The sequence below is a fragment of the Ciconia boyciana genome, chromosome 14 (assembly GCF_034638445.1).
Source record: "Ciconia boyciana chromosome 14, ASM3463844v1, whole genome shotgun sequence".
NCBI classification, from domain to species: Eukaryota; Metazoa; Chordata; class Aves; order Ciconiiformes; family Ciconiidae; genus Ciconia; species Ciconia boyciana.
Window position 1 is genome coordinate 15,747,932 of NC_132947.1, and position 287,076 is coordinate 16,035,007.

The 287,076-nt window shown below is 47.3% G+C and overlaps 2 protein-coding genes and 1 long non-coding RNA gene across 8 annotated transcripts; 1 reads left to right on the forward strand and 2 right to left on the reverse strand.

Moving 5' to 3' along the window:
- Nucleotides 1-44,984: 44,984 nt before the first annotated feature.
- RALY (RALY heterogeneous nuclear ribonucleoprotein) lies at nt 44,985-185,323 on the forward strand. 6 transcript variants are annotated; one of them, XM_072879162.1, is made up of 11 exons: nt 44,985-45,255; nt 94,845-94,935; nt 107,534-107,608; nt 163,967-164,231; nt 169,334-169,406; nt 177,385-177,432; nt 177,693-177,853; nt 178,527-178,640; nt 179,172-179,317; nt 184,642-184,690; nt 184,929-185,323. In XM_072879162.1, the coding sequence occupies exons 4-10, from the start codon at nt 163,976-163,978 to the stop codon at nt 184,684-184,686; spliced, it is 843 nt and encodes a 280-aa protein (XP_072735263.1). In that variant the 5' UTR covers nt 44,985-45,255; nt 94,845-94,935; nt 107,534-107,608; nt 163,967-163,975; the 3' UTR covers nt 184,687-184,690; nt 184,929-185,323. The 6 variants fall into 6 exon arrangements, with proteins under 6 accessions (XP_072735263.1, XP_072735262.1, XP_072735264.1 ...); XM_072879161.1 differs by lacking the exon at nt 107,534-107,608 and adding an exon at nt 48,849-48,981 and having other exon boundaries at nt 44,985-45,136; XM_072879163.1 differs by having other exon boundaries at nt 44,985-45,136.
- A 730-nt stretch (nt 185,324-186,053) lies between these two features.
- Nucleotides 186,054-190,836, reverse strand: LOC140659470 (uncharacterized). Its single transcript, XR_012045142.1, has 5 exons — nt 190,717-190,836; nt 189,006-189,146; nt 188,722-188,872; nt 187,231-187,537; nt 186,054-186,745 (listed from the first exon to the last, which is right to left on the reverse strand). It is a non-coding gene; the product is annotated as an uncharacterized lncRNA (long non-coding RNA).
- Nucleotides 190,837-199,347: 8,511 nt separating this feature from the next.
- On the reverse strand, nt 199,348-212,139 carry EIF2S2 (eukaryotic translation initiation factor 2 subunit beta). The gene is made up of 9 exons (XM_072879238.1): nt 211,980-212,139; nt 207,030-207,210; nt 206,004-206,107; nt 204,833-204,968; nt 204,392-204,492; nt 203,806-203,954; nt 202,827-202,883; nt 201,707-201,792; nt 199,348-200,965 (listed from the first exon to the last, which is right to left on the reverse strand). The coding sequence occupies exons 1-9, from the start codon at nt 211,992-211,994 to the stop codon at nt 200,790-200,792; spliced, it is 1,005 nt and encodes a 334-aa protein (XP_072735339.1). The 5' UTR covers nt 211,995-212,139; the 3' UTR covers nt 199,348-200,789.
- Between the last annotated feature and the right edge of the window lie 74,937 nt (nt 212,140-287,076).

Here is a 287,076-nt window from a genome sequence, read left to right on the forward strand (position 1 = left end):
TGGAGCCTACAGAGTAAAGAAATGGGTAGCTTTCTCACTTAATAAAATATTACTGTCATTACCAAGCCTGAAAATGGTTATTAAAAACCTTAGGCACCCGCTAGTTATCTGCAGCCTGTTATCTGCAACCTAGTTATCTGCTGCTCACAGCACCTCCACATCCAGGGAGAGCCCGTAACCCAGCCCACCCTGGTAACTTGCAGTGCATTCTTCAGTGAAGGATTAACCCCAACACAAATCAGTGTGCACTGCTGCACAGGTGCTTTGTGGGGACATCAGCCATTTCCTGAGTAAGGTACTGCCTCCAATCCTACAAGATCCAGTAATGAGGGATTAGAGATCCCTACAGATATTTGCGTGCCAACCTCCCATCCCAAAGTCTGGGAAGTGACATTAGAGTGTCTCTAGATGGCATCTCTTATCCCTCCAAGAAACTTACTTCTGAAAGAAAGTGAGATTTCTGGTTTTGTCCCATGTCCTTTCAATTCTGCGAACAGCTGCACTGAAAAAAAAATTTCCTACGACCTGTCTATATAGTGTCTGCCTTCTCCTATGTGTTACACTGCATAAAATTTTCATTAGAAGCATTTAAACACATAGTGGCAGGAAGTAAAACTGCACACGAATGAGATACACTGTTCCCTTTATCTCTGTCTCTGTCCCTGAATGGTGCATGGAGGAAGAAGCAGCGTTTCAAGTTTAACTGTGTATTACCACTGACTCTTAGTGCGACTGATAAACCAGCTCAATCCACATCCTCGCTCTAGAGTGCCAGGAGACAAGCAACACTTAGACACAAGTCATTTTTCCATGTCAAGCAATTTTCTACAACCTGCTCAGCTGCTACATGTCTTTGATTTAAGCCACTGCTCCTCCTCAAAGAAGCATCAGAGCATCCTTTCTGAAGGCCATGGGATGCTGTAAGCAGTTTCATGTTGCATTCATCATAGATACAAACATGACAAACAATGGTATGAAAACTGTTACTGAAAACAACAGGCAAATAAAGAACTGACAGAAGGAAGGACTGCACAAAGGAGGAAGAAAGAAAAGCAGCTACATAGGATAACACTCTTGTCAAGCAGGTTACATCCAGGTAATCCCTTTTCACTGCTATTTAGCTATTGAAAAGACTCTTCTCTCCAAGTCAGTGTTGGCAACAGTTCTCCCTAATTTTGTACCAAAAGGTGGCAGCACTTTAACCACCTTTAATTTGATTGTCCCTGTTCCTGCTTCTATTTCCCAAGGCACTGTAGAGAAAAGGACCTGTGAACCACAGCTTTCAGAGTCAAGCAAATATTTCCAAATGTTCCCATGAAGTCACACTCCATTAAATTAACTTTTGCCCTTTCAATAGGTTGGTTGAGGTTTTTTTATTATTATTTTGAGAAGCACTTTACAAGCAACTTTATTCAACCAGACATTACATCACATCTACAGACGGCAAATTTGGAGCCTGTAGGTTCACAGAATACAAGAAAGGTGGACCATTCAATAAAGAAGCAGAAACAGTAATGTGGATAAGCTATTAGCACTCTTTCAAAATGAAATGAAATGAAACTGTTTCAAACACTTTGGCATTCAATATGAAAAAGAGGGCAAGGGCAAGCATTGTTCAAAAAAAAAAACCCAAACCAAAAAAAAACCTTAGGAAACTATTTTGAAAAATGCACTCCAATAGGAAGGTGCATCAATCCAAAACTAGGGAGCAGCCCAAGCTGGTTAAGCAGAAATCTCACTAAAAATTAATCTCTAATTCAGATTTAGGTAGAAGCTCAGGAGCAACCATGTGCAATACTGAAACTTAGGGTAAAAGGATTAACGTTAGCACACAGACTAATAGTACATGCACTAACAGCACCTCAGCATCAGGATGATCACCCCACTGACTATGTGGGAGATGGAGGATGGGATGAAACAGAAATCATAACCTCTTGGCATCAGACCATCTGAGATACGTATTCATGCAAAACAAGAAAACAATCCTGAATTCTAAAAAGTTGATTTTTATACTTATATTTATCTCTCTCTCCATTCCGAGAGTCATTGCTTTGCCCTATTTGTTGTTGGTTCATTTTCTACTTGAAAGCAGGAGAAGAAGCAGTCCCAGGCCCAGGTATAAAATTCTGCACAGTTGTTCGGTCACAGGATTAGCTCATAAATTCAGCTCCGTTTTGTTCACAAAGTGAGTTCACAAGTTGTGCGTGAAGAGTTTAAGGTGAAAACCTGACCTTCACCCTGCCTACCCTAACAGCCTAGTAAAATATATGTATATTTATTTCTGAACTAAATGTTGTAGGCAAAAGAGATCTCAGGCAAGGATTTCCCCAGAGTTCACTGAGTTTGAATATTAGCTACTTATTGCCTGTAGGGCTTGATCAATCACCTGATGCTACATTTGCACCCACATTTGTTACTAGAGATGTTGCAAAACTGCAAAACCTACCAAGATCACATGATGGGCACCCGAGTGCTTCTCATAGAGATTTTGCACATACAGTTGCACGTAATTTCTTGTAATTCTCATTAATATTCATATGCTCCTTTTCTCACAGAAGTTTTCATAAACAGTATCTACTTCTGTGAATGCTGATGAGGAATGGACAGAAAGGATCAGAAATAACTTGCTAGAAAATTTGTTATTTTGATTGGAATGAGCGTTCACACACATCTCTTTGCTTTCTTCATTCAGGCATACACTTGCAGAAGTCATCCTTTTTATTATTAATTCGTTTTAGTTTCCGCTATTTACAGAAACTACCTTTTTGCCTAGCAGTACAAGAAGCAAGTCAACATGACACCATTAGGAATAATTACATCTCAGTTTTGCACAGAAATAACTTATTACCCTGGCAGCTGAAGCAAAATATGTCAGTCACAGATAGTTTTACTTCCAAGACACTGCAACTTCCCTCATCAAAGTCTAACAGGCAGGATCTGATTGCTGCTTGCAACCTATGACTGGCAAGGGATTCATGTTAGCACTTTAGTAGCAACCGATGATACACTGCAAAGTATCTTACCCTATTCTACATCCCTCTGAGAGCATCACCCAGCCACTTCGAAGCAAGTCACTCCTCTCAAGTTGCTAACACACCATCAAAGGCTTCTGAGAGATCACTCAGGAATAAAAGATCCTGTGCAGCAAGATCATTATGTTGCAAGAAATTGGAAGGAAGAAATTAGAGGCTGATTAAGAAAGGTCATCAGCACTTCTGGGCAGGGACCTAACGTGTGCTAGGCAGGCTTACGTTATGTGTGCTGTTGTGACAGATGCCTTTCAATCACCTCTTGAATACCTATAATTTATATCAACTATTTTACTCACCCTGGAGAATGTTAAGTTACTTACAACCTCTGGGGCTCCAATTCTGACCTATCTTGGGACATGATCCCAAACACATCAGCGCATGCTAAAATAGTTGCCTGTCGAGGAAAGGTAATCTTGAATCACAGCTAATCAGCCATGTAACCTCCTGTTGCCCAGCCACAAAGAAAATAGATGATAACCAAACACCTGCAGAGGCTATGCTGCCAGGAGCACAAGGAGGCAGCAAAAGCCGGTGCAGGTCACCTCTTGCCTGCACATGAATGGTTCATTAAAATGAATTGCATCATGCATAATCAGAGAGGCAAATTTAGGATGTATAGACCGTGCCTAACTTTTGAGATCTTGACTTTGTCAACTTACTAATGCCCTCAGCTCATGGATTCTTAAAAAAATTAAAAGCTGAGAAGCAAAAATATCCTACAGTCCAGCAGTACTGATTTCTCACACATTGAATCAGCAGGATTTGGATGTTCAGATCCACAGCAAGTCCTTCAGTTAACCTATAATGAGGAGCAGTAGAAAGCTGTTAAAGCTCTCATGGACCTCCAGTACAGAGGGGTGGAGATGGTGACTGTCAGTTGTTTAAGAGACAGCAGCTATAAATGCCTGATTAACGGCTCCAGCTCCACGTGTATCAGATACTTCTTGCCATCCCCAGCCTCTCCCTAAAGTCCTCTTCAGCTCCTGCCCATCTCCTCCTCTGTCACCCTCAGCAGCTCCTCCCAAACCACCTCCGATACCTGCTATTTCACCCATAGCTCTTCCCTATTCTCCCTTTTTCTCTATTCTTCCTCAATAATCAAACCCCAAGAGGCTGATTTTTTGGCAGGTTCCTCCACTATCTGGAACAAAAGGTGTTTCCAGCCACCCAGAAGCTCTAAGTCTAAAATGGCTCTTCTAAATACACATTTAATCTATTCCTTGTGCTTTGTATAATGCAAATATAGACCCTTTTGAGAACGTATCAGTTCTCATGCACCTGTCACATTTAAGTTGCTTTATCCACATGCTAAGCACAAGCTTCCACTCAGTTCACACTGTATTTTAATGCTATATTTGGACATTTCCCAGTCTGCACATTCCCCTCCTGTACCACCCCAGGAGTCTTGTACCAGCTTCCACTAGGCCTTTGATGGAGAGCAGCCAGACTGCTCATTAGCCCGTTATGAAGCTGCTCATCAGTCCCACTCCCAAGCTCCCCATTACTTCGGTGGTATAGCCGCAGTAATTGGGCTGCATATTTTTCAGGCCCGGATCAGCATTGCTTCCGCCAAACGCTAACGGCTCATCCTGTGGCGTATCCCACCACGTCTCCTCCATGCCAATGCAGTTGCGGTTTTGTCACCGCTTTGGGGTTCGTCCTGTTTATTTGTCAGGCAAATGGAAGAGTCTTAACAAAGCGCTTGCTGACCTTTGTTCTTGGCACTGCTTCTTGCCTTGCCTGCGCTGGAAGAGGGTGAGAACAGGGATAACATGTCCGGCTCTAGAAACAACGCCCAGTAGCTGCTTAAGGTCTAGACAACTAAGTTAGAGGAATAAAAGCAAGATTCAAACCTGGACAGCAAATATTTAAAAGCTTCGAGCACCTGTTATAAAAACAGCTTCATGTTAATGGGGATGGCACGGGGTGGGGGGGAATCCCGCCATTTTAAAGAAGCAGCTGCTGCTCCTCTCCACTTGCATTTCTTAACAGCTCTGAGGCAGCGCTGGGAAGCCAGGCTCTTGCTGCTGGTCCGCCCGAGCTCAGCACACACCGAGGAAAAGCCCTGCCCTGCTCTGCCCTGCCTTACCTTACCCTGCCTTACCTTACCCTGCCTTACCTTACCCTGCCCTCTCCCACCGCGGCTGCGGGCCAGAGCTGACGCAGCAGGGCCCAGACTCGCATGGCCGCCGCCTCCTCCCCGGAGCCCTGCTGCCAGAGGGTTTTGTCAGCACCAGAGCCACATTTCATTCAAAAGCAGCTGGGATCCATGAAGCAGGCAAGACTCGGCAGGAGATGGAAAGGCAATAAAGGATCTGTAAATAAATCCGGTCCTGCAGGGTGGCGGCAGCCGGGTCTCTGCCAGGCCGCTCCTCCGTCCTCGCCCGCTGGGGCTCTGGGCTGCAGCAGCTCCGCGGGTTCTCCCTCACAGCCCTGCGGGCCCGCCCTGCCTCCCGGGGCTCTCCCGCTCTGCAGGGCCCCTGTCACCGCAGCGGGCTGAGGAGGGCAGCGGCGGGCACGGCCGGACGCGGGTGAGGCTCGTCGGTGAGCCGGGACAGCCGAGGACAGGCGCGAGTCCGCCCGCGGGGGGACAGCGGGGACCGGGATACGGCAGGCACCCCCAGCCCGGGCCTGCTGCTGGGGCCGGAGCCGACATGGAGGCCTGGAGGGAGCCCCGGGGCGGCTGCCCAGGGCCGCAGGGGCTGCGGGTGCACTCAGGGTTCACGCTGCTGCGTACGGCACAGCACGGTGCCCACGCTGTCTGCCACCATCCTCTGGCAGGTAAACTTTCCAAAGGGGACTGGGCAGTAACAAGGTGCTGTTCATGGTGTTTCTGGCCCAGTGAGTGGGGTCCCTCGGTGGGGTCCCTGTGTCTCCACTATGTTAAGCTGTACTGAATACCTTCGGGGAGGTCAGGGCGAATAGACAGCAAGCTTAGTGCCACCTGCGCTGGCCCACACCCTGGGGAGCACAATGTGGGGCAGGGAAAATAATCTCTCCTAAAACCAGTAAAATCAGAGTTATCAACCCTCGCCTCCAGTCCATTTTGTGCTTACGCTGAGAGCCCACTGTGCTCTGCAAAACCTATCTGGTCACTTTTACTGTTTGCAGACTGTCCATCAACAAGAAGATGGAAACAACTTGCTCCCGGCTAGTTTGATAAGAAAAACTATGGCTTGCAATGAGATCCAGCACTGTGAGCCTGCTACCACAGGGATGCAGTCAGACTCTGAGTACTCAGGATGGTTTTGCTTTGGCCAACCTTTGTTGCAAACAAAAAACCCATCTTCCACAAATGATTGGAAAGTAAGTGGAAAAGCTCTGAAGCGCAGCTCTAGGAATATGCAGAGTTGGTTCAAAAGAATATTCATGAGTACTTTATTTTCTTTATACCTCAGATATCCAGCTCTAAAACGTACAAGTGAAATTCAGCGAAGTATCTTTCTATGTGGTGAGAAGAAGCAGCAAATGCTTTTGTACTCCATGAGCTCAGGTGCACTGGAGGGTCACAAATTCTGAACCACCGAAAATTAAATTCTAAAACCCATCAAGCTAAAATAAAATTCCTTGCAGGGGTGCTGGAGAGCTTGTTACAAGCAAAGATCAGAGCAGTGGAATTTGCCATTTCCCCTACAACTGCACTAACAATAGGTCAGAAAAGGAGGAAATAACTTCCAGCTCCTATTCCCTATTTTCGTTTGCCACTCTGAACACCCTCTGGGCTTTCAGCCTTGGACTCAGCTTGTGAGCTGCTCAGGGCTGCTTGGGCTTGTCAGCTGCACCAGCAAGTGCCCAGGCAGAGAGCTCAAACCTGCCTTCAGAGGAGACTCCCCACAGTATCCAAGAGCGTGGTGAGAAAGAGGACAAAGCAGCCACGGAGTGGGATGGAGCTGTACCTGTCATGGGCCCAGGAAGCAGGCTGGAAATATTAAAGTTCTTGGGTCTAATCCCCACTGACCAAGTCATACTTCTTTATTTACTAAGAAATATGCTGATTGCAGTAAAGTTTCTCAAAATATGGAGAGAAACTGGGCTTGCTGAGCTGGGACTCTGCTGAAGGCAGGTATGTAAGAACACAACAAATGTATCAGAGATACTTTCCATACGTATTTGATCAAAAAACCCCTGTGCCTCTCAGACCATTCTTTACTGCCATGCAAGCAACGTTGGTGTATGGAGGGCTCAGAGGGTAGGACACCAGGATAAGAAGATGCGTATGGAACGAAACTGTGCCAAGGAAGCAGCACTGCCAGAGCTGGTACAATGCAAAGTCCACCCCAGATCTGAAAGGACTTGGTAGATCGAATGTCGTTCTGTACCTTCACAACAGTATTGATTCAGGCCACATCAACAGAGCAGGCATTTTCACGCTGCATCTAATCTAACAAGCCCCTATGGGCTGCGGCCTGTTCTGGGTAGCTTCACATGGGTGTTGGAAGCCCACCATTTGTTGCTTGCTTTGTTTTCCTTGGTACAGTGCTGGACCAGTCCTGGGCTCTGTGAGTGCATATCTGTTCTGGGAAAAGAGACATTCCCTGCTCTGGGCTGCCTGCTTCCCAGCGTACCTCATGTGCCACACCAGCACATCTAAGCACAAAAAGCACGCTCCTCTGCAAGTCTCCCTAAGCCCATGAAAACCTCTTCACCACTCTTGCCCCATATGTGCCATAAGGGGCCTAACAGAGATAAGGGTAGTACACCGCAGACTGAGGTTCACCCTCCAGGAGATTGTTTTGTACCAAGAAGCCTCACATAGATTAAAGATATAATGATGGAGCAGAGTCAAACTTTACAGCTCACCTTCAGAGGGGCGTGTGTGCAGATGGAAAGAAGTGACAAATTTCTGCAGAACACATTCCTCTGGCAGACTGCTCTTAAAAAATGGAGGCAACTCAAAGCAGGTGAAAGGAGATGAATTGACGGTCAAAGTCCAGAACAGACTGTCAAAGGAGCTTGATAAATATAACCCATCATAGCATCAGGGGCATAGGAATGAAGGATGTAAAAGCATGTTGTCTAAGACTCAGCCATCTTGAATGCAGCCAGAGCACTTGATGCAACTCCTGCACTCTGTTTCCACCTGCTGTTTCCCAGTTTGTCCAGTGGAGGAAGCAAAGCAGCTTTTTCATCAGATACTTGCTTATCCTCATAAGACCCTTTTCAAGCATCCTTTGCTTTCCTGCTCTAAGGAGCAAGAGGGGCAAATTTTTTTTGCTCTCTGTGTTTCTGTTCTCCCACCAATGGGCTCACTGGGAAAGGTACCCTGTGCCCAAAATGGTCCTCAGTAATTGCCCAGCCTCTCTCTGGGTAAATATTGTCATTAATCTCAGCTGACCATAATAATTAACAATGTCCTATATGGGAATGCTCTCCAGCTGTCACCTCTACGTAATCTGAGAAGGTCCCAGAAGAAGAGGGTCTGTGTGTATCTGCAAGGGACAGATGATAAAACTGTTTGTTCCTAGTCCCTGGGCAAAGACGTCCTGCCAAAGCCACGTGGGAAGGGAAAGGTTGGTTGATTGTATTGCCCTTGCTACCAGCACCTGAAGTGGAGATTGCTCATTCTCTGATATAATGTTGGCTTGGAGATGGTGCTGAGAACAAGAGGGCAGGTGAAGAAGATGAAGAGCCATCAGGATGGCTGGGAGATGCTTGAGGCGGGAGGGTTCCTGCCCTGTAGCAGGGAACAACTCATAGCCCAGAAGCAGAGGTGACAGACAGAGAAAGACCCACAAGGAACTTGTTTCAATCTAGAAAGTCAGGTCTAATCTGAAAGGAAGATTTGTTTTTCAGATGGCAGTTAATCTTGCTAGTCTTGTTCTAGTTTATTATTTTTGTGTTCTAATAAAATGCAGTCTCAGCTGTTAGGAGCCTTCAGTATTTTTTGCTACATTCATTTAAAAAAACTGAGCAGGAACACAAATGTTCCAGCCCAGGGCTCTGGGACTGCTGCTGCCTGCTGTATCGAGTGCCCACATTCAGCCTGGTACTTAGTAACTAGCAGTGGATGTGGGGTCGGAGTCATGCTAGTGATTAATTTATCCCAGTACTCCAACCTGCGATTGCTTTATGTTAGCACGTTCTGTGCAAACTTTAAGTTATATGTGTTCAGGCAGTTTTCTTCTGAGGAAAGACTGCAGCATCTAGCATGTCTAAATGTACTCCTTAGTAAGGAAAAAGGTGACTCTTTGTCCCAGGGTTGCATTAACTGTAGTACTCCTAACTATATTGTCCCTGGATCTTACAGGCTTATCTGGTCAATGCACCTCCTGCACATGAGATCTTGGTTTTGCAGAAAAAGGTATTAGCACTTCAGCGTGAGGTGCTCTTTCTGTCTTTAGCACTGATGTAACACTCCTGCTCAGTGTGAGGACCAGCAGAGTTCTTTGCCCTGGGGACAAAGAAAGCTTCCTTCCCCCAGATGCGGGCACGAGGGCCACCTTTGTGAGGCATGAGCAGCAGGCACCTAGCCAAAATGGCCCAAAGGAGCCCTGGCAAGGGCTCATGCTCGACGCTGCAGAGGAAGGCAAAAAAACCCCCAGGGACACTTGCCAGTCCACCCTGGGGGGAAAAAAGCCTTCCTCCTCCCAGCTTCAGGGCATGAGAGGCCATCTTCGTTGTGCGTGAGCAGTATGCAGTAACCTAGCCAAAATGGACCAGAGGAGCCCTGGCCTGACAAGTGGTCATGCTCAATGCTACAGACGAAGGCAAAAAACCCCTGTGGACCAGTGCCAATCTGCCCCAGGGGAAAATTCCTTCCTGACCGCAGAGCTGGCGATCGGCTGTTCCCTGAGCATGTGAGCAAGATCAGCCTCCTCGTCCCACAGGCTGGTCACGCCTCCCAGAAGATGCCCAAGCCCTATTCTCCCTCAACCTGGAGCCATCTCAGGGGCTTCCAAGAGTGACAAAATGCGCCCGGCCTGATCAACTTTGGGGGCAAGAATCCTTCCCATGCCTGGCAGGACACCAGTGGGTGCTCCAAAGCACTGGGACCCCTTGCATCATCTGTGCATCCCATTTCTTACTGTTGCTGACCCTGGCTCCCCGGGGGATGAGGACAGCGAGCTCTGCAGTGCTCCTCAAGAAGGCACTGCTTTGTCTTGCCACTGCTATCCAGCTGAAAAGGCCTGATAGCCTCGGGCACCTCCAGGGTTTGGTGGTTCTTCTCATCTCCTGAGGAGCTGGCATCTGTTCCCGAAAGGCTGAGGCAGGATTTCAGTCCATCAGATGAGCTTTAAACATGGCCCCGCCAGGAGCTGGCATTGCAGCAGGGAACCTGCAGCAGCCTCGTCCAGCCTCCAGTCTTCCTCCCTCAGCCCCCTACAAGTAATTCCACCGGCTCCTCAAGGGCTTCCTCTTGGATGTCTTCGGGCTGCCCCCAGGCCAGCTCTGTCCCGACGGTGAAGCCGGGCAGGCTGGCAGCGGGACATGAGAGGATGCCCCCTTTATCCTGCCCTGGGCCATTGTGACTGCTGCGTTGCCGGGTGGTGGCACAGTGACACGGGGTGATGGGTCCCCTGCAGCCCCGCCCGCTGCCCCTCTGCCCAGCATCCTTTGGAGGAAGGCCTTTGGGGTGCTGGCCCTGTGCCCAGGGGGCTGTCCCTGCCCTCAGTGGCCATGCTCTGGGCACAGCTGCTGGATGTCCCTGACGCGTCCTCTGCCACTTGGCTGCCAAGGACAAACCTAGTGCTGTTACTCTTCTCTCAGGCCGTGGCAGAAACCAACCCTGCAGCCCAGAGATAACCCAGTAGCTGTCCCCTGTCTACACCAGAGCTAACATCCATGAGGCCACGCAGCGAGGAGGACCAGGGACGTGATCTGGCTGGACACAAACCCTTTTCTGGGGGCGCAAGGGGGGTGATTTCAGCAGCCCCAGCCTAGAGGAAAGCCAAGGTGTAACCAGAGCCATAGGCTGGGATGGGCGGTGTCAATAGGCCACGATGGAAATAACACAGGCTTTGAAAAACAGGTGAGCAGGGTTACAGGGGTGTGGTGGACAGGTTGGTCATTTTTAGACCTCGAACATTTGGATCCATGCCCAAAGCACAGCGAGGCAAACGACAACTCTTCCAAACTGTAAAAACAGCCATTGCTGCGATCACCATCACATCCCCTCTTCCCACTGAAACCAAGCTGCCATGTTTATACAGGATACAAAGCACACTTCAGCCATGGGTAAAACTTTCCGAGCTCATTTGTGACTTTAACCTTTCTGAGAGTTATTTGCCTACCTCAATTTGTGGTAAGATGTTCAGATCTTATCTGAAACCCTGGCAAATCTCTTTTTCCTTTAGGATTTAGTATTTTGAGTACTGAAAGAGTAAGGAAGGTACTATTATTGTCATTTTGTACATTGGTGCCAGAGTTGGTATGTACATTCAGACTAAGGGCATTTATACCATATACATTCATTTGGTTATGGTGATGCCAGAGGTGAAAGAAAGCATTTTGGTTCCCTCTGCATGAACTTTGCAGAGATGTAGAGAGCATGCATGATTTCCTTACCATTCCTTATCAACACACCAAGGGACATTTGCTACTACACTGTTTATGGTGAGGTCATCTTCTTGGAAAGAAGTCCTGAGTTGTTTTGTGTTCTTTGCCGTATTTTTCCTCACACTTCAAGAGCTCTTTTCCTTCTTTGGCCTTCATCTGCTGTTCAAAATGCTACCAGGAGGTTGCTGGCCACACCCTGCATACACATTTGTCGCCGAACAGATTCCCTTGTTCATGTCTACGCTCCTGTAGACAGGACCTCTGGGTGCTCCTACAGAAATGAGCGCCTTAATGAACAAAGCGAAACATCCCTTTTGGCCTGGAGCTTGACGATGCCACATGCATGCGCAGCATAACATAATCTCCTACAGCTCCAATTACATTTTCAGACCTCTCTGTACGGACCTGCTGCAGATTGGGTATCTCAAGTCTGCTCTGTGGATTGGGCAGGTGAACTTGCTCAAAAACATTGATTTCATTGGAGATCAATATGCTGAAAATGGAACTATCAGTTTCTGCAAAGTGTGACATACAGTGGCATTTAAGGCAGAGCTAAGTAGAATTGCTTCTATTGCATTGCGCAGAATACTAACAGGAATTGATTTCACCCTGTGAAGGCCTGTGTTTGTTTATTCAATGGCTGAGGGTTTTTTTGGTGGTTGTTCCTGATTTTGAATGCTTTGCCTAATCCCATGTTTGAAGCAGATGAGAGAGAAGATCAGGGACCCTGTGTAAAATCAAGCAAAGATTGCACGGGTAAGGAGGATTCAGCTCCAGAGACAGCGTTAGAAGCTGTCTACATTTTTTCTCTCCCTCTGCCAGCTCAATGCTCTCTCTGAAGTGAGAGCCGCTCCAGTCAGATGTACAAAGCAGGAGGACAGCCTTGTTTTATGAATGCGTCACAGAACAACATACTGGAAGAATACATGCTCTAGAATAGCTGCTCATAAAGCCACCTACCCGGCCCTGCACGTCTGGGGGACTCTGCTGGTCTCTCAAGACTCCCTGTGAGAGGTGGCACTTTCATCCTCACCTCTCAGAGAATTTTCCTTCCAGGATGCTGCAGGCAGGGTCTGACAAGAAAAGCCCATACAAAACCTGTCTGAGATAGATCCTTTGACTACGAATCAAGGAAGAGGATAAATGGCTGCAAATGAGGGATGCTACCATCTTAATAATGCAAACCACATGCTCAGAAAATGAGCAAACCATTAGCAGTGACTGGGCTCAGAGAACTAGGCCTGAGACAGGAACTTACCATCTTTCCCACCTCTGCTCGTATCCCAGCCTGGGTCAGCAAGGGTTTGAGCCTGCAGAGCAACTCCTGAGCATCGCTCAGGGCCCGCAGGTCGTACTGAAGAATATTGCAGGATGCATCTGTCTGAGTTAAGACCCTAAAAAGCTAATCCAATGCCCAGTGGGATTGGTGGAAAAGCTCCCAGTGACTCTCCAGAGTGTTTGCTGACCGCAGGCCCAGGTCGTTTGCTGGCTGCTCAGCAGCCATGCACTGAAGTCACCAGCGTATAGTGGTGCTCTCGGTTTTCCCTACATTACAAATAAGCTATCATGATCTGCCTGACATCCCTGAAGTCCAGGCTAAGAATTAATTGAGCCCAAGATGCCAGACTCCCATTTTGTTGAGGAGATGGTGCATTTAGGTAACAGCTCGGGCACACAGAGGCAGTCAGAGGGGAAGCTCATACGGCGGCCGCTGCTGTTATCCTGTTAACCAAAAAGCGTAACTCCAGCCTCATAGGCAGGGGAAGAAGATCACTGTGTCTTGAGATATATTTTCTCTCTCATCTAATGATGATTTGCTCATCCTTTTCTTTCGTTCAGAGAATATTCATTAACTAGGGAACAGAAGCAGGTGGCAGCACTCTAGTTTGACACATGCTGCAATCCAGAGGGGACTCATTTCTTTGCTCAGTAAGGTTTGTCTTTCCCACATCATATCTGTTACGCTGCGTCCCTTTGTCCTCTAATGCTGTGGGGGCTCTTGGGCCCATCACTAACGAGGTTCAACAGAGAGCTAAGAGTAGGTTTAGTCACAGCTTTGTCTCATCAATCTGGGGAGTGCTCAGATCTCACATTAGGTGGATGTCCTTATCTGTGATTATGCAGACATCTTTCTCCTGTATTTGGAGACTAGAGGAAAACATGGCTCATTTTCTGCATCCCCTGAGGCTGGAGTCTCACTCCATTCACACTCACAAAAGCCTAGAGTCACTCCATTAGTTAGGGTAATTCCAGCCTGCCCAAAATCAGAGGGGAGCCAGGCACCAAGTGGGCTGGGAGCGAAACTCTGCTGTCAACAGTTGGAAAGAAAGAAAATAATCCACTCCATTGATTACATCCCTGACACTATGCAAGGCAATATTTTGCAATAATCTTGCTCAGAGTGTTTTCCACAGATAGTTGCTCTGGTGCGAGCTGCTGTGCCAATTCAGCTGCTGTCAAGTATTTCCACAGCTCGACTCTGCAAAAGAAGAGAGACATTAGTGTCAGTGTTGAAAAATTCATACTTAGATTCACTGCTTTAGCCGGCCAGGGATTTTAAGTCCAGAACAGACCATTATTATTATCTAGCCTGATCTTCCCAATAACCCAGGCAAGCAAAGTTCACACCAGGATTTCTACATCAAAGCCAGCGACTGGCAGCAGAACTGGGTGTTCGAAAAGGACACTGGACCTCAGTTCAAAAGACTCCATATCCAGCTCTCAGTAACCTGCCTCAGTGATTTAAGTACTGCCACTGCCCAAACGTGAACTTTCTTTCTATTTGAATACATCTAGCTTCTACCTACAGCCAAATTCCTGTTATTTATGGATTTTACAGGGTAACTGCTATTAAGTTACATCATTTCCTGCAATAACAAATGAAACTACTGTTTTAGCAGTTATGGATCATACCTGCTTGTCGAAAAAGGAAATTAGAAGGCATTTTACTTGACAAAAGATGAGTTAGTTAGAGATTGCAGGTCACCCGTACCAAGCGCAAGGACATTGATACTTAAAGCAGTAGAAAGTGTAGGAACAGTGCTTTTGTGGTGGTTGTGAAGATCATGATTGATACAGGTGTAATCCAATGAAGGGAAAATGATTGATATGTTTATTATTTTAAGTTCAGTTTCAACCATTTTGACTCAGCCTTAAATGCATTAGGCTTTATTTCCACTTTAGGGAGACACTGCTCAGCTAATTGCATTTGGAGGCTGTAGGCTCTGACTGTGAATTTAGAGACAGTCCAGCTCCAAGAAGTATGGAGCACTTCCCAATAAGAAATTAGTCAGGCTCTACAGCATCATGGTCTGTTTCTGTAATGAATAATGTTCAGGAACATGCAGCAGCAGTTTCCTTCTAAATGGGATATTGTTTCAAGAAAAAATTGAAATAGAAAAATGAAATCTCTTTTTCTACATTTATAAGGCTTTTTATCCAAACAGTCTGCCATAATCACTATCAAATGTTTTGCCAGACTAAATCTGATTTTTCACAGCAGAAAAAAAAAAAAAGGCTTGGGTTGGGGGGAAAAAAAAAAATCACCTATCAAGGGTTAAATACCCTTTTACTGTCTCACTCTTGCACTCTCTGGGCCACTAATCAACACAGAGTTACCAGCTGACCTTCCCAGATTTTTAAGACAGTCCTTTAGGAATTCATGATTAATGCATAACCTTCTTCATGAAGCAGTTCCTGCTGCAACACCAACATACTCACAAAGGTTAGTCAACTAATGAGACTTCATCACAAAACCTGTGAGTGAAAGGGAGGAGGGAGATGATTTATTTAAGCAGGTAAATGGCTGCAAACAAAAGAAGGCATCTTCAGCAATTCCTTAATTTATTTACTTCTTAAGAAAAAATGTTCAGTCTCCTTTAAGAATGACATATCTATGACAGGGTTTCTTTTTAAATGCTATTTTGTTTAATAAATCATGTAAATTCCAGCATGTAAACTAGAGCATTACAGACAGGCTTGTAAATAATTAACTGCTCGTTTGCATGAAGGGGGAGAAAATACCCAATTCAGCAAATCAGGCAGGAAGCTGATTGTTTACCCTCATGAGGAATAAAAGGTTGGCTCCTAAAATTCTTGTAGGTTTGCTGGTGTGAGGAGAGAGGTGGGTTTTTTTTGCTCGGGATATTGGTTTGAGGTGGGGAATCTAGTGTGTTTTGGGCTGGCTAGTAAGTACCCCTCTAGGCTTAAGCTTTGCAGTGGGGTGATAAGAAAGCTTTTCCTGCACTTAAGGTTTTTTGTTGGTTTTGGGTTTTTTTCTGGCACCCTTGAACTCAACTTTCTGCTTTGGGAGCGATGGGGTAGGAGGCATGAGCAGCAAGGTGATGCTTCTGGTATTGGAATCTAGTGGTAGTAAGAACAAAACTGAATGTAGGTAGGAAGTATTAACAAATATGTGAACCCACACAGTCATCCCAAAACCGGAGAACTGAATGTGTCTTTTTGTGGCATCCTTTAGTGTGGCTTTAATAGAGTAAAGGCAATAGTTACAATTCTCACAATGATGGTGCCTTCAGCAATGAAAACATTCAGGACTTCAGAGAAATGTGTAAGAAAAGCTCCTCAACGTATTTGTCAATATCTCAGAAAGCACTCTGACCTTTATTAGGCTTGAATTTCAGGGATGATGGGTTTTGGTGTTGCTGGGTGAAGTGCTAAGTCAGTTAATACTAAAGTTAAAGATACTAAAGTTTTCTGTGATGCTTGATCTTGTTCTCTCCCCCTTGAAGCTTCTAGACTTTGAACCTGTTATAACAGTAGCCTCTTATTTGGACAATAAAAACAACTGAATAGGGAGTTACACAGATTGGAGGAGAAAAATCTGCTTTGCCTTTGCAGGGCTTTCTGCATAAATGCCTCTAGACACATTAAAGTGAAATATGTCAGTCAAAGGTGCTACCTTTGCAGTTAAATTGCTGTGATGTGACCTATTTGTCAGAATCACAAGGTGCTACCTAGCCACTTACTGTAATAGCTCAGTGAAAATAATAAAATTATCAAGAAGCAAAACACATTAGAAAGAAAAACTTGCTGTTGCCTAAAAGAGTCCTTGGCTGCCCCAGCACTTACTGACCAAACACGGTTACTGCCTCTTAGGCAGCAGTTGATGGCTCTGTAATGCGTGTGCATATTATTTGCACTGATTGGAAACTGGATGTGGGAATGAATCGTAGTGTCATGCCAGGCTGCCTGTAAAATGGGTTGTTCTTAGGGAAAACAGCATCTGCAATGTATCTTTGGTGTAACAGAGTTGTATCTCTCAGCATGACAAAGCTTTGCATTTCTGCAGTGCCGAGTAACTAAGGATTTAAAGACAGTATCTAAGCATTGATTAGTCTGTGGCTAATTATGGAACAGTCTGGTAGGTCAGTGTTACTAGCTGCTGCCTTTGGAGGACAGAAATAGGCTAGTGAGGTGATCTGGGGACAGAGCAAATATCTGGCAGGGCTGTGATAAGAGCTTACCCCTGCTGATACATGGTACATAATCTGTCCTCGCTTTGCACACCTCTAGCTGGAGGGCTGCACCACATGGAAGTGCTTCTCAGCCTCTGAGGTGCCGGTAACGTGTCCCTTTAGATAGGCAAGGTGTCACAGCAAAGGAGAGCAACATCAGGGTCCCTGAGCTGCCGTGGGGGGCAAATCAAGATGGGGAGATGTGATTTGTGCAGAGTCCGTGTCTCCTTAGCCCCAGTCTAATGCATTCACAGCATCCTCTGCACAGGTGTCCTGGTGAAGTCCTGTTCTTTGGGAGCTTTGACGTGCTGAAGCCTGGTATTCTGGTTACGTAAACACCTGTATCTGCTCCTCTATAGCATTTTGTGCAGCGTTGTGCTTTCTCTATTCCCTCCTTCCACCTGCTCTTCCAAGGGGACCATAGTCCTGCTAGTGAGATCAGTCTGTTGCTATGGAAATCTTTGTCACAAATGAAGACTTCACAGCAAGGCGGTGGTATTAAAACCAGACATTTACATATGCCTCTGGCTCCGGGGGGATTTGGGTCTCGTCAGCGAGTGCGGTGAAAGATGCAGCTGCTTTCCTGTTCCACCCCAGGTGGTGCTGGCCAAGGAGAGACAGGGTGGTGGAGGGACCCTGTAGAGGCAGCCAGGGAAACTCCCCAGCTGTGCCCCAGCTGTGCTGCGCGCCTTTTGCATCGGTCTGCTGGAATGTGGGTCAGCAACCAGTCGTACAGCATTACTGCCTCCTCCTTAAAACACACTTGAGCTTTTCCTCTGAAGTGCTGTGCTGCAGACCAGCAACGTCAGCAGCCAGCAGAGTGAAGTTGGGGAAAAGTATTGGAAATGGATATGTAAGGAGGGCAGTTGTTGAACCCAGATGTGCTGCAGGGGCATGCAGCCTCCTGCACGTCAGTGTGGGGGATTAAAACTCCCCCCTGGGAAGGGGGTTAGGGGTAACAGGAGGAATCCAAATATACGATCTTCATGCTACTTCCCCCTAAGCGTTGCTAAGTTTAGCTGTATTGCTTCCAAGAAGAACTGCTCATCTAAATCCCTGGGCCTGGTTTTGAAAATTTCAGCACGTCCCCTGTACTGCAAAATCAAAGCTTCTTCCCTGCTGAATACACCTTTGATCAGAACTGTGAGAAATATTTGCAACCATGTGAAACTTGAATGATTTGGGGTTTCATTACACACTTGAAACTCAGACCATTTTCATCAAAGGCATTGCTAAAGTTCACCAACCCTCTAACAGAACCTTTGATGGTTTATGGCTTGCGTTTTGTGTGAAACTCGCAGGTTTGCTAGACTTTTTTTAAGTGAAACTAGCTGAAAGTGGCTTTGACTGCATTTTCAGAACTTCGAGCCATAGAAAAAACAGCCAGCCAAATGTTGTTGTGTTTACAGCTGCTGCATGCTGTAATCTTGCCATAAAGGGTAATTCTGCTGGAAACCAGTATTCAGGGTTTGTGGTTGTACCTGGGTGAGAAGATGGCAGAGAATACTGGTATGGCTGTCTTCTGCTCTTGTCCCCTCCGGCTTGGAGGTCCCATGGCAGCAGCAGGGCTTGGCGTTTCCAGGTGCCAAGAGGTTTGGCATTTCTCAGTGCTGACAAGTGCCTTACCCTACATCAGCCTGGGAGGCTGCGCCTAACCTTCCATCAGAGCAATTGTGAGGTCTCAGTTTCTGGGAACATGGGATTCCCTCGAGTCCAGCCTGACCTTGTCCTGGCTCTCAGGCCCCAGCAGAGTCTTTATCATCTGGTTTAGTCCCCCAAAACATCACCCACTCCGTACTGCCTTTCCTCATTACCAATTTTTGGGCCTCCTCTCCCAGTCTGCTATAGCCACCCTCCCATGGCCTGTGAGCTGTGACCTGTTGCTGCTTGTACAGCACTACGCTCCTGCTCTGGCGATGAGGTTCCTTCCCAGATTGGCAGCCAGGGCTGTTCTTGACCCTGCTCATCCCAGAAACAGTCCGGTCCAGGCAGAGTGGGTTTTCCCTGTTCCTCTTTATCACTGGAGGGGAAGGGGGATCTCTCACTGAACGCAGAATGCTCCAGCTACAGCATTGTCCTGGTCAGCTGCTTAAACTCTGCTCTCCTGCCACCTTTGCTAACTAGCAGTGAGAAGCATGAGGGAAAAGCAGTACCTTATAATAAAGGGCCGGAGTAGATGGGTGAATGTTAAATTTCCCATTTGCACAGGCATTCACTGTGTGTGTACTGTATTTGCAAGTGTGTGTTCTCTTCTGGAAGTCACTGAAATGTTCAGAGAAGTGTTTCCTACGTGGCACCATTTGCAAAACCTCCAGAAGTCAGAGCAGCCAGAGCCTCTGCTACGTGTTTCCATTCCACCTTTTTAATTTGTGCATCTGACTTCCCTTTGGAAGAGCTGGAGCTTGGTTTTGGTTAACCCTTGGTCCAAAGGCACAAACCTGAGGAAACTGAGATGTCATTCTTCTCTTCTGGGTTGGAAGAGAGCTGGAAGAGTTACATTTACATTACATAAGTCTACCTGAGAAGCCTTTGCATGTTCGGATGCAAACTTTTGATTCAACTGAAATATAAGCCTTGGAAAATCATGTATGTAACTGCAGTACAGCAAATGCTGGTACCTTGCTGCCTGGGGCAAGTGCTGCTGGGAGTGCCCCAAGGGATGCCAGAAATGTCCAGCACATCGTACTTTCTGTAATATGTAACTTCTATGCCTTGAAACTTGACCCTTGTCAATATTTCCTTATCTTCCACAAGCAAAGTACCAGTACTTTGTTTTAATTAGGGGTGTGCTTAGCTTGAATCAAAGCATCATGCTTTGAAATGCAGCATTTGGTTTCAAATGTGAACTAAAACGGTACGTCTCTGGTACCGATAGTGCTGTGAGGACACTGCTTCTTTCTCTACCTTTTTGTCCAGTTGTTTGACCACCCCATCCCACATGAGGCAGTTGCTTCTTGTCTCAATGAAAGCTGCAGTGCATTATCGCACAGTTCAGAGCACTCATCTGTGTGAAGAGCAGAGCTGTAAATAAAGCCCTAGGGAAGCATGGCAACAGACTGGGCCATGAAACAGAGGGTGCTCTGGCTTTGATGGGCTCCCCACGATGCCTTTCTCCTATGGAGAAAAGGCAGCTGTGGCAGGGACACCGTGCAGAGCACCTCTGACGCGCAGCAGGCTACCTCCGAGAGGTTACACCAGGGAGCTATTGCGTTTCAGGGCGAGCTGAAAAACTTGCCCCTGCTCGTGGTGCTGGTATCCCCCACCGTGCTCAGGACCTGTCGCTAAGCCCTTCTTCCTTAGATGTGTCTGAGTGCAGCGAAGCAGGCGCCCAGATTGCCCAGGGCTACGGGCAATGCCTCTAATGAGGGCATCGGGGACATGACCGCCCTGTTGCTGATGTTAACGTACAAAGCAGACAGGAGCAAACCTGATTTGCATCAGCTGAAGTGACACGAAGAGCGAAGTGAAGTCACGTGTCCTCATTAGGAAGCTCAACAGATAGGGGTGAAAGTCATAAGGGACAGTAAACTCTGCAGGGCTTGTTTGGTTAACATGGTTACAGCCCGCCTCTCCATCCTCTTTGTGCATGTCCTTCTCTCCCACTACAAGAATGCTTTCCTGCTTTATACTTTTTCCCTGTTTAATACATCAGAAGGAAAGCTACACGGATTTACTACATCTAATCCTCTTAGACTCACTCCTCTCAGCACTGTACTTGTGCTGTGAGTGACCACTGCTTTGCATAATAGCCAAACATAACAAATAAATAACAAGTGAGTGGCAAGAGATAGGCTAGGTCTTACACCAGAGCAAATTCAAGGCTGAATTTGTTGAGTCTGCATTGGAGCAGGCAGTCAGGAAATATCATTTGTATCTTTGTCCACCCAGGGCATCGCATGCCTGGTGGATCCTGAGCTCTCTCTGCCTCCCCAGAAGTCAGAGGAGGCAGATGGTGCTTGTGGAAGCCAATGCTATGCAATGTGGACACGGCCAAAAACTTTTTGTCTGGCATCCTAATGAGATAAAAACTGGGGAAAAAAATGTTTTTAAATGACTCTTTAGCTGCATCTGAATAAAATCCCCATTGCTCACTTCCAGTTAACGTTTGAGGACTCTAAGGTGAGGTTTTCAGATGCTGGCTGTCCCCAGCAGGTCTGCAAAGTTGCACATAGCCAAAGCTAGGAAACTCTGGAGGCGCAGCCCCTTGGGAGGGTGCTCATTTGGGTGCGCAAAGCCCCAGGTGTGTTGAAGTCTTTGCATGTGATGCTTGTTGAGCGTGGGCTTTGGGAGGTGCAGCCTTTGCAGCTGAGGGCTGTCTGCATGGGTGCACTCCTGGCCATTACAGCCATGCTTTTCTGCCTTGGGAGATGTCCCTTCAAGAACGAGGATTTGTAGCAGGTGTCTGCGCACACACACAAACAGTGCACAAATATTATTGTGGGAGTGCATTTTTTATGTGTGGAAGTAGGAGTCAGACCAGGATAAATTGTTCTGCAAATCTAAGAGCACAGGGAAATGCAGGCAGCAAATGTCAAAGTAGAATGAGGGTCAGTTATTGTTAGTCAAGCTGATCTGAAGTCGTGAGATGAAAAGGGACAGCTTCTGTGCACCTCCAGGATGCTCTGCAGGCACTGGGAAGTGTGAGGAAGGGCATCTTGTCAGGGCAAGCTAGCGATGTGAGGGCATTATGGGCTTCTTAACCTGGCAGGAAACACTAGGAAAAAGGCACAGGACATGGTCTAGCAGCCCAAATTAAGAGTTCAGTATGGATTCTGGGTTTTTAGAATACACAGAAGCCCTTGCTGTCACCTAGTTACTGTGGACATTAGCTGAGCTGATGAGATCAAAGCCAGCAAGGGACCGGCTGCCTGAACGGCATTCCTGCTAGATCGCTACCTAAAGATGTGATTTGGCCAAGCAAGGGCTGAGCAAGTAAGAAAGGAGAATGCAGCTGAGGAGCTGTAGAGGAAGAGAGAAGGTCAGGTGTGCGGAAGGGAACTGGTGGTACCAGTGATGATCCTAAGACAGCTGGGGTGCCATGAAGGGTGCTAAGGCTGATTGGAATCAGGATCTGAAAATTGGGGCTAGGAGAGAATTTGTGAGGAAAGTTAATAACCTAGGAAGTGCTAACTAACATTTGCTGTCAAGGCTGTGTCCCAGAATAACAATGGATGTCTATGTCAACAGCAGCAAAAGGCAATGAAAGGACGTTGCACAATATTGCATGCGTGCAGGCTGGAAAATGGAAGAGGGCAGTGAAGCATCTTTTATCCGCTGCTCAGACAGTGCCGTGTAATCCCGTATGTGACAGTTCAGGGTGAGGCCACTCCGACTGAAGCATATAGCTTATAGCTACGCCAGGTTTTGTGTGGGTGTGCACACATAACGTGCGTCCAGATTAGCCGCGATGCGTGTGTGTGGTTGCTAACTAGTGTGTGCAAACCATATGGCATGTGAGAGCAAGTCAGCACAGGCATTGCCAAGAGGACAGTCAAAGAAAGCCATCCTCCCCTCCCACTGTGAAGAATTTGTGCCCTACCTTATGCCAGAGGAAAGAAATTCAGAAGGAGCTACGAGAAAAGCAGCCGGTCCATTGGGAGATGAATGCCTGTCAGACTTGGAGATTAAATGGAAGCACAGCAAATTGGGATTGTTCCTGCCAAAACCAACTTTGATTACTTTATAATTCAACATGTGTTACCAGCTCCTATTATTAGAAAGCCAAACTTCCTCCACTGTGGGAAGAGGCTGAGATGGAGCTTTCTAGCCTTCTGTAAGTTAATTACAGTACACATGTTAAAAGCAGCATCTGTCTTAGTCAATCTAGTTGATTATTGCAGCACTTTATTTTTAGTTATCATCAAGGTGAAGGATGACACTAATATAAGTGGAGAGCTTCCTGCAGATCTTGCTCAACTATGTATTCTCCAAAACCAGTTATGCCAGATCTGGTGGGACCTTTTGTCCTGGAGCTGGGCCAGGTGGACCCTTGATGGACTTGTAGGAAAAGACTCTTTGTAACGTGCTTTGACTACAGAGTTACAACAAAGATACTGAGACCTAGCTATTAAAATCAGCCGTGAAAACACTAGGGTTGTTAGATCTTTGTGGTACTCCAGTGGCCAAAATTTTTGATGCTCCACTTCTATTCTGAGCTCCCTCTGATGCAAATGTTTCTGGCCTCATGACTGAATGCTTTGATTTATCACGTAATAGCACCCTGTTCTTTCCCTGATGTCTAATTCTGCTGCCTAGTGTTATTTCAACTTCTGGACAAGATCTACAATGTGTGAGTGTCAGGGTGTCTCTGACAAAGCCAACAAAAGCATGCCAGATGAGTTTTCTTTGCAAATGTGGGAAGCTTCTCCTGAACAACTGAGAGGTCTTGAGATCTGGCCTTGGCTAAAAGTTCAAAGTATGGCAACAACTCCTCCCTCCTGCTTTAGGGCCAGTGGGCTGGTATGGTGCTGGTGTCACGCAGGAGGTATGGAGTTAGCATTCCTGGTATGTTTGAGTGCTCTTGGCTGCCACAATGCTGACGGGGCTGGGAGGCTGGCACCGACACCATTCCTCGTGAGGTGCAGGCCTGGGGAAACCTTGCTTTGCTTTCTATTTACAGCACAAATGAAAAGAATCTGTCTCCTTCCCAAACAAAAATGAACAGGTAAACAAGAAATGAAAAATCTTGAGCAGAAAAAGCCCTTCCCTTCAGGTTTTAAAGCAGCCGCCAGGCAGACCAGCGGCACCCAGAAATCCCAGTTAATGAGCAGCTTGGAGAAGCAGCAGTCTGATGGCAGTGACTGCCTCCAGGAATGTTCCTCGTGGACCTGATTTGGGATCTTATGGTCAGGAGACCTAGTTAGGTGGTGATGGAGAATGGAAAGAGCATTAACAGATCCTCATCAAAGCTAAGGCAGTAATACTCCATGGACCTGTGTTTATTCTCATAAGAACACTTCTTAGAGGTCTTGGCTTTCTGAGCTTGTATTTATGAGAGCCTAACCGCTAGCAACTTATCTTCTGTGTGCAGTTTCAGCAGAGGTATTGCAGGTGACAGCTGTGGTTTCCGTGTGACAGACGTGTACGCAGACACCTTGTGCAGCAGATCTGGTATCTGTTTACCAGATCAAAAGGAAATCTAAATGGGCTGACTAGCTCTGTGTCCTGTAGCAGCATGGTAGGCTGATGCTGTCTGATAAGAGATCAAAATTCCCCGGGTTTTGTGCAAGGACCATTTCCAGTGTGGGTTTGCCATTCTTATGATTCCTGTCTTCTGCTTTACTGCTTATCTTTCCAGAACTGACAGAACAAAATGTAGCCAGACAAACGATGCCTGACTCTCTACTGTAAAGTTGGATTTTAAATGTACAACAAGGATCACCAGAGGGTGGCCATCAGAAGGAAACCCCCACCATCACCACTTCTCCAGATCAGGAGAACACAGGCCTGGGCACAACCACCAAGTGCCTCTTGCTTCTCCAGGCCCCCATGCAGGGACTGAAGCCAAAGCAGTGTCATGCTCCATGGTTATGGTATTGCTGGGATGCACTGACTCTCTGTTCACCTCCTTCCAGCTGTGAGCCCAATATGGACTTACAGTTCACGTGTGATGGGGCATGCAGTTTGGTTACAGTAAGAAGTGACATACCTGATGGTACCATAACTGAACATAGTCTCCCGGTCACTCTGCAGAGATGAGAGGTGTGAACATACAGGTCAGGTATTAAGAGAAGCTCTTTGGGTATTTCTGACTCAGCTGGAGCAGCGGCTCTTGAAATCCTCTGAGGAGTCAAACGCTCTGAAATACTTTGAGGAGCAATCATGAAATACTTTGAGGAGCCACCAGCTGGCTTTCCAGACAAAACGCAGACAAATTAGGCTGGTTGGGAGGGGAACTAATGTCCCTTGGGACACCAGCAACATGAGATACAGTAGCCTTGTCCCCTTTAGTCCTTCTATTTAAAGTGGGCCTGGGCCCCACGCACAGGGTGTCTCCAGGATCAGTACCACAGGAACAGCTGGAGCAAAGCAATCTTCATGAGCAGTGGAGCCGTTGTGTCCAACTCCCACTGACTACTGAGGGAATGTGTTTATTGCAAAACAATTAATGGTTGTGTGATTAGAGAGAACTATTACTCAGTGGAAGATAGCTTCGAAAGGTCACAGTTGCTGTGTGTTTACTCCCAGGAGGTCTGTGAAGCCACGCTGGTATGAGGGATGGAGAACATCATGTCCTTGCTCACTGGGGGGAACGGCTCCCACAGCCTGCGCGAGGCTCATCTTGCTGCGTCTCCTCATCCAGCTCTGCGTATCCCTTCAGCCTCGCGCTGGGGTGACTTGAGCACGAGGTGGAACTCTGTTCTTTCCATGGCTCAGCTGTTCTGCGGTGAGCGGCCATGGTGGCTAGGGCTCCTGTTGGTGCTGTAGCCGCGCAGCATGCCAACCATCCGGGGCAGCCAGGCACGCAGCTGCTGCTAGCGTTGTGTGCGTGCACCCGCGCACAGCGGGGTTATTAGACTTGACTTTACTGTTCCTGTAAGCCAGGAGGAGTGACTGACATGGTGAAAATGCCTCTGTTCAGCGTGAGTCTTTGTAGTGCTGCAGCCCAGGGATAAAGTGTTCAAACGCACACCCTGAGGGAGCCTTGTCCCATCTGACATGAGCTGGAGTCCTTTGCAGAGATTCCTCACCTGTGACGGGATGCCTGCCCTCCTCCTCCACTCCCCACCTCAGTGAAGCGGTGCCAGGTGAAAGCAGATGAAAGATTGCTTCTCATTTGGTAACAAATAACTTCCAAGCCCATCCAAGAGACTTTCAACTTAACTGCTCTCTTTGCTCCTTTCATGTCTTCTCTTTGGCCAGCACGCTAATGCAAGCTCCAAATAAGCATCTATACTTATAAGACATGAACAAATAGGGAAAGGATAATAATATCCAAAGGTTTTACAGGAGAGGTTAAAAAGGGAGCCAGACTACAGAGACTGCTGAATAGTGGTTTGCTTGACTGATGTTACAAATGCAAAAGACACAAATCCTTGGAAAATGCCTCTGAGCAGTGATTGCTTTCTCAGAAAGCCTTGCAATTAGGCATGAAAGGAGTCCTTCCAAGCTTCTAAGATGCATTAAAGATGTTATTATGAAATAATTAAGCTACATGGAATAACTTGAGATCCACTCTGTCCCCTACCTCCCCATCTGTTGAGGTCTTTATGTAGAGGCAATGTAACAGGCCTTAGCAGCCCTCAGACCATTTGGATGGTCCTGGCTCCCTGGTGCCCTGTACCCAGTGTCTGCAGTGCACACTGCCCTGCCTAAACTGGACAGGAAAGGTGAAACGAGCTTTGTGTGTTAATAGCACCATCCTAAGGTACAGGCCTGCGCAGCCAGAGCCCTGATAGCACTGACTCCTGGCCTGTCTATGCATCAGGATGCATCAGAGCTGCTTTCCCCCGCACAAGTTAGTCACACCGCACACACCGCGTAGGGAGCACCCAAGTATGCATGGTGGCCAGCACCCCTGTGCTTCTCCAGGGGTCTTTTGTGTAGACTGAGCATTGCATTGCTGAACACAGAAATGACAAGACTGGATTAATTCATTCTTAAATCCATTCAATAGCTGATTGGTATCTTCTCCTATTCATCTTTTCCATATTTACTCTGCTGCTGAGAACTAGAAGCTAGTGCTTTTTCAAGCAAACGTTATATGCGATTGTGTGTTTCTGGGAAGCTAAAAAAGAAACATTCGGTAGCTTGAAAACCGACAATGGTGTCAGTGCTGAATTTGAGGTATTTATTAGAGTAAGTCTTTTCTTTTTCTACCCCCTTACTGCACACTCTCTGGAGACCCACTGTCCGTGCCTGCCCAGAGAGGCACAGGCTGGTCCCGAGCAGCTCCATGGGTGCTGCAAGCCTGTGAGGTGCGAGTGGCTGCAGGCAGCGATGCAGGAGCTGCATCCCCATAGGAAGGCTGCCCTGAGAGCTGGGACTTGTAAGCGTGGACACAGCTGCATGCGCAGCGATAGATGGGATTTTTTCACTCCCACTGGCCGTCTGATGTGTTCCCTGCAATGAAACCCTGGCTCACATGGAGGAGGATGTGGCAGGGTCAGACTTATGCCCCTGAGCCAGCCCGTGCTCCCAGCCGGCGCTGGTGTGTGTGGCACAGGGGTGGCCTCCGGCCCTGGGACAGCGGGTGCCCTTTCACAGGCTGCCTGATGGCCAGGCACTCTGGATCCCATCAGGACTGAGCCTGGGGCTGTGTTCTCCGTGGCTTGGATGTGAGTGCTAGGAGGTGAAACTGTGCCAGGGAACTCATTTACTGATGGTGGAGAAGGAAGCACACTGTCACTGGTGTAGGGGGTCTGTGTAATCCTTCCCACTGTCCTCATATTCAGCTTTTGAACCCCACACAGTCAAGCCAGAACTCTGTAAGTGGCCTCATTTGTTGACAAAAGGAATGAGCAATACAATTGCACTACGCAGCTATAAACTGAATTGCTGAACCTACACAAGCCCCATAAAACCAGTGAACTAGAAATTAATATCATTTGACTCCCAATTCCACTCCAGAGAAGGATTAGGCAGGGCACAATCCTGCTTGGTACAGAAAGGAAGGGACAGCGCTGCTCATCCCAGAGTCCAAGCTCCTGGATTACACCTGAGACTGCTGCCATTTCTTAAATCTCCAACCTGTTACAACCTCTCTTTCTTCTTTCTCCTCCAAGCCGAGTGTCAATATGCTCCTGGCATGTTGTTATCCTTAGCTTAGTCTGTCTCACATCACGAGAGCTCACACCTTTCCACCTATTGCTAGAGATGCCTGTACAGTGGAAGGCTTTACTGAACGTAGAGATCATCAGTATTTACAGTGCGCCTTGGCTGAACTGGCACAGCTCTCGTGGTCATGCTGTTAGAGATGTCTCATGCTGTTAGAGATGCCTCATGTCGTAGCATCTGCTGTAACAAGCAGAGGCCCTTAGTTTCATTTCACACTGTAGCTTCCAACCCTCTCCCTTTCCTTTGCTGTGGGTCTGCTTTTTTGTGGAGACTGGGATAGTTACAGAGCCACTTCCATAAGACCTATCTTCTCTTTAGAAAGCCATCATCTCCAGTGACTAGAGGGTTTCTCCAACCTATCCGTTCCTCCAGGAGTTCCTCCCAAGGATACGGGACTCAGCCCTGCACAGAATCTTGTGCTACTGCCACAAAAGCCATGAGATGCTGGTGTGAGCACCCAAGCCAAGAGCTGGACCTCAGCGAACCAGCCATCAGTGCTCATCTCTACTGTTCACCCGCTGGATCCTCCTTATGCTGGTGTCAGCCAGGTACCCAAGCACATCTGCTGTGTGTTTGAGGAAGAAGTTCTGCATTGCTTCCTCTGCACTCAAATATTCTGCATCTCCACCAAGAACTGTACTGGGGTGATGGTCTTTCCCAAGTGCATTCGTATTAAAGTCAGTGGTGTAGAACCTGGAGTCCTTACACAGGGTTTTCACACTCACAATTTCAGTGGCCTGAGTAAAAAAAAAACAGGGTTTGACACAGAGGATTTTACTTGGGGCAGGGGGAAATGAAGTTTCTTTCTAGGATTTGCTGCTAAGGAGATATGTTATGGACCAAAGGAGATGTGTAGGTTTCCTGTTCTGATATTTTCTTTCATATCTTGAACTCAGTTGAACTATGAGTATTGTCAAGCATTTCTTTTGTAAATGCATGGATTAATTATCTGCAGGACTTAATACATGTCCTGAGAAAAACTCTTTCTGCTTTCTGATGCTGCCTTTAATGTAAAGTCTATTTGACAGGAGGTTTTCAGGAGCATTTGCCTGATGACTCATCTAAAGCACACGGAGGGGGGGGAGCCTGCATCCCCATTTACCTTGATGGGAAAATGATACCCTCTTGTTAGTGTGTGAGCAGTGTTCGATCAGTTGCTTTGAAAGGAAATGTCATCATTCTAGAAGATCTTAGTTCTTTAGGGCAGGACTTAGTAATCTAAACTAGGTCCAGCCTTCTTTAAGTCAGTGGCAATGCTCTCAAGCCCTGCTGATGGGAGCTGGGCGCGGCACCTCATGCATTTGTAAAGTGCTGGTCCCTGCAGCCTTGTGCTTGGCAGACTGCACCCTCCGCTGAGCTCTCAGTGCTGCTGGACCACTGGCAGGACTCCTCGGGCGTGGGTGAGGCAGCTGCCTGGTGTAAACCATCCTCTGGGACAGTTCTGCACAGTCTCAGGGGCCTCTTTCTGCATCCTCTAGGAGCAAAAGTCTGTCTGAGGAGGAGAGAAACCAGGCCCTGGAGGAGCCCTGTGGGAGAAGAGACAGTTTATCTTATCTTTAACCCTGCAGAGGTCCAAGAAGAAGGCAGCACTGATGCAGAGAAACAGATCCATGTCCTTCCCACACTGGAATGTGATGGAGGTGAGGACCAGGCACTCCTCGGCAGAACCTGCTGAGGGCCTGGGGTGCAATTGGGCCACTTGGGACAGAGACAGTGATGGAGGGGCTCTTCATCCCCATCTTGTTCACTCCAGATCATAAAGAGCTGAAAAACAATAGCACAGAGCTCCTTGGTTATTCTGCTTTGTGCTGGGAAATGTCACGAGGCACCTGAGGCAGGCTGTCTCTGGTGGGATCAGCAGCGAGGACTGATGTCCAGTCTTGGCAACTTGTTATTCCAAGGTCCTGCAGTCACCAAGGAGAGAAAGCCCATTTCAGCACAAGTAGCTCAGGGAGGTTTGGTATTAGTTTAGATGAAGAAAATTAGTTTCGCCATCAGAAGGGGAAGAAACCTTTTTCTTTTTTTTTTCTTTTTTTTTTTTAAATGAAAGCCACAAGTCTGAAGCAAAGTATAAAATCCATGGGGATGCTCTAAACCCTCAGAATTTGTGGATTTTTTCCATGCTTGAACATTTCGTGTGCCTCTGCCTGTGCAAAAGGAATTGAAGATTTCAATCCAGCTCCTGGTGGAAGAAGTGCTCACATCACAACTGGCACTAATTGGCTCCCTTGTTAGCAGCCTCAGAGAGCAGGCACGGAGCAGGCTGCCACGTAGCCTGGATCTCCCGCAAGCACCAGCAAGACCCGTGCTCCCGCCCCAGCAGCTCATGTGATGGGCTGGAAAGCAGGGGAAGCAGGTCCTGACGTTGTGCCTCTTCCGAGGAACGTAACATCAGACTCTGCTTTCTAGGCCTGCCAACTTAGCATTAAATTCTCTTAAATTTTGTTTGTGATGGAAGTGTCACCCTGACAGATTAATTGAGCTATAACATATGCAAAGTAATGTGAAAAAAGAATGCCGTTGCATTACCCGGTGTTAATACCGCAAATAGGCACCCCTGCCTGCAGTGATGACTGTCTTGAATGCTAAAGGATCGCAATCCTGGGTGCACCAAATGAGCCATTTTAATGGGGAAAAACATCATTTTAGGCTCACCTACAGCTGAAGGAAGGGGAAACACATCTGGGAAGTGGTTCTGTGGTGAGTACAGTGGTTCATCTATCAATATTAATAATAACCCATAAAACTGTGGCTTGCATATTATCTCCCAATGAACAGAAGACAGAGACTGAGTTCCATGTAATTTAATTTCAATTAGTGCATTGGAGCTTTTTAAAGAATGGACTATATATTCTTCTACAGTTACTTGCAGACTATTAAACACAATGCAGAAAAATTATTATGTAAATGAGAATTATCTTATTGGCTTTAGTATCTTTCTCCTTCTTCCTTCCCTAGGTAATTGGGTAGGTAGGTGCTGGGAAAAAACAGATGATGGGAAATGTGAATAATGAAATCTCTGCAGCACTCTCTCCCCTTGGATGCAGAAGCCCAAAATATATGTGTGTGTCAGTTTAATTTAATTTGCTGTTAATTAGCTTAAATAGTAGTCTTACCTTCCTTTGCTTTCACTGCATTTCTGCCCAGGCTCTCATTAGGCAGCGTGATAAAGCATGTGCTTGTTAAAAATACCGTAAGTGCCTATTTACATTACAAAGCTATTCCTAGCACTTGTGGTAAAGGAAACTGAAGTCTTGTCCCTGGATACAGCTGGTGGGAGAGGGGAAGCAGCTCCCTGTTTCCATGTGTTTCAACCTCAGAACCCTAATTCCCAATACTAATAAGATCAGAATTTAAAATACAAGGTGCAGAAGCATCCAATGAGTAAGTAGGTGTGTAGCTTTCTCCAAAGCAAGGTGGACAGTAGACCTTCCGAGATCTGCCTGGAGGATTTAGGTGTTCAGTTCCCACCAATTTCTAATGCGCATAAAGGACTATACCTATAGAGGGATATGAAGTTCTCCTTTGAATGACTACCATTCAGAAAGGAAGTTCCCAGTTATTTAATTCAGCCCAACAAAGGAAATGTAAAATCGAGGGTTGATTTTTATCAGCACAGACAAACCTGGGAGAGTGCAAACTGTGAACAGACAGGGAATAGAAAGAAGAGGTGGGAAAGAGGCAGCAGGGATGGAAAAGGGCACGGAGAAAGAATTCAGCGAGGCAGCAGGGATGGAAAAGGGCATGGAGAAAGAATTCAGGATAGGGTGGTGTGCTTTCAAATATTGATATGGAAAAGGTATAAATAGAAAAAAACACATGCTTGTGGAGCTAATAAAGGTCTTGTTTACAAGTGAGCAGAGTGACTAATTAAGAATGGGAACAAGCACCTGCTCTGAAAATAAGGAAAATACTTAATGAAAGCACTGAGAGACTAGAGACAGTGATTTGAGAACAAGTGTGCTCGAGAAAGAGAGAAGTTCAGCACCTCTCATCGTTCACCTTCAGCGTTTGCCTGCAGTGTACCCACTCCGTGGGCAGAGGCTCATAGGAAAGCAGGCTCCGGTGCGGATCAGTGAGGATGGCTGAAGTAGCTCAGGAAGAGGGTATCTGGTTCCCAGTACTTTTATTCCAAGCACTGTTAAATCCAAGCAAAAAATAATATCCCTCAGCTCCTTTCTCATTTTCAATTCAGTAGCTTCTCCGGTTCCTTTTCATTTTACTTATCTCCAACTAGACAAAAAATACAGGCAGGGAGCAAAGTCTAAACTCCCTGGCAAATATCCTGGTTCTACTTGTGGAGTAGATGTCTCCAGACACACTTCAGCTCTGCAGGTGTAGGGGATTAGGATGTGGTGCTGTCAGATTAAATCCTTCCTTGTCTTCATCTTCAGGAGGACCCAGCTCTTTGGCCGTGCTCATGACCCCTCTTTAAGGAGGCAGATACATTTGATAAGGCTGTGAGTCCTCGATGCTGGCTAAGAAGGAGGGAAGATGGTCAAATAACCTTGAAAATAACTGTGGAGGGTAGTAAGAAAGAATGGCTGTCCGTCTCCCCGACCTCCCTCCAGAAGAGATCTCTGGAGCCTGCCCGCCGCCCCGTCGTGGTGGGTTCCCCTCTGAGGCTGTGATGGACCCCAGCTCGCTTGGCCTGGACCCTGCTGAGCAGCACCGCGGTGCACCTGGCTGCACAAATGCAAAGAGGGGTTTCCCTGGCCCAGGTCTGTCTTACAAGAGCGAGGAGGAATTGCAAGGGGTGTTATTCAGTGTGGGAGAGCTGTTTTAGTCTCCTCCAAGGTGTGCTTTGTCAGAGCTAATGCCAGTCATCTATCTGTCTCCTTCCCAGACAGATCCGCTATTCGTTTTTTTCCTCTTTTGCTTAGTAGGTGTTGGAAAAAAACCATGCAGAAATCGTCCTGGTAGCACCACGCCGTCCTTGCTGTAGAAGCCAGCGTGCCGTCTGCCCATGTGCTTTCTGCCACTTGCTGCCGGGGGTGTGGCAGCTCTGCAGCCCTGCGCCTAGCACCCCTGTACCTGTCACCTGGAAAAGACCGACTTCTCTTGAGTTTGGTACCAATGAAAGACAAGAATGTTTCCCTCTTACATTGGGAAATCTCCTTTTTCCTCCCTGCCAGCGAGCTCTGCCTGGTACAGACTAGGAAAATAATTCAGCTGTGACTCTGGGGAGAGCTGTGTCTGCTCCTGGGAAGGGGTTTGAAACTGTCACTTGTCAAACTGGGCTCTTCACCAACTCACCTGTAGCCCAACATTTGGGCTGAGGATAATCAGGCGCCATACCTGGATAGGAGCCTCAAAGAAAGCATTTGCTTTCCATGGGGAATAATTCAGTCATCATCGGTGGCAGGCCTTGCCCCGGGAGGCAATGTCTGAGTGAGAAGGCTGTCGTCTGGTCCCTCATTTCTTCGTGCACTGGGGGACAAGGAAGTCCCCTGCCCTTAGTTGGCCTCTGCCTGCTTTCTGGCCGGGTTCAGCTGTACCAGCCCATGCTGTTTCCAAAAAGCCTTGAAGATGGTGGCAGCAGATGTATCTATATAGTCAGTTTAGCACAGGTTTGATCCTGCTCCTGGGACCACAACATCAAGCCCTGAAGCTCATGCTAAACTCCTGCCTCAGCTGGAGCTCTGCAGGGGGAGAGAAGCCCAAGCTTTGATCGTGGGAGCTGCACTGACAAGCTGTTGGCAGGGCTTAAAGCACTCCAGACCCATCTCTCCTGGGCTTGTGCTTCCCCTCCTAGTGCAAATGCCCCCAGCCAGGCAAGCACACAGCAGTGGTGGGACTGTCTGGTTCCCCGCTCGTCTTCTCCCAGGTTTGCTGGGACCATCGCAGGGGCAACTGCCTGTCTTCAGAGGGAGGAACAGCCCTTCCCTGCCCAGCACTTGGTGCTGGGTATTTACACTCAGGGTGGAGAGGGTCTCTTGCAATAGCTGTGTCCGACATTTAGCACAAAGCGGTCCTGATGTCCGTGACAGGCAACCGCCCTGTGTCTGCTCAGCAAAGGGATCATGTCACAAGCCATTAGGAGGTGAAGATGGGCTTGGCCTTCCTATACGCTACCATCAGGAATGGGTTTGTAGAGCAGATGGAGAGCAAGCTGCCCTGGTCTCCCCTAACAGCCCAGTTGTGAGGATAAGGCGTAAAGAGTCCATTTGTTCCGTCTGCCAGTATGATCTGATTTCATACTCTGTGTTTAGCAGAGAAGCTCTTTCCCCTTGAGCAGTGTTATGCACTTTGCAGTTACTTCTTTAAAACGACTTAGTTATACATTTGCTACATGTTATTTTGAATTCTCTTAAAGATCAAGGACGCTACAAAGCCAGCAAGATAAAATTAGCATCTGAGCTGTAGCCTTTGCTTGGTATAAGAAATGCAGATCAGCTTCACTTGCAGCGAATGCTGGAAGGTGAATTTCATCTATGTCTTCCTTTCAGCAGACCTAGTTCTGCCATCCTTGTTTGTTTTGAGTGCCACCACAGCCCGTAAGCTGTCCCGGTACTTTCTGTAAGGCTGCTTCCAGAAAAAAGTATCAGACAACAGCACGGGTGTTGAATCGGACCTCAAACTGGTAAGAAATCCGTTTGTTCAAAATCAGATTTTATCTACTCACAATGTGATCGCTGGGTGTTTCAGCAGGGAGTCAAGGGGGAACAGTCAGGCTGGTTTATGTTTGTGCACAGCTCTCGGAAAACCAGCGCTATGTACAGCACCAAGCCCGGGGTTTTGAAAGGCTGTTAGAGGTGAGAGCGTTCGTGGAGAAGAGCCACTGAAATGACAAAGATCGGAGAAGTGCCGTGAGGTGAGGGCTGTAACAGCCCATCGGTTTGGGTTGTGTCAAGGCTCACGAGGCATCTGGTTGCGGCGGGTAAGTGCTCTCGGAGGGAGAAAGCGGCAGGTGTTGAAGGCCACTTCAGCGCAGCAGAGGTAAGCCGAACGATTGCTGGAGGGAACAAGATGTGTTTTAAAAGTGAGATTAGCTACCAGGAGGGGTGGCCAAAATGGTGGCCTGAAGACCTTCTCTCGATACCTTCTCCTCAAGGCAAATTTCTTAGCCAGGTGCTTTTCAGGGAGGTAAGTTTAACCTATACAAATTCTCAATATGGCAACATATGAGCAAAATCCCATGTCATGCACCAGACATCAAATGTGATAATCTATGGTGTCTTCTACTTTCAAAATGTCCGAGCCTCTGGCTTTAGTAAGTCAGGTCACGCTGTGAGGGCAGGTTCTCCACCGAGTCGAGGACAGGGACAACCCAAAGGCTCCTGTTCGCTTCTCCCACCGGGACACTGCTCACACTTGGTACGCAGCTCCCACTGCATCACCAGCACACGCTCGGGCACGTACTCAAGTCCAACCTTGCTTCACGCCACATGGCTGCAAACTAGTGCTGGACAAACTTAGGAGGGAAGGCCAGGTCTGTGTCCCCCAGTCCAGCACTGCTCCAGCACAAACCGACCTCTTCCTTGCATTCAGGTGCACGGCTGGAGCAGACTGGGGCAAAAATGCTGGGCAGAAATTCAAAGTTTAGATCTTTTTCCTTTGGCCACCATTCGAGCCTTCACCCAATCTATCCTCCTATGGATTTGCTGGTGACGTACCCCGTTATCTGTTTGAAAACAGGCCTAAAATTGACAGCCTTCACAGCATTGGCCCCATTAGGACTCACAGCTTAAGCATTATCTTCTCATCCTGGACCAGGAGGTGACTGGAGGTGCACCTACGCGATGGAGACCTGAGCTGAACCCTTCAGGCTCCGCAGCCTTCCTGTCCGACAGCTCAGGAGTTAGAGCCTTGACCCCAGAAGCAAAGGCTGTGTTTGAATCTGGTACATCCTAATCTTTTATTCATGGTGGGTCATCCATGGTGACAAAGAGTCAAAGGAGGAGGAGAAGGAAAGATTAGAAGAACAGCAGCAGAGCTGCCTGGAGGTGCAGATGGGATCTCAGAAGGGACAGTCAGGATTAAGAGACCCATTTTCAAAACTGGCAAATGACTGTAGATGCTTTATGTTTACAGATTCTGCATCCAGAAGCTAAGGAGCCCCATATTTCCAGTGAATTATTTCCCACTGAAATAAGGGATGCATTTTCTGTCTTTTTAATTGCAGATGTTTCAAAACAGTTCTAAGCTTTTCCACAGTATTTGAGACGATTTCCTGAGTAAGATCTCAGCTGGGTTGTCACTGAGCATAAACGGGTGTCAGTCCCTTGATCTTCATTGATTTATATCCATTTATGCCAATGCAGGATTATTCTTTCAAGAAGGTGGCTATGAGTACCGAAGCTTTAAAGCCTAAGTTGTTTTAAGTTGTTTTAATTGGACTCATAGGTAAAGTGTTTCATGTTTCCAAAGTGAATACTCAGTAGGATGAATTCAAAAGACACTTTCACGGTTACTGATACACACTTTAAAGTAGGTGTTTCTGGGAATACTGCTGTCATTTATGCTACTGTATTTACAGCAAGCCAGCAAGAAGCAATACAAATGCAGTCCATCTGGAACCACTGGCACTAGCATCCGTTCAATAATAGCAACCAGCCAGATCTGGGTACTTAAATAAGATAATGTAATAGGCAGCCGCTTTGTTTGTTAATGAAGGAAATGTTGTGCATTGAACTAAAGATAGATACCTGCCACAAACGTCCTCATCCAGACTTCAGAATTTGTGTCTTTGTATCCAGATTTTTTTGTTTATCCCATTAGAGAAATAAGACTGCCAGAGAATTTTAGTTCTGGAGCCAACTTCTGCAAAATCTGAAGGAGGTGGGAAGTTGGATTCAGGCTGATGTCTGTCTGCTTTGCTGAATACACCAGAACACTGTGCCCTCATTCAGAAATCCCCAGACTATAGCTCAGAGAAGACGCTCTGCTTGTGAAACAGTCCTGCATCGCCTCTGGTTACAGGATGTTAAAACATTAAAATGAGGGCCCAGAGGAGCAGAGCAAGATGCTGCTCATGGCCCAGCACAGGCTGGTCACCACTGCTGTATTTATAGAAGAGAGAACAGGATAAGCTGTCATAGCAGGAGGTCACCGTCCCAGCGTGGAGGGGACTGGGGGAACTGATGGACCACTGATATTTTAAGGATTTCTGTTGGTACAGTCAAGTCTTTTTTTCCTAGGGAAAAGGATAAAGTCCTTAAGGACCACGGATGACTGGGATTCCCAATAAGCAGTAGTAGTACCCAGCAAGTTTTCTGCCTTACTGTTTTATGCTGAGGTTAATATTCCCAAATAAAAGATAACCAAGGGAGGGGCAGGTCACATCACCTTCCATTGTGCAGGACTTTCCTTTGTGAAATGCATAGAAAATTTAGGAGCCTACAGTTTTCACAAGTAGTTTACTTGCTTGCCTTGTCTTTCTCCCTTAAAATCTGTTGGATTAACAAAAACCAGTTTACTCCTTTTGTTTATTCTTAGTAGTCTGGTTCCATCAAAAGCCATTCAGTGTTGCGCTAAGCATCGAAATGCACATGAAGTAGACAGGCCCTGACCCCAGAAGATCAGCAAATACAGGAGATTGAGAAAAAACCCTACTGAGGTAGCAGAAGGGAACAGGGAAACGGCAATGATTAAAAAGAAAGACCATGAAGAGAGGGACTGTATTTAATCTCTCTAGCATCTGTCTAAAACACCCCTGAAATGGTTTGCTTGGTCCCCAAGTCACTCTCATTTGAGGCTTCACACTTGTCTTTCCACTGTTATTTTACATTTCATTATCTCAGTGTTTTCAGATGAAAATAGTCCTACTCCAACAAATTACTGGAAGTGTAGTTTTTCCACTGTTGCAAACAGATTGTTTCCCTGCTCTTCCTCAGCATTCAGCACACCGCGGCAGCAATATGCCTTTTATTAGGTGGACCAGGAGTGCTCTGCATCCTCCGTTTGGTTTTCTCCTCAGATGCTGGGATTGATGTGATGGCAATTTCTGTGAGTTCTGTTACCTGTCCTAACACAAAATGCATACACGTGTGGGGTACACCCACACACTGCTTTTCACTGCCTGCTTCCAAGCTGCTGTGGAAGCTGTAGGGAAAAGATTAATGTTATTTGCCAGTTAGGTCTACTAATTACAGGACGTGTTTTTTGGAGGAAAAAAAAAATTGTTTTCACTTGCAGTCTTTCCAATCTGTTTTGAATTAGGAGACACTCAGGATTTGAAAGTGTTTTCTCATTAGAACAAATGTCACAGATTTAAAAACCTCTTCATTTAAATTCCTCCTAATGTTCCCTGGCTTGAACAAGTGAGCTCTTAATGTCCATTTTAATTAAAGCATTTCGATGGGATTTCGGCTGGGCACCTAATGACAGCAGGTCTCTGAGAAGTGGACATGGTCCAACTGAGAAGGGGAACTCCAGGGTGGGAACTTCAGCAGAAGCTGTCCTTTTTTGGCTTTTTAGGGAAAAGTGCTAATGGAAACACAAATTAAGATCTGTCTAGAAAAATGATCCCATGCTTACAGCGGGCAGAAATACTGCATGGTTTGGGAGATGCTGGCTGGGGGTGCTGGGTTTTGCAAAGGGGTTGATCTACATTCCCTTGAGCCACTATGAATTTTTCTCTTTTTGCTGCTGTACTGGATTGTAAGTCCTCAGCAGGGGCTCTGGCAGCTAAGCAGGATTGCTGGCCGCAGGCTCTAGCACCCCGTCTCTGCTGACAGACTCCTCTTCTCCCCCATCCACTGCCTCCCAAATTTCTCACTTCTCTTCAGGTAAAAGTTTGGTCCTTCCCCCATCTCCCCAGCCAGCTCCTGAGATGCTGGATCCATTCGCCAGTGCACACCCACAGGAACCGCAAGTGAGAAGGACCTTGTTAGCTTTCTCGGGAAAGAAATCCTTTGAGATGCTGGGCGATTTGGATGAGGGCTGCTGGGCAGGCGTCTGGCAGTTCCAGGAGGGCAGAACATAAAGTGCTGGAAAATAAAGCATCGTCGAAGCACATTCACATTCCTTTCCTAGAGCATGGAAATGGCAGAAGGAAGCACGCTGACGGGGAATGGGGTTATCCAGCCCCTCGATGCTCTTTTCCAGCTACTGCCTGGACAGCACCAGTGCCCCCACTTCTCCCTTCTCCGCAGGAGCAGCCCGGGGCACCGTGGAGGGAAGGAGCTGGTCCCTGCCTCTGCCTCACCGTGTGGCTGCTGTCCCAGGGGCATCCAAGGGCAGGAGAAGGACCTGAAGGCCAAGAGCCGGCAGGCGGTGAGAGCAGCATGGGGCCAGGGTTTCTCCGTAGTCAGCGTACATGTTGGAAGAGAAACAAACTGTAGGGTCAGATCTCACTGGTGGAAATCAGACAGCTCTGGTAAAGTCAGAAACCTCGCCTGGGTTCACACCAGTAGTACCTGGCTCACTCTCTCCCTCGAGTGAGACAGTTAATCTGGAGACAGTTCATAACGAAAGACTATTAAGATAAGATTTAGTCATTATTGTTCTCATGCTTCCACCATTTGTCAGGCGGTTGAGCCAAAGAGAGGAAATGTGGATCTGGGAAATGCTGTTGATACCCATACGGTAGCGGATTTATTGGTGCTTGTGCCCAGGCACCATCCAAGGGAGGGGGAGTGCTACCTGGGCAGGTGTTGGCCATGTCGCCAGCATTTCTGCTCCCTTCCCTCAGGACAATCATTTAAAGCAGTCACCTTCACTTGGTAGCTCATGAACAGTATCGCTACTGGAGCTGGGCAGCGTTTCTGGGCCAAAAAGCACCTTGACAGACAATGTGTTGCTTTCAGGAAGAAAATGTTGTCAGCTTGATTGTTTAACCTCCAAAATTCAGGCAGAGGTTTGTTTTGAATGATCCTTGGAAGTAATATTCTTTATTTGCTTCCCCATCCCCATCATGTTAATTGTTTTTCTTTCTTTTTAGAGAGAATCCTGTTTGTGCTCTCTCACATTCACAGCTTTTGAGCTGCTGTGTATCCTGGGTGAGGTGGAGTGAGTGCTTAAAAGCCTATCTTTGATTTCCTCACTTTGGCAGCAGTAAGAAAACATATGAAAATAAGCACAGGTTTTGTTTTCAGACCATATTCAGCTGCATGTAGTATGCAGTTCCTGGAAGAAAAGGCACTTGGATATAAACGGTATATACACAGGAACAAAACAATAATGCCGATATGAATTTCCCATTGCACAGGTGCTCCTGCACTCATGGCAGCAGCCGTGTGAAGGGGACCGACGGGAAGCGTGCAGCCCTTCCCCAGACAACACTTGTACGGATACAGCACGGCCACGTTAGAGGCATCTGCTTTTTCAGATTGTGTTCACTCAGTTTTTCTCTTTTAACATGAAGTCAGATGAGCCCCGGCGGCTCTCCCCCTCCAACATCCTTTTAGTGCTTTTAGACTGACTTTGAGATGGGGCAGAACAAGAAATCTGGCAGAGGTAAGTTCCAAGGTCAGCGCTGCTCACCCATCTCTGTCATCGCACTGAGCTCATAAATTGGTGTTAACACCTCCTGAAAAAGGCCACAAATATAAAAAGAGAACCTTGCTCATACTTGGAAGCATACCCATTACTGGGGCAGCCACTGCGGAGCGTGAGTCCAGCAGGACTGCAAGCCCAGGCAACGTCCAAAGCCCATTCAGCGCTGCTCAGTCGGGCTGTGGTCCCCAGCCCCTGGCAGCATCCTGCCCATCGGCCAGAGCAAGCAGGACAGAGCTGCCTTTTTAGGCAACTTATTTTCTTTAAACATCATAGAGCACCTATATATTTTTTCTTCCTCTACTGTTAGAAATCCACTTTTGCAGAATGATCTTCTTTTTTTGCTTGTTCTTTAAATAGCTGCTTATAACAGGGCCTCGTGGTATGGAAAGCACCAATAACTTAGCAGCCTTTGAGATGCACCCCCCGCCCCCTCCACTAACAATTCTCTTTAGTGGGATTCATAAAATCTATTATTGTTGCTGCAGATTGGCCACAGTGTGACTTTGGAGAAAATTCTTTCTGTGTTGACACTGTTGCTTCATTGTTATTCTTTCTGTACCAGTGGAACAAAATGAAAAATTCATTAAAAACAGAGCAAAAAGGGAAAGAAAGAAAACCACTGGCATTTCTATATCTCCCAGCACAAAAAGCAAATGTAGAAGATTGAAATCAGGGCGATGGGGAGAGAGGGGTGAGAGGGTTAAATGTCTGAAGGGTTCATAGCCACACACGCAGTGTCCTGGACAGACATGCCGATAAAAAGGACCTGTCACCTCCTTTACAGGGTACCGCTGTCAAATTTGGAGTCAGAGAAGGGTCTCACAGGAGGACTTGCTTTCTTCAGGACATTTCAGCAGGCAGCGACCCCTCGGAGGAGCTCCAGGAGCCGCGCCATGGCCCCAGGGAGGTCCCCAAGCAGCGTGCTCTGCTTTCGGCCCCTCTCTCCGAGCCTGGCAGGTCCCCCATCCTTTCCAGCCGGGCTGGCGCCCGCAGTCCCCACATGGCCCCAAGTTCCCAAGGACATCACTTCTAGTCTGGCCTGCCCCATTTTTCCAAGGAGGGTGGCAGGGGCAGGAGTTGGCAGGAGAGGACAGGCTGAGGAGGCGTGGGAAACCGAGGCACAAACCGGCTCTGCTGGCAGTGAGCCCCCAGGATCAGCTGCCCCACCGGACAGACGCTGCTCGTGGGCTCCCAGCACCTCCTCTTCTGGCCATGGGGGGCTCTGAAGGCAGCTGTGCACAGCCCCATGCTGACTTCTTTGAGGGCCTGGCTGCATTTCACAGTCTCCACTCTCAAGGACACCTTTTAAGAACCAGAGGGACAGATCCTATCGCAAGGCACAGCCAGAGGAGCTGTGCCATGCCCTGGAGCCCTTCCGCACCAGTGGGACCACAGCAAGATTGCTCTGTCTTAGTCCTTCAGCCTTAGGACCAGCACATGACTTCTGTTCGGGGCAGACAGACCAACGGACTCAGAATCGCAGATCCTCAGCTCTGCATTCAGAGTTCCCCCATCCACCCTTTCCTGGGATGAGGTGGACAAGGAGCATTGTCCTAGTGACAGAGGTGGCCAAGCAGCATTGTCTGTGGTTCCTTACACGGGATCCCACACCACCCCATTTACTTTGGGGCTGGCAAACATTTTAGCATGGTCTCCCACAGCATCCTGGCATCCATGTCAGGACTTCACAGTCCAGATGGGTGGCTTTGTAAAGCAGTGAAAGACTGGCTGGACAGCTGGCCCCCAAGGAGGTTAGGGGTTGGTCATGCTCTACCTGGAGGCCAGGTACAAGGGGCAGTACCTCCCCTTACAAAGGGCAAGACCCCTCAGCGGTCTTTCCCGGGACCTGTGATAATAAGCCCTAGCAATGACCTGAGCAGGGGACACAATGCACCCTCAAGTTTGCAGATGACACCAAACACGCAGTCAATATGCCTGGGGGCAGGGCTGCCACTGAGCAAGGGCTGCAAGGGCTGGTGGAACAGGCCAGCAGGGATCTTATGGAATCCAGCGAGGACACATGCAAAGCCCTGAAGGCAGGGTGGACTGTCCCCTCGCCCCGTACAGGCTGGGGACTGACTGGCTGGAGAGCAGCTCTGGTGCAAAGGCCCGGGGGTGCCACCGGGCAGCAAGTGAACCGTGAGGAGCAGTGCACCCTGGCAGCAAGGACAGTGACAGCGGACCAGGCTGTATGGTCAGCGGATGGAGGGCGATGCCTGCTCCCTCTCCTTGGCACGTGCCAACCACATCTGGAACAGCACATGCAGTTGGGCCACCCCTGGGAACAAGAAACATGGTGCTAAGCTGGAGTAAGCCCAGCAGACTCCCAGGAGGTTGGATGAGACCTCCAGGGCCCCTTCCAGCCTCAGCTCTCCTGGGATTTTGTGGCTCCTCAATCCTCTTCCCAAACCTGCTGCAGGTTTGCTCTGTAGCCGCAGCTTTTTATTCTCATGACAGGTCTCAGTCTCCGTGATTACAACTACGTTACTTTTCCATCCCATGAAGGGATGGAAAAACCAATCATCTAAATCTTTTTAAAAAATAAAAATGACAAAACAAAACATTTCCCAGGATCTCTGCTCAGAATGTCACAGGGGAAGAATAATTCTTTTTGTGATCAAGAGACTTAACTTGAAAAGCATCCAAACTGCAGCTCTCCGTGGGGCACCTTTCTGCAGGGTTATTAATAAGAAATAATTGTTTTAAGTGCAGAAAAGTATGTGTACTTTCTATTCCCTTGCAAAACCCCTGCATCATTTGTCCTTAATGAATAATGAAAAATGCTTTTGTATTGCTTCCCACCCATAGACTTTAAAGTGATTGTTAAGCAATAATAAATAGGACTTTAAAGAAAATCAGGTTTTGATGAAAACTTAATTCTGGGCTAATATGAGAAGCACCTGCTTTTGCAGAAGTTCACAGATGTTACTGGGGCTTTTGTGCGTGGAGAATTTTGGTCAAAAAGCTGAATGCCCCAACGCTGGAAAAATACTGCTAAATTCTTCTGAAATGCTACTGCATAGCTCCATAGAAATGATCCCTTGGTGCCCCTCGATCCTCCTTCTGGAAGGGAACCAGGAGGCTACCTAGCCCAGGATACGCACCTTGCTACTCGGAAGGCAGGACTGCTGTCATCCACTGTCTCCCCCCACCCCGCGGGGGGGATTTATCACGGGAAGCGAAACCCAAGGAGGAGATTGTTTTCTGACGAGAGAGGGAGGGAGCACGATGTCCCATGACAGACTGGGGTATTTGGATTTCGGGGGAAAAGCCCATGTATTAAACTGGGAAGCTGATGAGGTTCTGCCTTTGAGGTTCTGCCTTCTGATGAGGTTCTGTCTTTGGGAAACCCAGTCTGCAGGTGAAAACCAAAGCTTGGAAGAGATATGTAAGTTGCCCAAGAAAAATTAAGCTGAAGAATAGTTAATTCTTCACGTTTGGGTTGGTAGGTACCCAGAGATCTTGCCTCCAGCCCACAGTCAGTCAGGTCTTGATGTTGGCAAGAGAGTTCACCTTACTAAGGGGTCTCCTACAGAACAACCCAACCTTCAGAGGTATCTTCTGAGCCCCTCAGCACTCCCACCAGCCTCCGCAGGAGCACTTAAACGCCGCCATAGTTATGTTGGGATCAATGGAGAATACTTCAGGGGGGATTTCTCTCTGCCTTGGTTGCCAGTGAATCATCTGTGCTACGGCGCTGTCCCAGAGACGTTTGAACAGGAACGTCCCAGAAACGTTTGAAGCGTTGCAGCGAGCACGGCTGTGACGGGCCGCTCCCGCAGGTGGGCTCTTGCTCTTCAGGAACACGCTGCAGAGAGCTGTGCGTTAAATTATTGCGGTAAATGTCCCAGTGACCCGAACGTGCTTCCCCCCAGCTGGGGCCGCACCGTGCCCGAGCCTGCGGAACCTCTACGCACATCGCCAACCGATGCCGCGTTCCGCGCTGCCTGCGTCATCTCTCACACATCTCTGCGCGTCTCTGTCCCTCTGCTGCCAGGGCTTTTAGCGTGGACTTCCCACACCTTTAGTGAGTGATGAGATGCTGGACATCGGTTTTGGTAAGAAAACATCCGATTCCTAAGAGAATTGGGTTTTTTCCTCGTGAGCGTGAGGAGCAACCAAACACAGAGTGGAGGAGCCAAGCTGGCAATCGGTCTGTTACGGCACACGGCTGAGGAAGAGCGGCAGAGCTGGACTTCCAGCTCCGGACCCGGGAGCGGCTCCCGGCGTGCAGCCCCCCGGGCCGGATTCCCCCGTCCGGGCCCGCGCTCCCCGGGGCTCTGCCGCCCGGCGCGGGCAGACGAGCGCGGTCTGCGGGTACGAACTTCGGCTGCGGCGCAGGTGAAGCCGGTCCGCACAACGAGCGAGCGGCGCTCGGGGAACCCAGCGGGGGCTGCAGCTCCGGGAGGCGGCGGGGTCGAGCGGCGGGGCCGGCCCCTGCCGCCCCCCGCCGCCCCCGGCCCCGCAGCCCGGCGCACCCCCGCGCTCCCGCCCGGCCGGCCCCGCCCGCCCCGCGCTGGACTCTTCCACCGCGCCGGCCGCAGAGCGGGAGGGGAGCCGGCGGGGTGCGGGAAGGGGCGCTCCCCTGGGCCGAGGCCCGGCGGCGCGGCACAGCCCGGCCCCGCAGGGCAGCTCCGCTCGGGCGGCTCCGCGGCGGCGCCGGGGACGGGCAGCGGGCCGCCGGCGTGGGCGCTCCCCCCCCCACTCCCCGCCCCGTGTCGCGTCCCCCCCCCCCGGCGCGGCGCCGTGGTACGGTCGGCGGGAAGGAGCCGGGGCGGCGGGGCGGCGCGCGGCACTGTGCCGGCGGCTCCGCGGGCGAGGCGGGCAGGGCCGGGCCGGGCCGGGCTGGGCGCTGCTCCGCGCCTCGTCCCTCTCCGTCCTCGGCCTCGTCGCCGTCCTCCGGCGCCTTCCTGCTCGGTGAGTGCTCCTGCCCTTTCCTTCGTGGCTGCTCCCGCCGGTCGGCTCCGCGGGGCTGCCCTTTGCGAGGCGGAGCGTGCTTTCCTGGGGCTCCGCTAGCAGCGGGTGTCTGGCTGCAAGTGAGTTATTGTCTTTTTACTGATTTTTTTTTTTTCCCTTCAGCCTGCCCCTTTGCCCGCTGTTCGCTGCCTTGCTTGGGGTTTGTTTCCCCTCTCGTAATGGGAAGGGGGAAGGCAGCGCGGAGATGCGGCACCGGCGGGACGGGAAACTTTCGCGTTTAAAAGCGGGTGCGGGGTGAAATCCCGTCCCCGCTGCTGCCGTGGGGCCGGGGTTTGACTCCCGGGCTGACCCCGCTCCGCCGCGGGGCTGCGGCAGCCGGTCCCGGCCGGGCCGCCCGGTGCTCGGGACACTTGTAACGCTGGTCCGGGGCGGGGGCTGGCGCGGAGGGGCGTCCGCAAAGCCACCGGAGCGGTGGCGGGTTACGTTGCGTCTCCCGTAAAGCAGCAGCCCTCGGCTCCTCGGGAGAGGGTCCCCTCGGGCGGGCTGGAAGCTTCTTGAGGGGCTCCGCGCCGCCGGCACCGGCTGACGAGCCCGGCCGGTCCCGCCCCGGCTGGAGCCGCAGCCGGCAGCGCGGATTGTGCCCCGGTAGCCCAGGGGCTTCGGCACACGCTCCTCAGCGTGTCGGTGTTGAGCCCCGCGGTCGCTTAAAAGGCGATTTTCTAGCATTTGGGAATGTTATCTGTCGCGAATATGTTAGGGTTGGTGATTTCTCGAAGCGTTTGAGGTGATGCTTGAAACTCCGGCTGGTACGCCAGGCTGCTCTCAGCACGGCTTCGGCTAGCCGGGTGGCAACCAGTAAGTTTCGGCTGTGGCTTTGTGTTTACAAGGGTGGTCCTGCGGCTGATTTCGTTTATGATGAGAGAGCCCGGAAAGCTGGGGTGTGAACTGCCTGTACGGAGAACAGTGTGGATGTGCACCTCTGTTTTCCTGACTGTGCTTCGAGTGTCATTCTCCAGTTTGTTTGCTGGCGTGGGGAGGACCTGGGCTGGGGCAAAGCCAGGGAACCAGCCTGCGCTGGGCTGCAGGCTCCCGGGGCTTTCCCGCGTTCCGGCAGCCGCTGTGTTTTCTGGTAGCTCTTCTGCTCAGGCTTTAGTGGAGACTGAAGTCGATAGCATCACGGTTGACTTTTGCTGACTTTCGAGGCCAGAAAAAAAAGACCCTCTTACTTCATATTAAGGACGTCATTGCTGTCTTTCCCCTGCAAATGAATACCGTAAGGTAATCGATAGCCGGTGCCAGGGTTTGCCGGGGTGGGCAGTGCCTGTCTGCCGCTGCCGGTGGCTTCTCCGGAGCTGGCAGCAGCAGCGCAAGCATTGGGACTGGTGCTTGCTGTGGACCTCGGCGTCCAGGCCGAGCCTGTTTTCCTTGGCTTTGGGCAGTGCCGGCTGCCATCGCAGAGGAGCAGTCGTGGGGTGGAAGGTGTAGGCTGTGTTGCAGGAGCTCTGGATTGTCTCTGCTGTAAAGAGGAAGCCGGATCTCTTCTACAGGTGCTTCCACTCTTGCTTTCCCTTTCTCAGTTGAGAAAGGCGGAGGCGGTACTTCCACTTGTATTTTGTCCTGTCCTTTAGTCTGCGGTTTGTTCTGATTTGGGCTCTTTGCATTATTTTCTCCTCAGGTAAAGATAGGGACGGAGTTTGTTTTCTAAGCAACGCCAGCAGCAGAGCTCCTGGATGAGGAGCCTGAGCTGACTGGGTGTAAAGGGAAGGACTGCCTTTTTCTGATCCTCACCGGTGACCAGGGAGATAAGGAGCCTGTGTCATCAGCACAACCTCAGGGTAAACCACGGCGACGTGGCTCTGTAGCATCCTTTATGGGCTGCCTACTCGCAGTGACAACTTGTCACAAGGTTTATTGCTCACATTCCTGGAAGTCTTTTTATGGCTCTTGTTTTTGGTGAGCGGCGTTCGGCTTGGCTGCGTGTGATACCTTTCTTCATGAGGTGCATATGTTAAGATAGATGCTCATTTAGTTCACCGTGCTGTGCCTGTGAAGGATTGCCTGTATTTTACTTCTGTCAAGCTAACGTTGTAGATGGATTTCAGGGGAATGGCAAAGCAGAAGAAGGTGGGTCTCCTAAGAACCACTTTCTTTAAAAAAGGCAGATAATAGGCAGTGAATTTTGGAAGGATGTTTTATTTAAGGATTGTAAAGAGAAGATTAAAGCTCTTGACAGAGAACAATTTATGTGGAATAAGTGATGGGACTTGATCATTCAGAAAAATAAGACACGAACATGTTCCCAGCACCAAGAGAGCTTTCAGCTCTCCTTGTCCCAAATTATTCAATAAAAGCAACAGAACTTCTTTGATTTGAGTTCTTTATTGATGGCTGCATAAGGAGTTTTCAGATCTAGAAGTAAACTTGCATCTACTCAAAGAAAATGGCCTACGCATATAAAAATCTTTGATACGCTAAAGGTACTGCAGAGTTATCCAGTATGTTATTTATAGGTATTAGAGGTAGCTGTGTCTGTCTTGAAGAGAACCGCAGCTTTTCTTTCCTTGCCCCCTCCCACTAAGTTACCGTCTTGCCTGGCACAGGGCTGTGTCCCTGCGTTGGAAGAAGCACAAAGGCATTGCTTGCAGAATCACTGAAACGAAGAGGGTTTGTGGAGGGGAGAAGAAACAAGGAAGCAAATTGTGGGCCCAAGTTTTGATTCCAAAACAAGTTGCTCATTCTTTTCACAGCTTGAGGTTTGTGATGGAAAGGTTGAAAATGCCCAGCAAGAAAAAACATGCTAGAAAAAAAATCTGAAATAAGCTAAACAGAGTGAAATTCAGAATAAACTGTCATCAGAGAGTGTTTATAAACCTTCTGGAGAAAAGGGAGGGAGAAACCATTCGGATCTATAACAAGTTCTTTTTTATAACTGTAGAGCTTTAATTATATCGTTTAAAAAAAAAAAATCCTAATTGTGTGCTTTTTATACCTGTGTTGGTAGTTGAGGCTAAATCTGCAGAATTCATGCTGATCCGGGTAATCTGAATCAAGCTGAATAGCAAAGAGGCTCTTAGGAGAATCTGAAACCCAGGAGGCATTTTTCAGACCTGAGTTATGTCACTTTTTTTAGAGGTGCCTCAGGCAATTGCATTTTAAGAAGACAAAGCTTTTGTTTTCAAGCTGGCCTAGAAAAATGCCAAGGATGAATCCAAAGTAAAGGCTTTCAGAAGTTGTCATTTGTGATTAAGTTGATCTTGCTGTTGTGCACAAGAATTCTGCTGCCTTCCTCGCTGTGGTGTGAACTGTGTCTATTTTTATTTTTGCCACCGGTCCTAGTGTGCCTGTTTGATTCGAGTGAGTAATATTACATGGTGGTTCTCACCTGAAAGTGTGTATTTAATTAGAAGGTCAGGTGTCTGCTAGCTCCATCTCTGATAGAAAATTAGTTGTATGTGCTTTGCAAAAGGCAGAACTGAGGTGACACCAGGGCAGAGATTGATTTGGCACCGGTGTTTTGCAGAATTAACATCTGCTTGTAAGTGTCTAGTTTTGCATTTAAGGTGCTGGAACTATCGAAGCCAAGGCTTGTAATAATGAGCAAAGACTTTTCTTTTGCATGTCTTAGGAAATCCTCAGCTTGTGTGGAGACAAGAAGGGTGCATGCAAATAGTGAATCTAAAGCTTTTCTTGCGGCTTCTTGTGTTTCTTGCAGCTTAAAACAATCAGAAATAGTATCCTGTTGTTGCCAGGCTGTGGGCAAACAAGAGGAGCTACTTCTGTGGAGCCTGAGACGGGGGACAGCGTGCAGGATATAACAGATGATGCTGAAGCATGGATGTGGAAAGGTATATCGCCTGCAATCTATAGTTTTGTAAGCTCCCAGTGAGGTCCTTCTTGTTTAAGAAAGGTGAAATACTGGGAGTATTGTAACGACTTCCTTTTCTTAAATAAAATAGGAACAGGTTTCGTCTTAAAATCTGACCGTCTTAAAGCAGCATTGGCCTTATAAACAGCATCTGAGGCTGTATGGCCCGGGCGGGAGGTATCCCCGGAGTTAACCTCACCTCCAGAGACAACTGCTTTCTGTAGCTGTGCCTGCCTTTGTTCTGGATATCCAGGGAAAGGCTATAAGGGTGGCATGAGTCATCTTTTTGGCTCTTGTATAACACTGTTTAACACAAACAATCCTGTTTGTTCTGCTTACTGGGGTCTCTTGTATCTTCCAACATGAAGAGAGCCGGGAGTGGATGTGCCCTCTCCAGGGGGGACCTGATGAGCTGCTGCGGCTGTTCCGGGGGCGGGTGGATCCTGCATCTGTCACTCTGGCACCTAATAATATTTTTTTTAAAAGTAAGCCTCGAGAATATCTTGAAACTAAATACTGACATAGAGCAAGATGCGCCAGGGAGAAGCTCCTGAAGCAAGACTTGGCCTTGCCTCTGTGGGGAAGGTCGTCGTCCCCCCCCCCCCCATTGATTTCAGGGCTTCTGAGCTTTTGCTTCTACCCTGACGCTGGAGCTGAGCGGCAGAATGCCGCACGTGGTTTCAGTAGCATTTCTGCACCTGCAGCAGGGTGTTTCCTTTACTGAACATTCATTTGTAGACTTTGCCAGTGATGTTGCACAACTGTCCTTTTTTTTTGTTCCAAAAAGTCTGGTTTTAAAATAGAAAACATAATGCCAAGGGGTGTTTTTCTAAGAAAACAAGAATGAGGTAAATAGCATGGGCACCTCTGGGCTATGTCCGTGTGAATTCGGTGATTCCCAGGTGAAGTCTGCAGCATCTTCTGATGTGGTGTGTGGTGGTACTGAACAATAGGCGCTGAAAAGTGGCGTAGCTTTATCTGATGCTTTTGCAAGCAGCTTATATTTCAACAAATACAGCCACAGTGGGAATGAATGGGAACTCATCTTCTGGTTGCTACTACAAGCAGAATAAGAATGGACAGGCTAAATGTGTGAGCAAGAGCAGTAGCTGAGGCAGCGCAGCTCCCTCTCCTGCTCTGTCGGGATTAAGTGGCTCCTGCTGCGTCCTGCCTGCCTTGGACGGAGAACGTCCTTCCACGCGGGGCGTCTGCCTGCCAGCGAGGGTACCGAGACATGGGAATAAGGGTGACGGTTTCTGCCAGAGAAGATACTGTGGAAGCGATGGCGATGGACACTTGTTCTGGAAGCTGGGAATAGATCAACACTCTTACTCATTTTAATGTATGAATTCCTGAGTTCAGGACTAGGCTGGCAAAGGACACAAGGTGGATGGAGGAGGTGGTTGCAGATGTTCCCCACCTGGGCTCTTGATGCCTTTATTAGTCTAAATCTCCTGCTTTCCTTCTGCCTTTAGCAAAATTTTTTTGGAAACTGGTCTTGGGAGCATTTGTGAGAAAAACGCTTCCTTTAGAAGGACATGAGGAGCGCTACTTCTGTCAGCTCCCCTGCACAGGGAGAAAATACCTCTGCTTGGAGGTGGGAGGTCTGTTTGAACTGAACTTGTGGATGAAGCCCACTGCAGCTGCTTCTGTGGGTATCCTCTGACAGCCCACTGGCGGGCGGTGCGGTCCACGTTGCCTTTCACCTGGCCTTCACTCCCTCTTCTCAGCTGCATCCTAGACTTGCCAGGACTTCAGGGTGACTCTCCTGATCCGAGATATGACCCCTATATAGAAGATTGCAGGTGGTTGGTGCTCCAACATAACTGTTTTTTTCTAGGTAGATTTGAGAAACTCTGTGACTGCTCTGGGCCATAACATTGCAGAGCTGGTGGTTCTGCGTGGCCTGACTGAGCGTGTCGCTGCTGGAAGGGCAGCGTTGTGGTGGTTTGGTGGTTCAACAGCTCCTGGTTTCTGTCCCTGTCTGCCTGTAAAACAGGTATTTGCTTGTGACTGTTGGTTCTGCAGCAACGTGCAGTGCTTGCAGCTCTTACCAACCGAAAGCCCTGCAGGGCATCTTTCGGGAGTTGGTAAGAGCTATAAGCACTGCAGAAACCCTCTTGAGCCCCTCTAGTAACTTAGGCTTCATGTTTAAATTTTTTTTAGCTCTCGCTCCAGAACTTAGTCTTGTGTGCAACTCTTATTCATGCTCATGCATTTCACCAGGCCAGTAAAACTTTGCCATGCAGGCATACTGCTGACATCTGTGCTGGGTTTGAGAGGTCGCACGCGCTCTCCCCCAGCCTGGTACCGGAGCCCAGGCACAGAGCTCCCCACGTTGCTGCGGGCGGTGCGTCTCTGCAGACACAGACGTGGGTTGCTGTAGGTCATGTCACAAGGATGGGGACCTAGACCATGGAACTGGCTGTGTTTGTAAAACTACTGGAAAATCCTTGGTACAGCTAAGCACATGCAGCCAGTGCCCTTTCCTTACCTCCAGTAGCATCTCGGCACTCATGCGGCACGCGTGATGAAGAGAAACATCCCATGGTAGCTTCCACTGGAAGGAGGCCCTGTGACGCTAATGCTGTTGAACAGCTTCACCAGCTCATGGGGAATGGCTGCTGCCACTGATACACATCAAAGGTGGGCTTTCTATTTTTTCCTCTTAATTAGGAGTGGAGTGCTTTCCTGCAGATGGGCTCCCCAGCCATTAGACTGTGGTATAAACAGCATTTTCAGGGAGGGCACGTTAATAAGCCAGAGTTTGCTAATACCTCCTGTGAGCAGAACCACACCTCGTGGTAGGAGAGAGGCAGGAAGGGCTTAGATGATTTTAATTAAAGTTGTTGTGACGAAGAAATTAAATTTGGTCTCTTGCCCCCCTCGTAGTACGAGGGGAGAGAGCTCAGCCTCTCTGAACTGAGCTATTAGCTGCCTTCTGTTTGCCTAGGAAAAAAAAGCAATTTCTTTGTCAGCCTTTGCCCTGGCTCCTGGGTACTGATTGCTTGTTTATTTTCAGCAGCTCCCCAAATCGCTTTGAAGATGGACTTAAACATTGATAATCTCTTACAGTCCTTCATCTTTCATTCTGCTAGCAGACATTACAAAAGGTATCTTAAGTTACCTCTTTTCCCCAAATGAACAGGCTGTGTACATGGTCCAGGAGAATAAAGCTCTTTCAGCCAAAGTATAAATCTACCCACGTCTCTGCTCCCATGCTTTGCTCCCGCTTCTCCTGGATTCACTTTCCAGCCCAGTCTGGAAAGCAGCAGGGGTTCCGGGAAAGAAAGAAGTCCAAGTGCTACTTAATTTCAAGGCAAAAGCTACCAGTGTTCCGTTTGAGCAGGATCCTGTTTCGAAGCGGCTTGCTCTCCCCCTGTTGCAACAGCGGGCTCTTTCCCTTGCGTGCTGCTCGCTGAGGAGGGACGGCAGGGCTCTGCTGGGTGATGCTGTGCGGCCGGAGGGATGCGGCGGTGAAACGATGCCTGGCACTGGTAGCTGCTGGCAGGGTAGTTTGGAGAAGAAACTTTGGTTCCCTTCCTTCCTTTCCTGTTTGAGCACTGAGACCTGGCAGGGCTGGGAAAAAATACCCTGCAACAGCAGAGCGTTTATTCTGTGTAAACCAGGCAGGAGACAGTGGAGGTGGCTAATTCAGTGCAGCAAAGCCCCGAAGCTGCAGTTGAACAGGAAGCGAGATTTATTAAATCATTACATAGCGTGCTTCTGATGGTTACTTTATGCGGATACTTTTTTTGTTAGCGCTTAAATGGCTCGTACCAGCCTCTTTCCTGAGTTAACCTGCAAGGGAGCACATTACTGGCGTGTTACGTAGATGCACGATCACCCCTGTTCCTGCAGCGTGTTCCAGAATGCCGGGGAGAGGAGCTGCTGGAGGGCGCAGGGTGCGGAGGCGGCTGCCCAGCGGCAGGGTGCTGAGCAGATGGGTGGTGCGGTGGGGGAAGAGGCCGTGTGTGTGCTTGTGACACAGGCTGTCCTCTGCATTCATTGCTTTTATTATCATTTCCTTCTGCAGTTCAATTTGCAGATGCCGTATCATCATCCAGTTTTGTGTGCTTCTATGCCTGTTCAAATACTGATTTGCAAGAAGAGGAAAAACGCAGTGCTTGTGACCTCAGAATGAAGAGATTTCAGCCATATATGTAGCATAAACATCTCTATTTTAGTTGTGAGGTATTGGTGCATGGGATTCTGGCTCAGCAAGTCACAGGCTTTCACCCATTACGTCAGGCGAGTGATTGATAGCTTGCCCCAAGTCTTCACAGCCGGGTTGCCAATGTATGGGGGGTAAATATTGTACGTTTACACAAAGCCTTTTCTCTAGAAGTCCCAAAAACGGGGATGAACTCCATGCTTCAGCAGGCCACTGGGGCTGAAAAGTTGGCACATCTTGGGGCAAAACGCAGTTGGACAAAGCAGCCCAGCAATAGCTTATAAATATAGGCACTTTTAAATTTCTTTCCTTGGTTGTGACAGAAGCATTACCGCAACCTGCAGCGATGAGAGTGATGTGAGTGAGAACGCTTTGTGCAACGATGGAAAACAGCCATTAGATCCCCTGAGTTAGTCTTTGAGAGAAGAAAACGCTTTGGGAAGTTCGTGCCCTCTGCCTGTGCTGGACTGTTGTCCTGTCTGTAAGAAACAGGCTGGTCCTGATGAGGTGCTTGTGCCTGATTGCAGTGGGCGAGGACTTCTGCTTCTAGTGGCTGGCTTTTAAAATGCCAGCTAAGAGCAGGCAGTACGTTTGGATTTTTTTTTTTCTTACCCTGAAGTTTGCCATCTTTTTATTTTGCCTCCAGAGCCTCACAGTCATGAGCAATGAGAGTCTCTAGCAAGTAGACTAAAGACTAGCTGGTAATAGATGCACACTGATTAATTTGCTTATTTGTGTTTGTTCCTTGAGTTTTGTTTCTATTTGAGGTTTTCCAGTAAGAATAAAGAAGAGCAGGAAGCAATTGATAAGGCTTCCCACTCTCTAGACTCACCACTGTTTGTTGGTTTTAAACAAATATGAAAAAAATTGGAGGACTTGCTAGCCAGTCTTTGACATCTTTCCACGCAGTAAGATAGTATCTGAAGCTCTCTGCATGTAGCTAGAGAGAAGTAGCTGTGGCTCTGGAGTTTATGCTCTAAATATATAAAAGGTAGGAGGGCATGTGACTTGGCCTGGCCTTGGGTGGTAGCAGAGCTGGGAATAAGGCCAGGTCTCCTTGCTCCCAGTTTGCGCTCTTGGCTGTTCATTACACTGCTCTGTTGTGCCTCCTCCCTCAAAACCTGCCTGCAAAAATCTGACTTGCAGCCGAAGTAGTCGACAGTGTCTTGTGTGCCTGAGCCCAGCCTTCCGAGCCCGCTGCCTCTCCCTGCGATTCCCATTCCTAGGGGCTTTACCCTGTCGCAGCTGATTCTCTCAGAGAGGACTGGACTCTGGGAAATGCATGGCATGTGATATTTAGCTCGGTGCTGGAGCATAGCAGCCATTTTTGCAAGGCTTAGTGTTGGCTTGCCAGGAGGTAACCCTCTGCTGGGCACCTTCCTTGCTAGGAACATGGTGGGTCTGGCTGGAGTGCCTTAATTTTGCTTCATATTGCTGCATCCACTTATTTTCCTACTTTTTTGTCTCAAGATTAAACTCTGGGATTCTCTTGTGACAACAGACACCTAATGCACTTGGGCTTTTGATAGGCCATCTGGATGCTGCAGAAGCGTGCAGCTTATTAAAATGAAGGTGGTTTGCACTAGTGCTGGAGTGACGCGGTTCTCGCCTGATTCAGGAGATGCAGTGCTCTGTTCCTGCACTTGTGCCGTTAACCATCGTGCAGAGCTGCGAGGGTCCCTGTGGGACAGATGTCGATCCTTCAGACTCCTGCCCAAAGTTACTGGTGCTTTCAGTCTTGGTAACAAAAGCTGTGTCTTAAACAATCTTGAAAATGATCTGTTGAAAAGCATCTTTAGAAAAAAAGATGGATGTGGTGATACTGAGTTCCAGTCTGGAGCCTGGTGCAGCACTCCTGTGTACAGCTGGCTTTTGTTCCTGCACGTTTCCAGGAAAAGCAGGTGGTGTTTAATTTTTTTGCATTAAAAAAAAGTAATCTATGGAGTGCTATGTGAGGCTACTCACATCTGTGCACTCTATGTAGGTCAGATGTGCATTCACTTCTTCATGAAGACTAAACTTGACAACATTTCCTTTCTGCAACCAGGGAGGGAGAATCACAAAATTCACATGCCAACTCCATAGGGAATGCCCTTAAGGGAAGACCCCAAAGGGGACACACATGCAGGTGAAGTATGTTAGATTTACCATGTGCTTCAGGTTTGTGACAATGAGCTTTATTGATGAAAGATTTATCTAAGCTGTGTATCCAGGAGTGTCATATCAGATTAGCTTTACAGTTCAAAATACTAAATGCTTCTGTGCCATGCTTCCAGCAGATGCCTCTTGCTTTGCTCTGAATAAAAGGCCTGCTTCCTAATCTCTGAAGCCGGTGTTTCTACTGCTGTATTTCTTAAAATGCAAATCGTTCTCCCTCTCCTTCCTTCCCTGCAGCCAATCCTGTTCTGATATTTCTTGACCTGTTCTCACTCAGGCTGTGGTGGAGGATAAAATGAGTTGAAAACAGACAACCTGTCTTGCCCAGAAGCATGTTAGGAACCTGATCTAACACACTTGAAAATGGTTGAGAGTCTCCCTTTGCTTTGATGGACATGGCCTCGGATCCAGATACATTTGGTCTTGTGGAAGATGCTCTCCTAGGGTAAAATTAGTGGGGATCAAAGATACGGTTCCTACTAATCTCCCCCCTTGAGCATCGTCCTCTGATCTCCTTAGTTCGACTCAGTCCATGGAGTAGGTGACCTAAACCAGTCCAGCTGGTTTCTACATGTTGGGGAGTTTCTTTGCCTTCAGTCCTGAAGGTATGTGATCATGTAAGAACATTCCTTCTCACAGAAGGAAGCTCTTAGCTTTGCGGAGGAAAAACTTGAAAATGTGACTCCATGGGACACTAAACATCGATTAAAAACAGACAAATAGAGGATGTAGGGTTTATTTTAAAGCTGAAGAGGGAACTGGCTCTGCTACCCCAATTATTTTTCCTCAGCTAAGATGACCTTGGAAGTGACCACGATTGAAATGGTGGCAGAGGAGGATCAGAGTAGATGAAAATTAATATGTGAATGTCCTGATGCAATCCAATGCAGTGTGGAAGATATTTCTGGTATTAAAGTTGATCTGCCTGTTCTACAGGACTATCAAGAAACATTTGAAGTGAAAGAAGGGCTGCACCTGTCACCACCTCCTTCAGCAAATGACTAGCATCTGCAAGCAAAGGAACATCATCTACAGCTCTTCCTTCAGCAAATGAATGATGGCCTAAAGGCACTACCAGCTTCCTAAGAGACTCGAAACTGGACATGAAGTTCTGTACTCTGAAGCAGCTGAATGAGTAGCCAGCACTTCAGGACCTCTCAGCAATGAGCAGATCCTAGTGACTTGAACGGTAAATTGTAGTTGGTGGTCAACCTGAAGCGGACTTGACTGTGACTGACCTCTGGATTTAGGAGCATGGGTCTTGGAAACTGGGTGGGGGTTGTAAGATGCCTCCAGTGTGGGGATGTGGACTGTGGGCTTCATGGAGTTGCTCCAAGTTGCTTGGAAAAGAGGAGTGCTGGAGCACTTGAAGGGAAATCGGAGTAAAACTTCTGTCTGTCCTATTCTGCAAGAACTCTAGTTGGAATCCTCATTCTCAGTGTGAACTATGTGAAGTGAGAGTGTGAGGACATCTTGGGACAGATCTCTCTGCTGGAGAGACCACCCTGCTAATTGCTGTTTTGCTGTGCTCAGCAGAAGTCAAAGGATGAGATGTTTCCTATGGCTGCTGTTTCCCTTATTCCTAAATAAGATGACCGGTGCATTGTTAGGGAAGCTCCTGAGTGCAACTCAAGTCCCTGCTGACCAACTGAAACGAAGAGGAAACTAAAGAAATCCCTATTGTCACAACATATATATATTATTTTTTTTTTTACCTTCGAAAGGAAAATGTGCTGCTGAGTCAGGAGACCCACTGGGAAATTGGTTCAGCTTGTTTTGGGCAGAAGGTGAGCTCAGATGCAGTGGCGACAGTGGCGGTTTAAAATAAAGGCAGAGATCAGAGCGGTGTACAAATCTGCTGTGCTGTTGTCTCTGGTTTATGTATGAGCACAGAAATGGAGTCCCCAGAGCTGTCGGGTGTCTCTCAGCTATTCTGGTTATGAAGCAAACAGAGAAGCTGAAGTGTTTTGCAGTTTTCTCCTGACTTAATTTTAAAACCAGGGTGTGAACTCCTTATTTTCAGAGAATAAAAAAGGGAGGGAGGAAGAATGCTGTTCCCTGTCCTGCATTTACATAAGAAGTGAAATTACTTGTTTTGACCAAAACAGTCATCTTGAACATTTTCATGGCAATAAGTCCTCTTGAGAAAGGTTTGGATGAAGTTTGTGCTTCAAGGGGAGTGAGCCTGGCTGAGCCTTCCAGCAGCTTGACAAAGCCTTTATTACTTTCATGTAAATTCAGAGTTAGATGGGAGAAGATGGGTTAAGGCTGAGTTCAGGCGTTGCTAATAGCCTCCAAGTTTGGAGGAGAAAAGGATTTTGGTAGGCTTGTGCATTCATTAGGACCTCTAGCCATGGATTGAGTGACCATTGCTTTGCCTGGTTTGTGAAGAATTGACTCGCTTTTCAAACGTTGGGGTTGGTTTTCTCCTAGCAAAGACCTTTGGCTTGAAAGTCTCAGTTGCCAAATGTACTAAAGCTCAGGTGCTGGAAAACGCAGCCTTTGGTGTACAGACACTTTCAAGACATCTGTCCCTTACTGTGGCCGTGGCTGCCTCTTTGGCACTGCTCTGGATCCGGACGAGCGAGTGAAGCCCGGCTCCGTGTGCTACCAGTCCGGTGGTGGTGGTGCACACAGGCTGTGGTTGCCACTGGGGTGGTGGGCACCATCTTGCTCGAAGGAACCCAGTGACCAGAGAGCCTCTCCCAGCCCAGAGACCGGGCACGGCTGGTCAAGGCAGCCAGCCCTGTGGCTCTGTTGGAAAGCAGTGTTTGTGTGACACTTGGAGGCAGGTAGCCTTGCATCAAGCGTACTCCTAATTACTGGATGGGTTGGCCTCCAGGACCAAGCTGCTTCTCAGGCAGCCCATGTGTTCTCTCACTCCTTATAACTAGAAGGAGATCAGTCCTGTACTTGAGCTGTTGGAATGATTTCCCTGACAGCCAAATATGACATCTCGAGTAGAGCAACAAGGCCATAGAGGTCCTAGGACTGTCAAAAGTCTACTAAACTCTGCCCTGTATCCCGCCAGCCATGCTGTATGCCTCCAGCCCTGCTCTACGAGAGGAATGTATTAACCTTCTGCAGTTATTTTCTGTCTGGCTGCTCCTTGTCCAAAGCAGCCAAGGCAGTGCAAGGCTGTGTAGGAATTGGGGTGAAACAGCCCCTGCCCTTGAGGCTGCCTTTGGGACTGGGCTCTACACCCTGCCTAGCTATAGAGCCTTTGCATACGTAGCCTCTCCGTTGGAGCTGAATGCATCCCTGTTGCTGATTCAGGAGCAAACAGTCATGGTCCGAGTTCAGGAGGCACTTTGTGGTCCAGCTCTTCATTGAGGTTGTCCCCATTAGCTTGTGGTATTAAAAGAAAGTAAAAGTTCAGATGCGGTGCTGGGCTGGGAGTCCTGTCTGCCAGCGCTGTCCTCCTGCCAGCCCTTCTGCTGATACGCCAACGTGCGACCAAGGGTATGCTTTGATTTGCCTCCGTGCACACGCGTATTATTTTGATCTTAAATCATACGGGAATGCCACAAGAGCTGGGAATCCTGTGTCCCCTGCTTGCTCCAGTTTATTAAAATAACACATTCATCAACAATAACTCTTCAAAGCAGTGTGCTCCAGAAGCTGCAGTGCTGTATCATGTATAAAACATGACCCTGTGAAAACCAGCCTGTTCCTCCGTGGGCAGCTTGTAGTTCTGGCCATCCTTGAAATAACGTTCAAAGCAAGGCATCTCCTGTTTGCTTAGCAGAGCCTGAGACTCCTTTAGATAAGAAAATGACACTGGATGTTGTCGATGAGCTCTTATTTGTCCTTTGGAACAGGAATTATTTCCTTACAGATAGCAGCAGTGCCTCCTGTGCTGTGGGATTTAGCTGCAGATTAGCATGAGTTACTTGGCTTAAAGGAAGAAAAAAATATACGCCAGACCAAGCAATTTGACAAAACTTTGTTTTTATCTGTATTGCAGTGACAGTAAGGAGCTCCCCCAGCCTAGACTGAAACTTTCAAGTGCTGGTGATTGTCTGTCTGTCTGTATGTCACCCGGTGCTCCTTGGAAAAGGACTGAGGAGGTGGGAGAAGTAACTTTTTATGCCTTGTAAAGAGGGAGAAGTGCAATGGTTTCATGACAACTGAATGACGTAAACTGGGGAGGGCTCAGAAGTTGTGTGTGAAACTTTGGTAGGAGCCCTGCACATCTGTACTGTCCCACCACAATTGCTCATTGCCCTTGGGTGGAATTTCATGTATTTCAAGGTAATAATCTGGCACAACCAGCTAAAAAGTTGAATCGAAAAACATTCTTCCTACTTGTGGTATTCCCTGAGTAAAATATCTTTCATTAACCTTTTGTTCTCCGCAGACACATCTCACATTTTTGATGTTTTTGCTACCCTTTTCTGTTCCAAGATAAACTCTCCCCAAATAACAAGTGGTCTCATGATTTCAAATTCTGTTTTGTTTTTTGTGTTGCGCTTTTCTTTCCCTTCTGCCTTTTGCTGCCTGAACTTCTCCAGGGATCTTTTTTAAAGATTTATTCTGCAAGATTTATTCTTGCAGCCATTTTAGCAAGATGGCTAGCAGCGGACTTGGGAAAAAAAAAAAAAAAAATCCTTGGAATTTCACATCGCTTGACCTCAGGAGCTCTAAGTGTCAAAAACGCAATAATAAACACTGCCACATCTCAGAAGGTGGTGGGAGCTGGTGACCCTGTACTTTGTGTTGGAGAGACTTGTACTGCAATTCCAGGTTCCTGCTGCAGAGGTGCCTGCTGGTCTCTTTAAAATGCCGTGCTGCACCTTTGCATATGATCAAGGCAAGGGGGTTTAGGTTTATTTTGGGGGGGAAAAAAGTAGCATTCTGTTTTAGGCCTAAAAGCCAATGAAATCCTTGAGGTTCCTTATGGCTCCTCTGTTCCGAGTGCGTTTTAACTTCTGTATACTTGTCTGCTGTTACACCAGCTGTAAAGCAGGTAACAGCAATGATCTTGGAAAGGCAGCACGGGAAAATGATTATGGTAGACATTAAAAAGTTTCATAACCATAGTTTGGGGAGCTTTGCTGGGGTGTCAGAGGAGGATGCATCTTCAGCCTTGCTCTCTGTAGGACCAGCATGTGTCTGTGCTTCGGTATGAAGTGTCTTTTCACACTTTATGGGCACTCCTTGTATCCCTGCTTCCCGTTCAGTTTGGCTACATGCTGTCCGTGAGGGAATTAACAACTTAGGCTGGTGCTCTGATACGTTGTGCAGACTGAGTTGGAGTCTAATGGCCGAATTTCCCGGCTGAGCTGGCGAGCGAGCCCCTCTGGGGTTGGAGGTGCAAGGTGGCTGTTACCACTCCAGTGTCGTGTTCCGATCCGTGGTGATGCTGGTGTGTGTATAATAAATGACTTCAAGAGAGTGACTAAAATGTTGTAGGCCTGATGTCAAGCTTTTTCCACTGTCTTTGCATGGAGCTTCACGTGGCAGTGCGGGAGCAGCATACGTGAAAATGAGCGTAGCTTGGCATTAGAAGCAGTTGTCGTGTCAGGATGATGTTTGAACAGAAGTTGCACGGAGCAGGGTGGATAGCTGGAGAAGGTGCTGGCTTTGATCCAGCCCCAGCCACCACTCGCTGTGCCCTCTTTGGTAGCACAGTTCACCTTGTTCCCGGAAAGGCAGATGGGATGGCAAACAGCAGAGGTGACTCTGATGGTTTCATGGGTGTGACAATGTCCCCTTTCAGAAAACGTGTCAGTGAACACCGCCTGATGTTCATCTTGGTCCGCACCTTAGCTGAAGGAGTTGGGTGACTCTGAGGGCTTTTTGTACAGCTGTGTCTCTTTGGATGTAGTGGTACCTGGACTGTCCTCCTGACCCACACCGTCGATCTGCAGGACTGGGATCCTGTCTGATGGGCGCTAGCACGAAAATGGCAGAGGAAGGTACTATTTGTTGAAGATGTCTGGAGTTGTTGCCTTTATCTCTCTGACAGTCCAATTTGTCTTCAAAACTTGCCAAATTCTTGATCTTCATGGTGGCAGTCTCTTCTGCTCTGGAAGAGAGGTCTCCAGGCCAAATTTGTTATTTGTGTCTCACGTGCCGGAGTAGCTAGCTGGCTGGGCAAGCCCTGTTAGTATTCCGGGGGAATCCTAGCTGTCTCCGTCACTTGCTGCCCGCATTGTGGGCAGGCTGTGATAATCTGCACTGCTATTTCGTTTGCCCGAGGTATGTGTTAGATGTTGGACAGACTGGGGGGCCCAGTGCTCATCCCCAAAGGGCAGTGAGCTCCTGCTGCAGGCAGGGTGTCCAGGCAAGCCACAGTGCAGCTGGTACCAGGCTACCTGTAGAGGCCACGTCGACATGGGAGCCAGGTACGTTATACATAAAGAGGTGTTTCCTTTTATCGAGAAGATTTTATTCGCTATGTAGGTTTTTCATGCCAAAACACTTTTACAGCTGATAAACCAAACTTAGCTCGCTGATATTCTGGTATGAATTGGGAGTAATCCTGATTTAGCTAGAGCTGGTTTGATAGACAATAATGTGATAGAAGAATGCAGCTCTGTGATAAATAGGGCCTTAGTGGGGCAAGAAGAGCAGCAGCCAGTAGACCTGGACCACACTGCTCAAAAGAAACCTTCTGACCTCATGAGGTAGCCTTAATACTTTATTCTTGCAAAAAATCAGGCATCTCCTATTCCTTCTGGACTCTGGTCCAGAGGTTTCCCTGCTCTTTGTTGTACACAAGTTAGACCTTGTATTTCAGGGGCTGGGATAGCTACAAGCTTCTGGGGTGATCCGTGTGCCCCAAGTTTGTGGGGAAATCAGCTTTGTCGCCTCACTGAATTGTGAGAGGCTGATCCCAGCTCAGTAATAGCGTAAGCGAGCTCAAAGAGGTGATCCGCCAAGGAGGACATCCAAGCCCTGAAGGCAGGGCTGAAGGGAGGTTCTTCCACAGGATTCACGCAGCACAGCCCCAGCAGGATTTGCATGCACGTGCTGTTGCAAGAGCTTTGTTTGTTGCTATAATGCTGCTTGGTCCGCACTCAGCTGGACTCGTGCTGCCTGATGTTGTACCAGCAAAGGCAATGGCACTTCCCAAGCCTTTGCTTCACAGTGTTACTTAATTCGTTGTTTTGAATGCACTGGAAGTGTGTGAGTGTCTCTGATGCAAAGCTATTGAAGCCTTTGGAAACTCTCTCACTAGTTTACTAGTTCTTGGATGTGATTCTAGCTGTATATGGAAAATTTGAGGGTAGTCTGCCAAGCCGGTGCAGACTGGCCCGGAGTCCACACGCAGGTGTTCTCTGTTCCCTCTCGTAAGCCTCTTCCCCCAGCATCCGTGAAAAAGGCAGGACGAACCAAACCGATGAGGTTTGAAATGTGCTGTGTTCTCCAGGTGCTTCCTCGTCCCTTTGGCATCTTGGATGTTTTCCATAGTGGAGAGGGTCTACCCTTAGCGCCAGCAGCTTGCTGATGAGCAGAATCTCTGGAATGTGAAATTCAAGAATTAAATCCATCCACACTCGCTGAAGCTCCTGCTGTTCATCCAGGCCAGCTCTGGTCACAGCTGCATCGCTTCTGCTCTTCTTAATGTGTAATGCTGAAAATCCTGAGCTATTTTTGCAACCATGGTTGGTCAAGGAAGAATACTTGATTATTTTTTTAATATACTATTCACCTGCATCTTTAGGGAGGAGAGGGGTTAGTGAAGCTCCATTTCCCTGGGTGTCTTTGTGTTGTGGTTGATAATTATTTTTCAAACTGCCTGTGATGTTGTGAGTTTGGGTTGTTGTAGAGTTTTTTGCAGTTGTCAAAATGTCAATTCTAATGAAAGTCTCCACAGACATGGTGTACCTAAGTGATTTAAGCCTTTAGGCTAAGCAGGCTGCTGATAGCATTTTCAGATGAGTCAGAAAGGTTTGTGTGTGTCTTTTTTTAATATATCTTTGTTTGGTTGGAATATCTTCATCAAAATTGGTTGTTGAACGGGGGTTGTTTTTGCCTTTTTAAAGGCTAAGCTGCTGCCTGTCAACTCGCCACAGAGCTGTTTGGAATTCAGCATCTTACACGGCAGTCACATAGGGGAAAAAGGAAGTGCCTGTGTAATAACAATAATTGAAAATTAATAGTAGATTAAATTAATACATAATTAGAAAACACTAATGCTCTCTGCGAACAAAGGCTGATTCCTATAGGAGCCTTATGAATTGAAGAGGAAAAGTATATGACGCTTTCCCTGGGCCCTGTCTGTTCCAGCCTGCAGATCATTAAAGCAATTATAATTTCACAGAGGTTTGATCCAGAATTGATTTCTTTGTGATAATTCAATTTAGAGGCTTGCTTCCTCCAGGGTAGAAAATGACAGAAGATGAAGTGTATAAATCCTTAGCACTGTCCGCAGGCACGCCTGAAGACTGGCGCCTAGCCAGTGGGGGTTCGCTCCGAAGAATGGTCTTCCTTTGACCGTGTGGTTGGAGTGTTGGACCTCTCGGTGCTTAATTAGGAAATGATCAATATCAGCTTTGTGCCAGGCTGTGTTGTAATAGGGGCTGGGTGGGAGGTGTATCTGGGATGTATACTGGCTTTGGGTCCCTTCATCCTTGCTAGGGAGTGTATCAGGAAAATCTTTGTCCGTCTGTTCCACAGCCCGTGGTGAAAGCTTAGAAGATAATTCATGAGGGTGTTCTACCATGTGAGCCAAACTTGGTGTTTCCCAGCCTGCCAGCTGCTTTGGGTTCATCCCGATGAGCAAAAGCCAATGTAACCTTGTCTATAGCTGGTAGAAGCAGGACAGTTGGCCCCGATGACACAGGGTTAGCTTTATCCATGTGCGAGGTGGATCTTCAGCTCCTCCAGAACGAGGACCACTGATTCAGCCTGGCTCCCCCTTGCTCATCAAGGGGTTTCTTCGCTGGGTCTGGCGGGAGTTGCCTTCTGCTGGCCACCTTCAGTCTGTGGCCGGGGTGGGACAGGCATGCTGTGCTGCCCTTCCCTGGAGCAGGGAGTCGGGGTGGCTCCGCTGCCCGCCCTGCGTCCTCGCTGGAGGCTGAGTGGCCAAAGCCATTTCAGTTGGGCTTAGAGGGCTCTGCAGAGCTGGTCTGGTCTGCAGACTGGTCTGCAGAGCTGGTCTCCTGCTTCCACGTGCCTCCTTACAAGACTGCCAAGGCGGAGGTGCCTGGTATTTTGAGGGACGGAAGGAGGGAGTCCTGTCCGTCACCAGGTCTGCTCCAGGCCTGGCAGATTGTCCTGGGCAGTTCAATGCCAGAGGAGATGTGGACGATGGAACAAGAGAAGCCATGCAGGGAATTAAATGTCACGCGTTACACAGGCTGTGCTGGAGTGCCACTTCCACGTGTGCGTGCACTGATGGCTGTGCCACCTGCGGCACGCTCCTGCCGTAGCGTCTGCCAGGTGTACGCATTGGTGCAGTCTGGTCAGATAAATAGTGCATGTATCTTACGGCTTAATCTGTTGCTTGACTCTTACCTCTACTATCTTTAGATCATCTGCTCTTCTGTAAAACAAAGGCACGTGTAGGATTCTTCTTCCCATGGGTGCAAAGTCAACTGCTCTGGTGCGGAGGGGGATGCAGCCGAGGAGCGGGGCTGCCTCACTCGGCAATCTCCGTGTGCCGTGGAGTAGCCACGCTGGGACGCAGTAACGCGGTGTCTTGCCGCTTTACTCGGGGCAGAGCGATCGACTTGCTGCTGCCCAGTCGTGATGGGCTTGTGAAGGCTTTTTTTGGTAGCCAGACCTGGGTGTTGTGATAAAATGAGCGGAGAGATATGAGGAAGAGGAAGGGAGGAAAGAAAATAAAGCAGGGGACAGTAAAATACACCAAGTCGCAGTGAGTCCAATGCAGCAGGGAAAATTGGGACCTCATGAAAAATAATGATAAAGTTTGCTAAGCAACTGCTGTGCTACATGCCTCCCCTCCCAATTAGCCTGCCTTAGTGGCTTGTGGGAAGTAACGCAGCCAGCTGAAACTGGTACAGGCAGAAAGAAATATCCCCTTGTTAATGTGCTTTCTTCTTGGCCCAACACAACATTTAATTTTTATTTTGTAGCTTTGTGCACAAACACCCTCCATTTCCCTGATCTCTGAGGCTGTGCGTTTGGGAATCCTGGTGGAACAGCTATTTGGGCTGGGGTTTTGTTCCTGTGTATCAAATTCTGTTTGTTAAAGTTGTGACTTCAGTTGCTGTTCCATTTCAGGGCTCGTTTAAAAAAAAAGGAACCTGTTCAGAAGAAGGGAAAGAAATTAAGAGACTTTTTAGCTTTATCTGCATTCGTTAAGCTTGGTGGTGATAATAAGGGAATGTCAGGGAAAGATGAATAAAAAAAATCCATGATTTCGATCAAAGGTAGGCAGGAAGGGTTCATGGTTGAGTTACATAATGCTTCTTCACAGTAGCGAGCACTTATTCAATGAGTGCCTTTATTTTGATCCATCTTACCTCCGTATCTAGTGAGGGGAACAAAGCCATCTCAGCCCTGCAAGAGCCGCACCTTCCAGCGTTCTCCCGTGCCTGCTGCGGGAGCACAGAGGCAGCGTCCTGATGAGGTCCCACGTGCGGGGTTCTGTTGATGTAGGGAGCGGGGGGCTGCCCCGCTCTGCGGGAGGCTGCCCCAGCAGAGGGTACGAGGGTTACCCCGGGAGGGCACGAGGTCCTTCCAGTCGTGCGGTGATGAGGGAAGCCCTGAGAGGGGACCTCAAGAACCCAGGCCCTGTGGTTAGAGGGTATAGCTCTTCCCAGGTGCTGATGAACATGGAGAGGTGAAGTGACACCCCATGGGGCCCCATCGCATGACACCTCGTTATGATCTAATGACAGGGCTTGGGGCTGGGTTTTTGTGAGTCAGAAATGCAGCGTATCCCAGTGATTAAGAAACCAAACTGGCTGGAGCTGCAGTGAAGACCTTGGAGGCTGAATGTCCTCTAATGTAGAGGTGGACCTTTTTTCTCGTCTTTTGTGGATCCCTTTGAAGGAGTCTCCCTCCCCTTCACCCCACGGGCTGTAGCTGCAGAGCAGCGCGGTGCCCCGAGCTGCTGCTGGTGAAAGGTCTGATGAGCAGCACCCTGCCGCTGTCTGCTGCGGGTTTCTGGAAATGGGGATTTGTCTGTAAGAGATTCAGTATCTGACGCTGACAAGAACATCCGATGTACTGAAAGCAGTAGTACTCACAGAATAAAAACAAATTTGGAGAATTTGGCGTTTTCCACTTCAGCATTGGCTTTTGCAGTACCATTCTGGAACACGTTGCTGGGAATGTCAGTAAAACAACACATCAAAATGAGGGTTATTTTGATGTTTTGAAATACTGGTTCAAAAAAATCAAACTTTTTTGCTTTCACATTTCTCATTTGAAAAAAACATAATTGCACGCTTTCTTTCAGGAAAATGGAAACAGTTTTGTTGAGGATTCTTTCATTTTTGTTAAAACCCCTGTCGTCGGGGTTGCTGCACGCCTGGGTGGTGTCACTTGGTCTTTCTCTGATCTGTGTTGTTCGGCTGCAGCTGTGACTTGTTTGGCAGAACCCACATCATCACTTGCTTTGCTCTGTGTCTGCTGCTCTTTCCCAGGAAATAGCTTTACTGTTCCTGCAGTTTCCTCCTTGCCTACGAATCTTTTTTTACTTCTGGGATATGCTTAATCTTTTAAGAGCTTCCTCCTTTCAAAGAGAAGAGGTTAACATGATACAGCTAACATCTGTACCTTACGAGGCTAAACATTTTGCCTGTTCTGGTGACTCATGTTGGAGCTGTTGGGATCCGAACGAGCGGGGTGAGCTCTACTGCTCCTTGCTGTAGGTGCGCTCACCCTTTTCCAGCAGTTACTCCTCAATAATGAAAACTATTTCAGCTTTATTGGAGTTTTTGTACACTTTTTGCAGTAGCTTTCCCTGTTTCTCCTTCCTTCTACTCTTTCAGTGAAAATGGACAGAGGGGGACCATTTCTGTCTGCAGGTGAAATGTGTCCGGAAAAGGAATTTGGGTCAAATTTACGTTGCTGGCTTTAACATGCTGTGGTGTCTGGGCAGTGGTAGCTCTGTGCCAGCCCCTGCTTGGGTCAGGGCCTCAGCGTGCAAAGGGCATTATTAAACTCGGGCCGTGTCCTGAACAAGCTACACTTGGAGTAGGTGGGATAGAAAGAAGTCATGAGTGTCCGTGTATGTTTTTCATCAACAAGCAGTGGAGACCCAGAGGTTGTTCCTGGCTGGAGGATCTCCTGAGTCCTGGGCTGTAAACACAAGGCTGGTCTGTCCCCAGCTGTGTGCAGCTGTGCACGTCGTCACCCACATAAAGGATGAAAATGCATCCCAAAGCGTCAAGGAGGCACACCTGGAAAAGCTGCTCTGAGACAGGTCATTGTTTTACCCAGTGCCAAGATGAACTTGTATGAAAATGAGCTCCAATGTATTAGAAAAATGTTGCTGAAAGCATCTGGGTCAAATGGAGCTAATTGGATCTAACCTCACTAATTCAATACCCCAATTAATTTGCTGTGCTCTGAGAAACCTGCGGGAGGGCTGGGCTCTTCTCTGGTGCAGGGCACAGCCCAGCATTTGATGGGGGAAAAGCAGCCAGACATTTGGCAAGGACTTTGGGACCAAAATGAGTGATGGCCTTATACACATAGCTGCCTGGGGCTGTAAAGTAACTACACAAACATGCTGTTTCATGAAAGGCAAAATGTTGGTGGCTACCTTTTATATAAAATTTGGGAGGCTGTTTGCTCAGAGGCTTGAATCTTGGCACTCTCATTAGATGTTAACTCAGACTGGATCCTCCCCAGTTTGGGAAGGGGATAAGCACAGTACTGCTCCAAATACTTTCTTGAGCTATTCCAGATTTTTCAGCGGAGAAAGCTGTTGCAAAAAAACCTGTCATAGTGCAGAGGAACACTTCTGACTCTGCAGAGGGGCTCACGTTTGCGAGGACCAACGCTCGTAAGTGGGAGTCCCCAGACTGCTCTCGGCAATTCTGTGTGCTTTGAGGCACCACAGTGAGCCTGGAGTGCTGCAGGTGAATCTCGTGTGCACACAGACTCTTCCCAGTGCCTCCCTCAAGCCCTGCAGGCCGTGTTCCTCCAGAGCCTTTCCTCCCGTGGCCGCTTGTATGCGCCCTGCTGTACGGACCAGAGAGTGAGCTGGTAGGGCTATGCCCTTACCGTTGTACCCCAGGCTTTGTTTGCTTCCTGCTCTGTGTGTGTTTGGAAGGGTTCATGTCTGTGTTGGATCAAGGCAAGAAATTGTGCTGCTGGAGGCAAGGCTTGAATTTGATTCCGTCACCGTTTGGTAAAATTGGAGGGCAGTATGTTCAAGGAGAGAGCCCCAGGTGAATGCCTCGCACCCAGCATCTTGGGGGAATAGGTGTGAATGTTCGTAGCTTTACTGATATGCTTGCCTTGCTTTGACCCCTTCATAAGGCACCATATGGTTACACTTAAGTGATCTGAAGTGCTGAGCCGCTTTTTAAAAATGCATAAAGGCAAGGAGAATTGAAAGGTTGCAGGTTTAGGGGCTGAATCCTGTCTCTGGCTGGATGCAAGGCAGCTGAGCTTACAGTTTGGGGTGGATTAAGGGCAGCAGCTCCAGGACCTCGCAGGGATGCTCAGGTCTCTGCTTGTCACGAGCACTGAGTTGGGAGAGGAGGAGGTAGAGCCTGTGGATTTGGGAGCTGGGATCTCAGTTGCTGTCTGTGCTCTGATAAGGGGAAAGGAAAGTCTTGATCGCTTCCCTTCTGCGTGCAGATCCGTCCCCTTGGACCAGTCTGGATCACTCGGGCAAAACCTCTCATCACAATTCACTATGACCTTGTAAAGTGATTGCTTTAGAGGGTTGCTTATAAAGAAGCAGCCCCGTGGGATGCTGCACGTGCCCTGCCTCTGCGGGGCGAGGAGCTGAGATGGCTGCAGCGAGCGAGCACTGGCGTTTGCTCTGCCTCCCGCTGCCCTTGCACGTTCTTCTCCATTACCTCTCCCTGCCAGGTTTTCTGCCCCCCAGAAGTCTTCTGTTTGAGTGCTCCCTTCTTGCTTTATGGTGGGCATTTTTGTTTGCAGCCAGCGAGGTGGCTTTGCCAGTCACAGGGATCTCTGACTTAAAATGTGGGTGCAAATTCATCCGTGGTTCAGCCAGCCGTTGCCCCGTTACCTGCAGCGATCAGTCTGAGCCCCACAGAAGCCTTTTTCTGGTGTCACAGAGGACTTGCAGGCTCCTGGTGTACGGGAGTTGCTCATCTGCACAACTTGGTTTCTGGCGTGGTGGAAAAATACACATTGGAGACTGCTGAGCTAATAGACTGGAGTGACAATGATACAGATATGTCTGGCATCTGTGCGGTGTTTCTGCATCACTGATGAGACAGGCAGAAGATCACAGGAGGGTTTGAACTAGGCTGGCACAAAAATCCCCAGAAAGTGCTCTGCTCTGCTGCAGATTTTAAGGAGACATTATAGCCACGGTTTGGGTGAAAAGAAAGCTTAATGTTGGATGATCTTTAGGGTCCAGGGCAAATTTAGCAACATCTTCCCTATTGCAAAGAGGTAAGGTGGAAAGCGTCTTTCCTATGAATGGGAAGAAATAAGGAAAATAATTTCCAGGTGTCAGGAAGCTGGTAGGGTCGCTGTGGACCTCTCCGGGTCAGAGAGGAGACATGGTGCAGCAGCCAGAGAAAACTCGAAGCCTTTGTCTGGTCTTTCGTCCTTCTATGAGCCCTGGACTCCGTGACTGGCCTTCGGGCACTTGTCTAGGCACAGCGGTGCCCATCGTCTTTGCTATCTGACGCTCTCTAATCCACGTAGCAGCCCAGCACAGAAGAATGTCTAATGCATTTTGATTTTTGTCCAATTTTGAACTGGCACTGTAATTTATAAAGATTAAAAGTTGTTTTGTGGTATGAGAGAGAGAAATAAAAATCTTGCAGGTCCATATGCAAGGTTGGATACTGATGCCAAAGAACTACCACGTTTTACATCATATGACTTGAACGTGGCCAGTAACACAGCATTTAAACCAGAAAAGAGGGAAGCAGCTCTAGTGATTTTAAATACTTTCATTGTCCCAGTGCTCAATCTTTAAACTAAGTGAAATGTACACCCACATGCACTAGAAACACCGTAGGTTTCGGATTTTATTTTCTTTGGGTTTTGTTAGAGTGGGAAGTAGCTATGTGTCAATAATTGTTATTCCTCCTGCCCATACGCCCCGGGAAGGAAGCCAGCCTTGAACTGCAGTGGTGGTTGTATGTAGAAGAGACTTTGTGCCCAGTGAACAGATGGGTTGAGAAACTTGGCGGAGCATAATGTCTCATGGAAACTTTTTCTCGTTGAAGGATGATGCTTTTTTCACGGGGAGGGGCGGCAGGGACAGTAGGACACCAGGTGGGTGACGGGGATGGTGTCATGGTGGCACCTCTTCTGTGACTCTGGGGAAAGTCAGTGCTGAACTGTTGTGGGGGATGTTGAGTAACAGCCACTTTCTCAGTCCAGACATGCCTCTGCAGGTGAAGGTAGGGCAGCATATGTCATGCTTACAAAGTGTTTTGGGCTCCCTTGAAATGAGAGGCATGATATGAAGGTAAGATTGTATTTAATACACCATGTTTAATGGCAGGACTCTCAGTGGAGCCCAAGTATCTTACTGACTTGCATCTCGCTTGCATCTTAATGAATTCCAAGGGTATTTGATCACCTGCCTTCCCTAGGTGTTTTTGAAAAGCCAAGCCTAACAGCAGGAGGGAAGGCAGAAGGATAAGCCATGTGTAATGCCAGCAATAAAGATAGGTGCCGAGCCCTATATATAGGTATTTATCCTATAAGGATAGGTGGCTCTGTCTCTCCTCTAATGTATTATGCAGTATGTTTCATATGGTCTAGCTTTAGTACCAAGAAAGTTTGTTTTAAATTGGATTCTGGGAAAACAGGCAGAAAGGCAAACATAGCAAGAAGCTGCGCTTTGCTGAACAGCGATGTCCTGTTGTGGCTGGGAGCAGGCGTGTTAGCAGCCGGAGCTCACGGTTCCAACAGGCCGGTGGTCCTGCCTTCCTCTTGAGAGCACAGGGGCACTGCGGAAAAGACCCCTCCCCGACACGCACAGGTGGGAATCCCAGGTTGATATTCCTGCCTCAACAAGACCTTTACATTTTCTGAACAGCGTGGATCTGCTTAGCTGCATGAATCAGAAATACTCTTCCAATCCGTTTTCCTCTTAAGCCAATGGAAATGGGAAATCAATTTAGGACAAATTGGGCTAAATCAACCCAGCGATGATGCTCTTTGAAATTGGGGAAATGCTTATTTAAACCAGGTGGCCGAGGACCTGGTAAAATTGCCAGGACCTGTGTGTGCTGGGGGTCAGGCCTGGGCAATGGGTGGTTTGGGGGTGCTACTTTGCCAGAGGCCGCTCAGGAACAGCGCGCTGCCTGCTCCGCCGCGCTGCCTGCTCCGCCGCGCTGCCTGCTCCGCCGCGCTGCCTGCTCCGCCGCGCTGCCTGCTCCGTCCCTGGAGGACCCCTGCTGTCGCCCCGGCCTCCGGGCAGGGCAGCAGAGAGGCACTAATCCTTCTGTAGGCATCCCTAGCTGTGTCTAGGTGGGGTCAGCTGTGTTTCTCTGGGTACGGCCACACTCCAAGCCAGACACAAGCTAGTACAGTTTGCGGGGCACTGAGCCTCTGCTAAGGAGCCCTTGGGACAGGCGGTGCGTTAGTGTGAGGCCAGCACCTCCCTCCACATCCCCTGCCTCTGCCCCGGCATCAGTCTGGGCAAGTGGAAATCCTTAGTGTATCTCACCAGGCAGCTGCAGCCCCACTGAGGTTCTGTAATGGGGAAGCTGCTGCGGGTGAGCAGCGAGGTAGCGATGCTCGAGGAGCTGGGTGGTTCTGCTGGAGATTTCCCTGTGCTGTGGCCCAAAGGGCTGGGGCTTCTGGTTCCCACGTCTGCAGGGCGAACAAAAACAGCATTGCTCCAAGCTGGGAAGACAAGAATTTGTCTTCTGATGTAAATCACTGCCCCGATACTGCTCTCTTGCCCCAGTGGTTGGTTTGTCTGCTTTGTTTGCAGTAGAGGAGTCTTTAAGACCACTTCCAGGCGTAATGGGATCATTCGGTGCAGGAAACGGCCACCAGCACCAGCAGTTTGGGACGGGGAAGCTCAGCCAGATGCATTGTCTTCCTCATCCTCTATATGCTGGGTTTCCATATGAGGGCACATACGTTGCACTGCAGGATTTATGAGGTGGGTGAGCTACATCTGCAAAAAGAGCACCCACCAAGTCCTAGCCAGGAAGACCTTGAAGTCTCAATGCAAAGAATAACTGTATTCAGCAGGGGACCTTGGGCTTGACTCAGCACACCCCCGTGCTATCCAGAGCAGCAGTTTGACTCCGACATGCCTTGTTTCTGCTCGCTGGGTTAGGCTGTGCCACGTACGAGCGCGCTGGCTGATCCTTTACCTTAATGTTCTCGCTGTGACCTCTCGCCAGCGTGGCTGTTGAAGCGGCGGTGGCATGCGGGGTGCTGGGCCCTTGTACGTCCTCCCCTGGCATCTTGGCACAGAGCTGCTCACGAAGCTGGTGGGCTGGGGGCTCGTGGAGCGGGTCAGCGTGTGCTGAGCCCTTTCTGGAGGATGCCACGGATCCCACAGGTGTCTGGGGAGGTGAAGGCACTTGCTGCTTCTCTTTGAAGATGAGCACAATCCTCAGAAGTAGACATCGGCACATTTTCTCTCTTGGGACAGGACTGCTCAGGAAAATGGATGTGACTGTAGTCCATGAAAGGTGCAGATCTGTTACCATAGCTGGCAGGGGTAATCCCAGAGGGGACTTCAGCTGGCAGTAACCATTGCCATAGCCAGCCGTGGGTGCAGCCCGTACTTTCTTCTGTAAGCTAATTACCACAATGTTACACCTCTCCATCTTGCTGTGACTCTTCAATTTAGCCACGTAGACACATGCTTAGCATCCTTTTCATTTCCTGAAGACAAGACAGTGATGGACAGTCAGTCTTCTCAGGAGGAGATGGGGAGCAGGAGGGAATTGTGTCGGAACCCCATGGAGGAGATCTTCCATGTCTGCTGGATGGAGAAGCAGAACCCAGCAGGTGGTGACATGTTCCCATTAATCCGTAGCACCTCCACCTTTGTGCAAGGACACAGCAAGGCTGTCATTGCAGAGATGGCAGCAGGGGTGCCTCTCCCTTCTCTCTCTGAGATAATATTTCCAGGATCCAAGCTCTTGTCCATGCGCGGGATTGCATAGTCCTGTGTGAAGTACCGCAGCGAACGATGATAGCTTGCTCTCGCTATGTGCTGAGGAGGAGTCAGCAAAGTAGGGGTGCCAAAAGTAGGGGTTTTGGGGGAAACTGGGGTGTTGGCAGAGCAAAGAGGAAAGTGCTGGGGCTGTTTCTGTTAGCTGGGTTGGTGTTAGGAGCTGCTTTGGCAAAGGAAAGAGCTCAGGACTCAAGTTGGATGTTTCAAAGTGGTGGTAGATACTTCATACAGTAGAGAAGCTCATGTTGGGGTGCTGTCTAAGCAGGACCCTCTCCAAAACGTTTGGGTGCATGCCTCAGGCTGTCCCCTCTGTGCACCCAGCTGCCTGCATCTGCCTTGGCAGGGAGGAACTGTGTGTGCACGTCAGTAAAGTGAGCCAGGAGACCCCGCTGAGAGCTGCTGAGCAAGCAGGGGACAGCTTTAGTTGCCTCACAGCTTAACTGACCCCAGCTGAACTGCCCGGTCCCCTTGCACACCAGTGCTTCGCAGGGGAGCACGGTTCACCTGCGGGACCACCCAAGTGCAGAGCTGCCTTTGGAGCCACCGAGTCGCTTTGTGGCTGCTGTGCGATGGAGGATTCACACCAGGTGCCTGGATGCTGACCATCTGCACAATCTGCCGCATAGCTAATGGGCTGTGTAAGCAACTCACGGTTTGGATTTTGTGAAAGTTTGAGTTGCTTCATGGGCAGTGCGCCATGCAGAAACCAGGGAGGGGGAGGCTGTAGTGATTCCTGCAGCAGGGCTTGAATTACAGATGACACACATGGTATGCTGAAAGAGGGGCTGATGTTTCCTTCAGAGGTCTGTCATTCCCCATTTGCTTTCAGCAGAAGGATATTCAGGTGGCAGGGGATGTTTTATTGCCCTTCAGAAAAGCCGTTCATATTTATCTCCAAGCAGTTAAAATTCCCTGCTTGTTTGCCTGTTGTTCTGCAGCCTAAGGACTGCCATCATTCAGGCATCTCATGGCCAAGAGGAAAGTCCTGCCATCCCAATACAGTTCTCCTGACCTCGAATAATAGGGCAGTTTAGGTAGGAAAGGACCTTTGGAGGTCCTTAGTCCAGTCTCCGAGTTGTCACAGAAGCTGAAGGAGATGTATCTGGACGAGGGGGAGATCTGGGAATGGTGTTGTAGGTCCTAGCTTGGATGGACTGGTGTTTCACAGCATGCTGGCAGAGGGCTGCCTCATGCTTGACCCATGGGGTTGCTCCTCATCAGGCTTCTCTATCTCTGTCCCAATGGTCCTTTTTCAAGGATCTCTCCCAAAACCTCCCTCTGAGCTCTTCTCCCCTCTTCACCCTTTAGGGTGTAGTAACCCCCCCAAACATCCCTGCAGGCAGCGCCTGTCCAAAGCTCTGAGGCTCTTCATCCTCCACGCTGTGCGTAACTTCGGAAAGCAGGGCTCAGTTTGCTCATCCTGTTTGGATGATGTTCAGCAGCTCCATCATCCTTCTGGAGCTGTTGCCAGCACACCCTGTTTGTGCTGTGGGATGGAGGGAGGCTGGCGCAGGCTGCCTTTAGCTAAGTGCAGGGATGAGGCTTTCATGCAAGCTAGATCGTGTGATTAGAAAAAGACACAGACAAATCTGAGAGAGGAAGCTGTTTTGCATCACCTTAGAGTAGCGAGCGTTCCCCCAGCAGCCATGGGAATTGCCAGTGACTGTGTGTTTCCAGCACAGTTAGCAACAGAAAGAAAAAAAAAAATCAAAAACCAAAGAAAACGAGAAATTCCTGAGTGCACTGAAACAGCAAATAAAAGGTTACCTTGCCAGGCAATGATTTTTGGTAGGGCTACAGACAGGGAGAGACCTATTCTGGTAGCCCTGTAGCTTTGTCGTTATAGCCATGAGGGATGTGCTGTTGGCAGCATGCATTTTGCCCAGAGTGTGTAAAAAAAGCTGTCCTCTTCTAATCACCACCCACTTATCGCCTTTAGGTAAATCAATACTTACTCATCGTTGTAAGTCGTTTCATGCAATCAGTCAAGAAGAGATCCTGAATGAGGAGATCTTTTTCATGAAATAACTTTTTTCATCAAATTTGAAATGTTTGGAAAAATATAGATGTGCCAGGAAAAATGTTGAACAGAAAAAATGTTCCACTCAAAAGTCTGTTTTGAAAATTCAACTTCCTTGTTTCAAATGTCACTTGTGATGAAGTCCTTTTAATGTTTGTTTCTATTATTAGGACATCATGGTAAATCCAAGTAATTTGTGAAAGTGACTCTTTATTTCAGTCCTGGTCAGGTGAAAACCATACTTCATATCAGAGGAAAAGCAGCAGATAAGCCAAACACCAGAGAGACGTAGAGTTTTGAAAGTTTGAGTGTTTGAACTCTCAATATTCATTCCTAGGTGTAACAGATGTGTAAGTTCACGGTCCGTCTCGGGCGTGCAGATCAGATTTCTGCTGGGACCTGACACTCAGCAGCGGTTTTTCCCTCCTTTCAAAGCCAGTCACCTCACTCATGTTTTGTAGGGACTGTTTTGATGAGTAATTTTGGACTACAACTGAAATATTTCTGCTTTTAAGTAAAGTGAAAACGAACTTCTGTCGTAAGCCACAGTTTACACCTGTACTTCGTTTACTATACGTTATTTCTGTGTTGGGTGCCCTGTCATCTGGGCTTCAGCACAATGATGCGGGTGCTGTCCTCATCGGAGGATACACGCTCCCGCTCCCATCTACAGCTCGAGCTGCCGCTCATCCCTGTAGCTCTGGAGGTCGGCGGTCCTGCCCTGCCCACCCGAGGAGATGGGTCCTGTCCCAGCGGCTGGTACCCGGGAGGCACGGGCTGTCCCAGGGTCTGGTGGGGCACCCGACAGGGCTGCAGAAACTGGAGCTTCTCATTGCCTGCTGGGAGATCTGCTTTGTGAAACATCCGGAACAAAGATGTAGGTGTTGTTATTTGGAAGAAGGCAGACTTGGAACGGATCATCTCAGTGATGGCTGCCTGGGATCTTTGGTACTGCCCTAAAGCTCAAGAAGCACCAGTTTTCAGGAGGGAGACGTGATACGCTGTGAGCAGCTACCCCGCGTACTCGGCTGGTGGATGCGGCTTCCTCCGCTGCACCAGCCACCGCTCCAGACACGAGGTTTCTCCCAGGCTTCTTCATCAAGTGGTTTTGATGAAGAGCACTCGGAGTTGTTCAGCTTCAAAAATGTTTGAAATTCAAGCTGTGCTGCTTATTTGTGATTGGCCTGAGAAGTTAGAGGGTTTCTAAGAGTCACTTGGGGCTGTGATTGCAATGAGCAAATGAGCACTTCTGGCCTGAGAGCTTGCAGGTGGGGAGGAAAAGTTTTATTCCCACAAACAGGACTGGGAGAAGTTTGAGTAGCAGGGACCATGTACCTAAGGGAAAGCTGTGGAAGAGGAAGAAAACAAGACTTTGCTTCATAATTTGACTCTCACCTGGTTGTGCAAATAAACATTTTGTTTAAATTATCTCCAGACATGACTGCAAACATATATTAGGGGTCCTTCAAATGTTTAAGGACTTTCTTTAAAGTGCTCCTTAATCAAATGCTCTTATCATTGTATCGTGAGTTGTTTCATTCCCCCTTTTCCCACCCGCCAGCACTGCTGCTTTTCTGCTTGAGAAGCGGTTTAATGGAAAAACTCTTAAGCTGCCTTTTTCTATCTCTTCCAGCTTTTTTCAAATCCTGCTGTAACTTGGCACAGCTGGAGCCAAGCCAGAGTGTAGATGCTGTCTTCTCAGAAGCTCTGGGCCATTTGGCCATCCATGGCCCAACCAAGAGGTGTGGGCCATCCCCTCCGGCTGGCCACCTCATCACTAAGCAAAGCCTCACTGTGTTGGCTGTGCTGCACTGTTGCTGGGAGAAGTTACTTAAGGTGCAGATATTGCTCAGAGTAGTAAGGCAGCCATGTGTAAATCTGATGGTGAAGGTGGCTGTTCTCTTGCCCATAGCTAACTCCATGGCTGAGGGCCATTTCTTGTCTCTGCTTCATTTCCCCAGCTGTAAAAATGGTCTAATGGGAAAACCTCAGGCTCAGGTCTCACAGGAGAGCATTTTCCTGTTGCTTTCCTGAATGCTTTGTGCCGTTCGTGTTTTCCTCTAGGGTGCAGAGAGCACTCATTGTTGCACCGTGCACCTGTAATGGGCTGTGTCAACAGCCGTCAGAAGAAAGGGCTCGGGGAGCTGTTCTAAGCTGTGATGCTGTGGGGTGAGTCCAGAGTCTGCTCCTGGCTGTGCCACAAGATGTTTTTCTGCCCTGGGGTGAGTTAAAACAACTTTGGCTTTCAGTGTCCTCACCTGACTGGAGGTCTAAAAGCACCTGTGTTGCAGAGCATGGGGAAATGCCAAGGAAGACCATGCGCTGGCTCTGAAAAACGGACTCGTGATGTGGCACTCGGCTCCCAGTGTGAATGGGAGAGGTGGTACCCAGGTGCCTGATAGAGGGGCCAGGTTTGCGTGGGCAGGGCTGCCGCTGGCGGTGTGCTGCCGGTATGTCCCGGTTGCTGCCCCTCACTATGGGCAACGTGCGTACTCAGAATTGGGGTCCTCCCTCACCTGCCTGGGAAAGAGCAGTTGGCACACAGGTGGGCAGAAGACCTGTGGCTGTTTTGGTAGGAGGGGGTGAGCACCTGGCTTGGAGACGGCACTTGTTTCAGGGGTCAGGGAGTTGTGAGACTGAAGGCGGCCAGAGTCTTGGTGAACACTTTGAGTCACCAGTAAACACAGGGTCAGGTCCGTTCCAAACATGCGTGGGGATGTGTGGGGTTGGTGTTGCTCGCTACAGTGCTGTTACTTGATGCACATTAAAATGGAGGAAAAAAAAATGTTGAATTTTTGCTTTCCTGTGTCTTCCAGCTGATGCTCCATCCCCTGCTGCTCCATCCTTTGCTCCCTGAGCTTGTGCACTGCTCCAGTGTGACCAGTTAAGCCCATTTGAGAGTCAGCGGGGCATTCTTAGCAGTGGATGAGGGTGTGAAGGATATGTCTGCCAAAAGGTCCCCACGTTTGCTCATCAGACAGATTGACAGAGGACGAGCAAAGCAGCAGGTGATACCACCTGGGGCTTCCCTCCATGTTTTTGGGCAAGCACAGGGGATGTGTACAGTGAAACAGCATTTCTTTGGTGGCAGGAGACTGAGGCTCTTGGTCATTCAGAGGGTGACTTGTAACATCACCTGGCTTTTCTCCTGCAGGGGCACTCCATCCACATCTGTGTACAGAAGACGTGGAGGCAAAATATATTTGAGTTATGCAGCATTGCTGTTGGTACAAGGCTAGGTGAAGTCGCTTTCAAATTTAAAAATATTCCTTCGAGGAAGAGTGGATTTAGGGAAAAGCTGTATATTCAGGTATGTCCAAAGAAGAATGAACAGATAAACTTTTTATATTAGAATGGTTTTATGTTAACAGTTTCTTTGGGGGGTAGGGGGAAGCATCTTCGAAGGAATAAACTCATCTCCTACAAAGCCTGTGGTACCTGGGGATCCACGAAAGAAAGAGGAGGATATTGCTCTAAGGAAGTGGTTGTTTCTGAAAGGGCAGTGCTGAGATGAAGTGTAATAAGATGTTTCTGACAGGAGGCCATGAGGGAACTCTTGTGTGCACACATACACACAGGCTCCAAGATACACTTACATACATGTAAATAAGTATAGCTGTTCACTCTGTAACAGGACCTAAGCAAATACCACATTTGTTGGAAAAAATGTTCTCGTTCTTCCATCTTGGTAATAGGATTTGATGGAAGGATGAAAGTACTTACGTGCAAATGAACTTGGAGAAAATTTTTTTCTTTTCTGATTACTAATGCCGTAAGACAGTAAAAAACAAACCAACAAAAAAAGCCCCCAACCCCCATATTTTTTCTGTCTATTGGAAACCTCTGGCTGGCAGGGCCAACTTATTTGTGTATCAGTAGCAATGCCAGTGGCGGCTGCTTTTAAGCTTGATCCATTCCAGGACACCTGAACGTCGCTCTCCTTAGGTCAAACCCAAAGAAATAAGTAAAAGCATTTCTTCTTATATGGCAGCCTCATGCCTGTTGCATCCCATGGTTGGGACAAGTGTGCTGACACTTAAACTCCAAAAGCTTTTTCTTCCAGCTGGATGTTCATCATGACAGTCAGGAGGAGCTAGAAATTATCTCTGAAGACTAAAGCAACTAGCCAGAGCAAGCATGGCTGGATCAGCCCCTTGCACTGGTACACACTGGACTCTGGCTTGAAGGACTGCAAGGGAGCACCCAACGTGGGGAGTCTGTCCCATAACTGCTCGTGAATAACCCCAAACATAAACAACTGAGGTTTTTTTCTTACAAGCAGCTTTGTCTTGGGAGAAGAGATGGGGAGCCGGCGCAGCCCCTCTGTGCTGGTAGCTGAGGGCTTTATTGCTCGAGGCTGTTCACAGCCAGCTTGTGGCCATTCCTCCATGTGGCAGTCTCTCCTTTAGCTCAAATGATTTTCCATCTGGCCTGATGCTTGCCCCTGTGGAAAGCAGCTGTATTGCCTCTCAGCTTTCGTTTGCTAGGATAAACAAGCCGAAAACAGGCAACCAACTTGCTTGAGACTTCCCATTGCTGCTTCCCAGCTGGTGCAGCAATGGAGCTGGATCTGAGTTGTGTGGGTCTGCACCCCCATCCGCCTGTCTGGTCTTTTACGAAAGCCTTCTGAGCCATTAGGCTTTCTCTAACTGACTTTCTCTGCATTTGGTATAGGAATGTCCCATTCGTGTGCCCAAGCCCCGGTGGTGACTTGGGGCCATTCCCTCCTGCTGGCCCTGTCCATGGCAGCGAGCCCAGCGGGTGCTGGGGCTGGTGCCGCCCCTGCCGCACCAGGGGCTGCAGTGTCAAGCTCCTGGTTACCCCGGGTTGGGCAGGTGAGTATCTTAGTAGGAGAAGAAAATACCAACAGGAACTGGTTATGATATTTTCTACTTGCTCTTGCCTCTGCTTTCTGCCTCTTAACCATGCAAAATGTGCCAGAAATTAAGAACTACGCACACCTTGCGACGGTCTCAAAATTGAAGATGTCATTTGTTTCAGATTATCAGTCAGCTCCGGGAGCTACAGAGAAATCTGTTGCCATCTTATATAACCCCATCCAAGCAATATTTTTTCCACTGTGTGAAATAACTCAGTGAATTTCTAATTACACAAATCTAATTAAAGGCTGAATGTAACAACTATGCCTAATCATAACGATACACCCATTTCATTAAAAAAAAGAAATTGCATGTGTACAACAAACCACACAATTTAGTACAGAATTAATATCCGCCTCTCCGGCTGGAGCTGCGCAAGCCCCGGCTCGTGCGGACATCACCTGGCGGTGCACGCGGCCAAGCTGAGTCTCGTGTGGCTGTGTTTGAAACTCTGGCTCTTTGGTAAGTAGGTTCTCAAGGAATCTGTGTAAGATGGGGGTGAAAAAGGACCTTCCCAACCAGCCAAAGCTTTGAGGGACTATGGTCTGTGCGCCATGACCAAGCATCCAGGCGGCCTCTGAACTGGGATTTAGTGGATTTTGTGTCTGAAGCTCAGCAGTGGTGGAGCAGCAGAGATGTCTTTGCTTCATTCTTATGTCAGCTCTACTTGATGATCTGGTCCGTTCTCAAGACCAAAGTAGCACAAAAAATTATTTATTCCCCATGGGAGATCTTCTTTTCCTGTAGTTTTCAGTGCGCCGTACCAAAGCCTAGAATGGATGGCACCCATCTGGTGAAAGCCTGTTTTGTAAAACTTCTCAGATCTGCTTTTCCTGCCAGGTGCCTCTGCCACCAGCAGCGAGATAAAAGCATGTAACCGCTGCAGCGGGCAGAAAACTAACAGCAGCCGTGCTGTCCGGGTGCCAGGCAGCTTGTCAGGCCTCTGCGAGCTGATGCACTAGGCTATTGATTCTACCTTTCAGCTCTAATGCAGTGCCCGTTTTTACAAGAGCTCCAGCAGCATTGCTATCAGAAGGAGATGGTTTCTTACAGCAAGACACGAACCTTAATCCATGCAATTGAGCACGAGTTGCAGAGGGAACAGCTGCACTTATAGGTCTGGATTTTTCTGTTAATATTTTCGCAGTAGTTTATTGCTGAAATCACTCTTACAAAAGCCACTGTGGCTTTATCCTTTCCTTACCTTGGTACATGCAGCAGGAAGTTTGTCCTGCGGCATGGAGACTGCGCCCAAATTTCTGGCAGGCGTGAAAGAATTCAGATATCAGAGGGGGAGCCAAATATGGGACAGAGGGAATAATATCAGGGCAGTGAGGTTAAATAGATAGATAATTGATTTTTTTCAGTGCTGGTCTCGGGTGTAAATCCATTGAGGTTAATGAAGTAAGGCAAATTGAATTGAACGGCCCTATATGGAAAGCTTAGCCTGGCATATAGCCAGTTTCAGAGGCTCCTCTTGGTGCTCCTGCGATGTTTTTAATGGCTGCGTCTTGGTGTCAGCATTTTGCTCATTTATACTGTCTGAGAGGAGCCGAACTCTGACAGCTGCAACCATTTCAACTTGCAACCAAGAAAGCAAACCTCCCATCTTGTTTCTTTACTTAAATACTCGGATAGTGTGTTCGTTGGGATTTCTGATCTACCTGCAGTTATGTCGTGGAGCTTGCTCAGGTGGTGTTGCAAAGCCCCGCGGGCTGGGGGCTGCACAGCCCTGAGCCTGCTGCCTCTCAGCCCCGCATTTCTGCAATTCCTTAGGAAGCCTTCCACAGCGCTGCTGTATCTTTTGGATGAGGTGTCAAATATTTGTCACAGAAGCGCTTGTGGCACTTTGGCAAGCGTTAGCTCTGGAATCCAAATGAAATTCTGACGTGGGTCATTGTATCCTGTCAACCCTCCCCGAGTTGAACTGGCGGGGGGTGTTTGACTTCCCAGCCTGAGCGGGTGGGACGCGGATCCTACCGATGGCAGCCGCACAGCTCGGGTGGGACGGGAGGAGAAGGGAGGCCAGGCAGTCTCTGGATTAACGAGCCCATCAGGATTTGGGTGGGAGGTGATACATAGAGGGTACAAGGTGGGTTTGCTAGAAGTGGAAGATCCAGCCGTAACTTTGGGGGCAGAGGAGATGCTCGCCCTCCCAGAAGGGCTGATGCCCAAGCTCACAGGTGCTGGGATCGTGTCATGCCATGCCTCTTGCTCCAGGCAGGGAGGGACCCCAGCCCTGAGGTGGCACGCTGGCACCGACACGAGCTGTGACCTCTTGGGCCAGAGCTCTCTTGGACTCCTGCTCTTGCACGCCTTGCATCCCGGTGAGCCTTGGCCCAGCAGCACCCGCCTCCCCGCGCGCTGTGACACCCACAGCGTTCTCCAGAGGACGCTTCTCTGCGCAGGTACAAGGTGCTGGCTGTGCCTGGGTTCCCAACGGAGGTGGCCCAAGAGAAAGGGTTGACCTGACATTTTCTCAGGCCATAGAGATGCTTCAAGGGTTTCTCTCCTGCTGGCCTCAAAGCTTGTGGGAAGAACATGTGTCTCATTACGGAAATGGGTCCGAGGGTTCAGTCACCAGCAGAAGGTCATTTGTCCTTTGCATCGGTTATGACTGGCTGTTAAATAGTAAGTGTCTGTCATGGGTAGTAGATCACACCCTGCCGATCCCCCGGCTGTTGATGCATTGCTCTGTACAGCTAATTCAGCAGGACCTTTAGCTGCTCATGGCCAGACTTCTGAGAGCTTCTTGGGTCCACTTAGCTCAGGGTTTGCTTTTCTAAATGATGCTGACGGTGAGCAGGACGCCTTGTCTTCCCTGCTGCCCCCCAGCCGCTGCTTCCCGACACAGCCGGGCTCTGGCACAGAGCGGTTTAACCTTGCTAAATGAAACTTTGCAGGTGTTACTGGAGAAGAGGACTCTGCCAAGCCGCTCTCCCCTGGGTCTCGTCTGTACTTCTGTTCTCAGGCTTTCCTTGTGATTGCCCGGACTCCTCTAAGAGCAAGACAGGAGCAAAATCAGGCTGAGAACACCCTAATCTTATTGTGGCCTTTTGCAACACTTTTTCTCAAGCTTGGAGATCTTTGGGAAGAACAGAAGAAAGCTTTACAGACCACAACTTCCATCCCAGTTTAACTTCAGGAAGGTCAGCCCTGCTACCCCTGATTTGCACTGGGATGCACTGGTTTACACTGTTATACATGCAGAAGCTGCTGCGGAGAAATCGGTCAGTGAGAGACACTGTCCCAAATGCACCAAAATATTCCTTCAGGCATATTTGCATCTTGCTGCCCTTTTGTAGTGAAGGTTTTTTGGTGAAGACAAAATTCTCATGGCAGGGAAGGCACCTGCACGGGGCACGACTAATATCCAAATGGCCTCGCTGTTCCCTTTGCCGGGTCTTGGGGGACACTTCATTCCTGCGTGGCTGATGCTTGCGTCTTATCATCCGTGGGCCATCCGCAGGCTGGTTGAGCTCCCTGGGACGTGGCTATTTCAGAGTGGGCTCAAGGACCATCCCTGTCCCTTAGGACTGCCATCTGCCAGCCTGGAAGTTGTATCCTGCTGCTGTTGGCAATGGACCTTTTCCCTGGAGCTCCGGCCCTTTGGGCTGATGAAGAACCAAAACCCATCCTCAGCAGATGCCCAGGTCTGGCGCAGGGCAGGGCCCCCGAGGAGGGCGCGGTGGGAGCCCTTTGGGCAGCACAGAGCAGCCCAGTCCTGCAGCAGGCGCAGGACATCTCCCGCCCAACTCAAGCTGCTGACAGAGCCTTTGGGAGAGATTTTCATGTTGGATCCCACAGACTCCGGACAGGTTTGAGCGTGGCCCTGATGAGGCTTGGATCCTGAGCTCCCTATAGTGGTGGCGAGGGGGAGAGCTTTTACCAGAGCAGTGATTTCCATTCCTTGCCGTTTCACTCTGTTCCTGCACATTACCCTACTTCATGCAGCAGCTAAAAATAATTGAAAGAAAGGCGTGAGCCTGCAACAAGGGAAGAGGAGAGGGAACCCCTGTGTCTGCATGAGAAATTGGACTCCTACAGCTGGCAGGAGCCTGTCCGTCACACAGGCAGCATGTGTGCGGAGGTTTCAGTCTCCTGCTGGATAGTCAGTGGCTACATAAATAAACAGGCTCTGTTTTCATCTTCGGTCACCCTACCGATGCCTCTTGCTAGCCTTGACTTTTTGGCTTGTCTCTGTATTTTTAGCTGCAGGACACCCTGTTCCCAAACCTGGTTTTTCTCACACCTTTCTAAATGCATGAAGCCAGCTCTCGCCCTTGTCCGTGTCCCGATTTAGAGAAGGGGAGGGCAGCAGTGCAGTTTCTTCCCACTCACACCAGCGTAGCTAATCTGAGGACCTGAGCTATGAATATCTGTTTGCCCAGGAGTTTATTGATGGTTGTGCTGAATAAGAGTCTTCGAGGAAGGCTGGGGAAGGATGGCTTCTCTGTGCGACACAGCTGTGTAAGCGTAGAGGAGCCCTTGTGTGCAGACCAGCTCCATGGTTACCAGGCAGGACCCTGCAGATGCTGAGGGTCAGGTACAGATCGAAACTGTTTGGTGCAGCGGCTTCTGCCCTGCACCCCATCTCTACCAGCATAGCTGGTGGTAGCACGTAGGTCCGCACGGAGCGGGACCCACAGCGTGTGCTCATCCAGGACTGCAGGCGCCGGTGGCGTGAGGAGTCCGATGCCTTGGGCTGGGGCAGGTTCAGTGCAGCGTGAGCCACGCTTTTCTCCCTTGAGTCTAGAACTGAGGGGGCCCAGCATTTTTTTCCCTTCTATTCTCTATCTCATTCATATATAAAAAAGTGGAGGAAAATACCCCACGCTTTATTACATTCAGCAAAATGCAGTATTTCTTTGTATTTTACTGAGAGAAGGCCAAGTTTGGGAGTTTATTCACTTTTATTTAAAAGTATAAGATGATTTAGCACAATGCAAAGTTAAATGTCACTTTGAATAAATGATCAAATGTTCTTCTATTTGGCAAGTGCTGAAACGAGCACGTCTTTTGTTGTGCGGTAGTTTCGGTCGTGTTGAATCCTTTGCATCCTTTTCCACTCATGCAAGAGAATCCACCTTTTCAGCAAGCTGAGCCCTTGCATTTACCTAGTCCTGCTTTCGCAGTCCCCTGCCCCGTCTGAGCATCTCTACTCTGGTCCTCGTCACCGGCTTCATAGGGCTGCAGGCTCAGCTCCTTGCCATCCTCTTTGCTCCCTCTTCCCGTGCCGAAGTCCTCACTCAGACGCTCGCTTAGGCATCGGCTTCAATTTAAGCATCTGAATGGCTCCCTTGATGTAATTAAGGCTATTTCTGTGCTCGGAGTTAAGTACGTGCTGAGGCACTTTGCTGGATGGAGGCATAAAAGCGCGCAAGCTTCAACCGAGCACTAAAATAGGTTTTATAAGGCACTGGGGGCTGCCAGCCCCGCTCCTCGTCCCGGTGGCTACTGGTGTAAGATGACCTGGGAATCGTGACGGCTCCCTGCCCTCCGCTGTCGCAGACTGACTGTCCTGAGGTCTGTTGTTTGCGCCGCGCTGACGCGTGTCCCTGTAAGATTGAATGACGGCCTTGTCCCCTGGGAGAGCCACTCAAGGTCACAGGCTGCTCTCCGACAGCCAGCGAGCCTGCAACGCCCATACTCGTAATACGCTACGGAGATGCTGTTTCAGCCCGTTGAGGTGGCCCAAAGCAGGTGGGGTACAGGGGTGCTGGGAGTGAGTCCCGGCCAGGGTTCCCCTGCATCCCCGTCCCCACATCACGGGTGCCATCGTGGGAAGCGACACGCAGGGGTGGCAGGGGGGGATTTATTCAGTCAGAGAGGTAAAAAGCAAGACTGAGCAGATGCAGGCATAGGTTTTACTGGGCGTGAGCAGCTTCACCGGAGTCCAGCTGCTCCCCAGGTCCCCGGGAAGACGGATCACGCCGCCACGTGCTTCCATTGTGGCAAATTTGGTGGTGATGGCTTGAGCTTGCCCTTCTTGTCCTCTGCCAAGAGAGGGTGGTGTGGACTCATGCTGTGATCCCACTGCAAACCAGGCTGGGAGAAGGCATTGCCTGCTACGCAAGGCTTAGCTGATTTTCAATTAAAGCAGAAATATGTATGTGTTTTGGGGGGCAGCCATACAGTTCCTTAACAAGAGGCTGCTGCTGGATTTGCATGGGCAATATTACCTGACCTCCCTGTGCAACTGGTGCTACCTAAGCTAGTAATTTCCTATCCGAGTGCCAATCTGAACAGCTGAGATATTTTGCATTTTTTAATGGCTCTCTGCTGTGCCTGAATTAATGGAAAAAGTGGTCTGAAACTAAGATGAGGCTATTGAAAGGGGAGAATGACAAATAGGCTTTAGAGCATGGCAGCAACAAGCACTGTCAGGGGTTCGCGCACTGACCTTTATCTAAACAGAACTGTATGTAACAGATAAGAATATTTAACAATAATTAATGTCACATCAGTGCAGAGGACAAAATGACTGCATCAAACAGGCAAGAAATCCACTGCAAATTACTCAAAAGAGAAATGTCAGCTTCTTCGTATCTGCAACCTGCCTTGTGCTCATGGTGCTGGAATTAGACGGGAGGGCACGCGAGTAAAGAAGCTATTAAAAATGATTTAGCGACTGGATGATATATGCATAAATGAGTGAGAGAGGCAGAATCAAGCAGAACAACAGCAGGTCTCCTGGACCAGAGTCGTGTAAAATCAAACACTAACCTGAACTGATAAATGGGTGCGGGGATAAATGTGTATAAACCAATTATTTCCACTGCTGAAGTTTTGACAGGCAGCTCATGGTTTCCCTTTCCTTTCCCTTCCCTCTCTGGGGGTCCTGGTGCACTGTGCTTCAGCAGATGCCTCTGGCCCAGGTAGCTGAGCCCCTGTTTATGTTTTACAGGTGGGAGGAACCGTTGCTGGCCAGGGGTGTTGAGATGTTCTCCATTCTGTTTCCAAGTTGGGGTTGTCCCAGGTTCCCAGGGGCTGTTCGGAGGGCGGCTGAGCTGGGTGCTGCGGGGGTGGCTGGAGGCTGGCATGGGTCTCTGCTTGCTCGGCCGCTGCCACAGGCAGCGTCGGTGCTGGGCAGCGATGGAGTGCGAAGCAGCGATGGCTTTGCTAAGCTTGGGCTCCAGGGGATGCCCGTGTTCATGTCGCAGACCGGGGGGGTAGTCTGCAATCCCTAATTTAATTTTTAAAAAGTGATGGTCCATGGATGTCCATTCAGCAGCAGTGGATTTCATCTGTCCAGATGACAAAACAAGCTGACTGAGGAGGAGTTAACCTTCTCCTGACCGGCCTCCTGCTGTGGAGCGTCCCCTGGCCCTGCAGCTTCGGGCCTGGGGTGGGCATTTGTTGGGGCGATTTGCATCCCTCTGCCCCGGAGAAACTGCCTACCCACGCCATGGTGCAAAACACACCAGGGCTTGGGAAATGCGTGTGCCTGATGCTGTTAGCAGTCCAGGCACATAGGTGCAGCCTGCTGGCTTGAAGACTTTTCATTGAGCAATTTGGTTCAGAGCCTGGTAAAATCCTGGGGCAGAAGGGATGATGCTCGAGCAGTTCCTGGTGAACCCCGTGCTCCGAGTGGAAACCCTGTGGGCCGAGCCCTTCCATCTGGGAAAGTCGTGGTTGTTTCGGGGAGCATGCTGGGCGGTTGCTATTCCTTAGAAATATTTACTGCCAACAACTGTCAGCAGGTGATGGGAGAAGATCCTAGAGCTGAGCATGGGATCGTCACCTTGCCGCGCTTTCTGTATCGATGGCTGCAGATGCTGAGCTCATCAAGGTGTGATCTGTCCTCCTCGACGGAAACAGGCTGTGCTGCTGGCCGAGCGACAGGTCAGCGCCCTTCCGAGCGAGTTCATAGCCCCCTCTTAAACTTCAGCACGAACAGTCAGTGTGATTCGCTCAGCCCAGACCTCGGCAGATTATTCAGCAAATGCACAACTCTAGTAAAAAGCCCAGCCCCAGCCATAGCGTGTTATAGTCGTTCTTGGCTTCATTCCCCTAAAGCCAGTGGTGATGCAAGGGAAAAAATACCTAGTTCTATTCTAAAAGGGCCCTTGTGCCCATCGTAATAGATTATTTCCTAAACCTAAATTAATTTATCCGCATGACCAACTGTGGGAAGTGTTATTAGCCTCAGTTAGTAGAGGTGAGGTTGAGGCACAGAGCTGGAGCCCAAGGTCATGAAGGGAGTCTGGGGAAGAGCCAGGAACTGCTCCTGAGTCCCTGGAGTTTCTGGCTGGTACCTTGAAGGCCAGTCCTGTCTGCAATGCCTTACCCAACCTGCAGTCCTGCTGGCCACTGATTAGTTTTGTTGTCAGCATTTTCCTCGTGGGAGGAGGCAGCAAGCTGCCTCTGGATTAGCAAGGTTGTGAAAAATAGCTTTCCAACTGGCCTGGTGACCTTTTGACAGCAGGAGAGAATTTACAGGCAGAAGATGGAGATGTCGTGATTTAAAGTTAGAAACGATGGGGAGCTGTATCTTTGCCCCTTGAAGTGGAACAGGGAAAGTGACCTGTCCCTGATCCCATCCTGCGCTGGGGCATGCTTTAGGGTTGCATATCTGCATTACAGAAAATACTCTGGTCTGCTTGCCTCGGGCAAGGCACGTCTCGCTACCAGCCACCCGCGGCTGGGGAGCTGCGTGGCCCGGGGAGCAGGACTGCGTGGGAGAGGGAGGGAGCAGAGCCGGCTCCGGACGCACGCCGCGGGCAGCAGCCCTCCCTGAAAGCTGCTGAGCAAAGTTCAGCTCTGCCGGTTCCGTCAGTAGAAGCGTCTGATACGCTCAGCTGCTAAACAAGCCTAGCCCAAGGTTGGATGAGCAGATAAGTTCCAATTAGAGGATCTGAATATTGATTCACTGGGGAGAAAATATGACGTTAAAGAATCATTGGAAGACTAAAGCCAAACTGATGTATTGCTTAAAATGGAAGGCCGTGAATTTGCATCAGAATATAAGAGCAGGGCTTTGACAACAACAGGCAACTAATTAAAGTGCATCAGTTAAATGGAGTTCCTCCCTGTTTCGTCTCCCGTGGTTGGAATTATAAAAACGGCACTTGTTAGAAAAATAGGCACTATTTAAATCCAGGGTGTTACCGATAACATCGAGAAAGGCGTAAAGGGTAGAGATCTCTGCTCATGCTCACGTTTCAGGCATCTCTTTTTCAGGAGGAACCAACACACCAACCAAGCAGACAAAGCAGGAGCCTGGGAACGCTCACGCTCCGAGCTGAGCCGCTCTGCGTTTGTTTTGAAGTCAAGTGGTTTGGTTTCTCCGCGTTTCCTGCCGGTCTCTCCTAGCGCTTGGGCAGCACTGCACCCGCAGATTTTGGAAGGCCCGTGGAGGGCAGACGAGTGCCAAAACTGCCCTTGTGCAGAAGAGAGGCTGGGGCACAAGCAGGTCCAAGCTCCCAGCCCACATGGAAAGCCCATGCTGGAGAATATCTCAGCATGGAGGGACACAGGTGATGAGTCTGATTTTGGGCTTCCTCAGATGGAAAAGCCTCAGTGGTGGAAGCTGTTTTGGGAAGGCTTGAGCCAACTGAGCTGCCCTAAATCCCATGGAGACCCCCTAGCAGCTCAAAAGATGAACTCCAGGTCTCCTTTCCCTTGTAACGAGCAGCATAACCCATCCGCAGAGCTCTCCTTGCTCTTCCTTGGTTCTGCTCTCTGCAGAAGGTCAACTGAAACCCTCAATATTAACTTGACAAAAGCGTTTCATCGCTTTGTTCCTCCTGGTGCTGGAGCATGGAGAAAGGGGCTGGGTGACCTGAGGAAAAGCAGAAACCCTCTCCCACCCAACTCAACTCCCAGGGTAAACTTCAGCACCTTGAGGTTGTTTCTATAGTGGTGCTCTCCAGTCTCACCTGCGAGCATCAAACCCAGTTGGACGTCTTACCCAGGACAGCAAGGGGAGGCAAAGTCATACCCCAAGAGGAAGACGCAGGAGCAGCAGATTTAGCACTGCCATCTCTGTGACGCACAAAGGCACGTGGCTGTGCTGACGTACCACCGCTTGCCCGTCCTCTATGCCAACACCAGCCCTGCCCCGCATTTTGCAGGGACTCTTGCTGTGCCCCAGCACATGATGCTGAAATTACCTTCTCTTCCTTTCAAACCACTTGGCTTCGCAGAGATGCCATCTCTTCTCTCCGATTTCAAACGGAAATGTTTCTGGTAAGTTTGAGGGAACAAAGGAAGAAAGAAACCAAAGAGAAAAGGAGTTTTCAAGTTGCACCATCTGATTCTTGCTGAGACATGCTGCTGGTGTCAACCTTTTTTATGCGCATCCGGAGCTGGTGCCATTTCACACCTGCTCCACGCTTGTTTTTAAATGACACATAATTATGATAGGCAGTGTAAAGATGAAGCTTCATCCCCAGTTAAATTGCATTTTCTGTCTTTTCATTTCCTGCCCCAGTTGAGGAGGAAACCCCTGGAGAGCAAGATCTTTAAGTTTAATGAAGTAGGAGGTGCCTGCAAAATTAAAGGTGATCTTGTTTATTAGAAGAAAATCGGTGCTGATATATAGTGTTTCTAGAATATTGTGCTTCTGTGTGATGCCCTGGGGAGTGTTTCAGGTTACTGGAAATGCCGATGGAAGAATCTCAGGTCATCGGATGAGAGAGCATCCAGGCCATGATAGCTGCTGTTTGGAAGTGTGTGTATCCCCACTGCAGCACTGGGCTGGTCCCTCTTTACTTTTACTGGAGTCCCCGATCGATCCCACTGCCGGAGCCAGCGCAACAGCTCGCATTTGGCACGTGGTCCTGGGGAGAAAGAGGGGCGGCACCAGTCTCGCAGGTACATCCCTGCGGGCCTTTTGGGTGAGCAAGAAGGGCACGTCTCCTGTTTTGTACAAAATATGTTAGAAACCCCTAGAACAGACTGTCTCTTTGCAGGTCTTCTGACCTCGGCGGTTAGCAACTGGTACAGAATTGTGGCTTTGGGGAAATTAGAAGATGCTTTCATTGAGGTCTTCATCCCTGCATGAGGTGGGGGTGCAAGCATGGTGCTGGGGTGACGTTTGCTGTGCTCTGAGCCCTGTGGGACTGCAAGCACCCCGTACCAACCCCATCGCTTTGCTGGGCAAGTTCCCTTTGCTGCTTCATCAAAATTCAGCCCATTGTGCTGAGTCCCCTGCCCTGAGGACGAGTCTTGGGTTTTTAAGGGTCTATGATATATCTTAGTCAGTATCTACACTATTTCATCCTTTATTCCTTCCCCCAACTTCCTCTGAATGCCATCCAGCCCCTGTGATTTATTACCCTTCAGCGCATTTTGCTTTTTGTTGGAGAATTTATATTTAATTTTTATGCCCGTTATCATTCAGGGAGAGAAGGGAAATGCTTTGGGAGCCCAGAGTGAAAATAAAACAGCACACTTTAGTGCAGTTACTTTGTTTGAAAGATGTTGTTGTATTTTGGCAGGGTACTTACCTCCTTCCTCCTTCACTTTTGCATCATGGGCTGAAGTGATTCTAGAAAAATCACAAGATGGTGCACTCGACTGGTTGACTCCAGCCTTGCAAGGGCTGGAGTCTGCTGCTCCTGCTGCCTGAATTTGTTAGGACTCATGCAGTGAAGAGGAGCTCGGTATAAAAGCAGGACAATTTGGTCTTTCATGTAGCTGTACATTTGGGAAAAGAGGGATTATGGAGCAGCAGAGGTGGACTTCCTTTTCTTAGCTCCCTTGATCTTGCTAGTGATGAGGTTTTTCTATGCCACCTCCTGTACAACTTCCACTTCAGGTTATCAGTCAACTTTGTAGACCTCATCTGGGTCTACCTTAACATCCTAAGGGACACAAAGAGATGCAGTAATTTGGCCCTTGGTCTCAAAGAGGCAGCAGTGCACAGTGGAGCCAAGACCAGAACTCAGAGCTTCTAATGCTCTTTGATGCACCATGTCCCTCTGCCCCTCATACTCCCCCTCCCCTCACACACTTCTGAGTTGTTCGTATCAACAGAAGGCTTTAGGAGCAAGATAAGCACTTTTGCCTCAGTCGAGGCATCTGGATAAGTTTGAGAGGAGGACAGGGGAAGGTAGTCAGAACTTCAACCAGATTTCAGGTAAAACCTCTGTTCCTCCTTCCTTGCTGGGATTTGCTTCTGTAATTCTCCATCTGCCCCGTTCTGTCCAAGCAACGGTGAAGTAGGGACCTTCAGGGCTCTGGCAGTTATGGTCGGAGGAGGCCATGAGCCCTTTGCTTTTCCACATCCCTAGTGTCTCTGAGAGTTTTGATGTTCAGGGCTCTGCTCAGACCTGGTTTGGCCCCAAGTTTCTCTTACTCTCTCCCCTCTTCTGCATCTCTCCTGCATGAAGGCCTGTTCTCATGGCATTGCTGCACTTCTTGATTCCAGCACCTTACATACTCAGTTGAACTCCTGAGAGATGCTACCAGATCTCTGTAGATAAACTTGCTCAATAAACTTGAATGATGGGTCCATTGAAATGGAGGGGAACTGAGGAAACAGCACTGGGAAGTTAATCATCTTGAACGCTTTATTGGGTTCTTGGATGATGGGAAACATGGCCACGTGGCAGCGTCCCCTGCTTTTAGCCTTTGTCACTGTGGTGGCCTTTTTGTGAAGAGCTTTGAACCCCTGTGCAGGAGTGATTATCCCTTCGGTGCACTGCCAGAGCCTGCAGAGACTTCTGCTGTGAAAGCCAGCATGTCATCTCTGATCAGCTCATTAGATATGTGTGTCCTCCTTGCTGGTTGAAGCCCAGTGCTTCATTTCTCTGTCTCTTTAGTGCTTTCTCAGTGTTAATTAAAAACTTCATTGCAGTTTGACCTTTTGCAATGCTGTGGCATAACTGAAACCGAACTGAGCCTCTAATTACGGAGGGTCTCTCCCGGCGGGCTGGGTGGATGAACTAACCGTGCACCCTGGCGTTTGTGACGGCTGACTGGCACGAGCCCTGACTGCTCCTCCTGCCCTCCCCGTGGGACCCGCCAGCCCACCTATCTGAGTATTTCACAGAAGGGTGGAAAAAGTATTGGTCTTTCGATAAAAACCGTGGTTACTCAGGAAATACTGCTTGGAAGGCAGGAGGTGAGAATCATCACCGGTTTGAGGAGGGTGGAGAAAGCAGAGCGGGAATCTTGCAGTGACTTATTGCCTACGTTATAGATCACCGCCAGCCTAAGAAGGCTGATGTGAAGGAACGGGTTTAAATCACTGGATCCTGTTAATGGCTTAGGCACTGGAGTGGGAGTATGGAGACCTGGATCCGGTTCCCATCAGCTCCGGACTGTGCAGGCTGTGGGCCCGGCGGGGCAGTCCTTGTCCCGGAGCCTGGGGCCGGAGAGTGCAAAGCACAGAGGAGGTCTCGCTACGTCCCATCCGTTGAACCGCAGCTCCCAGCTCCTTGCCCGGAGTGCTGGGACCGGGGGAAGATTCGGTGTGCGTTTGATTGCAGAGGAGTGAGGATTTGATGGGACCTACGTACCACCTCTAAAGCATTAGCCCAGCTCCTACGGGGTGTGCAGCCGTGCTCAGCAGCCTTCCCTGCGAGGAGGGCCGTGTGCCAGCCTGACTGTGCCGGCACTGCTGCCCCAGGAGCCTGTTCAGCAGGCACTTGCGTGTTGGCCAACATAGAAAATGCTGTAGAAAGTCCTGTAGGTCCCACTTCCAAATGGCGATGCCCTGCTTGCGTTTCTGCCTGGCAGGTCTCAAGGAGATACATCAGTGCTCTGCCTGCAGTCCAACCAGGTCTCAGCCCACAGCAGGGAAGGGAAAGCACCTTAATTCAAAGTCCCAAGAGGTATCCTGGCAGCCTGGGGGGGCCCGGGGGAACTGACTTAAGGCAGAACATTTCAATTCCATCAACAAAATGTTTCAAGGCAAGCCAGCCTGACCCAAAGCAAAATCTTCAGTTTCAAAACACATTTTCAAAACAAAAAATAAATTTAAAACCATGAAAAAGTTTTTGCTTTACTGTGGGATAATTCAGTTTGAAGAAACTCTGTTTTCCCTTAACAAATCCCAACCATTGTGACCAAAAATTCCTACCCGCCTCTATCCGCCAGTTACCTTGTTGTCTGTAAGCATTAACGCGATGTAGCAGTTCTTGTGGGATTTCTCGTGCCCGAGCCAATCCGAACCACTCCCCAGCAGCTATCCCAGGTATTCAGCCTGTGAACACAACTGACTCTGCTCCCGTTTGAGCTCCTTGCTAAGCGGCTCAGAGTCTTAGCGCGGAAAGTCCTGGGTCTGATCCTTGCAGACAACCAGCCAGCGGCTTTTCTTTCCAATACAGCATACCCTTCTCTGCTGAGGGTTAGAAAGTACTGGATTATCTGCTTACCACAACTAGCAAAAAAACCTGTGTCCTGATTCTTGCAGGGTGAAGCTGAGACCATAGAGGGCTGCTGCGCCTGCTGCCAGACCGGTGACGGGAAGGACTGACAAACCCCAAGTGCCCACACCAGTCCCAGTAAGTAGCTGTGTCTTGAGGTGCCTTTAGCCGTGAGGAACGGTGGGAGAGATCCCTGCAGTTCCCAGCTGCTGCTGTTCTGCTGTGCGAGGCGGGACTCGGCAGTGAGATTTGGGGCAGCAAGGACACATTGCTTCAGATGCTGAACTGTGTGAGTGGGCTTCGTTCTGGATTCAGCCTAAAGGTTTTCTCTGAGCCTGCTGAAAGTGGCCTCATCCTGGCCTGGTGTAAGCGTTCAAGGAGTCAAAGGTTGATGGATGTGCTGGGAATCTGCCATTCCCTCGTGTGCTATTGGCAATAGAAACGAGATCGCTTTGATTACACCCTGATGGGCAGATTGTGATTGTTTTGGACACGGTGGGTTTTGGCATGTTTTCGTTTCTGATTCATTGCTTATATTTCTTCTAAAAATTACATTTGCAGTTTGTTGTGAGTGAACGTGAATACGAGCGTGACTTCTAGGTAATGTAGAGGTGGTCTCTGCTCTTGACTTTCCTGGTGCACGCCCCAGAGCGAGAGGCTTCAAAGAGAAGCTGGGGAGAAGTGCTGCACATGGGGGACGTCGCGCTCAGGGCAGGCAGGCGCCTTGCAGAGCTGGGGTCGCGGTGAAGGAGGGTGCCCAGAGTTTGATCAAAACCCTCGTACTGCCTCTGCACGGGGTAAGCAGAGCATCCTCTTGAAAATGGGCTGGGAAAAAGCACGGTCTTGGTACTTCCTTGAACACCAGCAAATCGGGGCTGTGTTTCTTAGCGCTTCGATCAGGACAGAGGAGTTCCCCCATCCCCAAAAGGTACAGCAGTGTCCTCAAGCCACAATTTAGGAAGGTAACCAACTCCAGAGTGCCAACAGACATGGCACTGTCAGCACATGAGTTTTAACATCCCCCAGGCCCAGCTCGGCCAGGTAGGTTGAGCTGAAAGCACCAATTTGAAGAAGAGGTTTTGTGGAGGGATGGGAGAGGGTTTAGGGATCAGAGCCAGTGACAGCGTGACCGGGAAAATGCTGGTCCAGGAATCACTGTGGCTATTGGAAACTTGCTGTGCTTCCTGAGCAATGAAGTCAATGAAGACCTGAGCTGGGAGAGCTCTGCCTGGTGTTGTGGGAGTTTTGTTTCAGTAAGAATGGAGTAACAGGACTCTAGGTAAATAAAACCTGGAGTTTGCTTCAGCAGAGGGTGAATGAAGATTTCAGGGCGTTTTCGCAATTGTACTATGTACAACTCATGACATGAAGATGGAGGGTGTAATGTTTTCAACAGTGGACTTTCCCCTCCAGTTCCCAGACAGATGGATAAAGGCAGGTCCTCAGTTTCCAGTTCTTTACAGTCCTGGTTTACAGTCCTGGTGTAAACCAGGTCCAGGGTTTACAGTCCTGGTGTAATGCATTTGTTTTAATTGGTATCATGGTTGGGTTTTTCCTTGGGAACGTACGTAGGAGGGAGAAAAAATAAATGTGATCAGGTAGAACTTCTTATCATCCGTGTAGGAGCTCTGCTGTTGCTTGGTGTGGACCCCAGGAGATACCACGTACAGTAAATAAGGGTCCAAGAGTTGTACACTTCTTACCTTATTTGGAAATCTAATTCAGGAAACTCCAAATCACAGAGGAGTAAAGATTCGCCTGAACTTTTTCAAACCAAAATCAGGCAGTTGAAGGAGAAAGGGAATTCGGGTTTGCTTATGATTAATCTAAAACCATTTTCTGCTTCTAGCTTAATACACCTTCCCTTAGTAGTAGTGAGAATATCTTGACACAAAGCAGGACTAAAAATTCTGACATACAGATATGTTAAACAAATAAGCTGGCTAAAAACCCTTTTCTGCATTAATAAGAGAACTACTGTGCCCTAATTCCATAGACCAGGATTCAACTCAGCAAATGAAATTACAGGATTCATCAGCATTGAAGAAATGCCTTATTTTTGTAATATTCAAGACTTTTTAAAAAAGAACACTGCCAGAAGTTTTTCAAAGTTTTGGTTTTGCTGTTTGCATATTAAACAGTGCTTTCAACTATGGAGCCTTCTTTTTGTACAGGGTATTTACTGTAAGTGGAGGAAAGTGTCTCTTATCCTGCGTGCAGACTGCAGGGCCTGAACTGCAGCACCCCCTTCAATCTGTGAGTTCTTCACTTTCACAGGACTTCTGAACTCTTGAACGCTGCTGGTTGATTATTTGCTTTTTCATTTTTCACTTCTCCCTCCAATTATTGGGAGTGCACAGAATAAAGGTTGATTCCAAAGGGAGCTGTGAAACTACCTATTTCTTGGGGGCTGCAGAAAAAGCTGTGAAAATATCTGTCATTCGGGCAATTGGAGAAGAGCATTGAGAGTAACTGGAGAACTAGGAAGGCTGATGAAAATGCCCATTATTCCAGCAATGCAGGGACGGTCGCAGAAACACCTATTATTGAGTCCACCCATACAGGGTTGGAAGTGTCCGTAGTGAGAGGACACAGGGTATCCTTGGGTAGCTCAACAAAACCTGGCTGGATGAAATTTTCTGTCTGTCTTAGAAAAAAACCCAGTGTTGGAGAGGGCCATCACAGTGTCTAATCACAAATAAATCCAGCCTGTAATCACTTGCTCGGGTCATTTATCAGCTCCGGCAGTTCCTGTCCTTACAGGATTAGGACAGCGCTCGGTAGCCCTTTAAGCTACGATCTGGTAGTGACCTTCTTAGCACCCCGTGGGCCAAGGAAGGAAGCGATGTAACAGGTTTCTTAATTTAGAAAAGACGGTGCAGGTCAGGAGGAGGTCACAGGCATCGGTGCCCAGCGCAGGTGCTGGAAGGTGCGGGCTCCGGTGAAGGGCTGCAGCGTCCGGTGCGGAGGAGGTCGTGGGATGTGAACGGTGCGTTCACGGGGTTCACGATCAAGTCTAAAAAAGCCTAGCTGTGGGACCCAGTCGCCCTCTGTGACTAAGATACCTTTGTCACGGAAATGAACGGGCAGTCGGATAACTGGTGTATCTCACTATAACGTTGTAATTCTTTCCAGAGGCTCTACAGGTGTCACAAACCATCAGAAAACAATTTCAGCGCTTTAGGAGCAGCCGTAGTGTGCAAAGCCGTGAGAGCAGGGATAGCCTCCTCTCGGCTGCTGGCTCTGCTGTTTGCAGCGCTCACTTTGCAGCTCTAATGTTTCAGCAAGAGTGGGCAAGTACTTCGTGCCTGGCCCAGGCTGGCTTTGCCCTTTGTGGCTTGCTTTCTCTTTTTTTTTCTTTTTAATTTTCACTCCTCTGTAGGCAATTAGGTGGCAGGATTTCCGCAGTGTGGATTCTGACGTGTGCGTGCACACGTTCTTTATTTCTCTTCGTACTTTTGCAAGCGTGTGCTGGGAAGATTATTGAATGCAATTGTCTCACCAGCAACGTCCCTTCCCAGCGCAGGGATTACACCGGAGGAGCAGGGGAAGACGAAGTGCTGAGTGGTTCAGAGCAGGGTACGGTGCGCTCGGCTTCCTGAGCCCTGCTGCCAGCCCCCCGTGTTTCTGACCACAGACAGTCTTCTCTCTCAAGAGCGCAGTAAACTTCAGTTTTCCCCAGTGGCTTCTGTGTTTTTCAAAATCTCTAAGGAAAGGAGAAGAAACCCGAATAACCGACGCTACCCTCAGACAATTCCCACTAGATAAAACAAAGTTTGTGGTTTTGTTTAGTGATAAAAGGGACAAGAGGCTTCAGATCTGTCACCACTGTCTCCTGCGGAGCACAGACCATGGTCCTAGCAGTGAGAGTGACTGCCAGCGACTGACGTGGAGGTGCAGAAATTGGGATACGATGCCCATTCATACCATCCCCTCTGCAGATGGAGCGCTGGACACGGGTGCTGTCACCTGCAGCCCGCTTTGGCCATCGGTTACGATGCAAACTGTTGAGTCAAATAGACCTGTGTAAAATACAGAAAGAAAGAGACCCCTTCTAGGCAAACTAAGGAAGGGAGAACTGGTTAGAAAGCTGCCTGGAAAGTGGACGCAGGGTCTGGCACACCCACGCTGTCTCTCACAGACCCCAAGCTGTCCCCAGAAAATGAAAGAGGACCGTGAGGATAAGCAGATGCAAGTGTGCACACTCCCAACATGCTCCAGCAATGGGACCCTTGAGACCACCCAAAGAGGACAAATCTGTCTTGACCCTTTCTGCCAAAGTCCTGGGAATCCTGGTGCCTCTGAAGAGTTTTTCTTTTGCTATAGGCTCAGTGTGGTGAGGTCCCCTATGAAATAAGGCCATAATTCTTGTCTCAAGAGGCAGAGCTGACATGGTGACTGCAAACCGTGGATGAGGAGAAGGGTGGTCTGGGCTGTGGAGGACACAAACAGAAACTCCCTCCAAAGCTAACACTCCCCAGTCCTTATCCACAGTAAATAAATGCAAAGACCCAGTTAAAAATTCTTTCTAAGTAGTTCCCCTGGCAGGATTGCGCACATGTCTGTGCTGGAAATCATCTAATGGTGCGTGCAGTATTTGTAAGCAGTTGGCTGGAGGATGTTCCCAGACAGCTGGTTCATCTGCAACAGGTTTCATCTTGAGCAGGTTCATGCTTGCATGGTGAGAGCGGGCTGCGGAGCCCGTCTAGCAAACACGAGGTGAGAGGAGCACTCTCCTCATGCAGGGGCCCCAGTCCATGACCGCTCTCTGCAAGGAAGAGGATGAGTTTTGGGCTAGAAAAGCCACGTTCTTGGCACTAAAGTTTGTTGTGAAAACAGAGCATGTCAGGGGTTGTTTTGATTGAAGATTATTGGGAGTCATTTAGCGGTTGCGAGCACCAGGAGTGCGGTGTAACAGGTTTCCTAATTTAGAAAAGACGATGCAGGCCAGGAGGAGGTCACAGGTGTCGGTGCCCAGCGCAGATGCTGGAAGGTGAAGGCTCAGATCCTGGTGTTGGCCAGCTCCAAAGTTCTCCCTGATGTAGCCGTCCCCTCCCTTTGCCCCCACATGCATTCTGCCTATGCGGAGCTGAGCTTATCTGGCTTTGAGTGGGCACCCAAGCAGTTCCGATAAAGGATCAGGTTTTCCAGCGAGAGCCAAATCCTGGCACGCTGAGCTGCCATTCTTCACGCTGGAGCCTCACAGGGGTTCTTTGAGAAGCTGTTTCCTCATTTCTGCCCATGCCAGGCTCGCATGGCACTGCTGGGGGTGAGCTGGTGGAAGACAAGATGCTAAGTAACCCTTTATAAACAGCCTCATGCTCTGTCTCCGTGGTTACCTGTGCTTTTAAATAAGCAAATTAATTGCATCTCAACTGCTCCCAAGACAGCAGAAAAGCCGCGGTGGTTCCAGCCAGATGCCGCGTGATGGATCGCATGGCAGGCCATTGCCAGCAGCTCTACCTGGGAGACCTTCCTGCTCAGGACCTTCCAGCTGACTGTGCAGTCTGCAAGCAGAAAGTTCTGTAGCTCAGTCATTTCTTGGTATATGAGAAGAGCAGGTCATTTGGTGTTAAGGACAGTAAGGCTGAACAGAAAATCAAAAATGACTTAACTTAGCATACATGATCCAGTGGATTGTATGGTATCTAGTTTGAGATTTAAAACCGTGATAAGCCAAAAAGCCTCAAGCATATGTCTAATTTTAAACCTATAAATTCAGTCAAAACTCTTATGCTCAGAGAAAGCCAGGGGTTAATAATACCTTCCTGAGTCAACAATTAAGTTCTAGAGCTGAGCTGGTTTCTTGCGGTCAACCAAAATGTTTGATTCTTTTAAGAGCTGAGCAAGCGCTTCATAGTGAATACTGTATCTGAGAGTTAAGTTTGCTGCAAATCTTGATCTTATAAAAATGACATGTCAATTTAAATTATCTGATTTGGAGATTTTTGGTTTTTTCATTTCTGGATTTGCTTTTTGAAATGTTCTGTTTGTCAGAGCTTCTCAAGACTTGAAGGTTAATTCAGATTAAGGCAGTGCATGAATGGAAAATGTAAAATCTTTTACCGAATAACTGCTTGTGTAAGCAACAGCTGACAGATGATCACACGAGTCATTTCTTCTGCTGTGGTTAAGGATAATGCCTGTGCTCAAAGGTGACAATGCTTGCAGAATGAAACGCTAAAAGTTTCTGAATTGCTCCAGGGGAAACATCTGAGCTGCCCAGGAGCTGGTGGTCTGTCGCAGGCACGTCCCCGGCTGTCTGTGTGTGTTCATTGAGCGGGAACCCAGCTGGAGTGAATTTGTGAAGAACTCAAGGGAGTGCTCACAGGCTTGGAGTGGGGTGGCTTGTATTTATTGACACCTTAACTCCTTCTTAGAGAAACAAGCTGGTGGCCAGAAGGACTGAGGATGGGCTCTTCATGCCTGTTTCTGAACCACCAGGTCCTTACCATCTTGGCTTGTTTTCCCCATCACCTACAAGGTGTTTTCTGCCTCTCCTGTCAAGAACCTGTTGCTGCCCACTTAAGGAGTATTGCACATTATGGAGAGAAAGGCCAGGGGACAGGATTTAACGCTAGATGAAAACAGGTTGAAGTGTCTGCTTCAGGGTTCGAGTTCTCCACCACAATTTTCCCCGGTTCCCTGGCCAGGCGGCTGGCCTTCAGCCGTCAAAGTCGTCCAGTCAGCCTTGAGGAGCTGGGCCTGAATTTCTCAATTCGCACCCTCCAAAAGGGAATAGTCTTTCTGCTCCAGCTTGAACTGGTGTTACGACCATGGAAACATTCCTCCATGAGGTGCCCAGACACTGGGGACTGGAGACAACCGACTGCTCAGTGCTGCTCGCTTGCTGCGTCCTCTCCTAACCAGGTGCAGCTTTCTGGCCGAGCACCGGAGCTGCAAAGTCAGTCAGAAAGCAGAAGTCAAGGAGATGCCTTAAAATGAAAATACAAAAATAGAACTCTCTTTGCACATGTTTTCTCAGCTTCCCTTTGCAAGGCTGTATCGGCACGTGCTCAATGGGATGTGATGGCTCTGACCCTGTCAGATGCATTAAATATGATGTGAGCATGGATTTTTTTTTTTTAAGGAGAGAAATAAGGGTTAGCAGAAAAATGCAGAGAAGACAAACAGACAGATGGCCGCATTCCTTCATCAGCAGAAATCCAGGCCTGAGATTTGCTTCCAGCTTGGCTTGAATTGGGGATTATAGGAAATGAGCCAAAAATTTGCTTATTTGACTGCCCCCCTTCAGTAGCATTTCATTATCATATATGTTTCTTCTGTGAGGCACTGACTTTCGCATGCTCTGGTGTGACACAAAGACATGGCACTAGCGTAAGGGACCTTGTGCTGCCTGGAGCGTTCAGGCTGGATTCCTTTCCCCGGTGTGCTCTAACATCCAGAGGATGCTGGATGCCACGCGCCCTGCACTCATGATGAGCTGTATGGGGCAGGGTTTCTTCTAAAATCCTACCTTTTTTGTTTGCTTCCTGAGAGTGGAGGTTCAACTAAAAAAACCAGGGCCAGAAGGTCAGTAAGGGTGACCTTGGGATGTCCTGGGTAACCTTGGAGGACGGATCTGGGTCCCCAGCTTTCCTCTGGTGGAGGAGCTCTGCAGGGACGAGCGCTCTGCGACAGGCTGTTCTACCCCGTCGCAGGAGAGGGATAAACAGGGACTGGGGCAGTCTTGGTCTTTTGCTTGCCCGTTCTTTCCTGCATGCTAGGGGAAAGCCTCGTAGTCAAACCCTGAATTGTCCCTCTGCATCCTTCCCTAAAAGCTTGGTTTTGCCATGCTGCCTGGGAACCAGGTCGTGGCCCCTGCGCCCCGTTCACCTCCTGTGGACCATCTCCTCCTCCGCGTTCACCTCATCTCATTTGCCCTGTTCTGTCCCGTCTCACCTGCAGGCTGTGATTGCGGATTGAACACGTGCCTGGGTTGCGTCAAGCAGGGGACCGAAGCTGGGTTGTCCCTGGGGTTCCCCAGCAGCAGCGAAATAGCTTGGAGCCGCCGTGTCAGGGAGAGCTTAGCCCAAAAAAGGGTTGTTGGTGGCGGTGGGCTCTGCACCGCCCACTGCAGCGTGCGTGGCCGCGGAGCGGATGTATGCCTTACACTGGAGTTTCTTCCAACACAGCTAGAACCAGGAAATACGGAGATTTTGTGTGAATCCTCTTGAATGGCGGATTTACACGCCGAAGGTGCTGTACGCAATCAGGGCAGTCTCAGGCCTCTCTGAAGCTGGATGAATTGAGGGTGTCCTTAACGCCATACCCTTGAACAATGACTGTTTGTAGTTAGGAGGGTTAGTAATTACAGGAATTAGTGTTTTAAATGCAGTTATATTTGGAGAGGTAACTTGGGAAGGGAACGTTTTCCTCCCCAGCAGATCTGCTTCCCCCATGACTTCAGGGGCACACAGCTTCGTGTAATACAGTTTTGGGAGAAACATCGATAACAGAGTCTACGCACACAGGTGGAAGAACCTGTCTTACAACAGCCGAGCAAGCTACCGCTTACCAGGTGAGCTGCAGTGCGTGCGCTGGCAGCCAGCCCGCTCCGGCTGTGCGCTCGGTGGGGTTAACTTAAACCACCGTGAAGTTGGTTGCCAGCTGATGGGCTGTAAGCGATGCCCTGGTGTGGTGACCCATCACCCCGCAATAACCCAAGGGCTCTCGGTCATCTGCTTGTGCCTTCGTGTAAAAGGATAAGGCAGCTTTTGTTCTTGCTGTGCACCAAAATTCCCTCTGAATCTCAGTAGCAAATCTAGAGGGAGTGCCTCAAGAGGTGGGAAACGACCCCAGGGTCTGTGTGTGCAGGCTGAGTTTGTGAATTTTAAGAAACGCACACAAAATAAGGACAGGCAGTGTGTCGGTGGAGATGCGGAGTGGGCTCTCGGGAGCGGCGTGCTCGGTTCTGGATCCAGCAGAGGCTCCCTGTGATCAGATCCCTGCGGTGCCCCGCTCCGCGCCACGCTGAACTCAAACTGGTATTTCATTGGGCTGAGCCCTAATACCCCATGTGTCTCTGCTCTGGTATGTTAAAGAGGAGAAAATATACAAGGAAATATACCCTTTTCCTTGTCTGTTTACGTTACAACTTCCCTGAGACCTTACCTGCTTCCTATTGTGTGTAGGGTACAATGAACTGTCACTTAACTGTCTATAGTCCGGCTCAAACAGAAGCCAGTGAGGTTTGTTAGGGCAGAGAGAGGTCAGGGAGCCTGTTTAGCTGTCTCTGATGTTGTTAATTATCCATTACTTCTTGTCCTACTTCCCTTACAGGCGTTCACTGGAGTGCCTGATCCGTGGCCGCTGAGACCCATGAAAGTCCTTGTGCTGTCTTCTGGGTTGGGTGGCTCAGCCCCCGTGGTGATGCTCTGAATCTGTTCCTTGCCCGACTGTCAGTGTATTGGTCTTGCTTGTACCCCTCCTGGTATATCCAAAAAGTCTGCTTTATTCTTTTTTTTTCATTTGCTTGTCGTAGTTTTGAATGCCTTTATTATTTCTTCTTCCCTCCTCTGGCATAGGTATCTTTTGCTTATAGTCTTCTTAGCTGTCTCTGAGCACCAAGGCAGCCTGTTCATTTCAAAGAACGCTGCTTTAAAGGCAGGTTTGATCCAGACTTGTCCAATTCTTTCTTTTCCCCTGTGATTTGAAGGGCCTGAAAATATTCTTGTAATCATTTCCTCCACACATGCCCCCAAACACTCTTCGGCTCTTCTTCTAAAAATTGCATCTCTACTCCTCATGAGAAATCCTCCAAAAGCAAAGCACCACATGCGCTACAGTGGCAATTAACAGCCCACTAACGACTCGAGGAGCTTTGCAGTGATGGGCAGTAGCAGCTCACAAAGCTCATTGCTCGTGCTTACGTGGTAACCAGAGGAGGGTCCTGTGGTCTTGGGCAGCTCTGTAAGTGCACCAGCTCCTGGGCTAAAAAAACAGACACTTTTGAGGCCAGAGACAGGACAGCTTCAGCATAAAAGGGTGAAGGCGGCTCACCCCAGGATAACCCTTGAGGCAAGCAGGGTGCTCCCCTGTGCAGTCTGAGACCCAGCATTCAAGTCCCCAATGGCAAATGGACCCAGCAGGGACTTGGATGTAAGTCTGTGCTTGCCACATAAATCCCCTGAGGCCAGGGTCCTCTGCCCACCACTCAAAGCCTGCCTGTCCCACGAGCCTGAAGAAGTCAACAGGGTGCATCCACACCAGGGCATGGGCTAAGCTGAACTGCAGTGGCTGAGATGGTGGTGAATTTTGCTCAGGAGCTGGGGGATACTCTCAGAAATGGTTGCAGGGAGGCCTGTGGTTTCATTTTGGAGAGCTGGAGGGGGTCCTGGAGGCAGCCAGCTCACGTCAGACCCGTTCACCCCTTTCCTTGTGTCTCAGCAGACCTGCGGTTAAGACACCCAGCTAAAAGAACCCGTCTGGCAATGCCTCATCCTGCAACGCAGCAGCCATGCCCTCTCCTTTGGGGGCAGAGGGGTGGGTGGACGGGGGCCGTTTGCAGGCAGATGGGGTGTCAATACCCCACTACATTTGGCTGCAAAAGCCAAGGACTAAAGCCTGGTATACCAGTGCCTCAGCACTAGCAACGCCACCTCCTTCTGCAAGATGCTTCCTTTCTTCTTCAATGGTTTCCTGCTTTTCATACTCTTGAAAATGCATCTGCATTGTTTATCTGACCCTCACACGCGGTCACAGCCTTTACAGCCTCTGCCTTGGCTCCTCTTACACTTTTCAAAGCCTCTTCATCCCTGGGTCCTCTAATCTTTCCACCAGCACCCATGTTTTATGCCTTGGTTATGCCTCCCTTCCTTTTAATTAATTTTTCACACTACCTTGCTTGTCCCTGTTGCCCTCTTTTATTTAATTTATTGCTCACTAGCCATCATAACCCCTGGGCAAGCCTTTAATTTATCTTTTCCTGAGTCCCATCGCCCCCCTCTGTCCTTTCCCTTTATTGATTTCTCCAGTTTGATTTCACCCTGCGCTTGCCAGTGTTGTTTCCTACTCTTCCCTCCCCCTCAAAATTGCTTGGCTGAATTTCTCCCCGCATTAGTGACCTTGCTGCCTTGTAATTCCTGGCCCAACGGGGCTGAGATTGCTGTTTGTTGGGTCCCCACCTTGCTTGTGCTTAGTTTCCACCCCCACCTCCAAGTGGCTCGGAATTAACTCTCAGTAATTCCCGTCCAGGTTGCCGTGATAAGGAAACGGTCCCTTTCCAACGAGCCTCTTCCAAACCTGGGGGCTTTGATGGCCGTAGCCTGGCGTGGCTGCCCCGCTGAGCTGCCTGCAGGCCGCCCGCCGCTCTCAGGAGCAGGGATGGACTCGTTGGGTCGGACTCCACCGGGTTTCAGCTCTGAGCAAGGGGAGAAGTTTGTGCTCTCAGCAGCTCTTCATTCCTGCCGCTATCCTGGAGATGGGAAAGTGCAGCTGTACCTGCCCTGGAGAGACCTTGGCTGCTCACGGCCCAACTCTCTTTCTGTTCTGAAGTTTTTTCCTGGTCTACATTTAAATGGTGGGGATATTGTGGAAGGGGAGACAGAATGAATGACTTTTCTTCTGTCTTTTAGCTGTCCCCTGCCCGCCACTGCCCAGCTCACAGGAGCTGGGTGTCCGCAGGCTCGGGCAAAGAAGGAACCTTCAGCTTTGCTCTATTGTTATGAAGAATTGAATGCTCTTATTTACGATCCATAAATTAATGGTCCATTTACTTACAGACCGGTTCCTGCCATTACCACAGTGGGTTTGGAAAATAAATTACTGCAGATACACAGGTTATTTTGTCATCTGTAACAGTGTGATTTGTGAGCTGAGCCCAAAAGTGGGAGAGGGTCAGAGGTGGGAACCATATGTTTTAACAAACGCACGGCAAGGCAAGATCTAGAGCTATTACCTGCTTTACTGTAGAACAAGCGTAGGACATGGGTGTGCTGTGGCTCAAAATTGTGATTATCTACATTCAGTTGCCTGAGCTGTCCATGCTAAAAAATACTCTGGTTAGATCTGTGCTCATATACGTGGTGTCCATTTTCATGGGACATCGTGTAACTGAGCTGGTTACATCACATGAAGGACCAGAGTGTATAAAGGATGAGTTTGAGGCTGTCTCTAGCAAAGGACGTGTTTGGATATATCACCGCCTGTCTCCCAGGCCATCAAATTGTTAAGCCCTTGAGTATATCAGTCCTGGGATGTTATCACCATATGGGAAAAGGGGAAATACAAAGGGCATTGCATGGGCCGTGTAAAGCTTAGAAGGTCTCAGATAGGCAGCGGCGGAGACGGCTGGGCTCCAGGGCACGGCGGGTGTGGATTGCACAGGTCTGCCCAGCTTGGCAAGGGCGGCACCCTGGCGAGGGAAGGTCCCGTAGGTACCCCTGAAGGTCCGCCCCGAGAAACTAATTGAACGTTGTTGGTTTAATTGGGAGGTTGGTTATAAATACTTGTAATTCCGCAGTGAGGTATTGGCATGGTTATGTTTGCCTGGGAAGTAAAATATGGGAGCTATATCATTGAAATAGTCTGTCTGCCCCGGGTGGAGCTGGCTGCTGCCTTCAGCAGACGTTTGTAGGATGGGCCCCGAAAAGTGGGAATTCAGCTCCAGCCTAAGGCAGACCTTCCTCCCTCCAGCGTGGGCTGAAGTTAAATGCTACAGCCCTTTGTTGGACTAGTTTATTCCATTGATTTTATTCTATTAATTCTCTTTTATTTTTTCTCTTTTTCTTTTTAGTTCTTCCTATTTTCCATTCTCCCTTCTTCATTTGAGTTTGATATCATAGATAGGATCATCCTACGAACTCTGAAGGTAGGTCATTTTCCTGATGCTTTCAGGGAGATCCGTAGGTGTCTGTGAAGTACTGACCCTTTTTCCAAATTAAGAATCTCTCCTGGTCCATCTTCAACAATTTTTATCATTACAAGGGAAAAGTAGACCAGCTTCCTGCTACCTCTGTTGCTTTATATCTACAGACACAGAAATATCCTTTTTTAATGTAGGAAGGGGCCCCCACCCTACCCAGTTTACAGCAGTTTGGGCTGGGAGATTTTTTTTCCCAACCCATAAAAGGAAACTTTTAAAGATGATTAAGACCATTTGGGTGGTCAGTCAGTGATACAGCCAGATCCATTAGATGAGACTTGAGATTGAAACCTAGATGTGCTTAAATACGGTTTAATTTTAGGTAGTCCTGCGAGGAGCAGGGAGTTGGACTTGATGATCCTTACGGCTCCCTTCCAACTTGAGATATTCTATGATTCTAAATCGCTACAGGAATATAAACAGAGACAGCTCCCTTTGTCATTGCAACTTGGTCAGGCTTAAAAACTAGAGAACAAAGATCTGTACTTTCCTGTTAGAGCTAGAAAAAGGGGCTTTTGCTTTATTTTTTGCCAAGGTTGTATTGAGACAGTAACTGACAGACAAGAATGCATAAAGGTTTGGATAATTTATCTTCTGTTGTGAATTGTGGTTCTTTTGTGAAATACCCCAGGCCCCTCCGCTTGGTGATTGATTCAATACATCTGCCTTCCCCTGTGAATGACATCTCTTCTCATCTCCATAGGCTCTCTGCAAATAAGGAGCTATAAATAAACAACAATATCTGTATTTGCAGGGGGTGGAAAGCTGCACTGAAGCTTTTCCTTTGTACGTTGTAAACAAAAACGGACGATTAAGGGATGCTGCAAGTCAAAGCCGTGCAGAAATCAGGAACACACACAGATGCTGCTTTGTGGCACATGAAACCTACAGTATTGTAAAAGCATGTGATATTATTTTGTAGTTTGAGGACAAAGCGTGTAAGGGCGTGGAGAGTTTATAATAAGGAACAGCCAAGCCTTTCAGTCAGCTTTTTCTTTCTCATGCCCACAAGCAGAGTATAAAGGTTGGCATTCGTGGGCCTGGAGGTTCAAGGCTCGATGGGCTGGCGAAAGCGATGCAGGGAGCGGGGGGTGAAAGCCTCCACTGCTTGCTGGCCCTGGCTGGCCCGGGGCTGGAGGAAGCTGCAGTTGCCTTCACTGGCTGTGGAAAGTCCGCTGGCACCCACCTGCGGGGAGATTTGGGGAAAAAGCTTGTTGTAGGGCCTCGGTGCTGTGAGCTGAAGGTGAAAGCCTGCGTAACGCCTCCTGTATACTGTATGCAATGATACAGAGAGGATTTAAGGGTTATACCTAATGTAGCAGCGTTAATTGGAGCCGCTGGAAAGTTTGATGAGCAATGTAAAATTTGGGTTCTCCTCTGATTTCTGGCTTTAGGACTCTGTGATGAGGGAATTCCTGCAGGCATCCTGCTCCTGTGGGTACGGCTCGTGGGCACGGGAAGGTGGTTCCGTGGCTCACCGCCCGGCTGGAGACCTTCCCGGGGCCACTGGGGCAGCACGCAGGGCTGGCAAACGCTAGTGTGGCAGTTCCCGTTTGCTTTAGAAGGATTTCCCAACCAATGGGCTATGAAAAGTGCCTAATTTTGTGTCAAAAGAATCTGTTTTAACATTTAACCCACAGCTGTTCCACTGGGATTTTCCAAATCAGGCTCAGACAGTGTTGCTGGCTACTTTGCAGTGACCTGCCAGACTCTTCAGGAGTGCTGCTCGCTCTGCACTGCAGTCGCAGACTCATACGAGTTGCTCGTGGCTATGGATAAGTCAACGGTGAATGTTTTAATCGGAGAGGGGGGCTGGTCTTCTCTCAGTCTCGGTATCTGGCACATGGGTTTTTATTCAGATGAGCATTAGTTCAAAAGCTGAAGGTCAGAGGCATGCCTGGCTGTCCAAAAGGTCCTGGATTAATTCGTGGCACAAGCCCAAATACTGGGGCCATCTGCCTAGATGTAGTGGACCTCAGAAGTAAAACCACGCAGCATTGTTTTTATTTCTTTGGAGAAGTAATCGAAAGCAAGCTCAGCCCTGTTTGCCTCAAAGCAAGTGCTGGTGAAGGTGCTGTGAGCGGGGCCAGGACAGGAGCCTTGCAGGATGAGCGTGTCGGAGTTGTCCCGCTCGCAGCCAGCTGCCAAGTCCCTGGCGCTCAGTTAAGAGTCTTTCTGTGACTTTATAAGACTGTTTTGCTAGGAGAAATGACCCCAGAAAATGGTTCCCTGAGCTTTTCTTTAGGGTGGTGGCATTTCTTCCTCATAAGCATTTTTCCACAGAGCTGTCTCCTCGGTAGGCTGTAATCCATAGATCAGAAGCTCCATCGCAGAGCCGCATGTGGCACAAAAATCCTTCACCATCTCTTATCAGCATCTAATTCAATTGCAAGAGAAAACAAAGCCACAGGAGGGGCTCTGCCAGCTGCCGCTGCTGTCCTGTTTGCCCTTTGTCTGTCCTTTCAGTCCTGCCTTTTAAACTCCTAATGGTGGCATCCAGAGCGAGATGTCACACTGTAGCAGGCAGGGACCTGGCTGGCGTCAGCTCTGCGTGCAAACTGGTAAAGCATCGCTTTGAGACAGCACTGCTTGGAGCGCAGCAGAGCAGGCACGGCACCTCAGATGCGAGATGGAGCGGCCGGTGTTGTGGTGTCTGCGCTGGAAACCTTTTGTGAAGGCCAGACAGGGAGTCGAGATGCAGCTCCTGCCTCTGGCCCTTCCCCTGAGCCCCCACCACAGAGCTGCAGGGGGGCAGGGAGTGCCCTGATGGCTAAACCCAAAGTCCCTGCAGCCTGAAAGCCTCTGCTGGGACTGATGCTGCAGCAGCCCCAAGGATGGCAGCGGGGCTGAAGAAGAGCATGAGGTCCGTGATCGTGACCTGACATCGCCTCGTGCTACAAAAATAGGATGCTTCCTACTGCACCCCAACCCGGCTTCTGATCTGGTCGGTGAGACCTCACGCATGCCTACCGTTCTCTGTTCCTCAGTCCCTGTGGTCTGCCTCACCTCATTTCACTTACAGAAGTATTTCTACAGTGTCTACAGTAGCGCGTCGGTCCCTAGGGCATGTTTCGGGCTTCTTTGCCTTCATCTTTTGTAGCCTCTGTGCCCACTACCACAGTGCCGGAGCTGCCTTACTGGCGCAGTGAAGCTCATTCTCAGGCAGCAGCATCGCCAAACTGGAAGAACATCTGCCTGTATTCAGCTGACTTGTATTTTCTTCTTAAGCCTTGGTATTAATATCAAACTTGCAAAATTGCAAGTTTTTAGGTTTTTACAGAGACGCTGCTCTTTGTGTGACAAGACAGCTGATGGAATTCTTAATACCACAGGTGCTGTGCTGCCAATCCATCTAAAGCTGCACTGTATTAGCACTCTGATATCAGAAATATCCCTCCTGATATCAGAAATATCCCTCCAACGGAGAGCTTTGGAAAGCAGAGCGCATTGCCTTTATGTCTGGGCATGTGTACGCACGCTGCTTTTCTGGCTTCGTGTTTGAATTTGCAAAGAATCTGTCACATCAATAATGCCTCCTATGAATTTGGATATTAGTGTGAAAAAAAAAGAATAACGTCCCATTTCCGAAAATGTCAGGCTGCAAGACGGCCGCCGAGGCACGAGGAGGGGCCAGGGCCAAGGTGGCCGTTCACAGCTGTCCCCGTTGGGTTGCGTCTGCAGAACTAGGGGACACTCAGTACCTGCCGGCCCCATCCGATGAAGATGCTCCCTTCTTTTTCCTCTACCCTCTCCCATGTTCTTCTTCCGTACTCATATTCTCCCTTTCCTGGTGCGAGACAAGGCCATGGGCAAATGTGGCCGTAGTCAGTCTGGGGTCCTGAGCCTCCCCAGAGTTTGGGGACCCTGCCTGGCGCGGGGGTCCTGTATCCAGACCCTCTTCCAGGGGAGACAGTGGAAGGGATGCATGGACGTCTGAAGTGAGATTTGGGCTGGTAGCTAGACTACCGTTTTTTTAGTACCAATAATCTGCTTTCTGTTGGGCCACTTCTATTTTTCAGTTCTAAAAATAACCCAGAACAGTAGGCAGGAAACAAAATGTATAATTTATAAAGTGAAACTGTTGTGGTTATTGTGGACGATAACATTTTTGGAAAATTCCTTTCTTTCTCACTAAAATTCTCGATAGTGAACAAACAGGCTGGTTTTTCCCCACCTTGTTCCCATCGGCAAACACAGCTTAGTTCAGGGTAAATCCTGCTCATCCCTCCACGATTCATCGTTCCCTCACCCTGTACCAGATCCATCACTTCTCTCAGTATCTAAAGCCAGGAGCACGGCTGGGATGAAGGGCTGGGGAGGGAGGGACGCCTTGCTCTGAGAACTCCAGCTGCGATGATGGAGCAGCGTTCAGTGTGGTAGGAGCAGTTAGGGAAAAGCATGCAAGTGGATAAATATGCAATATGTTATGTGAAGCAACTTGGTGATTCTCAATTAATACCCTAATTGCCTGGTTTTTAATTATTGACTCCAAAATTACCGAGCTGAGTTGCAAATGCTATGGAATATAAAATTGAAGGACTCTTTATTGACATTTTGGAATTACAAATTATGTTTGTTGTGAAAAAATGAGAAACTGTCTGTTTAATTGGTTGTAGGTTGCAATTTGTGTGCACTTAGGTAAGAAAAATACAGCTATCTAGGGGATCGTTAAAGATCACTTTCCTTTGAGTCAGCAAAGTTCAGAGCTGGGGAGGAAACAGATCTATATTCCATAAAACTTCAAACGAACACGTAGCTCGATCCGAGGGATTGCTCTTGGCAGAGTGAGAGATGCGCTGACTCGGGCGGGCTAGTGGCGGGATGGGCAGAGAGAGGAAGAGGGAGCGTTTGGGCTTTCAGACCTCAAAAAAAAAAAGCAGAGTATCTCCTAGCCAAGGTGGCCTGACCTTGCTTTGCATTGCCGTCTGAAACGTGGGGCCTTCTGAAACTCCTCTGGGCCAGGAGAAGTTTCTGGCTGCCAACAGTAATTTGGGATTCACGTCTCCTAAAAAATAGATGTCAAAGGCTGACATGCTTATCCAGAATGCCCTCTGGTCTGTAGACGAAAGCAGTGATTCCTCCCATCTTGTGTGGATTTCCCTAGAAAAGGGAAATCTAAACTGTCTTTGCCTAAAGCAGCTCGTGTTTCCTGTACGCGTGGAGGAAAGCGAAGGCCAGCGCACGGAACGAAGCTGCGACACCTGCTGAAGGCACTGGGGGAAGGTGAGGTCTCCGGAGCAGAACTGCCTTGGTCCAGGTGCCCAGCACAAACAGGCACGTGTCTCGGCACGCGGCCGGGGTCTCTGCTCTCCAAAACAGCTTCCCCCAGGAGGGAAACGTGATGCTGGTGTCTTTCTGACAAAGCCCTTGGAAAAACACCACTGAAAGCTTGCTAGTGCAGAAAGACTCGTTAACACCATTAATTAGAAGTGAAGCTTATACTCCAGGCGGCAGAAGCCTCTGGAGATTAAAGATCAACATTTAGACTAAGAAGGGGCTCTACTCTTCCTCATTTGATGAATCACAATTTTTGGCACAGGATTTCTTTGCAGAGAAGGAAATTGGGGCTGTCCAGTGTCATCATTTTCCGTTGGTGAGGAGGAGGAGGGAGATGCTGAGGGGATAGATGTGAGAGCATGGCAAGGGATGGATGTGAGAGCACGGCAGTGAAATGAGGGGATGTGGGGAAGCGAGCAGGGAGAGCCAAGGAAAAGGCGTACGTGAATAGAAACTTGGGTCTCGTGACTGCCTGCCCCTCTACAGCACGTTGCCTCCTTACGTCTCCGTACCAAGAGTGTCTCCGTGTGCCAGGTGGGTATGGCAGGGTCCTGCCTGCGTCTCCTGCCTGCGCTGCATCTCTGCAGCGTGGATGTTCTCTCCTTAAACGATACCTGTGGTCTGCTAAGCGCAACAGGAGGTGGGGTGTCTGCCATCTCCACCTTGTCACCAAGCCATCTCCCGTCCTGGTGAAAATTAAGGTGATGCTGAGGTAGAAGGCCCTCATCTTCTGCTGGTGTCAGTTGCTGTAGGTCTTGCAGCGTGAGCAAGACAGATCCACCCTGCCCAAACCCGTGCAGCTCTCCTGGGGTCTGTGGAGTGGTGTCCCCTGGCCTCTGACTCTGCTGCACTTTTAAGGGCTTGTAACTGCAAAATGAATGGCGGTGTTGGAGCAGGATAGGAAAGGTCAAAGCTACGGCCCTCCGTACAGTACTGTGCCGTGGCCAGTGCTGGGAGAGGCCACCAGGCGCTCTTCCAAGCGGTGGAGCAGGTGATGGAAGGAGGGGTTGCTCATACGGTGTGCACCAGGACGCTGTTCTCCTGCAGTCTTTTCGCTCACTGATTGGTTTTGCGAGCTCGCAGAATAGTTTGCCTCTTTGGGCTCCATTTTCATGATCCTTCCGGCCATCTCTGCATCTGTCTGGATGTTGGGGCAGAGCATCGCCTGTGTACCACTGCACCCAACGCAGGGGTGTGCGTGAACGTTTAACCTCTGATCCTGCACCCCTAAAGTCAAAGAGGGCTTTGCCATTGACTTCAGTGTGTGTTGTATCGAGCCGCAGCTGGAGAGTGTTAAATCTTTACCATCCCACTGCAACTGCCTCTAAAACAATATAATTAATAGTAATACCTCCTGCCCCAGGCTGAGATTTAGTTGATGAGCAACTCTTAAGTTTCTCCTGTGATTTTTTTTTTCTATTTGGTTTAACCAGATCTAATCAATGCTATAAAGGGCAAAGCGGCAGTATTATGAATTTATCGTGGGAGCAGCACAGCAAACAGCCTATCAGTTTGCAGTTTGCTGACCGACGCTACAGATAATCAGCGTTTTTCACTCTCTTTGCAGGGAAGTCCTGCAGAGTACGATACATCAATAATGCAATGATCGTAGGATTTGATGGGAAGTCCACCTTTCATTGATTTCATAGCTCTCCATAGTGGAAACACTGGGGTTTTTGTTCTACAGAACAAAAATAAAAAGGGTGACTTTTAATTCAAGTTTTTTAGGTTAAAAATGATTTTTCAGTGCAAATTGTCATAGAAAGTATTTTATTTCGAAGCTGTCATGTTTTTAACATGGAGAATGAAAGCTGTAACATTTACTGAGAAACAGTAAATTGTAACTTGGGGTCTAAGAAAAAGGGCGTAGTGAATATATTTTTCTACAGGCTGTGATTTTGTTTCACATGTTTCACGGAAAACCCTTTCTACTTCTGACCCGCTGCCCTCCGGCGCTGTCAAGCAAGGGGTAATTTTCTAATAGATTTGAGAGGACTCCTTTGCAAGGCCGTGCTCCGTGCAGCGGCCGTTTGTCCTGACCCGGGCGGTGTGTCTCGCTCCCCAGAGACTGCTGCGAACATTCCAGCGAACACTTGTGCATCTCATTTGGAAGGATCTCTTTGCACAGCACACGCTTATTTTTCAAGGGCAAAATTTGCTTTCAAGCCCCGCCAGAACAGCGTGGGCTGCCAAAGATAAGAGTGACAAATTGGCACGCGGGGAATAAACTTGGGTCCTTGAACGCCATCGCCATACCCAGCCTTTCCTCAGATGAAACACAAACGGGGCACAGCGCTTTCGCAGAGCACAGCTTATTAACTGCCCTCCTTAAGATGCTGAAAACACTTGCCTCGTTTCCCTAACAAGACGGTTCACCCCGTCCCCCCATCCTTAGTGCCAGCCTGTGCCCCCGCAGCCTTTCTCCTCAGCCGGTTCCTACTTACCCACCTCCTAATGAGCACTAATTGCTTCGTCTCTTGGGTGGCCAGGCTGGAATCCCCTCTGGGTCCAAGCATGGGCTTTCGTGCCCCCATGGCACAGGCAGGAGCCTGAAGCGGGGCAGCCCGTGATGCCCGAATCCGGCATCTCTGGCAGCTCCCAGCCCCGGGACAGGGGTCAGCAGGAGCGGGCAGGAGCGCTCCCGGCCGCGGGGAAAGGGAGCGGATCCAGTTGCTGCTAGCAGCGACCTCCGACGTTTCGCAGGGGTGGGAACAACTGGCTTCAGCGGAGACCTCTCCAAAAGCTGCCGTCTCCTGGCTCAAACAGCCAAAAGGAGCCTTGCCCAGGAGATTTCATGGATTGTGCCTACAGAAAGATTTTTTTAAGCCTCTCGCTTTGAGCTGGGCTTTTCCAGAAGGGAGTTATTAGCTGCTTGTTGTGCCTTCTCTGCTCAGGGCTGGATCTGGGGGAATCCCAGCAGCATCCTTTCATTCAAGACCAGCCCTGGGGCAGCAAGGAGCAGCCTCGGGATCCCCTCAGGAGGGTACCCTGGCGTGTCCCCAGGCACGTCCCTCGTGTCACCGCGGTGGAAGAGGGCCTGTTGGCCTTCGCTGGGGCTCTGGCTGTTGAGGAGAGCCTCAGACATGCAGCTGCCCATTGAGCCATCTCCCGATGATGCTGTTCGTGGGTAGTGGGACAGTCGGGGTGGAACGCACAAATATTTGCTCTGTCGAGAAGCACTCGGCAGCCTGTGGGCAAATATTATCAGAGCAGTGAGTAGCAGTGACTCTGTTAATACAGTCCTGGAGATACGGGCACATCCTCTGCCGGCAGGAGTGAGTCCTGGGCCGGGCAGAGCAGCCTGTGCCCAGGCCAGCTGAGGTCAGGCTCCCCGCTGTCCCCGCAGAGCCACGCGCAGTCCCTCGGTGGGTGATGTGTGTCCTTGGGGGTCAGAGAAAATACATCTTTCTTGCTTCTTCAGCCCCTGAAGAAATAGCCACGCTGGGTCTGCATTGCCCCTGGAAATGCCTGTAGAGGAGATAACCCCCAGAAAGAGACACCCCGCTGATTTCAGCTGGGGCTCCGCAGGGTGCAGAGCCACTCCCCTCTGTTGGTCCATGGTTTTCCCAGTACGTCACTGGGCAGAGGGTGGTATCTGCGTGCAGCGGCGTGGCCGGGGTGGGACGCGGGACGACAGGCGCAGGGAGCCGGGGGTGACCGTGCGCTGGCCTCGGTGGGAAGCCGGTGCCTGTCCGCGCCTCCGGCTGGGCAGGGCCAGAGGCAGCTCGCTGCTGGCGTGAGAGGAGGAGCAGCGGGGAGGGCTCGTGCACATCTCGCTCTGTAGCAGTCGCACCAAAGGAGGAAACTTGGGTTTTAGTGAGAGGGTTTGCAATATCTCTGTAGCACGCAGATCGATAATATGATGCGCAGCAGCTGCTATCAGTAAAGTGTGTCGACGAGCCTCATTAACGTTGGCTTATGAATGCAGTTGAGTGTAATTGTTCACTGTACTTAAAAACCAGAACCGGGAGAAATTGCCAGAATATATCCTCTGGGTGTGAAATGCCGGAAATAATGGAGCTGAGGGGTAGACATTCATGTTTAGAGCAGTGTAAAAAGAGCAGGGCTGTGATTTAAGGAGGTAAATAAAACATTTCACCTGGTGCTGTGGTTTTACAGAGACAGTCAAGTGCTTACAGCTTCTTCTGCTCGCCTGTGAAGCGTGCGGTGGAGGCAGAGTGGCAGAGGAGATGGACTGTGCTGGGCTGGGCTTCCCGACCCTGGGGTCCCCAGCTAGCATCCCGCAGCAGGCTGGCATCTCCCACAAGTGCAGTGTTAACCCACTGCCTCCGAGCCATGGGAAGGTGTCCCTGGGGCTGGATTTCCTGAAGAAGAAGCCTGGAGGGATCTCTCGGGTGGTGGCATCAGCCCATCACCGTCGCTCCACCAGTGCTTCTGCCTCCTGGTGTTCGCGCACAATCTAACCCAGCTTTGGCCAGGACTGAGCCTGGGAACCTGTGTGTGATTAAAGTATCTCTTTCAAAAAGAAATGCAGTTAAGATGTCAACAGTCAAAGGCTCCCTTGCCCCCCTTGTCACTTGTGCCAGTGGTTAATCATTTCCCTGTTAAAATTTGTGCCCTTTATCTCATTTGAATTGGTCGGGCTTTGGCTTGCAGCCATTTATTCCTGTTCTGTCTTTACCGTTTTGATTAAAGAGCCCTTTCGTATCCGGTATTGTCTGCAGATGAAAGTTCTTACACAGAGTAATCACATCACCTTCCCATCTCCTTTTTGATAAGCTAAACAGAACAAAGTCTTTAATTTTTTCTTTGTCAAGCATTTTCTTCAACCCTTGAATCATCTTCGTGGCTGTATTCTGCAATTTCCCCCTTTTTTTTAAATCTGTAAAATTTGGACGTTGAATTGGGTGTTTAAGTTTTCAAACCAGAAGGGGAAAAGTCCTGCCAAGCCTCAAGCCCTGAGCATGGAGACTTGCCCACCATGTGGCCTGGATCTCACCCTCCGCCGCGCAGCCCCCGACCTCCAAGACCCCCGCAACGCTTGTTGAGCAGGAAGCCCCCGGATGCCCGGGATTTAGGATCCCAGGGGCTGGCAGGAGGATGCAGCACAGGTCTGAGCAGAGTCCACATCTTCAAACCAGCCCACAGCAAGCGCCGTCGAGGTCCACGTTGCTCTCTCTGACTGAGATCAGTGTCTGGTCCCACCTGCCTGTGCTGACCCATCAGCGTTGCTGTTCATCGCATGATCACACCCATCGACCCTCTTGGATGAGGAGACGCTGTACAGAGCAATTCTTCACAGCGAGCAATCTGAGTCTGGGTTAACAGCTCAGCGCTGGCTCTGCTCCGCTGAAGCCAACTGTAAAATCCCAGCCTGTGTTCCCCTCGTTGAAGATGCAGAATGAATCTCAGTTTAAAATAACGTCAACCCATTTATTTAATGCCTTTGTTAATAAGCCCCTGGAGAAGACTGTGGGTCAACACCTGGCTCAGTTTTGGCAATATCATCTTGAGCTGAGGTCTTCTTAAACTGAATCAGTGTGGGTTACTCACCAGTTGTTATACGACCTTTTTTCACGTAACGAAGCCAGGACAGAGACAGCATCTCCTTTCTGATCTGGTGCCCCACCAAACTCCCCAACCGTGTCTCTTTAATCCTTCCTGGAAAGGCCAGCTCAGGATCAGGCTAAATGCAAGTACACACAGGCGTTTATATTGATCTGAACTTCATTTCTCCTAGCCTTGCTCCCTGGTGCTTTCATGGCATTATTTCTTTCCCTTGGTTGTTCTGGGGACGTGCTGTGCTTGCAAGGGTGGGTTCAGACAGGCAACGCCAGTGAGGAGGTGTTTGCCCAAACCTGGACCGCGTATCGACCAGGCTGGAACCACCAGACTCCCTGTGCAGAGTGACTCTCCCAAGGCCGCTGTCACTGTGGGCACCTCCAGCTCTGCTTGGGCATTTTGCTTTCTGATTCTCCATCAGAATATGCAGGGGAGAAAAGGAGAGCCCAGGAAGTGACCCAGACTTTTCTGAAACTTTCTGGAAGTTGCCACAACAGCCGTTGGTCGCTTCCCGGCTCCTCCAGCCTGGTTCACCTGGGAGGAGCCTTTTCCTGCCAGTGAAGATGCGCAGGGAAAGTGGACTGCGGGAGCCAGCACCCTGGTCATGCGGTCTTTATAGCAGATGGAAATCTGGGGTGTCCTCGTGAAATCAAAGCAGCTGTGGGACTCTGCAGCCACTGAGGATCAGGCCCCTTAATGAACACTCCCGTCACCGTCTCGGAGCCATTCCAGCGATGGTGCATCCTCATTTCTTTCCAGCAAACCTTACAGTGGACCCAAAGAGGGGTTATATTTGCATAATCTTCACTTTTTTTTATCACCCTCTCATGATTTTTGAAAGCTTAGATATCTGAAGCGCTTAGCTCTGTGTTGAGTGTCTCATTAAATTTCAGAACCCTGCTTTCCTAGGCTCTGTTAATTAGGCACTTGATTGAAAGTCTAAATCTGAAGGCTTGGGTATCGACTACAGCTTTGCTAACCTGAGGTGATCTGTTCAGTGTAGTTAAAGCTTGCCCAGCCAATTTCTTTTCTTAACGTCCTTCACCCTGCTATTAAACAGGCATCACAGATTGCTGGAAAACCCTCGTGTTTCTACTGCGTTGGCTGGAGAGAGTCTCTCAGATTTATTTTAGCTCTTGAGTTCTGTTGTGAGTTCTGTTCTGTTGTAGCAGTTCTTGGTTAATAAAGACTGCCTGTCCATTTAGCAGGCAGCAGTTAATGACCAGCAAGAATTTTGTCTTGAATGCTCGAGTAGCCTGTTTGGTTTTTGGTTGTTTGGGGTTTTTTGGGGTTTTGTGGGGGTTTTTTTGTTTTTTTTTTTAAAGTACTGTAGAGTATTTCATGTGTTCGCATAACAAACAAGGAGCCCACTGTCAGATGCCAACGTTCTTTTCATATCTGCAATTTAGGCTTCAGTATTTCCATCTGCCTGACATGGAGATATTTAGAGCCAGTCTCCCCATGGACACACAGGTTTCTAGGTGGGAGTCGGGTACTTGATGGCATGATGGACCTGACCCTGTGGATCACACACCGGTCCTCCTCTGTCCAAGCAGTTACGGGGTGTGTAGCAAGGACACTGGGCAGCCAAAAGCGAACAGCCTGGCTCGCTGGCGTATGCCGCTCCTCCACCCCGCAGTGCGTTCGCATCAACCACAGAGAGAAGCCAGCCGAGCCAGGAGAGCAGATGGAGGGGAGTGAAGGACAGGAGGTTCTGAGAGGTCCATGCTCTACGCTGAGCCTGCGCTGCCAGGCTGTGAGGAGGAGGCAGAGGAATGCTCCCAGACTGAGCTTTCCTGGCTGCATGGCTTGGACTGGAGAGAAACAGATGCTGGGTTAGAAGTAGATGGTGCAGAGCTCCCAGGAGAGAGCAAGGCTGGGTGACGGGAGACCTCTGAGGCAGTGAATCTCAGTGAGATGTTTGCAGGTGGGTCACTCGTTTGGGTTTGTGCGTGACCCCCCCATTTCCATCAGCCACATGCCAGCAGCACACTGAGACGTCACCCAGCTTTGGTATCGGTGACCAGCTGCTTAGCAAGTGCCATTCCAGGGACAACTAGAGCCACTGAGCCTCCAGCTTTCTGCTTCCCAGGGCTGCTCCAATCGAGCTGTAATCTCCCTGCAAATTGCCCGGTCAGGTTATACTACTCACCTTGCTGGGGACCGCTGACTGCTAAGCCTGTCTCATGCTCGGTTTTGAAAGGAATGACTTTCTGGGTTTTATTCTAGGCTCTCCTCGTCTATCTCATAATTCCTTTCTTTAAATTGTCTCCTGCAACTGGTATGTTCCAGCTGCTCCAGTATCTGCTCTAGCTTGTGCATCTCCTATCTCCGATCCCTTGACACAGCCTTTTTCCTTCCCACTCTTCTCCCCCCAGCTCATACCAGCTTGCTCCAAGGAGTTGGCCCACACAGGCCTTCCTTGGCGTGCCCATTTTGTCCCGACAAAGGTGGCAATCAACACAGACTGTAATTTAATTGAATTTTGTTCTGAAGCTTTAAGTGGGATAATCCTAAAGCTTAGTCTTGCCTCTGAGTCACAGCTAATGGCCTTGGTCACTTGTGAAAGGGTTTTTTTTAGTTTCTTGGTCTAATCAGCATCTCTCATTCTTTACTGTCTTTGCCCCTGATAAATATTTCGGATCTGTTTGTAGGCAGGGGATTGCTAAGGCTATACAGCTGAGCGGCCCTGCGCGCATGTGTGCAGAGGCAGAAAGACTCAAAAATGGATTTGGAGGTGAAAAATATTACTACTCCATGCAAATGTAGCATTTTTATGTTCTGAAGGTGGTCGGTATTTTCTGTTCTTCTCTACCCAACTCCAGATTTTAAAACACATTAAAAGGGGCAGTGATGTGGATGTGTTACGAAGTGCAAGACTCCACGGAACTGCGCCCAAAGTAAAAAAAAAAAAAAAAGAAGAATTTAGCAGCTCCTGATGCGGGTTTGCTGTTCACTTGTTGACCTTTGTAAAAATCTTTTCAGGGTGGGAGCTGATCTCCCTGCGAAGGGGTGGCAGTAAATGGTTAATGAACTAGCGGGGGACATGTGCAACATGGCTGCATTAGCTCCATTTATAGATGGGCGTCGAGGCCCAGGAAAGGTTAAATAGCTGCCTGGGGTTGCACGGGAGGCCAGCGGCTGAATGAGGACCTGAATGCAGGTCCCCACATTCTGCTCTGCCGCCAGCCTGCCGGTCCTGCCCATGGGGCAGCGAGGCAGGAGCCCCCGTGCTGCGGCACTGCGGGACGCACACCGTCCGGCGCGCGGGAGGAGACAGGCTAGCGGAGGGGACGTGATGCAGAAGGTGGCTTGGGATGAATGAAGAACTGGGAGAAGGATGAATTCAGAGCAGCAAAATTTGGTGAAACCTGGTAGTATTTGCGTGCAGAGCTTGGTTTCGGATTTAGCGCTGACCACTCACAGCGACAGTGTGTTCCAAGGAGGCAGCAACGTAAACCTCCTCTAAACCGGCTGCCCGTAAAAAAACCTCTGGAAGCGCTGGCGGAAACACGCGGGAGGAAGTTGCCATCTTGTGGAAGCTGAGATGCTGGTGGTTTCCAGCGCAGCCAAGAGCCCGTGCCGGCAGCGAGGGCTGAACGTGGCGTGTCCCTGCCCCACCGACGCAGAAGGAGCTGTCGGTGCCGTGCCGTAACGCACCCACCACCTTCACTGGCCTTTGGGATGCCTTGTCCTCTACTGGTTTGGGATGTTTTCGAGTACTAATCTCCATAGCTTGATCTTTGGGAGATGTACTTTTCTTTTGATGCGGGGTTTGCTGAGGCTCTCAGCAATGCCCAGAATTTCAGGGCTGCGTCTGCTGGGTTTGCACCGCGTTTGCAGCCGTGCCAACGGCTGGTGATTACCAGGTCACTACCATAGCTGAAATCTTTGCTGCTCTGCAGTCTGAGGGAAAGATAAATAGTTGTTTTGGTCATTACAAGCATGTAACTGGGAAGGAGGTCAGGTCTGTCTATCCCAGGTTTTAGAGTGTTGATTCATATGGGGAGGGTTAGGGGGGAGAGAGCTGGGGGGTTGCTGGTAGATTGAGATAATTCCCCTTATCATCCCGCCTGCTGGGCAAATTCAACACCTCCAAACCTCCCATCCTTACACGTACAGCGTCTTTCCCCTGTGCTTTGCATAGCTTCAGGCGAGGTTCACGGCGGATCTGGAGGTGGTTCTGCTCAGCTGGATGTGCTCGGTGGGCTGCAGGGCTTGCTCCTGGGGGGCAGCAGCTCAAGGACCAGCTCTCTGCAGACATGCGCTGGTCCTTCGGGGAATCCGAAATCAGCAGGAAAGCCTTGGTCACACAGTCTCGTCCCTCCTTTGAGGACGCACAATCCTTCAGTTTTTTTCTTTTCGACTGAAAAGATGACACAAGGTTGATTCCTCTTTAGATTTCATGTCAACGCAGTATGGTGGGCAGAGGGGGAGGGAGACCGCGGGCAATGCAGATCTCCTTCTTCCTTAAGACCATAGCTCACAGCTTTTTGGAATATAAATTGTAAACTGAGGAGGGCATTAAATAAAGGCTACATTTCTCCCTCCCTCCTTCCCTGTCAGAAGAATTTAATCAAAATCCCTCTGTATTCTGCAGAGAGCCCCTGGCTTTATACTTTATATCAGGGAGCCAGTCCAGCAAAACACTTAAGCTGGAGAGTTGTCCTGTTGCATGTAATTAGGCTGCTTGGGTGCATGGATTTAAGCAAATAATTAACTGATCTCCTGGATCAGCACCAGGGTGCTGAGCACCTTGCAAACTGCCCCTTCTTCGTGTTGTGGAGTGCAATATTTCACATGGATCGCGTTAGACCTCTGTTCTGCACATCTAGCGCCTGGTAGCTGGTTATCATTTCTTCCCTGGTAAACACCAATTTGAGATCCTTAATCCACCGAAAAATCTGAATATGTAGATAAGTCACATGCATTGACTCTGCTTTGTGATTAGTTACCAAAATCACCGCTTCCTGTGGAGCTGCTCTGCCAGCGCGGCATGCGAGAGCCCAGGGCGCATGACTTACCGTTTCCTTTCTGCCGACACATGTGCTCACGGAGAAGGAGAATTCAGTGAAAAGTTCGTAGTCATATTCAGAGGACATGTTTAAATATTTTGCTTTGCTCAAGCAGCTCCTTTCTCAGCTCCTGCTGTTAGGCTGCAAAATACGATCTCGGAGATCCCAGCTTGGCTCCATCCACAGTCCCCAGCACCGCACAGTAATGGGAGGCGTAGTTTGCATCCAGCCCAGGTCAGAAGGGCTTGAATTGCATCATTGCCGTATGGTGCACGTTCAGTGACCTGTGTTAAGTGAATGGCATCGTTGCAATAAAATTGTGAATGTGTATTGATCTGTATTTATGAAATGGAGTTGGTTAATATACTCACTTTCGGGGTTTGATGAGATTTTCACTCTTTGGGAGATATGGCAAGTGCAGTAAAAGGGGTATGGAAGGTGCAGGCTGTCTTGATTTTAGTGAAGGCTTTGTGGAAATGTTTTCAAAAATGCCTGTGCTCTGCCTAATTAGCCAGTTGAACAGTGTATTTTCTGAGTGAAAAGCCTTGGAAAAAGTCTGTTAGTCTGGGAAATTGTACACGAAGTGAGCATGCGTGGGGCACAGGGGAACTTCGGAAGGTTCCGCTGAGTGGGGTGGGCGAGGCAGGACATCCACCAAGATTCAAAGGGACCACCAGGATTATCCTGTGCATAGCAAGGGTCAGCTCCTAGCCAAGACTTAGCGTTAAGATCCCATCCTATACACTGTTTCCTCTGAAGGAGCCGAGAGGGGTAGTAGGGTCTGAAGCTGGGAGGATGCTTAATCACAGAATATTCTGAGACCAGCATTAAGACGCAGCCTGATCTGATGGCAGCGCCCAGCCTGCTGTGCTAATGGCCGTGGAAATCGATGGCAATTTAACTGAATATTCCGGGCTGCGAACGGCGGCTGAGGAGTTGTCAGCCACTTTTGTTCTCCACTGTGGAGGTCTCAGCCTTCAGCCAGAGGGCTGAGCAGTGCTGGCGGGGGGAGAAGATAAAGCTGCCTTAGATGGAGAATCAGAAATCTGGGAATTCACTCACCAAACAGCATTTGGACCAAGCAGCACTTGAGCCCACGTCTTATTTTATCGTTGAGTCTGGGGCTGTATTTTATAGTAGAAGTTGCAGAAGCTGACATGCTAGGAAGTTTTTGAAGAGTGGATGTCCTATTTTTTAGTGCATCCTACTGAGCAAGGAATGGATTTAGCAGAAATGATGCCATGTTATTTTGGATCTGATGCGTTATATGCCAGCGTGGCACGTGGACCTGTAGATGGTTAAATCAAAGACCAGGTCCATGGTCTAGAGACCATGGAGTCTGATGCCCAGGTCCCTCAAAATACTTAGTGCCATCAGTTCTCAGGCTTTGCCTGCCTCTCTGTGGATGGCAGTCTACGTTGTGTTCGGGAAGAACAGCAGAAAGGGGAGGTCAGAGCTTATGTCAGACAGCAGTGTGGGTAGAGAGAGGACAAAATGAAGAGCTGGCGGTAAATAAAGTGTCAAGAAACTCTTCTGCTGTTGAAGACAGGAGGGAGGCAGGCTGGAGTCCTTCTCGAGAGGGAACAGTCTGCAATAACTCTGCTTTCCCAGGACCTTCTCGTGGGACAAGGGCGTTGTTGTGGTTCCAGGGCTGTGCTGGTTAGATGCTGCGCCCAGATTTCGAAGGACAAATTGATCAGACTTCAGTTAAGTGCAGCAGAGCTCGCCCAGGTCGTGCCGGTAAGGGGCCTTGCCACCGCGGGTTGTGTATGCGCACGGCATGCCAGCGTAGCTCACGCAGGAATAAGGGGGTAGGGTTCAGTTCATTTATATTTCACATAGCTATCGCCTCTTTATCACTGCTGCTGCCGCCTCTGTGGGACTGCAGTCACCTGTTCTTCTCTGCCATGTTTCTCCAATTAGTTACTCCATTAAATTAATGGGTATGCTCGGTGTCACCCTGCACACTTGCTGTCCTGTGTACTCTTCTCCAAGCCTCCTCTAGAGGCAGGTTGGATGGATCTTTGGTTTGATCTGGACCAGCACTTCGGATGTTCTTGTGGTTGTTGGTGCTAGCAGGAGATGTCGTGTTTCTCTAAGTGGTTTTGAAGCTGGCTGATGACTTTCTGCTGGGATTTTGGGGGACTGAAGGCTGTCTCACAACAGACATCCAACAGCAGCTTCAAGTTCCCACTGAAACCCAATGAGATAGCTGTACACATGGATCCTGTCACTGTGGCCACCTTCTCTGATCATCCTTATTGTGAATATTTGGCTTAGACAGATATGTCTGGGACTAAACCATGGGCATGTTCTCTATGCTTTGGGTCCAGTGCTTGCTTTATGCAGTGCAATACCATATCGCACTCCAAAAGGCACGTTTGTGACCTGTGTCGGTAAGACCTCTTTCTGTAGGTGTTCCAGCAATGATCCCATACCTTCGCTCTCTGAGGAAGAGCTCTTTTTACCCACACTACATTGAACGTCTCTGTCTACATAACGTGCCTGCAAAAATCCCTGGATACTTTCAGAAATCAGTGGGAAGTGTTCATTGTGCAGGACATTTATCTTTTTTCTTTTGTAAGTAATAGCACCAAAATATGTATTATAAGCCAGAAGGAGAAAGCTGCTCCCCAGAGCTTTTTGCTGGGGCATTCAGCATCTTATCTGAGTAAGCGAAATCACAGCTAAGCAAACACCGGCAGGGTCAGGCAGCGTATGGAGCAGCTGGGAGCTGCAGAACAAAAGCCTCTTTGCACTCCCAGTAAATTGGTCCCATAGGAATTTTGCTTTGAAATTATAATTGACCCAGGGAAGAAAATTATTTCATGGACTTCGAACTCATTAAAAAACTCCATCATTCATCTACAGTTTATTCCTGACACTTAATCAAAAAAATTTAATGATCTTACTAACAAACGTAATTTAACATTGCTGGGAATGTATCTACTCCAAAGTACATGGCACTGATTGTAGGAGTGGAAGGTGTTTATTAGCTCTGTTTGTCGCAGCCACTAAGCACCTCTCAGGAATTTCAGAAATTTCCACAATTAGGAACAACTGCTTTGGCATCTTCTTTTAGTCACAGATCTTTGTGAATTTGTGGAATTCCATCTTTTGTAGAATTTCTTATCTTTAAAACCTTCTTTTATACAAATGAAAAATAACAGTATAGCAGTAAACCCCAGATTAAGAAATATTTAGAAGAGATTTTTTTTTAAATCAAACTTTGAGTGACAGTTTTAAATCAAACTTTGAGTGTACATGCGTTAAATTACAGGACGCTCACACCACAGCAGGGTTTGGCTTCAGCCAGCAAGCCCTCTAATACGGCCCTTCGTAGGAAAGCATCTCTAGTCAAGAAAGCATTTTCTTCTGTAGCCAACTGAAAGGGAGTGGTTCATTTCTCTTAAAGAAATGCTGCGGTTTCATTGACTTCAAGTCATGAAACCATAATGTCCTGCCCTGTCTAAGTGTCCCTAGGCGTAGTCGGGGCCAGCGCGGGTGTCATGGGCTCGTTGGACATGTCAGTCCTGTGCCCAAAACCAAAGTGTAAAGGTCTGCGTGTGCTGGGCCTGGGAGGCATCCCGGCAGGGCAGGGTGGGAGCGTGGAGCCAGGGGCTGGATTTCCCCTGTCCGTACTGGTTGTCCTCCTCATACTGAATCTTGTTGATGTTCGGACTGTGGCCGCTCTTTGCAGCAGGCAAGGGGCAGGTTTGTTTCTCCAAGAACGTTGTGAGCTCGGAGGACCAGCAGGTCCACGTGCTCGTTCCCGGTCCCTGCCGGAGGCTCAGCTCTGTTCTGCAGCCAGCTGAGCAGTAGCTGCTGTGTGTGAGGCATCAAGCTCATGTTCCTTCTGGCTGTGCTTTGGCATCAGTACTGTGCCTCCATTTCTAGATCTGTTTTCTTTTGTCATTCAGCAGGTTTTGATCAATTCTTTTTCAGCCTCAGTGAAAATCAAAAAGTCAGTAAAGAATAACATGGGAACAGCTGGTTAAGCTACTGGTGTTGGAGGGCTGTTCCTTAAGCAAGGCTTACTCCCCATTTATTTTTCCTGGCATTTTGCTCAAGACACTTCAGTGGGCAAGAAGGTGGTTTCAATTCCTCAAGGAGATATGATTTGGGGCAAAAAAATTACTCAAACTTGAAAGACTTACAAGACCTTGTTTTTAAGTGCCCTCTAGGTGTTGGGTTGTCTTCTTGAACAAGTGATGTCAGACTTAGTCTCTATGCAACCGTGACGTTTGCTAAGTTGTGCAATACCCTGGACTTTCGAGAACTGTTACTGCCTCCAGTCAAACTGTCTGTACGTCACAGGATGTTATGTTTCACCCCAAAGCCTGCTGCTGTGCTAGCCCTGAGATTACAAGGCATTTTGGAGAAGGTGGCTAAAATATGCGCATGCTATTTTCACTCATCCTGAAAATGGAAGGGTTTGTAAACACTTTGACTGCTAACACTTCTGTAGTAATTTTTTAACTGAGCATTGTCACCTGGCAATGTTTTCCAGAGGGTGAATAACACCAAATAAAGTCTTCCTGTTGTTTCATTAGGGACTAACGCTGCTCTGCTGATGTTAGTGAAACAGTTAATTGACTTCTGTGAGTGCAGGGCAGAACCCAGAGTTTCATGAGCAGCTGGTGCTACCGAATTTCATGCAGAGCAGCTTTTGGTCTCAGTTCAGGGACTTTTTGACTGAATTGTGCCAAGATTTCAGCACGAGCTGAACTCTTCCTAGATATCAGTGGATATAAAGGAGTATAAAACACAAATGCCCTAATGGTAGGAAGAGATTCCGAGTCTGTGCAGGAGGAATTGTCTGGCTGAGACATGGATTTTCTCGTGTATAATGAAGCACAAACTCAGGCTGAAAGGTTTTCTGCAACAGGATTGTTCAGAACCTCCCACTCCTCCTTGTAACTTCTCTGATGTCTAAAAAGTGTTGGGCTTATGTTAGAGTCTTACCCAAAAGGGTCTCTAAGACCTTCTTAGAGGTCTTCTCTTCCCAGCCACTGATTTTATGAAACTGGTAGGGATTTGCATCTAAGATGGAGTAGCATGAGCATGTAGCGGATTGATGCACGGACTCCGATCGAGGGGTAAATTGAAGACCCTTTATTGAACTATTACATGGCTTATATACTTTCTAATTGTTTGTACATGCACTACTGAGAGAACTCTTATTGGTTTATATGTCTTGTCCACGCGTCCTTCATGCGTTCCTTCAGCTAATACAATTGGCTATCTTTTTGCAACTTTGCAGTTCCTTTCTTCACAACAAAAAATCACGAGCTCACCTTATCTCTCTCCAGTGCTATCCACTCCTACTCCTGACACACAGCCTCCTTCCCTCAGGCATAACCCAAACTCTCAGTACTTCAATCTTGTTAACCCTTTCACTCCTGCTATGCCTAATTCCTCCTCATGAGCAGCCTTCAGGTTTGCCAGGAGCAGGTTCAGAATACGCGCACTGTCCCAGCGTCATCCTTCTGTCCTGGATTTCATCCTTGACACGAGGTTTTTCCCATGTCTGTCCTCTGAAGCTGTGATCCTGGGAACCACTCAGGGGAGATGAGAAGTAGAGAGGTGGTCCAGGGAAACCCACCCGGCCCCTGGAGAGACACGACCCCGGCGTCTGGCCACCCTCCGGTGCAGGTGTGGGTTAACTCGCACCTTCCCGGGCATGCAGAAGCTGTCGACGCTGCCCCGCGCCCTGCAGCGACTCCGCTTGCCTCGGCTGCGCCGTGACGCACTGAGCGGCACCGAGCGGCACGTTGCACGCCCGGTGAGAAACAGCCCAAAATCGCTCCGGAGGTCCCGGCCTCCTGCATCACCGAGCCTGCCGAGGCGGGGGAGCATCCTGCGCAGCCCCGAGAGCCGCGGGCAGGGGCTGCGAGCCGAGAGGGTGCCTGCAAGAGAGGACGGGGTCAGATGTTTTGAGCCATATGTTGGATTTCCTACGCGTGACTGCTCGTGGTCTCCCGCTATCGCTTGCGAGAGCTGCCCTGTCATGAAAGATGCTTCCAGCTCTGCAATGCACGTGCATGAGTCACCGTGATGCATCTGGCCCCGAATGCTGTGGGGACCCCGATAGACGCATTTCACTGGGGTGCACAGGAGAGTGGTCTGGTTTTACTCTTAATACCTTTAAAATAAACTAAAAAGCATGCTGCCTGCTTGCCATTAATCCTCAAGCTGGGTGCCTGCAAGTGCATGTGCAGATGTGAGGCTGGAAACCAGGTCAGTAAATAGAAGATGACACTTTTTAAAGAAAAAAATGTATAAATCTCATAAAGTTTCCTTCCCCTACCCCTGCCTGTAAATCCTGCCTGAGCTGGGAAGCAGCAGGGCTCCCCTCGGGTTTCTAAGCTTCTCAAAATGACAAAAATCCCTCAGTGGCAAATCCTAAAATTACTGGGGCAGGGGGAGCGTGAACAGCTGATCGTACCGTATTGTCGTATGCAGAGTCAGGAGTCACCAGGGATTTATTCTGCCCGGCTCGGGGGGGACGTTAGATAGATGGACGTACCTGCTCCTGAGCATCGCTGAAAGAGAAGAGGACAAGTCATTAGCCAGCGCGAGCCATGTGGGCCATAAAATGCCCGTCACCCAAAGTGAGCCCGTGCAGGACGTGTGCCAGAGCTCCCCAGCCCCGCAGAGGAGCGCTGCCGGTGGCAAGAGGTGGCTCGTTGGCTTCTTGCACTGCTGTGCTCCCAGCCACAGAAATCTGGGGGGCTGCTGAGCTGGTTTCCCACGAGCCCCAGGCTCCATCTGCCCGTGCAGCCACGGAGAGAGTCGGCAGATGCTGTACTGAGGTTTAAACCTGGTCATTGCACCACTGAACCGCAGGCTGAAGTCTGAGGAAGGCGGCTGGGGAAGGGCAGAGCTGCTCCCTTGCCGTCCCCATGTTAGAAAGATATTTCTTCCTGGGTGTGGATGTGGAGATAGGATTGACCTAAGGAATGTCTTTGGGGGAGTCATTTGCTCTCCCTCGGAGCAGTGATGCTTGATTTTGTTTTGATTTCTTGTCTGGATGTCTCTACCCAGACAAATTAATTCATTTCTTGGCTTTGCAAGAGTGTGATTCAGCAAAGGAGCCCTGGAAGATAGTGCAGCACAGATGAACGTCAGATCAGGTTCAGGCTGGTGTTGACTGTCTACAGCAGCCGATACTGATCTGGGCTCTGCCAGTCTGCTTTCGCTGCAGGCGAGATTGTCCCCAGGTAACCAACTAGGTCCCCTTCAAAAATCCCTTTGTCTGATCCCACTCATCCTGTAGAAATCCCAACCCACTTATATTTTCTCTAAATGGAGGCATTTCTCATATGTACTCATCCCACTGCAAAGCAGCATAATTATCTACATGCGGCTTGTGCACAAAACCCTCAGACGTGTTTTGAACATTTGAAATTTTTCCAAGAATAAACAATAGGATAGTTGCGAAATGTTCACAAACTTTTGCATTCCACTTCCTAACTTCCAGGAAGCAAGTAGAAAATATTCAGTGCTTTCAGATGTTAATGAAATGTTGTATTTTGAAAGAAAAAAACAGAAACAAACAGAAAAATACCCCCCAGATGATGCTGTGACTCCGTCCCTTCATTCTGCCATCTCTGGTCACTTCGTTCCTTTCATTTAGTTGAGAAGTTCGTCCTTTTGTCACACGTTACTGTTTCTGCTGGTGGGCTGAGTAGCTGAACTGCTTTAAACAGGAGGTAGTAAAGTTTACTCTGGTCTTTGCAGGACAGAGTCAGCCCGTAGTGGAGATGCTCGAGGGAGGAGTGGTACGGAGTCAGGAGCACAGGTCTGCGTTGGACTGGGGACCACTCAGCCCTGTAAGACAGGACCTGACCTCTCCTTGTGCATCATGTGCCATGTTGCCTTCGCGTCCCTTATTCTGGCTCCCAAAAGCACCGTAAACAATAACCATCAATAACTGGAATGTGATGCTTTTAATTTAAAAAAAAAAAAAAAAAAGCGGTGCTGGACACGTCCATCTGCCTCCTCCTCAGCGGTGAGCAGAAAGGAAATTGGTTTTATCATAATGAGATTCACGCCTGCTCCAGCTCTCTGGTAAGGGAGGGTCTCTTCTGGCCCCCGTTTGTACTGGAAAATACTGTCACTGCCAGCTCTGCTTTTTCCTGCTGGATTCAGCGTCAGAATGACGGTCCTGGCAGACACGTGCCAGCACACGCAGCACCCGGAGCCCTGTGGTGCTGGGACCAGCAGCCCGCGGAGCCCATGCCAGGCAGCACAGTCCGTATGTCTGTGAGGTGTGGTGCAAGCTGTAGATGTTCAGGTTTTGTCTTTTGTCTTTGTAAAATCAAGGCAGGTGCTGGTGTGGATGACAGTGGCTGTGCATCCTTATGTGTAGTGGTACAATCCAGGCTGTTGCTATGGTTTCTGCACTAACGGATCAGGTTGTAGGAGGCAAAGCAATCCCTTGGAGAAATAAATCAGTGCTGCTTTGGGAAGGGATTATTAACTATTATTTTGTTATTATTATTGCTGCTTGTTTCATTTCTCTAGCTGCTGGGTGTTTGCAGGGGTGGTAATTAGCAGCAGCCCGGCGTGCAGTACAGGCAGTTTGTGCCATGCCGCCTCCCATCCTGTCCACGGCCCCTGGAACCGCTCTTGGGGAGAGCCCGGGACTGGCTGATAACAGTCTCCGTGCCAAAATACCAGCGACAATCCCACTCCTTCTCCAGCACCTAAGGTGAATCTGTCTGCAGGTGTTACCCCGCAGGAGGACAGTGTCTTCAGCCCATTGTACAGATGGGAACACCAAAGCACAGAGCTGCAAAGGGACTCACCAGGGTCCCCAGGGGGTCAGAGGCAGAAGCAGAAGTCAGCTCTAGGTCTTATGAATCTCAAGTCAGTGCTTTATCATTTCATTCAATTGAGCGTCTCTCTAGGCTCCTGTGTCAGGCCCTGCCCTTGGGTGTAATTCAAAGCTTCAGGCTGGTTTTGGCCTTGGAAGAGTTTTGTCCGAGCTGATTGCCTCTTCTCGCCTTGGCCAGGATCTTGGGATGATCCGTGCCAGTGTTTCTAACTGGAAGCCTTTAATCTAGCGGTAAACGGTGCATCCCTGCTGCAGCCTGTTGCTAACCCATTAGAAAGCCACCCTCTCACTGCTTATTTACCTCTCTGTGTGCTTATGAAAGAAAAATTAATGCTAAGGGATTACTCCCCTAATGAATAGACCTGTGTGTGCATGCATGTAGTGCAGCATCTTACAAGTCCATCTCAGTAGTTTTTAGGTCTGAGAATGAAAGTTATAATGAGTAAAATATTGATTTCCCATAAAAGGGTTTTAATCAAATGCCCTGCCACCCCAAGGGGGACAGAACTCTGCTACAACACCAAATTGCACTTCATACACCATCTATTTTTCAAACACTGTATAAATGAGCCTGCCCACTGGATATATGAGAGTTCCCACATGTCATACATCACAGGGAGAGCTATAAGGAGAGCCAGAGCCGTCTGGCTTGGGAAGGGGGTGGTCTGGCAAACCCGCTGGGGACCCATGGGGAAAGCAAGGCTTGTTATGCCCTTCGGCAGGCCCTGCAGCCCAAGGCCTGACAGTGAGGTGCTGGCTGAGGCCTTTAAAATCCTCGTGGCCCTGTTTCTCCTGAATTGAGGATATTTGGTTTTTCCTTGTTGGGCTCCAGCCAAGCTTGCACTGTGCGAGGAGCAGGAGCTCTCTGGGGGACCCCACCAGTGTGCGCTCCACCGCACCGGAGCGTGCTGTCACCACTAGCATTGCCCCATGAGACTTTTTACTTTCATAGAGCATTTGGCAGAGACCTCCCGATGCATTTTGTAAATGCCAGGCATGACTGGTGAAGGCAGGAAAGGAGATCCATGGTGCAGACCAGAGACAGGAGGGTTGCCTTTAATTGCTGTCATTGCCTTCAGATCCAGCTGGCCTTTGGCATCAGCTCAGGAATGAATTTTTGCACATGTTCCTTTTCGTCCTTCATCCTTTGCTTGCGTGGGTCTGGTTCCTTATGTCCCTTTTGAGCTCTCTGTCCTGAAGGTGCCCAGACATCTCCTGGCATGGGGAGCATGTGTCAGGGAGATCTTTCCTGCCTGCTGAGGGTGGTGCCAGCTTGACACAGGTTATTCCCTCACACTTCAGGCAGAGCCTTGAACAAGGACTGAGACAACAGAAAGCAGCAAAACCCAACTATTAAAAAGGAAAAAAGAGAGAGGGAGAGGATTAAGTGAGCAGTCCAGTGTCTCACCGCAGTAGCAGCAGACAGGCCAACCTTCTGGGCTCACAGAGCCCGTGGTGCTTGGTAATGAAGAAGCTCTGCTTGGACTTGGGTACAAGGATTTGGAGCCCCTGAGATGGGAGGCACAAGCTCTCCTCTTCTGCACCGATTTGCTGCAGTTTGTCACTGGTCTTCTGGAGAGCCCGAAGGCTCACCGAAGTCAGGGGAGATAGCTCCTGTGTTTCACCATGCTTTGAATCTGGAGTGTCCCCCAGTGCCGCTCAGGCGACTTCAGGGGGGTTATTTGGGCATAGTTGACTTCTGAGCTGGGGTTTGAAAGCCTCTGGGTCCTTCTCCAGATGAACAGCGATGCAAACCCTCTTCTGCAGGCCCAGGAGGAGTCGAGTGCCAGAAGCCATGACTTTGCTCTCCTGGGCACAGGGTCTGTATCTACAAGAAGGCGCGCTGTGTTCAGAGGCAAAGAAAGACTGCCCCAAACTGGGTAGTGACCCGTGGTGCCGTGCAGCGGGAGGTACAGCGCAGGATGCCTTTGCGAGACCGGTGGCCTCGGCGCTTTAGCTCAGCTTCCCCTGCCCCGTGAAGCAGCATCTTCCCCTCTGCTGTACTTCATCCCAGGCTGGCGGCAGGGCTCCCGGATGGACGGGGTGGCTTTCACCCCATGAGAGGCATGTGGCTATCGCCTGTTCTAATGCTGAACAACGAGTTTTCTGTTTGAATTTTCTGCTCTCCGGCCCCCTGAGACATCCAAGCACCACCACATCTTGGCACTGCCCTATTTCAACTCCCTTTCTTCCAGCACCTCCCAAGGAGATCAGTGAAAGCCTTCCTCTTCTTTCATGCTGGCTACTCTCACTTCAGTCTCTCTCTGCCATCGTTCCAGAGATGATGCTGCAAAATGTGACGTGGGCATTTTGGAGAGCGGAAACTACATAAATGAACTCTCTTTGAACCCTTATTTACTGCTATGCACCAGTTTATTTCTTCTTCCCAGCATGACTCTCCTGTTTGCTCTTCCCCTCATCACCAGCGCAGGGCCACAGCAGTTCCCTAGAACTTCAGGACGCAGGGTTTCCCTGCCGTTGCCTGACAAAAGGGTTGCTCCCTGCATCTTGTCTCCTTAACACCTTTTTATAGCAGAACCGTGCTGTCTTAACTCCGGGCCCCTGGGTGCAGACCTGAGGAGGACCCCGTCGGCGAGCGCTCGGGGGGCACGGCCGCGGCTGCACGGGAGGTGCGGCGTGTGCCCCGGGCTCTGTGGTCACACACAGCAAGCCCGATACATTGAGCCTGCTGCCCCTGCACAGAGGTTCCTGAGATGTGCAGCTACAGCACCCAAAGCTTGCCTCACCTTTGCAGTGAACTCAAAGAGCCCATTATTTTTTCAAATTTGGAATTAATTCTCCAAGATAAAGCTCCATCGTTAAGACTCCACTTTTTGGAAAGCGTACAATGTGACTGATGTTGACTGATGTCGACTGATGTTCTTGACTGATGCTGACTTCAGCTTACACCACTGGGAATCTGCTTGCCAGTCCCATCCTAATATTATACATCTCATCAGCTGTGGCCAAATTTTCTGCCAGTGTAAACTGATATCACACCATTAAAGTCACCAGTGGTCCATCAGTTTGCATCAGCAAAGCATCTGATCCACAGGTCTTGCTGCTTGGATTGCCAGTAGGTTTCTATTTCTTCTATCCTCATTAATAGTTTCATAATTTTGTTACAAATATAGTCATGAGAATTGCGTGTTTGGGAGGGGGACTTTTTAATAATGAAGTTCTATTAGAAGCAACATTTATTTTATGAATAAATTATTTCAGTTCTAGAATAAATTACCCAAAGGGAAGAGAAGTATCGTGCTGCAGCCTCAGTCTCCTGCGGGTTTGCCAGCCCTTGTGGTTTTACCATGGGCCTCAAGTCTTATTTTCTTAAAACTTCAGTTCTTGTAGGGATATCAGTTGTGAACATCTTCACTTGACTTTCAAAAAAGTAGTAGTGTATTTCTTGCCTATCATGGTGAAAAGCTTGAAAATTCAGCCTGAATATGACTTAAAAAATGCAGAAGGCTAATGAAAGCAACTCAAAGATATGCTTTTATGATTATCAGGAGTCCAAGTTCATCCTGGGATTTTGGCTTCTAGAGGGAACAGGGAGATGACATGGGAGGGCGGAGATGGTAAAACGTCCACGTTGCATAAACAGGGTGGGAGAGGATGTTCAGCGTTGTGTCATGCCGCACGGCAGACCCAGATGCAGGATCTGGATTTTAAAATGAAGGGGGTTGTTCACAGTAAGCTCTGGTCTGGATTTCAGTCCGTCCCAGCTGACCTCGGTGACATCTGAAGGCTGGCAGTGTGAGAGGGCTGGGCTGGACCCCTCGCCTGGACTGAGAAGGTGAGCTCCTTGGGCTGCAGGACCAGCACAGACCTGAGTGAGAGACCCAGAAATAAAAAAAATAATTTAGAAAATCATCATATGCTGGCAAGGTCACCTGCATAGCACAGGTCCTCTGAAGGACCTCAAGTCTGATTTGCTCTTCAGAGGATGGTCCAGTGCTCAGACCCAGCCTGCTGTTTGCATGATGTGCACTGTCCTCTCCTCGTCCACAGCCAGACCGCGTGGACTTGGTCAAGTTACTTAAGGCTGTCCTGGTTTTGTCTGGGACAGAGTTAATTTTCTTTCCAGTAGCTAGTATAGTGCTGTGTTTTGGATATAGCGTGAGAATAATGTTGATAGCACACTGATGTTCTAGTTGTTGCTAAGTCGTGCTTACACTAGTCCAGGACTTTTCAGCTTCCCATGCTCCACTGACTGAGAATGCTGGAGATGCACAAGAAGCTGGGGGGAGCACAGCCAGGACAGCTGACCCAACCTGCGCAAAGGGCTATTCCATACCATAAGGTGTCGTGCTCAGTATAGAAACTGGGGGAAGGCTGGCCAGGGGACCCCTGCTCGGGAACTGGCTGGGCATCGGTGAGCAGTTGCATTGTGCATCACTTACTTTGTATATTCTTCTTTTTATTTTTATTTTTATTATTATTATTATTATTATTATTATTATTATTTCCCCTTTCTTTTCTGTCCTATTAGACTGTCTTTATCTCAACCTATGAATCTTACTTTTTTTTCCCAATTAATTCCTCCCCCATCCCACTGGGGGTGGGCGTGAGCGAGCGGCTGGGTGGTGTTCAGCTGCCTGCCGGGTTAAACCACGACAATGGCAAAAGAACATGGTGCTCGACTCAGGTTTGGTACCTTGTCGTGGGCAAAGGCAAAACTTCAAAGAGCCTTTTGCAGTAGGAAACCCTCTCTCCCCACGAAGCGTGGTCTGCTTGGTTCTTCACTTTCTCCAGGAGAAATCAAACAGACTTAAGACCCAGCTGGTTTCTGGAATAGCTGAAGTGAAACAGACTTGAAACATAAGGATAAATTTCAGCATCCAAATTGCTGTGACCTTTCCAAATGGTCTGCTTTAGACTCAGGTGGTGCCTGGGTGTTTGTTGTATGATCTGTATTGAGATCTGGATCTCTAGTTAAATAGTCATCTCCTGGATTTTGGATCTTCTCTGAACCTGTTTCCCCAATCAAGTTTTTAACAGGGGCTACTAACTGGTCTCCAAGGAGGGGTTATTGCCTAACTGCAAAGGTAGTTCAGACTGATAACGTGTCCTCTCCTTCCACCACAAGAAGATAAAAACCGCTCTGGGTCTGGGGTTTGATCTCTGCCAACACAGTGGCAGAAAGGAGTTGATTGCTGCTCAGGAGTCAGCTAACTTGAGAGGAGCTTCAAGGTGATGCTCTTGACCCCGAGGTTCACATTTCACTTGAGCAAAATAAACAGTGCATTGGAGACCCAGATGAAAGCTTTGCCTTCAGGAGCCATTTCAAGCATTTCTGGGAGCCAGTCATTCTCAGTGACTTGCATTATTATCTTTTGTTTTCATTGCTTTCATATTTCCTCCTCACTTTCTTCTTCTGCCTCACCTCACCCTACAGTTGGGAAGTTCTCATTTATTTATTATGCTTTGGCTTAAATCAAAGTGCCTTGGCTTTGTAGCAGGGAGCCAGAAAATATTAGCACCGGGGAATCAGTATTCTGGAGGTGCATTGCTTGCTTTTTGACTACTTATTTATCCATCCCGCAGGAGGGGAGGATGTGCAGTGTCTGTGCCTCGTTGTCCTGCCAGGAGCATCCTCCCGGCCTAATATCACCCTCCAAATGGAGTCGGGTGCCCGTGGCAGGGTTCTTCCAAGAGTTATCTGAACCGCTGTTTTGATTAGAGCGGTTTGTCCTTCCCTGTCACACATAATTTCTGTTACGATGGCTCATTTTTCTTGGCTGTAAGTGGAATTGCAGAAAACAGATAAGTTGTCTCGCTCTTCCCCGCTGATGAATCATGCTGCCTTCCTTCCCATGTCCCGCACGCTCCAGGTTCACTGTCACTTCTGCTCCACAATAAATACTTTCCTACGCCCGGTGCTCTGTACATCTCACCCCAAGCCTGCAAAGTTGTAAAAGCTCTCTATCAAGTCGCACCGCCATTGCTATTAGCACCAGCAGAGCTCGTGCCCTAAGCAGGAGCATTTCAGCCTCGTCTCCGAATCAGTGGCATCTCTCTGCTCAGGCTGGGGCTGGCTCTCAGCACGGGGCAGGGCTGAGTGGAGCCCGTGCCCCCATCCAGGGCATGTTGAGCACCGGAGGGGCAGCGGAGTCACCCCCAGGGCTTGCACCCAGGGGAGAAGGGAACTCTCTGTGCTCAGGCAGCGATGGCCGATGCCACCCGGCACTTGAAACGGGTACACCCATGTCCATCTCACTTGTGATGTGGTGGAGGGTGCTGCTCCTCTGAAGCCAGAGCCCCCCGGCATGCAGGGTGGAGGACCACTGCCTTCGCACCACTGCGCTCCCCAGGAGCCACGAGCAAGTCCTCTGCGACAGCCAGAGGCCGTTGGGAAAGCAATAGGTGGCAGCCCTAGAAATAAATCAGGAGCGAGTCATGGAAATCAGCAAAGTTAGACCACCTCCAAAATTAGGGTAATGAGAGAGATCTAGACCAGGAGCACTGCTGGGGTGTGATTACACTGATTATTGATTTTTCTGCAGGAGTGAACCGCAGATCCGATGAGGAAATACGGCCCCTTTGTGCAAGGCATAGTGCCGGTGACCCAAGGGACGATCTGACTCCAAAGACCTTATGGCCGTGGGTAGGCTGTGGGGAACTGGAAACCCCGGTGGAGCATCCTTGCTGCCCACCTTCTAGGCCTTATGGCTGGGATTTTGTAATTTAACTGAAACATCTGAAACCATTGAATTCCATTAACAGCCCTAATCTGTCTTAATTTCTTTTAATTTTGCATAGGGTTTTTGAAGTATAAGTAGGTTAGCAGGTTTAATACTCCAGTTCACACCCTCTGGCATGGACCTGTTTTCATTATTGTTTATGACACTGCAGGGGAGGCTGAACTACATAAAAATATTAGCCACAACCCTAAAATCATGGAGACATTTATTTTTATGTCATGTTTTATACCTCTCTGTACCCCTGTTGCTAATTTAGAACAAAATCTAAATTATCTGTTTGCAGTGGGTTGGCTGCGTTGGTACGCAGCCGCGAGCCCGGGAGCGCCTGAGCCAGCGTGGCCTTTGAAGTGCTGAGGGACGCTCTGCTGCTGCTTGTAGCCTTGGTGCTGTCTCTGGCCGGGTGCGTTCCTCGCTGGGGTTGCACATAACGTACTTACGATTTGCACCAGGAAGAGACTTAATGCTGTGTTAGCCACGTGGGTGGTGGAAAATCGGATCAACCGGGCTGAGGAGGTAGAGGCTGTCTGATGAAATTGTGGCTGTGTCTGCGTTAAAACAAAAATCCTGAATCAGTTAGAAAGCAATTCTGTACATCTCAGACTGTCAGCCACTCAGAAGTGTCACAAGGTTAATTAGAAAGCCAAATTCTTCTCACTTGCTACTTCCCCTTTGATGTCATGTTTAGTGTTTACTCTGCACCAAAGTATCTGGACTTTGGGTGGTTTTTACTAGCAGAAGTAATGTGTGACTCCAGTTCTGCTCTGCTCTGCGAGGGATAAGTTGGTTACAGCCAGATACATCAAAAATCATTTTAAAAGGCTTTTTCCCATCCATTACACACCACCTCTCCTCCCGATCCACCCCTTGGAGGAACTCAGAGGAGCTCCAGGGCTTGTAGGTGGTCTCGGTGCCACCACTGCTGTGCTCCGCCCTGGGACCATCTCCCCAGTCCACTGTGCCCGTGGCACGGAGACGCCAGCTTGGCCCAGATTCAGTTGCACCAACTTTCTATGGCTTGGGGAAGTACCCGCATTAGGGGAAGAGCCCTTCATCCAGCCAAGCCTCCTTCCCATCTACTTTACATCTCACAAGGGTAGATTCTACTTTCTGATGTATGTCAGCATTGCGTAGCTGCTCTGCCTTGCTGACCTGAGAGGGACAAGTCACCTGTAGTAAAGTGCCTTTAGCCCGGTGTATATTAATCTCCCTCTTCCCATCTTTGTTTTTCATGTGAAATGCAAAGGAGGCTGGGTGGTGCTCCCTGGTATTATGCTCATGCGTGATGGTAGACACAGCAAATTCAAAGCATCATTGTCTGGAGCACAAGGCTGATGGGGAGCGGCTGAGGGAGCTGGGGTTGTTCAGCCTGGAGAACAGGAGGCTGAGGGGAGACCTCATCGCTCTCTACAACTGCCTGAAAGGAGGGTGTAGGGAGGTGGGGGTCGGTCTCTTCTCCCAGGTAACAAGAGATAGGATGAGAGGAAATGGCCTCAAGTTGCGCCAGGGGAGGTTTATATTGGATATTAGGAAATTTTACTTCACTGAAAGGGTTGTCAAGCACTGGAGCAGGCTGCCCAGGGCAGTGGTTGAGTCGCCATCCCTGGAAGTATTTAAAAGCCCTTTGGATGAGGTGCTTAGGGACATGGTGTAGTGGTGGTCTTGGTAGTGTTAGGTTTACAGTTGGACTTGATGGTCTTAAAGGTCTTTTCCAACCTATACGATTCTGTGATTCTGTGATCTCTTCTGCACCAAGAGGTGCAGGGCTGTCAGGAGCACCCTTGGGACCCTGGGCGTAAGTGATACGCAAGCAGAGCAGATGCCTGCAGAGGCTGGGGCTCTTTCAGACTGGCTCAGCAGTATTGCAAACAGAGTTCTTGCTGTGAGTCCCTTTTGGTGCTGGGGTCTGAAGTTTTGAGGGGGTTTCTAGAAGTGCTGCAGCTGGGCACAGTCTTGGTGGGCATTTGGAGACAGTCTCTACAAACCCATGAGGATGAGGCTTTCGCTGGAGGCACACACTGCCAGGCTTCCTGCTGTTACAAAATTATCAGGGGTGCACAAGTCAGCGGGGACTGAGGATGGAGAAAACCATGCTTGAAAGAGCCAGCATGGAAAGACACCTACGCTGGGAATCACTTCTCCTTCTGCAGGAGCTGCATTCAGGGCCAAGGAGAAACCGGCAGAAACAAGCCTGGGGAGGACGTCTTCTGGGAGCCTGTGCCCAAGGCAGGGATCCTCCAGCCTCTCAGGCTGCTCAGCACCGCCCGTCCTGCCCTTCCTTCTCGGGCGGATCTGGGCCTGGGGAGAACGGAAAGGGAAGAACACATTCTTGACTTGTAAACCCCACTGTGGAAAGCCTTCGAGAGCTCTTTCCACCCCCTGCTTTTTACAGCCTGTTAAATGTTGTTTTAACCAGGGCTGGATACTAAACTGGCCCAGGCAACCAGTTAGCGTGGGAAAGAGCACAGCCCTCGCAGGGGCAGGGGTGGGGGGGTGAAAGAAAGGAGAGAGCTCGGCAGGGTGTTGCCAATGCTGAACTAGAACACTGCCCATATGTCTGTAGCAAATAAGATATCTGCACTTTATTCCTTCTGCAAGTGCTCCAGTGGGACTTTTTGCATGCTTTGGGAGTAGTGTTCAGCCTACCCCAAAATATAATTTTTAGTCAATGAACTACTCATCTGGAAACGTGCTTCCCAGCTTTACTCGAGCAGTGCTTTATTCGTTGTGTTCATAAAAACATATTCTCTGCCCATCCTACTAACCCCATTCACTCTCTTCACCTAATTTGTAGAGGAGCAAATGAGAGATGCCTTTGTCTCTGCACCGTATAAAATATACATTAGTGCTTTCACATGGGATGAGCCAACCATTTTACTGGTCAAATAACCTTGCTTCAGAATAAATTTTCCCACTTTCCTGTGGGAGAAAATCCTCACTCCATTCATTTTTTAAACATTTCTTGTAAATTAAGACCTTGGTATTTTCTAAAGCCCTTCACTTCCCTGCCTCATCATTTGTAAGCTTCTAATCCCTTTAATCTTTCTAGTCAGGGGATGTCCAGGCAGCAGGGAGCTTTGTAAAGGTGTGGAAATCCCACCAAATTCCAATGTAATGCCCTCCTGCTCTGTGCTCCTGGTCGCTCTGTGGTGACACATCACCCAACTGCTGGAGGCAGATCAAGGAAGGGCAATGCCAAACGTGCGAGAGAATGATTTCATGAGTTGAAAGTCGGTTAAGAAGAAAGGGATCTCTTTCTAAACCCACTGCGAGTCCCTTTCCTCTCCCACCTTCTGGGAGTTTTACCCATCTCCACCACAGCACATTCGAGACAGACCATCTATCTCCTTCACTGTACAGCACCAACAGGGACCAGGGACAGTACTGCTCTGCTGCCCTTAGTAGGTAGCAAATTCCATGTGACGAGCTCAAGGCACAATCTATGCAGTGTTAAGGTGGCCAAATTTGAGCTTGGCTGTAATTTTTACATCTGTACCTATTTAATGCCTGTATTTGCCCATCTCCTCCTCATTCAGCCACACTGCGTTTCCCAGAGGCTTAAATTGGTGAATTAAATAGAGTGAATAGTGGAATTCCCAGAGGTATTTTGTTGCCCAGATGGACAACTAACTCAAAAGAGTAGACCTGAAATGTGCTGAAGGCATGAATTGTCTAGTCCATGGCTTAGACATGTAGCTTCTGCAGAATTCCACTCAGCCCTTTGGTTTGGCAACGGTAGATCTTTGTTTTAGCCAAGCTCAGTCCCAAATTCTAGGGAATTTTGCCTGAGTGAGGATCACAAATTTGGCAGCCAGATTCCCAGCAGCACTGTTGAGAGTTTGCCAAGCAGGTTGGCTTGGGAGGTCCCCCGCGTCAAGCCAGTCCTGACCGGCCATGCTCTGGCAAGTTGCAGGTGACATGTCAAAGAAACACAAGCGTGACAAGGAAGCACAAGAGTGACAATGGGGGTTGAGGAATGGTTGCCTTGATGGGGACGTTGCCATCTCTTAGTAAGCTGCTGGTCAGGTTACAAATTGTCCCCTGCCTTTCATATCTCCTTGAGCTGGGGCCATCCTTCATGCCCTGTCAGCTGTGCAAAGAGGGCCAGTTGTAAGGTCCCGTTAACCTGTAGGAGCTTTGTTGGACAGCCAAGCAGGGAGCTCTTCCACCAAGAATTAGCCAGGAAGGACAGCTCCTTGAGCAGCTGAGACTGGCTCTGCAGCCCCGGAGCTGCGGGAGCTTTGGGCTTTCTCTGGCAATGGGGATGCTGGCAGGGAAGGTGCACCACGCTTTCACCATCTCGCTTAGGTACATCTCATTCCACGTAAATCTACTCCTGAGGTTAGTCACGCTAGCTCAAGAGACCCTCCTCCCAACTTACTCCCCTGCTGTTTGAGTAAAGCCCCTGTGCTGCAATGTCTCCTTTCCCTCATGGCTTGATGTCCTTCAGCAGCATCATGAACTCTGTCTGCCCATATAATGATCCACCAAAGGGAAATAAAGATGGAGGTGAAATGGTAGCAGCAAGACGTTTCCGTAATCCTCCTGGGTGGCCCAGCCCTGCTTCTGCCTTCTGGGTTCTGCCTTTTTGTGTAAGAAAAAGCTCTGTTAGGAGTTTGCTGTCCATCCATGCTGGCCTCTTGCCTGACTGCCTGACTGTCATCAGAACGGGCCATTCTTGTGCTTCGAGACAGGTGTCCTTGAAGGTGACCCAGTTGCTCTGGGCTCCTTGGGCCTCCAGAGCCCGCTCCCATGGGATTCTGCCAAGCAGATCCCTGAACAAACTGAAATCTGTTCTCCTAAGTCCAGGATCTGCTATCTTTATTGCTCACTTCTCTTGGGATGTTCACCTTCACAGTCTTGTGGACACTGCAACCAAGACTTCTCTTAACCTCCAGGTCTTTGTTCCGTTCTTCCCTGTTCATGAATAACAGGCCCACCAGAGCATCTCTCACGTTCTGCCAGATGAGTCTCTGCACAACATCCAGGTCCCCAGGCAAGCAACAAACCTGTGGAGATACCAAGTTGCGCTGGCCGATGGGTGCATCCGTATCTAGGAGGGTGTCTCCAGGGACTGTCACCCGTGGCTTCCTCCTGATGCCAGTGCTTGGTTTGGGCTTGGTGGCTCCCATACCTCTCCTCTGGGTCTTGTTTCTACTTACCTGCTCCCAGGGCACTACACCAGGTCTATAATGCAGATGTGCAGACGGAGAAGGCACTGCCTGCTCCTGCTCATGCAGAGCACAAGAGACCTGTGCCATTCATTGCAGCCCGTTCCTGTCCCAAAGAGAAATTTCTCTGCAGAGTGCATGCACTCCACAGGCTGCCTCCCAAAAGTGTGGCTGCGATTGCATGTGGTTTGATACCACTGCAGACTCAGCACTTCATCTCCTGCTCCGCAGCCTGAGCAGAGCCAGGAGAAACTGCAGCTGAATTGATCTCAATGCAGGACTGTAGAGCACAGAAAGAAATGGCATCACTCAAGGTTTCAGGCAGAAAAAAAAAATTGTCATAATGTTAGCTCACATGTTCCTACTATCTTTTTGCTAGTGATCTCAACGGAGCAGTGATACTTAATTGCATCAGGAACCAGTCTCTGTGTGGGCACGCAGAAGGGTAATAGTTCATGAGTTAGGAAAGGAGCAGTTCAAGGCACCCATCTCTACTTGCATAGCTGGCCACCTGAAGTTCAAACTCACAGGTTTTTGTTCACACTGAATGAGAATTGAACCCTGAACAAAACACCCAAGTGTCTCTTCCCTGCTCAGTTTTAGTGATGCCAACAGCATCACTGGTGCTGGACTGAAATTAGGATTCATCTGGTAATAGTGACTCTCAAAAAATGAATGAAAATGTGGATTTAATTTCAAAGACAGTTGGAAGTAGGACCTGAACATCCTTTAAATGGGGAAGCTTGTAATTTAGCAGCCAAAGGCACATTCTTAGCTATGTTAGGGGGCTAGATAAAGTGTTACAACTAACATTAGCTTTAGCAAGGCAACCGGATCACCTCCTGCTTCTGACAGCATGTCCTGGTGGTGGCGAAGGGAGGAGAACTCCTCGGGCAGTGAACCTGGAGGGAAACAAACACAACATGTGCATGAGCAGTCACGTGTATGATACGGTGCTGAATAAATGTATGAAGTCAAATTATTCCTTAATCTGACCACCTATATACGTCAGGCCCTGGGACTGCCCTGAATTCCATATTGAATTATCACATAAACGGTAGCAGGTCTTTTAGGAAAATAATCCACCTTGCTTTAAAAACAATAGAGAATCTATCAAAACAAGTAGTGTCTCAGGCTTAAGCATTTGTTCAGCATTTGTACCTTGTGCATTTGTACCTTGTGCATTTGTACCCACAGTGTTAAGCATCTGTACCTTGTTTATAATCTGCGTTTGTCTGGCTTCACCTTCCAGTTGCTGGATACTGTCATGGCTTGGTCCAGCAGATTGATAAATTCTCTTTTCCATTTGTGCTCTCCATAATGGCACTTACAGCCCCTGGCCAAGTCACCAGGTAAATTCTTCATTGTCAAGCAACTAAGGTTTTGTAAAAAAGTATGTTTTCCAGTCCTTCAATACTTCTTATGACCAAGCTGTCTCCAAACTGTGTTTTCCTTGAATTTTGCCCAGGAATAGTTCTGCCAGAGCCAAAAGCAGAATTATCGATGCTTCCTCAAACCATTGCCTGGTCTGATCACCCCAGGACTTCATAAGCCATTTTGGGTCCAGGGGGTTTTCCACGATAAGCTCAAGGACTTTCCAGCGTTTCTGCTTCCCAAAAGAGGGTGCCTCACCCTGTGAGCCTAGCCCCCGTGCTCTGCTCTGGTACCGTGCCTTTGGCTGTGACCCGATCTCTTTGTTGTCCTCTGCTCCCCCAGCTTTACCTCACCTGCAGACAGCAGCAGTGATGGTTTAATGCCTTCCTCCAGGTCATTAATAAAGACGGAAACAGCATGGGTGCAAAAACTGACTGTGGTTGGACTCCAGGAGCGGCTGTGTGCTGATGGTTCGAGGCTTCCCTGTTTAGCCTGGTCTTAATCCAAGCTGATGTTTTACAATTGAGATTTCTTAATGAAAACTTGTGCCCCAGGTCAAATATCTTAAAGAAGTCTAAGTTTATCCGCCCTATTATTACCTCTATAAACCCAGCTTGGGATCTAATTGTAAAATGATGTCGCTTTACTTTGACAAGATGTGTGTTCCATATATGTGAGTTGATTGGCATTAATGATCTTACAGACATTATATATAGCAGCTATCACTGTCATCATTTGCATTTACAGGTTGCTTTTCATCAAGGTGATTTGCAGCCATGAACAAATCTTCATGACTTTATACTGAACCCAGAAAGCAACCCCTTTATGCCCATGTGGACTATGGCACAGGGAGGTTAAAGATCGTCGTGAAAGAAAGAGGATTTCTCCCAGCTTTCCCATGGAAGGTGTTCTCATGGGTGCTTCAAAGGGTGGGGTTTTCACCTCCTTACATGAAGGATGATCAGCACCTTTAATGCAGAGGCCTCCCAATTTCAGCTGGCCTCCCAAATTGGCAGCCAGTTGCAGAGACAAAGCTGATGTGAGCCATATGGACAAGTTAAGAAATTAAATAACTGTGGAGGAAGTGACTGCAATGATATTTACTCCTCTCTACTCAGGAGCGAGAGGTCAGCTGGCCAGGTCGCGCTGTGGAAAAATGCCTCTGCAAAGCCAGAAAGATAAACACAACTGTTTATGAATTCTTCCTTTGGAAAAAAAGTTTAAAATAGCCTGACGTGATAAAAGCTGACTTGATGCCCCATAAGCTGCAGGTATCAGAAAGCAAGCCATCTTTTTTTCCCATCACATCTCTGCTCCATCCCAAAAGCTCCCGTGGGGCACTGGCCTCACGGAGCTGCAGCAGGTACCCATGGGTGGGACATCCCCAGCCAGTGCTTCTCTGCTGGCGGGCCAGGTTCCCTCAGGGCACATCGAGACAGACCCCTGAGGGCCAACACATTCAGTAGGTGATCCTTGATGAAAAGTCTCCTGAACCCACCCAGCCTTTTCCAGAAACCCAGAGAAGGTTTCTCCAAGCTCCTGGAGATCACCTGCCTCACGCCAGCTGATGAGGAGAGTTCTTGCCAAGCCCATGGACTCAGCAGCCAGTCTTTCCCTCCCTCACCCTCTTCCCTAGTTTGATTTTAAAAAGATGAGAATTTTTTAAAGTAAACACTCTTCTCTCTTTATTCCTGCCAAAGTGTTTAGGATACATTTGCTGTTCTCCACTGCAAAGGCGGGGTGGGAGTTGTGTTTTGCAAAATCAAAACAGGTTTCACAGTATCACCTGGTGCCAGGAGAAAATGCTGGTTACCAGTGGGTTCCCAATAGAGTCATTAAATGCGAATGCCAAGCGCTGCCCCTTTGCCATTTACGTACTTCACCTGCAAAGAACAAAACAGCTATCACTTTGACCTAACAAAATGAAAGTCTTGTGGATGGATGGGGGTTAGTAAAACACTTAAAAATGGAATTTTCTTGATTTCTCTGTCTCTAGTGTTGGTATTCTGCAGTAGTGAGTTCCTAAGCAATAACTGCGTGTTGTGGAGAGGTGTTGGCATGTTTCAGACTCCTCTATAAAATATAAATGCATAACATTATAAAACCTCCTCCTTGCCTTTCCCGGAATCAGACTCTCACAAGACCATTTGGTGTATCACGAGGGTTTGTCTGCGGTGGCTGTGGGTGCATCAGTGTGTGTTTGCGTGCACAAGCAGCACCCTGGCAAAGCGGAAGATGAGGGAATGGCTGAACCCCCTCCACAGCGAACCATGAAGGTTTCATAAAGCAGCTCGAGTTCCCCGTGTAACTTCATCAGCTTCCGTTCATCAAAGAGGCAGCGCTCAGCTCTGGGCTGTCGGCACAGCGACGGCACGAGCTCCCTCGTCATTTATGACGGGGTGCCCAGTGGCGTGGAGCAGAGCAGCACAATTTGCACGCGGCTCGTTTAGCATTTGCAGATGAGCACTAACTGGAGGAGCCAAGTGTGGCTTGGTTGCCGTTGGCCAGGGTTTATCTGTTAGGGTCAGTGGGGTTCCCTGGGGGGGTTCGTCATCCATCGGACTGGAACAAGCCCTGGGCATCCGAGTGCTAAGACCAGGGCTTCGGCGCGTGCGGAAGATGCACGGTGTGCTCTGTCGCGGGAGCAATATGGTGTCTGCGTTCCTGTGGGATGAAAATAATGCAGGCAAACGCGTCCAAGCAGGGCAGGGGGAACTCAAGGTTATGAAAATGAAATCATTCTTCTTCTTTTGCTTTTCCAGTGACTGCTACTGTTAAAATGAGTAATTGTGGAGCAGCCGTGTCCAGACAGAACTGTTTCTGCTCACAGTTCTTGGTGATAGTCAAAGATGCCCTACGCAGCAAGGAAAGCAAACAGCAGCTGAAAGGCATGCTGACTCGGGTTGAGTCTCCAAAGATCTGTGGATCAGTGATGGTAGTCACAGCCCCAGGCAGCCAGTTTTGCTGATAAAAGATGAGATTTCATAGGGTTAAATAGTATAAAATAGGGTTAACAGGATAAATGCCTGCCTGCGGCCGTGCGTGGTCAGGGAGGGTGAATGAGAGTCAACCTTCACGCGTGAGGATGCCAGCCACGCACTTCAGGGGACCTAAAGGCATTCTTTGCACCGAGCAGGCACGCTGGTCCTCTCTGCTGGCATTACGGGAAGCACGTGGGTGTTGGCCGCTGCGGGATGCAGAACGCAGAGCTCCTGACACAGCGGTCTGGGCCATCGTGACAGCCCCACGACTGTGTCACGACTGCAGCGCTGCGTCGCTGCTCTGGTGTGGCTCCTCCAGGACACCTCCAGTGGGCTCTGATAGAGAAAAACCTGGGGAGAAGCTCATCCCAAAGATTTTAGTGATAGATTTTGTTGCCTGGGAAAGCAAGGTTTGCCATTGTGAATGCTCCCTCCACCATGCCCAACAAATTAAAGCCAAACAGGCAGTAAACTTCCATGGGCCATTACCCCTCTCACAGAGGAGGTTAAGTGTGATGAGGGCCAAATTGCCATTTAATGTGATCTAATTGATTTTATAAGCTGTTGTGTTAACAAGAAGCTCTACGGTATTCCCCCGACATCACCCAGACAGTTTGGTAACATCTGGTGCGTGTCCTTCCCCAGAGGTGGGCGAGCACCAGGAGTTGCTGGTAGGCATCAGCTGTGCCTGTAACCCACACACTGGGGCCGGTCTCCAGGGCAAGGGTTAGAGAAAGGATGCTGGAGACCTGGAGAGCTTCTACCTTCCTGCCATGACTCAGTGGCCAGTGGCTTGGTCCTGACTTCCCGGGGCTGTTTGGAGCCCTGGGTGGGCAGGGGCAGAAGGAGGGCCCGTCTGGTGCCGGGAAGCTGTGCAGCATCCCTTGGGAAGGGCAAGGTTGAGCAGCCCGTGTTGGTGAGGAGCGGCAGGGTCCCCACAGGGCCGGGGAGTGCTCGGTGCCAGCGCTGGCCCCTGCCCTGGCAGGAAAATTTGAGTTTAACTGGATGCCTCTGTCAAGATAAGCCATGGGGAGCAACCCCCCCATCCCAGAGCAGAGACAGCGGGCCATGCCAGGCTCTGCTGGCTGGGATGAGAAAGGCGGCCCTGCGTCCTGCACCCCAGACAGATCTCTCGCACCGTCTACAGCACTGGCTGCTCTCCCAGCAAGCGTGGGCTCTCCATGCTTCATACTCCTCCTCCTCGTGCCATCGGGAGGGACTTCCCCAGGCGGGGGGTGGGGGCGGTGGGGTGAGCCAGGCTCTTCTGCCTGCGGGGGCTGGCAGGACCAGGGCATGTCCTGAGCCCTTCGGGGTCTTCAGGGGTTTGTGGCTGCCCCAGCATGAAGGGCTTCGTTGGAAGTGGCAGACACGGCAGCGCAGCGCTTGGCACTAACCGTATCCTTTGCCACTGTGCTGCAAGCAAGAAAAATGAGCAAGCTGATTTTTTATTTAGTTTTTGACTGGGCTACAGGGCTCTTCTGGCCCCGACCTACCGCCCGCTGCTGGTCGTGTCCCAGTGGCCCCAGCCCTCAGCTCCTGCCACCCTTCAGCTGTGTCTCCTGCTTGGGAAGCCCGGAGTCACTCCACCTCCCCAGAGGTGGGCCCAAGGCATAATTAATGTTGATAAAGCCGCGCGCGGTAGCCAGTGATGCCCGGCACGCATGCAAAGTGTTATTTATTCCTGACTCCCTCAGCCTGATGCTCCGGCAGTGAAACCCGCCAGCTCTGACTAATGGTCCCAGCAGCTGTGTAGGATATTTGAGTTGCTTTTCGTTTACGGGTTTGGTGGGTCCCTGGTAATTGGAATGTGGCAACTTCTAACACATAACAGATGATACGGCGGTGGAGGGAATTTGTCATTGCTTCACTCCCCTATGGCAAGAAGGGCTCATAAGTCACAGCTGACAAATCTTTTAATGACTTTTAAACTTCATTTACAGAAAAGAATGACCATAATCAACAAACAATGATGGGTTACTAATCTTTCTGTATTATTAAAAAAGGAGTCTGTGTCTTTAGCCCCCTCTATGGGAGCTTAACGCTGCGAAGGGAAGGGTGATGCTGTTCTGGAGAAGTGCTGGCAGCGTGAAGGGATGAAAACAGCAGCAACGGGGAGCCCCGAGAGCCCATGCAGTCTTGAACCATCACACGTAGTCACGGTATGCAAGACTGGCATGATGACAGTGATGGAGAATGAGAGCAGTAGATGACATACTTTCATCTCCAGCTTTGACCCGAAGCCCACTGACGGTGGGAAAAGTGCCAGACCATCCATCGCCTCTGGGCATCAGGCGAACCGATGCCGAGGGTGGCACAGCACACGGGAGAGGATGTACCCTCCGTAAAACCAAGCTTTCTTTTAGTCTTTGCATGCACGTAGAACTGGAGAGACAAAGACCAGTAGATGGGGTGCAGGATTTGTTATTTTTCAGGAGGAAAAGGAATGGCTGCCAACATAGGTCTTGCTAAAGCGGTCACCTTGAGCAGCTCAGCTGCTTTTCAGGTCTCCCTCTCCCATCGCCGCAGGCTGCATCCCTCCCATCTGAGATGCTTTCCTTGGGGTGAGGGTGCCTCCCTGATCTCTGGAGCCTCGGAGGTGGTGTTTAGACAACCAAAACTCAGCAAATCCCACCTCAGGTGAAGTAGGAGCCCACATGCCAGCAACTTTACAGAGATACGTATCTTAATCATTTATGTCATTTGGCGTATTTAGAGTGTCTGAAATAATTTTGAAAGGCCATCAGCTTATAATTAACTCTGAGAGAGGAAAGGAGCATGTCAGAAACCTCAGCTGTTAAAGAACTGAGGGTTGGTGTGCCAAGGACCAGCAACTTTCTGTTGCTCTGCGCTCCCTAAGGCTCCCCATCCCATCTCCTGCTCCCCCCCGCCCCAGCACAATCTCTGGGGAGCGAGTGCCTGGCTTCGGTGATACCCATGACATGAAGTCCTGTAGCGGGTGGGGGGACAATCGGCTGTTTTTCTCTGTAGGAAAACATGGACAAGCATTTTGGAGGAACAGTCTGGGTCCCAGAGGGATAGCTTTGATCTGCGGGTGGTGGCTGCACTCATGGTATCCTCCTCAGCTCATGGGTTTGCCGAGTCTCCTGGCATTTGGGGCTTTGCTAAAATCCCCAGCGGCAGGAAGCACGTGATGATGTGGAAATCCCTGACTTCTGCTCGTCATTCAGAAAAACCAGCCATAGCCCTCATGGCTTGGAAGAGGCCTGGGTGGCCCCAGGAGCACAGCACAACCTGGGGGGTGAGCAGGACCAGTTTGACTGGGAACAGAGCGGCATTTGCGTGTTAAAGAAGCCATGGCATCAAGATGCAGGACTTCTGCTTAGAAAACACCAGTGCAGCTAATTAACAAGAATTGCATCAGTGAAGCTCCATCTGCAGCAGCTCCTCTTTGGGACCTGGGTGGCCCTGGCAGGTGATTGAATTATCTGGTGGGGGGTTGGCAGCATGAAAGGGGGTTCCTCCTGGAGCCCGGATTTCCCCCCTACTTCAACGTCGCCCTGTGGTAAGAGGTCCACATATCCTTCTCACAGGAACCTGCGTCGTGCCCTATGTAGGGTGGGACACGGCCCAGCGTTGGAGCTTGGGAGTGCTCCTGAGGTCACCCATTAGGCATGGCCAGGGGGGTTTTGTATGGGGAGGTGAGCACTGGGCTCATGGATCGGGGCCGGAGGCCCTTCTGCGGCCCGACTGGGAGCACCGCTCTTCCACCACCCATTTCCTCTCAGCCACACGCAGGGAGATGCAAAAAGCAGCAGCGAAGATGCCAGTTCATTAACAGCAAAGAAAGTTCCCAGAAAGTTCACTTGCTTTTCCTCATAAATAAATCATTTGCTGTTAAAACAACATTGGGGCTGGTGGGGGGGGTTGTTCATTAAGGAACATCAAGTCAATAGGTGGCTGATGAGAACCTGTCTCCACTGCGTACGAGTGGGAGAGTGAGGGATGGAAACATTGTGTTTTCCTATTAGGCTGTGAATGATAAAGAATTAAAGAATAATTCTCAAGAAATTAGTCATGGCCAGCCATTAATGAGCATCTTGGTAACACACTAATGAGCTGGCTTCAGATGCCTGTAAAAAAGGGCTTTAATTAGATTAATACATGTAGCATTGTCCATAGCCCAGTAGGTAATCATCAGGTTTTGCACCAGTGGGATTACGGATGACATTCTATTTAATTGCTGTTTCCTTTTCATTTTCTTTCCTTTTTTTTTCTTTTAAAGATTCTTTCCTCCAAAGAATTTTGTTTCTGTTCTCAAACATAACCTAAATGTTATCCATGGAATTCTGCATCTGAAAGTGCTGCCAGACTGGGCTTATTTGATTCAATTGACCTTTAAAATTTATTTTGCTGCTGTCAAAAAGAATGTTAGCCTGTTCATGAGAGATTTCCAAGATGATTAGAAGCAGAGACTCCTGAAAAGTCTACTTGTTGCATATTCTGCAATCAAAGGATGATCCTAGCTTTTTTTTTTAGGAGAAAAATGCCTTAATTTAAAAAATATTTTCATCGAGAAGCAGAGTCCAGAGAAGTTCAATGCGAATGGGGAGTCCATGTTCAAGTAGACAGTCAAAGAGCTGCTGAGGAGCTCCTTCTCGTAGGGTGAAACCCAGGGAGCTGATCCATGCGGGCTTCAGAAGATGCCCTCATTCTTGGTTCTAGCACAGTACAGCACAGAATTCTTGGTTCTAGCACAGAAATCCCACAGGTGGGATTTCTTTTTTGGCCCCATATGCTGTCAGGACTCTTCTCATGTTTTAAATGTGATGTTGTTAGCATGGGAGTGGAAGCCCAGATTTAACCCACCAGGGTTGATACCTGCCTGAAAGTCCTGATCAGCGCACGACAGAAATCCTTGTTTTCCAAGGAATTCAGCTCTGTACCGAAGGGCAGGACTGGGGGTCAGGGGCACTTTGGGTGCTCCTTGCTGTCACTTTGCACTGCTGGTGGGACGGCTTTTGTCTGTCTTGGCACAAGGAGAGACTTTGGCTTTATCAGGCAGATGGGAGAAATCACTGCCTCCAAAGCTGATGTAGATCACCAGCTTTGGTGCGAAGGCAGGGCATCGTGACCCCATGGTGAGGAGCGTGTATATGTACTTACCTCCTGAATCTGCCCCCCGGGAGCCGTGTCCTGCCCCGCAGGGAGCCCCAGGAGCTCCAGCATGGCCACACACGTGTGTGCAACGAGCTGTGCAGCATTTGGAGTGAGCCCCAAATTTGTAGAGATGGGCAGGGTGAGGAGCAGGGCTGCTGCAGGGGCTGCTTGGGTGGATCTCAGAGTTTCCAGCCATAGGTCATCCCTTTATCAATCACACTTATTAGGAAGGATTTAAAACTCTAAGGAATAGATTTTTAAGCTTTCTATAGGCATGAATAATATATAGGACAAATGGTTATGAGCCACAGCTATAAACTATATGCTGACTTGATAAACTTTGTAACCATTGTACCTTTAACATCTGATTAAACACTTATTAAAACAGCTTTTGGTTATTTATTGCTCCTTTATGAAGGGTTTACCAGTTGCACTGAAATTTAAATCAGAGCCAGGTTTTCAACGGATTGGCAGGATTTCTCCAGTTCAAAATGACTTGTTTTTAATTAAAAATTTAAAAAGGAGGCTATTTGCATAGCAAGACGAATAGTTGAAGGAAGATTATAAGGGAGCTAATTCTGTTCATGCTGCTGTGCACTCAACATCCACTCATCTGGGCAGCGGCACCCTGCATCAAACAGGAGTGAACCCCAAATTTATGGAGATATCACTCCAGACCAGACAGGTCCAGGAAACTAATCCTGCCTCGCACGCCGTCGCCCGGCACGGAGGCACCAGCCCAGGGGTGCTGCAGATGTCCCCATGCTTGCGGGCCCTGGTGCTTCAAGCAGTAGGTGCCATAAGCCAATGTGTAGTGCTGATGGTGTGCTGCAGCTACGCCGAGCCCGCAGCGGCTCTGGAGAGGATGCGCCGATGTGAAAATTCACAGTGCATCAGACGTGGCATAAAGTAAGATGGATCAAGGGGACAGAGTCAGCCCCTCTTGCCAGAGCCCTGCGAAATGCAGAACTTGGCATCTGCCACAAGCTCGTGGTGTCACTCTGGATAATTTGCTTACGTCCTGCAGCAAATGTGCTTTAATGAACCAGATCTGGCTGATGTTTTCTCTCCCTCCCGCTCAGTAGCTTTGCTTTTTCCTCTTGCAGTCCAAGCGCGCCGGATGGGTGCAGCCTCCGTCTGAAGAGGGTGAAGGAGACAAGGGGTGGGCAGCAGGTACCCCCCCGTCACCCACCCTGTAAGTCGAGACCTGAGTGCTCGGTGGAGGGCGGGCAGCGAGGCCAGGCTGTACATACGGCCGTGACCCTGAGCTCCCCAGGAGTTTCCTGCGTGCTTGCAACAGCAGGAACTGCTGGGTGCTCTCCCGGGACCCGGGGTGGTGCAGATGCATTGCGTGTGTGTCGCTACGGGCGGTCCCCCTCCAGAGCTGTTACCGCGGCGTGGTCTCCTGACGTGTCAGGTGTTAACGCTGTTTCATTCTGTCGAAGAAAATATGATGTGCAGGGTGGAAATTGGGCTGAAACTGGGCTTGTCGCCTAAGCCCGCAGAGCCTGCATGCTTGGGAGGAGGAAACAGTGTCCTCAGGCAGAAAGTGCCCCCCCCAGCAAAACTGTCTGTGGGGCTGCGGGGGTGCAGGGTGGGCTGCAAGGCAGCATCAGGGCCTTCTGCATCTCTGCTCCAGCCCCACAGCCCTGAGGGGTGGCCTGGGTGTGGAGGGTCCCAGGCTGGAGGCAGGCTGGGGCTTGGCGCTGGGGTGGGTAAGAGGGTGGCATCTCGGTGGGGACCGTGTGCTGGTTTTGGCTGGGCTAGAGTTAATTTTCTTCATAGTAGCTAGTACAGGGCTGTGTTTTGGATTTGTGCTGAAAACAGAGTTGATAACACAGGGATGTTTCCGTCACTGCTGAGCAGTGCTGACACAGAGTCAAGGCCTTTTCTGCCTCTCACCCCACCCCACCCCACCAGCGAGTGGGCTGGGGGGGCACAAGGAGCTGGGAGGGGACACAGCCAGGACAGCTGACCCCAACTGCCCAAAGGGACATCCCACACCGTATGGCGTCATGCTCAGCATATAAAGCTGGGGAAGGAGGAAGGTGGGGACATTCGGAGTGATGGCGTTTGTCTTCCCAAGTCACCGTTACATGTGATGGAGCCCGGCTTTCCTGGAGATGGCTGAACCCCTGCCTGCCCATGGGAAGGAGAGAAGGAATTCCTTGTTTTGCTTTGCTTGCGTGCACGGCTTTTGCTTTCCCTATTAAACTGTCTTTATCTCACCCCATGAGTTTTCTCACTTTTACCCTTCTGATTCTCTCCCCCATCCCACCTGGGGGGAGTGAGCGAGCGGCTGGGGGGGCTGAGCTGCCGGCTGGGGTCAAACCACAGCAGGACTGGGAGCCAGGTCAGTGATTGCAACTGATGAAGCCTGAGCCTGGACGGGTCTGGGCTGACTTGTCTGCAAGGTGAAGCCCTGGGAAGCGTTTGGAAAAATTCACATACCCTGTACAAGGAGTCCCTTGTCTGATGGGGGACGGGACAGCCCAAAATAGCACTCGAGAGACCCAAGGACCTGCTCTGCCCACAGCAAAAGCATCCTCCCTTATCAGGCTGTGCTCAGTTGCGCTTTACAGGGAACCCACAGCTTCACCACAAGCTAGTCTGGCTCCTGCTGAGCTGATCTCCAGCTTTCTGGCCCTTCCAGCTCACTCAGCATAGCAGAAATTTCCCCAAAATACAGCCCTGGTCGCAGAACTAGTCTAATAATTGTGACATCTTTGTCTATCCCCTTTTTTTAATAACTTCCTGGTCCCTTAACGATTACGTTTGGGAGAATCGAAGCTGTTTTCCCCAGAAAACCCAAGGACTGGCTTCCTTCCAGTTTATTCTGTTTCTTGAACCACACAGCAGTGAACAGGGTCTTTCCGCTCTCCAGGAGGAGGGCTGAGTCCCTCTGGGTTTCGGTGCAGGACTTGTTGGGGACTCCGAAGTTATTAAAAAGATTGTGGGGTTTGTGTTGGTTATTAAACTAATGCTCTGGAGCTTGGCTCTGCTGTTTGGGGACTCACTAGCAAATTGCTCGCAGCTCTCGGGGGAGGAATGATTGGCACTGGGGGTAGCGGGGACTTTGCTTTTAAATGCACGTGCATTTCTGTGCTATTGATGGTGCTGTGGCAGTGCGATCAGTGGAGTCCCTCTGTCTTGTAGCTGGCCACGTTTCTTTTTAAAACTGCTTTTTTCAGCTAAAAGAAGGACTGTTTTAGTCAGAAATCCCTCAGAGCCAAGCGTCTGGGTTGATCGCTGCCCGAAGCGAGATGCTCGCCGTGTGACAGCCATGCCAATTTGTTTGTGCTAGGGCACATTCACGGCCCTTTTCCTTCCTTAAACTCATCTTTCTTGCCACTTGCAAGGAAGATGTACGGATGTGAAAGGTTTGGGATGAAAGCAGGGGGGCAACCCCCAAAAAGCAGTGAGGTGGCGCAAAATTGGGTTTTGTCCTATGCAAGAGTATACGAGATGGTTAAAGAAGACCTGACCAAAGCTGCATGGTTCAGCCTCCCTCCAGCGCGTGAGCAGGGGTGCACCAGCCCTGTCGTCGGTGCTGGGGACCAGCCAGCTCTCACCAAAGTGTAGCGGGTGCACCACGGGCTGTAACATCCATCGAGTGCTGGCAAGACACACGTTTGCTGGTGCTTTTTTCGGCACCCCAAACGCCAAATTTTCCCCAGATCTGTTGGGGAGCGGATCTGACCCTTCGCCCCGCAGAGGTCCCCGCAGGACATCTTCATTTGTCACCTGGCTCCCCGTGGAAAGCCACCAAGTTGGGAAAACTTGTTACTGGATGGAGACGGGGACAGGATGAAAAACCACATCTCCGCTTTTGTGAACAAGCATGATAAGAGGAGAATAACAGCCTGGCTGTGTGTTGCCGTCACGCTGAAATAAAGAGCACTGTCTGCAGGAGAGAGTGGTGGGGCTTGGTGGTTTCTTCTTTGACAGTTCGTCACTAAGACTGAGGCCCCTGGGGTTTTCAGACACCTGGCTCTCAATTAAACAGCTAATCTGTGAAGCAAGGCACTTAAAGCAGGGAGGAAAAATAGCTTATCAAATGAACCAGCTCTGGCCTTGGGCTGTTACCAGATTAAATATCAGTATTTTTAAGGGATTCCTGAATGTTAGCGGCAGCAGGGACCGTGACATTGTTTCCAGCCATGCTGTCCTGGGAAGAGAGGAGAAGTGCCGGCGGAGAGGGGACTTTGTTGGTGGGTGTCTGGGCCAGGGGCACGTGCAGGCAGGCACAGCCTTTCCTCGAGCGTGGGAGCTTCTTGGGAGCTGCGAGTGGTTCTCACCACCTCTAATAAATGGCACGGGAGGTCCTTGGCCTCCTGGGCTACAAAGCTCAGTTAATCTCATGGTGTGTTTTCTTCTCAGTCTGGCGGTGGCAAACAGGTTTCCTTGTGCCGTGCGTCGCAGGGCGGTAGATCCACAGAGAGCTGCGGTCCTGGGGTCTGTGGCGGGATCGGGTTGCAGGGATGATGGTCAAAGGATGGTCGGAGAGCCCTGGGGCGGCGCAGCCTGGGTGCAGGCGGACGTGTTTCTGGTGTGGCTCGACTGCTGGCCCCGGCAGAGCTTGCAGGGTCCCTGCGAGTACAGGCACCTGCCCCATGCAGAGGGACGCGGGACACACAGGAGGGAGGGAAGGAAGGGGGGAAGGAACTTCTGACAATCTATCTCATCCTTAAGTGCATCTGTCTTTGGGGGTGATGGGGAGCGGGAGGTGTCGTTATGATGTTTCTGTAAGCTTTGGTGAGGTTGGTGGCACAACCCCCCCCCACCCCCCCAGACCTCTCCTGTCTGGGCCTCAGTTTCCCTTGCAGAAAAGAGAGATAATCGTTCTAATCTGTCCTTGGTGTTCTTTGAGGCCCTACAGATGAAGGACCCCTTTATACATTCATTTATCTATGCCCAAGTATTATTACTAGTTGCATTTTGTCTTGTTCTCTTTTCCAACTCAAGTCTGTCTTGTTGCAGTTGTGGGTTGGGGGATGAAAGGTAAAATAATAGCTGTGAAAATGCATCTGCTGAGGACAGTATAGTTATTAGAATATTAATCTATAACCAGTGATATGTGTCTCTGCTGTGTATATTTTCCTAATCAGGCATATCATCAAGATACTCTGCTCTGACTCATACCCACTAGTTTCTCCATGGCTTACCAAAGGGACAGTGGCTTGAGAAGATGTCGTACTCCAGAGCACTGCACTGGCGAGCTGTGTTGCTTCACGTGGAAGGGACGCTAGGCTGATGTGGCTGATGCTGTGCTGGGTTTAATCTGGGCACAACACAAAGTGCTCTGATGGAAGGCAGTTAGGAGGAGTATGAAATATTAATACGCGATGATTAAAATGTCCTTTCCCGTTGTTGCAGTAAGGGGGCCAATAAGTGATGCGAAATGAACATTGTGTGTAAGAAGAAACCCTAAATGGGACAGAGAAGGCAAGGGAAGCTGTTTTCTCCAGGGGATGCCGGGCTTGTGTGGGGACAGCAGAAGAGCACTTTGCACAGGGTTTTTGAACACCCAGTGCTGACTGTTTTATAAGCTGCTAAATGAGAGCCATGCAGGCCACTTGTTAAATGGAGGACATCACTGGTGATGCCTGAAATATCAGAGCGATGCCATGCTAGAAGCCCAGAGTTCCAGCTCCCCAGCCTTGGACAACGCTCCCTGCCAAAGCCCTGCTCCCTGCCTGGGCAGGGACAGCGGTCAGTGGGCAGATGGCACTGGGAGAGCATCCCATCCGCAGAGACGTCGGGTCCTCGTTGGCTTCCTCCCAAGTCTTTCCCAGCGGCATGGCCGTCACCTTGCCTGACCTTGAGTTTGCCATCTGGTGGCCCCAGCCCATCGCTCGTCAGCCACAGGCACGTCTCCTGCGCAGACCTGCAGTGTCCCGAGATGGCCCTGGTGCGCAGAGCTGCTGGGGCTTCCACCAGGGAGCCAAGGGAAAGGCTCTACCGAGGGAAGGGTTATGCTGAGCTACCTGCTCCATCACCGGTCCCTGCAATGAGTGGTGAAAGGGAGTTCTCCCTTCTCCAGCTCCTACAGTCACAGGCTTTATTGGGTTGGGGGGACCCAGCATCCCAGGTGGGGAGGAGAGAAGACAGTGCAGGGGACAAGCACACGCTGGTCCAACTGCAAGAAGCGTGGGGGAAGGTCACAGGAGCCAGACAAGGAGGGTGCAAGGTGGGGTTGGGGCAGCAGGGACCTGGGAAAGGTGCAGGTTCCCCTACACCCCCCCCACCTCCATGGTGGCCAAGGTCATATCTTGGGAGATGCCTTAGGAGAAGTCCTTCTCCAAGTGAAGATCCATCTGGTGCCTTAGTGTCCTCCTGAGAAATGCATCATCTTCATCTAGCTCTTTTATTTTTAAAACAAACCCATGGAGTGGAGGATCCATTGACAGGAGCAGAGCTGGCTCATGTTGCACTGGCTGAGAGAGGGCAGCCCACTAGGTTTGGGGGAAAACACATGTTTTATGCCCTCACGCACACCCGTCCTACCCAAATCCTCCAGCCAGCCCTTTCTATTCCCATGCACAGAGGCAGCTGAACCCACATCCCTCCGACAGAGGCTTAAGGAGCTCAGCACCCTGATGTAATTGGTGGTTGCAGCTGCAAACAGCTGGTCAGAGCTTCAGACTATTGTAAATAACACACTTCTGGGCTCATTAGAACTAGGGAAGGCTTTGGGCAAACACCAGCCTGGGGTTTCCCTAAGCTGGGGCTTGGGGTAGCAGCAGTAAAACTCCTCAGAGATGGGGTGGGAAAACAGAGACAGGGGTATATTTTATTTGAGCGCTATATTTTATTTTGAGGAAGAGAGCATTCCTCCTGCCTGCCTGGGGCTGGGCCAGACCTGGAAATGGTACAGCCAAATTTGAGCAACCTACTCCCTTTCTGTGGTGAAGTGTGTGGCCGTGGAGATGACATGGGTGATTGATGTCTGCCTTGACTTCAGGAAGGTTTTTGACCTGATCTCCCGCAGCATCCTGGCATCCGAGTTGGGACACGGCAGTCTGGATGGGTGGCCTCCAAGAGCAGTGCTAGCTGGATGGTGGGGCTCCAAGGGCAGTGATAAGGGCTCGTAATCTGCCTGGAGGCCAGTTGCAAGAGGAGTTCCTCCAGGGGCTGGGGATGGGGGAAAGGAGGGCCATGGGTGGGTAGCAAAATGGGCTGGAGACTTGCATAAACTTTGGCAGATGAGAACGGAAAGAATGGAAAAGTGGGAGTGCTTGTCTGGAGGGGAAGCAGCTGTGGGGCCAAAGATGTCCACGTGACATGGGGTAGTGTGGGCGAGAGAGGTGCCAGGGCAGATTTACTCTGAAATAGAAAATATGGGCATCAGGAACTGGAAACTCCAGGAGTCACCAAGTGTAAAGGCACATGCTGAAGTCATCGTCCTGCAACTTCACTGAAACCCCAGGGCAGGGAGAGCCACGGGTTCACAAGGGGTCGGACGTGTCCTTGGGTACCAAGACCATCCAGAGCTACCTGGATACAGGTACCCTACACATGTGCAGGCTCTCTGAAGATCCTTCACAGCCTTAACTGGTCCCAGGGGGTTTAAGACAGAGATTTCCTGGGGACTGGCCAGCCTGGAACAGCCTCCAGCTGGGCTTTGCGCAGATACTCGGGATTTCTAAGAAACGAGTCCTTGAGGCTCAAGCTGGATACCCAAAGTGACCAAATGTCTGGAAACAGCCTTGGCTCTTCCTCTGTTTCTCCACCTCTGCACCAGGAACAGGGACAGTTTTGTCTGTGAACCTCTTCCAGACTGCATTGCAAAAATATGTTAAAATAGATAGTATTAAGCAAACGTTATTGAGCAACCTGAAGAGGTTGGGCACCACTTGCCAAAGATGTGAGGATTTAATTCGCTTAGATGCCTTTAAAAGTCCTGTCCTTTGGTTATTTTTTCCATGTTTTTAGGAACACTGTGCTGCCAGGAATTGTTTTTTTAAAAAAAAAACCTGAAGTCTCCGGCTCTTTTAGTCTGTAAGGGTGAAAGGGAAAATATAACAAGCCAGACTCAGACAAAGTCTAACTTTTTTTTGATTGGATTTAGCAGGGAGATCATTTCCAGCCTCAGTGATAGGTTAATAGAGTCACAGGGGTTAGAGCTGGACGAGATTTATTGTGCCGCCGCATCCTCCCCCTGCCCCGCGCGGAGGATCGGCCTTGCCAGGTATCTCCAACGCTCTCTATGGGCTGGCTTTAAATGATGAAAGGGATCGAGTGTCCAGTCCTTTGTGCTCTGAAGATTAAAAAGGCGGAGGTGTGGATATCATAGCTTGTCTGTTCAGAGCTCATTGATTGCAATCAGTGTTCAAATGCTCCGTGTCTCCCTGGGTCGGGCTGCAAGCACCATCTGCGGGCAGGGCAGGGCGAGTCTCCTCTGCTGTCTCTTTACCTCCGTGCTGCACTGAGGTTTCAAATCCTGGAGATAAGAGCTAGCGGCAGCGAGCCCTAACGCTGGTCTGCGTGGGTAGAAGTACCCTCAGGCAAAGGGGGTCTGTGGGCAGAAGCAGCCCCGGCGTGTCCTGAGGGGCCAGCAGCTGAGCAGGCTCCATCAGAAGGACATCCGTCGCCCAAAATAGGGCTCACCCGGCAAAGGGCTGAGATGGGTGCAGTGAAGTTATCCCACCTAACAGGGTCAGGGGGAGATAGGAGCAACTTTCATGTCCTGTGTGGAAGCTCTGTGCAGGAGAAGACAGGGAAGAAGGAGGACTTAGGTTCTTTGAAAGTCTTGGGTGAAACCCCAAAAAGCACATCAGGAAATGCTGCAGCTTTTTCCCAGGCCTCCGCCTGTCTAGTGAGGAGCGTAGGAAAGACGAACGGTCTGTTTTAGGGCTCGGCAAAGCCAGAGAAACACACCCTGCTGGTGTCAGTGCCTCAGGCAGGCTGGGCTGTGGGCAAGCAGAGACTGTCAGGGCTTGGGGACCAGGGTGACCAGGTCCACAGGCGCTGCATCCATGCAGCCGGGCAGCTGCCACCATCCCCACCTCGCACCAAGCTGCTCAGACAAACTTGGACTTTGGGCCCAGAGAGCCAAAGCCCCAGGGCCAGGCGGTGCTTTAGCTCTGCCCAGTGCCACGGCAGACGCTGGGGACTGCCAGGGAGGGGACGCTGCGGTAGCAGTGCGTCCCCCGGGCAGGGCGATGGGCTCGGCGACGGCCTGAGGTCGTGGGCACCCCGGTGGCATTGCCCCAAGTGCTGGGAGAACCTGCCGGCGTGGCTGGCAGGGGCTGGGAAAGAGCAGCTCTGCAACGTGCATCATAAAATACCTTCCGCAGCTCTGAGCTGGCTTTTCCCAGGTAAATACCACACACTGTGTATGCAGCACACGGTAGCGATCCCAAAGCATCCCCTCTGTTTCTGGAAGATGAAAATCAAACTGATATCTTTGGACAGCTGTAATTTTTGCTGCAGAAATGTGAGCAGGCAGTGTAATAGGCAGCCAGACTAGCTTTAATGTCACACAATTTCCAGCCCTGTCCCTGGCTCCTCTTTGTCCTCAGAGGTGAAGCCTGTTCTCAGGGGCTGCCCATTAAATACCCCAGGCAAGAAGCCTTGCACCTATGGGAAGCGGGTTGGAGTGGCTTCCAGCTGATCTGGCTGACGGCTTAGTGATTCCCAAGCTAACAGTGACACCTCCTGTTTGCACAAAATTCAGCTCAAAGCCCAACCTGTAAATGTGCAGGCAGGCAGCAGCGTGCAGATATCAGATAGGAGCGCATGGGCTGCTCCACCACTTAAATATCTTCATTTGCATCCAGCAAACTCAAGTCCTCTCCCAGCTGCCAGTGCGGATCCGCGGGGACGGGGCTGTCCCTGTGTGCGGTGAGAGCTGGCCTGGGCTGGGAGGTGCTCAGCAGGGGAAAGTCCAGAGAGGCGGGCACGAACAATGGTGCTGAATGCAAACTGCTTTAAAAAGAGCAGTCCTTTGAACTGTAATTAAGTATAGAGCGGTAAAACCTTTCCTATAATAGCATTAAAGCTTTTACTTAGATGTAAAATTTATTTAAATCTTGTTTTGTCCCCCAGAAGCAACCAGCTGACACCCAGAGTGTCAGCCTGATAAATAGGTTTCCAGCAAAGGTTTTGTGCTGGCTGCGACATTCCCCTCCCCAACACACAGGGGCTCTCTGGAGATGGGATTCCCCAGCTGTGACTGGTTGAAGTTGAGGAGCTGGTTCCCTCGCTCCAGGCTTGCTGGGAGATTTATCCCCCACCCCTTTTTGTAAGACTCCAGCGATTCCCTTGCACACCTTCCTGACTCCTGATTTGTTCATTTAGGTGTTCAAGATGTCATTGAAGGTGCAGACAAGCAACATCACGAACAAGAATGACCCCAAGTCCATCAACTCCAGAGTCTTCATCGGCAATCTCAACACAGCCGTGGTCAAGAAGTCAGATGTGGAGACCATTTTCTCCAAGTACGGCCGAGTGGTGGGCTGCTCCGTTCACAAGGGCTACGCCTTCGTACAGTACTCCAACGAGAGGCACGCACGTGCTGCTGTCCTGGGCGAGAACGGGCGTGTGCTTGCTGGCCAGACGCTTGGTAAGTCTTTTCTTAAGCCATTTTAGGTGTCCGGGTGCAACACGGGTTGGTTGCTCCCTCGGGGATGGTCAAGGGATGGCCAGTCCAAGGTCAAACTGGGGCATCAATCTGCAGGTTGAGGTCAGGTCCAATGGTGGTGAGCCGGTCGGACACAACCCGGTGATGACCAAGCAGGTCCATAGTGGCAAGGCAGGTCTGGGGCCAGGCTGGGAAGCAGCCAATGGGTCAGGATCAGCAGGATCCATGGTCATGGCCGTGAAAGAGCTGGAGACCAGCACTCCTACAACACAGCTCCGGTAGGGTCTGAAGGCGCCCGGGTCCCATGTGGGGATGGGTCAGAAGTGAGGCTGGTCATGGCCGTTCGGGCATATTAGTACCCTCAGGGCTGTGACACTGTGGCCCAAAACCTCATGTTACGGGCTGCGATTGTAGAAGCTAAAACACAGTTCTGAATCATCCCGTGTCTTTGTCCTTGATCTGGTGGGGAAGAATAAGGGTGGGAAAAGACATTGCCTGCTTCCCTTTCTGGACCAGGCCTTACCCTTTGCCTCTCAAGAGAGGTGACGGTCTAACTCAGACTAGCTCAGACTAACTTTAGCCAGCTGATGTTAAAGGAGATAACTTCCTCCTCAGACACATGGAAGTCTCTCGTCTGCACTGCTGTGTGATAAGAAATAACAAACAAAACCACCCCAGCTGCATCCTTATTTGCAGATTGCTCTGAAGTGTCACATGCTGAGAAGCTCTTGTCACCAGCTCTAAGCTGAGAATTGGAACTGGAGACAGTATTTCTAATGAAAAATTGTTATTTCCAAGCCTGCTGCAGGCAGTGGTCATTGGGCACCCAGGAAAGCGATTGCAGCCCATTCCCACCCTGCTTCTGGCACAGCAGGCTGAAATAAAAAGTTGCATGTTAGATCTGACCTTTAAGACAGTGTGCTGTTTGCATCCATGGTTTTTTCAAATACCAGAAACTTCTTTTCACTTCTCTTACGGCCCAGATAGCAGAGCTGCAGACCGAGGCGAAGCACAGTGTGCCAGAGATGCTTCCAGCCCACACGTGCAGAGTCTGTAGATATGACAAAGAGGGCCCTGGGGAGCAAAGGAGCTCGTTGTGATGCTCCAGACAGATACAGGAGATGCAGCTAAGAGACAGGCAACACTTGCCCACATAGCTGAAGAGAGAGATGAAGGGTTTACCATGATAGGAACATCTTCCTCTCCTCTCAGTGCTGGTCCCAGAGGTCTGGCATGCCAACAAGACAAGAGGACTGTATTATAATGGGGAGTCCTATACATGTACTGGACGAGGTGCAAATTCAGCTCCCTTTCATCTGCCTTCCCTTCATGGGCCAGTCTTACCGCAGAAGAGCTCAGCAGGCTTTCCTTTGCTGTTCACGGACCAGTATAAACACGAGGACGCTCCCCTTTCAGGAGAATCCAGCAGAGAAGAAGAGCTGAACAATGTGGTTAGAAAACGCCTTTGCACACAACAAGGTAGAAAGTCCCACCCTAAAAAAGAGGAGGTGATGGCCACATAGGAACGTGGAGAGGAAGAACAGGATGGCACAGGCAAGGGACATGGCCGACACGTTGCTGAAGAGACTGTCCCTGCTTTTGTCTGTGGGCAGGGTTCTGGGGGGTCCTTTGAGGTCATGATAAAACTTCCCTCCCCAGGCGGGCAGCAGGAAGGTAAGCTTCTTTCCACCCTGGCAGTTCCAGCCAGTAACTTCAGCAGGGTGCAACCACGCGATCCTGTGGAAGAGCTGCAAACCGTGACGGCCAGGCAAACAGCTGCGTTCGGCATGGCAGGAGCTCATGGGGGATCACCGCCTGCACGGCGGGGCAGCGTGGCTCAAGGCAGTGCCCGGTGCAGGGGCAGAGTACCCCCAACCTTGTTGACAGTGCAAGGCCGCCTGTCCCCAGTGCCAGCAGGCGGTCACTCAGCAGGACAGCATCCCCGTCTGAATCCAGAGCCACTCCTGCACGGCAAGCACTTGCTGTAATGACTCAGTTGTAGCAGCCCTGCATGGCACGGTTCAAGTGAAACTGCCTTTCCTGCCTCAGCTGTTCAGAGGGGAAAGAGAATTTGCAGCAACGTTTAGGAAATGTTGTGGGAAAGCATCACAGCTTTGCATGTGCCGTGAGTGCTGTGCCCAACTCGTCTGAGTGGGCGTGTAGTCTAAGGATCCCGTATCTCCCCCAGCATCCATCAAGGCTCTTGCAACTCCTTCTAATAGATCACAGAAAAGCTGGTCCTTGCAGAAACCCTGAAGTCAATGACTCCAGCTCTCGGTGGTACTTGCCCCTCCAGGAGCACAGCTGGCTGCGCTGCCATGGGATAGTTCCACGCACCGCTGGTGGCAGGAGGGTTCCGCCCTCCGTCTGCTCCGAGTGCCAGTGATGACTTGCAGGTAACATTTTCCAGCGCATACCAGAATGAATGAGCAAAGCAGCAGCATCTTTCTAGCTCGCATCTCCCAGCTAAGGTCAGCTCTCAAGCTAAGTAGTCTAACACCATTTCTTCCATTTTTTTCTTTTTTCTTCTTCTTCCTCTGTCACCAGATATGTGAACAATCAAACTTGCATTTTAATTGATCAGCAAGATACTGAATGCATCACAAAAGTGAGGTGTTTGAAACCATGGCTGTTGCCCATCATGTGCTGGGATATGGACTGCTCTGCCAGGCAGGTCCTGGCAACCTCTGTGCTTTCTCCAGAGGCTCCCAGACGCCCCAGTCATTGCAGGAGGCAGTTACCATTCCAGCGAGGGGAGCTCTGCACCGGAAGCTGGATCCACACCATAACTTGTCCCTACCACGTTGGCTAGACAAAGCACGACCACCCCATCTAGTGTGAGCAAAGGTGCCCGGATATGAGCAGGAGGGGTAGCTACTGCCGTGGGGTGGGCAGACAGATTCAGCGATGCAGAGGAGGGAGCCAGAATGGGAACAAGATGCAAAATCTGTCCAGGCTGATGTGCATGCTGAGCTCTTGTCTCTCCTTGCTCACTATCAAGGGAATCCTGAGGTATCTGACTGCTCATCACCACTACAGGTTGAAAGTATAAATTTCCTGGTTTGTGTGCATGCCCCGATAAAGGCTCCACAGTGCTGTTTCTAGGAGTTCATACCAGCAAATTGAGATAATTGATGTCATTATCCACCATTGGGCTTTCATTGCATCTCCCGTGAAGGGTGTTCATCAGCATGGTGCTGTTGTTAGCTCTTCATTTTTCAAGAAGAACGACTGGCAGCTGGCAAGATGCACCCTGACAGCAAAAAGGGTTCACAGGGGAACTGGAGCTGAGCAGGGATGTGCTCTGGGACGCACCAAGGAAGCATTTATTCCTGTCTTCCTTTACAGCAAACAGTGTTGCCAGAACCATTGCGTTGCTCAACAGACTCAGAAGGGCAACCGCATGCATAATGTTCACACTGGCAGCAGTTGTCTACCAACCTGTCCTATGGCCGTGCCCGTCCTTGCTAGCATTCAGGCTCAACACTCTCCTGCATTCCCCCTAGCAGTTGAGTATGGGAGGAGGGAGGAGGAAAGGCACAGAGAAAACACGCTCTGATCTGAATGGGCCTCCAGAGGAACATTCAATGTAGTGGCTGAGCAACACCACAGTCGTTATGCAAGCTTATAAATAGGCTAAGCTCCAGCTTCAGCAGGAATGATGTCTCTTGCTAGACCCTAAAAGGCAGTCCAAGGAGTTGCACAGCAAGACATTTGGGCAGTGGGAGCATGTCCGTGCTCCTCCGGAGCCGTGTCCCACGTGTGCAGGCTGTACCCCTCCTGCTCCGGTTGTTTCAGCAGTGCCGCAGCTTTCTTGTGCTCCTGAAGATGATTTTCTTGGTTAATAATGAAGTCGGCACCCTGTTCACTTTGGATCACTTTGCAAGCTCTTTATTTTGATGGTGAGCAGACCAGCCTGTCCACGTTTCTCCATAAAGTCCCTCCATGCAGCATGAAAAAAGCAACGATTAGTGAGCTTAAACCTGCTGAGTTTCATGGCATATCCTGCAAGTGCTGAAGAGGTGAGAACTTAAATATCCCAGCTGGCAGTGACAGATCCACAAACCCTGCACCCCAGCTGGAGACCTTCAAATCCACCTGCGCCTCAGAGGCTGTAACTCATGCCACCAGCTTAGCACAAGGACCTGCCCCAGTGCTGTGGGGCAGCCCCTGTCCAGCCCAGTGCAAATGGTGCTTTGGTCTATGTAAGGAAATCCTGTCTGGCTTGACTCAGATCTGGCGTGCCCAGAGGTCTGACACCTATTTAGACAGAAAGGACCTGAAGAACAGAAAAAGTTTAGGGCTGACTGGAGAAGCCAGCAGGGAATTTGCTCGCTCCTGCGCCAAGAAACAGAGAGGGGGTGAGGCCTCGTGCTCCCAACAGCTCATCTCTCTGCGGTTCTGGGGCCACGCTCAGCGTTAGATTGCCAGGCTCTCAGCAGCCTCCATGAAATTGGCTGTATCACTTTATTCTCACGTCAAAAGCACGTTTGGCACTGAGTCCGAGGAGAGAAATTTCCTCGGCGGATTAGAAGAGCTCATTCTCACCTCCCCTGGTAGCAGGTGCTCCTCCGAGATCAGCTGGGCTGGCTGCAGGCGTGTGCCTGCACCCCGTGCAGCTTTTAACGCAGCCCAGTCCACAGTGATGCCTGGCTGGCTCGTGCTTAGCATTCATTTTTATTCTAGAAGGAGCAAGGGATAAATTGTTAGCAGTTAGCAGCATGCAGCGGTTTTATATATTGTCTGTGCCTTATCATTACAGCACTGAGTTCTCCTGAGAAACCTGTCTTGAATTTGGGGGGGGGGTAGACCATGTGCAGGGCGTTGACTTCAAAAATAAATGGTTAGTAGCTTTGTAGAGGAAAAGGAAGAGGCTTGCCAAGTGCAAGAATATATTTGCCTTCTTGTGGAGGTCCAGCAGGGCCCCAGACATGCGAAAAGCAGGTGGAAATGTGGTAGGAGGTGTGGAGGAGTTTGTTTCTGCTGATGGCGGGGCTGTGCACAGCCTCCCTTTCTCCGTGGTCGGATATGCTCCCAGTGAGCGTGGATGTGCCGTGTCATAGCTGCGTGTCTGTTCATTGCAGATATCAACATGGCCGGGGAACCTAAACCCAACAGACCTAAAGGGCTGAAGAGAGCAGCCTCCGCGTTGTACAGGTAGGTCTCCACCGCACCAGCTCCCTGCGGCCAGGTCTCCAGGCTGATATTTCCCTTCTGGCTGGGGCTGATTTTCGCACCCCCCAGGCTGCTGCCCGAGCTCCCTGGCCCCTACCCCAGGCAGCCCTGGGCCACTGCTGCACGTTCAGATCTCCTCCCATGGGCTTCTTGGCCTTTGCAATGCCCCTCGGCGGTAGGCTGCAGGGAGGAGAGCCAGCAAGAAGTGTCAGCGGCAGACCCAAGATTGGCCAATTCCCATGGCGTTGTGGGACTCTGCTGGGCATGATCCAACCTGTGGACAGTGTTGGACCTGGAGATCATTGGAGAAAAGGGGGCAGTACCTGCTTTAACCACATCAGAAGTCTCGAAAGAGGTGTAACAAGAGGAGCACTCCCCTCCAGCCCCAGCTCCTCCAGCTGGGGAGTAGGAGTGGGGCACAGTGACGTATGTTGGGTGTTGGGGGAGAACAGGGATAAATTAGGGAAAGAAGCTGGAGAAAAGGGCAAGAGAAGAATGACAGGGAAAGGGGGAGAAGGAAGGAAGAAAGTGGGAAGCCCTTGGGGCAACAGATGGAGGTGGACGAAGGAGGTGGCCGGGGGAGTCCCCAAGGGAGCCTGTGCTGCAGAGCAGTGACCAAGGGATCAAGGGAACGGGAGGGACAAGTGGGACATGGAGTAGGTTTGTGGGAGACGTAGGGTGTTACAGATGTCAGAGTGAGCCTTCAATGCCACTGTTGCCAGCTCTAGAGACTTTATCAAGATTTTCATGAGAAGTTAAGATTTTCAGTTAAGCCCTGGAGTCTGGAGTCATGGGAATATGGGAGAAACTCATTAAGTTCTTGCTCCTGAGGTTGCAGAAGGGAAAACCTGAAAAGGTATTTGGAGAGAAGAGGTATTATACCCTGCAGGTTACAAGAACCCAAAAACAAATAACAAGATCCCAAAATGTGTTTTATTCATAAATTCTCATTGTTTTTATGCCAGTCTCATGGTATGGAGACTGGGGCACTGAGTCAGGGTTTAGAATGTGTGATGTTGGGAAGAAAAGACTAAAATCAGTATGAGGGTTATGGGTGGGTGTAATAAAAAAGGAAATCATGAAAAAACTGTAGATTTTTCTACAAAAAGAAGAAAAGTGAGAGGGATGAAGAGAAATTAAAAAACCCTGTGATTCAGACTCAGCCACGCAGTCCAGCACCAGTGTGCTACAAAATGGCAAACCTCAGTGGTGGCAACGCTCTTCTGGCACAGGCAAACCCACCAGAGCTTCGGCCGCCCTCCCACCGCCACCACCAAGGCGTCTGTTGGGACCAGTCTCTCAGCTGAGCCCTTCCTGTGCAGCTTTCACCAGGCAAATTTTTCCTCCCACCTTGGGCCAGCTTGGCCCTTCACCAGAACTTGGGGACGCCAAGTTCCCCTGGTTCACAGGGGACGCCAGTCGAGGGGAGGTGGACTCTCTGTGCGTTACCCACGCTGATGTATGGAAATAGAGATGACACAAATCTTTCTATTTAGCTGCACGTATACTACTTAAGTGGTGCTGGTAGCCATAATGCAAATCAATTCATTCCATACATCTTGCAATAAAGAGCATTTCATTTACTCTTCATCCATGCCTTGACCGCTAATCCATTTCTGTTGAAATGACCAATATTTCAGACTTCCAGGCTGCCATGTAGATGAAGAGAGAGCGAATGAGAGATGTTCGCTTCCTCCCACAAATATGGATATGCTAAAATATGGGCCAGAGAACTACACTGCTCTGAGCTTCAGCAATATTTCATCCCAGATTGGTGACAGATTTAAACTTTGCCATCTGGCCTAGCAGAACTTACGATATCTCACGGAAAGCAGGGAATGCAGGTTTGCAGTGAGCTGTGGTTATAGCTTCCCTAACCATCATAAATTTTTCTAAATGTAAGACTTCAAAAATCACAGCACTATAATTTACAGAAATGCTGTGTTAAACACATAAGATGATTTTTTCAAAGGTTGGGGTTTACTTTGCCTCACTCCAAAGTCTGTATGAGAGGGTCAAGGGGAAGGGAAAGGACATCTCATTTTGGACATAGAGGAAGCAGCAATCCTGACAGTCTTACTTGATCCACCAGCCCAGGGCGGGTATCTGAGTGTTTAACAGAAATCCGTTGGGATGTGGCCTCCCATCTACCTCCAACAGGTAAAACATACACCCAGGTTCATGCCATCATAAATTTTCTCAGGTCTCTCCACAAGAGCGACCTTCAGTTAATATAAAACCTTGCTGTCATCACTGCTCTCCCCTGACCTCCCTGGATCTTCAGGGCCTCCCTCCCTCCCTCTGCCTCTGGCATTTGCCAGCGCATCCCTTTGGACGTGGAAGGTCCCCGGGGTGCTCCTGCCTGGCACCCCGGCCACCGCTGCTGAATGCAGACGTGCCTGGAGATACTGCAAATGAGTTAGTGAGGGTGGCTGGAAAATGAATCTGTGTTTTGACCATGTCCCCCAGGTATTCCCATACCGTGTCTCAAAACCTTTTGCCTTCTGGCAGTACTTTTCTTGCCTGCATAGCGAATGTCTGGACAGGCTTTCCTAGGGCGGTTTGGGCCACGTTCGGGTCGGTGCCAGCGATCCTGCTGTGCTGTGCGTTGGCTGCTTGTTGCTGTGGGCTGGGAAGGGAAGGTGGCTTTGCCCCAGGGCAGCGGAGTCTGCAAGGGCTGCACTTGACGTTTGGACGCACAGATCTCTGCCCTTTCCTGTAATGCTGGTGCTAATGTTGCTCTGTAGCCAAAAGGACAGCGAGGACAACCTAAGCAAGAACTGCAAGAGCAACCGAGTGTCTGGCAGCTCAGTGGCCCAAGGAACTGTCTCCAAAATGGTGGCAGACACAAACCACCGCTGACTTATTTTCACAGTCTACAGATGCAAGTGGACGCTGTCCTTCCAGCTCAGCTGGCATTCACATCCCTTGTTACACCCATTACGATCCCTGCAGAAAGCTGGTGTCAACCCATCTCCAAACAGATCCACTCCTCCCACGTCTCGGCAGCGGTGCTGGGAGCCACGACACCCTGGCCAGCCCTGGTGCCAAATCCACACAGACGGGGCTGAGAAACAACCACGGGGCAGAGGAGGAGGCGAGCAATGGTTCCAAACCCAGCAGACCCAACACTGGCAGTAGGGATGTGCACGCTGTCCCAGCCACAGCAGCCCCTCTGCAGCCCCGGCGTCTTGGAAATGCCGGGCTCCCTTCCCACGTTTCCCTCCCGGCTTCCCGCTACCCTGGCTCTTTGCAGGAGGAAGGAATCTCACACCAGATACACAGGATCTTAAAGCTCACCATTTGATCAATGCCAGATATTCCAAGAAGCTTTCCAGCGAGTATTATTTCTACTGCTGCAATAATTAAGGTTGTGCAACCATTAATAGAAGGATGCGAGCTGAGCACAACGTGTCACTTGTGATTATCAGAGCGGGGCTGTCAGCCAGTAATTAAAAGCACAGCCGCTCAAATGTACATTTGCTATTCAGGTACATGCTCAGAAATGGCACCACAAATGTAATGTAAAGGCAGCACATACAAACAATTGCCCTTCAATTATGAATATTTGGATTTTGAACCTTTGCGAGTCATTAATAAATGTTATTTAATTACTAAAGAAAAACAAAGCAGAAGAAATGCATCAGGAGGTGGCAGCATCATGTTACTTGACACAGCCTTACAGCCTTCTGCTGCCTCTCACTCCCACAATCAGTCCCTGCTTTATTTTTAAAGGGCGCAATGTCACCAACTGATTGAAAAACGGCAAAAATTATTCCTGTACACAAAGGAAGCCCTGCCAGGTCACTGAAAAATGATCCATCAGTCTCAGGAAGGTTTATCCTACGTGCAGTGAAATTTTCAGGCACACAATATCCAGATAAATCACCCACACTAAGGCACTCACTTTTTAGTAGCTTTTTTTCTGCATTCATGTTGGAAGGCTGGCCTTTTGCTCAGCACCTGACTTCCAAGCATCCACTGCCTCCCTGGCACCGTCTGTAAAGCCATGACCTGACTGGCACGTCATAGCAGGGTCATACAGTCACGGACTTCCGAAAAATCCCGTATTTCAGCCTGCTGCCTTCCTTGAGGGCTGTCTCATGGTTAGCAGGTACTGAAAGTGGTACTGCCAGAGGCTGAGATCAGAGTATTTGCCATCCTGCACCGCACTGGCTCTAAGTGTGGATTCATCTCACGTGAGTTCAGCCCTCTATGCTGTCAAGGCTTTTATGTGGTCTGGTTGTCTGGACTCCCTTTATGCTTGCTGGATAAAAAAGCAGTTCTTCACCTGACAGTATTTTAGATGTCTGCCTTTGGATGTGATGTTCCATGACCTGGAACTGCCTCTTCCCCCCCGGCGTGGATTTATCCCTTTACATTCCCAGCATCAGAAGCCAAGTGAGATGAATCACACTGGTTTTGGGAAGTCAGGCCCAGCTCCCCAGGATGATTACGCTCCTGATTCCTTTTGAAATGGGTGGAAGTGGCTTCAATCCCCTGAGTGTTCAGGGCCAGCGCAGGAGTACCCCCCACCCTTCTGCTTTTCACCCACAAATATTAGGAGATGCTCCTGGACCCACTGCCCTGCAGATGAGGCATGTTGGAAGCCAACTCCACTGCCTCTGTAAACAAGCTGCAAAACTGGGCCAGTAGTTTCGGGACACCAGAAAAACGCAAGGCTGCCCAGCTTTGCTCACACATTCCCTACTGCAAATAGCGTAGTAACGCTTGCAGTGTTTATTAGCCACTTCATATACCAAACTGCTGTTTTGACTAGTCTTGAAACAGGCTTGGGACTTCACCTGAGGTTTTAGGCTTCTCCACCCTTCTCCAGTCCACACCAGGTTGGGTCTACAGGTACTTGAGGCCAGGCTTTGTCCTGTTGGTGCTGTAGCAGAGCACAGGAGTGAGGCGGAGATGCCCAAATGCCGCAGGGCAGGGTCGGTGATGGAGATGGAGGATGCCCACCCAGTTCAGGGCTTCATTCCTTGTTCCTAGATGCACGGCTTTGCCCGGGACAGCACTGACGGCAGCAGGGCAATGCCCATGCCATGGGGTTGGAGCTGCAGCTCCTCTCCATCCCCGTCTCTCCAAGGAGCTGGCCATGTGCGGAGCCCAGTGTCCACAGCTCTGCCAACGCGGCTCCCACCAGGGAGCGAAGGCTTGGAAGAAAAGGCGGTGCAAGACCAGTAGCGTGAATAGGGCAAGAAGAAGGGAGTGCAGGTGTTTCAAAATTTTGCCAAATGCCCTCAAGCTTTGTGTTGTTTATGAGCAAACGGTCCAAAGCTCCCTCCAAGCCACAGCGAGCTTCCCAGCAAGAGCAACAGCCCCCGGAGGGAGTTTTTGCTGTGAATAAAGACACTGCTTCAGCCCATTTGGAGTCCTTGAGCTGCAGGGAGATGCCACTGTCTTCTCTTGCCTGTGGCTACAGAGAACATTGGCTCCAGGTCATCGCTGGATCTAGCCAGAAGCGGTTCACCAGAGCCTGTCAGGATTGACAAATACTACAAAATTGCAGCAATTTCGTTTAACTTGCATCTAAGGAAAACAAACAAACAAACAAACAAACAAAAAATGAAGAAGGAGAGTTTGACAGTGTAGAAGCATCCTAGTTCAATTTCCCTTTCAAATGACTTCCTATTTTGATTGCATTCTGTGTTTATTGGATTCAAACAGAACTGGAGTCAAATGTCCTTGGTGATCAGAATAGATTGGTGGGCCGAGGGGAGCTATTTTCTTGGAGATTTTCTGTATTTCCAGGTTTCATCCCAGGTTAGAATGAAAATCAAGTTACCAGTCACGAAAATCTGCATGAAAATACGTTTCCTTGTTCCATACTGCCCGTCTCCTCAGCCAGAGAAACAGGCTGGTTATATTCCAGCAAGAGCTGACGTGGTAGGCATTACCTTTCCCTTTCAATTCAGAAAAGCACACAAGGGAATAAATACAGATCACGCAGTGGTTGGGACAGAAGGCTGCCATGGTATTCATTTCTCCTCTGTGAGCCCAGCAGAAACATTGTCTACAAGTCAGGTCAGAAGGAGAGGACTCCAAGGCTGAAAAGATGCTGAAATTCATCTACGCTGAGACTGTCAGCAAAATGGCTATTTTTCATCATGCAATTGAATTCGGAAGGCTTATGGCAACAACACTTCCATAGTCGCATCTCCCCCCACCCTGCCATTGCTGCTTGCTCGGCAGTGAGACCCTGCATCCAGCGTCCTGGCGACCGTGGATGCCGTGGTCAGCAGCTGCTCAGAGATAAGGTCCAGTTTTATAAAATACCTCCTCACTTGAAGCCACCGTGGCAGTGCATGATGGTGGCAGCAAACCCCAAAAGAGGCAGTAGGTGCAGATGCTGTCTTGTCCTTAACCCCTTGCACCAACTGTCGTTGGCCCCAAGGGAGCCCTGGTGTCTCCAGCCACCCAGGGTGTGCTTCAGGTCCTCCCGAGGCACAGGCTGAGGCTCCGCATGCTGCCACAGGCTTCTGGGGAACCCAAGGAGCATCCAAGGAGCATGGAAAAAAAAAAACCAAACATTTGAGAAAGCAGCCAGTTACTGAAACTAAAACATTGGGTGGGAAGCCCAGTGCCAGCATAGGCAGGACAGGCATCCTGGGTCAAGCCTGGAATTCCTGGTCCAACCACGCTTCCCACTGGCCGTCCTGGCCAGCCACACGTTCTCGTCACTTCTTGCCTAAGATGCAGGACACCAAATATACTCTCAGCTGCAAACTTGAACGCTCATCCTTCCCTCTCCCCATGCCCGTTTCTCCTGGCTCAGAGTCTGTCCCTCTCCCCATCACTCTCTCTTTCTTCCCATTAGATTTTTCTTTTTTTAATAAGCCACTTCAAACCGTTTCACAATGCAGGACAGACTCTTTGCTTCCAAGGGCTGCAATAACCATTCTCTTTGTTAAGAGCAGAGAGGAGGGAACGTCAGCATAACTTCTTATTTAACGAGCATTAATTCAGCCAGCAGCACATGAGGGAACCAGACGCTGTGTTTAGCTGGGGGTAGCTGGTACGTTCAGCAGCGTTGCCCTTCCTCGCTGCTGGGAGCCTGCCAGGGCGTCAGGCAGGACCAGAGCGGGTCTTGTCTCTGAAGAGCTGCGATTGCCCGCTGTAACCACCTGGTTTGTGTTGCCTTGTGAAAAACCAGCTGCAGCAACAGAGAAAGTGTGTTACTGGGTCTCCAGGGAGCGAGAAATGCATTGCTCCAACTTTGGGTTAAAATGCAGTTCAAGCTTAAGAAAACAGGACGTGGGCAATGTCTCACTGGGAGGAGAGAGGTTTAAACATCTTCAATAGCGAGGATGTTAAATTAATAAATATCCCCTTCTTCCTGACTTCTCCCCCAACATTTATATATGTTATGAAAAAAAATCGTATGAGGGTGGCGGCAGGGCAGTGCCCTCCTGACACGGGCACGGTCCCGCTGCACAGAAGGCCGGACAGAGGGATATCAGCAATGCCGTGAGGACAGTTCAACTGACGCTTTACAGACATGACCCATTAGCCGTACTTTCAACTTCTCCGGGCGGCTGGCCGGGGATGGGGGGCTGGTCCCCACTGCACAGACTCAGCCATCGCTTCAAGTGCAGACTTCCCCACAGGGTGTTTGCGGACATCTCCCCCCACCCCAGTTTGTAGGTTTTAATCCACCTGCGCATCTTCTTGCTCCCCCTTGAGATAACGAGGTTGACACTCTGCTGCCAACATCACCCTGTCCAGTGCATTCAGCCCCCCAAATCTTTCTCCCGGGCTCAGCCCACCTCCTGCAGATCCTCACGGCCAGGAGGACAAGTGTGCATGTCCGGCCAGGGGGAAAGACAGGGGCTCCCCTAGGGAGGGGGAATAAATAAAGGACCTGGGAGGCTCAGCAGGCAATGAGGGAGTAATAATAATAAATTGCCAGCACTAATTAACCCGTGCCATCCTGACTCTGTCTCTGCAGCGGTTACGACTTCGACTATGACTATTACAGAGACGACTTCTACGACAGGTGAGCAGGGGAGGCATCAGCCAAAGGGGCTTTCTGTGGGGCCAGATCTTCCCTGCAGTGCGGCTCCTGCTGTGGGGAGCGAGGTGGGGTGCAGGGGGGTCCATCCCAGCCCAGCGCGGTGGGGTCCGATGGCCAGGCTGTGCCCCGGCTCACCGCCAGCACTGCTCGGGTTCTGGTTGTGGCACCCGATCGGCGGCATGGCGGGGCTGGGGGTGCTGCAGGGCTGCTTCAGCCCCCCCATCCTTCACCCCCCGCTCCAGGCTCTTCGAGTACCGGGGCCGAGTCTCTCCAGTGCCCAGGGTGGTTCCTGTGAAGCGGCCACGGGTCACCATCCCCCTTGTCCGGCGCGTGAAGGCGACGCTCCCCGTCAAGCTCTTCGCCAGATCAGCTGCCATCGCCAACAGCTCGGCCAAGTTGAAGCGTGAGTATGTGCGTGGGGTGCAGCAGGACAGTGCAGAGACTGTGCACGTGGACCTCCCGTCCCCAGGTATTCACCGCCCCAGGGCCAGATGCTCCCAGGGAAAACCTTAAAAAACCCAAAACGTCTGGAAACAAGAGCCCAAGCGAGGGCCTTTCAGAAGCCGGTGGGCTGCCAGTCCAGCAGGGGAAGGTGCACGTACAACCTGAGCGTGCCAAAGCCTGGTGTCAGCCTCCGCAACGTGTCTGGACAACAGACACGCAGGCTTTTTTGGGTGCATACAACCACCCGCAGCCCCCCCCAGCTTTCCCTGCCGGTGCCGTAACAGGCAGCAGGGCAGCGAGGACTGGCAGTGGAGGAGGGCGCATTGCTGCTCCGTGCAAAGCCAGCCTCCCCTCGCCTGCCCACCGAGCCCCTGCGAGCTGTGCCGGGTGCCCTGCACACCGCTCACCGCGCTCCTTCCAGCACAGACAAGCTCAGATGCGCCCTGCAGCGAGGTGCGAGCATCGCCGCACGTTGACCCCCGGGATGCGAGGGGTATGTTTCTAGTGTGGGGTTTCCAGTTGGTTTTTGAACCTGCTCCGCGAGGTGACTTGGGCCGGGCAGAGCGGTGAGGCCGGTGCCTCGGGCGCTCTGCGGGGCACTAAATGCCTTTTTTTCCTTCCTTCCTCCCAAGTGAAGTGCAGTGAGCTGCAAACAATCAAAACTGAGCTGACACAGATCAAATCCAACATTGATGCTCTCCTGGGCCGACTGGAGCAGATCGCTGAAGAACAGAAGATGTCCGCAGGTCAGTTGGGTGCGCGCAGATGCCTCGGAGCCAGTCCGAGAACAGGCAAAGAGTGCAGGGCAGTGCCCTGCAGAGCTGGCCTTGAAACTACCGCAGCTTAGAGCATCCTCCGGGCTCTGACGGCAAAGTGTTGACCCCCAGGTTCCAGGGTGGAATCACAGGCCAAAATTACATGCCAAAATTCCCTAAATCGTAGAATGGGGTTTTAAAATCATGAGTTTTTTTTCTTTTGTCATATAGTTGGGGTTTTTTTGGCTTACTTTTTTGTTCTATTATTCTATTCGTATTCTATTCCATCTGCCTCCCGCACTCACTCAGGAGGGATGCAGACCGATGACCTGCTCTGCCCTCTCCAGGGTTGCTCTCAGGCAGCTTCCACAAAATCAGCAAAACTTCCCATTGCAGAAAAAAAACAAGATCCATTATTTACCTACCAACTGAATGTGGGGGCCCACTGGATTAGTGTCATCAGGCTCCGGCCGTTGCCTCCCCCAGCCCCTGATCCTGGTGGCTTGGCTCTTGCTCTCACAGAGGTACGGAAGAAGGCAGATGGCAGCAAAAGCGAAATCTCGCAGGAAGACACGGCGTCAGAGGCAGAGGTCAACACAGAGGAGCCGCTGAACGGGGACGAGGGTGAGGAAGAGGGTCTCGCACGGGATGAGTGTGAAGATGAACTGGTAAGAGCGTTTGGGTAGTACATCCCTCCAGCCAAAGGAGTGCAGTAATGGACCACAGTTTTACTGGAACTTACTAAATCCCCAGAAAAAATAGTTTTTCCTTCCCCAAAAGAAATTGTTGTACTTAAATCCCATGATTGTTCACAGCTTGTTCTTGCAAACTGTTCTGCTGCTTCCCAAAGCATTGACCTAGCAAATGCATGTGGGGACACCAAAGAAACATGGTTGGCTCTTGAAAGTTGAATGACGTTTATCCTTGATTTCACAACTATTAATTAATGGTTAAAACAAGTTGCTCTGCTCCAAGTAATTCTCAGATGGATTGGAACATATGGCAAAGACAGGCCATGTTATATTAGCTGCGCTTTCCTAGCAGCGTGCATTCGCAATGCCCTTTCGTCTGGACGGACGCCAAATGGCATAAAGCTAGTGATAAGGGCTGAGCAGGCCACGACTGCTGTGCTGTACATCGATAGCGAGGGCAGCGCTCGCGCATGGCCGGCCTGATGTCATGCACATATCAGCCCCGTTGGTCTTGGTCCTGCCCTGAGTAAGGACACTCCCAGTGAACCCAGTGAGCAAATTTTGTGCCTAAAAGGCACCTGGATGGGAGCCCTGTTCTTGGGTACTCTGATGGCAAGGGTAAGGCAGGCACTGTATTACCACTGGCAGCACTGTCATTTATCCCAAATTAAGACTCCTCTGAGAACAGGATCTGCTCCAGACCCAGGCAAAGGGCAACAGGGTGCTGGGGTGGAAGGACAGCTCTGCTTGCTGCCTCTTCCCCAGCACCGCAGCCCTGGGAAGCTGGGATGGCTGGCACAGCTCTCTCGCAGAGGCTTGGGCACGTCAGGGTAGCTTCTGAGCCTGTACCGTGTCCTCTGCAGCAGCTCCGCTCCTTCCGCACCCCGGCACTGGTGGCAGCAGAAGTGAGGATGAAGCTCAGCATCCCTTTCTTCTTCCTCACCTCCTCATCACTGGGGTGGCCGCACTGCATTGCACTGCACTCTTCCTATGGTCAAAAAGCTCCTCTAACTCAAAACACTTCCCAGCTTGTTTGTACTCTTCTGCTCCTCCCCACCTTAGTCGTGATGGGTGAGGGATCTGAACAGGGTCTTTCAGCTGTTTCGGTTTCTGGGGCCTCATAGCTGAAGTCTGTGACTCCTCCTAAATCTAAGAAGAGATGTTTAAGGAGAGACGTCATAACAGATGCTATAAAGAACAAAGGCAAAAGCTGACCTCCATCTCTATGTCAATCAGGATAAGGAAGGCCAGGTTTGAATTACATCAAGGGAAACAGATGGTAGAAATTAGGGGGAAACTTGCTGATGCTAATGATGATAAAGCAGCACACAGCCTGTCAAAAAAATGTGGACTTTTCTGCCATTAGTGGGATTAAAAAACAGAGTGGACAGACATCTGCTGGCAATGATTTAAGAAGAGTTGATCTTCATTAAGAGTAGAGGACTATTTCAGCTCCCTTCCATCTCTGTTTTCTGTAACTCTCTGGCCCTAAAGTGGCATTGAGATCAGAAATATTTTACTGCCAACATCAGACAGGCTCACATGTGCTCAGCATGGGGCAGGTTAATGTGTGCAGCTCATCTGCGGGGACGTTTTCTGAAACACTGCAAGGCGACTCACAAAAGCTATCCTTTATATTTCGCTCCTGACCTTACAACACTGAACAGTTTTGAAGTCTTTCCAGTTCCTGGGGAGTGACTCCTTTAGGCCATGTCTCTTTGGCTTACACACATCAGGGTAGCCTTCACCACCTGTTGTGCATGGACATGGTGCCCACACCGGTCCCTAAAACCACTGTCTGCCCTTGGCTCTGAGGGGCAGTGGTGTCGCAGGAGAAGAGTCAGAGGCCACTCAGATCTGATCTAGTAGTTAATTTATTGAGTTCTAACCAATAAATTTAGGTATGTAAAATATTTAATAAGTACAGTTGGATTGTTGGTCAATACTCTATTTACTACACTTAAAGTTAGTATGGGATACAAAGATTATCATGTAAGCTTACTATACTCATCTTAAATGTTACATGCATGCAAAAAATGTCACTTACCAACCCACCAATGCCTGGTGTCAGCTAAGGCGTCTCTCAGCCTCGAGGGTTAACCTTGGGAGGCGTCCCTACTCAAGGGGAGATCCCCGCCTGCAGCCAGCTGCTGTGGAGGGAGAGCTCAATGGGCCCTGATGGCTGCAGATGCTGTTTATAGCGTGAAGTGGTTGATTCGTAGTCAGATTTTCTGCTGTGTTTGTGCAGTTTCGGCGTTTTTGGTTTTGGTGCTGGGTTCTCACTGATAGCCTGACACAATAGGATTAACTTTGTTTAGGCTTACTTGCTGAATGTCTGCCTGGACCAAAGTCCCGTTAGTTCAAACAGGAGGAGTGCATCCATCACAAGTGGGAAAGACATAGTTTATGCAAGGCAGGAACCAGACCTGCCAGCACCGGGGCAGCGCCCAGCACAGAGGCTTCCCTGCCATGAACGTCTTCCCCATGGTGACAAGTGGGGAAGATCCAACTGGACTTGGGTCTGGGTCCCACCTATACCCTGTAGACAACCATAGGATGTCTCCTGGGCACCAGCAGGCCTGAGCATCCCTGTTCATAGGGGAGTTCACTGAACCAGAGCTCAGGTGAAAATAGTACAGCTAAGCAGAGTGGTGTTAGCCCCAGCTGGGCAAGGGGGGGCATTTTAGACCCCAAGGGGGTCAGGCACACAATTTCCATTGCAAGTCAATGGGAGCTGGGCAAATACTTCCTTTCAGCCCCTCTTCCAGTGCAAAGCTGGCTGCCCTGGTTTTGTGCACAAATCTCTGCTTGCCCTTGGTGAAGTTTCCAACATCACCTGAGGAAATCAAGTCCAAAATACACACTGCAGCCCACAGGGAGAAGGATGAAGGCCCCCCCCAGCATGAGTTTGTGCCCTTTTCAGAGAGGGTGGGCAGGAAAGGAGCTCTGCAGAGGAAGGATAAAGTAGGTAATGCTTCATTCGCACAGGCACTGCCACTAGGCTCAGGGACCTGGGAGGTCAGAAGACAGACCAGACCAGTGTAAACTAAGAAGAAAAAAAAAAGAAGCATTGAGTACCTTGGCCTTTTCCATGTGCTTTGTCACTAGGTCCCTTGGTCGCCTGCCCCATTGAGCAGTGAGCTTACACTTCCCTTAGCCTTCCTTTTGCTGCTGGTGTACCTACAGATGCTCTTCTAACTCCATCACTGCGCACTGGAGGGATGGCTCTGTATTCCTCTCTGGTGGCTCAGCTCTGCTTTCCATTTTCTACGTTCTGCCTTTTCATGTAGGAAAGAGCTCGCTTGGGAGCTTGCTGTTCATCCACGCTGGCCTCCTGCCACACCTGCCCGTCTGTCACCAGAATGGGCCATTCTTGTGCTTCAAGGCAGGTGTCCTTGAAGATGACGCAAATGCCCTGGCCTCCTTGGCCTCCGGAGCAGTCTCCCATGGATTTTGCCAAGCAGATCCCTGAACAACCCAAAATCTGCTCTCTTAAGTTCAGGGATTTGATTCTGCTCTTTATCTTGGTCACTTCTCTCCGGATACGCAACTTCACAGTCTCATGGTCACTGTAGCCAAGACTTATCTCCATCTTTACATCTTTGACCAGTTCTTCCTTGGTCATCAGTAACAGTCCAGAAGAATGTCTCCCCTAGTCAGCTGGTCAGTCAGCTGTGTCAAGAAATTGTTCTTGATGCTCTCCAGAAATGTCCTGGGTTGCTTGCACCCAGCCCTGCTGCCCTCCCACCAGATGCCAGGGTGGTTGAAGTCCCCCAGGAGTACAAGGGCCTGCGATCAGGAGGCTTCCTCCAGCCATCCAGAGGAGACTTTGGTCTGTAGCAGATGCCTGCCGTGATGTCACCCATATTAGTCTGTCCCCTGATCCTCACCCACAAGCTCGCAGCTGATTCTCACCTGTTCCAAGGCAAATCCCAGGCAAATCCGGGCTATTCCTTTGCCCAGAGCGCATGCCACCTCACCTGCCCTTCCTGAAGAGCCTGTTCCCTGGCTGCTACCTGCTGTGTAATTGCAGAGCAGGAGCCTTTGTTCAGTTGCCAGAAGTCCAGCCTCCAGACTTCCCTCTCTTGGGAGTCTCCATGACAGCTCCTTTGAGCATGGTCTCCAGCTGTCCCTTCTTCATGCATTGCAGTCCTGAGGCTTTTCCCCTGTAGGGTCTTTACAAAGACGCTGTTGGTCTCCCTGATTGTAAAAATCTGTTTATCTCCCCCAGTGCCCTGTAAACCAGCCTGCTGCTAACAACGTTGGGACTGGGCTCCCTTGCCTTTCCTTTCAGATTACTTAGCATCCCCTGCAGACATCTGGATCCATTTCCATCTCTAAAATATTCACCACAAAATGTAGCCTATGCAGTAAAATACTACTGCTGAGCACCTGATTCTTTCAATGATGCTGCATTGCAGGATGGCTCCAGGAGGGGAACTCTCACATCCCTCGCTTTCAAAACCACTGCTGCATGGGGAGTGGTTCAGCACACCGGCACTGTTGTTGTGGCCTTTGGAGTGATGACTGTTATGAGTGTTACCGTTCTGGATGATGAGTTCTGCTGCAAACTGGGACCGGTTTTTGCGTTCAACAGCAGAGTCATTATATCGTGCACCATTTGCCATTGCGGACTGACTGCACCTTACCCTCACTGGGCAGTTCCAGTAACGCGGGAACGCCTGTTCCCTGGCGCAGGCCGTTCCTAGGGCCAAAATTAACTTCTTACAGGGCTACAACAAGGCATGAGGTGTGCAAGCACATGCAGTAAACTTTATGAAAGTGCTGAGCATGGACTTAACCCAGCCATGCAGAAATTAGGCTTCCAGTCTAAGCATGGCAACTCATGCCACGGGCTCAAGACTTTCCCTGGGCCATGCCCGCTGGAGCTGCTGACTCTGCTGTAGCCCAGATCAGATACCTGACTTTACACAAGGGAAGGTGGGCTTAATTTCATCCCAGTCCCTCTGAGGTTCAGCAGGAGCCAGACTTCAAAATCCAAGAGGGAATCACACATCCCAGGTCTGTTTGGCAGACCCCTTCAGAATAAGGAGCCAGAGGAAATTTTTTGTTTTGCCTGGGACTGTGCGTGACAGAAACCACAGCCATGGCACCCCGTGTCCACGTCAGGTGTGTTTTGTAGCTCCTCCACCACGCTGAGCAACCTGACACTGCTCACAGCGTGCGAGCTCTCCCAGCCCCGGTACCGGCTGGTCACTGCACGGGAGGTGTCACAGTGTCCCAGGCAGGGCAGGGGGACACGTGGCGATTTACTCTTTCTGGTTCCCTTTTCCCTCCAGGAAAACAGCCATTACACAGATGCGGAGGATGCCAGACTACAGTAACCAGGTACCGCTCACACGCTGCTTTTTAGGGCTGATTCTGAGCAAAAGCTTTCATTCCGTGCACGTTGGGGTGGGGGGTTGCTGCTTCAGAAGATGCTCTTTTCCACTGATCCTCTGTGTTTTCCTAGCACTGAGCCTGGCTGCTCAGCTGGGTCACTGATCAGCCCCTCGCTCCCTTTCCTAAATCACAAATCTTTGAGGTTCAAGGGCAATGATGTACTTCCCCCCTTCTCTCCTCGCAGCCCATTCAGAACAGCAGTGAGCAACAGTGTGAGGAAAGCACGAGGCTAAGCCCTGTCCTGGCACGTTGAGCAAGACAAGCTGAATCGAAGTGCTGCTGTCATCTCTACCTGGCATTCAAAAGGAGAAACATGGCCCGACATCTTCCATCCATCTGTAAAGCAAAGACAAAGAAAACTCATCATCCCAGTGCAAAAAAACCCCACTACCCCGTGCAATGGATTCGGAGCTCTGCAGCCAGCAGAGGCAGGAGCCAAACCCTGCACAGTCCATACCCATCACTGGCTAGATAATGGGAGAGCGGTTGTGTCACCACATGCGTCAGAGGTGTAACAGAGCTTTTTCTAGGAGAGGAGGGAGAGCTAAGCCTAACCCAATAAAGATGTTTTTTCCCGTGCTAGGTGAGAGCCAGACCATTTGCTAACTGAGGGAAAAGTACTGTCTCAGTTTGGACAATTTGTGTTCTCACAGGGTGTGGGGTGAGCTGTCCTCTCAGAATGGTCACCTCCTGTCACGTCTCTCTTGCCCCATGAGCTGCCCCGGGTACACGGTCACTTCCAGGTAGAAGGGAGCGGTGCTGGTGCATGTGCTGTGCTCTTTGCAGCTGCTTGAAGAGAGGGAAGGGGGAAAGGAAGCTGCCTGCAGGAAAGCAAGTGATCCCAAGCAGGGGAAACGACGCATACGTCATCTTCAGTAGTTTGGGCTCCTCGTTCTCCACTGGGAAGCCACTATGTAAAGGCCGAGCAAGTCTCTGCAGAGTAGGGGGGTGCAAGCATGTGTGGATGAGACCCTTTTCTTGGACCAACTGCTCCCTGGAAGGGATGCAGTCCACCCACTTCTCCAGCCCAGTGCCAGAGACATCAGCCCCTTCCCCAGGGTGCTCACATCTCTTGCCCCAGCATCGCTGGGTCTTCACACCAACCTGGCACACCGGGAGAGCGGCGCAACAGCTCCTGCTCCTGGCTGCGAAGGCTGTGCTCCATCACCGGTCTGACGGGTCTGCGCGGCGTGACAACTTGCTTGAGCGTAACGAGACTGGTAACGGTGAATACCCCGAGCATGATGCATGTGGGCGTGCAAGCACCTCCCCGCCTACCCAAATTCAAGCTGCTTTTGACCCATGCCGTGTCCTGCAAGCAGAGGGCTGCAGCAGCCAGCATGCAGCTTGTCGTGGGACCCCCCTTACACCACAACACCCAAGAGGTCTCTCAGCCTTTCTCTTGTTCGTTCCTCCTTCGTGGGCTTATCCACTTTTTCTGAGTTCAGGGGTAGATGGGACTGAAACTCACACAGCACTTTATCCAGATCAGATGTGTCCTGCCCATCTCCCCTGTTCCCCTCCAAAACACACGCACCAGTGCTTTGAATCTGGAACAGTGTCCACAGCTTCTCCTTGGTCAAACCCTCCCACAAAACAGATGGCCCCGCAGGTCCTATAGAGTGCTCCGAAAGGGGACCTCTGCTTTCTGCTCCAGTGCTCAAAGCCAGACCTCATCTACGGCATCTCTCTTTGAAGGGTGAAGGGGAAAACAGGTCCCGGGGGCCATGCTTCCCTCCCCCGAGGGCCATCCTGGAGCAAGCATGGCTCTTGAAGCACAATGTTTTATTTGCATTTCTTAGTTTCAAATAATTCATGAGGTATTAAAGGGATAAGTGTGCTTTCCCCTACCTTTTTCCGGTTCCTGTACAATTTATCCATTGTGTTGTACTGAGCCGTTGTAGAGCTGTTTTCTAGGCTTTGAGAGATGAGCTGCAGTTTTTGCTATGAACTGACTGTGATGCTGATGTTTGGGAGAAAGGTGACCTTGTACATACAATCCTGTATAATAAAAGAAAGAAATCTAATTTGCTTTTGCTCTCTTCTCTCTCTGTCATACATATACACACACACACTCTTTTCCTCTATTTCAGACAAGTCAGTCTTCTTTCCCTTTCTAAGCTTCAGCTCTGCCCACAGGATTTGCTTTCCCTTGCACAAGGTATATCCCACTGGGCTGAGCCAAACATCTGGGTTCACAGGGGCTCTGGGACTTTTTCTCTGGAGGCCTGGAAACTCATTTGATGCAGGAGAGCAGGGGACAAATCCAGGTATTTAATCTCTGGACTTCGCACTGGTCCAGCCCATAACAGACTGGAAAAACGAGGCTGCTGTTCCAGTTTGCACAAGCCAACAGTGCTAATAAATGCTCCTTAAGCACGGTGTCTTCTGCCCGTCTCCCCAGTCCCTTGCTCAGCAGAGCAAAGCTCACACCGTGTTGGCAGCTGCGCACATGTTCACTGGCATAATCATCCAAACCCTGGTACCTGGTAGGCAAACGTTTGGCACCTGAGCTGTGTCTGGAGGGCACCAGTGCCCACATGGGGAGAAGCCAGCTGCTACCACACTTCCAATGCTTCTTTAGGTTTCCAGTCCTAGAAGGTTTTCTGCTGAGCCTGGCCTGAGCCATCATCCAGCACTGAGGGCAAAGCTGCCTATGGCATCTGTTCAAGTTCATGGTGAGCCTGGAGATGCTTGAACATCCATCTGTCCATCCGTCCTGCCACCAGTCACCAGTTCACTTCAACATGAGGAAAGCAGCATGGCCAGACTAATGGCTGGATGTCTTTGCAGCTGGGAAGAAGGCGGAAAGATGGGGGGGGGGGGGGGGGGGGGGGGAGGAAAAAAGGGAAGTCAAAACATTTGGCTATCACGAAGATCAAGATCAGCCCAACCTTAGGTCTGTTGAGCCATGTACCTGGGCTGTGAGAGCAGCCAGGGCTCAGTGCCTTGGAGGAGGGCAGAGCGCTTCCCTGCTCCGTCCCACCCGAGCCCCTGCCGCGCTGGCCGAATGCTGAGCCTGGCACCAGGCTGAGGGCAGGGCACTGCAGCGTGGTGCAGCTCATCGGCTTTAGGCCATTAGAGCACGGCCGAGGCCTCCTAGCAAACAACCGTTTTGATTTTGTTGATTATTTTGGGGGGAGAGTGAGGGACTTTGGGAGCTCTTATGCAGGCCCCGTATGGTAATTAACTTTGCTACTGGCTGTAGATAGGGCCTCAGCATGTGTTCTGGGGTTTTCATGCTCATCGAGTCCTGTACGTGACCATCCAGAAAATCTTCACCTGAAGAGGCGAGGACGCAGCAGTGGGGTGGGAAGGGAACGCACGCAGCCCCTTGCACCCCTTACGGCCCAAAAGCAGCTGCAAAGCTTCCTGCCCACTTCACCGGTCCCTCAGCAGAGGAGCAGAGGAGAGGAGGTGTCGCCGCCTCGCTCAGCACTGCTTTCCCAGGGACGGAGAGGGAGGGCAGGGGAAGAGGCAGGTGCCCGCTGCAGGGGCACAAGGCACAGGGGCAGAGCTTTGGAGAAAGAGGCAGGCGAAAGCACGTGGGCTGTAGATGTTTAAGGACTCCAGAGCATTTACAGTGAACACGCACACGGAGTGCGGGCAAAGCCATCGGTGCTGTGTAAGCGTGCTCCTGATCCCAGTCAGCTCCCGTTCCCCGACTGCCCCATCCCATCTTTCCGAGCACGAACGCACACATGAGATACGGCGTGGGGTGCTGCGTGCTCCGAGCACGACGCGGCGCTTTAACCACAGCCCATCCATCCTCATCCTCAACCCCAGCGGAAACCACGCTCTGCTGTCACAGGGGAGCAGACCGCAGTGAGGAGCAGAAGCCCCGTTACTGGGCTTGTCCTGGTTAACAGAAAGATGTGTGGTCCTCCCCAAGGCATTTTAAATATCCGTGACACAAAAAGATAATCAGATCTCGTTAGCTCTTGAATGAATATAAAGGGGTCCCACCCCTCACGCACCCAACCTCCTTTTTCATGATCCAGTGTCCCCATAGAGCCTCGCCCTGTAAATCGTCCCTGCCCTGCTGGGGTGTGGGAAGACGAGAGTTGGGCCAGTCCATTCTCCCCAGCATTTCCCCCAGGGCAACAGTTAATTCAACATCTGCACATTCTGAAGAAAAAAGACAAACATAAACTGAGCAACTCAACTGAACATACATGCAGTTTCCAACTTGTGAACAGGGAAAAAAAAATGCTTTTGTTAAAGCCTTTTCCCGCCACCCACAAAGGCAAGATCTCATTACCAAGTGCCCTGGACCTCGCTTGGCTTCTCACATTTGCTGCTCTGCTTGTTGCTGTGCCATCTGCATTTGGTGGTGACAGCAGCGTGGGCTTTGTTGGAAAGAAAACCCAAGGTCTCAATCCCCACGGCCTTGCCTGCACCTCTGCAAAGGAAACATGAAACGTATGAGGTTGGTGACATGCTTTGGCTTTAAGTGTACTGCTCTGGATGGGAATAGCAGATGTGCAGGAAGTTTTGGTGCTCTGCTTTTTCATATGCTGGCCTCAGCAGTCATTAGAGCAATAGAGCAGGGTTACTCCAGTCCCAAATCCCCGTTTTATGTGCTTCTGGACATGGAAAGACTGTCTGTCCAGCCAAAACGCCTGTAACCTGGCATTCAGTTTGAGTCAGGAGATGCAACAAAAGCCCCCAGTGACTTTAATAAATCCTGTTAACTTTAATGAGAGTCACAGTTAAAGTCCATGCAGCGCTTTGGAAATACTTCAGTTGTTGGAGCTGTAACAGGACCCGTTCTTTGAGGAATTTGTAAAAGCCAGTTGCTGCCTCTGTGAGAGTCATCATATCCCTCCTTCATTGTCTTCCCATTATCTGCAGGAGATTTAATTCCATATTTTTCCTCTTCTCAATAAAGTTGTGGAAACATTTGGAGATGTGGTCAAGAACCCTAAGGGCTCCTGGTGGAGTCTGTCCATCCCCTACCAGGAAAACACACCCAAGCCTGGGACAGGGACAGGGAGGGTCTGATGCCAAAAGGACTCAGTCATATCTGAAGTCCTCTGCGCACATCTGGCAGAGGGGCCGAGCAGCCATTCCTGCACTAAGCCCCATGCCGCCGGCACCGCTCATGTACCCATTGTGGTGGCACGGGGACAGGCACGTGCCAGCATGGGCGTGCTGTACCAGTTTAGCGAGAACACGCTCAAGTTCAGCACCTTTTCATTGCCCAGATTTACTTCCTAGCAGGTGGATTATTTTCTCTGACAGGTTTGACAGGGTTCCTCAAAAACAACTTCCTGTGGATCCCAGCTTTCACCCCCTTCCTGGGCTCACAGCCCCACTGATTCGTCCAACTAGTTGCAAAGGAGACCCAGAGAAAGGGTGATCGAGATAGACAAGATGGGAGAGCGGGAAAAGGGAAGGACAGGGGTGAGACATGCAGGCAGAAGCAGGAACCCAGTCTCCCAGCCCTGCCCGCAGAGCTGCCTGCAGCACGTGAGCCTCCTTGCTGACGCCTTCTACTCCCATTTGCAAGCAGACATCACCGAGGGTGAAGCACAGACCAAAGCTGCAGCCTCCCCCATCTGCTCACCGACCACTTCTTCCCCCCTCCTGCCCCACTGGTGAGCAACCGCTGCGGCTCCTCCTCAGCACGGCAGCTGAATTCACTATGCTTGGGAGCCAGAGATGTCCCCACTTGGCTGTTGGGTTGGCTGCGAGCGGCTGGACAGGAATGCTTTCAGCCTGTAGCAGCTCTGGAGCACAGATCAGCACACTCTGGACACAGCGTAAGCAGCTCCTTGAGGCCAAGGTGAAAATTTCCTGCATTACGACCACGACTGGGACCTGGGAGGCTTCAGGAACTTCCATCTGCACGCCTCCTTTGATAAAACTGCTTTGGGTGCGACAAGGTGGCGATGCTTAAATATATCCATTTAAACTGCTTGAAGACCAGTCTGTCTGCGGGGCCCAGGAACCCAAATGCAGCATCCTACCCCATCACGATGCAGGAGCCCGGCAGCACAGGAGGCTCGTCCCCGTAGGCAGGTCCAGCCCCAACCACAGGTCCACACAGCCGCATGAACAGCCCCAGACCACGGCAGCCCCACTTTCCTAGAGGCAAAAGCAGCAATGTCTAAGAGCCACCAGAGCTGGCTATTAATACCGTATCACGGGGGAGGGAGCGTGTGCACACGCTGTTAACACAAGAAATTAGGAACTTGTTTGCATATCAGCATCTAATATAATCTCAGTAAATGCATTAAGAGCTTTATGTGAAAAGAGTTCAGGCTGGGCAGGAAGCAGGCAGCCAGCAGGAGGAATAGGGACAAAAGTAGAATAATCTTAAACATACCATAATGAACTGTCTTTGTACCTAAAAGCTCTTCTAAAGTAATTCACATACCCCTGGCTGATCAGGTATGAACAAGGAATCAGAAATCATTTTTATGTACTCAGAGCACTTATGGCCAATACAGCCACCTGGGACATGCATTTGCATTCAAAAGCCTAAACTGCAAGAGAGACACTAGAGAGATAAAAGGAGAAACAAAGATGTGTCAACAGCAATGTGGGAAGGTGGATTTAAACTAAAAGGACAGGGGGAAAAAAAAAAAGGGGGGGGAAAACATTAAGAAAAGTAACAGCACAGACACGCAACCCTCCAGGACCCCTATGGTCGCAGCCCAAAGTGTAACCCAGCAGACAAGGTATCCCCATGAAATTTTCCAGTTCTCCCAGCTCAGGCAGATGCGACATCCTAGGAAGCAGCAGCACAGCAACTCGAAAGGTATCCAGGGTTTACGTTGAAGCAAAATATAATTCCTATCAGTTTTACTTGTAGTCATTTGCTCTCAGTTTATTACAAAACAGCCTGGCTTTAGATCTTACGGACACAGCTGTTCACCCCTGCACTTGCCTGGTGCTGGGGAAAGCGAACTCGCTTGAACCCCAGAGCCACGGACTGGCCTCTCTCCTTGCAGAGCGCAAATCCCGAGGATACGGCGAGGGGAGGCACCTCTCCAGGAGCTGAACCCACCGTGCCTGTGGGAAATCCAGGCTGGGCGGCACTTCTTCCTGCCAGGAGGCAAACGGAGGGCATGGAGGGCAGGTCAACAACGGCTGAATCTCTGGGGCATACAAGTGGCTGGTCTTTCATCTGATGTTTCTCCTGCTCTCGTCCTCCTCCCCCAAAAAGAAGCAGTTGATTGAGCAATGCACCCTTGCTCCACCGTTACCTGTCACATACCTGCACGTGTGGCATAGTTTTCCCAACAAGGCCATCATCAAAATTTCTCTTCTTTCCTTGCAACACCAGGAGCGTTCCCCAGGTTGTGGAGCTCAGCCCTGGTCAGCACAACGCTGCAGGCAGAAGCGCGGGGATCAGAGCGGCGCTGCCTTCACGGGGACTGAGACACGGGTGGGGAAGTGGCCCAAAACACGGCTGAGACGAACAATGCTGACACTGCAAAATCACCTTTGAAAGTCAAATGCTTCAGAACCTTAATAGCAAAAATAAGGACAAAAGATGTATTTGGCTTCTCTAATTCACTCCAGGCCCAGCTTTCAAAACCACTTGATGCATTGTGTGTTGGGTTCTTTCGAAAAACATATCACAGCTGTGGACGTTGACACTTGGAGCTGTGCTACAAAGAGCTTTTGAGAAATCTGGTCCCAAACGAATCAAAAACGATGGTCCATTGGAAATTCTTCCCATCTGCAGAAAACCTTAATAATGCATTTGAGGAGCGATTTTCCATTGGGGCAGGACAACATTCACCCACCTGTCCTCACCGGGCTGGTTACCTTACCTGGCTGCAGCACTGGGAAGAGGGAAGCCAGAGAAGGTAACAGGGGTACGTGGTGGGGTCGCGACAGGAAACACACAAGCAGGACTTTTCTGTTCCTACGGCACAACATATGCTTTCCATCATCCCAGATCACAATCCATCACTGCACTCATTTAAAATACAGCACAATAATCAAGTGCTGCTTTTGCATCTGCCCCTCACTGCTTTCAACTCATGCCTTAATGGATCTGAATTATTCCCCCAGCAGGAAAAGCGTTTCCCCAGCAGCAGAACATACGAAACCTGCACTGAATCTGGGAGCGAGGTACTGAAACTGGCTGGAAACAACACAGAACCAGGGCAAAAACCACAGCACTCACCTGCAGGAGGTACATTTCATCTGTCATGGTTTTAAGACTATTTCTGTCTCTCATACCACTTCACTGTAGGGAACAAAAAGTCCTGTGCTTACTGCCATCATTTCAGCTGTTTTTCTGGTAAAAGACAGCTTTTTCAGTTAATTATAAATATCTATGTTGAAAACAGTCAGTATGACACTGTCTTTCTAAAATATCAGAGTAGAGACCGTTTCACACATTATAATTTTTGTTGTGGGATCATTTTCCAACCCAAGACAGATCTCTGCTCTTTTCTTACCAAAGAAAAAACAATTGCATTGGCAAACAAGCAGCAAGGCTCCCTGCCTTTCCAGCCACCAAGCCCGGACACATGGGAGAGTCCTGTGTCCTCCCAAACTGCAGCCAGGAACTATCCTAACAGAACGGGATTTGCATTTAGATGCCCAACTTAACACCTTTGCTATCCATCCCCACTGGTGGTGTACGGAGAACATTTGCCTTACAAAATTGCTAAACACATAGCGGGGACCAACTCAAAGAGTCTGCTGAAGTTGAGCCAGTAACGAAACGGTAAGAACGTGACCACACAGAGGATATGCAAAGAGCAACCCACCTCAGAGATGGAAAAACCCTGCTCATACCCTAATTCAAATGTGGCGATATAAAACATACAGACAGCACCAGTGAAAAAAGAGTGTATTTAGTCTAATCCCTTCTGTACTTCAGAAGACGAGGACTGGCCATAGCAATGGCTTGGCAGAGCACTCGACGGGAACGCAGAGGGACGGGCTGTCGCTGGGCACTGTGTTAGTTCCTACCTCTGTCTCATCCCCATCAGGTCTGCTCCTCACAGCACTCCCCTCTTCCCTTCCTCTGGTTTCTTGACTCCTTTTAAGCATCATCTCAACCCACAAGGCTGTGGATATACAAGACCCACTGTGAAGATCATACTCTTCTGGAAAACATTCAATGTGCAACAGGCAAAGCGTGATGCACTGGGCATTACAATCCAAATTAGAAAGGTAAATCCCATATACACAATCACCTTTTTTACAGCAGAGCTCTCAAACAACAGTATTTTAAGAGAGCAGGAATACTAACCCAGAACCAGTGCCTCTGCACACACAAATCGATACCTTTCTGATTGCATTCTTAGTTTTTCCTGTATGGCATTTGCATACTTGCCTAATCCTCACCTTTTGTTATTTCCATGCATTGAGTTTAATCTTATCTTTTCATTACCTGCATATTTCCTTTCTCTCTTCAAGAACCCTTCAGCCTTCACAGCCAAACCACGCTCTGCTGCACGGGGACGACCGCAGCTCCATCTCTGGTACAATGGCAGCAGCGGGACTGCCGCAGTGGCAGCAGGAGTTGCGAGATGCTCGCCCGGGGAGGGGCTCGGGCTGCGGAGGGGAGGTTAGCCCTGGCAGGAGGGGCTCAGAGCCACAACGGTGCAAACACTCCCCGTGTTTGCTTGGAGTTTCCTTCTGCTGGGTGATCCTGAGCCATTCCGGGAGAGGACAGCACAGCTGGGACATCCACTCCTGATTTTCACCCTGTGCTCCAGCTTGGCCCCCTCCTTACTGCTCAGAAGATCCCCTTCGTATCCACACATGCCAAAGCATCCTGTCTCCCGATTTTGGCCAGCTCAGAAGACACTTCTCTGCCCACAGCATCTCCACGAGGCACAGATGGGGCTCCAGCCCCCGCACGCTCCTTGTTCTTCAAGCCTGAGTATGTTCTTGGTCAGGGGCAGGATTTAATGGCCACCTCCCTCATCCAGAACAAAGCATAGAGGGGAAAAAATGTGCTTCAGCACACAGCTTAAATGAATTTGAGAAAGTGGAGTATGTCTGGAATTAAAAACGGTCATGCACAAAAAAAAATTTGATACCACATGGCCAGCCCCAAGCAGCCTCTCGCTAGCAGGGAAACCTCAATGGCAACCACAGCCTCAAACCTAAATAACCACTTCAAGAGAACCCAAGAGGTCTTTGCACAGCTCCTTCAGAAGAAAAAAGAAACAAACGCAATCCTCCCTGCTGGCTGGGGCTCGTAGGAAAGCAACCCACTGTTGCTTTCTGAGGGTGTCAGAAAGCATGGAGACAATGCAGGGAAGAAAAACATTTTAAGCTTCATTTCAGATGAGCTCATGTTTCCCAGAACTTATTTTATTCACATTCATGGTGGAAAAAAGGCTGTTTTGGTGCTGAACAAAAACATAGCACAAGGCCTGCAGCAGGCTCTGAGGACCACGAGCAGTACAGAAAGACATTTCAGTCCACAAAACTAAGATGAACCAAAAATTTCTTTTTTTACTCGCCTTTTGTGCCTTGTTTTCAAAATGAATCACGTCTAGCTTTTTTCCCTGTAATGAAGGCAATAAAACTCCCTTTCCTTTTCCTTTTTTAATTAAAATGAGTATCATCAGAAGAGGACTGTACGACCACATTGGAAGCACCAAGATCCAGCTGTGCGACCTAACACCGGTGACCCTTGGGGCACAAGCATGGTTTGCCCTCCAAGTCACACGGTCCTGCTCCACTCCAAGTGGAATGTTTCCACATGGGAGAAAGAAATACACGACACCTATGGGATAATTACCCAAAGCAGCAAGCAAGGCTGGGGGAGGAAACAGAGGTTTTAAAACTAATTTGCTTTAATACAGAATGTAGAATTAAGGAAGCTGCTTCTATGTTAGAAAACCCGAAGTCTCTCTGAGCCCAGAGACCCGCTGTGGAAGCTGCAGTGGGCTGAAGAGGGAGGTATCCACACATTTCTGCTGGGTATTCAGCAGAAAAAATTATTAATAACAAAGATATAAAGTTATGACTGTTTTATTTCAGAAATATGCAGTTCGCAACATGCAAAAAGGATGAACTGCAAGCTTACACAGCAAGGAATGAGCCTGGTGTTAGTCACAAGCAGAAGGGAAGCGAGAAAGTATTTTTCTTCCTGCAAAGAAAAGCCAATTCCTCATGTCTATCAGGCAGCAACATGTTTCCAGGGCCAGCTTAAATTTCTACTTCTGTATAAAGAAGTATGGTTGCTCCCTTGGGCTTGTGACAGGAGACTAACAGCACAGGTTCAGCCATATTCTTATATACAGAATATGTAAGGATGTATAGTGTGCATATGTATACAATACCTAGGTGAATATGTATGTATATCTTATCTATATTCATCTGTGGTGAAGCATCTACAGTAAAAGCACAGTCTCCCTAGGCTCTTTCTAAAAACTAAGAGACTGGCTGAATTGCCTCTGGAGGCCCTTCCCTCTCTTCATTATCGACTATAGAAAGAGCTGAAAAAACTGGATTTCTTAGCCAAGGGACTGGAGCTGGGTGAGGTCCCTTCAAGCCAGAGGCTTTTACAGGGGAGACAGTGCCTGTTAAAGATCAGTAAGGGCCCTTGAACCTGTTTCGCTTTAGGATTCCACAATCTCCAAGTAATACATTCCTTCGGAAGCCTTTTTCCTCCTCCTGTCACGAGATCATTTAAGCAACTGATGAGGATCAGAGCAACCTTTCTCCTCCATCAGCTCTCTGCATTCAAAGGCGTACTGAGGGAAAAGGACACATGGAGTTGCGCTCCCTTCCCTGCCATAGGATTTTACTGTTTATCCAAAATCCTTTTAGCTATTAGCCCAAATTAGGACCATTTGAGAAGAGTTTTCCCAAGGTTGGCAGACACCTGGGCATAGAGCAAGCCACAACTTAGGTTAACTGCCAAAATGTCCCTATACATGCAGAAAGCAGAATGCAAGGTATATATAGGTCCATACAGGTCCAACCTAACCCTGGCCGATCCCCACGAACATTGTGGGAATCCAAACATCTGCAGATGTTAGCTGTAGGCCCCCTTTGCACTGCTGGAAAAGCCCAAGAGGGGCTTTCATGAGGACAGGCTTGTCCTGATACCTGACTGCTATCTCTAACCTGGGTGTTTCTGGCCATTTTCCTCCAGGGACACCAAACTGCCCACTTTCCCATCATTTGAGTCCTTCACGTTTCCAGGGAAGAGCGAGCTTAGTGCCTGGAAAAACACAACAGTTAACAGGACAGCTCAGAAGCAGGATAACTGGACCCAGACTTACCACCCAGGGTTACAGCAGTCTGCCCAGACTGATGTCCTGCCTCTGGCAGTGGCCAGCAACGGGTTGCTCAGGGAAGAGCCTGCACTGGAGTGGCCAGGGTGCACACCCACACACTGCGAGGGCAGCTACTTGTCAGACAGAAAAAGCTCCAGAAAATTATATTCTGCTACTCAGGCAACATGAGACTAGCCTTTACTATGGCAAAAACAATTTATAACTAGAAAAGCAGCAATTATTTTGGAAGCTGCTGTGGCTTTGCAGTTTGTTGTCCATACAGGCTGAAGCTGAACTGGTAATTCTTGTGCAGCTTCGATTTTCTGTTAAACATCTGCCTTCGATTCTTTCTCAAAGCTTGGCCTCCCACTTGCTTGGATACTCTTCCATTAGTCTGGTCATCTGGAATAAACCTCCAGAAAAAAACCGAGCAGAGGGGCAGAACACATAGCTGGAGAAATGTTATTTAAAATATTAACAGAGAAGTTCTAATGAATCTTAGCTGTCAGCATCACACTCGACTTCATATTCTCTTGACTTTCAGAGCTTTCCTGATGTTTCTATTTCTGTACCTCCTCCACTAGATACCATCATATGCACTTTAGCCTGACTACAGCCATGCAATTCGTGACAAACCTTGTCCTGTTTTCAGCAGCAGCAGCTTTGAAAGTCTGCTTTTTCTTCTCCTTGCTTACAATCTTAGGTGACCAAGTTTCCCTGTCAAGCAAGCCCACAATTGACACAAACCAGGGATTTTAGGGTATGGCATACGTGTCTGGAAGACATAATGCATGACGACCCATGCACAGTACTAACCAGAAATCCCCCACTCTCAATGGAAACTTTTTATAAATGCTTCTCCTTCTTTACACCATTTCTGGTTATAAAAATACTACTGCTTTGATTAAATCCTTGCTCTGGCCAGAAGCTTCCACTAAAAGAGTTTAATCTTACTTATTTTCACAACAGTAAAGTTATTTCAGCAGAACAGAACCACACCACCTCAAAGGTAGCTGATCCCACTGCCATCTATACAGAACCAGGGAACTAGAACCATTTTCATTTTACTGCTTACTTTGGTGACCTGAGCAAGGTCCCCTAACCCTCTGAGTTCCAACCCCCCGACTACGCAATGGAGATAAAAGCATTTACCTGGCAAAAGGGTGTTATAAAGGGATTATTCTTCTTACAAGGATATCAGTAAATTCCAGGCTGACAGCAACACGACTTCTTCTGTATAGTTATCCTAGGACCTCCAGTGACAAGTCTCAGAAGATTTTCTTTGGCACGTTGTGGGCTGAAAGATGTGTTGCATCTTTACAGCTGGAAAGGAACAGACCTGCAACAGCTTACTTCGATAAGGTGTGAGAGAGCTCTGGACACAGCAGGAGCCATGGAGAGGAGCAACCCAGGTGCATCACTGTGCTCTTTGTTAGCTCCCAGGCTCACCCCTCACCCCTTCACACAGGGATTCCATTCTGCTCTGCAGTCTTTCAGTACCTAAAAAAGTCTGGCTCCCACATCTCCACCAGCACCATGCAGCCAATTCTCAGCTCACAGAGAAAAAAGCATGGAGAAACACAGTTCTGTGTGTCTCCAAATACACGCCTGCATGCAGACCCAAGGCAAACAAAGCTACCACCTTATTCTGTTAAGAACTCCATCCTTAAGCTGCTTACTTACATTCAGCTTAAGTATAAAACTCTACTTTTTTGCCTCTGAACATGACTGCACACTTACATCAGCCTTACAAGCAGCATGAGGCATTTACGTTCATACAACATTTGTGGTAGACTATATGCCTTTTTAAATGTGCACTGGAAAAAGGTGTTTGTTTTCTAAAAAAAAATAAAATTAAAAAAATCAACTAATATCTGCTCCTAGACACAGAGGACTTTTCATGCATCAGTGAGGTTATTCCACAGGTAAAGTAGAGTCTACAGCTCAAGTTTCACTCAAACATTAGTCATCAAAACCAATGCCTTCAGGATTTCATGCACAGACTCAAAATACATCTATAAAATACACATATAAAGCGCTCCTGTGAGCCAGGAGAGCTCACAGATGATGGGTTTGAACACTTATTTATTCCTTTATTAACCTGATCTTTTTCAGCCAAATATACTGAAGTCAAACTTTGTATTTAATGCACTAAAATACAGCACCAGCTCAAGGCCATACTGTATATTTTTTTAAAGTATGTTAAAGGCATTTGACCCAGGAAAAAGCAAGCATTTAAAACCAGAAAGTATCATTGTTCTTCAGCTATTTCAGTGTGTCCCAACAGCAAGTCACCAAAGCAAAAAGGCAACTAGCACTTCTCCAAAAAGTTTTACTTCCAACAGAATGCCTGTTTGCTATAGAAAAAACAAGAATACAACAATGTTACAAGAGGCACTGATCCTGGCTTTATTCACTTAAAGATACATCCAACATTTGTTATAGCTCACTTGAAATTCAAAATGCTTTTAAGAAACCAACCATAAAACCTTGATTTTTGCCTTACAGTGCTGTCAAGTTTTCAAATAGCAAGTGACTTCCCAGCAAGACTGTGTTCTGTATTAACATACATACAAAGATTAAAACTTGGTAGAAACCCTTCAGTTTCTGATATTTGATGAATTGCATTCAGAATGACCACCATTTTCTCTGGGGAGGAGGAGGCTACTCTGCTTACCTGCAGGGATGGGTGCCCGGGGTCCTGAGCTACTACACCTTATCCTGACCCTGTGCCACTTTGGCAATTAAATGGAAACTGTCCCCCTTGAAGAGGGACTTCACTCCCCGTTTGCATCTTTGTACTTGGCAGCTGTAACAAAATACCTGCAGCACTAGAAAAACTAGTTAGGACAGCACTATGCATGTCCCCTAGAGATTACTGATACTGACTGCTAGCAGAGAGAAGTGCACGTTATGATCAAGAAGCATAATGTGTTAATTTGGAACTCAAACTACTTGGCAGTATCTTCTGTAAAAGACAGTGTGTTGCAGCCATCATATAATGATGTTACCTATATCTTTTTTTTTTTTGCTGCATTTAGTTATTCTTTTTAAAGTGGTGAAGAGTGCAGGACTTAAGAAATATAAACATTTCTCTATTAGAAATTGCAAAATTTAGTACTATGACACTATGAAAACTTACAGTACAGTTTAATCAATTCTATGTTAAGATTCAGCATCAATATGGTGTCTGAACTATCTCAGAGCTACATTCAGTCTAATTAAGCAGTATCAACATGTCCTGATGTCACTTTCTGTGCAAAATGCATTCCCATATTAATGTGGCTATAAAAGCATGAGCAGTTGTCATGTTGGTATATGTCCCTGTGACTTTTTGTGACTGGCTTCTCTGTTTAATGATAGCCTAACTAAAAATAAGCTTGTTATGTAAAAGCAAAATAACCTTTATCTTAAACCTTATTCTGGGTCTTGGACATATTTCAGTGACATGATCTGCAGAACAACACACCAACCATTCCCATGAGCTGTTTAAAGAGGAAACTGAAGGAAAAATCCAAATCGAAGACACTCACTGTTACAGTATCTTTAATTTATCTTGTGTTTTACAGAAGTCTGAACGGATTAAAAAGCACCTCCTTTCCCATCACGTTCCTTACAGTTGGTAAAAGATATTCAATGAGCAAATGTATGTGAACAGCTTGAGGATCTGCATCTTGCAAGGATTTCACAGACCAATCAATCAAAAGCCAAATTTCTTGTAGTTTTTACAATCTTGTTTTAATACAATGGTAAATCCATTCAGATTGTAAACCTGTCCAGTCATATCTCCCCAGAACACTTTGCAAAATCCAGTGTTGATTAGCAAACTAGTTAGCTTTGGCACGGAGCTGTGCTCTCTTGCCTGTGACAGCCTGGAAACCAGTTTTGATGCTGGCGACAGAGCAGCGAGAGTGGCAGGTCTCACACTGCAAGAAATATAATCTGGTGTCCTTCTGTAGGATTGTGTCTGGTGACCGACACGTGTGGCAGGTGACATACTCCTCTGCAGAAAAGGAATTAAGTTGCAGTTAAAAGATAATGCATTATCAGCGGACAAGTCACCACTTCTTCAGCCTTTAGTTTTAACAGTTGTCTTGAAAGGCTGTTCAAATGCATCTACTAACTTACAAGTGGCTTACTATGAAAACCACAGAGGCTGAAGCAACCTAAAAATTCCCCCATTCCCAGGTTAATAGAGACTAGGTTTCATATGGTACATTATGCACTGACACTGGTGTTTTACAAATAATAACAACCAGTCAAGACTTCCCACTGGTGTTCCTTAACTTCCTCTGCTGAAACAGCATTCCCAGATGTCAGGAACTCTTGTACAGAGACAGCACTAAATCAGTATTTTTTGTTACATGTGATCTGTGAGTCCTCTGAGCAGCAGTCAGCGGCACGCACACTGTTAATTAATGTGTACAACAGACTTTAAAATTAACAATTACTGTTATTTTCCATAGTCCTCATCAAAACCAAGAAATGAAAGTCAAATGAAAACAAGCAATTCTCAAATGCTCTGTTTTCCTTGGTATGTTGTAGTGCCAGGACAGAGTATGACCTATGTGCTTATTATAACCATGGTAGAACCACCTGTACTTGCATTATTCCATTACAAAGCTGCAGCAAAGTTGTAGCTTCTTAGCACTGAATCTCCACAGCATGCACACACACACGTGGGCCACTGGTCATCAAAAGGGGTCTGAGAGAAATCTATAGTGGAAAAGGGAGTTATACTTACTGATATATCTTCTCAAGACATTTTCTATCTGTTTTTGCTGAAATCTTCCCTTGATTACAAGTTGGTTGTTACCATCTATTGAGCCACTAATTTAAAAGAAAAATTCATTAAGTATTTGATCTGCAGAAGACATTAAGCGTTAAAACAAGTCAGGAACACGAAGCAAGATAATGATGCATTCTTCAAGATAAGCCAGAATTACTTTGTGGAAAAAAATGCAAAATTCTGAAGGCACTGAAAAACCTACAGAAGTTTTGCCCAAGCATAACCCTCACTGCAGTACAAGCAAACTCCAGCAGAGATCAACCTCATCGTTAAGCTACCCAATCAGAAGAACTTCACAGAATTGGGAATTAACACCTGCTCATCTCACAGAACTGACCAAGACAACTCCCTAGTAAGGTGTAATATGACTAATAAGATCCTCTTCTAGCCATTCGGATGTAGTAAGTTGAATTTTTTTAACATTATGGTTTCTAAGTTTTTGTTTAAGTCGTCTGGAGCTGAAGAGACCCCAAAGCCCAATCAAATGGGCATTTGTTATATATGCGTTGCAATTAGACTTCTTGATTCTCTATGTCTACATAGAACAACATTGTAGTCTACAGCAAAGGAATAAATAGACAACCAGAAAGGACACCACCACAGCATGAGATCTTCGATAAGAGGCATATAAAATCTTCACTGTTTTTATGCTAAGGCAGGTGGATTTAACTGCAGTATTGGAATAGCTACAGGCCCACAAGACTTGCCATCAGGCATTCTCTCTTCCTTAGCTATCTATCATCTGCCTTAAGTTGGTAAGAGCCACAGAGCCATCCTCACCGATCGTGACAAACAGCTCTGCCATCAGAGCATCTTTGAGAAAAGTCCCAAATAGGGAATTCAAACCCTTATCCAGACTGTTCCCTGGAACTTATAGTTTGCCACTGTACCTCTTCCCTAAGATGTATCTCTTTGATCACCCAGCACAGCATCTATGTGCAGGGAAGAAAAGCCTGATGTTCAAGCACACATATACAGACCTAAACCCAAGAATTTTATTTTTGATCAGACAATGTCAACTATGTTGCCATTGCTTCCTACATGCATAAGCACATACATAGCCCAGTAGCCTTACCTTGTACCCAATTCTGCCAACAAAAACGCCAGGAGATGTTTTGGCTGACGATGTAATCTAAAAATAAAGTAAGGATATGTTTAACCTTCCCTCTTCAGAGAAATTTGACATTTATACAGGACTGGCAGGCTAAAACGATCTTAAATTACCACATTTAAAAGGGGGCAGTGCCAGAGGGTCTGCACCAAACAGCATAGGCAGACAACGACTGAGGACACAAGAAAGCTGAACAGTCCACAAAAAAACCCCACCATCTCCCCCAAACCAAACTCACAATTACAGTAACTATTGAAAATAAGTTTTCTATTTGAGATTTTCCATTCTTATTCTCCCATCCCCCTGCCATTCCGTGAAAAAAGTGTTACGAGCTACCATTTAAAATTCACATCAGTATACTACCCAGATCCTCAGTATGATTTCATCAGTGTTTTCTGGCACACTTATGAAACAAACCAGATATGCATTCCCAGAAGTGCCCACAAAGAATAGAACTGCCTTCAAAAGAAATAATTAAGACATAGGAAGCACTGCAGAAAACAGTGCGAAAAAAATTACTGAACTCCATAGCATTTACCAAGAGAATAGTATTTGTAGTCAGCTCCAATTAGAAGGAACTTTCCCCACCCCCCTGCCCAAGACTTGCAAATAAATATCACTGGTGACCCAACTATAGACTTGATAGAAGCCCATGAACTCACAAAAGCAATAGGTTTAGTTTCAGTCCATGAGGCTCATGTAGCAAGCCTACCATTTTCATAATTTAAGTATAAAATAAGAAATTATCTCAATAAATCAATCTTCATAAATATCTTCTCACAGAGAAAGGTAGAGGAAGTGAGCAGCATGATGGAAATGGTTTTCAGTTTACTTCTGGTTTGCCATAGTCTTTTGCCAGAAAACATGCATTCAACACAACAGCCAACAGCACAGCAAAGTGCATTCATCTGCTATTCCTGGGAAATCTAAAGAGGAAACTTACAATTTGCAGATATCTGTAAAGTTGACAAAAGATGTTTTCTTGGTCCCTACTCTTACAACCTGCGGAGGCTTCATGACAAATTTTCGTTTTTCTCCAGCTACCATATCTGGGTTTTTTTCTCGCATGATGTTAAATACTCTGTTGAGCAACTGCAAAAAAGACAGATTCACATCAACATGAATATTCTGCATTTCTCAAATGAAGTACATCACTTCTAAAAAAACTTGAAACAGTGTTCACAATGAATATTAGACTTTGCCCATTAGCATTTCCCCATATGCTTTGGAACACACACCGGAAAAAACATGCTGATAAATGCAAAATATAAAAGCTGTTTCCCCAAGGGTTTACTTCATCATCTACAAGTACCTCAGCCTATTTGCAGAGGTGTTTTAACTATCACTAGTATTGCCCTACATTAAAATTAACTGTGATAAAAGATGTGCTTTGTTATTTTTCTGTTCATGAGCTGCTGACTACAAGTCCTTTAATTTTAAGGTAGAAATAGGACATATGAGCATAAGGCCCTGCTCTACTGATGCACATCAACATGGAAAATATTTTTTAAAAGTCTTTTGAACATTACCTCATCATATGTGTAGTCCCTTTCTGAGCCTGCCCATGCAGGTCCTGACTGAAGGCTAAAAGAAATTCCATCATCTTTTTTGCTATCTTCATCCTCAAAAGCTGTAAAGAAAGTTGTTTGGGATTCATTAAGAAGAAAAGAAACATTCTCTAATGTTTCTACACCATTTCTAAAAGGTACATCAAAGAAAATTCCACTAAGACATGGACACAAGTCTTCTTTGTTTGTATGTCTTCTCTGTTTGTCTGCCTACAGGGGACACCAGCACTTATGGCAAATTTATACAGTGCTTTTATGGAACGTTTTTCTGATAAATAATATAGTGGTAAAGGTAACAAAATGAATTTTGAAACAAAAAAGGCACTTGAATAGAACTTATTCACCTACAACATGGACTACATTTCACTTTCAACATCTCATTGAGCTAGGCTATACTTCTACCTTCATCCTTCTCCATTATCTCATCTTCATCTGGAAACTTCACATTCTTCTTTTTCTTCTTTTTATTGCCCAGCATGATATCAAGGTCATCTTCAGGTTCTACTGCCTCTGGCACATCTCCTTCAATTTTCAAGTCCTCCAAAGAAAGAATAAGACTATAGTTTACAGTATTAAACACATTATCTCCATTACACAGCATTAGAAATAATACTAGTAGCAGACTATACTAGATGTATACTAGTGGATACTAGTATCTACCACAATCCTGAAATGTAACAGATAAGAACAGAACTAAAGTATGTTGAAGAGAGCACTGCGCTACTACCATGAAGTAGGGCTAGATTTTTATCATCTGGTCTAACTTCTGGCTGGTCAAGAACAAGGTCACGCTACACTTACCTAAAGGCATCAGCCATTTTAGGGCGTAAGGGAACAAAACACCCTACATGCCAGACAATAAGGTAAGGCAAAGCTGTGCTAACTGCAGGCAGTCCAATTTGTTATCACAATTCTGCACATGTAGAGAACACAGAGCAAGCATTTCGCCTGTCTGGGGCAGATCAGAGGGACATTTTCTTCCCCAGAAGGCAGAATCCAAAGATGAGGTTTACACATAACAGAACATTTCTCTGTCCTCTTGCTCTCTGGGCTTGCCAGTTACGCTGACACACGATACAAAAACACGACTTGGAATAAAACTTGAGAAGAGTAAAAATATCTCGTACACCTTCTGGAACACAGAACAGTAGCCAACCATTTCTAAAGAAACCACCAGAGTAAAAACAGATTTCTTAGCAGATAGATACCCCTTATTTGAAGGGCTGGCCTTTAGAGGACTATTCTGTGCGTGGCTTCTGACATCCATTTACTTCTCTCACCCCAAAAGACAATTAACCTTGATGCTAGTCAACCCTTACTACAGACTGCAGAATCACTTGCTCACTGTGCATATCACTTCAATTTTTTCATTTCTGGGCAAAGTGCCCTGGAGGAGCAACATGTTCAGCAGAACATACTATATATGAAAGACACAGTGAAACGTAAGTTTCATTATTAACTGCACTAAGACATAATGACAGACTCGAAACAACTCCTGCACTGCCAATCCCAAGAAAATGAAAGCAAGAAAGTTTTCAGACATAGCCAAGATGGCCTAGTTATGTAAACAAACCTTTACACCTTCTTCTGCTTCATCTATATCAAATATCTTTTTTGTTTTTTTCTTCTTTTTCTTTTGATTGAAGAAGTTTAAATCATCCAGGTCATCTGTTGCATCTAAAAAACAAAGGATTGCCAAAAGAAGTAGAACTGTAGAGACAGTTTAGACATTGAAGTTTCTAATTTACATCCAAATCATCAAAACATTACAGTAAGATATAAGCAATGATCTGTAGCCCCTATAGATATCTTTCAGGTTTTAAAGAGGTTATTCCCCTCTACCCCCAAATACCTCAGTACTATTTTAGTTTCTGCATCTTCTAACTGCATTTTCTTAAGTGCTTAATCTTTCTTTCTGCTGTACAAGAGAAATTAGCCATTTTTGTCATTACAGTAGAGATGCTTCAAAAAAATGAAAAGAAAACTGTAGAAGCAAAGTATAGTTTCTTTGGTCTACTGCAGGAGCCAATTTTATCAACAAAGTGGATTTAAGTTAACAGCATTCCCTGAATCAGGTCATCTTGAAACTACATTGGCCTCAATTTAAAAAGCAAGGTTATATATACAATCGCAAGCTTATTTCCTAAAGATTCCAAAGAACACTCTAGTTATCACATTCACAGTTGTCCAAAAACTAGAAACCCTTTTAACCATATTTCTGTTACTCACACTATTGCTTAATTGTTCAAATGAAAACCAGCCATAATTGTGGAATTATTGCAACAACTGCATGTGGAAGATTTAAAACTTCATGCTAACTATTTTAGGGATTCTCCTTTCATTGTCTCACACAAAAGACTGAGTCAGTAAAGCGGAATTTACATAAGCCACTGGCAGCTTGCTGGATGTCTGTGAACGTGATTTCAAGCAGGAAGGAAATATGCCCTCCAAACAGGCAGCAGAGTATTAGTCACAAGCCTCTAAACTAACTAGGGCCCCGGCATTATACACGGTGATGCTAAATTCTTGAAATGGGGCTTGTAGTCTCAAAATACAGAAGGACTACCTTTCAGAGTTTATCTACATGGATTCACTTTACCTTTCTTCCTGCTGTCTTCTTCGTCTGCTTCAACATCTTTGTCTTCTGTTGGCTCTGGTTCAACTTCTTTTGTTTCTGATTGCTGAGTCTCTTCTGCTTGTGTATCTCCTCCTTCCTCATCCAACATAAAGGGCTTCTTCTTTTTCTTCTTCTTCTTGCTCATAGTGGGATCGAAAATCATCTGTAAAAGTCAAGACTTCCTTAGCAGCATAATAATTGCCTACCATTTAATATTTATAACACCTTTAATTTCTCTCAACATTCCTTCAGTTACCCAAACTTCTCCTTGGCTTCAATCTCAACTAGCGATATTTCTAGATCTGTAACAATGTAATACGAGTTAGCTGACTCAAAACAGTGATTACATAGGCTTCTTTAAAAACAACACAGATCTTGTCCCAAGGCATAACTGATGTGAATTACAAGAGAAGACTGCTTGACAGTTTATAGAGTTTCTGCTACTTCTCCTACGATAGTCCAGGTTTCCTGCTATCTGTGTATTAGTTCAGCTGAAAATATGTTAAAGCTGTGAATCTTTGACAGACTAGCTACCACCTACTTCTCCATTTTATTATCATTATGGACTCAAATTTTGAAGTAAGACTATGCGAAGCAATCACTGAACCACTCGGCATCAGAAAAAAAATTTAAGTACACCTATACCACAGGGCCTCATTACATGTCAGTTATGCTTTGTACTTCCATTTGTGAGACACATTATTTTCCAGATTTATTAAAAGGCAAGATTTACCAACAACTCTCTTGACAGGAATGCTTTGGACTAGGGAGAAACCTAGAAGGGGCTGGTAATGCAGCAAGACGTGTATCAGCTCTTGACACTATGAAGTAGCAAAGGTTTCATCCTTTTCCCCCCACAGCTGGCAAACTGAAGCTCAGAGACGAAGTGATTAAAAACTGTTAATGAGTTCTTTAGCCAGCAAAGAAGCTGAATTCACCTAGTCTGACTGTGAAGGCGGCACTAACCTCAAGACTTACTTTTAACCTATTCATCATCTGCAGTCCTGAGATAATTAACACATGAGCTCTTCAGTCTTCCAACAAAGGAATGCCTCTTACTATTTTCACTTAAGATGCAAGTGTGACATCATAGCTATTGGTCAGTTTTGTTACATATATCTGGCCATACTTTCACACCACAGCGTATATTTAATACATCAAAGAATTTTAGACACTTAATGAGTCTCTTCTTCCAGTTTTTCTTATCTAGTAACTGAAGAGTGTTCTCACAGACAGTTAAAATTCAGCATCTTGAATACCCTTACTCATGAAAATATCACCACTTCAAAGAAGCAGTTCTCCAACTTCTGGTTTCATTACACCCTGCAAGTTTAGGGGTTTCCCTCCCCCGACAAAGCAATCTTTTCCTCACACTTCTTATTTTCCTACACGATATTCTTGTCATATTCTTCCAATTTTCTGGAACTTACATGTTTCATAAAGACTCTACTGAAAGGCAGTAAACTGCACATATGGGTGTTTGAAGAACAGCATCACAAAAGTGTCCACATATATGGGACAGTGAAACTTGACGCTTTCAGACTGCTGAAGTGTCTTTAGCTGTACGCACTGCGCTAGAATGATTTTCAAAAAAGTTCTGTCAGAGGGCTTCCCTCCAGTGCTTAGACACATGTATGAATCATGCACAGTGATCAAAGAATGCGCACAACCGGTTACACTGTCTGCTGGCTTCCTCTTGTAACCTCCACAGTCTGCTGAAACAGAAGGAAAGCTGCCTGCACAGGCAAGAGTCCACAGCTTTGGGAACAAGCACATGAACACCATTTTCAAGATCATGACTAATTTCAATTAAGAAGCTTTGCAAGACTCTGAAGAGTTTTGTATCTTCTCACATGATTAAGCAAACACAAGATTATGTTTTGATCAGGTGTAATGATTTCTAAGAAGGAACCAGCCCACCCACCCCAAATCACTCCTCTCTTTGCCAAGAAAAAGACGTCTTTCATCCTGAACCACCAAAGCATATCTCGCATCTACAAGAGACAGAATGTGTCTTCACTAGTAGCACACTAACCTGAAGTTAACACACTAACCTGAAGTTAACACACTAACCTGAAGTTAACACACAAGGACAACTTCTGGATGCAGGAGATTGTTTTTTCAGCATTAAAACTACGTAGCTGGCCTTGAACAGAGCACTGCTCTGAAGGTCCACTCCACCCAGTCAGGTCAAGCCAAGCTTCTGCAAACCTAAGACTTAGTCATAACATGCCAACTGCTCTCAGGAAACTAATATAAGAGTTCCACAACCTGAGAAGGAGGTCTATGCCTGAAATATTTTTGTTCATCAAGAGCTTCAACGAAAACTTAGCAGGAGTCTTAGGTCACACGCGCTTTAACAAATCATTATAGAAACTAACCAGCCTGATAACCAGGCTATTCTGTGTTTTGCCTTTCTGAGCTAGATATTTCAGAAATGTCTTCATTCCTTTTCTCTATTCAGTATGTTTGATTAGTCAAAGCACTATGACACCATTTCAGCACTGAAAAACTCTACAAAGTTACAGGCCCTCTACTGAAGGGACTGTAGCCCCCAGCCCAAATACACCAAAGCCTATGCTTTTCCTGTGTAGAAATGGTTATAAATTTCTGTCCTGTTTCTGCTCTCAGAGCCAAATTCCCATACGGGGTTTTCTCTTCCGTAGACCACACAGTTCTCTCTCACATCCAGCTCCATGTATTCTCTTATTCCAGATATACTCTTATTTCAAATGCCTAGACAGTCAAAATCCCAACTTACAGAAAATGAGCAAGTGAAAGAACAAGGTGGCGGGGGGAAGAATCAAAGCTTCATAGTCCAAATGCAACTCTCAAGACAGAAGCCAACACTACTCTAAACTGCTGTGACAGTGTCAAAGCCTGGGGATTCTAACAGAGGTCACAAATTAACCCCATTTCATTAGTGTAAATAAACATAGGCATGCCTGCAAAGCAGACAGCAATTCTGCACGGATAAAGTTAGTTCGGGTATCCTTACACTACACTGAGCTGACGTCTACGATAGAGTGCAAAATTATTAAGACCTGCACCTAAACCCTCTGGCTGCTAAAAACACAGCATTCTCTAATATTATTTCCTGGAGCTTCATAAAACTACAGGGCCAGAAGAACTTTTAGATATCTAGTAGGATTATATATATAGTAGGATTTTTAATAAAGCAAATAGATGTTAATGGACTGCTTCCCCTTGCAAATAGGGCCTGTGTTGCCTCTGCTGTGCCACACTTCTGTGCAGCACTCAGACAGCAGATGTTTCTACTAAGGAGTTTCATTTTGTATACAGCTCTGAAAATTTTAAGCTACGGTCCAATGCAAGAAAACAAAGTTTTGTAACATCTATACCAATTTAATGTGCAAATTTGCCTTCACATGTCTTCACCCTCCTCAACTTTATAGGATCATTGGCTTTAAAAAGTTTCACCAACTTAACACCAATAACAAACTATTTGGCTCCTAACAACCAGATATACAGAAGTTCTGGAAGGCATATGCGCTCACTCACTCTCACACGTACACTAGTGAGAAGATCTAACAGTGACAGTTCAACTGTAATATCTGCTACCATTTTTATTCCCTGTCAGTCTGCCACATAAAGCAATCCAGAGATGTAACTTTACTATACTAGATATTCCTGATATCACCTCAATGTCAAAACAAATGCATTAGGCAAGAAAAATAGTTTTACTGACATTTAAACTAAATCCAAACCAGGAAACTCCAGATGAACTGCACTATGGTCCTATGATCACCCGAGACAGAAAGCATCTGATGCAAGAATTCCTGGGTTCTAATTTCTGGAACTAGAGTACAATCTAGACATTAGAAGTGCAACTGCACCAGGGACACAATTAGGCATAAAAATGCAGTACATTCATTCTAAATGTTAAAGTAGCTGAATAAGTCAGTCTCAGCTACCATTAAAATAATTAGTAATTACACTAGTTCTCCTTTATTACGTAGGACAAATTATGACTTGCCTGTCGCCAAGGCTAGAGTGATCACTTTGCTCAGAAGGAAACAAGCCACACAGATATTTTAAACAACACCAGAAAGATGATACAAGACCAAAAGCAGCCATCTCATGGATTCAGCCAGTGCAGTTTCCCACAGACTATACAGTCATCCATCAGGGTGTTCAGAACCTCATACATATAAAGCTTTCCTTTTCCCCATGAAAGCAACTGAAATGAGGTTAATAAAGGTGCCAACACATGGCATCTACAACACCTGAAAAATTTCTCAGAGACAGATGTATCTAATTCCCTGGAAGTATGCCTAAGCAAACACCATCGGATCCGGAAAACCTGAAGTTATCATTTGTTAAGAGGTAGCTATTTCACCCTCGGAGTTAAAAGACAAGACGTTAAAGCTCCAGAAAGAGTGGTAAGTAAACTGACTAAACGCTAAATATCGCTAGAAGAGCACGAAACACGGTGGAGAAGGGGTGGCGGGGAAATCTGCCTTTCCTCCCGGCCCTCCCTCTGCCAGAGCCGGGCAGAACACGGGGCGCTCCAGGCGAGCTTGCCCGCGATGCGCAGAGCCAGACCACAGCCGCGGGCCAGGCGGGACTCCGCAGCGCGCAGAGGCGGGGAAGGCTCGCGGGGAAGGCTCCCGGGGAAGGCTCCAGCCCCCCACCCGGCCCGGCCTCCGCCCCGCGCACCGAGAGGCGGCCGCGGCCCGCCCGGTCAGGGACGGCGGCGAGCGGGGCAGCGGCCGGGGCCGCCCGCCGGGGCCGCGGGAGCCATGCGCCGCCGCCCTCCCGAGCACCGCGGCGCCGGCTCTGCCCCAGGGCGGAGGCCGCGTTCGCTGCCCGGCGCAGGCCTCAGGCCCGGTCTCCCACATGGCGGCGGCCTCGGCCGCAGCGCAGGCCTCGAGCCCGGCTCCCGCGAAGGCGGCAGCCGCCGGGTCTCACCTCGTCGCCCGACATGGCTGCGGCCGGGCGCGGCGCGGAGCGGAGCGGGAGGCGGCGGAGCGGCAGGCGCTCGGGGACGCGGTCAGCCGTTGCCCGCGACCGCCGCGCTCGCCTCTTGCATCAGCGCTCCCCTCCCCCGCAGCGCCGCGCTGTCCCGCGCCTGCGCAGCCGCCCCGCGCATGCGCGCCCCGCCGCGGCGCCTCGCGGGAGTTGTCGTTTCCGGAGCTGCGCCTGCGCCGCTGGGCGGTGGCGCGCGGGAGCCGTGAGGCGGCGGCGGCGGGTGTGGGACGGGCCGGCCCCTCCCGGCCTTTCTGGGCCTCTCCCAGCCCCTCCGGGCCGCCGGGGGAGCGGGGCCGTCAGCCGGGTTGGCATCTGACGGGCGCAGCTGTTTCCCCCTCGGCATCCCCGAGCTGACGCAGGCGGCTCCAGCAGGCACCTCCGTCCGGCCTCGTTCCCCTGTGGAAGGGCCTGTGGAGGAGTCGGGCAGCGGCCGCCGCGACCGTTGCTGCTGGCGTGAGGGGGGGGAACGGCAGCAGGAACCCCACCATCTCGGGGCTGTGTGCCCTGAAGGTGTCCTTGGTGTTCACAGGGCGCCTCTTCGCGGGGTTTATTGGGCGCAGGAAGAGTAGCATTTCTTTCCCAGGTTTATTGCACACAAAAGCGTGAACGGAATAGGAGGAATACATATCAGAGAATAACAGGGCTGAGGCACAGGGGAGGGAGAGAACTGGGTGGTTGCTCTGATCAAAGTAGGGGAGAAATGCAATACTGCTTTGTCCATCATTAAAAAAGCAGACCTTCCTTCCTCCCCCAGAATCGTAGACTTCTTGGTGTAGGAACGGACTTCTGGAGCGCGTCTGGTCCAACCTGCTTGCTCATACAGAGTCAGCTAGAACAGGTTGCTCAGGACCTTGTCCTGCCGGGTTTTGAATATCTCCAAGGATGGTGACACCACAACCTTTCTGGGCAACCTGTTCCACGATCTTCACAATAAAAACGTTCTTTCTATGTTTAAGTAGAATTTCCTGTATTTCAACCTGTGCCTGCTGCCCCTTGTGCAGAAGAGTCTGGCTCTGTCTTGTTTACCCCCCCGTATACACACTGATAGAATCCCCCTGAGCCTTCTCTTGCAGGTCTAACAATCCAGGCTCCCTCGGCTTCTCTTCATACGTCAGATGCTCCAGTCCCTTAGTCCTTCTTCCTCATTCCATTTCCCTAATACTGGCTAATAAAAGAATACGGCACTAACACACGACAGAACTACTTACCACGAAGTACGTGTTAAAATTCTGCCTCCCAACCAACTCTTTGAAATGAAAATGTCATCCATTTCATGCAAGATTTAGTGTTAAAGCAGACACAGCCATCAGCCCAAACATTGTTACAGGGTGTTTTACATTTTAATATTTCCAGACCGTTTGCATTCCTGGAGTCCCATAACTTCCCATTATATGATGTAAACTTGTACTATTCTTTTTACACTAGCCAGAGATTATGCACACTATATCATTTAACTTTTTAATCACCTACAAGAAAAGACTGCCCATCTTGTCTATCCTTGGTCTTCCTTTCATTTACCTTTCTTGCTTGCCCAAGTTGACAATGAGGACACCCAGCACCAGGACTCCGTATGCAAAGCCGTCAGTTTGGAGACATAGTAGGCACCAGAGCAGGATCAGCTTTAGCTTTTCCCAGTGTGACTAAAATATTTTTCTCTTAAACCTCTGAAGCCCAACTTCAAAAGATTACTTTCCTTTCTTGCTTCAATACCACCACATTTCCCTGGGTATTTGCAGCATTTGTGCCTTTGTCACTTGCCGTTATGTCGCAGGGATGCCGTGGATTTTCAGGTACTGCAGGCAGCTGTTACTTAACGCTGTTGATAAGCTGAGCAGACACATTTGGTGTTGCTGTAACACTGAAGATCGTCTCCCACCAAATTCTTCTTCCTTCTTTTGCTGCAAGCGTTTGGTTCAACATCCCTGTCATATTAGACCGTTCACATTGGCACAGAGCCAGAGCGCACGGGTTGCTAATGACTGCCTGCACCGGCCTACCCACAGCCCAACGCCCACCTCACTTCCCAGAGCTCACCTAGACCAACCTCCTGTCCTGAGACAGGATAAGTATATTCTTTTATCACACTCGATCACATTTGTCTAAGCTGTTCTTAGAAACCACCATGGACAGAGATTCTCTCTGCAGCCTGTTCAAGTGCCTGACAAAAAAATTTCTTCATCTTCCTTGCTGTGAATCTAGTGCCTGTTGTAGTGTCCCCTGAGGACACAGAAGTTCACTGTGCTCTGTGTGACAACCCACGGGCCTTTGGAATATCGCTGTGCCCTTTCTTGTCTTGCCCCCACAGTCATCTTTTTCAAAAGATGAAAATCCAGCCCCTCCAACCTTTTTCACGAGATCATAATTTTTTGTTCCCATTTTCATTGCTATCTTCTGCACCTCACTTACTTATGTACCTATTTCTTAAGTGCAGTGCTCAATACTGGGCATAGTACTGTCATTGGATGCCTTGGCAGTACCAAACAGAGCAGCATAATTCCCCCCATGTCTCATCCGTAACATATCTGTTCATATATTCTAGAATAAGATTCACTATTTTCTTTGTCAGTAATACTTGGGGACCAAGTATTATTGGTGACAAATAAGCTGAGATACTTGGTCATTAAAAATCCTGAGATTTCCTCCAGTTGGGCTGCCTAATGAATAATACCTAACATAACGTTGTGCACATACATAATACACAACATTTGGAAAATGTCAGAAGAAAAGCTAGTGGGAGCCTCTAGAAGTGCTATGCTGGAGTTACGACCTGATCTTCAGATAGAAACCAAAATGCTGTCTTTGAAGCTCTTGGCTGCAGACACTGCAACATAAAGGCATGCCTGGGAGATCACCTTCTGTTGATTTTTCCCCTCCTCTCCTGACAGCCTATTCAGGATGCAGGACTTTCCTGTCCTATTTTCTTCTTTGCTTTCCTTGTGAATTAAAATAAGTTCCAGAAACTTAAGAGTGCTACTACATTAGTTATTAATTAGTTGTCACCAATTACAACAGTTGGCCAAGAACAGCTGGAAGTAGTATCTTTGATCTGATACTTGGGGAAAAAAGTCCTGCCTGAGTTTTGGTAAGGAAAGCACGGTCTGGGTTAAAGAGTTTGCACAAACACACATATAAAAAGGTTTCTTTTCTTTCTTATTTTGTTGATGAGCAACAGTCATGACTTATTAAGAAAGAGGCATATGATGCAGCATGTCAAATAGAATATTAACTTCACTAATTAAAACGCAGGTACTTAAAGCTCAGAAATTGAGTGCGCTGGAAGTATTATGCAGTTACCCAAGTTATAGTCTGAAAGTGATGAGCAATCACAGTCTGGGATGAATAAACTTCAAATGCAACCCTGAGCTGGGGGGATGGCATGATGAAAATCACAATCATGTGAAATACACTTGTGAAGGCTGTGAGTATGTCTTCCCTCTGAGTATTATCCAGCCCTCCAGAAGACGACCTTGTGAATTTGCCTTGCTGTTTCTGAGCCCTGCTCTAGAGGACCCTGTGATGATGCTGAAGCCATACCTTCATACAGTGCCAAAAACTGAAGACATCAGACATCTATTTTAAGTAGCTATTACACACATAAACTGAGATTATAGAATCGAGCATGGCTGTTTCGATCTTAGCTGTATTTGTATGATTTCCTGAGGAGCAAAAGGAAGGATTTCATTCTGGCCACTGTTAGGTGATGGCCAAACATCTCTTTCTGTACAAAGTGAAGTTCGCTCTTCCATGGTGTTGGTGTAAGTCTAGGCACAATTTCAGGCTTATATGAGCATTGAGTTTTAAAGTAGATTTTGCTTTAAGTCTTGTGTAAGTCAGGTTTTATTAAGTCTATGCATAGCACTGAATTCTGCTCTCAGTAAGTAATTTCATTTTAAAATGTCTAGTCTAAAGATTCCTGTGGAATAGGTGGTGTTAACAGCTGGGCTTAAACTTATTGACACAGGTTTAACCACTGCCCTTCACTTAAGATATCTATAAGACAGAACTGTAGCCCTATCTCCACCCAAAAAGAGTGAAACAGCAAGAAGAAGGATCCTCGATGGAAATCTGGAGCAAACAGGTCGGTGTTGTTAGGGAAGCCCGGAGAATGGGTGAAGTAGGTTTGGAGAAGAAAGTAGTTGTATGGTATGGAAAAAGGCAGCTTTCTAGCAAAGCAGCCCAGACAAACAGGACCCCTCTGAGGAGGCATCAGACAGAGGAAGCCTGCAGGACTTAGTCCCAGCCTGGGGTGAGGACAGAGAAAGGTCTGCTTCACAGCCAAAAGCCCAGCTGGCAGGGACAGGGGTGATATTGCTCTGGCTGTGCAGAAAGGGAATAGCTGAAAAGGGAAGGATTTTGAACCCTTCCTGTGGGCTTGCTTTTACAACATGTGTCTTTGAAAAGCCAAATTTGCATTTTAATCAGTGCATTCATACAGTGGTGAAAGCTCTTCCCAAAGGCATCCAGCACTTGGTCAAAATGCCTATTTTTTCCCCCAGCCCACAGTCTAGCATCATTCAGGCTGAGTGCAAGTTTTCTTCTTTCAGTCTTTCACCATGCTTTTATCGACCCAGTATGTGAAATCCTCAGTCACTTCAAAAACAGCCTCCAAATCCATCCTTACTCCTCTTTGTCACAACACTTACGAAAACATAGCGGCGCTTAGGCTGCTGGTGTGCTGGATTCACTGTCACTATTTTCTTCCCCATCTCTCTGCTGTTTCTTGTCTTTTTCTTGATTTCAGTTATTAAATAATAATAATTAAAAAATAGGTTCTATACTTGCTTTCTTTTGAGGTAGGGTGTTCACCAGAGTTTTGAGAGAAACATGGAAAATAACTTCCGGAGCACTGTTAAATTGTTTATGAGGAAGTGGAATGTGCCATAATTAGCCATATTAAAATCCATTTTCCACTCCAAAAATGATCCTGCCTTGTTGCCAACTGGAGTAAGGAGTAGAATCACTCTCAAACAACCTAAAACAATTAAGGGAATATTACATTGGACTGCAGTTGCATGAAAATGCAGAGGATTGAACCTCTTGGCAAAATTTTAAGCAGTGGGCTTAAATTAGATAGTCACTTTTGGGCTGTTTGAGAAAAACAGACACAAGCAGCATACAAAAGGGTGAAAGTTATTGTCCTGTTGCCATGAAAAGCTGAAATCAGAACTCAATAGTCGGGATGACTATTAAGCAGGTATTCTTTATTGCAGCACTGGGCAGCACTGGGGATCGCTCCGCCACAAGTGCTCCGCCAGGTTAGCACAACACATCAGCTCATATACAGAAAAATCATACATATTCAGCAGATTTCCTGAAAAGGGCAGTTTTATGGTGATGAGTTCCCGGAATTCATTTACATAGTCCAAGCGTGCGCAGTAAAATTAGGGTGAGGGTCTTTGCACCCTCCCGGTGGTCTTCCATAGTCTTCCTCACGTTGTCCACTAGTTGAACTTCGGGCTTCCTTTGTCCATAGATAGTCATTGAATTGGCTCATCAGTCCTTCGGCCTCGGAATGTTACAAGAGGGTCAGTTTAAGCTAGTTCTTTGGTGCTTATCTTTGGCACAATCGTCCTGAGTTCCTGTTATCAGGGATTTAATTAGGAAGCCTAACGGGCTTGCTCAAGGCCTGCTTAGTCCTATCAGGTAAGGAGTCACAGGAAATGTCCCACCATCACCTCTGCTCAGCAGGTAACCAAAGCTATCTTTGCAGGGGAAGAGAACAAAAGAAAACAAGGATGCGAGTGAAACTAAAAAAATGCAAGTCTATGTCTTAGTCAGGGATTGTCAGGGATTTAACCCTTTCAGTCCAAAGTTGAATTTCATGGTAACTGGCAGACTTAGCAGAACAATAAGCCAAAGGCTGGGGTCTTAAAGGGGAAAACTCTAGTTACAGTCAATTATCTTAAATGCAATTCTGTTTACAAGAGTATACTATGTCTGCTCTCTGGAATCCAGGAGATAGTCATGTTACAGTCCTCCTGCCAGCCCATCCTTGCCTTGCTTTTCCCTCTCAAAACCTTTTAGTCCCTATTTTCTTTTGTTTTCTGTACGCAAAGCGTTTCTATCCAAATGCTTTCTCAGGTCTGGAGAACTCTGCATCTTCTCATGACCAGAGCTTATTTTCCAAAACCTGCCACTATAAAGTTATATATAAAGTCTCTTTTCCTGAGAGCCACACTCCCGTGACCAGCGGATGTATTTGCTCCCTGTTCTGCCTGGAGCAATCACACGTTAAAGCACACCTTGCAGGCATTCATGGCCATCATCCTCTAGTAAATGTCTTCTGATGTTTCTCCCAGCTATAGTCCTGAAGGGACTCAGTCCAAAGACTATAGTCCTTAAGGGCTTATTGAAAGTGTTTTACTGCAGAAAAGGTACTGTTCCTAAATAGGGTCTCACCCTGGCACTCAAGACCTCAGTGGTATGTCTCTTTAAGCTCCTGACAGGTTGTTTGCCACTTCTCCATGGTGGTGGTCCTTGGGGTGATGGCTACTGGCCGTCTCTGCAGGGGACAGTAGTAGAGATTAAGGTGATCATCACTCCCACTCGTGCCATTTTCTTCCTGGACTGGGTTATTCTCTGAACCTTTTCCAATATCCAACCCCAAATCACCTGGGAGTCAGGAAATACAAGAGATTGTTTTCTTCCCTCCACTTCACATCCCGAGGGCTGGGAAATCCCCTTGCACATTGAATGCCAAATGTCCAGTAGGCATCTGTCGTGGTTTAGCCCCAGCTGGCAACTAAGCACCACACAGCCGCTCTCTCACTCCCCCCCCAGTGGGATGGGGGAGAGAATCGGAAGAGCAAAAGTAAGAAAACTCGTGGGTTGAGACAAGAACAGTTTAATAATTGGAACAAAATAATAATAATAATAATAATAATAATAATAATGAATTGTACTGAGAAGGAATACAATGAGAGAGAAAGAGGAACAAAACCCAAGGGAGGGAAACAAAAGGGAAAGGGAAAAAAAAAAAAAAAAAAAAAAAATAAAATAAAATAAAATTATACAACCGCTCACCACCCGCCGACCGACGCCCAGCCAGTCCCCGAGCGGCGATCGCAACCCCTGGCCAACTCCCCAGTTTATATACTGGGCATGACATCATATGGTATGGAATAGCCCTTTGGTCAGTTTGGATCAACTATCCTGATGTGCCCCTCCCATTTCTTAAGGGCGCCTGGCAGAGCATGAGAAGCTGGGGAAAAAAAAACAAAAAAAAAGGTCCTTGACCAATGTAAATACCGCTTAGCGACAGCCAAAACATCAGCGTGTTATCAATATCATTCTCATACTAAAATCCAAAGCACTGCACTATACCAGCTACTAGGAAGAAAATTAACTCTATCCCAGCCGAAACCAGGACAGTATCCACCCCTTATTCCATACCATTTACGTCATGCCCAGGTTCTACCCTTTCTAATACAATTAATCACCACCATTTTTTTCCTGTCTCTTGATATATATATATATATATATATATGTACACACAATTATCATTCCCTTGGTCTATGAGTCATCCTTCTAAAAATGTTTATTAAGGTCATTTAGTTCATGACTTTGGGCTTCATCTGTCATAATAGTCCTTCAGGGCAGAAGAGATGCTGCATGGTGCTGGATTGTTCTGAATCTGAATTGTTCTGGATTGTTCTGGATGCTGAAGCCAGTTCTGGTTCCATCACTTCTGCACTTTGCTTGCTTTCATCGAAGTTCATTTTTCACTCAATCTGGGTGATCCTTATTGAAATACCATTGATATGGTGTATAATAACCATAAAAGTGATGACACACAGTATTATATAGCAATTAACATCATACCATTTAGTTCATTGGCTATTCTCACCCAAAATCAAATCCCCTTGAGGTACACATTGGACTTCCCCATCCTTTCGCATTACCCACCAAGTACACTGGTCCTTGAGCAAAAGCAATCCCACGAATGGGCTTGCCTTTGCCTGAGGCAGGAGTAACCCAAACTGTCTTCCCCAGTATGTTTTTTATGTGTACTACAGGGACCTTATCCCCTTCTACAGTGTGTAAAAGTTTTGATTGGGCAGGGCCAGCTCGATTGACAGATCCTCTAATGTTGACTAACCAGGTGGCCTTTGCTAAATGTGTATCCCAATGTTTAAATGTCCCACCACCCAGTGCTCTCAGTGTAGTCTTTAACAGTCCATTATATCGTTCAATTTTCCCAGAGGCTGGTGCATGATAGGGAATGTGATATACCCACTCAATGCCATGCTCTTTAGCCCAGGTGTCTATGAGGCTGTTTCGAAAATGTGTTCCGTTGTCTGACTCACCTCTTTCTGGGGTGCCATGTCGCCACAGGACTTGCTTTTCAAGGCCCAGGATAGTGTTCCGGGCGGTGGCATGGGGCACAGGATATGTTTCCAGCCATCCGGTGGTTGCTTCCACCATTGTAAGCACATAGCGCTTGCCTTGGCGGGTTTGTGGGAGTGTGATATAATCGATCTGCCAGGCCTACCCCATATTTATATTTTAGCCATCGCCCTCCATACCACAGAGGCTTTAACCGCTTGGCTTGTTTAATTGCAGCGCATGTTTCACATTCATGGATAACCTGTGCAATAGTGTCCATGGTCAAGTCCACCCCTCGATCACGAGCCCATCTATATGTTGCATCTCTTCCTTGATGGCCTGAGGTGTCATGGGCCCACCGAGCTATAAATAATTCACCCTTATGTTGCCAGTCCAGATCCACCTGAGCCACTTCAATCTTAGCAGCCTGATCCACCTGCTGGTTATTTTGATGTTCCTCAGTGGCCTGACTCTTGGGTACGTGAGCATCTACGTGACGTACTTTTACAATCAGGTTCTCTACCCGGGCAGCAATATCTTGCCACAATGCTGCAGCCCAGATGGGTTTGCCTCTGCGCTGCCAATTGTTCTGCTTCCATTGCTGTAACTACCCCACAGGGCATTTGCCACCATCCATGAGTCAGTATAGAGATAGAGCACTGGCCACTTTTCTCGTTCAGCAATGTCTAAAGCCAGCTGAATGGCTTTTAGTTCTGCAAACTGGCCTGATTCACCATCTCCTTCAGCAGTTTCTACCACTTGTCGTATAGGACTCCATACAGCAGCCTTCCACCTCCGATGCTTTCCTACAATACGACAGGACCCATCAGTGAACAGTGCATACTGCTTCTCATTTTCTGGCAATTTATTGTACAGTGGGGCCTCCTCAGCACGCGTCACCTCCTCCTCTGGCGATATTCCGAAACCTTTGCTTTCTGGCCAGTCCATAATTACTTCCAAGATTCCTGGGCGATTGGGGTTTCCTATCCGAGCCTGTTGTGTGATCAGTGCAACCCACTTACTCCACGTAGCATCAGTTGCATGATGTGTAGAGGGGACACTCCCCTTTGAACATCCATCCCAGCACCGGCAGTCGAGGTGCCAAGAGGAGTTGTGCTTCAGTACCAACCACTTCTGAAGCAGCTCGAACCCTTCATATGCTGCTAATATCTCTTTCTCAGTTGGAGTATAGCGGCCTCTCAGATCCTCTGTATCCCTGACTCCAAAACCCTAGGGGTCGACCTCGAGTCTCCCCTGGTGCTTTTCTGCCAGAGGCTCCAGGTAGGGCCATTCTCTCCAGCTGCAGTGTAGAGCACATTTTTTACGTCTTGCCCTGCCCGGGAACTGGCCCAAGGGCTACTGCATGAACTATCTCCTGTTTAATTTGTTCAAAAAGCTTGTCGTTGCTCAGGGCCCCATTTGAAATCATTCTTCTTCCGGGTCACTTGGTAGAGAGGGCTTACGATCAGACTGTAATTTGGAATATGCATTCTCCAAAAACCCACAACGCCTAAGAAAGCTTGTGTTTCCTTTTTGCTAGTTGGTGGAGACATGGCTGTTATTTTGTTAATCACATCCATTGGGATCTGACGACGTCCATCTTGCCATTTTATTCCTAAAAACTGGATCTCCTGTGCAGGTCCCTTGACCTTACTTTGTTTTATGGCAAAACCGGCTTTCAGGAGGATCTGGACTATTTTTCTTCCCTTTCTCAAAAACTTCCTCTGCTGTATTGCCCCACACGATAATGTCATCAATGTATTGCAGATGTTCTGGAGCTTCGCCCTGTTCCAGTGCAGTCTGAATCAGTCCATGGCAAATGGTAGGGCTGTGTTTCCACCCCTGGGGCAGTCGATTCCAGGTGTACTGAACACCCCTCCAGGTGAAAGCAAACTGTGGCCTGCACTCTGCTGCCAAAGGGATTGAGAAAAACGCATTAGCAATATCAATTGTAGCATACCATTTGGCTGCTTTTGACTCCAGTTCGTATTGAAGTTCCAGCATGTCCGGCACAGCAGCACTCAGGGCGGCGTGACTTCATTCAAGCCACGATAGTCTACTGTTAGTCTCCACTCTCCATTAGACTTTCTCACTGGCCATATAGGACTGTTAAAAGGTGAGCGAGTCTTACTGATCACTCCTTGGCTCTCCAGTCGACGAATCAGCTCATGGATGGGAATCAGGGAGTCTCGGTTGGTACGATATTGCCTCCGGTGCACCGCTGTGGTAGCAATTGGCACCCTGTTGTTCTTCAACCTCAGCAACCCCACAACAGAAGGGTCCTCTGAGAGACCAGGCAAGGTAGATAGCTGCTTAATTTCCTCCGTCTCCAAGGCAGCTATACCAAAAGCCCACCGGTACCCTTTTGGGTCCTTGAAATACCCTCTCCTGAGGTAGTCTATGCCAAGGATGCACGGAGCCTCAGGGCCAGTCACAATGGGGTGCTTTTGCCACTCATTCCCAGTTAGGCTCACTTCAGCCTCCAAGACAGTCAGCTGTTGGGATCCCCTGTCACTCCACAAATACAGATGGGTTCTGCCCCGATATAGCTTGATGGCATTAGGGTACACTGTGCACCGGTGTCTACTAGAGCCTTATACTCCTGTGGGTCTGATGTGCCAGGCCATCGAATCCACACAGTCCAGTAAACCCGGTTGTCCCTTTCCTCCACCTGGCTGGAGGCAGGGCCCCCTAATTCTGGTCATAATATTCATTACCCATTTCTTGTATATACGTAGTCAGAGTTTCTTCATTAAAATCAGAAGTAAGATCAGCCCTTTTACTCTGTCTGGGGAATTGTCCACTGGAAACTGGAGCAGCAATTTTCCTGGAAGAACCCCTTTGGTGATTGTTTTTCCTTGCAACTCACGTACCCGTGCCTCTAGGGTTGAGGTAGGTTTTCCATCCCACTTCCTCATGTCCTCTCCGTGGTCACGGAGGAAAACCATAAAGTGCTCCCGTGGTGTGTACCCTCTATATCCTCTCTCTTGAGCAGAAGAACGCTGACTCCTAATAGCTGAGACACTGGTCCGTATAGGTGGGGAGTAGGACATATCTTCTTTGAACCGTTGGAACTCCTGGGACAGTTTCTCCACAGCTGAGACAAGGGAGGAAGAGATACTTTCTTCATATTCCCGGAGGTTACTAGCAGCTTCATTCACTGTTGGACCGTCTCCGTTTTCCAGGTCAGTATTGCCAATGAGTTGGCACACGACGGTGGTGCGTTTCGCACCAATCTCCGCCACATAGGTCTTGTGCACTGGACCTCATCTGGATCTATGGGTGACCGCACGTCGTTCAGGTCACTATAAATCACTTCCAGCACAGCTAATTCCCTCAGGTACTGGATGCCTTTTTCCATGGTGGTCCATTTCCCAGGGCGATATACAACATCTTCCTTGAAAGGATATCTTTCTTTTATAGCTGACAGAGTCGCCTCCAGAGGCTGCGGGCTGGTCTCCCTTTTCCAATTGCTTTGTCAATGCCCCCCTACCCTTGAATTAGATCCCAGCTGCTTGGCTTCCTTACCCTCCAATTCCAGGCTACTGGCCCCACTATCCCAGCATCGGAGCAGCCAGGTGACAATGTGCTCCCCTGGACGACGGCTGAAATCTTTTCGCATATCTCGCAGCTCACTTAGGGATAGGGATCGGGTGGTTTCTGTCTAGTTCATGAGTTCTTCCTCTTCCTCTCCCTGTGATAGCCCTGCTCTTTCATCTTCCCTTTCTAAACGAGTTGACTTTCGCTTCCAGGATTTCTTTTTATGTATAGGGCGACTGATACCGACACGGGTTCGTTCCCTGTTTGAACCGCAATGCTTGTAACGGAGTTATCCGGAGCAGCTGCAACTGCAGTGCCTGTCGCAGGGGTAGTCGGAACAGCCGTAGTGCCTGTCGCAGGGTAGCCGGAATAGTCGCAGTGCCTGTCGCAGGGGGGGCTGGAGCAGCCGTAGTGCCTGTCGCAGGGGTAATCGGGACAGCCGCAGCGCCTGTCGCAGGGGTAGTCGGAACAGCCGCAGTGCCTGTCGCAGGGTAGCCGGAATAGTCGCAGTGCCTGTCGCAGGGGGCTGGAGCAGCCGTAGTGCCTGTCGCAGGTAATCGGGACAGCCGCAGCGCCTGTCGCAGGGTAATCGGGACAGCCGCAGTGCCTGTCGCAGGGGCAGTCGGAACAGCCGCAGTGCCTGTCGCAGGGGGCTGGAGCAGCCGTAGTGCCTGTTGCAGGGCAATCGGGACAGCCGCAGTGCCTGTCGCAGGGGTAGTCGGAACAGCCGCAGTGCCTGTCGCAGGGGGCTGGAGCAGCCGTACTGCCTGTTGCACCGGTAATCGGGACAGCCGCAGTGCCTGTCGCAGGGGTAGTCGGAACAGCCGCAGTGCCTGTCGCAGGGGGGACTGGAGCAGCTGCAGTGCCTGGCATTTGCCACCGGATCCTTGAGGGTACTGAATAGTGTTGAACAGGGCTCGGTAGGCATGGGCCAGACCCCAGCACATGGCAGTGATTTGTGTCTCCCTAGAATTGCCAGGGTGACAGCATACTTTTTCCAAATAGTCTACTAATTTTTCAGGATTCTGCACTTGTTCAGGGGTGAAGTTCCAAAACACTGGAGGTGCCCACTGTCCTAGGCATTTGCCCATGCTTATCCCACACACCCTGCCACTCATAACTATCCAGCCTTGGGGCAGATCTCTGAATTATGTTCTTAAATTGCTTACTAACCTTGGACAAGATCGAAACAATATTCCCAAGCAATACCAATAGAAGTATCTTAACTACCCAAGGTTGTTCAAAATACTGAAAAGTTATTGTAATGAAGGAGGAAGCATTGTAGAAGAAAGTAGTGAAGGTACAATTCTGCATTTCTCCATAAAAAACCTCTCAGAGGCAGAGGTATAATTGCGAATTGTCTCCATAAGCTGATACCCGACATACAATAACGGTTTCAGTACAGCACTTAGATACCAAAATAAACCCAAGGTCACTGTTTTAATAACAAATCTCACAGGCAAAACATCACCAATTAAAGCAGAGCACAGCAAACTGCAAAAACCAACACCGATCTTTAACATGTTCAGCAAAAAATGAGCATGGTGCAGATCAGGTAAACCAATGCTAGGAACAGATGGATCAATATCACGTCCCACAACTACTAACAGATCTGAATTCCTTAATACACTCTGGTTAATCTGTTATTATCTCAACCCTTCGTGCCCCACGTTGGGCGCCAAAAAGGACTGTCGTGGCTTAGCCCCAGCTGGCAACTAAGCACCACACAGCTGCTCTTCACTCCCCCAGTGGGATGGGGGGAGAGAATCGAAGAGCAAAAGTAAGAAAACTCGTGGGTTGAGACAAGAACAGTTTAATAATTGGAACAAAATAATAATAATAATAATAATAATAATGAATTGCAAATTGAGAAGGAATACAATGAGAGAGAAAGAGGAACAAAACCCAAGGGAGGGAAACAAAAGGGAAAGGGAAAAAAAAAAAAAAAAAATAATACAATAAAATAAAATTATACAACCGCTCACCACCCGCCGACCGACGCCCAGCCAGTCCCCGAGCGGCGATCGCAACCCCCCGGCCAACTCCCCCAGTTTATATACTGGGCATGACATCATATGGTATGGAATAGCCCTTTGGTCAGTTTGGATCAACTATCCTGGATGTGCCCCCTCCCATTTCTTGGGCGCCTGGCAGAGCATGAGAAGCTGGGGAAAAAAACAAAAAAAAAAAGGTCCTTGACCAATGTAAATACCGCTTAGCGACAGCCAAAACATCAGCGTGTTATCAATATCATTCTCATACTAAAATCCAAAGCACTGCACTATACCAGCTACTAGGAAGAAAATTAACTCTATCCCAGCCGAAACCAGGACAGCATCGCCCTTCTCGCTGCATGGCACTGAGCTTTTCAGACAGCCTGCTCAGCTGCTTGTGTCCTTAGCCGAGAGGTCAAACGAGGCAATGATCTCCATGCAGAGATTAACAAAAGAATAGGTTGTATCAAGATTTATCATGAGGTAGGCAAGGCTGGCTGGCCTGAAGTAATCAGAGCACATACGCTGGAGTCCAAGCTGCATCTCTTGTCTCACAAAAACGCATCTCCTGCAGAGCTGCCTGAAGCTCCGTTCATCTGTCAGTCTGTCCCCACTGAAACTCCCAGCAGCAACGCTGTGCTCAGCGGAGCATCTGCGGGGGGGAGCAGGTACTGCGGGGGAGAGCAGGTACTGCGGGGGGGAGCAGGTACTGCGGGGGAGAGCAGGTACTGCGGGGGGGAGCAGGTACTGCGGGGGGGAGCAGGTACTGCGGGGGGGAGCAGGTACTGCGGGGGAGAGCAGGTACTGCGGGGGGGAGCAGGTACTGCGGGGGGCCGCCTGCCCCGAGCACGGGCCAGCGCTGGGAGAGGAAAAGCCCATTACTTACCAGTGTGACTGGATTTCAGGATTTGTTGTTCGTGTGTGCGTTCCTCTCCCACCACCCCCTGCTCATCATCTCTTCCCCTCCTGTCCCATACCCTTGCGGATTCTGCAGCCTCGAGGAGCGCTGCGTCGGGAAGAGCGAGGCGTGAGCGCGATCGACAGATGCCAGCGCGGTCTCCGGCCCTGCCAGCAGAGAGACAGCGTGCCAGGGACCCCAGCGTGCCAGGGACCCCAGCGTGCCAGGGACCCCAGCGTGCCGGAGACCCCCCAGCGTGCCGGAGACCCCCCAGCGTGCCGGAGACCCCTCAGCGTGCCGGGGACGCCTCCCCGCCGTGCCGCTCCCCGCACGGAGCTCTTCTGAGCTCGGTGCCCCGGCTGAGCTTGCGGCCGGGCCGGGAGCGGGGAGGCCCGAGGCCGCCGGCGCAAAGGCGGCGGGGCCGGGCCCTGCCCGGGCGGGCGGGGCCGCAGGCGGCACCGGGGCGGCGGCCGCGGCCCGGGGCAGAGCCGCGGAGCCTTGGGGAACGGCGGGGCGGCGGCAGTTGCCGCGCTACCGAAAGCGGGGCGGGGGGTGTTGCTCGTTGTTTGCTTTTTTACCAAACTAAACAGCCGTGTACCGCAGCGGGATGACCGGCCCCACCCAGCGCACCCTGACGGAAGGCAGCACCCGAAATGCTTTGCCTCCCGCCGGAGCCGAGGCGGCTGGAGCGGCGCGGCCCCGCCGGCGGGTGGGTGCTTTGCTTCGGGCGGGGGCTGCCGCCCGCGGGCGGGGGCGTCGCTCCGTTTCTCCTGCAGCGCTTTGGGGAGAGGAGGTGAGGGGGGGCACGGTGGCTCACGTAGAGCTCAGAGCCCTTTTTTCCCAGCGCATTGGAAGATTAGCCAGCTCTCAGTTCAAACCTGCCAGAAACAGCTAATGCAGAGGTTGACGCTTCAAACGGCTTGCTCGTTACTTGCAAAGGAAAGTTTAAGCACACCGTTCGCTACTTTAGAGGAAGGAGGTAAGGCAGGGCTTAGTTCTTCTCCTAACTGTCTCCAGCTCTCTGCTATTTTGAACACGGTGTTTGCAGACATTTTCAACAGATGCTAAACAAATCAGGGGCCCAAAATCCACTGAAAACTGGATGTAGACAGCCTAACTCTCCTATGTCACAACTTAGTTTTCTGAACTTTCTGCCTGGATAACTGCACAGAGTGTCCTTTAAAATAAACATTTTGTTCAGTGCGTGAGAAATTCTCAGGTTGGGAACCATAGCCCTTGTAATGTAGCTTTTATAGTCAGATTTCTGCTTACCTGATTTGGTAGCTTTGGTAGCCATTGTCTAGTGCCTGTCTAGGAGCTCCCTGGAACCCTAAAGCACATGCTGTTCCTGTCCCTCCTGTTGCTTTGCATGACAAAAATCACAGACAAATCCATTCAGGAATGAAGTAATATGCAGACAGAGGTTTTGCTGGGTGCTGCTTTCAATACAGATAGAAAATAGGAGGAGAAAGAGGGGAAACACCTTTGGGCATTAAAAAAGCCAGGAAACTGAATGCACAGCCTGGACAAGCTCTGAATATGGTTGAGAAAGAGCAGGTGAAACAAGGCTTGGTCTGGAAAGCCAAGAACATGGTTCATGTTCAATTCCTCCTGTATACATAGGAACAGAGGACTTTGTGCCTCTCCTTGTACATAAGCACAATTGCATCAATACTACCTGTCTCCATCAGCCTTTTTTCCCCTTACAGAGGTGCAGAAACCACCTGCAAGACAGCCACATTTGCAGAGGTGTCACTTTTTTCACTTAAGACTTTCCTGCACTTGAGGGTTAATTGAGATCAAAAGCATTTAAAACACTGTCGCTACTCTTGAGTAGCATCTCACTCAGGAAACATTGTCAGTAGGTTTGATCGAGAACGACACCATGTGTACGCAAGATTTTAATTGCATGCAGTTAAACAAGGAGTAAGTCCTGACTTAATTGCCAGAAAACACTCGGTTCCATGCCTATATTTCAAAAAGTTGCACGTAGATAAAAATGTCAAAGGTATGTCTAGAAACAATACAAGACCATAAAGAACCTTTTCCAGATTTGATGGAAATGCCACCTTCTGTCACAAGTTTTGATCAGGCAAATATAGGAAGAAAATGGATACACATGAGCATATGTTTTAGATTATTTTCTCATCATAGCCCCTTAACTGGAAGTTGACACATACCTATTAGTGATAATTGACAATATGAATCAACACAGTTTTTTAAGCATTGACAGAACCAAATTGCATCTCGGTTCTGGAATTCAAACAAAGTCCTGGAAAAAAAAAGAATGCAATTAGTTCCATTTCTAAGCTGTCACATAGGCACAGATCTTGTGAATGCATATATTTCACTTAAGCAGCAGCTTATCTTTCTGTTCCTAAATTTATAAGTGATTGACTTAAGCCCAGTCAAAATAAATCTCTCATAAAGGAAAAGGCAAATGTTGAGTGGGTTTTAAAAACCCGTTTCAAGTACTCCACCATCTCACACAGACCAAAGATACTCTGTTAAGTGTGCGGTCTTGCCATTGTAACTGTGCCCACAATAGAAGTTTTGCAGGGACAAATGTACCAGTCAGACAAGGTAACTCATATCCGCATAAGCTGTACAAACGGAAGTGTGCAGTAGGCTGTGGTAGAAAAATCAGAGGGATTAGTAAAAGTGCTGTTCAGTCTTTTTTTTTTAATTAGCACATTATTGTACAAGCTAGGAAAGGTTTTCAAACACTGGAGCGGTCAGCTGGGTTAAGTTACACTGTGCAACTCATCCACATTCCTAAATGGGATTTCTGTATAGTCATGGTTGAAAAAATGGAGGCCCAGTGTTTTTCATAGTTTTCTGATTCTCAGTACACAGTAAAAAAAAAAAAAAAAAAAAAAAAGAGCACACATCATGGCATTGCTTACAGAAAAGTTATAAAGTTGCTGTTGCCTCCGACATCATGAAGTTCAGTTGCTGGCCTTAAGTTGAAGTTAATTTTCGTCAACCTGGCAGTAAGGATCTGATTTGATTCTGTGAATTATTTAAGAATCAAAAAGTCCAAAATAATATTTGATTCCTTGTCTTATTTTCAAATGCTAATATAACAGAAGCAAGCTGGAAATACCCTTCCTTCACAAGGTGAGAAAGACTATTCAATCAATAAAGGTCATGTATCTGGAAGGCTAACAGGCATTCATTTAAAAGCAAATACCTTAGCTTAATGATGACAGCAAATCCACAATGAGGATCAGAACCATTCAGTAAATTACAAAGGAGCTGATTTGGGTAACATCGGAATGGCTTCATTACTCACACGTTTGGATAGACTCCGGTGCTTTGGCAGTCATTGTCATGGACTATCAAAAAAAGACTTCTAAGACTCCCTGTGTGACTGCACATAGCATCATACCGTCTCAAACGGACAGTGATACAGACCTTTAGCTTCACACAATAACTTAACTGGTCCTGGGAGCAAATTATGCTGCCACTGTGAGGCTGTTGGTGCCCATGGAAAGCAAGGAAAGATTATATCAGTGCTTTTTGATGGGGCTGCACAACTGTTGTGACAGTTCCTGGGTCTAAATCCTTCCTTGCATTGCTCTTTGGCCTTTAGAAACATGGAGCCAGAAGGAAACACTTGGGCTCTGAGGTGCTGATGGCATTGAGGCCATCTTGAAAGGCCTTCAGACGCCTTGGAGAAGAGGAAGCAGCACATCACTTTCTGGGTTCCGTATCGCAACTTGGCCTTGCCTCTCTGTACAATACAAAGAAAATGACCTTGGGCTGGACCTGGTGGGACCCTCAGCCCCCAGAGTTAGACGTCCAGTCTCCCAACAAGCAGAGCAGGAGCCTTGCAGCCCAGCCAACATGATATGAGCAGGAGGCAGCAGCTCTGTCCCCACAAATGTAGAGCCAGACCACTCAGGCTGTGGGAAAGCAAACAGTCTCCATTTCCTTTCTTCCTACAGAGCACAGAGTTGAACTCTCATCACCCATTTCTTCAGTGCACACCCCAGTAGTGGGGCAAAGAAGACAGCAGGGTATTCTGTGGTTTCCTTCAAAGCTTCAAAGCTGCTCTACATTGCGTAAAACACTGAAACCATCCAAGCAGAAGTGGTTGTTCTCAGATCTCTGAGGAAAATGCTTTTACCACTGGCCATCTCATTCCCTCTGGCTCGGCAAGTGCTGAGACCCTCTGTGGTTGTGTATACGCCTGCTGCAGAAATACGGGTGGCATGGGAAAGTTCACTTGGGCAGGGCTTAAGCAAGGTTTGAAGGACCTCAGAACTGCTGACATTTCGTTTTGCCTGAGGCTATGAGAAGATATTAAGGAAGTAAGTGCCTAATTCCCATTAATTTCAGACACTTGAATATCGTCGGTAACTGAGGCCTTTGCTTCTGTGCATTTTCCTTATCACCTCTTCTGTCTGTAGGAGTTATGAATGCGTTGGAAGACAGCCTGTTCCTAAGCACGTGTGTAGGTTGTTACATATCGCTGCAGGACCTGCTGGTGCTGTACAGCCCCTGTAGCAGATACACAAAAGTGGTCAGCCTTCCTTGAGAACAAACTGACAAATGGGCAGTTGTTTAAAAAAATTTAAAGTAAACATTTTCTGAGTTATGCAAGAATTCAGATGGATCTGAGGGGAGGAAGGTGCTGAAAATAGGAACAATAGCTTTGCAGAACAGCCAGATGATTCAGCTATGCAGTGAAACAGGATAAATGTATCTCAGATTAAGATCAGACATGGCTTTCTTTAAGAACAATAGTATTTTTAGATTGTTAGCTGCATGAAATTGCCTTACAAGCCCTAATTTTAGGCCAACCTGTCTTCAAGATACTAAAAAAATTTAAAAATGTGTTGTCCCAGAATGCCACCTCTGTTTCTTTGAAGCGGCATGAAAAGAAATGCACAAAGATTGTTTACAACCTGAGCGTGCAGGGTATAACTAAGGCTAAAATTTGGCATAAGAGAAATAGATCTTGATTTGATCCAGACATAGCCGAGTTGCTAAACCTAGTGCTTTAACAGTATGCTAATCTTTGGAAACTGGCAGCGATTTAATTGCCTGTTATCAGCAGAGAGACAAAAGTCTGCAGGAGCTAAAAACCTGGGGATTTATACACGAGCCTATACTTTTGCATGAAAAGGTGCAGTCCTTCAGGAGCAGACTGCTCCAGCGTGGGTCCCCCACGGGGTCACAAGCCCTGCCAGCAAACCTGCTCCAGCGTGGGCTCCTCTCTCCATGGATCCGCAGGTCCTGCCAGGAGCCTGCTCCAGCGTGGCCTTCCCACAGGGTCACAGCCTCCTTCGGGCATCCACCTGCTCCGGCGTGGGGTCCTCCATGGGCTGCAGTGGATATCTGCTCCGCTGTGGACCTCCATGGGCTGCAGTGGACAGCCTGCCTCACCATGGTCTTCACCACGGCTGGAGGGGAATCTCTGCTCCGGCGCCTGGAGCACCTCCTGCCCTCCTCCGTCACTGACCTGGGTGTCTGCAGAGTTGTTGCTCTCACACATTCTCGCTCCTCCCTCCAGCTGCTGTCGTGCAGCAGTTTTTCCCCCTTCTTAAACACGTTATCCCAGAGGCGCTACCACCATCGCTGATGGGCTGAGCCTTGGCCAGCGGCGGGTCCGTTTTGGAGCCAGCTGGCATTGGCTCTATCGCACATGGGGAAAGCTTCTAGCAGCTTCTCACAGAAGCCACCCCTGTAGCCTCTCCACTACCAAAACCTTGCCATGCAAACTCAATACGGTCCTTGGCACCAATTTTCTCTGGTTTGATTTTTACCAAGGGGCAATTAAGACAGCAAAACAAACAATAGCAATACTTTTCCCAGAAATGCACTTGAGTGCAGAACAATACCTTTCAACACCCACTAAACAAAGAGACGGTCGCAGGATGTCAGCTTTAACCTTAACCTTAAAGCAAATCAAAACCAAAGCTCAAGAGGGCCTGAGCTCTCACTTTCTCCCTCCCCAGGAGGCCCCTGGTCTGCAGGACAGAAAAGAGGGGCAGAAACAAAAAGCAGCTCTTTGAGATTTAAAGGGATGTGGTGATTTACCCACTTTATAAGTGAGCCAGGAGCAGTCGCAGCCTCGCAGATTAGTCACGGTAGTTCACCACTGAGCTAGTCATCGTGAGCCGTCTCCTCCACGGAGGCTGTCATGCTGGCCTCTTGCCTGGCCGCAGAGCAGCAGACCCAGGATCCATCCCACCCCGGCAGTCTGCTGCAGTGGCTGAGAGCAGCTGCGGTGTTTGCGCTTCCCAAAGGAAAACAGACAAAACCACGCAACTCTTGGGGGCCTGCGCAGATTTTAAGCTGAAAAGGAGAGAGCCAAAACAGATTGAGAAGCAGCACTCACCTTTTTGCCTCACGGGCTTTAGCTCTTTAGCAAATATTTCTCAGGCTGATGTGGAGACCTCTCCCAGGCAGAATGTGTCCCCTGCAAGAAAAAGCATCTTGTTTATCAATGGATCTCTGCTCTCATGAGCATTTAAGGTAGCAAAATTAAACACAACTTTTAGAACTTACTCATTTTTATTATTCTATTATAGCCCAATAAAGTCTGTATCTTCATAAACAGGACCACTACGGTTCATTAGAAGAATGTTTAGCAACTGTCATCTGTCTTTGAGAATCACATACTTTGCCCTAGCTTTGGGAGATTTCTTCTTTATCCCCCAGCAGAGTAGAAAATCTTGCAGTTGTTTTGGTCCTAGGGAAAATGGGAACATTTCTTGTGATGACAGGGAACTGTGTGACACTTTCATGCTATGGGGGCTTGAAAATATTTTCCAAGCTCTGTTGGCTACATTTCATTTTATTTTCCTTCCACATCTCTCACACCAAGTCTTAGTTTAGTGCTTATTTCATTATTTTAGCATTCTTTACACTCATGTATTCATGTACAGGTACACATACATACAGCTACACTGAAATAGATGTCATTTACTATTGGCTGTGCAGGCAAGGCTTATGTCTTTGACCCAAGGAATGTGTTCTTTCTTGCCCATATAGTTTGTCTCGAGGAAATCATGGGACTGTGACACAGTGCCTCTTCAGAGCTGTGCTCTGCTGATTACTACAGATCCTCTCATTTTGTGCATCTTTCTTCCTTCTTGCCTGTTTGTCACTCCACAGTAGCTAGGAATGTTTTTTTTGGGCCTTGAGACACCAAAACACCAGTCCCTTTTAATCACAGATTGTCCTGTGCCTCTGGCAGATCTGTTTCTCCAATGAAGGGATGCCTTGCCCGTAATTTCTTTGCTTAAGGCACATCGTATCAATTTTAGGAGCTAGCTCAGCTTTACCGTTGCAATGGCTCTGGCACAACCATGTGATGGAAGTGAACTGTTGTCCACAGGTAAAACACAGGAACTCCTTTCCAGCAGACTGAGGCACCTTGGGGTGCACCACTCACTGAAACTGTCTTTTGTCTCGTGTGACAGTATCTGCTGGACCTTTCGGTTCCCACAATTCTGCATAGTAGACTCTACTAAGAAGATATAATGTGGTGGAGCAAAATTCTCCTCTAATCTCTGTCTGCCTTTACTTTTGATCATGAGTTTGTTTCGAATTTAGGAACTAATTTAAGGGACTATTGATATATACTAAACCAACAACTCAAACTGTGCGTAAACTGACCCAAAGCCCACAGAAACAAACGGAAACCCTCCCCCTACCTTTAGGGGGCTTTAGATCAGATTGTGAAACCAACTCTGCTGGATCACGCTGCATCTGAGACTATGTCAGATGGACTCATGGTCTCACAGTCCTTCTCATCAATGACTATGTCAGGCACTTGCAGAGTGACGGCATTTCCCACGTCCTGCACCAGGACGCACAGATTTAGTTAAGTCAACAGAAGTGGACAAGCATTTGTGGGCTGAGATGACAAGATTGCACTGAAAGCAGTACAACAAATCCCAGCAGCCACAAGCTACAACTCCTGCCCTGACAGCAATATTCATACACCTGTAGCTGCCAAGCCACATGGCTGGTACATCATCTTGGCAGTATGCTAACCTTACCAAAGTTATTTATTCATTAAAGAACAGCTGAGTTTTGCAAAGGCCTATGATTGAGGCATTGGATCGGGATTCCTGAAATAAACTTTGCTATTGACTCTCTGTGGGACACTGTCCAAATGAGTTAGGATTAGATTCAGAGCAGCCTTGAGGAAACACCTTGCAGCTTGCTGGAAATGAAAAACCCGAGTCATGTGCCTGAGGTGCCCAGTGTAATGGATCAGTGCAGCCAAATGGGCCAGAGCTTCAGCACCTGAACAAGGATTGTGGGAGCAGCATGCTTAGAGGGAGCAACAAAGCGATCAGGGAAACAAAAGTGTGCTTTTCCAAATCTCTCCTCCAATTTGCTGCTTGGTTGAGCCATAAATGTGTTTTAATATATAGCTGCTGCATTTCAGACAAATACTTTGTCCAGGAGGAAAGTCCAAATGTTATGTTAACAGTTGCAATACCATTCTCCACGAGCATACCAAAGAGAGTTCTAGCTTGTACTTAATAGTGCTACTAAATGCCTCCCCATGTTAGGACATGAGTCTGCAGCTTTGAGTACAAAGGGCATCACACGTCAAATTTACCCTGGGAACACTGCGGTGCAATGCTGCCCAGAGTAGGGCAGCATCCTTAGCCCCTGCCGTTCACCTCCATGGAAATTTGAGGTGCTTATCTTCAAGATCAACAGACAAAACATGCATAAAATAGGCAAGGGGTGGCACCAAAAGGTCTTGGAAGTCCCTTCCTTTTCAGTCCAGTTGTGTGGATCTCTTGGTAAGGCTGGGAGAAGGTGCCTGGCAATGACAGTAGTGGTCTTTGCTGTGCAGACTCAGCAATCCCAAAAGGTGGCCCAATTTAGGAGAAACATCACTTCTTTACCCAAAAAGGAGTTTTTCTAGATGCATCTAGGTGATGCCTTCCTCAGCCATTTTTCATATTCCTGACTATTTTGACTTATGTTCCTTCATTTTTAACTTTTTGCTTCGTAGTTTGTAGTTTGAACATTCCTGCTCCTCCATTAACTTTTGCATAATTTAAAATTATATAAGTGGTGTTTATGATAATCTGCAACACTGAAGAGGATCAAGTACCTCCCAGGTTGCAGTGATACCCCAGCATTGTTTTAAAGGACAGGAATGAGGGTGACACCCTCTATGTGTAGGGTAAGAGATGGAACAAGAAGACACATCTGTCCTAGACAAACAGCATTAGTTTTCTTTGCCAAAAATGCAGCCTTCAAAAGGAAGACTTCAGAAGAGAGTTCTTGGAGGTAGAAAATAACACGCTTAAGGAAACTCTAAATATAGTGAGAGGAAGCCAGAAACAGGAATGACAGTGTTTCGGGGAACACGAGGAGTTGGTAAGGCAGATAGTCCTTCTGTCTTGAAGTTATTTGATGTGATTTATCACATCTGCAAGCACTCATGCAAAACTCCATTCTTGGGATTATCTTACTATTTCTTGTGAAGTTTTGTCCCACTAATTGCCCTGTGCTGTTTTTCAAATGCTTGTCAATGGGTCTCCAAAGCAAAGGGCTAAGAAACCAGTCTGACACGCCAGTTTGAAAACAGGTTCACCACCTTGAGATTTTTACACTCAGGAAACTCAAAAAGTTTCTAATTGTCTATCAAGGAGGAAAGAAACAAATGTGAATCAACATTGCAATATACATTCCCTCCCAATATTTATGTATGCAAATAGAATAGTAACACTGATCACAAATATTATAACAAAAAGCATCTCCCCATCCCACAGTTTCCTATGCCATTAGGAGCTATAAAGTTTGGGTGTCTTCTCTGTAAAAATCTATAGAAATCTATAGAAAATTATTAAGTTTGTGGACAATTTTTCTTTTATGACCAAAAGTATGCTCAAATCATTCTTTTGGATTTGAAGAAACATTTCATTTCTTTGTAATGAAAGATTTCAAAAGCAAATGGTTCTTCAGACAGTGACGCCTTGCTTCTAACAGACAGACTTTATAAGAGTATGAAAAAGTCTGCATAAGGTTTCTATAACAATGAAAGAATTCTCATTTGTTGACAGAATAGTCCCAAATGGGAAACTTGATTTTCAAGTTGAGCTGAAGTTAAATAGCTTCAATTTTCATTCCTCCTTTAATTGCATTCTGTTCTCTGCAATTTCATGCACACTATTTCCTTCAATGCAATCCTAAACAAAGCTTTATTTATTAAGATTTTATGCAAATAGAGCCATCTGCAAAAAAAATATTTCTGACTAAAAATACTTTCTTTGTGTTCAAAGAAATGTAAACATTTAGCCCAACAAATCATGACAAAGATGAAAATAGCAAAGTTTCCCAAAGTTCTTAGCATTGAAATGCCTTTCACATGTTTGTTACATAAATTGTAAAGGTACAGCTATGCTAATTAATTAGTGAATTCCAGTAAGAAATTACGTAAAAGAACAGGTGGAAATATGACAGATTTACATATGATTGTGCCTATTATTGTGAAAATCAGGGTATCTATTTAACAGAAGAGCAAGGGAAGACACAAGAAAGTGAAAGGCAACAGGTTTGAAACAAATAAAGAATGTTTTATTACCTCAATGAAATAAATTTGACATTCATCGTCATGAAATAAAATCGTAGTCAAGAGCTTAACAGGATCCAGAAAAGGGCTAGAGACTCACAAGACTAACAAGAATATTCATATTTACCAGAAAGAGGCAGAAATTCAGAAGAGGGCTGAGCTCTTCTGCCCCATGGACTAAGCCCTCCGTGTGTCAGCATGAAGTTTCTCTGACCTGGGTGCCTGACTGGATGAGTCACTAGCCCAGGGCAGCGTATTTTATGCATTTACAAATGATGTGCCTGCTGACCCTTATGTATTTTTCCGTTTCTTTGGATAAGGAAACGGCATCGCCTCACTGTCTGTAGTATCTCCTGGGTGACTGACTTCACAGTTGCAGAAGTATTAATGTATAGTCTGGAATTTTCAAAAGACATGCTGTGGTTGAATGCTTCGTCGGGTGCACTCGGGTCCAGTCAGGTTATTCAAAGCAAAATGGGTGACAAAAGCGACTCCTGTAAATTTGTGCTAGTTATTGCCGAGAAAAGAGTGAATTTTCTGTTCCTGATGCAGATGTCAGAATTGAGAACAGAAGCGTGTCACAAAAATAACATGCACCTAAATAAAAAAAGGCAAGACCTGTGCACCACCCGAGGTTACCCCAAACATAACATGGAAGTCGTTTGCTGTTAACTGCCCACTCATTCGTAAAAGTAGACATGTTTGTCCACACCGCAACCTTTAAATCTTGCCTTTCAAAGGAATGGAAAAGTGGTTTTTATAGCTTAAGCAAGGAACTAAGTCAGCATATTATATACCTTACACATTATCTACAAAGGATGTAGCAACTTTACCTCCGTGTTTATAAAATATTTTATGATGTAATACCCCTCCTAGCTGATTTTTTAAATGCAATTGGCAGGGCTTGAATAAGGCTGAGCCAAGAATGCTTGCATTTATTCTTGCAGTGGATGGGGAAAAACACAGGAAAGGATCAAAACATTAATATTAACTGACCAGCAATAAATCTGCAATACAGTTCATTCTTATTTACTGGGATACAACACCGTGAAACACATCTTTATCTGTAGTGCAGAATGGGACTACAGCAAAAGTTTCAGCAGTCACAACAATCATATCTGAAAAATAACTCATCTTGGTCAGTCATTTAGCATAAATGACCCCAGTTGTTCAGACCGTTGTCTCCCAATCACAAGAACCTCTGGGGAAGGCAGAGAGCCTACAACAAGCTGTATTGATATATTATATCTGCACAGCTATATTGCCATATTATATCAGTACAGCTTTTTGAAATCCAAATCTATACAGGAAAGAAAAATAGAGAAGAAAACTGGGGAGAGGGAATGGAAGCAGAAACAAAAAAAGAAATGGAGAGTGGAAAAGAGAAAGAAAGAGAAGGAAAGAACAAAGAAAGACCAGACACATTTTTCTGTAATGAATGTAAAGCCTAACAGACTAGGGAATCTAATGAATTATTGGCCAGGAAGGGGAAGAGAGAGAAAATTTCTGGGACCTTAGAAACAAAGACAGGGGAAGAGATATCCAGCTGCAAAGGTTTCTCTTAGATATCCAGCTGCAAAGGTTTCTCTTCTCCCCTAATCCTCTCCTGGTTCCCCCATCTCCATACCTGATTTTCAAAGCCTGCCATCTGGTCCCTTTTTCTGCCTCAGCCACTTCCTATGAGAGAGATGCAAATGAAAATAACGTTTCTGTTTCCAATTTACATTACTTCCTGCCTGATTTATGGTCCTATTACAAATCTGAAAAAAAAATATCTAAAACTCAACCAGTGCACTCTTTGCTCATTGAGGTTCAATAGAAGTGTCTTGGTGCCGTAGTTCAAGAGCACTGGCCCCGCTTTCCATATGCTTCATCCAGGACCGAGCCAGGGCAGATTCAAATCTCCTAAACAATTGTCCACTCCCCCTAAAGGGCGGTAGTAGAAATAACCACCTTCCTAATCACACTTTAAGATGGATCTAGGGCAAGACCAGACTTTGATATGCAGTACGGTGTCAGGATGCCACTGGGGCACCGTTGGCGGGTGGCAGGAGAGGAACCACCCGTGGCTGCTCGAGGGCTCAGTAGGGCTGTAGCTGTTGGGGCATTGTGGCTCTGTTGGTTACGGTTCTGCCTGGTATGGCTTGTGTGGTCTAACTTTAACAGTTTTGCTTAGATTAGAAACAAGCTACTAGCTGGGTAAAATTTTTGCCAGCTTTTGTTGAGATTTTATCTAAGAAGAATTTCTTGCCTGAGGTGCAGGACAGGAACAAAAACATAATTTTAAATGTAGCAAATATGCCTCTAATTGTATGTATTTGAAATTGAGAAGAGGGAGGAAATAAGAAAATTAGGTACATAGCTTCATAGTTCAGCCTGTGAGAATTCCTCAAGCTAAACTGAATTTAAGCCATTTAAATTAAGATCTATACAGGGTCTAATGTAGTTTAGCTACCCTGTTTTAAAAGATGACCTGTTGCGGTTTAACCCGGCAGGCAGCTGAAACACCACACAGCCATTCACTCCCTTTCCCCCACACCCCTCCAGTGGGATGGAGGAGAGAACTGGGGGGGGGCGGGGGGCAGGAAGTAAAATTTGTGGGTTGAGATAAAGACAGTGTAATAGGACAGAAAAGGAAGGGAAAATAATAGTGATAAAAGAATATATCAGGTAAGTGACACACAACACAATTGCTCACCACCCGCTGACCGATGGTCAGCCTGTCCCCGAGCAGCAGTCCCCTGGCCACGTCCCCCCAGTTTCTATACTGAGCATGACGCCGTATGGTATGGAATATCCTTTTGGTCAGTTTGGGTCAGCTGTCCTGGCTGTGCCCCCTCCCAGCTTCTCGCTGGCAGGGCATGAGAAGCTGAAGAGTCCTTGACTAGTGTACACACTACTTGGCAACAACTAAAACATCAGTGTGTTATCAACTAAATCCAAACCACAGCACTGTCCCAGCTACTAGGAAAAAAAAATTAACTCTATCCCATCTGAAACCAGGACAGTATCCACTCCTTATTCTATACCATCTACATCATGCCCAGGTCCCATACTTTCTAATGCATTCCAATTAATCACCACCACTTTCCCTGTCGGTTGATCTATACACACAGATATAGTTGCCTTGGTCTGTGGGCCATCCCTCTAAAATGTTCATTGAGTTCACTTAGTCCATGTCTTTGGGCTTCATCTGCCATAACAGCCCTTCAGGGCAGGAGAGGTGGTGTGTGGTGTTGGATTGTTGCATGCTGAAGCCAGTTCTGGTTCCATTATCACTGCACTTGTCTGATTCCATCATCGCTGCACTTTGTTTCATCGAAGTTCATTCTTCATTAATCTAGATGATTCTTACTGTAATACCATTGATATGGTATATAGCCACCATAGAAGTGATGATATACAGTATTATATAGCAATTAACATCATACAATTTAATTCATTGGCTTTTCTCACCCAAAATCAAATCCCCTTGAGGTACACATCAGAATTCCCCATCCTCCTGCATCAAGATGACAGGACCCATCAGTGAACAGGGCATATTGCTTCTCATTTTCTGATAGTTTATTGTACAGTGGGGCCTCTTCAGCACACGTCACCTCCTCCTCTGGCAATACTCTGAAATCTTTGCCTTCTGGCCAGTCCATGATTACTTCCAAGATCCCTGGGTGACTGGAGTTTCCTATTCAAGCCCGTTGTGTGATCAGTGCAACCCACTTACTCCATGTAGCATCAGTTGCACGATGTGTAGAGGGGACCCTCCCTTTGAACACCCAGCCCAGCACCAGCAGTCGGGGTGCCAGCAGGAGCTGTGCTTCAGTACCAACCACTTCCGAAGCAGCTCGAACCCCTTCATAAGCTGCCAATATCTCTTTTTCAGTTGGAGTATAGCGGGCCTGGGATTCTCTGTATCCCCGACTCCAAAACCCTAAGGGTCGACCTCACGTCTCCCCTGGTGCTTTCTGCCAGAGGCTCCAGGTAGGGCCATTCTCCCCGGCTGCAGCGTACAGCACATTCTTTACATTTTGCCCTGCCCGGACTGGCCCAAGGGCTACTGCATGCACTATCTCCCGTTTAATTTGTTCAAAGGCTTGGCGTTGCTCAGGGCCCCATTTGAAATCGTTCTTCCGGGTCACTTGATAGAGAGGGCTTACGATCAGACTGTAATTTGGAATATGCATCTTCCAAAAACCCACAATACCTAAGAAAGCTTGTGTTTCCTTTTTGCTAGTTGGTGGAAACATGGCTGTTATGTTGTTAATCACATCCATTGGGATCTGATGATGTCTGTCTTGCCATTTTATTCCTAAAAACTGGATCTCCTGTGCAGGTCCCTTGAGCTTACTTTGTTTTATGGCAAAACGGGCCTTCAGAAGGATTTGCACTATTGTCTTCCCTTTCTCAAAATCTTCTGCTGTGTTGCCCCACACGATGATGTCATCAATGTGTTGCAGGTGCTCCAGAGCTTCACCCTGTTCCAGTGCAGTCTGGATCAGTCCATGGCAAATGGTGGGGCTGTGTTTCCAGCCCTGGGGCAGTCGGTTCCAGGTGTACTGAACACCTCTCCAAGTGAAGGCCAACTGTGGCCTGCACTCTGCTGCCAAAGGGATTGAGAAAACACGTCAGCAATATCAATTGTGGCATACCACTTGGCTGCCTTTGACTCCAGATCATATTGAAGTTCTAAGGTTCTTTTTCAGGTGACTCCTGAGATTGACAGGACTATTTGCTCTTTTGAGGACCTTATTGTACAGTTCTAAATGTGAAGGCTTTAATTTCATATTCCAAATTCCTTTTCATCAATGTAATTCTACTTAATTTTGCAGCGAACAAAGAAAACAAGGATCAGTTTTACCCAAGGGGGGGCCTTTTGAGACAGGAGTGAATAACAACAGCTTGGACTGTGCCTGGAAACAGGTAGGTCTTTACTGTTTGCCAGCATGGGGCTATGGTTTTGTTGGGGTTTGGAGTTTTTTTGTTTTTTTTTAAAAAAGGAGAAATTGAGAAATAGTGGAAGAGGAAACAAACATAATAAACTTAAGGTATGGCACAACAACGTACACATAGATATTCCCCCATCCTTCTTATTCATACTGCAAGGGTCAGGGCAATAGTCTTGAATTTCATCCTTCTATGATGACATCGGGTTATCTAACAAAGCAAAGCACATCCACAATAATTTACTTCTGCTGCTGCCCTTCCCCATGAGTATGGCTGGAGAGCTGGATAATAGCACCCCAATAGCTAACCTCATTCACAGCCTTCTTGCCGACACAAGACCTTTACACCCATATTTACCATGTTAGCATAAGCACTGTCTACACTGGCACAGCCAGCACTGCCTCTCAGCTGGGACGCAGCATCACAGTCATTGTTGAAATGCCAGTGGGGATGTTTCTGCAAAGAATTCCAAGTTTTGGGGTTCAAAGTTTTGTGCAGGATAGACCAACCTGGTTCAGGCAGGCCTCATGCACCATTGCTGGTCTGAAGTCGTGAGCATGTTTCTAGAAGAGCCCCTGCAAAGACAGCCTTCCCATCCAAATCTACTCCCAGGCATTTTATTTTGTTCCATACCAGGTAGGTCTTTTCCCAACTTACTTTGAATCCTGTTTCCATAACTATAGCTAACATTGTTTAATTCACTTTTTAACTTCTGTTTGAGTGACCACAAAACACTACATCTACATATGAAACATGGGCTTTATCAGCTTATGATATTTTTTTCCTGCATCCAGATGATGCAAGGATAACATAGCTGGGTACTGTGAAATCCTTGGTGAACCTGAGTGAAGCACTACTGCTGTCCTTTGATTGCAAAGATAAACTTGTACCAACACTGCTTAGTAGTAGGGCAAGTAACGAATTTGCTAAGTTTACTACACAGAACCACTTTGCCCCAGCCACTATGACAGTCAGGGCTACTAGCATTTTTTTTTTTTTGTGATAACAGGTGTTTGGTGCATAATAGCATTTAATCCTAAAAATTATTAATAGAAATGTTGTTGATACAAATTCCTACATTGGAAATGAAAATGTTGTTGATACAAATTCCTACATTGGAAATGAAATTGGAGTTATTAATAAACAAACAAAAAGATGTTAGCTGGTGGGCCTTGCCATCTGCTTTCCAGACCTGTCCAATGGGATCCCTACAGGCATGGTGGCATTGTAAAACTACTCCTTGCTCTAATATGCCTCTGTGGGTGGGCTCCTGCCTTTCCACTATGGCAAAGGGCATTTTGACTTTCTCTGTGACAGAAGATCAGGGTGTTGGTTTGCTAAATCCAGTGTTAATTCATTTTCCTCACAAAAATGCTAGAAGCAGAAGATCTTGCTCTTACTCTTCTGGGAGGCTGTTAGCATTAGGCTGTGCACAAAACGTTCTAGTTCTCCTGAAGCCAATATGTACTTCGATAGGTGCAATGTCTTTGGATTTTGCTGTGCATCCAGTAACAGATTCAAGCTTAATAGTTGTTCTTGTGCCCCCACTTAATGGAGGTTGGTAGCCAGGTGCCCAGCATTACACTGATGGGCACACCAGTACCCAGCAGCATCCTGGGCTCTTTATTGCCCTGTCACCTTGTGAATTCACCTGCAGGGCACTCTCTCTAGTCCACGGGCACTGGTAAAGCAGGTGATGGGCATCCCTGCTCCAGAACTGGTGTGATGGAGGCCCCGGTCTCACCTTCCTTTTTTTTCATCCTGATCTCTGTCAAGGGATCAAGTAGGACTCATCCTGAAGACTTGTCTCATACCCTGCCCAAACCCCCGAGGCCATTTCCATGTGAGCTCATGTTTGCTCCTGTTGCAGATCCATCACTGCATTATTTATCTAATGCTCCCTAAAGGGTTACATTATTCTGTCCCTCTGTTTTACCCAGTCACCCTCCTTTTCTGTCCTTCCCCAAGAAAAGGTGTCAGGGAGTTATAGTAGCAAAAGCCATTCCTTTTCATTAGTTACCTTTTTTTTAGCTGTATTCATTATTTCACAGCCTATTCCTGCCTGCCCCAGAGCTTCTAACACATTCCATGCTGTTCCCACATCTACATGCCCTAAGACATGGACACATTCCTGGGGTCAGGCCATCTACTGAAGTTGTTTTAAATGCCATCTAGTTATAATTTGGAACTTTTCCAGCTCTTATTTAAAAGACCACAAACAGAAGCTTTCAACCCCAAATATATTTTTGTGCTTTTGTTGGACTTGTGCTCCTCTAGATGATTTTTTTTGTTTGTTTCTTCTTCTATTTCTGCTCTTGCTTTTGAAGCTCGCATAGCACACTGACCATTTGCTACTGTAGGAGCTGCATTTAATTAAGTTTTTACAACTGCTGGGTCAGAAGCAGTAGCATTGCCTCGGCAGAGCTCTCTGGGTCACTCACAATTAAGCTTCCTTCCTCACCTAACAGAGGATACAATATCTTTTTGCTTAAAGGACTTAACTGCTGAGCCAAAGCTTTTAATTGTTTCGGAATCAGCCCAGCAGTAACTTGTCTCTTCTGTGAAAGTCTGAGTATTTGGCATTTTGATATATTGGAAAAATACCAGCTATAGGTGGTATTTTCACATTTCTGCTTGTTCTTCCCCTTTCTGCTTTTACAGTAGCCCAATAATAACCAGCGTTCCAGGATTCATTCATTCAAATGCTTCCAGCTCCCCAAAGACAGGAGTGCAGCTCTTTAGGCCCCAGGTTCCTGTTTTTGAAGAGCTCTTACTAATCTCTCCTGCACCCTTTCATGCACCCTGCTTTTCTTCTTTCAGTGTCCAGCATTGGACATATCACTGCAGCAAAGGCCTGAGCACCATATGGAGGGGAAGGCCTATTCCACGTTTGTTCTACACCATCAGGCTGCTCACACTTTCTGGTGTAACGTCTGCCTTTCCACTGTAGCATGATGCAGCGGGCTCAGAGGCAGCTTGTGAACAATCACTGCAGTGGTTCACAAGCTGAATCTGAACCCACAGCAGCTGTGGGCACTGCTGCCAGATTTTTCCTGCAGAACTGTTACATGGCCATTGGTTCCCTGATCCATATTTAAGAAATTGATTATTCCTGCTCCACATTAAGTACCCTCCATGCATCTTTCCTCTTTGACAGGGAACTGTTGACAGGGCTTCCATGTTTTTCCAGCAGTTTTACAGCTGTCTTAGAAGCTTCATTCAGAGCATGTTTCTCCATGCTCACAAGTGTCATGTATCTGCAGCCTTACTAAGCCAAGACATGTGACAGTGCTGCTTATCCATAGCCACAAGGGCTTTTTATCTTGCCAGCAGCTTGTTTGGTAACATTTTGGGGAAAACTGGTGGAAACATGACTCCCCTGCTGATCTTCTCCCCCCATCCTTGATGGTTAGGGCTGGTTACTGGCTGGTCACACACAGTCCTCTCCATCTCCTCGAATTTACATTGAGAGGAAATACATCAAGCCCACCTGATGTGGAAATCTTGAGTTGGGTTAACTTTTCTCTATCCTGTTCATTTCATATCCTAGTCCAAGATGTCAGCCGTCTTTATATTGTAAGCTGCCTAATTGCAATTGGGCATTTTCATGAGAACTGAAGCAGTACAGTCACTAAACACTTCAATTTATTAGTTTTCTCTTAAATAGGAGATCATCATTTTCTGTGGACTTGGTCTTTATAGTAATGTTCTTGGAGATATTTTATTGATGTAGGTTTGGTCCCTTATTAGCTATATCCCATTTTGGCCTTTCCAACTTTCTCTGTGAACATTCATGCTATTCTTTTATAATATTCTTTGTAAGTTGTCCTAGTATCCACTTCATCTCAGGTAAAAGACTGCAATCAGATAAACTGACTCCTTACTACTCTTGCCTTTCCTGAACACTGAACTAGTTTTAGTTTGTCTTTAATATTGCTTCTTTAAGAAATGGTAAATTCATGTTGCACCCTCTTCCCTTTGCCTTCTCTGAGGCCCTAGCTCTCAATTCCTTGAGTTCTTGGAGGTTTATTAGGTGTTTTACCCCTCACCCTGTTCTTCCATCTTCCATTGCAAGGATCATGAATTTGACTGCTGAAGCTATGAAATAGCTGGTTTTAAAATGCAGACATGCATTCAGGGCCTTGTGACAGCCAAATGCTTATTCCACTGCCACTCTGTACTCACCCAGTGCAACATTAACCTTTTCCCCACCTGCTTCCAACTCTAGGGAGGGCTTCCTGGACCAGAAAAGTGGGGAACAGTATCAAAACAATGGGTAAAATTCACAAAACATTACCAGCTGGAAAGGACTCTTGGCTAGTCAACAACATTTAGAAATGCAGGCTGTCAGGCATGTTTTAATATCAAACTCCATTGTACGCATCCATGTGCATCAGCAAAGGACGGCAGTCGTCAGCCCAGATGAGGCATTGACAGCCCCCATACATTTCAGGAGTTCTTTGACAAGTCCCCAGAATAACAGCAACCTTCCCCACCTAAAATACCACAATTCTCTTGAACATCACCATGTAACTGCACCACCATCCCAGCCCCAGCAACAAGTTTGCCATTTCCAGGCTTAGCCGCTGACTGACCTTAAGCACCATAGCCCTGATATCGTTCAAGATCTAAGGTAGATCCTCATGCAGGTTTCCTTTTCTGACAGGAGTTCTGAAACCACGAGAGATGATGTGCTGGTCATGCCATATTTGCATGATAATGCAATCTCTGCACTCAGTGCTGCAGGACTTCTCCAGAACCAGTACCCAACTAATAAATTCTGAATTGTCTCCTCTGCCACACATGCATTCAACCTTGTCTCACCAGCAAAGCATACTACTGTCAACACTTCTTCCACTCTGCCTTATGACCTGGGTCTCTCCCCTTTCTCTGTAATGCAGTATGTGTAACAACAGACAGGCCACGTTGCTGGCAGTTAATTTAACCAAGATGGCAGTTAAAAATACACTCCCACAGAAGCTGAGAAAGGCCATCCAAGCTCTTCCACAATACACTGGGACTGAATAGATGGATTAACCAAGAACAAGCAAGTACAGCATGAATTAGAACAAAAGCTGAGCCTAATTTCATACCAGTTCCAGCCCAGAGTGGGCTATATCCACTCAGACTGGGAGAGCCAACATTTTCTGTGGTGGAGACAAATACCAAGCAGGGACACCTAAATCCATAACTGGTAAATACGGCTGGTGCCAATAACCTCAAAATAGCAGGTCTGGTATCCTTTTGTCCCCATCTGGTGCACAGCTAGAGATAGCTGTGTCTGCACTACAGCTAGAGCTCTTGGGCCTCCCTAGTTCAAAGTCAGCCTTACAAAAATGTCTTTTGCACCTTTTATTTGAAACTGCTTCATTCTTAGAAGAACAGCAAAGCAGGGCCAACAATATTAGCGCTAACAGACCTGCATGAATCTAAGATGATCAGTAGACTGGTCATCTGCACATATACATATTGAGTGACTTCATGCCATGCTGTCCTAAAAGAATAGCTACACCCTGTGAGTTTGTTGGGGTTTTTTTAAGTCATCAAAAAAGGAGACAAAGAAGGTGACAAAGAAGGTAACAATTCACTGTACTTCAGCCTATCTAGGAGTCAACTAGCATTCACCCAACAACAGTGTTCCACCTTGGATGCTTCCATCATCCCAAGGTCAGGCTCCCTGTGCAGTCAGCTGAGAGCAGCTTCCCCAGGGAGAGATTCAGAGCACACAATTAGGAGCCTTGTTGTTGACAAATGCAGGTGCTGGTTGCTGCACGGAGAGGCCTGGTATGAACACATCTTCTGTTACGTCCCTTCCAACAGTACCTCCTACTTTTCTGGTTCTCATTGCTTTAACTGCAAAAACCTAATATCAGTCTTGTTCACTGCAAGAATATTTGCCCAACCAGTATACTCTTGATCCCAGAAGGCAATATGGGATCAAGAACATTTAAATTCTCCTGAATAGTAGCACTGGGGAAAGCCCTGTGCTGAAAAGCACGGATTAGATGTTTTCCACTGTAAGGACTGCAGACAATCCACTTACAGGTAGCAGATGAAAATATATCAGTACTTTGGAGATCAGTGAGTAAGCCATGGTGAAGAGCTACATATAGACTTGCTAAATTGGAGGAACTGTAGTAATGCAGAGCAACTGCAGACCCCTGAGGAGTTCAGCTTATAGGTCACTGCGGGGGTGTGGGAAGAGCAGACGCTGCCACCAGTGCAGAGTTTGGGGGAAGATACACATGCTGATGCCTCCAGACAGTAGTGCTGCAGGAAGGAGCAGGTCTAGGTGCAGCCTGTCCAGTTTCCAGAAGCTGCCAGCTCTGTGTATAGCTGCTCTTCTACTGTTCAGGACAATCCAGGCTTCTGCAGCCTTTAGAAATCTAAGCCATGGAAATAAAAGTGTTCCCCTTATCAAACCTAATACAACTTTTGTATCTGATGCAATTCTAAAGAGCATTCGCAAACATCTAATTAAGTTACCTACACTGGCTGAACTGAACTGGAGACCCTGGGACACTGCTTATTTATTCCTGTTTAGGTGCTAGATCCTTTGTATGGTTGCTGCTTCCTAGTTGCCCATTCTTTAGGTACAGCCTGCATGCTTTCTTTTTAGATGTGCAGTTTTGCATTTGGTTTTTGTAAGTCAGATTTATTAGTTGAAGGGGCACAGGTCATCAAGCAAGAATGGTTTGTGACATACTTCTGTTTTCTTCAGCTTTTGTCTTTGCAGGAGGGCCTGGTGAGCTGCACGGAGCTTGTGGGCAGAGCTAAGCCCAATGCCTGGGAAATGTCAGCATAACCCAAGGGACACGTCAGATCATTCACTACTGAAGAACACCCAGTCTGAGAAGAAAATACAACACTCTGCCAAGAAGCCCCAGGCTGGCATGCTGGACTACCGTTGGATTAAACGCTCCATCATGTCCATTCAAGTTGCCACTCACTCCTGCCAGTCCCCAGGAGGACACATTCCCTGAATATTCACCAGTCCCTGGAGAAAGCTATATAAGGATGGGTGAAACACTGGTTCTCTCTCAACTTCATTTCCCCTTTAGTGTCACACACCCCCATATACTGTGAGACTGGCTCATCTTTTTTGTAATCTTGATGCAAAGTTTTGACTCAAGTGCAGGATTGCTGTTCCAGCACTCAAGCCAAAGAACCATCCTTGTCAGGAGGCCAAGATGGTTTCTCTCAACTGTTGCTTCAGTTCACACAGCTAATGGTCTTGATCCTTTGGGCTGATCTTCCAGAGTGGGTGGCTCCATTCCTGTTCTGTGAATTAGTAAAGTAAAGCTGTGGGATCAAGGACTATGTCTAGCCAGTGAAGAAATCTTTTGGACACAATACACGGAACTGAGCCCTGAAGCTATTTTGTATTTGGCTTTAGTAAAATAGGGGGTACATCTAGACCCTGTTTCATAAAAGGCATAATCTTGCCTTTTCTGAGCAGAGATTAGGGAATTTGCCAGGCCACATTCCTGGTTGCAAGTAGCTCAGAGCTGTGCAGATATAGTCACCCAACAGGAGCACAGGGGGCTGTAGCTCATCAATCTGAGATACAGCACCAAAAGTCCTATGGCATTATGACCCTGGAAACAGACATATGTACAAAGATAACTTGCTATCCAGCTGGAGCCCAAGCAGCTGTGTGTAGCTGAGAGTTACCGATTATCATGGCTAGAGCAGGCAGAGCCACAGAGAAGGGCTGTGTCTGAATCTCATCCTTGCACTGTTTGTGGAGCCTTGAACCCTTGGAGAACACCCTGCTTCTCTATGGCCAAGAGAGCTTCTGTTCTGCTGCTTGGAAGAAGAGAGTGAATGCACAAGTCGAATTATGCGAGGTTTTTTTTAAGGTTACCATCCTTTTATGCTACAGCAAAATGCAATTAAATACAAGTACAAAGTCAGCCTCAGAATGAAATCCTAGGCCTACTAAAGTGAGACTTGCTGTCTTTTCCAGAGGATGCTTTCTGTACAGCTTATGCCATTTTCTGTTTGTTTGCCTAATACAGACACAGCTTCAGTTACAAAGCACTCTGGAAACCTGCGCACCTTGCCAATGCATCCACTGCTGCACATGCAGTTCAAGACTTTGTCATAAAACCTGGAATTTTGCTCCAGTTATAAAAATATTTAAAATTAGAACCAAGAAAAAGTATGTTAGTACTGAGGTAAGGCAGCCTCCCTCCCTCCTCGTAGGCACACCAATTGTTTTGGCCCTCATCATGCTGCCAAGAGCACAGGTAAGAATGCTCCAAGAGCAACAGCCAGGGAATTTAAAAAAAATTGAACAACTTTAGAATGTTCCTTCTCATGCTGAAGTAAAACACAGCTTTTTCAAACATCATTCAGGAAAATGGACATTTCAAGACATGTACCTTCTATTTAGAAGTGTCTAAGCTGCATCTAATCAGACCTGAAAGCTTTGGACTTAAGTTCTTCAGACAAATCTCATTACCAAAAAATGGGTTCCTCCAACTAAATGTATCAAATGTTATTTTTAAAAGTATTTTTTTCTGGCCCAAAATAACTCTTTCATCTTTTCTTTACACGCCTTTAACTACAGTATCTGGTAAAAATGTCTCAGAACAGTTACCTACCACCATCGATACTTGCATTTTCCTTCAAAATGGACAGCAGAAAACACCTGGTCTTATAGTGAAATATTAACAACACAAAGCTGAAATATCTCAAAACTTCTGCATAGAAAACTGAATATGTATGGAATAAATTTATTGGACAGCATTCAACGTAAGCAGCTTTATCCTTTCCCTCTGAAAAAGGCTGAATTTTACTCAGTGGAGAGGTTCTGCCTCAAGATATACAGTTGCCATTATGTAGGACTAGTCAAAAGTTTTGGCCTACAAACCACATATTAAGAACTTTTACTACAGAGAAAAGGATTAGAGTTTATCATTATCTCATCTGTAAGGGTAAAAACAGATTCCCATCAAGCCTATAGACTGTACTTGTAATTTTTGCTATTAACAATTCAATGAAATTCCATTAGGTAACACTTTCTGATGAGTACTTTTTGCTCCATCATGCTCCAACTCAGAAAAGCAAATCAGCGGGAACAGACACTAAGTAGGAATCAAGCTAAAGTTTCCTTTTATTGACTGCTTTTATATTTCTTTCACCATTCTTCCTCAGTATTAAGAGGTTTAGCTCATCATTCTATAGCAGCTGGAAGTCAAAATATAAATTTTTCAGTACTCATGGTCTCTTCTCAATTAATAATTTTAGACTGGGATTTGGGCATGTCATCTTGAAAAGTCTGAAGTTTCTTAAAGTTATCTTAACACTTGTGTTCTGGACAGAGTTTCATTCCTATGTTAACAAATTCATCTTCCCCCCCCCTCTATTTTTTGTATGGCTGCAGATGTTGTTTTATTTATGATCTAGTCTCAGTAAATCCCTTGACAAGTTCTCTTGTAGCAACCTCCAAGGGGGCATTTTGACTTTGTTGGACCCTGTTCCAACACCAGTCTTCCGCAGAGCAGAGGGCGCTGCGGCCCCATCCTTACAGTGGTACACACCATAGAGAAGCCCGCTTCGCGCAGAGCAGGGGTACCCCTCTGAGCTCGCTGTGGACTTGCATATCAGGCACTGGACAGCAAACTGTTGCAGATTGCCCAGATACATCCTAAGTCCTCACTCCTCATTCCTGCGTCAGTTACAAGCATCCAAAGGCAACTGCAGGCCAAGTCTTCTTCCTTAACTGAATTTCTAAATTCCTCTTATGTACCCCACGGTATAAGCAAAACAAAATAGCTCCAAATGAACTAGTATGTCCACATAAGCTTCGAAAAGGAAAACAACACTACTGTTTTGACATGCTCATGATCTCCAAAATGCAAAAGATTAAGATACCATTCTGGAAGAGTCTCTTGTTTTCACAAGATTTCCTAGTAAAGGAGACTTAGAGTTTTTCAGATGAGTCCTCTGAATCTGCTGCTTCTTTTTAACTACACCACTGAAAGGCCAAAGATGACAACTGACAATTCTGGGATTTGCATTGCACACAAACAAATTGTTTTGTGTACAGTTATTTAAAATAACATTTGCAATGAGTTAAGTGAAGACAGATTCTCATCGGCTTTCTCCCAGAAAACCTCTATTGCTTTTAAAATTTGCCAAACTGAGGAAAATAATAAGCCTAACAAAGAGACTTTGTATTGTCTTCCCTTACGTTGTTGTAGGAATGCAAGGCTTCATGAGGACATCAGTCCTAATCTGTTTTTGAGTTACTGGCATGTGAGATAGAAGATATTAGTGACTTCCAAATGACTTCCTTACAGCAAGGGTGAATGTCAGAGAGACTTTGAGGCTGCTAAGTCACATTCATGGCAACAGGAAGCATCAGCTGTCTCTGGTGTAACTTTCCCACAGCATGCTATTCTGTGCTATGAGTATTGCTTTCCTGGTCACTAAAAATGAACCTGGGGCATCTGCTGCTTCTATCACTAGCAGACAGGCAATGCGTTGGCTACTATCTTAATTTGAATAAGTATTACATTGATTTCCTCCAAACTTGGTTTGAAATGTAGAACACACTGAAGTTTAAATGATATTCTAGCTGAAAATATACCAAATGTGCTATAAAATACCCATTTTAAAAAGCTGAGCAGAAAAATGTGTGCATTCCTAATTACATGGCAAACAACTAAATACCATAGCAAAAGAATGTTTTAGGACTATAAATGTAACTGGGTAGAGCTGAGCTTAACCAATCATTTCACTGTCAAAAGAGTTATTTTATGAAAAGACTTTATTTTTCTAAGATTTAGACTGCATTTAATCCTACTAGTCTTTAACTATCACAATTGTTTCCCTTCATAACTTCTAAGTCAGATCAATTGACCATTACCTGCCTGTAGCACTTACTGCCTCCTTATTTAGGATGCTTTCTGCCTGGGCTGCAATTCTACCCTATAGTCTGGGCCTCAGTATTGCTTCTCTTGCCATTCAGTTTTGCTTTCTTCTTGTGTTTGGGGTTTTGTTGTTGTTGTTATAGGATTTTTTTAAGCCTTTTCCATACTTTAATCCCTTTATCATACCTGCCTTTGCTTATCAACAATACTGAAAACTCAAATTCTCCTTTGCCTGTAACAACATATGCTGTGTTCCAGTCCATCATCACAGGTATGATTCAAATCTTTCTGTCTTCAACTTGTTTTATTCGCCTGATGTAACAAGAAAGATGAAGAATATTTCCATACAATAGCGACTTCTGAATCAGCTTTTGTTTTGTTTAGTTCAGGTTCCTGCATTTATAAGGCAGTGTCTGCATCAACTATCTTCACTACAATGATATGGCCTATACTGATTCCTACAAACATCAGAAAAAAGACATCTTCTGGTTGGGACCATTTATTTGAAAGCAGAGGCTGCTGCAGTCAGTATTACCTCCAGAGCTATAGAAGCAATGAAAGGTAAATCACAGAATCATAGAATCATCTAGGTTGGAAAAAACCTTTTAGACCATCAAGTCCAACTGTAAACCTAACACTGCCAAGTCCATCACTACACCATGTCCCTAAGCACCACATCTACACGTCTTTTAAATACCTCCAGGGACGGTGACTCAACCACTTCCCTGGGCAGCCTGTTCCAATCCTTCATAACCCTTTCGGTGAATAAATTTTTCCGAATATCCACTCTAAACTTCCCCTGGCACAACTTGAGGCCATTTCCTCTTGTCCTGTGGCTTGTTACCCGGGAAAAGAGACCACCACCCACCTCCCTACACCCTCCTTTCAGGCAGTTGTAGAGAGCAAGAAGGTCTCCCCTCAGGCTCCTTTTCTCCAGGCTGAACAACCCCCGGTCCCTCAGCCGCTCCTCATCAGCCTTGTGCTCCAGACCCTTCCCCAGCTCCGTTGCCCTTCTCTGGACACGCTCCAGCCCCTCCATGTCTCTCTTGGAGTGAGGGGCCCAACACTGAACACAGCATTCGAGGTGCGGCCTCACCAGTGTGGATTACAGGGGCACGATCACTGCCCTGCTCCTGCTGGCCACGCTATTTCTGATACAAGCCAGGATGCTGTTGGCCGCCTTGGCCACCTGGACACACTGCTGGCTCATATTCAGCCAGCTGTCAACCAACACCCCCAAATGAAGTATTATAAATGAAGTATTATATCAAAATGCTGCACTTAGGTATTTGCCAGTCATGCTACAGCATGCTGGCTGAGACCGCCAGCCTCACCCTATTTATATCCACTGAAGCCGAGGAGGGGAGTTTGCTGCAGTGCCTGAGGAGCAGCACTATGGATTGCATCTCCTTATTAATCCAGCCCTCAGTGCTTTGTAGTGCTCCCAGAAAAGTCAGAGTAACGGCTACATCCCCACCCCAAAGACTTCTGGCATTCAAGTTCTCACATTAATTGGTATGCAGGTAGTTAAGAGTATTTCAGGTCTCTGCATACATAATTTAAGGACACAAGGGCACATTTAAGGCTGCCTCTTGAGGATCACTCTCTAAAGCTGGTTGCCAGAGTTGGTAAGTAATTTCTGTTTGGGAAGAAGATTGCTTTTCAAAGAAAATAAACTGTTTCTACAGCTAGATTAAGACAACTTAAGTCTCTGAAAGGGAGCAGAGATGAGGGAGAAACAGCTAAATCCACTAGCGAGCTGATTTAATGTGCCGGTGAAATTGGGTGAGAGCATAAATAAGGGTAAGGAGAGAAAAAGAAGTCTGCATGACAGCAGAAAGTTGACTGCATGCACTAAGGAGAAAATCATGTCTTGCTTAGCAGAAAAAGGCAACAAAATACCCACAGCTATCCCTGCCAGTCTTTCCTGTGGAAGATCTCCTCTTGACTCCAAATCTAGCAACCAGCTGAAGCCTGGGAGCATCACCACCACACCCAGATTTAGCAGCGAGAAGTTTTTTCAGGGTAACTGGAAGTACCAGCACGTTGTGGTTTTTTTCCAGCCATAGCTGCAACCCCTTGCTTCGGAAGGGGGAAAACAAACAAAAGCCCAGCCAACCCTAAGACATCCTGACGAGGGGGTTAAAGTCTGTAGCACCAAAGCCAGGAGGAGGCACAACCTCCATTGCTAACTGGAACTAAGCAGATTGTTTTATGTTCTTGTCAGCACTCCCCATCTCTTTCTCCCACAGTGCCAAAAATTCCCAACTTTTCTTCTCAGAAGAAAATGTTAGCTCTCACCATTCCCACCCAAACCCGCAGATACTTTTCAGAGCGGTTTAGCCCCAGGGCAGGTAGGGACGGTTCAGTCATTTTATGGATGGGTAACCATCGGTCCAAACTGAGGCTGCACTGTAGAGCTTGTCCCTGTCCCTGCAGTCTGGGGAAAGAGGCTGGGGAAGCCCTGGCAGCTCTGGTGTTCCCATTGCTGCTCTTCTCAGCTTCACCACCCTTCAGGTCTTCTGTGCTGCCGGGAGAGAGAGGGATTTAGTCCTAACTGGCATCAGCGTTGCTGCTAATTTCATTCCACCTTCACTGAAGGTTTATACAAGATTTGTGGAAAAAAACAAGGTAGGTAAAAATCAAATTAAAAAAAATCAAATGAGATACTGTGCCAAATCAAATGAGGTACTGTGCCAACCATATCTTTGATTTTCCTTGTGTTTCCTTCTGATTTGCCTCAGAAATTGTATGTATGACAAGGTGCATGGAAAATAAATATTTTTTAATTTTTATACAAGATTTATTTAACTAAAAGAAGAGCAAGTCTCATATTAGCAGCAATATTCTGAAATGGAAGACTGATTTTATCCCTTTTCATCTTAAGTATTATAAGGTCAGACAAAACATGTTCCAAAAGCAAGACTGGTCTGCAAGTTACAAGACATCCTTAATTTACTAGTGACTTTGTGAAAATTGCATAAGAAAAAAGGTCAGGTATAATTCCTTTTTTCAGAGCATCATTTGTTTCCTCTACTGCAAATTTTTTATCTCCATATAGGCCTATGTATGAGGTGCTCCAAGTCCTCTCTGGTTGTTAAGCCCTAACGGCGATGGTAGTATCAACCCTAATACAAGTGGTGTTGAGATCCACAAGCAGAAACAAGTTACGGCTTGCATTCCAGCCTATTCCACATTATTTTGTTTACACAGAGGAAAAATAAATTGCTGGTAATTGTTCTGATATTATTTACCTGTATGGTAATACCTTGGATTATAACTGTCCAGTATAAGATGGGCAAGAATTTGCAAAGACTTTTCCCTAAGATAAGGCAGGGCAGAAGGGACCACAGATTTCAGGGGTGCCTCCTTTCACACAATGTAGCCAGGAAAAAAAATCCTGATATGCCTAAGAAATCACATTAATATTTAACAATTGCATCAACAGCTGTGCAATCAAATGCAAGGAAGAGGAAGCTGAGCAGGTTCAGTTGCAGAGGGCCTTTTTAGATATCAGTGAGAAACATTTGCTAAAGGATCGAGTTTCTTCCTGCTTAAAGTTGCAAGAATATATTTAAAATAGATGCAAATAGCCTGAAACCATAACATTTCTCTTATTCTTTGCCCAAGGCTATATTAGAGCAAGCTTTCACTTGTACCAGCTGGGTACAATCACAGAGGTGGCCAGCTGTGAATGGCAAAATGGCAAACCCACACCGTCTTTAAGCTGAAGTTGAGGAGCTGGAAGGGAAATCCTGTAGAAATTAGTTATCTCTTGTGACACAAACTCCAGGCTTCCAATGGTTTTACAAATCCAGATTCCATTTGAAGGGGACTAGGGTGGACCAAATAACTGAACCCACAGGAAATACATCAGTTGGGTGCCTGATGATTGCAGGATCAGGCCCTGAAGCGGGGCAAAAACCCAAACAAATTAAAGCTCTGAAGGAGCATGTCAGCCGGGCTATGTTCAGGTACAACAAGGAATGCTGCTTCCTGCTCCCAGCAGAAAACCTGGGTTTCTTTTGTGAAGAGTAGGTCTGTACATTGATTTTCAAGGGACAGGAAATGAATCAAGATGGCCTATAAATTTCACCACAAATTAGAATGAGGAAAGAGATCCTAAACTACACTGCAATCAATGACTACATCTGCAGAAGAAAAAATATTATGATTATACATTGGTGTGTTTCCTTTTCAGATTACTTCCATTTTGAAGGCAGCAATAAAAGCTTCTTAGATAGGGAATGGGAAAACTGATGGGTTTGTGGTGGAGGCAGTACATTTTTGTCCTTTATTGACTATTTTGGGCTTGATTTTTTTTCCCCCCTTTTTATGTACACACGTGTGTGTCTTTTTTTTGGAAGATAGTGCTAGATTTCTTCTTGCCTGAGAGGTGATAGCTTCTTAAAGGCAATGGCTGTTCCAGTTGCACTAAAGAGAACGTGGAGCCCTCAGAAGGAATGATCAGAGCTGCTCTCTGCTCAGGTAGGACAGAGCTCCTTGAGTCCGTTCCTCAAGCGTGTAACAAATCCTATCCCTTTCCTTTCCAGTTCCTGCTTCTTCCTCTCAAAATCCTTTAGTGACACTGCACGCTGTAGAGCAAGATGTCATCTCTTGGTTATTCAGGAAATCATCTTGCACTATTTGTTATGTTTTCCTTTTCAGCTGCAAAGGTACAGAAGACTTTTTGGGAGGCTCGTGGTAACTATGTGATTGGAAGATACCTGATTCATGTGTACCATGTTTCTTACAGCAACGTTATGTGTTAAAACTGGCTATTTTAATGGCTAACTGATCTTTTGAATGAGTTGCTGATAGTGTCTGTCATTTACTTATTACAATAAGCTGCTTTTGCAGATGGAAAAACGTAGGCTTTATAATTTAGAGACATCTATAAAGAAAGGTGCCAGAAATCATCTTATATCTTGAATTGGTGCTGAAAACACTAAGGATTTTTCCTTACAATACCTGGGAATAACTTTGTATATAAAGAACCTAAAACTCTTTTAAAAAAATATTTAAAAGTACTGATCTTCAGGTATGGAGGTGTGTACTTACAGACCTCAATATTACATTTCCTTTTTGAAAAGGATTTATCATTTGTAGGAATTTTTTTCCAACTAGCACAACCTAACTTGTTTTAGATTATTAATATATCAAATTTGTGTGTGATTATTATGGGTGACATAAATCAGAAGAGAAATAAATTTCTATGATATGCATACAAAGCCACACAAAACTCAGACTGATGTTGCACTGATGCTCAATAGCTTTTAATTTAAAATACATGCTGCTTTTTTGTAGTATATTTCCTTTTTTGTAGTACCTTTTTTACCCTCTGAATCATTCTCAATTAAGCTTTTATTATTCAATTTTTAAAAGTCTCAGTAGAATGCGCAGAATTTTTTACGTCTTTAAAATACAAGGAGCTAATTTCCCAAGACCCTTGGATTTATGGCATTGCTTAAACTACCAAAGTAGGGAAAAAAAAAAAAAGTGTTTTTCTACCAATGTTTATAGTCCCTCTTTAACTCACAGTTTTGTAAGGATGCTGGGGAAGCGATTTGACAAAATCATCATATACTGTTTTATCTTAGTGATCACTGAGATTGAAGTGTTTCCAATATGCCATATATGTGGATAATCAGTTTTATTTATTTCTTGTTATAAGTAGATGGTAGCAAAGCCTAGCTATAATGTAAGCCATCGATCGATATTAAATGTGTCAAAGCAACCCTGAAATACAAAAAGCACCTCTTTAAAGCTCTAATAAAAAAAATGTGTTTCCATATTTTGCTTAGGCTTTCTTTTTTTCTTCATTTTCTCAATCAGTGTTAATTTAAAATGTGTCAAAAGATGAGATAATACAGCTCATTTTAAAAAGTTACTATGTTTTACAAGCTGAACTTCCTTAAAGCCCTCTGCTAATACATGTTTTGCTTCTTCTGGGAAGATAACTGCAATAATGACATTATGTACATTTGTGAAGCTCTTCAGAAATTCCTCTTAAGAACGGCTTGGTGACTTCGCTTTCTCGATGTATTGTGGGTATCTACAAGGAGATGAAAGCATGTATCCATAACCACAGACTTTTTTAATATTTGAGGAAAAATCCACTGAATATGTTTTAAGAGTGTTTCGGTAACTATATTTCTCTGCAAATGCCACAAATGTCTGATGCAAAACCTACCTATTCCAGTTCTACATCTTGCATTGCAGTGGCATGGAGTTCTTTGCGACATTATTTAGTGGTCAAAGTGTCTGGTTCCAGAAGATTTTTAATATTCTGATTTAAAATATTTGCTGAAAAGCTTTTAAACAAGAATTAAAGTGTACTTCAACCAGATTTTCTATTTCAAGGGAAGTCTACTGAGTTGTTTTAAAGTCTATGAATAAGATAGGTTCTTTTTTCCTGGCTCCCATATACTTAATAGATTTTTTCCTCATTTGTTCTTGCTTTCAACTTCCAAAGTGCAAGATAAGTTTTACGTGATTAGCTTAGAGTTTTCAAATGCCATATTTTCCTTTAATATATGAAATTGGTTCTGCACAGTGCACTTCAACATTCTTCATGCTGAAGAAATGCAAGCTGGACTTAAAGTTTATGTTTTTTCTCAGTGTGACAGCTGAAGTTGTCTTACACCCCTTCCGCGCTCTGTGTGCATAAAAGCAATCTAAGTCTTATGTGACTGTTGAAAGTACCTTGTAATTTTTGCTTGGGTTTTGTTCTTTTTTGAAAATCTAGTTGAAGTTTGAAACATTAAATTGATTCATGAAAGCAATAAAAATATGTCTGTGTTTTGAATAAGACATCTTGCAAAAAAAAGAACTTGCAGGTAAAATCGTACTTGCCTGCTTAGCAATGTTAGCTTTTCTAGATTTTCCATGAAGCTGAAGAAACAAAACCCTTGCTGATAGAGAAAGCTGTTTCAGCTCCTAGATCAAAAAGAAAAAAACACTTAAAAAGAAGTTTCATGAACTTCATAAACTTCCAGGGACAGATTTTACCAGTGTTGCAGTCCTCCTCAGTCTTTGACATAGAATTAAGTACTGACAGAAATGGAATTCTCACTTCTCTGTCAGAAATGGGAACTTTAAACATATTTAATTCAGGAAGGATCTTAAATAAACGTTTTTCAATAACCTGAAAATTAAATCCTTACGTGTTTACTATAGTCATCTCTGTTACAGCCATGATTTTGTATTTCAACTGCCTATGTAGTGTAACAGCTTGCTATCATGTTTGGAAACTTCTAAATCCCATTTTCTAAGAGACTGAAACCCATAATTCACTTGACTTCTCACTGACATACAGAGACTCCTCCCCAGTGGGTTTGTGGTGTGAAGGACCTTTCAATGTGGTGTTTTCCACGTGGGAGCACAGCTTTAGAAATCCAAGTGGGAAATTACAGTCCATGTCTTGCAAAAACTGACACAGGTACTTGACTTTACACACTCCGGATGGGATAACTGGCATCAGTAATAGTTGTACAACATTTAAACAAGTATTTTATTAATAATTATTATTATTATAATAGAAAGTATATTATATTTTTAAATTTATTTTAGAATTATTTTAATTATTTCATTGTTTAAACAAGTAAAAACATCTTTTCAGGATCTAGGCTTGTCTGCCTTACAACCCAAATCAACACCTTTCCAGTCTTTTTGTAGGCAGAAGCCCATCCTGACTCTCCCCTGTCCACCCACCTCCGCGTCCCTGTCCCATCAGTCAGGCCAAATGTTTGGCCTCAGGGTTGGGGTTTTGCCGTTGTTTCACATTAGCACTTAAGAAGTGGGCTTAGAGTTTTGCTAGCACAGCCCAATGAGCAAACCCTATTCAGGTTGATGATCTTGGACGCTATTTCAGTACTATTTTACCCAAGAATCCAGTACGTCATTAATTGAAAACAGGAGCAAGATTTTTTGTGGATCTGAAAAATAAGTCTGAAAAGTATACTGTGAAAAATGAAAGACAAAAAAAGAGAAATGTATTAAGGCAAGTAATTGTGAGATCTAAGAATCTGCAAACCCAGTGGAAATTTATAACTGTGCTTCCATTTTAATATGACTTTAAAACTTTCCAGTCTAAAGCTTCTGGGAAGAAACTAGAGGGAAATATTGTGGCGAGATTTTTCACAAACTATTCAAATTCACTGAAAACTATATTCTGTGGAGACAAAATTCACTGGCAGACTTGGCAAAAAGAAAGGAGATGGCAATGTCAAAATATCACGCTGTTACGAAAAATATTGCCTTTCAACACTTCCTTAACGAAATGCATTGACTCACACTGTGTATACGTTAAACAAAAGTGCTGAAGAGTTTAAGCAGCAGAAAGGAATGCCTAGATTTATTCATTTAGCTAAAATTTCTTTTGCAATTTGTCCAATTTGTCACATATTGGGTTTTTTTCCCTTTTTTTGCCAGAGAAATGTAAAATCCGTATTTCGCATAATTCTAGGAAAGGGTTTGTGGTACAAACACATTGAAAAATTTTCATTTTCTGTTTTGATGTTAAATAGGAATTACGAATTTATCTTGAATGTCTACTGTGATATAATTTTCTCATAATTTTAAATATGCATTCTTGCAATAAGGGTTACAAATCTTCTTACAAAGCCTTGCTCCTGATGGTAACTGAAGTTACAGGGTCTGCCTGCGTCTCCTTTTGGGAAGGAAAGACAACTCCCTCGGAGCCATCGTGGGGCCCAACACAAACTAAGTTTCGCCCACTAATAAAACTTCCAAGACTAATGATTTGGGAGTTTGTTATTCAGTAAAATGGAGAAGATCTGCTGGTGACTGATGGTATGACAAGAACATTGTGCATAACGAAGAATAGGTAGCCGAGGGATATAGTTAAACATATCTGCACTGGTCCCCAACTTTGCTCTCAGCTCATTTTGAAGTAGATCTTGGGCACATTGGCAGCTGTGGTGTTTGATGAGCCTCCAGATAGTTACATCAGGAGCTTTCTCTTCTTTAATTTTTTGCACGTGACCTTTAGAGGTTGCCTGTAATCTTCATGCACATTGTGGTCCTGCTCCTCCCCAGTTTAGTCCAGCAGAGAAATTAAAAAAGCTCAAACCATACCTTGAGTATCTTACATGCTTTTCTTTTCTACAAGGAATCCTCTCTGCAGTAGTAAATGCTGACAGTTTATCTGCACTGAATAGCAAAGTCGTATTAACAAATCCTGGCCCTTAGCTTAGCCCCGATGCAGATTGGCATCTTTTACCTTAATTAAGTTGGTGCAGATTGACACTGTTATGAAACCAAGGATCAACCATGGTCACTTCAATTATCTTCATCCAAGCCAGGGAAAAGGTCTGACTCATGAACGGTTCATGTTAACCAGAACCGTTTATGAGTCCCTTTTCTGTTCTAAGTAAATTCTGTGGTGTAGGCAAAGATTCAAAACCACTAACAGATTTTAGCTGGTGGTTGAGATCTATAGCTAGGTCTGCACTAATACTGCCTGCTTTAACAATCCTGGTTACAGAAATGTGCCAAACAATAGAATAAGAGTAGTGAAGTTGCAGTTTATCATTAGAGCTTCTTTTTCCTGGAAATTTATATGTATTGCACCAGTAGAAGGGCATATGGAGATACAAACACACACTCTCAACACACAGGAAGTTTTGCTAGTATGTCCGTAACCTTGATTTTTTCTACTGGAGGAAATGCATTCTACCTCTAGCGTGTAACAGGCCAGTCACTGCAAAGAAGAGATCGGTCTGAATGGGCAGTGAGCTGCTAAAAAGCTGGTCTTCCTTCTACTAGCAGTGAAAAAGACTGTCCATATTGGATATAGTCTGAAAGTTAGGAGTATAAGACAAATGCAGTGAGAGGCAACCTTAGGCAACACAACAGAAATTGCCCCTAATTTTTTGTTATTGGAACAGAGCAAAAAAAGGGTCAGTGTACATGACAAACTGTTTCACAGCTTGTGACAAACAACTTCTGAGCACTTTTTAAAACAAACCTTTCAATTAAAAAAAAGCCACAGTGACTGATTTCCTAAGGATGGGAGTCCAGATTTCTATCTTCCCACTTACTATAAGAACAGATGTCACCTATCTCTCATGCACAGTGGGAGACACACTAGTACGTAATGCAGAGGCACCATTTTTAGATATCACAAACAGCTGCTTGTTGACTCAAATAGGCAGGAAAAGAGTAGAGGAGATGCAGCTCTGGATTTTGCCCTGAGCTGTGCATAGCAGCTGGTCAGACTGTCAGTTCTGAAGAGCCAGGCTATTGCAGCAAGCTGTATGTGCAGCTTAACCTCGGGATTCCTGCAGGGCAAAATAAAGGGGGTATAACAGAGATTTTTTTTTAAATGTATCTTTCAACAGTGCCTTTATGAAGGCACTTAAAGAAATTAAGCTGTCACGGACAAGAATTAAGTGCAAGACTGAACACTAGTTTTGTACCAAAAGTTGCTTAAAGGGTAGGAAACAATGATTGCTTTTCAGAAAGGACAGAATTCTGAAGGGACTTACAGGATGCTCATAGTTGCCAAGTGATATCTACTCCTTTTTGAGGTTAAGACAAAGTTTGTTGACACAGTTATTCAGAATAACCATGCATAAAGCATCAGGAGGTCTTGCAACAAAGCTTGGTCAATAAAATTTCAACAATGAGAAGAAACGGACATGGAAGGTAAAGCCTGAATCCTTGATGACTCCATGAGCGCTTTCCAGAATAGTTATCAGTGATTTTCCAAATAAATTCTTAACATTGAAAAAATGAAGTTAGCACATTAGGAAAGAAATTTAGAGCGGGGAAGGGGGGAACTGCATAAACCAGTGATGCAGCTATATTTGGAATTCTACATGCAGTTGTGAATGTCAAAAAAGTCCAGAGAGAGGCAAAAAGGATGACCAGAGCTGAGGAACCACTTCCTATCCAAATAAATCAATGTAACACTGGTTCTCAGAAGAGGTGATTGAAGAAGGTGCATGCGAAGGACCTATAAAACAGCCAACAATACAGAGAGGAAATGACTGTTTGCTATTCATTGAATTCAAGAATTCAACTCCATTTTCAGACAACTGATTTAGTAAAAGATACTCAAAATATGTAAATAAGTTGTTGATCTCCTTGGCACAGAACATTGTTGAGTTCCAAAGTAGAAAAGGATTTTTTTTTCACTTGATGGAAATACAGTTTGACCAATTATGGCAGTTCTTTCAGAAAAGGCTTTCATCTAATGCTCTCACATCCAGAATGGTTTTTATGGAAATAGCTTCTTTCTAGTCTGGAAGCAGGACAAAAGGCTGTGATAAAAACATTAGTCACACATCCCCTTACAAGTGCTTATTTTACCTGGAAATACCAGTCTGTGCCATGACACTGGAGTATTGAATTCTCCCATTTTTTAAAAAAGGTAAATATTTAGTTATGTGGAATGAATGGATGTTAATACTTGAATCAACAGTGTTGTATGTGCATCACATACGTACAAGTAGAACTTCTGAAAATTGTTCCCATTAGCTGCAGTAGATCGAGTTGTAGAAATGCACAAGGAATTGTGCACTCACCTTCTGGCATGCCCGGTGGAGATATAGCATCAAGCAAGAGCAGTAGTCAGCTCCTGGTCTGTGCTTCATGACACTTAAAAATGAATGTTCTTACTGACCACAGGCCAGATGACATCCTTGGTGGCACAGCCTTTTCGTTTTATCTGTGCCCTGTTTATCTCTGAGGTTCCAGAAGTCAGTTCTTCAATTTTCTGTAGTCCCGACAATCTTTTTCAGCACTTCCTTCCCTGTAAGCGTTTCTGATGCAATGCTATAGCCTTCCCAGAGTCGCCTTTTGGGTAAACACACTCACATCTTGTGTGCCAAGGCATCGGCAGACATAGCTGTTGGTAATAAACACAAGACAGAACTATAAGATAGAACTGTAAGATAGAACAGTGCAAATGTTCAGGCTATTTGTACACTGCGATTACTCTGCTTAGATACATGAATGTATAGCATTTTTCCCCTGAAAAACTCAAGTTTCCTAAAGTAATGATTCTGCACCCAAGGCACAGCTAGAAATAAAATATGCTAGAAATAAAATATGCTCTAGTCGTTGAGCTGTGCCTGTTGCTGTGGTTGTAGCATGGTCTGGGGCTGTTGGAGACATCACCTTCCTGGGAACAGATAGCTGTCAGTCTGACACTGCATTTCCACACAGTTTGGGTTCAGTCTGGCTGTACTGACAGCACACAGGCAGGACACAACCTCTAGATACTTCCAAATGTCTTTAGAAATGTTCCAAAAATCCCAACATGGGCCAGACAACAGTGTATTGCAGGTGGGTTGTTAAAAATCACCAACTTCATTGCAGAGCAGAGGGTGCTGATAAAATGTCATGTGCTACTGTTTTTGATGGAGAAAAATCTGTTAAATGGAATAAACACTACAAATTCTCTTTCCTCAGGCAGCACTAACTAATGATTGCCTGTAAGTCAAGAGGAAGAGATTTGCAATATGATGCAGCTTTGAAATGTTAAACTCGATGGCTGTTACTAGACACAACTCTGCTCAACACCTGTATGTCTTCACAAAGATGACTGAGATCAAACTTTGCCAGATACGTCTTAGCATCAGTAGCAATACTCGCTCTCTTCAGTGTCTTTTGCAGTTATTTTAAATTGTTATGACTATAATGTCTTAACAAAAGTGGCCATTTCTGTTATATGTGCATAACATTTTAATTCTGAGAACAAAAGGGGTTTTATAGCCAACTGTTTCCTTAATGCTCTTGCTGTGCTGAAGTCTCTGTTGCTGTAGTGTTTGGTATGAAGCAATGCATCCAGTGTTTGTTTTGACAGTAAACAGACTTCTGCTAGCATGGTATTACCAATAGGAGTAGAACAGCGTTCTGCAGATCCATCGCACATAATAGAGGTCACATCTACATACAGATATTCAGGCACAAACCCTTAGCTTTCTTCACTACCTACAACTTTTATCTGAATTCAGCAAATCAGTAAATATTTAAAGCAATACAATTTTGTAGTCCCAAGCCATATAGAAGCTGTTGAGCTAATATCGTCCTAATGCAGTAGAAATGCTAATAGCACAGGACTGAACCCACAACTTGTTTGAGTACATAGACAGAAGTAATTTAAATGGTGACACCTGTAATTTCAGGTACTTATTGCTTGAGTACAGCAGTACCATATATCTTAGCAAAATGCTCAGTTGTACTGCAATGTCTCCATTGAGTGTCTTTTGACTAATGTAGCTGGTGACACCAGAGGTATCTTCTAGCAGTGGCGTTGTTATCCCAGGGTATTTGGATTCAGCAAGCTTGCACTCTCTGCTCTAAGCATGCTAGTAGTCTGCAGACCTCACTTGAGCCTTTACATATGTTCTGCTCCATCAGAGCTCAAGCAGAACACGTTCACCTCCTACACAAGCTCTTCACCACTGTCAGCTCATACATAGGTTTCAAACCATTCTAAAATAATAATTAAAAGCAAGCACAGGTTCACTAGGTATTGGCAAAGACACAGAAGGGGGCTTACATTTTGGAAGATGGTCTTCAGTGTCAGTTCATGGTGTAGCCAAGCAGGAATGCTGAATGCCAGTCATCGGATTCATTCATGGATCCTTCACTTTTTTTCAGATCATTTGGGTACCCTCAGCAGTCCAGTGCCAGCAGGGCAACTCCGGAGATGCACAAACACTCCAGACTACCATTGCATAGCACTAGTTCAGGTACTTAAAGCCACCTAGATGTGCTAGTATGAAGCACTGGACAGATTTGTTGAGATATTTGCTTTACCTGGTGAAGCAAAGAAAGTTAGTATTTAGGATCTACGCTTCAGTAGTGCTACCAGTACCATTAGTTTGTTTCAAGACTCAGTGTTATTTCCAACAGAGCTTTTGCTTTTTTCCTCTTATCAGTTCTTTTATAGATGTACAAGCCTTGACAGGCCAGTTGTCACCTGTCAGCTTCTTCATTCCCCCCTGCGGCAGAGGAGTGCCTCCTTGGGTAGTGACATCAACCCGCAGTCAGGACACTGTTGATAATTTTTCCAGTTAACTTGAAACACTTTCCAGCTCATACTGCTTTGAATAAAAAAGTTGTTGATTTCCTCTCCTTTCTTGACGGAAGATGGTTTTGTTGATTCTTAAGATGCAATGTAATTAAAGGGAAAAAACATTAATTTCAAAGCTCAAATCCTGTCATTATTAGCACTTTCTTTCAAAATATTTTAGTTGAATAAACAGAGCATTACAAGACAAATATGTTGAAATAGTCATTGCCTGTTGTATCTACCTACAGACAGTGACTGCATCAGATACTTGTACACCTGCTTTTCTTTAAGAGTATATGAGATGTCTTCTGCTGTAGCAGACTCAGAGCTGCAGAAGTTGCAGTGCTTTGCACAGGGATGCATGTTCCCAACCATTCAAAACTCATTCCCTAGCAATCCAGACTCTGGGGTGTGGTATGCTGGCTGCAGGGGCAGGAAGAATATTTTCTTTGTCCGTTTCTCCCTCCTTCCTACCTCATCCCAAAAATAAGATTAAATAGATTAGAGGGTAAGGCATTGTGTTCTTTACTGTCATTACTGTGACCTGTCTATAGATTATCACTGCGGCCATTTCATTTACTTAAAATAAGCTATTCAAGTCTTGAACAAACGAGTCAGCACATGCCAGAATCTGTGGTCCACATTAAATCCCATTCTTGCATCTCCAGAACTGTTAGGACTAAACACACTGGGTTTTCTTAGGAAATTATTTTAAAATCCATCACCTTATTAACACCTTATTATTTTAAATTTTTTGTGCTATCTTGGTAATGTCTTAGGGCAACTGCCCTGGTGACACCCGTGCTGAAACGGTGCTGAACGGGACAGTTGCTGCCTGCACGCAGCGTGCCCAGCCCGGCAGCTGCCTCCTGCTCCCCGGGAGCAGCCGGGGCTTTGCATGTCAGCCAGTACAGGAGGGGGAAACTCTCTCTACCTGGTGGTGGCACATTTCGATGGAAGATGATTGTTGTCAGCACTGTCTAATCACAGGTGGGCAAGTGGCTCCCTGCGTGTTGCCACTTGTGCAGGGAGTCTGAGAACTCGTCTTGGCTGAGATTGCTTAGAAGCTGCTCTCCTAGTTCAGATAAGTCCAATCTTGATAGTAATGTATTTCGTAAACATTAGGACTTAAATATGGAAAGTGTGTCAATTTAGACTCAGCAAGGAAGATGAAGGAAAGCTTGTATAAAAGGAATGTGAAGTTATATGACCAAGCATGAGCAAAAAAAGAAATGCCAGAACAGACATGATCAGGTATCACAGAGTCCAAAGCACATAAGACATGATGTAAAGTAGTGACTTATATAGCAATCTCATAAGTTAGTCTACTCTGCTTCTTGATTTTGCAGGTTTTAGGGGGGCATATTTTCAGGTTCTCTTAGTAACCACAATGCCCCTAACCTTGCACTTTTAGTCTTTCAAAAGTGTTGGTTCTCTCTAAAGGAACAGTAAATAGCCCAGGATTCAATAAAACTGTTAAAGTCAGAAAACCCGTCTCATCCTTCAGAATGGCTTTTGTTACAGCATTTACCTTTAAGTTTGCAGTTAACAAGGTTCCAAAATACTCAAAAAGGAGAATCAATGCATAAATGAATCAGTTTCACAACCAATATTTCAAAACTAAATTAGACTGAAAGCAGATCAAAAAAGTAACGCTGGATCTAAGGTCTCTTGACATAAATAACAGGTGATTAGAAACAGGCACATTGGACAGAGAAAGGAGTGACTAAACCCAAGGCTCTGGTCTGCACCTCTCTACCATTAAAGATGACCTATTTTCATTCAGTAGATTTTTCTTAAACAAAGATCTGTTATTTAAGTGAGGTAGATTGTCAGCCTGTTTAGCACATTTGGGAAATAAACTCTTCCTGAATGTGTACCTTCTTTCTTCAACATGTAGTACTAATTCTATTAAACACATACATTAAGGAAGGATCTACTCACCCAAAACTTTTTTCCAGAAGCCTTCTCTTTCTTTTGTAGCAAGTTGGTCATGATCTCATTTCCTAAATGAATTTCTTTCTCTTTCTGAAGGTACAAATAAAATACATCTAAAAGCAGCATATGCTTCTACACAGTAGAAATGAAATGTCTAAATTAGCACTAATCAAATGTTACAACTTGAAAGACCCAATTGGTTCCACTTACCCACACTGTAAAGACTCAGAAGATATAGATGCAAGGAGCTGCTACATTCCCTTTCTTAAAACAATAAGAGAAGGAAATTGTGGTACCCACCATTCCTGCAAGAGCCTTCAGGCTACTAGACAACTCGCCTAGTGAGAGATTTGTGGTTTCATCACAGAGGCAGCTATGTTTCAGTTGAGGTGAGTAGCTTTTATCTCTAAACATAATGCAAATTCTCAAGTTCTTAAAAATATTCTGATAGGCACAATTTGTATGCAGTTTTAATATTTTTTTTGTCCAAACCCGATGAGAAAGGAATTAATTTTTTTTTTTTTTTTAATAGAAGCTGGGCCCCCACTAGGATCCTGATTCGTAGTTAAAATGGACTATTCTGTTCTGTCACTGGCATATAGAGTTCTGATCAGCCACCTGTGCAATCAGTCAGGGAGACTGTTACTGAAAATGCCTATATACATCTAAATTAATTAGGGTTTTACCATTGCATTTCTGACTGCTAGCCCTGGAGGCACTGGAGAGATTATAGGGAGGCATTGAAGTTCACTACATTTCTCTGTATTTCTCCTTGCCCAAGGGAAAGAGAGAAAGAAACTAGAATCTTTCCCTGAGCTACTAAAAAAACCCCACAAAGATGAAAAAAAAGGGAAATGGTTGAAAGAAGAACAAATATCTAAAATTACAGCAGTATTCCACATTTCCTTCCTTATTCCAGATGATTTCTTTGATCCTGCTTACTTTCAGCTGAAGAGCAGCAGTAGGTACAGACCGTGGTCCCTGCTGTATTCTGAGTGTTAGAGCTGAAGAGCTCTTAGAAACAGATGGATTCACTCAGTTTTGTACTTGCAGGTAGGGGACTGTGCCATGCAGAGTTTTCATTTATTTTAATTTTAAATTGGCCAGCAGAAAGACTGCACAGCTACAAATTGTAGCCACTCTTTAGATACACTGATGGATTTTTTTCCTGTCTGTGTTCAAACTGCAGCATTGTTACGTTGTCATTTGGCACAGCAACCCCGCAACTTGAAAACAAAAACTCATAATCCCACTGGATTCCAAGATAAAATGAGTAAAAATAACTTGTTTTCTATCTTGCTCCTCAGCCCTTTCTATCACATGTAACCAGATTGAAGCCAACGTTCTCTTCCATCAAAGCATTCAAGAGGGGACTGAATTGTTAACTGACTTAACTTTAAACATGCAAACTGCTTTGTTTTCTAGAGGAAAACCTGAACATTCAGGTAATTTTGAGATTCATACTAATTAGTTACATTTGTTTTTACAGAGTTTCTGTTCATGGGTCTCATAGTTCAAACCTGTAACTGCATGGAAAGTGGTTGGGAATCAGCAGATCTTGCCTGTTTCCATCACTGCATTTCCACATATAGGTCACTTCATGACTCTCTGTCTCCTTTTCCCCATTTGTAATGATGCTGACTTCTCTTTGTAAAGCATTTTGCAATCTAGTGACAAAAGATTATGTATGTAAGAGATTATTATTAAAGCAATAGTGCCAATGTAATACAACCAGTGTTCAGAGAGGAATGAATCATGGTACCAAAATAGTGATTAAGAAACTAGAACCATACAAAACCAACAGTGGGATACTAAATAGGTTTAAAATTACCAATAATGAAATTAGAATCAAATGCAGTTAGAAATGGAGAATTGTAAGACTGGCCACATTTGTTGGGGTTTTTTTGTTTTGTTTTTAAATGAGTAAACTGGGAAACTATAAATCATGATAGATGGAGAGAGACAGAGGAGAAAAAACTGGTAGAAGACAAGATGGATCTTAGAAAGATCCATCCAAGATGGTCTTAGAAAGCCGAGCACAAACAAACAGCATGATCAGCAGTACAGCAGAATGTGAAGGAGTGCAGGTAAGAGCAAAGGATGTGGGTTATCCTTACAAAATGCAGAGTCCTGTTCTGGGAAAGAAACTTCAGAAGGGACTTCAGTGAGAGGAAAGAAGAGGAGACAGCAGAGTCACAGCAGCTAATCAGCTTACCACGAGTTCCCCACATGTTCCTGTGGTCAAGAAGGTTGCATCTACAGCCAGGAGAATTGTGAGTAGGAAGAGAAAGTTCTGCCTATGGCAACATGGCAGCTCAGCTTGCTCTCAAGATGGGGAAAGTGCTGTAAACGACTTTCCATCCCTATGCAAAAGCATCTTACCTTCTTAAAATTTGAGTCCAGGGTTTTGAGATATAGTCCTTCAGGAATACTGGACCAGCACTCAGTCCTTAGTTGTGGTGTTCCTCAGAGTGGACTTAAAGTAGAATAGAAAACAAGGAGCAGTCTGGAGGAAGAACATCGCTTGATTACATTTTGCTCATGTAAAAGTTCAGCAGGCAAATAACCAATGACATTTTGATTCCCATGGACAACAATTTCAAACGCTTGCAAAGAGTACTTTTCTCTACCCCTTCCCTGAGCCTGGCACAGGCAGTGAGCGAAAAGGCATGCCAATAGCATAATTTCCTCAAATAAATCCACTCTTACTATTTTCTCCCCAATTCCACCTGGTGGAAAAGGACCTGGGGGTGTTGGTTGACAACCGGCTGAATAACACCCAGCAGTGTGCCCAGGTAGCCAAGGCAGCCAGGAGCATCCTGGCTTGTGTTGGAAATAGCGTGGCCAGCAGGAGCAGGGCAGTGATCGTGCCCCTGTACTCGGCACTGGTGAGGCCGCACCTCGAATGCTGTGTTCAGTGTTGGGCCCCTCACTATAAGAGAGACATTGAGGGGCTGGAGCGTTTCCAGAGAAGGGCAACGGAGCTGGGGAAGGGTCTGGAGCACAAGGCTGATGGGGAGCGGCTGAGGGAACTGGGGTTGTTTAGCCTGGAGAAAAGGAGGCTGAGGGGAGACCTCATCGCTCTCTACAATGCCCTGAAAGGAGGGTGTAGGGAGGTCGGTGTTGGCCTCTTCTCCCAGGTAACAAGTGATAGGACAAGGAAATGGCCTCAAGTTGTGCCAGGGAGGTTTAGAGTGGATATTCAGAAATGTTTCTTCACCGAAAGGGTTGTCAAGCGTTGGAACAGGCTGCCCAGGGAAGTGGTTGAATCACCATCCCTGGAGGTATTTAAAAGATGTGTAGATGTGGCACTTAGGGACATGGTTTAGTGGTTGACTTGGCAGTGCTAGGTTAACAATTGGACTCAATGATCTTAAGAGTCTTTTCCAACCTAAATGATTCTATGATGCTATGATTCTAAAATAAATGAAAATAATGTGGAAAGATTACATAAATAAAACAAAACACAGAAACAGGCAGAAGAATACATATGGTCCTTCCAAGAACTTAGGGACAGATTGAAATAGTTAGCAGTTTTTAACAAAAGTGTTGACAGAAATAAGGAAAATTTATATAAGGGGTCTTTTTATTTAATTACAATTTTTTCCAGGGAACAAGCAACAGCAAACTTGCTTGGATTTAAGAAATTAGACATTCACATGAATAACAATCACATACGCAGCTCTACCAATAGCCCTATGAGTTTCAGAGTGATAACAATTTATCATCTTGTGCTGTTGCTTCAAGATGAGCTCAAATACAGCCAGACCAGATGATTAGGACAAGAGGAAATAGCCTCAAGTTGTGCCAGGGGAGGTTTAGATTGGATATTAGGAAAAATTTCTTTACTGAAAGGGTGGTCAAGCATTGGAACAGGCTGCCCAGAGAGGTGGTGGAGTCACCATCCCTAGAGGAGTTCAAAAAATGTGTAGATGTGGCACTCTGGGACACGGTTTAATAGGCATGGAGGTGTTAGGTTGACGGTTGGACTAGATGATCTTAGAGGTCTTTTCCAACCTTACTGATTCTATGATACTATGATTCTATGATATAGCATAGGTGGAAGTTATTAGTGGAACTGCAACAGCTATGGATTATAATGCAGCTCAATAGCAGCAGATATGTGGAGCAATGCAGTCAATACTTGAGAAGCCAGCGTCCACAATACGCCCTTTGCAGAGGTTTTACTTCAGTCCTGCTCTAATCTGGTGCCATGAGCTGAATGGCAGTTGGAGGTTGGAGTGCGAGTGCATTAGGTGGGCTCTTGGAGTGTGTCTTTGGGCGCAGTTTTATTTGGAACAAACCCAGCGGCTGCAACGCAAACCCAGGGGTGAGAAATGGGGTCTATCAGATCTTCTTCAAAAGTGTACTCTTGGTCTGAACTAAGGCACTAATGCAGGTGCATGCTTTACTTCGCACCTGCACAAAGCATGTAGAAGCAGCAGTTTCTGGCGTAATTGCCTTGTCTTCACTAGATCCAGACTCTTACATGCAGTTTTAATAGATACTATGTTTCTTAATGCTTCTCTCAGTAAAAAATTACTTGCAAGTTGCTATTAGTTATTGTGGAGAACTTTGATTAGCTGTAGTCAACCTGGATTGTTCATCAGTAACCATGAGGAGAGAATATGCAGGATGCATCCCAGCTAACACTGTTTCTTATTCAGCTTCCAAAAAAAGAGAAAAAAATCCTTGAGAAGCAAAATCAATACCTTTTGTTTCAAAAATAATAAAAAAAGACAGATATCCACCACTTCACTTAAGTGACTTCTTACTTTCTCACCCACTACCATCAGTGCAAAATAAAACAATTGGACCCCAGCATGATTTTAAGATGACACGTGTGATTCTGTAATCAGCAATAAAGTTTTACACAAATGTCAAATAATTGTATGTCCATTTGGTAGCATTTACATACCTAACTACCTAACTGTTTCCAGGATAAAGTTACCCTGCCAGCACCACTCCTTTAAAATGGTTGCCAGGTGCAAACTTCCAGGCAGACTAAGTCCATTTGAGAAGATAGGCTTATGGCTAGCCTGTTACACACTGTTATATAGCTGGGGTCACGTTCTCTGATATTTGCATCATCCAGCCACTGGAATAACCCTGGGACCATCATGCGGATACCCCAGTTACAGTGCCACGAGAAGAGGGAGCGAAAGTACCAGGGCAGCAAACCACTCTTATGGTTTAGCTCACATGTTTTCCTTGAATAGCATCTCTTCCTGCCCCTGCTGGAGACAGAGTGCGGGGTTAGGCAGGCAGCCAGTCTGCCCTGGTAAGCGTTTCTTGGTTTCTTATGTTCATCATAGAACTTGACGTCTTGGATGGCGCCAAGGATAGGGCTCCGTAGGAAGGGCTGGCTTTCTGGGGGGACTCAGCTCTGCTAGTACCAAGGTCTGAAGTTAATCCTCTGCCCTTTTTTCCTTCTCTTTTTAAGCAAGGTAACTTTCAAGTTTTTGTTTATGTATATGAGTACATGCTTTGAAGAGTCTGTTTGTGGAGATTACAAGTGGGGTGATGTATGGACGAGCTACTAACTTAGATACACCTGCCCCAAGGATTAGTTAGAGGGATACCATGAAAAAACGTATTCAGGTTTTTCAGTGGACAGCCAGGGAAAAAGCAAGAAAATGACTGAAAAGAGATGGTTAGACCATGACTTCTTCCCTCTGCTTACTGTAAGGGTAAAAGTGTCTGAAGTGTCTGACCTTGACTGAGACTGTATTGAATCCTGTGCTGGGGAATGACATGCAGACATCTCACAAAGGTAGGTTAGTCCTTAATTACAAAAACTTAAGTGGTATTAGAAGAAAAGAAGAGTAGAGAAACTAAATGCAACCTGAAGAATAAAGAGGTCAACACTTTGCTCGGTGTCCCTTACTGTCTGAAGGTGATCAGAGCTGCAGAGACTGACGAAGAAATGCCATGAGCAGGAATTCCCACCTCAGCTCTGTTTCTTGGAGAAGAATCTCAAAAGATACGTGCAAGGAGCTGGAGGAAGAAAGGAGACCAGTCTTTGCTCCTGAAGAAGGAGCTCTGAGATTATTTAACCAAATAAGAATGCAGTTGAGGTTATATCTTTCCCCCTTGCTTGTTCGCTGAGCTTGGATACCTGCTACTCCTTATTTAACAGATGTTAGATTTCATTGCCTGATCTTTAGGCCAAAACAATACAATTAAATAATAAGGGCTTGTCAGAAATCAAGCTTATGGCATTTGAGGCCTGAAAAACTGTATCACAAGAAATAGTTATTTGAATCTGAAGTTCAAAGTCCAAAACCATCTTCTTCCTTACCAGCTTCTGTTAGCTTAAAGATGTTAGTCACAGTGATTAATTGGAAATAATTCTCAGCTGCTGTTGACACCTGTTCATATGTTAAAAACAGAGTATTGCAGCAGTTCACCCTGAGAAGTTGTTTTCTACACAGAGAGAAGGATGTGTTATAGCAAAAAGACATTTTCCCTGAAAGCCTCATTTTGGAGGGAGAGCAAAAACCCCACAAACCCACCACCAACAAAAAAAAACAGCCAAGCATTTAGGGTCACTATTCCAAAAAAAGCACAAAGCCAAGGCAGGTAGTCATCAAAAAAGCAAGCAAGAAGTCATCAAAACCTGTTAGTGTTTTGGAGACAGTTCATTGCTATTAATATATTTCTGCAAAACACTTTGATTTTATCAAGGCAGCATTTTCTGATCTATGCATAATTGACACAATCTTTTTCTTTTCCTCATTTTCAGTGCATCTGAAAAGCCAAGTTCTTGGAAACCCTATGCTTCAAAATTCTTCATTACAAAAAGCATAAATTAAATCTGTTTAAGATATTACTGCATGATATAATTATTCCATCCTTGCTGGTTTTAAAACAGAATTAGAAAAGAATAGTGGAATATAAAATTATATCAATATAGACAAAAAGATGTGCTGGTAAATGCACAAAAGAAAAGTGTCTTAAGATTGGGAGTGGAAAGTAATAACAAGTACAGTTTTTTTCTGTGAGCCCAGGGAGTCATAAACACTGGGTCAGCTGACAGAATAAGTAGCAGAAGCTTTATGAGAAACCAAAAGACATTTTTAATTTGGGGTACTTTGAAATAATGGTCCTCAAGTAATATCATCATATTGGTAAGGTAGTAGCCAAAAAGAGCTATTTAAGTGCCTGAATAAGCCAGCAAAGTGATTTTTTTGGCAAGGTAGCAGTAACAGCCACAGTAACAGCCTCGAAGTTGGCTTTCCTACAGGTTTTCTTTTCAGGAAACACTCTGAATCCTTGTGTGATATGTGCATTAAAGAGGACACCTATTTCTCTTTAAATTTGGCAAACACATGATTGTAAAATAACCTGATCTGGATAGTACTTTTTTAAAAATTTGCCTTGCTATGACAAAATTCCACTCAGGCTTCCTATTTGGATGAGCGTGAGTACAATCACCTTCTTTCTTCTATTCCTGTCCCAGCAAGTTAATGAAAAAGCTTTTTTTTCTTCCTTTGCTTTTCCTAGAGTACTTGAAATGAAACATTTATGAACATTAGGGGCAAGTCAAATGGGGCATTTTATTACCAGTGACAGAACATATCCAAATTTCTATTTTCACAAGGAAAAGCTAAACTTTATGCATTTCTTCCCTCTGCCCCCAGTTTTTCAGTTAAATAAATAAAATTAAAAAATTAAAATCATCTACCTTCCTAGCCAGAAGGGAAGTAAAAGAAATAAGAGCTACATCACAGTTATACAAATCTTTCACTTGCAATTTCTTTCTTTTATGAGCCTTTAGCGTGTCACAGACTTTAACTTCACAGACCCAATGAATGTCACAATCATAATTGATTAACATTGATGCAGATATACTGGGGAGAAGTCTGGCACATCATATTATGGCAAACAGAATATTGCACTTACGGACTTTACAGTCCTAAAATCTGCTTGCTGAAGTACTATCAGCATTGCAAGCTTGTGTGGAGGTCCTGGGATTTCTAACAGCAGCTTCAATGTGGCACTCCGCCTGTGCAGCATTTAAAAGAGTCAGTTAGAAAGCACCACTTCAAAACCCAACATCTTGCAGTATTACATCTCGGCCCGTAGTAGATCCAGATCACATATATCCACTTCAGAAGCTCACGTGCAGAGCAACCCACCACAGTCCAGAACTTCATGCCTTCTCTGCCTGCATTTTATATTACTCTCAATCAAAGCAGAGGTTTTAGCTTTGTTCCTGACTTCTGTTAAGATGCTCATTTGCCTTCCAACTGCTGTGATGATTGTAAAGCCTTTAGGAATTTCAAAAGTATCTACTTGCTGCTGAAACAATATTCAAAAACCCTATGATTTCATTGTGATTTTGAGCTGTTTTTTCCCTTAGAGTATCAGCCTTTGCAGATGGATAATTATATTAAGATCATCACTACAGATGTATGTTCTTATTCTTCCTCTCCATAGCAGTAACCATAACTCTTCCTCTCCGTAGCAGTAACCACAGCTTTTCCCTCTCCCTCACCCCAAGTTGTCTGGTTTTAATCTTGAAACTATGGGCATTTCAATGCCATAAGTCAGGTATCTGGGGACATTTTCTTGTCTCTTTATATTAGCTCAGATAAGACAGAGAGAAGACAGAAAATAAATTATCAGGTCAGAAGTATGGCCAGAACGTAGAAGTCAGGGATTGATTTCCATACAGCTGGATGCAATCTCTGCTCCAGCAGGAAGAAGTCCTCCTGAATGATGAAGCCAATATCCAGCTTCCTCCTCCCTATGCTCATGAACATCTGTATATTTGAAAAAAGGTTCATTCAGAACTAAATCTTACCCACAGCTCACATCACACAAGATTTTACAGTTAAAAGCACACAAAATAATTCTATACATCCTGTTTTCAGACCTAAAGGTTTCCCTTTACTTTTTTAGTTAGATGATTGAATTCTCACCATTGATTTTCTTTTACCTACTTATGTGTTCAAACAATGGACAAGAGGTTTCTGTGAAACTACTTAAGATGCTAACAAATGATAGATGCCATGAACCCCATGCTCATAGCTACCTACCCCACATAAGGCAAGTGAGCCTAACCCTGCAAAAACACACGAACATGTGCTTCCACATTTATGAGCCAATGCTCAGTAATATCCCTTCAGTAATAAACTAGGCGTCAAAAATCAAGACCCAACTTCACCACAATCAACAAGAACAACTTAGGGAACACATCTTTACAGTAAACAGCTTTTTTAGTTTTGCAGAAGTAGGATGATACTTGACTACAAGTTGAAGCTAGACTACCAAGTAAAAAAAAAAAAAAGGCATATCTTTGGAAAGGAGCCACCAGAGCCACTTTCTTAGACATGCAATAGACTCTTTATTGCCTGAAGTTTTTAAGACATCTAGGCACTCAAATGGTTGAGGAGCAAACTGCTGTTATATGGCAATACAAAGCTCTGATCTGCCAACAAACAGAATGAGCTGTAGGTTGCAATGAACAGCTGGTTTTGTCTGCAGGTCTTCAAGAGTAAAATATCTTCTTTAAATTACACTTTTTTGATTTACATGCAGAAGTGGAATTCAGATCCTCTCTTTTCTTTCTCTTAAAAACAAAAACAAAATCAACCCAAACCAACCAACTAAACAAAACATCTCAGCCAGCAGTGGGGCAGAAAAGCCTGAAACCAAGACATAAATGTATACTAAAGGCTCAGAGTCTAGAAGGAAATAATCCAGTATCTTTTAAGCCTTCTGATATTTTAACATCTTGCTTTCTGCAAAGACTAATAATAATTCAGTATTTGGGACTGTAGATGCTGCTTCTAGTTACATAATACTTAAATAAAACTGAAGTCAGAGATGTTAAAGAATGAAACATTTCCCAAGGGGGGTTGATTCTGGGGAGAGACCATGGAATTTTTTTCAAAAATAGAGTGCTAACAGCGACGTATTAACAACAGAATTATATGTTGCCACTTCTGGAGAAAGAGATGCCATCACCTACATTTATGAAGCTTCTGAAAAAAAAATAGCTTAGGCCAAGAAAAGGTACTAAATAATACCTTGCCTTTATAGGAAGTACTGCATCCAGTGACTACAAAGGTAAAATCTCTGCACAGGATCAAAACTTATGTAGGATCTGTAGATCTACACTAGCTTAAAGACTTGATTTTCAGAGGCAATGACTATCAATAATTCTATCATGAACATGAACATGGAGGTGCTCAACAGCACCTAAAATCTAGAGACTTGTCTCAAACAGGTTTTTTACTATTTATGTGCTTAATGATCATGCATGAATATGCTAGCAGGCTTCAAAAAATCTTTTGACTTATTAGCATCCTTGTATCAAAAAAATAAAGCTAAATAAGAAACCAATAATCTCCAGACCATGCTTCTAATTACATATTGTGTGAACATACACATTATTTAATTGATAGTATAGCAGGTGAAAAATTCGTAACCACTTATAAAAAACATATAGAAAACTGTGATAGTTAAAATAATGAATGATAGTCCTTGAATGATATCACTTTAATGATAGTCCCGTATATTTCTGTTATCTGTTTAATGCTTACTGGCTAGAGGCTTGGAAAAAAAAAAAATCACTCCAGTATACAACTAAAAAGTGCCACTTTGAACATGAAAACCAACCACAAATACACTGAAGTCATCAAGATTTAAGCTTCTGGCTTTTGAAAATTCTGCTCCTTAAATTACCAATTTTGTACTCAAAGATGCCATAGTAAGGAGTCCAATGGCCACCTGGAAGAGGAAATATTTTAAATAAGTTACTCATGTTTATGAATTTCAAATTTACTAGGAGAGGGGCTGGGAACTGTGCTGTACATAAGTAGTTTCACTGCCCACTTCCCTCCGCTGCTGCCTCAGACCCTTTTCCTGAAAGGGGCCAGTACAGAGCTGGCTGAACACAGGAAAGAAGGTGAGAGAGATGCAAAGGGATCTAAACAAAAATTATTGGTTCCCAAAGCACAATGCATGTGGAGAAGAGAAAAAGAATAAAACACTTTAGTAAGGGTGGAGTTGCAAAACAAAGAAAGAGTAAGTGTACTACTCTTAAGTTATCTCAAACCAAGGGTGAAATCAATAGCTGAAGTTCCATACTTCTGGAAAATGTTGTTCAAGTAACATATAGGCCTCAGATCTAACCTCAACACATTAAGACAGCCATTAATATCTCAAGTTGCAATGAACTTCAACTTTGAAAATGCAAGTTCTTTAAAATCAGAACAGGATCGTGAAGTTAACAGAAGCTCCCCAATTCCTGCAAAGAACTTCACTGCAGAGAGTCAACCAAATGTTGATTCCTCTGTGTTTCTTGTAAAATATTCCCTTAGGAAGGAGCTCTTCAGCTTGTAAGCTTCAAATGCTGTTGAATGCAGCTTGACTCATTCAATTGGAGTTACAAGAAAACACAAATAGTTGACTGAGCTCCTAACTTTCTTCATGGAAGATAAAGGGAATTTGTGATAAAGATTCATTCAAACGCTGAATCACTGTGAGTTAATGCAAGAGAAGAGGTCAGGGCATTAAACTGCTGTAATTGTTTCTATAGGCATATAGAAATCAAATATCAAGACACGACATCTGTAGTAAGAGATAATATATTAGCTCATCTGAGAGGGGCATCCAGCCTCTGAAGGGTTTTTTAGTGATGTGTGCCATGGCATGCCTTGCTTTGGCTTGTACTCAGCAGCCTTGGATAGAAATTAATTTGATATTATTAAGGGGAGAATTACAATAAGATAGAACAATGCAGTATTATTCTCACCTGAGTAAGGGCCAAGGAATTAGTGTCATATAAAGCTGTACAAATTAAGCTGAATGATTGTCTCCATATTCCACTGCTGTACTCCTGGCAAGCTTGCCCTTTCTGCCCAGTACTGTATGCTAAATTATCTATGCCCACATGGTGAACCAAACGTTGTGGCTTTAACAGAAGGCACAAAAGACATGGTGATTCCAGATACCTTTTCTTTGCCTATATCTCAAAATTAGTCCTATCCAACTTTCTTCACTGGCCATCCCCAGTAGCTTCTCTTAGCACCAATTAATTTTGTCTTTAGCGCTTAGTGATAAAGAAATTCCCTCTTGCCTCAAAGCACGCTATTTTCAGATAGCATTAGAGTTTTGACTATGTGTGAAAAAGACCCTTTTTTCTATATGTAGATCAGGTGATCTCTGAAGGCAGAGGGTACCAGAAATACCAATCACAACACATTAGAAGTATCCCAGCCAACCAGCTGCTAGAGCTGTTCCTTGGAACGAAGAAAGGCAATTTTCTTCCTTTGTTCTAAATGTACTGATGGAGGTATCATCGGTTTGGCTACTTGGAATCACACTCTTCAGGGCAATATTATAACCTGGGAAGGAGCCAACGGTGGCATTTAATATTTTAGGTATAATGTCAAAAGAACAACCCAGAGTCTTTCCTAGTGTTCCTCACCTGCAGCCATGCTCCTAGCCATGAACATGCCAGTCCAGGTCCAGGTTTCTTTTATCCAGTTCACAGGCATCTAAATCTAACAGCAGTTATGTAAAATGTCTGCAGCCCTAAGTGGAAGAATAATGAACCTCATCCCTCATCTTTGTCCTGAATTCCACTTTGTGCAGAGCTAGTCTACCACTAAAACCTTCAGGTCACACTAGACCTATTCAGGGCTCTGACAGCTTCAGGAAACCAGATGAAGTTCAACTCAGGCAGCTGGAATATAATGCCTCTTGTGTGTCTAAGTCAGGATATTAAACTATGGGGCTTATATGGATGAAAGATAGCTGAACTGGCTGCATCAGTCAACAGAGATCACTTGGATATACCAGCATATATTACCTGAAAACAAGCCAAATTGGTGAAAGGGGCCTGAAAGTGTGTAAGTAAGTGCTCTCTCTTCCCTATTTTGAAAAATACAGACAGCTGTCCATTTAGTAACATTCAAATACAAGATGCATGAGCTGCTCAGGAACAAAGCTTCAAACGTTCTGGCTAAAAGTCTTTTGCAGATGTGCAGAGTTTTCTTTCTATTTCTAAAAGCACCAAACACACTCATGCTTTGGCTAAATAAGGGAGAGCAACACCCACTCCACTGTATTGCACAACAGTGTGTCTTGGACTGCTCTCAAGAGCAACGGCCACCAAGCAAGGACCCCCCCAACAAGTACATCTCAAGTGACCACAAGTAATCATAAAACAGGATGCTTCAAGAGGAGTGATTTGTGCCACTGCAGAAAGCAACTCTGAAGTGTCCAGAGCAGGACATAACGTAGGGCTCCTTTCTGACACATCTCTTGTGCCATCATTATGAAGTTTGATTTTTACTTAATTCCCAGTTGTCTTGATTGTGAGCATTTCAGCACATACTAGTCAGCACCACAGGGGTATCCATGTGGAACAGAGAGCAATTTTCCTCCTTACAAGCATATTTTTGTAAATGACTATTCTTATTGTGGCGAAATTTTGTAAATTACTATTCTTATTGCAGCAAAATTTTACTTCAACCTAAGAGGGGAAAAAAACAACTCCAAAAAACAAACCAACCGAAAAATCCCCACCACATTGTGGTTTAAACCACTTTGTCTTGACAAACAATTGGGCTGCTGGCAGAGGAGTGACTGTGAAGCTGGGATTAAGGAACAGTCAGCAAACACTGATAGCTAAATTCTCTTTTTGAGATCAAAGTTTGAATTACTTGAGAGGGTAATGAAGATGGGCTGGGGTGAGAAGGCCAGACAGGGCAGCTCTCCGCTCCCATTCCTATACCATCCTCTGCTACCATACCTCTCGCTGCTCTAGGTGACTAAGATATTTGGTAAATACTCATTCCTGGTGCACTGCTGGACTCAAAGCAAAGGGAAAATTTAGGCTCAGAATTTGTCCCATGGGTGATGCTGAGAGACCTTAAGCTTTCAAAGGGACACAAACCTGAACTAAAGCTTAGTACCTGCGCAACATGACTTTAGGAAGGGGAACAGTACTTCCAGCAGCAGGTTAATAGCATCTATTTGTTAGGCTTGAGCAGAGAGTGTTCATTTGCTGCAGCACAGCTCACAGAGCCACCATCGGTGTTGCTGGGGCAAGTCCCACACATTTCAGCTGCCAGTATTTCATTTTAACCCATTTGATGAGCCTCATCCAAGTATACTTCTCAAAAGCCAGGAGAGAGATCTTTCTAAAGAAACAAACACATCAGGAAGTCTTTCAGTTTTTTGTTTTTAAGAAAGAAGGCTTCATAAATTATATGAACTTTACTCATCCTTATCAACTGAGAAATTGCAGTGGAGAAGCTACTGGAAAACATCAAAGATTTCAGGGTTTGCTTATTTACATACACGTGCCAGTGAAGAAGGTTTCCCAGCAGTCACACTACCGAGTACAGTTTTCAAATGATACATTCCTTGCACAGATACTATAAAATCTCTTTTTTCCACAGGGAGACCCTGCACTGTGTCACTTCCAGATGCTGTCCTACAATCCAGATGTTCGGTTCTCAGCTGCCATCCACAAGCAGATGTTTCCTTTCATGCCATAGTCTGTAACTATTTTGCCTTCAGCAGAAATCTATTTAAGCAGTGTTTTTGAAGTTCAAAGAACTGCTTTATTTCTTTTTCAGTTTTGTCTATTTCTGTCTTTGAGGAGAAGCAGAAAACCATAATTTCTTTCTCCTTTGATTCACACTTCATAGACAAGCCTCTATTTATTACTCAGCTCGGCATGGAATTTTACTACAAAACTGACTAAGAGGTTAAATTTTCACTCTATAAAATTGAAATCAATTATCAAGTTTAAAAATGCATGTTTAAAAAACCTTGAACTTCTCTTTCATTGAATAAGCACACAAAGCAGTAGGGGACTGTTATATGAACCCAAGCTCAGCTAAATAATACAGGAGTAATTTCATTCTTTGTATGCTTGAGTAATATTGTGATCTATTTAATACTAACTTAGTTGGATTAATTTCTGAGTGTCACACTGAAATTATTAACAGAGACTCCCAGGTTTGCTAAATAGAAATCAGGAAGTTGACTTTCGTGGATGAAGGGAGAGCAGAGAACGCTGTCTACCACAATATTCCTGTGTCCAAGTTAGGACAATAGTCTGGATGGTTGGAAAGCTAGATAGATAAAAAAATTGGTTGAATGATTGGGCTGAGACAGTGGTGCCTAATGGGTCATACGCCTCCTGAAGACCAGTAACAAGTGGAGTACTGCAGGAGCCTATTCTGGGACATATCCTGTTTAATATCTTTATCAGTGACTTGGAGAAGGCAACAGAGCACTTGCTGTTGCATTACGTTCAAGGGCATGGCTGCCATCCAGAGAGACCTAAACAAGTTGGAGAAATGGGCCAAGAAGAACCTTGTGAAATTCAGCAAGGACAAATGCCAAGTCCTGCACTTGGTAAGGAATAGCCCCTTGGAACAATACAGGCTGGGGACAGACCGGCTGGGGATTTTCCAGCTTTGCTGGAAAGACCTGGAGTTGTTGGCAGACAGTAATCTGAACATAAGCAGTGTGCCTTGGCAGCAAAGGTGAAAGGCAGCTTGGGCTGTATGAACAAGGGGCATAGCCAGGAGATTAAGGGAAGCAATTATCCCTTTCAAGATTCCCCTCTACCGTCACTGTCCCACATATCAACAGTCACTGGACCATGTGTAGAATACCTCATCCAGTTTTGGGCTCCCCAATACAAGAGAGATGTTGACAAACATCAGCAGAGTTCAGCAGAGGGTGACCAAAGATGCTGAGGGCACTGGAGCACTTGCCCTGTGAGGGGACACTGAGAGACCTGGGCTTGTTAAGCCAGAAGAAAAGAAGGCTTTGGGGAATCTCATTGCTACCAAAATGTAAATTTGAAATGCACAGTACAATCTACAGGTCATCTCGTTACACCGGAATTCAAAATAATATATAAACATAGTATCGCCACAGAAATATTAATACAAGAAACAAAACTCCTTCCATCTACTTGCAAAAGAACTGGGGAAGGCAGGCACAGTCAGAGATGATTAGAAAGTTCACTCACACCGATTTGCAGGAGGGGAAAAAAAAATATGCCTTCAACAAAACCAAAATTTTCTATAGGAAAAATGTCAATGCTCTTCTCCTTTACCTCTCAACCTCCCAGATAAGTTTTTTCAGGGAAGATGAAGAGGTGGACCTCCAGCTACCCATCCTGGAAGACTTTTTAATTTAGTTTTTGTTTATGTAAAAGTAGGATGCCAGAACCCTGCCAGGGACTAAGTCCAAGCTCTTGGCCAGCTCTGGCTGGATTCTCAGTGGAACGTGAAATCAATCACAGCCTTCTTGGCCAACAGACATAAAACTACAGTATTAAAATTTCGCAAGACATGAAATGAAGCATTTCAGTGTTTTCCCTCCAAATCAGGAACAGGGTGACACAGAATGGTTTCCCATCAGAACATGAGTTGTGATTTTTTTTCTTTCTGGTCATTAGTTTATACAGTATCTCGGTTCTCACTTTCCATTGTCTCTCTCATGCACTTTTTGCATAAGAATCTGCAAACAAAATATATTCATTTCATACAGTAATTCACAGACACTACTCATATATAACCTCTTCAATCAGGCTCCCATTAATCACTACTTTACAAACTGCTGACTATCATGTATCAATCAATGTTGATTTTTAAAGTGTTAAAAGAACAGTGTTTCCTTGAAGTTTTTCTTTTCAGAAAAGTTAGAAAAAGAGCAGACTTTTATCTCTGAAATTCTAGGATCTATTAAATTGAGAAACTCCCATAAAACTTTGAAAGCAGGTGATAACTTTAGTGCCAAGTGCTATAAAAATGTGACACACTAATAGAGTCCTTATTTGAGCCATATCAAATAACCCTCAAAGCTAAAATGCCCACCCAAGCTCCTCATTTTTGCCTCTGCTCTGCCCTCCCTCCCTTGCTCTGGCACAAGCACTGGTACAGCCAGGTAAGACTGTCATGGGCAAGTGGCACAAGGAAGGGGAATAAGCTGCTGGGGGCTAGAAGAAAGATGAAGTTGCCTCTTGCAGTAGCCATACCAGGTTATGGTGGCTTAGTGTTCCTTGAAGTCTAGCCTAAGAGAAAAACTAAAAGGAAGAAGTTGAAGAAAATTGACTAATGGAACATTTTGCCACAAATAAAAGAATGAGCGAGGAAAGCAGAAAAAACACTGATCCCCACATACCTCATGTATTTCTGTTTCAGCACTTCCCATAGAAATGGCAGCAGTAATAAAGAATTGTTATATTCCTCCCTAAACGCACAACATTTATAGTTTAAATATGCGATTCCCATCCCCAGAATTACAAGTTACTAAGCCATTCAAAAATTCATTCTACCTTTCTGGAATCATCTTCTGCTCAGTAATACCTTATTTCTCCGTACACTGCATTCTCCACTAATATTCCCAGCATTATTTCATAAGAAAATTATGAAAGACTGAAAAATATATACAGCTGAGTCATCTAAAGGATTTTAAAAGGGCATAATAAAGTGTCCTTTATTCGAAAAAGCACTTTGTTTCCAGGGGGTAGGTTTAATATACAGTGCTCTAGCAAAAGTCCTGATTTAGCCAACTGGAACCATGATTTGGCCATAGCAAGCCCAGAGGGACAGAGCTGACCACAGCAAAGGAATTAGCTCCTCTCTCCTCAGTAGGAAACCTGCATAGTAAAAACTAACTCCATTTAAGATTTGGGAAGCAGCTACAAATATGCTGAATACTCAGCTGTCACCCCCTTTATGCTACATAATTACGAAAAACATGTTTTTTATTCTAAGCACTACAGAGCAATATGAAATCCAATTACACATAAAAGGTTGTGGGGCATATGAGTCTGATTCACGTCACCAAGAAATAAACAAAGCAGTGAGAAACAGGACTTGGAGCAAGAATATGTGTATTTTCTGTCAATACATT

What these genes read in the sequence shown, in the direction of transcription:
- RALY (XM_072879162.1), top strand. Translation starts at nt 163,976, where the DNA reads ATGTCATTGAAGGTGCAGACAAGCAACATCACGAACAAGAATGACCCC. An exon ending in GCTTGCTGGCCAGACGCTTG is followed by an intron (nt 164,232 to 169,333) that starts GTAAGTCTTTTC and finishes TGTTCATTGCAG; the next exon opens with ATATCAACATGGCCGGGGAA. An exon ending in ATGAGTGTGAAGATGAACTG is followed by an intron (nt 179,318 to 184,641) that starts GTAAGAGCGTTT and finishes TTTTCCCTCCAG; the next exon opens with GAAAACAGCCATTACACAGA.
- EIF2S2 (XM_072879238.1), bottom strand. An exon ending in GATAATGGAGAAGGATGAAG is followed by an intron (nt 204,493 to 204,832) that starts GTAGAAGTATAG and finishes CTTTCTTTACAG; the next exon opens with CTTTTGAGGATGAAGATAGC. An exon ending in TTGGCAGAATTGGGTACAAG is followed by an intron (nt 201,793 to 202,826) that starts GTAAGGCTACTG and finishes CTTTTAAATTAG; the next exon opens with TGGCTCAATAGATGGTAACA.